At 38.3% G+C, this 272,672-nt stretch overlaps 2 protein-coding genes and 3 pseudogenes across 6 annotated transcripts in view; 2 read left to right on the top strand and 3 right to left on the bottom strand.

Annotated features, from left to right (window-relative positions):
- Window positions 1–22,024: 22,024 nt before the first annotated feature.
- On the top strand, window positions 22,025–22,142 carry LOC114034793 (annotated as a pseudogene).
- A 15,466-nt stretch (window positions 22,143–37,608) lies between these two features.
- Window positions 37,609–204,672, bottom strand: ASXL2 (ASXL transcriptional regulator 2). 4 transcript variants are annotated; one of them, XM_027850306.1, is made up of 14 exons: window positions 204,517–204,672; window positions 139,909–139,991; window positions 138,493–138,495; window positions 114,098–114,206; window positions 109,505–109,655; window positions 104,016–104,066; window positions 73,709–73,824; window positions 67,882–68,023; window positions 66,850–66,993; window positions 65,637–65,800; window positions 48,488–48,584; window positions 47,851–47,956; window positions 44,545–45,259; window positions 37,609–44,144 (listed from the first exon to the last, which is right to left on the bottom strand). In XM_027850306.1, exons 1-14 carry the CDS (start codon window positions 204,571–204,573, stop codon window positions 41,685–41,687), a joined length of 4,398 nt encoding a protein of 1,465 aa, XP_027706107.1. In that variant the 5' UTR covers window positions 204,574–204,672; the 3' UTR covers window positions 37,609–41,684. The 4 variants fall into 4 exon arrangements, with proteins under 4 accessions (XP_027706107.1, XP_027706109.1, XP_027706108.1 ...); XM_027850308.1 differs by lacking the exon at window positions 204,517–204,672 and adding an exon at window positions 203,978–204,065; XM_027850307.1 differs by lacking the exon at window positions 104,016–104,066.
- Window positions 193,285–204,370, top strand: LOC114034607 (annotated as a pseudogene).
- Window positions 204,673–207,923: 3,251 nt separating the features above from the next.
- Window positions 207,924–226,017, bottom strand: LOC114034646 (annotated as a pseudogene).
- A 15,073-nt stretch (window positions 226,018–241,090) lies between these two features.
- The window catches only part of KIF3C (kinesin family member 3C), a 63,947-nt gene continuing 32,365 nt past the window's right edge, over window positions 241,091–272,672 (bottom strand). Inside the window, exons 2-8 of one of the 2 annotated variants that reach the window (XM_027850461.1) lie at window positions 270,645–270,746; window positions 268,466–268,588; window positions 266,319–266,437; window positions 265,565–265,681; window positions 245,347–245,455; window positions 243,902–244,074; window positions 243,528–243,695 (exon numbers count right to left, since the gene is read on the bottom strand). In XM_027850461.1, coding sequence (XP_027706262.1) covers window positions 243,602–243,695; window positions 243,902–244,074; window positions 245,347–245,455; window positions 265,565–265,681; window positions 266,319–266,437; window positions 268,466–268,588; window positions 270,645–270,746 — 837 coding nt within the window. In that variant the 3' untranslated portion in view covers window positions 243,528–243,601. Of the gene's footprint in view, window positions 243,696–243,901; window positions 244,075–245,346; window positions 245,456–265,564; window positions 265,682–266,318; window positions 266,438–268,465; window positions 268,589–270,644; window positions 270,747–272,672 lie in introns of both variants that reach the window. The other variant, XM_027850462.1, reaches the window with a different exon arrangement.

Raw genomic sequence — 272,672 nt, 5'->3', positions numbered from 1 at the left:
TACTACTACTACTACTACTACTACTACTACTACTACTACTACTACTACTACTAATAATAATAATAATAATAAGGTTCATGTTAACTTTGACAAATATGTGGACTATCTCATCCTCTAAGACTGAGTTAGGATGGATAAAAACAGGAAGGTGGAATGAGTGGAAACTCCTAAGAAGCCAATCTAGTCTTGATGTCAGGAAAAACTTCCTAATAATAAGAGCTATCCAAAAGTGAAAGGGACTACTTTAAAGTACATTGAGTGATTCCCCTTCCTGGGAAGGCCTCAAGAAGAGGCTGGATGATTACCTGTCAGGTATGATATAGTGAGCATTCTGTTAAGTATGGGTTGGATTAGATCTTCTTAAACTTTTTCCACTCCCAACCCCTTTTCAAGTTTCACAGTGTTAGATGGCATGACGTATCCTGAGGGCATGTGCTGTGCAAAGTGCACATGCTTTGTGTTCAGAACCAAGGTTGCAGTGAAGTTGCTCAATGCAACACAGGCAAGTGCTGCCACAAACACCTTGGATTCATTACGCATTTGATTTTTAATTTAATTTTTGGTTGTTTCATATTCACAAACCTTTTATTACTGTTGCCAACTTTTTTGCAACCCCATATGGGGTCGCCACAACTCATAGTTTAGGAAGCACTGGAAAGAGGGGCGGAACCAAGATGGTGGAGTAAAAGCAGTGACTTGCTTGAGCTCTCCCCCAAACTCCTCCAAATACCTGTAAAAAATGGCTCTAACCAAATTCTTAAGCAGCAGAACACACAAAAAGACAGAGTGAAACAAATTTCCAGCCCAAGACAACCAGGATGGTTGATTGGAAAGGTCTATTGCACCAGGTTGGGAGAGGATCACAGTTCAGCATGGGCTGCACCAGCAAAGACCAGGCCTCAGCAAACCTGGAGCAGGCCCCAGGGGACTGAATCCAGGGCAGCTGTGGCAGTTTCCAGACTTCTCAACCCACAAATGCCAAAGACAACTTAGAAGGTCAGTAGGAAATATCTGCTGGACCACAGTGAGAGATGAGCTAAGTCCCAGCCCCAATCCTGGCACAGACTCGGAGCTGCAGCTGCTTCAAGAGCTCTCTGCACACAGAATGAAGGGGAATAAAGTGGTTAATCAGAGGGGATTACAGGAATCTCTTTGCTGGTGCTGAGGTAGAATTCTCTTGTTTTGCCCATGCATGGATCTGGGTCACAGTTCTGGGTGGCAGTCCTGGGGCAAGGACAAGTGCTGGTGTGGTGGAGCTTATAGCGGGGATGGAGAGGGAATCCTCCTCACAGTTCCAAGGCAGAAAAGAGTGTTTGTGGTCACTCATAGACCAGAGGAAAGGAGTAAACACCTCGGCTTTGATCGTACCACCTTAGAAGAACTGAAAATTTACAGGTCTCTAGAAGTATCTCTGAAAACAGCTGCACAAAACCCCTGAAGCTTGGGACAGTACATTCTCCACACTGGAAGCAGACCTTTACCTTAACAAAGAGTTTAAAAGTCAAATAGTTGTCTGGGATCATGAGCAAACAGTGCAAAAAAAGAGTCAGCCCATAGAATCTTACTTTGGTGATAAAGAAGATCAAAACATACAACCAGAAGAAGACAACAAAGTAAAAGCTCCTACATCCAAAGCCTTCAAAAAAAATATGAATCGGTCCCAGGCCATGGAAAAGCTGAAAAAGAATTTTGAGAAGCAAGTAAGAGAAGTAGAGGAAAAACTGGGAAGAGAAATGAGAGTGATGCAAGAAAATCATGAAAAACAAGTCAATAGCTTGCTAAAGGAGACCCAAAAAAATACTGAAGAAAATAACACCTTAAAAAATAGACTAACCCAAATGGCAAAAGGTCCAAAAAGCCAATGAGAAGAAGAATGCCTTCAAAAGCAGAATTGGCCAAATGGAAAAGGAAGTCCAAAAGCTCACTGAAGAAAATACTTCCTTCGGATGGCAAAGGAGATAGGATTACAACCAAGAATCACCTACCCAGAAAAACTGAGTATAATCCTTCAGGGGAAAAAATAGACATTCAGTGAAATAGAGGACTTTCAAGCATTCTTAATGAAAAGACCAGAGCTGAATAGAAAATCTGACTTTCAAATGCAAGACTCAAGAGAAGCATGGAAAGGTAAACAGGAAAGAGAAATCGTAACGGACTTATTAAAGTTGAACTGTTTACATTCCTACATGGAAAGATGATATTTGTAACTTATGAGACCTTTGTCAGTATTAGGGTAGTTGAAGGGAAAAAATATATGTGGATAGATAGATAGATAGATAGATAGATAGATAGATAGATAGATAGATGGTACAGGGTGAGTTGAAGATGATGGGGTAATACCTAAAAAATAAAATTAAGGAGTGAGAGAGGATTATACTGGGAGAAGGAGAAAGGGAGAGGTAGAATGGGGTAAATTATTTCATATAAAACAGACAAGAAAAAACATTTACAGTGGAGGGGAAGTGGGGAAAGGTTAGAGGGAATGAGTGAATCTTATTCTCATTGGATTTGGCTTAAGGAGGGAATAACATACACACTCAATTGGGTATGGAAATCTATTTTACCCTACAGGAAAATAGGGGGTAAGGGGATAAGACAGTGGGGGTGGGGGGGTGATAAAAGGGGGGGCAGATTGGGGGAGGGGGTAATCAGAAGCAAACACTTCTGAGGAGGGACAGGGTCAAAAGAGAGAATAGAATAAATGGGGGGTAGAATAGGATGAAGGGAAACATAGATAGTTTTTCACAACATGACTACTATGGAAGTGTTTTATATGACTACACATGTATAACCTGTATTGACTTACTTGCCTTGTCAATGAGAGTAGGTGTGGAGGGAGGGAGGGAGAGAATTTGGAACCCAAAGCTTTAAAAACAAATGTTAAAAATTGTTTTTACATGCAACTGGGAAATAAGATATACAGGCATATAGAAATCTATCCTGCCCTATAGGAAAATAGAAGGGGAAGGGGATGGGGGGGCGGGTATGATAGAAGGGAGGGCAGACTAAAGGAAGGGGTATTCAGAATGCACACTGTCTTGGGCTGGGGGAGGGGCAAGATGGGAAGAAAATTTGGAACTCAAAATCTTGTGGAAATGAATGTTGAAAACTAAAAATAAATTAATTAATTAATAAAAAATGAAAGAAGCCAAGAAAATAGTAAAGAATAAAAATATGCAATGAGGAAACCAAAAAAAAAAAAAAAAGAAGCAGCACTGGATTAGATGACCTCTGTGATCCCTTTCAACTCTTAAATTCTATTATTCTATTAAATTTAGAAGTGTGTAAGAAGAGAGATGAAGTTTATGTCAGCATAGACAATTACCCACCTAAGTTAAATTGATAAGATGCTACATTCTAATGCATTTATAAACTAATAACACACTTCTATTTTTTTCACTAGATGTGAACAGATCTGGAGTTCTCCCAAGGCAAGTTTATTCATATTGACTGAGGTACTTAGTCATGCTTTCAGAGGATTGTATAACACTATTAAGTTGGTTAAAACTGGAGATTTAGAATGAGTGTTAAGCCAAGATAGAATTCCAGCCAAGACTTTGAGAAGAACCATTTTGGGGTGAGGAGGATCACCTCAGCCATGGCCTCCTCCCAACCCTTAGTTGGAGGAGGATCTTTTGAGTTTTTGGAATTCCTAGCATCTCTGAACTATTTGATGATGGTGAATGCATTGGGAGCTAAAAAGAGGCTAGACACAATGAAGAAAGTAGATTTATGGCTCTACAAGGGTCCAGAAGAAAAGCTGTATCGTACCTAAAAGGAACATCTTAAGGGCACCAGCAAAAGGACTTTCAGGAGCTATGAGTTATCCCTTTACCACATGATCTCACTCTGACCTTGAGCTCATTTCTCCCTAGACTCAGTATGTACTGATAGGAGAATATGTCACAGACTTTTGGGGAGATGGTCTTACTATACCACTTTAGTAAATTCCTCCTGATTAATATCAACTGATAATCATGGGTGGAAGTGCACTGGTTGGGGCTCATGAACTACAGCATTAGATAAAGAACTCCTATAACCTCTCAGAGCTAACCCTAGTGTCCTGAGGGGGAAATAGTAGTCATGCCCTGGATACCCAACTTATCTGAGTAGGAGGTAGGACAGTAGCCCTAGAGTATGTGCTACATAAATAAAGCAGAAGACTAGATATCATTTAAAGTTACAGAGCCTAAAAGGAGGAGGAGACCCCAGAGGGAATCAGTTCAATCAGCTGAATAATAATCCCTTCTATAACATGCATGACAAATAGTCATGCTACCTCTGCTTATGGATCTCCAGTAAAGAGGAACCCACCACTTCTGGAGCAGACTGTTCCATTACTGGACACTAATTGTTAGGAATATTTCCCATATATCAAGGCTAAATCTGCCTATCTGAAATTGTTATCTATTGCTCTTTGTTCTTTCCATTGGACCCAAGGAGGTCAAGCATCATCCCTCTTCCATGTAACCATCTATCAAATATTTGAAGACATTTATCATGTCTCCATAGTTTGTGCATTTGGGTATACACATCTGAGGCTACAGGTTTTGTTAATTGCTTTCTTCTTGGTTATTATCTTCTATAAATTATATTTTTATTCCAATGTTGTACCTGCTACTCAATGGTATCACACTTGGAAGATATATGTAGGCAGTTTTTCTCTTTTATTCTTTTTTCAACTTTAAGGATAATTTTGATCAGTCACAAGACTCCAGGAGAATGTATTTTTTATTATTCCTATTAGGTGCTTTTGGACAAGGGTTGTTGCTTAGCATAGGACCTGGCACATAAAAGGTACTTAATAAATGTTTGTTGACTGATGATTTAAGCAGCCATTCATACCCCAAATCCGCCTTTCCTTTCTCTTTCTTGCTTATCAAATCTACAGATAACAAAATTAGGAAAGCTAGCTAACACATTGGATGATGGAATCAGGATACATGAAGATCTTGGCAGCCAAAAGCATCAGACTAGATCTAATAAGAAATTTGATAGGAATAAAAGTAAAGTTTTATGCCTGAGTTAAAAAAAACAAATTCACAAGCACAAGGTAGGGGAAGTATGACTAGGCAACAGTGTGTCTGAAGCAGACCTTAGAGTTTTAGTGGACCATAGGCTCAATGCGAGTCAGCACTATAATGTGGCAGCCAGAAGGGCACAGCATCCAGGATTATGGAGTTCTGGTGATACCACACATGGAGTGCCACAGCTTAAGAAAGACAGTGGATCTGAGACATCATTTCTTGGAGTACCAGAAGCTGCTTTCTCCTTCATGTGGGGAAGTAAGGGGCAGTGTTCAGAAATGAGGGATTAAGGATAGAAGAGAACATATGTTGTGGGAAATGTGACATAGAGACAAGTCTTTTTCTAGCTGTATCTTCTATCTTCCTCCTCTGGTATCATGTATAGGGGATGCTCAGGGCAAACTGATCTGGTAGAGTCTTTATTATCTGAAAGATTTATTCTTAAATCCCTACAAACAGAAATTTGTGATTAGTGTTACCATTGCTGGTGACATTCTCTTGTACAACAACTAAAAAAAATAGGCTAAATAGCATTCATTTAACATTTTCAGCTGTCTTAGCATCTGAAATAGATTCATTGATTGGGCATACATCTCTATGAAAATATCTTTTTAAAAATGATTCTATTAAATCTATTAAATTAAGCTCCCCAAGTAACTATATACTGATATGATCTGAGAATTTATACAAACATTTGAAAATTAAAAAAAATTACATGGCAAAAAATAATTATATGCACCCATATTTCTATCACAAGATTCAGTTGCATGGAGAAAGAATATTTTTATGACGACCTTCAGAAAGCTATCCAGAGAACAGGAAAGGTAATCATGATAAAAAAAAAATGTAATTTACAGATCAACTAAATTTCAGGAAGGGGTTATACTGTGACAGGAGAAACTAAGAAAAAAGTTATTAATAGTATGTTCATCAAATACTAATAAGAAATGCCTTTGGTATATAAAAGAATATAACAAATCCTGTGGGAAACAGTGGGTACAGATGCAGAGGGTAAAAATTCTGATGCATCACTGTCCTAGCAGAACTATGAAAATTATTGTGTGATGGGAAGGTTATAAGAGGTATAGCAGTAAATGCTGTCAGGTCAGCCAACCCATCTGTTTAAGCAGCTTCTCTTACCAATTGGGAAGCTCTGAAGTACACCTTTCCCTCTCTCATTTCCCCTTACCTAGTACATACCTGTTAACCCTTAGCTACCCACACCTACCCTGATCATAAGACTAGGGATGTGAATAGCTATTCATATCCTCGATCTTTATTGTGCCAGTAGTGTGGCCTTGCTTACTTATATAGGGCCCTACCTCCTGTATACCCCCATTGCTTAGAATGGATTCCTGTATATTAAGAATATGTATATGATCCCACTTTTCTTGAGACTCTCTTTCTTGGGTTAACTTGATACCCAGACTGTACCCATATTGGCAGATTGGAAGTTTCTCAAATGGGGATGGTTACTGCTACCCAGTAGAGCATAGTAATTCATTCACTCAACATTCTACAGACAACCCTGTTGGGGGTGGGATGGGGCAAGGGGTGAAATAACACTCCTACTATTAACATTTTGGCTTCTAAGCCTCCAATGGTATGCTTCCCATTGAATAAATCAGCCCCTTGACTCTATTAACTCTTAATCAAAACATTTACTGAACAGAAGACAGAGAAAGAGCAGTAGCAACATAACATTCCACCCACAAACCTGAAGTACACTGTCCCACTAATATATGCAGAGTCTATGAAGGAGAAAGGACATAGACTTAAAATACCACTGTAATGAGGCATATGGGTAGAGAAGCCATGTGCCCAGGGCAACTGGCAACTCTGAGAAGGGGTCTTGATGTCTTTTCTTTTCCTTAAGAATAGTCTGCACTGGGGCAGCTAGGTGGTGCAGTGGATAGAGCACCTGCCCTGGATTCAGGAGGACCTGAGTTCAAATCTGGCCTCAGACACATAACACTTACTAGCTGTGTGACCCTGGGCAAGTCACTTCACCCCATTGCCTAACCAAAAAAAAAAAAGAATAGTCTGCACCAAAAATTATTTGAAGGCATATTGCTGGTGTTGGATAAGTGGCTCTTTTGATAGGCTGGTCCATTCTTTTTTTTTTTTTAACCACGAAGGGTTAAAAGTGCACTCTTTCAGAAAAGGCAGAAATCCTTGGCCTGAGATTTGCAGAACTTTCCTACTTTCACTTCTTTGGCTGAGCACTAAGAGGTTTCTACCTCCCAGGTAGTAGGTGACAGTACAGAGAAAGGTAATAAAACCTTTCTGTAAATTCTTCTAGGCATCATGTAGCAATTCAAAAAAAAAAGTAGTAAAGCTTTTCTATCACCAACACTCAATAACAAGCATTTATTAAGCACCTACCATGTGCCAGGCACTGTGCAAAACAAGGGAAATGCACTGGAGGAAGATCCAGCAAAAAAGACTGAGAAGGAGTGGTGAGATAGGAGGAAAACTAGGGGAGAAGAGTGTTGCAAAAATGTAGAGAGAAGAGAGTATCAAGGAGGAATCAACAATTATCTTACAGGGTCTTTGCTTAGACTGATTTACTAGTGCAAAGTAAGGTCCCCCAGTGAAAGGTCATACTTATAACTCAAGATGATTAACAAAAATCTTCATTTTTATTGTCATAACCGGGTAATGTACATTTGTCCAATAATAACAAAATATTTCTTCTGTCCAGGTTTACCCAATTATCAACTCCAGAATACTTGTGTCAGTTATAAACAATTAGACATTAGGAAATAGGACACAGCAGATAACTTTACCCTGAGGAAGTGCCTTGTCTCTGCAGGTTGCTTTCTTAGTTTTTCTGAAATGCAGAAAACTCACATTGGTTTTTGTTTTTCTCCTTTTCAAAGAGAAAAATTGTCAAAATCTGTAAGGGGCATCCCCTTATGCTTGCCTTCTATAAATTGACTTATACCCTCTGACTTATACCCTCCTACTGTCAACCTTCATATATTTGAACTTTGTATCTTACCTGTCCTAGGGCAAGGGGCTATTTTTTTTAATAGCCAATATTTAGCACATGCCCTGGTATTAGCAAGCCTAAATAAAAATTGATTGATGGTCTCCCTCCCAAGGTTACAATCCTCCCAGCCTCAGGATTCAGTCTCCTTTGTTGGTTTCATAGTGCTTTTCTACATCTACCTTTGCAGTGGACCCCAGTCATCAGCCCAGGGCTCTTGGACATTGTTTTTGACTTGGCCATCCCAATTAGTTACACTTATGAGCCTGACTCTTCAACTGCACTTCATCCAACACAGCCACATTGAAGCTTCACCCAGCAGACTTTGAACTTGGAGTTTCTCATATCTAATCATAAGGTCCTTACCTCTTCTATTCCTGTAGACCCACTGAATAGATTTTTGCCTTGGGCATTTTAATCCAAACTCAATTCTTTTCAGTTTCTCAAGTCCATTAGCTTGCTTTAGAAAATAAGAAGACCCTTCACTAATGTTGTAAGATTCCTTACCCCCTTAACCTTTTCCTAGCTCCATGGTGGACAGGATATTCAGGGAGGACTAGCACCTTTGGTGTGAGGGCTTGCCAAGCCCTTTTCAGGACTGCTCATCCACCTTTGGTGTTCACCTTCACCCAACTCTCACCTGTGGCTCCAAGAAACTGTAACATGCACTGCAGCCACAACCCAGTAAAACTGCCTTCGAAGACAGGCTAAACTAGGTTAAGGGTAACTGACAGGTCTCACCTGTCGATGAGTTAGAGGGATGTGTACCCTAAGCATTCGAAGACTTCCCTTGGCAGAATGGGCATATGAGAACAATTTCTTCCAATGTTCCAATGTCCCAATGGCCATGAAGGTGGCTGAAGAAGGTGCTATGGAATGCTCAGAGTTTGATCAGACATCAGAGATGCCAAGGTCATCCCCTGCATCCCAGGCCACTGCTAGTTGTCTTGACTTTTGTCTTGCCACAGGACTTTAAGGAGAGTGAGGCTGATGACTTTCTTCAAATCTTTGAAGAAGACTTTCTTCACTTAAATCCAATTACATGCAAGTTAAGACATTACCCCATGATGTCATTGGTCCTCTTTGAAAAGGAAGGACCAACAAAAACAACAGTTCCATGCTGCCAATCCCTAATCCTGACTTACCTACATTGCATGTTTTCTTTAGGGGCATTAAAAAATAATCTTACAAAGCATTTGATTTAGAGTCAGAAGTCATGGGTTCATTTCTCAGCACTGTCACTTAATGATCATGTGACTATAGGTGAATAAATGCATTACCTACCTCACAAAGCTGAGAAGAAAGCATTTTGTAACTAGAGAGTGTCCTAGAAATGTGAGTCATAACTCTGTTCTTGTCTCTGGGTTTCAGCTTATTACTGGAGAATGACAGAGGTCGGTAGCAGGCAACATTTATGGAGAACTGACAATGTTGTGAACACTGTTCTAAGTACCAATGATACAAAAACAAGTAAAAAGAAAGCAATAGATGCTTTGAAGAAACATATTCTAATGGGGAAAACAACACATAAAAAGGGAGCTGAAGATCTGGGGGTCTGGTGGGGAGAAGAAACCTGTATTGGTGGGGGGGGTGGGGGAAGGTAAGGGTGGTTAAGTCTGGAAAAAGAGAGACAAAAGCATAGCTAGGAGGAAAATGAAGCATGGCCAGTCTGGGTCCATCCCCAAAATGGAGGCACCTAGAAGGAACTCACCAATAGGAAAAGGGGGCCAAGGAGTAGGGGGATGTTCTAGGATGAGAAGGCAGCTGAGTCATAGATTTTGTAAGATCATCGATTTGGAGTTGTAAAACTCTTTAGAGGTCATCAACTTTAACCTCCTGATTTTACACACAAGGGAACTAAGGCCCTGAGAGCAGAAGCAACTTACATCTATTTAGTGTCTGAGGCAGTAGTTGAACATAGATTTTACTGAGTTCAGTTAAGTTCAGTTCTCTTTCTCCATTACTCCACCCTGCCTTAATTTGTGAAGATGCAGCCAATTATAAATTCATGCTTGAGAAGAGTATCAAGAAGAGGATGATCAACAATCATCTATGAGGTCTTTTTTTAGACCCATTTGCCAGTCTGAAGCATGATCCTTCTGTGAGACATCTCATTTGCAGCTCATGATTATTAAAAGAATCTTCATTTCTGTTAGCTATAACCAGCCAGTGTACATTTGTCTAATAATAACAAATGGTTCTGGCATCTAGGGTTTCCCCTTCTGGGGCTTTTTGACATGGTCACTGAATTGACAGATCTAGGAATGTCACTGATATAGTTTACCTAGGCTTCAGCAAAGCATTTGAGAAAGTTCTTATGGACTAGACAGAAATGGGCTAGACAAAATAACAGATGGATTTAGAACTGGTTGGACAACTAGTCCTGAGGAGTGATTAATAATGACTGTTTCATTTTGGAGAGAGATCTTCAATTAAATACCTCAGGGATCTGTCCTTGGTCCTACTCTATTCTCAACATTTTTATCAATAGCATGGATGAAGGTATAGATACCATGCTTATTAAATGTTTAAAATGCACAGAACTGAGAGAGACAGTTAACATATTAGACAATTGCGTGGGAAAGGATCTCAGCATCCTAAAATGATTGGTTAAATATGAAATTTGATCAAAAGAATTGTAAAGTCCTACACTGAGGTTAAAAAATAAATTTCACAAGTACAGAATGAAAGAGGCATGGCTAGACCACTGTTCACATGAAAAAAAATCTGGAATTTTTAATGAACTTCAAGTTCAATACAATTTAATGGTGTAACACAGTAACCAAAAAAAAGCTACTGGGATCATATGTTTCATCAAGGGAGAAACTTGATCTGGCCACCAGTTTACTTCATATATAGACATACATACATATATACGTATGTATGTTCTATTTCAGCTGTTTCAGTCATTTCAAACTCTACATGACTTCATTTGTGGTTTTCTTGACAAAGATACTGGAGTGGTTTGCCATTTCCTTCTCCAGCTCATTTTACAGAAACTGTGGCAAACAGGGTTAAGTGACTTGCCCAGGGTCACATAGTTAGTGTCTGAGGCTGAATTTGAACTCATGAAAATGAGTCTTCCTGATTCTGAGCCCAATGGTCTATCCACTGTGCCATCTAACTGCATATAGATATACCTATATATGCATATGCACATATAAGTATGTATGTATATATGTTGGTGTTGAGCACTTGTAAGATGTGTTGGAAATTACCAGAGATCACAAGAGACATGACTGCAATGGTGGCATGAGAGTCTCCTCTGGATGAACTTCTGAGCAAAATATTTTGGGGAGGACATGGGTGAGCTAGAGAACAACCAGGGAGAAGAGAGCAAATGAGATAGAGAGGAGCCTCACGACCATCCCTTGCAGAACGTAAGCAGTTACTGAGGGCAAGAGCAGGTTTTTGTTTCTTTCTTGTGCATAGTAGGCAGTCAATGAATGTCTATTGGATTGTAGTGGATGCTATAAGAGAATAAGCTGTAAAAACTGGGGATGTTTTAAGTCACTGGAGAGCAGATTTGGGAGAAATTTTTGTGTCTCCATGTATTTGAAAAGCTGTCATGTGGAAAAATAATTTGAGTTGTTTTGTTTTTCTCTGGAAGATATCACTTGTAGCAATGTGTAGATTTTCCAGAGAGGAAGGTTTCAGCTTAACAAACAGAAAAACTTTAACATAATTAACATCATGCCAAAGAGGATTGGGCTGATCCAAGGGTAGTAGGTAATGTTTCACTAGAGGTCTTCAAGGGAAGGTTATTTACTTGCTGAGGATGATCCATACAATAAAAGCCTCTTGGTCAAGTACAAGTTGGGCTAACTGGTGTCTGATCTCAATTCTGAGATTCTGTAATGGTTCATTCCCTTTCGCTTGAGCATTCTTCACTAAGGAAGTGAAAATAAAATTGAATTTTTAAAATTAAAAAAAAAAATTTCCTCCCCATACCATGAGAGGTGTGTGAACTGCTTCTTTTCTAATTTTTAATAGTACAATCTTTAATATTAACATCATATATCCATTTAGAATGTATTATGGAATAATTTATCTGCTCATTCTCCCATCCTATCTCATAGTAAAAAGTGTCTCTCTAGTTTTTTGTGGCTAGACACTTCAATCAAGCCTTCCTTCTTATCTTCTCCCCTCTCCACCCTGATTACATTTCCTCAATTGTCCTCCTCTCTTTATCAGCTCCTTCCTCAATGCTTATCAAAATGTATACATCTTTCAGTCAAGATCCTGGCCATCAGGGATTCCTTCTGCCCCAGTTCTAAGGAATGACTGAGCCACTAAGGACAAGAACTCAGATAACCCAGAGATGCGGATCACCTCAACTGAACTAAGAAATACTACCCCGAGTGGCCATGAGATAAACATGAGATGAATCCTAAATCCACCCAGAAGGTGTGGCTTTGTCTTTGGAAACAGATCAAATACTCCAGGCTAGAGAAGGAGTGCTCACTCTTGGGGAGAGCCAGGCTTGCTCAAACTAGTCAAAACCCTTTAAGGCCTAAAGAATTCCTGGGGTGGGGCCAGCCTGTAGCCTCCAGTTGCCCAAAATAAAAGGCTCCAGTCAGCAAAAAAAAAAAAAGAAAGAAAGAAAAGAAAAAGAAAAAAAGGCATCTAGGATCTTTAACTTGTTCAACTTTTCCTTGGCGTTGAGGCCCCTAGTGTCCGAATCCTGTCATTTGCCGGCTTAACATTGGGTTCTGCTTTGTCATGTTCAGGTCTAATAGAAGGAGGAGTGCTGGCTGACCTTTTTAGTTTTGGGGGGTTCAAGTCCTGGCTCAGTCACTTATTAGCCATGTGCCAGAAAGCAGTATGTGAACTCTAGGTGTAAACTGCTATTATTCTCATGATCTATGCTGGTCTGATTGTCATCATTCATTTTTGTTCAGTCATGTCCAACTCTTTGTGATCCCATCTGGGATTTTCTTGGCAAAGATACTAGAATGGTTTGTCATTTCCTTCTCTGGCCCATTTTACAGATAAGGAAACTCAGGCAAACAGGATTGACTTGCCCAGGGTCACATGGCTAGTAAGTGTCTGAAGCCAGATTTGAACTCAAGAAGATGTCTTCCTTCTGGCCCAGCACTCTATCCACTGTGCCACCTAGCCTGATTGAACTTATTTATGCTAGCCTGTCTCACCTTACAGTCTAGCTAGCTCAGTGTTATTATGGCCACACTAGGCAGCCAGATCTTGCCTCCTGCAGCCTTTCCACCTTTCTGCCCTAAATAGCACTGGCTCTGGCTTAACAAATTTTGCCTCTGATCTCTGCCATGTCATTGAGTTTCTTTGTAAGGCTCCCTCTCTGCTGCTCACTCAATAGGGTACAGAGCATCCCTGTTCCATAGCTGCTCTGACCATAACTTGATTCAGGGATCAGAAGCACATGTTTGCATACTAATGATAGTCACCATCTTCCCTGGGTCTTCCTGAAAAAACAGAAAGAGGCAGCACATTGACCATTTAATACAAAACTCTCTGGCCCCTAATGTGGATCCCCTCTCAGTGCATGATTATCAAAGGGGAGGGGGACTACGTTCTGTTGTAGAGTTATAAGCAAAAAAATTAACAACCAAGTATCAGTCTCAGGTTGAGACATGCTGTCATTGCAGGGTGCAGAAGCTTTTCTCTCCTCTATATTCAATGACCACATTCCATTTTGTGTGTGCAGTGAGGGGAGAAACTACAGCTTTCTTAGATTACTTAGAAGTAACCAACACAATTATTTGTTCTTTTCACCAAATTTGGTCTGATAATTGCGTGGAAACAAGGTAATCAAATGGAAAGAAGTTGTCTTTTACACACTTGGAAAATCCTTATAAAATCCCAGCAGACCATATCCCCTTGGAACCATGAGACCCCTAGCTTTTCTGCCATGTTAGCCTCCTTAGCACTGGTCCTGCAAAGTTAATTCAGTTTAGTCTTTGACAGCCCCAGCCCCAGGTTCACAGGTTTTTGAAGTGGTTTTTCCCCTTAAGTAAATACACTGAACTGACCATAATAAAATGAAAAGTGGCATGAGATTGTGCAAGGATGGTGATGGAAATAAAGAAGACAAAAGATAGGAAGGGGCCAAATACTGAAAAAGCAAGATAGAGGCAGGTAGGGGGAAGCAAAAGAGAAGAAAGGGCATCTAATATTGCTGGGATTAATGGGGAAGGACTTGCAGAGGAGGATATAAAAAAGAGGGGGGGGGGGAAACCCTTTTCATTCAGGCAAAGACCAAGGCATTTCATTAGCTTATCCCTCCTTTGGGCCCCTCTCACCTCTACCAGTCAGTTCAGTGGAATAGTCATCATTAATTCAAAGAAACATGGGAAGATATGTAGAATTTAATACAGAGTGAAGATGAACAAAAATTGGAGAAAAATACGTGTAAGGTGAGGTGGGTGGGACAGGTGGTTGTTGCGACCACAGCAAAAGCCAGAGGTCTGTCTGGGTTAAAAGAAGATCTTCAGATGCAAAATAGAAATTTCCCAATATACAAAGGTACTAAGGCTGGAATAACTCTGTTACTTATAACAGGCCAGTGTAACAATTAACTTGTCTCCAGAGCAGAGACTGAATTCATGCTTTTCCCCTTGCCATTCATCTGCACAAGGTTCTAGAGGAGTATGGGAAGTGAAATCAGTGAATTGGATGTAATCACCCTAAGGCAAAGGGATATAAGGGAAGGGGCTTTTGAGAGAGGAAGGGCTGTTAAAACTGGCAGATACTAGTTATAATATTTATTGCCTGGAGGCAATAATCATTGTTGGAGCTAAGGCTCAGAGGAAATGAAAAAGAAGAGGCTTCTGCCTGCCCAAGCTAAAAGTCACTGCCCCACCTCAACAGCCGATTGACCCTTCAGAGAAAAAAAAAAGCCATCCAGTCCTTGCTGCTAGAGCTGTGAGTCACTTGGCCACATGGCCTCCCTACATACATTCCTTCTCTACTGCACTATTTTAAATTTGAGCCCACTCTTCCCCCCAGAAAGTCTGTGTGTATTTGTGGGAGATTGTGCCCCTGGTTTTTGAGGCAATACTTTTGTTACTACTCTTCTTGATATATTTGAGAAAATGCCTTTCCTTTAAAAAAAATATTCTATTTTTTTCCAATTACATGTAAAGACAATTTTTAATATTAATTTTTTATAAAATTTTGAGTTCCAAATTTTCTCACTTTCCCCTCCCCCTCCCTAAAATGGTAAGTAATTTGATATGTTATATTAAATGCCTTTCCTAAAGAACTGAATCTACTGCTTGATGGTCAAAGGGAAGCACATTGGTGGGCATTCATGAGCTGGTGTTAGGAGGATATCAAGCCAGTGTTCTCCCCTTAGAATCTTGAAAGTAGTAGCTATTGATTCTTTGAGTACCCAGCCTATCTAGGTGAGCGGGGATTGCACAAGTGAACTCATAGAGGAGCTTTACACATGCAAAGACTACAGCAATGCAGGTGGAGAAAATAATCATTTTAATTAGAATGACCAATCTTAACTCTGAGAATACATGAAGAAATGCCCCTCCCTCCTTTTGTCAGAAAGGTGTAGGATTTCAGGTATGGGATGTTGCATGTGCTGTGAGACATAATTGTTATGTCACTTGGTTCTGTTCAACTGTTTCTCTTTGACATGGAAAGGCTCATGGATGGATAGGGATGGGAACATTAAGACATGACTGTAATCTAAAAACAAGTGATATCAATGAAACTTTGAATACATCCATACATAAGTCACCATTTTGCTGACTAATTCACCTTTTCACCTTCTCTAAGAGCATCAGATTGGCCTCTACCCTCCTTCTGATCTATCTGGGAAGTGGCCTGAGTTCCCGTCCCACAGTTTGGCGGCAGCCAAGATTTCATCCAGCACTAAATGAAGGTTATTATTATTATTATTATTGATGATGATAACAATAACAATTTATTAACTGTTCTAGCTTCCCTTCCCATAGGGATTTGGTAAATGCTTGTCAGTGATGCTGATGATTTGTGCTATACCAGTGGAACAAGCAAGGGATGATTCGTCTTTCCCATAGCACTCTTTTATTGCTGTAAAACTGCTCTAAACAAAATCCCATCCTAGAAATTGCTGCTGGTACACTACTCCAGCACAAGTTCAGAAACTCAAAGAAACAGAAAGAATTTGCCCAGGAACACAACGGGAATAAAGGCCCTCACCATGCATTTTGATGATGCCCAGTGCACATCACATACAAAATGGTTCAAACATTTACCAGTGTCAGAGTTGGAATATAATATCACACCAATCAATGTCAACAAATATTTATTAAATGACTACTTTGTGTCAGGCATATGCTAAGCATTGGTGAGATAACAACAGAAGTGGGACTTTTTTTTGAGTATTCTGCCCTCAAGGAGTTTAGATTCTACTTGGGGAATAAAACATATTCAGGGATAAGTAAATGTAGGATGAATAAAAAAGGAAGACAAAATGATATGCCAAAATGGCAAAGGGAGGCACAACTAGGAGAATCAAGAAAGTCTGGGGGGGGGGCCTTTATATTGAGCCTCGAAGGGGATTAGGAGTCCCAAAAGATGAGGGGGAAAGGGAAAATAATCCAAAGGGGTAGCCTGTGTAAATACATGGAAACGGCTGATGGAATATTGTTTATGAAAAAAGGCAAGGAAGCTTGTTCGATTAGAACATTAAGAGGAAGTAGTGTATAATCAGCCTGGAAAAATAAGTTGGAATCAGATTTTAAAGGGCTTTAAATGCCATAGGAGTTTGTATTTTCTCCTAGAGGCAATGGGGAACCACTGAAGCTTCTTGAGCAGGGTAGTAACATACTCAGAACCGTACCTGGTGAATAACAATTTGGCAGTCATGTAGAGGACAGATCAAGGAGGGGAAACGCTGCAGCCAGGAAGTTCAATTAGGAGGTTCTTACCGTAGTCTAAGAGAGGGGTGATAATGGCATGAAGTAGGGTGGATAGGGTATGAGAAAAGGATAGATTAGAGAGGTGGAGGTGGAGAAATCAACAAAACTCAACTGATTGGCTATGGAAGGTGAGGGATAGTGAAGAGTTTAGGACAGATTCAAGACTGTAAATGTTAGTGAACTTGAGGAATAGTGGTATCCTTGACAGAAATAAGGAGGAAAAGAGGGCTTGAGGGGAAAGATAATGAGTTTGTGCTTATCCACATTAAAACATTTGGGCTTCTGTGGGGTCTCCCTCTCTCTTATCTTCCTTCTCTCCCAGATTCAGTATTGTCCAGTGATGCTGTGACTTGGTTGTTAGGGGGAAATGGTGCAGCAACAGACACTTTGTGCCCTCAAACTCTCGCCAAGCCTTTTCTAATGCTGAGGTGAGGTTGGAGGGAAGGAAGCTGCATCCAGCATCCTCCAGCTTTCTATATGTGGCATTGCTGACCTGACTCTAAATCACCATCAGCCCTAGTGGCGACAGCATGATGGCTAATTAAAAACGTCACTGGCAGAAAGAACAACGATGAGAAAAATCGAAACTGAATACTGTGTAATTATAATGACCAAGCCTGACCCTGAATAAGAGACATGACAATGGACTTCCTTTCTTTGCAAAGGCGAAAGACTATTGATATGGAACACTGCATATGTTCACATGCTATCAGACTTGATTCATCCATTGGTTAGTTTTGTGGAGCTGTTTTGGATCTGTTGTTAGAAGGGATGGTAGGGAGTGGTGTACTGAGAAATAAAGGCAATGTAAAAACAACAACATATATGTTTTTATTAATCAATTAAAAAAAACAAACATTGCTCACTAAGTTGATACTAGTTGACAGCTGAGCCAAGTTCATGGCATTGGTGGAAAGAGGGAGGAGTGGTCTCTCCTCTCATTTTCTGGGCTCCATAACTATTTCTGGAGTCCTGTTAGTTTCAAGTTCATGGAAGCAGCCCTATGTTCCCTTCATTTGGCTAGCGAGTTCTATGAGGCTTAATGAGTTTTAAAAATCTTTTCTGTCATTTGATTCGCCTCACTTGAGTGTTTTTTCATGGAGCACAGAAATACAATTAGATTTTGAAATGTGTTTGTGTGACCTGAATATACATACAAAACATTATTTTTCTAGTGTAGTGTTTTGTCTTTCAACTCCTTGCAGAAGCTAGTGTCTCTCTCACAAATGCTAACTTATCACATAAATGTCTCTGTTTGGCATTTAAGGCACTTTATAATCTAGTTCCAACCTGTTTTTTCCAATCTTACCGAATATTGTTCCCAGTGAAACCCTCAATTTTCTAACCAAACTGACCTACTTGTCGTTCCAGTTAAATTTGGCATTTCATTTTCTACCTCTGGGACTGGGGTTGTCTGTATCCCCGGCCAGATAGCTTTCAGGTCCCACCTCGGCCTCTTAGAATCCCTAGCTTCCCTTAAGGCTCAGCCAAAGTACCATCTCCTACCTGAAGTCTTTCCTGATGTTACCTGGTTGCTGGGATTCTCCCAATCCCAAATGACTTTATGCTTACTTAGTGAATATTTTGTACTGCATTTATTTATTATGTACAGGTTGTTTCCCATTAATCCCTTATGGACAGGGATTCCTGAATTTTTTTCTTTTTATGCCCAGTACCTAGCATAATGTCTGACTGATGATGATGAAAATTATAATTATATATGTGTGTGTGTATGTATGTATGTATATAGCACCTACTATGTGCCAGACACTGTGTCAGGTATTTTACAAATATGATCTCATTTGATTCTCACAACATTGTGAGGTAAATGCTATTATTATCCTCATTTTGCAGTTGAGGAAACTGAGGCGAACAGAGTTTAAGTGACACGGCCAAGGAATGAGAAATTTTAGTACTGTTGAACTGCTGTCAGAGATGCCTGTGTTATGGAGGTTCAAACTAAAGAAACACCAGCTCTATCAGCATCATTAATAAATAGTTGGTAGCCTCTAGATTTACCTCTTGTTACTACTAACAGCTCACCAGTGATTCTAAAGCACTTGTTCCCCTACACTTTCAAATTTACTTCCAATATTGCAGATGCAGAAAGTTCAGTTTTAATTCAACTTCCTGCATTTAGTTGGCTGAGGGAGACAGAAAGATGAATTAGACTCTATCTTTGCCCTTCGCTGTTGTTCAGTTGTGTCTGGTTCTCCATGGCTCCATTTGGGGTTTTCTTGCAAAGATATCGGAGTGGCTTGCCATTTCCTTCTCCAGCTCATTTTACAGAAGAGGAAACTGAGGCAAACAGTTAAGTGACTTGCCCAGAATCACAACTAGGTGTCTGGGGCCAGACTTGAACTCAGGGGAATGAGTCTTCCTGACTCCAGGCCCCACATTCTCTCCACAGTGCCACCTAGCTGCCCATGCCTTTGCCCTTAAGGACATTCATTTCACACCAGCTGCTCTGCTTGGTTTTGGCTCCACCATCAATCATGTCCTTCCCCTCCAGAAAAGCCTATCACCAGAAAACTCAACATGCATAGATTGCTTCAGCTTTGGTATTCACACCTCATTAGTGCCCTCAACTGCATCTGCCTATTTGACTAGAGGGCTTGAAGGTGCAGCAAAAACAAAAAACAAACAAAACCCCCTCTTCCCAAAGTCTCCCTTTGTTGAGCCCTCTGGCTCAATTCCCAGTCCACTCTTTATTTCAAAACAGCTGTTGTACTTGGTTTCCACTCCACCCTCATCATGTCCTCAGCCAGGTACCCTCTGGTGCCTCCCCACCTTTCAGCTTCCATTTGTGTATTTTCTTCCCACATCAGGTTGTACCCTGTTTGAAGGCAAATTTATTTATATTCTCAGTGCTTGGTGGCAGCCAGGTGGTACAGTGGATAGAGTGCCAGGCCTGTAGTCAGAAAGACTCATCTTCCTGAGTACAAATCTGGTCTGACACTTACTAGTTGTGTGACCCTGGGCAAGTCACTTCACCCTGTTTGCCTCAGTTACCTCATCTGTAAAATGAGCTAGAGAAGGAAACAGCAAATCACTCCAGTATCTTTGCCAATAAAACCCCAAACAGGGTCATGAAGGGTCAGATATGACTGACACAAATGAACAACAACCAGTGCTTAGCACAGTGACTGGCACATTAGTAGGTGTTTAACAAATGTGTACTGGAGTATATCATATTATAAGGAACTTACAAGGTTTAGCAGGAAAATAACATATGTAATATTCATGAGGTACCCCCTAACTCATGGAGGACTCATAGGGGTTCTTCAAGGAATGACTAAACCAGGATCAAGATACTCTATAGGTCTGCATACTCTGAAACCATAGTTCACAAGCACCCACCAATGTGTTTACCTTACTAGTAGTCAGTCAGATGACACAATTACTTGAAGGCAAAGGAATTTCGTGAAATGATATACTAAGAAAAATAGCAACAAGACTTTTCACCCATAAACTTGGGGTGTAGTCTCTCATAATAATAGATGAGAGAACAGCAAGATGTGGGGAGGCACACCCACTATGGAAAGGGACATATATGGAGGGGGTAACTCATAACTCTGATACTATAAGGTCACTGACGTCATCGCACTGCTTTCAGTGGGTCCACTCCCCTTCCTAATCATTTAGTCTCTGCTAGATGTCATTCAGTTGCTTACATAGTCTCAATCTGACAAATGTTCCACCAGACGAAGCTCTACTAAAAGTTTAGCCTCCTCCAAATACGATTCTGTTGGGTGCATTATTTCCCATGATCATCATCTTAAATAAACCCTACAGGTTTTTTCTAGCTTTTAGAAAAGTCAGAAATCTTGGCCTGGGAACCAGTAGAAGCTGCCTTTTCTTTCTCCTAGCCTTGTTCCTCCAGAGTTTTGTTACTGATGCTTCTCCCCTCCCCAGCAAGAGTCTGAGCCCTAAGCACCAAGATCTTTAGAACAAAGAGCAGGGTCGTTTCAGCTAGACTTGGTCTTTTCTTAGACCCTTCTTTCTGGTCCAGGAAGTTGCATCACTCTATCAGACCTTACCCTAGTTTATGGGGCTCATTCCATATACTTCCCAGTTTTAATTGCTGAAGCCAGGTAAGGCTTATTTGCTTAACAACTACCAAGTTTCTCTAAGTTGGAGGGGTTCTGAAATCCTCCTTTGTCTTTTGACACAGTCTATCCTTGAAAATTCCTGATTCTGAAATAAAAGTTGAGTGACTCATTAAGAGAATCATAGACCTAGAGCTGGATGCAACCTTGGAGGTCCTCAAGTCCAACCACCTCATTGTACAGAAAAGGAAACTGCATCTCTGAGAAGTCAGATGATTTGCCCCGCATCACACAGGCAGTAAGTGGCAGTGTCAGGATTTGAACTCACTGCACCAGTTTTTCCTTTTCTCTTTAAGATTCCCCACAGCTTTGACTATTGCTTTTAGCATAGTGCATCATCCAGAGATGGTGTTCAGTAAATACTTATGGAATAAAAGAAGGAAGGAGGCTATGGGGAAAAAAATACTTTGTTTCCTGACTGAAATAAATGATATTCTGGACACTGGAAACGGAGATGGCATTTTTCTTCTCACTTTTCTTGTCTGCTTCCCTTATCTTCTGCCTGAAATAAGATTGCCAAAATTCATGCGTTGAATGCATTGGGGGGAGGGAGCAGCAGTACCAGTGAAGTTATGAGTGTAGGGAACTCTTTGTAGAGAAACTCCATTCGCCAATGCTGACCAGCTTGGCAACTTATTTCTTAAGGAACTGCCTAAGGCATTGAGATGTTGTAACTTGCCCAGGGTCACACTAAGCCAATGTGTCAGAGGAGACCCTTGAACCCAGATCTTGTTGAACCCACATAGCCTGCTCTTGCTCTCTTTTTTTTTCGGTGAGGCAATTGGGGTTAAGTGACTTGGCCCAGGGTCACACAGTTAGTATTAAGTGTCTGAGGCTGGATTTGATCTCAAGTCCTCCTGATTCCAAGGCCAGAGCTCTATTGACTGAGCCACTTAGCTGCCCCCTTCTTGCTCTCTTTCCACCACCTCAAGCTTGTGCTTACTGATTGTGTGTTCATCTATACATTCAAAAAAATTCTCTTAAGGTATCTGCTATATGCAAGGCTACAGCCATACCACCCTGAACATGTCCGATCTCATCAGATCTCAGAAGCTAAGCAAGATTGAGCTGGTTAGTACTTGGATGGGAAACCACCTGGGAATACTGGGTGATGTAGGCTTGAGAAGAATTGGGCAGCTAGGTGGTGAAGTGGATAGAGTGCTGGGCCTAGAGTCAGGAAGTTCTGAGTTCAAATCCAGCCTCAGATATTTCCAAGGACATCGTCTATATAGAGTAGGACACAACTGAACAATAAAAACAACAATGAGCAGGGCGCTACAGGGGCATAGAAAGGACAAATTGGTGATCCTCTGCTCAGCAAAAAGCTCATCACCTAGTTCAGGGCTTCTTAAACTTTTTCGTGTTTTGGCAGCGTTTGTTGGCATTGCATGGCATGGTGGCATGCACAATGCAAAGTGCACTTGCTTTGTGTTCAGAATCAAGGCTACAGTGAGGTTGCTCGATACAACATGGACAAGCACTGCCACAAACACCTCGGATTCATTATGCGTTTGACTTTAATTTTTGGTCGTTGCATATTCACAAACCTTTTACTGTTGCCGAATTTTTCACAATCCCATATGAGGCCGAGACCCACAGTTTAAGAAGCACTGACTAGTTGGGGGCAAAAGATAAGTTCATAGGAAGGGCTAAGTAGACACAGAGATCAAGGCTAAGGGTCAGAGCAAAGAGAGGATCCCGATGGTACTTATCATACTGCTTGGCACATGATACTTCATAAATGTTTATTGACTGGCATTTGATAAATATTTATAGACTGACTGAATGACAGCTATAAGAAAAAATTTCATGAGGGAGGTGGTTACTGAATTTGAAATCTTGAAGGATGGGTAGGATTTAGATAAAGGGAAGCATTAAAAAAAAGATGAGAGGAGAGATGGGGAGAAAATTTGGAACTCAAAATCTTGTTGAAGTGAATGCTGAAAACTAAAAATAAATAAATTTTTAAAAAAAGATTCACTAGTTTAAGGTTGTCTCCTCTTTCCCCTCTTCCAGAACTATATTTTTTTTGTAATTTCATTTTTCCAATTAATAAAAATATACTTCCCATCTCTCATACCTCTTCATACATACATGGGGGACAAAAAGAAAAGAAAAATTAAATGCTTGAAAAAATTATGCATAGTCAAGCTCACAAAATTCCACATTGGTTATGGACAAAAAATATGTGTCTTATTCTGTATCCTGTACCCATTACCTGTCAGGAGTGTGTTGCTTTACCATAGGTTCTCTGGAATAGTGATTGCTCATTGCATTGCTCCCAGTTCTTAAATCTTTCAAAGTTGTTTGTCTTTTCAATGCTGTTATGTAAGTTGTTCACCTGGTTCTGCTCACTTCACTCTGCACTAGTTTATGCAAGTCTTCCCAGGTTTCTCTGAAATCATTCCCTTCCTCATTTCTTATGGAACAGTAGCACTGCATTACATTCATGTAGCACAATTTGTTTTACATCCTGTCTTTGCATTTATTTGGTTGAGCATCCAAGGGGCTGAGGGATACCCTGTTGGCCATAGTATCTCTAACTAGTCATTATTAGCAACTTGAGTACATGAGGACTGCAGCGTGAAATACAACTTGTTATTGTATTGACTTGTTAAGACAGATTCAGTTGAGGCGTGGGAAAGAAAAGAGTCTAGGACATCAAGAATCCATGGGTATAAACTTCAGGACATCAGAAGAATGCTACAGGTAAGGGAGGAACATGGAAGAATGGGAACATCTTGTAGGTTTCTATTTTAAGGGAAGATTCTTGCTATCTAGGGGCTAAGTTCAGTTTTCTATTTTCAGAATCTTTAAACTTCTGTGCCCTGGGGCAAAGCACTAATTGCCCTTCCCTAGTTATGGCTCTGTTTATAACCCTTTCTCTAATTCTAAATGCTGCTCCTGTTAATACAGCAAAGTCCAGCTCTTCAGCTTCCCAGGCATTTCAGGTGGCCAGCTCAGGAGGTGAAGTTCAGTAATGAGGGCTGAGGAGAATGGTATATTAAACTCTGCACCCCTCCCCTGCTCTTTATTCTCCTGCTGTGGTGGGATAATTAAGTTGTGAGCCAGGAGCCTTTTCCTATATTTAGACTAATTACAGAGTTGACTTCTCAGTGCACCTACCACCCCCAACCCCAGCAGGCAAAAGAACAAAGGGCAAAGAGTCCAATTGCAGATCCCCTCAAGCCTGATCACACCCTAGGGAAGATGAGGAAAGAGGGAGGGAAAGAGCTATTAATCCTTTTCTCCGTGGGTGCTGAGCTATTAAAATGACAGAATTAAAGGAGACATATACCCAATTAAATTAAATTCAAGAAGCATTTGTTGAATACCAACTGTGGAATTTGTTTTCATTACACTGAGGGAAAATAATATATACATAGAGTGTGAAGAGTTAGATGACCGTTCATCCCTAAATCTGTGACAAGACCGAGGTTCAAGTGCCACTTCTGATGCATTCTAGATGTGTGACCCTGCCCCTAAACAAGTTAATCTCTGACTATACCAGAGAGCTCTTCAGGAACAGGTCAGAATTGCATAAAAATTCATCCAGAAGCCCACCAGCAATAGGAAAAGTAAGTGTCAGCTCTGGCAACAAGACGGAAGCTTCCCAGTGTGAGCAGAAATACCTAGAGCTTCCATCCAAGGTTCAGTGAGAAGGGGCCATACATTTCTCATGCCATTCCTGCCCGATTTCCAGCTTCCCTTGGAAAAGAACCATCTTAGTGTACTGTTGGGATGGTGAGAGGACAGGGGGCCATTTGGAGAAGTTTCCACCTAGTCTCCTGCCTTGGGGGAAGGAGAGTAAAACCATTCCTTTTGCTCCAAGCACTGGTTCTGAACTACTCAATGCTCCGAAAAGACTCCACCCTGAGGCCAAGTCTCTACAGACATTGAAAATCAGTCTAAAATCTTCCCTTAATGATGAACATTTCCAATCCCTGCAGGTCGTCATCACTCAAACTCCATTCCCCATCCCCCACTGCCTGATACCTTATTCCCATTCCCCTCAACCCCAAAGTCTCACACCAAAACTACACTTCCCTTCTACCATGTTCTCTGGAATTCTTGCTCCACAAACAACAAACTTGCTTTAGAACGCCAGGTCAGGACTCAGGAAGACCTATATTCAATGTAGCCTCAGACACTTACTAGCTGTGTAACCCTGGACAAGTTACTTAACATTTGTACGCCTCAGTTTCCTCATGTGTAAAATGGGGATAACAATAGCACCTACCTCCTAGGATTGTTGTGAGAATCACATGAAAATAATCATTGTAAAGTGTTTAGCATAGCACCTGGAACATAGTAAGCATTATATTAATTTTATTATTTCTTTATTAAACATTGTATAAATATCATCATCATCTTAAATCCTTTCCTTTCCTCTCACTAAGACCTGGCTCCCTCTTGATGACACAACCTCCCTGGGAACCCTTTTCAGTTCCGGCTGCACTTTGAATCATTCCCGACTCACTGATCAAGATGGAGAAGTTGGAATACTCCTTGCTCCTCACTGCCAAGTCCAGGCTCCCCCTCTAGCATTATCACTCAGTAATCTCTCCTCCTTTGAGGTTCACTCAATCCACATGTAGCACCCAATTAAAACTAGTAGCTGTTGTCTAGTGACCTCAAGGATATTCCTCTCCTCCATGAATTCGGTGTACGGCTAACAATCTTTCTGTCTTCCCCAACTCCTGCCCTCATACTAGGGGACTTTAACATACATATTAATATTCCTCCTAACATCCTAACCTCCCAGTTCCTCAATTGACTCATGTCCTATGACCTAATCCTTCACCCTACCTCAGCCACACAGAAGGATATTCATGTCCTTGATCTTGCCACTGTACCACTTCCATGTTCACAAACTGAGATTTCCTTACTTGATCACAATTTATTGGCATCCCATCTCTCCCTTTACTTTTCAATATCAAACTCACATCATGACCTTCAATCTCTCAACCCTCCAATTCTCTCCTAGGCTATCACCCCTGAACTATTCTTTACTCCTTTTCCTATATTGATCTGTTGGAGAAAACTCTATTTTGTCCTTTTCCTCGAGTCCCTCCTAGATCACTGCCTTGTGGTGAAGGGGCTTGCAAAGCTCAATGAAATTATGAGCTATGTCATGCAGGTTTATCCAAGAAAGATCATAGTAAAGAGTTCTGACAAAAGAGGTTCCACTGGAGAAGGAAATGGCAAACCACTCTAGTATCTTTGCCAAGAAGAGCCCATGGACAACACTAAAATGATAAAAGACATGACATTGAAGGTGAGCCCCTCAGGTCAGAAAGTGTCCAAAACACTACTGGGGAAGAGTGATGAACAACTTACATAGTTTCACTACTAACAAAGCAGCTGGGCCAAAGCTGAAAGGAAGTTCAGCTGCAGATGTATCTGGTGATGAAAGGAAAATCTGAAGCTATAAAGATCAATATTGCATAGCAACTTGGAATTTAAGATTTATGAACCAAGATAAGCAGGATGTGGTCAAACAGGAGACTGAAAGATTAAACTTTGAGATCTTGAGTGTCAGTGAATTTAAATGAATGTGAATGGGTGAATTTAATTCAGGTGATCACTATATATACTACTGTAGACAAGAATCCTTTATAAGAAATGGAGTAGCCCTTATAGTCAATAAAAGGGTGAGAAAAGCAGTACTAGGGTATAATCTAAAAAATGACAATGGTATCTGTTCAAATCCAAGGCAAACCATTCAGCATCATAGTAATATAAGTCTATGGTCCAACTACTGATGCTGACGAGGCCAAAATTGATCAGTTTTATGAAGACCTAAATTTTCCAGAAAAAATACCAAAAAAAGATAATGCATTCATCACAGGAAATTAGGATGTTAAAGCAGGAAATCCAAAGATAATTGGAGTATCAGACCAGTTTGGACTTGGAGTACAAAATGAAGCAGGGCAGAGACTGTTAAGAGTTTTATCAAGATAACTAGTCATAGCAAACACTCTTTTTCAACAACCCAAAAGGCAAATCTACACATTGACATTACCAGATGATCAATTATCGAAATCAGTTTGATTATATACTTTGCTGACCAAGGTGGAGAAGCTCTATATAGTCAGTGAAAAGACGACCTGGACCTGACTGTGGCTCAGATTGTGAGCTTTCTATTACAAAATTAAGACATAAATTGAAGAAAGTAGGGGAAATCACCGGATCATGTAGGTATGTCCTAAATAACATTTCTTATATGAAGTGGAGGTGATGAATAGATTTAGGGGATTAGATCTGGTAGAGTGCCTGAAGAACTATGGACAGAGGTTTGCAATACTGTATAGGAAGCAGCAACAAAAAACATTCCAAAGAAAAAGAAGAGCAAGAAAGCAAAATAGTTATCTGATTGAGGCTTTACAAATAGTTAAGGAAAAAGTGAAAGTGAAAGGGAAAGATATACCCAACCAAATAAATGTAGAATCCCAGAGAAAAGCAAAGGAGAGATAAGGTTTTCTTTTCTTTTTTTTTTTTTGAAGCTAGACAATGGGGTTAAGCGACTTGCCCAGGGTCACACAGCTAATAAGTGTTATGTGTCTGATGCGGGATTTGAACTCAGGTCGTCCTGAATCCAGGGCTGGTGCTCTATCTACTGCGCCACTGAGCTGTCCCTAAGATAAGGTTTTTTCAAATGGGCAATGCAAAGACAATGGAAAAGACAAGAGATCTCAAGAAAATTAGTGATATCAAGGAAATTTCATGCAAAAATGGGTGTGATAAAAGACAAAAATGGTAGGGACTTAACAGAAGTAGAAGAACTTAAAAAGAGGTGGCAAGAATATACAAAATGACTATACAAGAAAGATTTTAACATCACTGATAACTGCAACAGTGTGGTTACTGATCTAGAGCCAGACATCCTGCAGAATTAAGTCAAGGAGAACTTAGGAAACATCACAAACAATAAGGCTAGTGGAGATGATGGAGTCCCAGCTGGGCTATTTAAAATCCTAAAAGGTGATGCTGTTAAAGTGCTGCACTCAATATGCTAGCAAATTTGGAAAACTCAAGAGTGGCCAGAAGATTGGAAAAAATCAATTTATGTCCCAATCCCAAAGAAGGACAATGCCAAAGAATGTTCAAATTACCAAACAACTGCACTCATTTCACACATCAGCAAGATTATACTTAAGATTCTGTATGCTAAGCTTTAGCAATATGTGAACTGAGAATTACCAGAAGCATGGACTGGTTTTTTAAGAGGCTGGTGAACTAGAGACCAAATTGTCAACATTTGCTGGATTATGGAGAAAGCAAGGGAGTTCCAGAAAAACATCTACTTTTGCTTCACTGACTACATTAAAGCCTTTGAGTGTGTGGCTCACCACCAATGTGTCAAGTTCTCAAAGAGATGGGAATATGACATCATCTTACTTATCTCACTTACAGGTTCCTGAGGAACCTGTATGTGGGTTAAGAAGCAACAGTTAGAACTGAACATAGAACTGATTGATTTAAGATTGGAGAAGGAGTATGACAAGGCTGTATATTGTCACTTTATTTATTTAAATTATGCAGAGTACATATCATGCAAAATGCCAGACTGGATGAATCAAGAGCCAGAATTAAGGTTGCCTGGAGAAATATCAACCATCTCAGATATGGAGATGATACCACTCAGATGGCAGGAAATGAAATTAAGAATTAAGAAGCCTCTTGATGGGGGTGAAAGAGGAGAGTGTAAAAGCTGGTGTGAAGCTTAATGTTGAAAAAAAAATAAACCAAGATCTTGGCAACTGGTCCCACAACTTCCTGGCAAATACAGGGAGAATAAACAGAAACAGCATCAGATTTTATATTCTTGGGCTCAAAAATCACTGCAGATGCAACTGCCTCCATGAAATTAAAAGATGCTTGCTCCTTAGAAGGAAAGCTATAGCAAATCTGGACAGCTTACTAAAAAGCAGAGATAGCACCTTGCCAACAAAGATCTGTATGAGTCCAAGCTACGGTCTTGCAAGTAGCAATGTATGGCAGTGAGAACTGGATTATAAGATAAGCTGAGCACTGCAGAATCAGTGCTTTCAAACTGTGGTGCTGGAGAAAACTTTTGAGAATCCCTTGGACAGCAAAGAGAATAGATCAGTCAATATTTAAATTAATTCAGGCTATTCACTGTAAAGTCAAACATGGAAGCCAAAGCTTAAAGACTTTTGCCACAAAAAGAGAAGACAGGACTCACTGGAAAAGACCCTGATGTTCAGAAAGATTTAAGGCAAAAGGAAAAGGTGGTGACAGAGGATGAGATGGATATAGTGTCATGAACAATGAACATGAACTTGGACAGACTTAAGGAGATAGTGGAAGCTAGAAGGGCCTGGCATCCTATGGTACATAAGGTCATAAAGAATTGGACACAACTGAATGACTAAACAACAATTTGTGTAAGTTTTTAAACTCATGTTGCCTGCAAATAATTTTATCTTCTTTTTTATTTTATAGCTGTAATAAGCATTTTTAGTATTATCAAATTATAATAGGAAAAGAGGGCATCTTTGTTTTACTCCTGAACTTAATGGGAAAGCAAGCATTACTTTATCATTGCAAAATGATAGCTTTGTATTTCAGGTGTATAATTTGACATCCTAATTCTCCTTCAATAACTATTCTTTTAGATGTTTTATGAACATAAGTGCATATTGTATTTTGTTTAAAAAAAACTTATCTGTTGACATACTTGTATGGTCTTTATATAACTCTGCTGATTTTTTTTTTCTTACTGTTCTATCTTCCCTGACATAATACAATTTGGTCATAAGTGATATTTCTTGGCATCTATTTCTGTAGTCTCTTCCCTGAAATTTTTGCATCAATGTTCATAAATTATGTTGTTATATAATTCTCTGCTTCATACCAATCCAGTTTAGATATCAAGTATTAATTCCACAAAAGGAGTACAGCAGAATATAATTTTTCTAGTGATTCAAATATGCAAATAGATTGATAACATCATTGACATGGGTATTCCTTCTAATGATTATGCCACTCATCCATTCCTATACATTTTGATAATGAACTTGTAGTTAGGTCATAAGTTTCCTTTAGCCTCTCAGCCAAGAAATGTATTGAACCATGGGTTTCTGTAGTCTCTCCATTTTGGAAGTGGAAGACAACTTAAAATACAAATCAATAGGTAGCCATGGCTCATGCCCCGACATCAATAAATAGGGTCATTCTGGCCTGGAGGATAGCTTTCTATTGTCATGTATCCTCTTTTATTTGTCCAAGTCTTTTTGTTTTCAATTTTACCTTTCTTCAATGATTGTTAAACTTTATTTTGAGGTTGTTAAATTTCTATTCAGTTGAATGCTTCATTACAAAAAAAAGGTATCTTGTTTCTATATCACATTTATTTCCTAGTATATCCCTCTCCTGCTCCTACCGAGGGATCCTTTGATTTCTTAAATTAGAAATATTCTTTGATGATTTAAACTCTTCATCTTTTGTATGGGAAGGGATTCCTACTATAGATGGCTTCAATATTTGTAGTTTAAACCGAAATTGTGAAACTTGACCACACTCTTTTGGTGAGTTAATCTTGGAGTTTTTAATTAGTGGATTGTGGCTTCTATCAATCTACACTTTCACAGTTTCCAGTATTTTGGTCTAATTTTCTTGATTTTCTCAAGTATAGTATTATTTAGATTGTGGTCTTCTGGAAGACCTATGATTCTTAGAGCACTGCAATTTTATCTTAAAGTTTAATTCTCTTGCCTTATAGAAAAAACATGTGCTGGTTTTGTTGTTTTCATTAAGTCAACTTTTCTTCCACATCTGCATTTCCAAGTTCAAAGTTGGTCATTCTTTTTCAGAGAATTTATTGCTTTGAGGAGGTTCTCTTATCATTGGCTCTATACACTCTACTCTTATCCTTTTGATTTCTTCTTTGAGTTGTCCTTTCTGTTTTAATTTCTACACATTTGTCTTTTACTGCTCTTTTGAACCATTCTGGAGTTTCTTAAAGTTGTTCAGTTGAGTTAAGGAGGTCTCATGATAGTTAAGTCTCCCTTTATAAGAAGTTTCTGAGTAAATTTATTATACTCTGTAGTATTTAATGATTGTATTGGGCCTTCTTATCTTTAAAAAATCAACTTTTCTGTTATTTTTGTATTCTCTTGTTGTTGCACGTTATCATTTCTTTATGCTACTTGACACATTACTTGTTCTGAAACAGTGGTATGGAGCTGGGTTTAAGCAAACCTCTCATTCATTTTGCCACAAATGTTTCCCCTTCCCTTCTTGCCCAGATAGTACTGGAGTAGGCTCAACATGGCTGGACTCCTCCACCTTTCAAAGTCACCAACTTTCTCCTGTCTAGACCACCAGGGCTGAGTGAATTTACAAACCTCCACTCCATGAAGTATGGTGGAGTTGTTATTTGTCCTTCATTCTCAAAGAGGACCAATGACATCAGGAAGGTGATGTCTTGACTTGCAAGTGAACTGGATTTACTGGCTGTCCAGTCACCAGCCTTGCTCTCTCCTCCAGGGCCACCTGGGTCCAGTGGCAAGACAGAGATCAGGATGGCTAGAGATTGTCCCAGATGCAGTGGGAGACCTCGGCTTTTTTAAGTCAAGGTCTTTCCCAGGTCTCAGTTTGTCTGAGGCATCACCCACTCAGTGTTTAAGGCTAGGTAAGTAATGAGGCCAAAAAATAGCCTCTTTGACCTACTCAAAGAAAAAAAAACCTGGGAGGGGAAGACATTCAGGGTTTTTGGCCAGAACAGAAATAATTGCTATTTACATTGCGGAGAGCACACTCTCAAAAGTAATATAGCATGTCACAGCCATGAAGAGCCTAGAACACAGGGTTCCAGTAGGTATAGTATGCTGGTGATGTGACATTTTTTTTTCTTGTATGAACTACAGTTTGGGGGGAGGGAGAAGTGTTGTCTTTCCTTTCTTTAAAAAAAAAGCCTACTTTATTTGGCACACTTTTTTCTGTTTTAAAGTTGTGTTGGTCAGGCTGGATGTAGACATAACCTCTAACTTCCAGCTGTCTCGCTCAGAGACAGATTTTTTTGTGTGTGTCAATCACTACTAAAGAAAAACCTAGTAGAAGAGAGGTCTCAAACCTAGTAATGGAGGAAGCAAAGTTAAAGACATAAGAAGGGTCTGAAAGGTTAAACTTTTGATGGTCAGTCTTGTAGTGCAAGGATTTGAACTCTGGATTGTAGTCATGAGTTTCAGTCTCTTTGGGTCCTGCCTTGAGTTTTTAATAGTTTTATTCTTCCTACACGAGTAAGATTTTCCACACTCACTATTATCTAAGAGCTGAAACGCACTACTCTGAGACACACTTGCTGAATCAGGTAGTTGCCCCTAGAATTCCAAATGGACTATCCCTTCTTTTTGCATCAGTTCCCAAATGAATGTTCATGTTCTGAATACAACTCCTAATGGAAAGAGGGCATTATTTCTCAAGAAAGGAGGAACAGAACAGAAACCTCTTCCATAGCCTTGACTGTGAAGAAAGCATGCCTCCTTAGCTATTTTGGAAAGATGCAGGCGCAGTCACCAGAGTAAAATTATATGCTTTTATTTAACATAAAATGAAACATTAAGATAAAATACACATTCTGTCCATGTGCAGAAATACTATTTTACATTCAATTCTGAAGCAGGTAGTTTTACATGAACAATAACAGGAATGGTGTAAGGTAGTAAGAGGAGTAGGTATGGTAGTGACAAGAAATGACAAGGCAGATTTTGTTTTTCAAAGTGCTAAGGCCTACTGGCAAGTAAGATTTTAGTGACAAGGACACATACGGTAATCGCTCCCGTTCCTCTAGTCTCTCAATGCTGGTGAAGGTGGTAAGCTGGAGCCTGATACAGCATGACATGGCCAGATGAAAAGGTCAGTGGAGCTTCGATGCAATCTCCTCCCCAAACACTTGGAGCTTAATGAATACCTGACAAAAATCTTGCCCTATAGTGATATTAATGCTGACCAACCCTTAGGGAGTGCTTTCTATTGGCCCTTATCTCTAAAGCCATAAAAAGGGGGCTTAAATCCATGATTTCACTCATCTTAAGGCTTGTGCAAAAGAATTATACACCTCATCAGTGGTACTCACAGGTAAGAGATACCTGGACACCTAAAATCAAAAGAATGGCTGATTTAAGGTAAGTGTCCTGACTACTTAACATGTCTTATACTCTACTGGCTATGATGACATGGAACTCCTATCCTTTTTTTTAAAGCTGATCCCAGAAATATTAAACTTCATTCACAGCACAAATACTGCATGAACCTGAGGCAGAGACAGGTTAAGCCACAACTTGCAGGTGTGGCTATTTATGCATGTGCGCGCGCGCACACACACACACACACACACAAACACACAAACACACACGCTCTTACCTAAGATCTCTTCCTTGTGTCCAACTAGATCCTCTGACTAAATGAACTTTTTATAAACAACCCCTTTCTGCCTTATAGTCACTGCCTCAAAATCATTTTAACTATAGTACAATTACTTAGGTCTCATTTCTGTGGCTGTTATTTGTTGCTAAATAAGGCAGATGATACTGAGTATGTTTAGGGCAACTAACAGTGCAGGCAGTTGTTTAGAATAGTATTAGTGAGGTCAGAAGCAAAATCCATAGCCCTGGTCAACAACATCCTGGTCAGGTCAACCGACTGCCATTGTATATAGACACCCATCTCTAATCTGGTGAAGTGACTCAACAAACTGCACGTTCTACTAACAATGAATCAATCCTGTCTCTGTATATTATAAACTACAGCTGATTCTTAAGGAGTTTAAAGCATCCTGGAGATTACCCCCCCCCAAATTTTTTTTTCAATTTTTAACAAATAAATATGAAATTTATCTTCCCTCTCCCTAAGGCAGCTTCCATGTTTTGGAAGAACAAAGATGATTCAGGTACAGTCTTTTTCTGTCTTTTTCTGAAAATCGTCTGACTCTTCCAACTGGAGGGCCCCCAGAGTCTACCCAATACTATGTCCTAAAATCACACTTGATCATTACTTGCTTTCTCTCCACTATTCCATATTAGAAATATGAGTGGGTATGGGGTTGAGAGGGAAGAGTCCAGATTTGGAATTTACTGCACAAGTAAATCTTTATCTCATCTGATAAAATGTCTCAAATATTAGAATAGTCAAGTCTTATAAAAGAGAGGAATATCGATTTTTCCCTGTTTCCCTCTTTGTTGAGAATAAGCACAAATCTGTTAATTGTATAAGCAAAAGCAAACAAAAAACCAGAATCTGAAATCCAGAGCCACGATACTGAGTAGCAGATAGGTTATTGTTAGGAACAGCATGAGGAGCACAAGCAGTGCTGAAAGACAACCCATGGAGTCCTGCTTAAACCTGTTTACACAAAATCACCAAAACAAATATCAGAATCACTGTTACTAAAACACCAAGCATTAGAATTCTGATTAAAAAAAAAACAAAACATTAAGCCACATCTCCTTCAAATGCATGACTTTAGATTACAATGAATGGAAAGGTGGGAGAAAGGGGAAAAGAGTAACTTCTACCAGGCCTAAACAGATCCTAACAGAGTTGTAAAAACATTTCTACGCACTAAGGCAAACAATGAGAAAGGAAGAGTACAACTGCAAAGGCAAATAGCAAATCTTTTCGTCAATGGAAAGGAAAAAGCCCATTGAACTTAAGAAACAGCAGTCTCACAGCACCTTTAGACCATAAAATGGTAGCTTATCATCTGATTTGCATATTACCTATGTCTGTAAGATTTCTAGACCTATTAACAATTCCAGAGCTTCTGATAAATCCCAAGTAATTTTTACTAATATTTGTACAGCTCACCAAAACTACCAACCCTCTAGTCCCTAAATGCTGTTCAACACACTGGCAGTCACTGTCCCATTTTATATTTCACTAAAGTCATGTAACAATGACAAACCCTCTCTCATATTTCAATACTGTTATTGCCCCTGCATTCCTCCTGCCCCCACAATAGCTGCTTAGAAGCAACTACTGACCCATATGACTTCCTCATCCCTAAAATAAACTTAGCAATGATGGTCTATGCACATATTGAGGAGATGTTCAATGAAAACATAAGGTTCTTGAACGTCATTTTATATCAGACCATATCTTCATAATCATACAACTGTCTGAAAGGTAGAGAGACAAGATCCTGATCTATTACTGATTGTACACAAAAAGTATTTGACTCAGTAGAACATGATTAAGTTTTAGCCTTAAAGGCTCTCCTTCAATGCTACCCATGTATATTAAAAAAAAAAAAGATCCCCTGATAGACGTAGCCACAGTGATAACTTTGTTTAAACAATTTCTGAATATAAATATCTAATGAAAAATAAAGCAGGGAGACAGATGCTCACCAAAGGCGTTTACTGGCATCATGTAGGATGTTCTGTACAAGGTCCACACCAAAAGTTGGTTACCTATAGATAATGAATACTGTCGGTATTAACAAAACATTAAAAGAAATCCTTTAGAACACAAGTTAAATTCTCCATGAAGAATTTACGGAAGGTTAAGGCATAACTAAAAAGGCATGGATGAGTTACAGTTAGAACCAGTGGTAGGAGTGTTCAAACTGATGAGGTCACAACCATCAAAGTAACACAACCATTCTTCAATGGACTACATTGGACTACAGAATGGAATGTCACTAAGTCAAGACTTTGCCTTACCATGAATGCAAGGTACTTCACTTGATGATTTAAAAAAAAAAAAGATAAACTACAGGTTAAGTGCCTACTATGTTCAAGCCAGTAATCAAGATACTAGGGATAAAAAGACAGAACTGTTGACTGAATGGGAACTTTACTCCCAAAAGGATGTAGATTGGAAGTGACTGGATCTTAATCAATGTTCATTGACCTATTCATTTTATGTGAACTCATTTTAATGTTTTATACCTTATTTTACATAAAGAATTTTCTTGAGATTCAATCAGTTTCTTTAGAGATGTGCAGACCTTCAGCAAACATAGATTTAGTATGAGCTTACAGTGTTCCCTTGCTCTACTGTTAGGCACTCTCAATTTCCTCTTCTGATACTGTTCCCATTTTCAAGAAACAAAACTGACAGATTTTAAAGGTTATGTACCTAGATGACCAAGTTCCAAGGAATATTTTGTGGAAGAGAAATAATGGCCATGGGATTACAGGACAGTTTATAGTCTCCTCCCATTCTAATTTTCTATCACATCCTCACGAAATCATACCAGAATAGTCGTTTTAAGTTTTCAGAAGCGGACTGCACACACATTGATGTGTTTAGTCACCCCATACTCTATGGGCAGAGGCAATGCAGACTGAGTTAGGGTGGCTTAACCTCTCAGTGCCCCATGGCAGCTAATGCTAAGAAGAGTCTGGACTTATGCCAAATATTTACAATCTCAAAGTATAATCTTAGTGGGGATAACTTTATCAGTGAACCTTCCTAGCTCTCAAGAACCTCCAGAAGGCTATCATAAAATACATGTAAAGTGGTTTGCAAACCTATACAAAGCACTATATTAATGCTAGCTAGCTATTATTCTGGGAATAAACTACCGCTCTTTCCTTCTAATCCTACCAAATATTTGTTTCCAAACCTGTTCCTTATAAATCTCTTTTAAAAAAAAATTAGAGATTAGAAAATTCACCATGTAACTTGCAATGAGTTCAAGTGATGAATGTGGTACAGTATATATCCTTGGGTAGTGGCCTGTGTCTTTTCCTCAGTGAGACTCTCTTGACTCAACTAAGACCTCTCCCAAGTCCTGAAGACTATTTGACAGAGACTGCCCTAATGGACACTTACCTGTAAATCTTGAAAGAAAGGGGGAAAAAATTATACTCTTCACTAGAGAACATTTCCTTGCACAATCCTAGGGTATAAGGTGGGAGACGAGGAGCTCTTCTGTTAAGTGGTTACTAACAAGTGTGGAAGAAAGCAGTATTTTTTTCTTTACAAAGTTTTCATCATCATTCTTTCTTTTGAACTAAAAAAAAATAGCCACTCTTCAAAGAGGCCTCACCTTCTCTTCACCTTTTGAGGGCCCACAGACAGTTCTACACACCTATCACAGAATGTAAAGAAATGAAACAAGCAGAACAAGGGGCTAAAAAACAACTGTGCCAGATTTTAGAAATAAAATCTATTCCAATGCTTTCTTTATTAATCTCCCCATTTCCCTGTTTCCCTACAATTGGGGGTATTGTCCCAGTAATAGTGTCAAGCAACAGAAAAACACTCATTCAACTCACTCTCAGATATAGGTCAGACCTCAAAATTCACCAACTCAAAGGTTTTTATTTTAATTTTTACCATCTTTTACTTAATAATAAAATGAAAAATAAGAGAATATATGAAGTACATACAGTCTATATACATATATTTATTGCAAATACTTAAAATTCTTATGTAAAATGATTTTCTATATTATTTGTGAAAAAATATGAATGGTGTCGACACCAACTTCTCTGTACATACCCTCAATTCCAATGTTAACAATTCCTTTAAAAAGGCAAAAGACACTAACGTTTAGCATGTACTAAACCAGTTTGTACAAACCTTATAGCCAGGAGGAAAAAAATAGCTTGTGGTAAACAATGTCAAATTTATTTTGAAATAAAAAACAAACCCCAGAACTATCCCCTTTACTTATTGCATTATATGGAAATAATCCGAGTGCCTTTCAGTCACTTCCTTGGAGAGTGGTGCCTCTGCGGAGGCCCCGAACCCAACATACCCTGTATCAGAAATTCACAAGTCTTCTGCTGTCAATTTACTTTTTACAGATATTAAAATATATATTACTTAAAATATATTATTGGAAAGCTTTTTTTAAACTGATCTTCAATATTTGTATCAAATGTATAGGATTAATAAAAATAAAGTAACCAAGAATCTCTGAAGGTATTATTTCAATCTTAGCAAATATCCCTGTTGCTTCCCTCCAACAGGTTTAGGTAGGAAAAAATCCCTGCCTAGCATGTGTCCCAAAGTCTTTCTGGACTCTTCAAATGCCCAAGCTGAAGCCTACCCCCTGGGCCAAGTTTTAGCCCAAGTGTTTTGTACAGCTACGTAATAGGGCAGAATCAAGACCTTTTCTATTTTTGCATCATGGGAAAACTGGTAAGGTTTACTTTATATATGAGAGCCAGACACAAGCAAGATACTGATGCTACTCACTGTCAGTGAAGCCTTCAAAACACCTAGTTAACATGAGTCCCTTAAGACCCCTCCATTTTGGTAACCACATTCAATAAGACCCTAACCAGAGAGCTCTTTCATGGTCCTGAAGGTGGTAAAATGCAATAATAGCCAGTTAGGCATTTAATAGCACTAACATGTTATTCTTAATGGCTAAAGCCAGGTGATTAACAATGTATTGATTAAAACCCTTACCTGGCAGATTTGGTCTTACCCTGAATGGTTATTTAAATTTGAGAAATAAGTTTCAAAACATCTCTCAGCCTGCAGAAAATGTTACCAGCTCTTACTAAGGATGCTCAATCTGATAGCAAAGAGCATCAGTAACTTGAGCATGTGGATGGAGGGGGAGGAGGACAGAGAACCTGGGGCATGTTTATTTGGTTTTCTATTCTTATTGACTAGATGGTGTGGTTTTTATAACTAGCACAATTTCAAATTCAAAGAACATTTTATAACAAATAATTCAGAACACACATAATTTAAGACCTGGAGATACTGTATTATTAATGCTATTTCCCTGCAGAAGAACCTGTACCGGAAGGCATCCGAAGGATAGAGAGGGGTGTATCTGAAGCATGCCCACTAGGGATGCAACACCCAATTAAAGTCAATGGGAGTAGTGCAATTTAACTCTATTCTATAAGAACGCTTAGCACTTTCCTTGAAAATACTTCAAGTTGAATAGGAAGGAAGATAGGAAAAAAAAAAAAATATATATATATATATATATAAAACTAAAACCAAAACCAGAACCCTCAGAAGATATGGGAAAACCAGTATCTACTGATAATGTTCCAATAGGTTTTCATCTCCAACTGCTTCATTTTTCAAGACTAATACCAAGTTCAAAAGTATTTTTTGCTTTTGTTGTTTAATATGCAAGACATGACTTCCCACTTGAACAATGCATTGCTATTTTCCAACAAAAAATGTGAAAGTGGATGTGACCTACACCCTCTGGTCTCCTTGTAGTTCACATATGATCCTCAACAACAGAGACATGGACTAAATCCTTTTTATAAGCTGTGACAGTCTGAGAAGACAGGGCAGGAATGCACTCAAACACTACATTGTGGGGGAAATGTACAAATCTATTTCTTGGTTTTTTGTTTTAACAAATTTTGAAAATTAGGAGCTTTAGTTTGCTTACATGTTACAGCATCTAGTGAAGAGTTTAACATTAAAAATCTTTTTATTTTTAACACCATAGTCAATATGAATTAAGAGACAAGATAGATTGGCCTTGTGATGGCCTGAAGTTTTCCTTCCTCTGTAGCTAAGTCATTTGTCTATCCCTAGATTTAAGGATCAACCAGAACTTTCCTTGAACCATATGCTGACGATCCCCCTAGACTACTAGCATGAGGAAGGGAAGTAGAGAGACAGAGAATGAAGTTACCCACCAGCAGGCCAAATTCTTCGCCACTTAGAACCTCCTCAAGTTGCCCAGAGCATTTCTACCTGCAGGTAGAAAGAGAGCAGAACAAACCCATAGCCTGACCTTCTGCTGTGTGAGCTAATTGGAGCAGCTGCTGCCAGCCTTGGGATTCCTGCAGTCTTTCCTCTTCTTGACTATATGTGCATAGTGGTCAACAATGGAAAAATATCATGCCAGCCGGAGCATGAGTTTCAGACAGTCCTATGACTGCATCAGGCCACAAGTAGGAAAGACCACTAATGGGGATGTAAATCTTATACAAAGTTTGGAATGGGGCTCGAGGAGGGGGGGGTGGGGACTGTCGAGATTGTGTAGTTTAAGAAAACAATGACAAGGGGGGAGAAAGAGTAAAATGGGAAAGGATCAAGTAACACTAAATAGGTATCTCTTGCTATCTCCTATTCTGGAATGTAATTCAATTTTTAGGTTCTAAAATGTTTTGGATTTCAGAAATGCCATGCCCTGAATGTAACTAGTTGTATTTGTCTGCTGCACTGGTAATTCTATTTTATACACTTGAAATTAGGCCTTGTACTCGACATGACAATTTTTGCAAATCAAGGCCACCCCAACTTTACTAAGTAATTCTGGTTGCTGTCCTATCACTAAGCCAATGATAACCTCCAATCCCAGGTAGCCAGGGTGCAGACCTCTATTCTAGTTTTGTACTCCCAGGTGAATCTGCTGTTTCTCCCTTGCTCATTCTTAGACATCATTACTCTTAGGCTTTCCAGAGCAGACATAGACAAACTGAGGGTTTGGAATTTTCAAAAATATGAAAAGTGCCTGACTTGTGTTTTAAAAAATATATATACATATATAAATTTAAAAATATATAAATTATTAGCCTAGTACATGCCCCACAGTGTCCTGTCAGGCCAAAACGAGTGTAACAGAAACTGCAACTGTGGCATTACTCACTTATCCTATCTAAGTACTGTCTGCTTAGCACTGAGTGTCTGGTTGAAGATAGATGAGGCTATTTCAAGGCTAGTGTTAAAACCGAGCAAGTTTTTGCTCTTCCATGTGCCCCCACAATTTCAAACATACCCAAAAGGAAACATAGCCCAAGTTCTATTACTGTCTTTTTTCTTTTTTTTTTTCTTTCTTTCTTCTTTTTTTTTTTTTTTTAAATATCTGCTGCTGAACTACTCAAGAATTCCCAGGAGTAACTAAGTGCTCATTATTATTGCTGGAATCACTGCCCTACCCAAGCTAGTAGGCAGTCAGGCTGAGGTGCTGCACCCTTCCTACAATACCCTGTCTCAGGGCACGCAGGTAGGGTTGGGAGAATGGCAAGTATCCACAAGCATAGTGCTCAGATGCCACATAGCTTCTGGAGAGACTAGGAGCAGAAGCAGGTCAGAGCTGGTGGAAAAAAGGTTTGCAATCCTCTTTGTGAAATTAATGCCTTAGCAATGTCCAAACTGAGCAAGACTCTCCCTTAGATAAAGAGACTAAGTATGCCCTGTGCCCAAATCCTTCAAAGAGGCCAAGTAATTTCTCCAACCAGAATTTCAAGGCCTTCATTAGGATGGAGAGCCACTACCTTTGGCCCTTCCCTCTACCTTCTTTTCTTAGCCTGACTCACAGGGGAGAGGTTGGAAAGGAAGTGGCTCTGTTCTTTCAGGTTAGCAAGCTTTTCTGAGTCATGTGAACTGGAACCAAAGCATAAGTCCACAGTAATACATTATCTCCTAAACACTTGGAAAAATAATTTTTAAACAAAATAATGTGACATATTTTACATGATTTTATAAGTGCAAACTTGTCACAATTCACAAAGTCTTGCTTGACTTAGACTTACTGTACAACAAGGTGCTCTTCCATTAAAAGGTAAAAACTGTGTTTTGTATTCCTGATTACGTAACATTTATCTCTTGAGTAAGACAACCGAAATTAGTTCTTTCTTCCTGTGATTCCAAAAGAAGGACCTATACATACTTGTGTCTCCCTATATACTTGCCTATCCACTTTTTTCTCTAGGGTCTCTCTCATTTTCTGCTCTTCCATTGTCTCTCACCGGACCACAAGGCAGGAGACACACAGTTTCGAGGGGCCAATGCAATCATCATGGCAGAAGGCACCACAGCCTTTGCACATGATCATGGCTTTCAACCTGCAATAGCATTTGGAAGGCGAGTCTTCCACACTGTTTTCTTCAGGGAAGGCCTGCACAGGGAGGGTCTGTCCATGGCTACTGGGGTTCATTGCCTGGCTAGCAGGGATGGTGGTGACTGTCACCGAGAAGGACATGACATCCCCCATGTTGCTAGACACCTGATTACAGTCAGGCATTCCTGACACAGCAGAGCTGTGGTCCACATCAGAAGAAGTAGAGACATTGATCATGCCTCTATAGCTGGGCCCAAGCTGCCGTGGTGGGCTTCCATAAAGCTTTGGGGTTTGCAGTGGTGGAAGGAGCAGAGGCTGACGTGTAGGGCTGTCTGTAGGGAGAGGAAGAGTACCATATAGCTCAGGGCTACTATTTATCATCTTTCCCCTCATTGCATGGGCCATTCGTTCCTGAGCTGCCTGAAGGAAATCTCTGGCCAGGGTGTTTCCATCAAATACTTGACCTGTAGGGAAGAGGTGGAAATTCTCCTTGCTGACAGTGGCATGACCCATCACTGGTGCTTCAGCTTTCATATTCTTGTTGGTTAGAGTGTCATATGTCGATAGGGTATCTCTGCTATAGACTCCTGGGCCTCCTTCGCACTTCCCAGAAACCTGGGAAGGTGAGGGCTCCTCCTTCACTAGAATCTGTTCCTCTTCATCATCTGTACTCTCTTCATCAGTCTCATCTTCATCTTTACTGCTGCTGCCATCTGCTAGAGCCCCTTTGTAATCTTGGTTTTCCATTTTAAAGGCCTCAGGAGGACTGTTCAAACAAAAACGATCCTCAGAATTCATGGACTGGGCTCTTTTAAAGCTCTCTGAACCCCGGCCATAGGTGGAAATGTTGAGTAAGTAGTGGCCTGACATGGCAGGCTTGGATGTCCTTCTGCCTGTAAAACCCAGCATAAACCTCTGGCTGGTAGAGATGTCCTCTAATTGGAAACCTGAGTGAGTGAGGCTGAACTGGGTGGGCTGTAAGACTGATAGCAAGTTCTGCCTCTGAACCCTTTTAATGAGTGTCTGGAGAAGATGCTCTTGGGTTGCCTTATTGAGTCCTTCTTGGCAAGGATACTGATCAATGTTAGAGTCCCTCAGGTCCTTTCCTGAGAAGAGGTGGAGGGTCCTTGGGACCTGGGGTAACTGCTTACTCTGATGGATTTTCTCTGACTGAGGCGTAGACAGATAAGACTGTCTCTCACTACCTTCCCCTCTGGCACTAGTTCCTGTAATGCTGGTGTCCCTGGGTGCTGCTGTCCCTTTCTCCTCCTTTGTAACCAATGGAACAGTTTTCATTTCTACTTTGGTGAGAGGCTTAGGCAGTATCTGCTCCAAGGGAACATCTTTGCCTTGGAGCAGCTGGGTGACCAAAGGGTTATTAGCAGGAATACTAGAGCTTGGCCGTGCAGTGGGTCCGCTTGTATTTGAGGAAGCTCCTTGAGCTTTAAGGCTAGAGGTTGGCAAAGTGCTAGAGGATGGAGCTGATACAGTAGGTGCTGCAGGAACACTGGTCTGGGGTGGCAAAGGCTTTTCTAAAGTGGCTGCTATTGGTAAAGTTGTCAAAGAGGAAGGAGCCACCTCCATAGGAGCACTAGGACTTGTTTCTACTACAGCTGCAACACTTACTATGTCTTTCCTAGAACTAGCTCTAGGCTCAACTGTGCATTCTGCTGCAACCTGAGCAGGTGGGGTCCCTGAGGTCAGGGCTGAGCCTGCTGAAGGAGAAGGTGCTTTCTCTTGTTTGAAGTTAGTGGGAACCTGTGAAGGGCGATAGGGAACCGTTCTGTCTGTCCCCAAAGAGGAGTCTGGATCTTCACTCTTCAGCTTCTCTAAAGTTGGGGGGGGTGGGTTAGTGAGGGCTGCTGAGGGGTTACTTGAACATGCTCCACTGACTGCAGATCTGGATGGTAAGGGGGGGGCTTGCTGTAGTTGTGCTCTAGAGACACTGTGAGGTGATGCCGGGCCTGGGGCCTTGGTCTCAACTTGGGATTGAGTCTCTGAACCATCGGGTAAAAGCTCTCTCGTACCTCCCCTGCTTCCAGTTCCTGCCAGTTCCAGTGTGTTCCCTTTTCCAGTTTCACTGGCTCCACCTGATCCTGGCTCCCCTCCTCTTCCTGCTGCTCCTTCTCCTCCCCCTCCGGGGCCAGGACCTGGGATGGTCCCCCCAACAGAGGCAGCTGCAGCTGCGGCAGCGGCGGCGGCAGCAGCTGCCCTCTGGGCTTTGGCCAGCTGGGCTTTTGCTTTGATGTCTGCAAGGGTTCTGGCTCCTTTTCTGTTGGGACTAGTGATAGAGGCTGGAAAACGAACCCTGGGAGAGACCTGTCCTGTAGGAAATGGCACGTGGGAGATTCTGGAGACTGGGATCTGGGGGGAAAAACAAATGAAACGTGACTTAGTTTCCACAGACATTACATAAACAAAACTTACCAGCATTCAAGAGCCATGACCAGAGTTCATTCCATCTTACCAAAACTCCCCTTTCCTCAACATTTATACATCCACCCCCAGAGCCTCAATTTCCTTTAGCCAGCACAGTTTTGGCCACTCTCAATATCTATTCTATGCTGTAAATTTTACTCTAAGTGACGGTTACCTAATTCCTGTTAAATTATGATCTGATAATTAAATGCTCAGTCCCATCTGAGGAGTAAATGCTTGGAATAACCATCAAAACAACAGCTCTTTAATAAGTCTGAGTGGACATCCAGGCTCTAGTAATTACCTACCCCTCTCTATGTACCCACCACTTCCTTTCCTTCCTTACCTTGAGTGGTGGAACTTTCCGCACCTGGACCCTGTCCTCCCTGAGGGGAAAGGGCTGCGGGGAGGCTTGAAGCGGCTGCTGGTGCTGGTGGTTCTCAAGGACGCGAGGCCTTTTCTCCCAGCTCACTGGGGTCTCTTCTTCAGTGAGTGAAGACTTCCTCTTGAGACCTTCTGGGTTCGGATCGCTGTGGTCGGAGGGAGAGGCAACTTTCATGTTGTGCTCCTGAGGACTTTCTTCCATGACTGGTCTTATGACTGGTTTTCCAATTCCTGGGCTCTTTGGTTTGCTTGGAGTCAAAAGAGCTGTGCCTTTGTTTTCCTTTACGATGGGAGCAGCTACAGTGAGATGATTTTCATCTTCAGGCTTTGGCTCAGCAGCGGTTGCTGGCTTCCTTCGGCCTAAGGGGTCCTCATCCTCTGGGCCTGTGATAGGGCCTGTTTTGTCTTGTTCAATGACACTGCTAGTTGAGCAAACGAAAGGCTCCGGGGATCTGGAGGGTTTGGGCAGCACTTCTGTGCTCGCTCCCGATTCTTTCCTTACTGGGGAAAGCAGCAGCACTGGCTTAGACTCTGCTTCTGGGGCCGCCACCACTGTTTTGATGGGAGGTTCATCTGAAGGTGGTGTGGGTTTTGGTTGTTCAGTCAGGGGTTTCTTCATTTTGGGGTCACTGGTAGCACTAGTTAGCTTCCTTGAATCCTCAAGGCTCAACCCAGAACTAAAGAAAGGAAGCAAAAAGGTTTTATTGAGATATCAAGTCTATTTTAATGGTAATACTATAGTCAGTTACCACTTATTTATAGGGTACCAAATGCTCTGGCTAATAGCAATGCTCAAATCCAAAGTGCTCATTTCTATGGTGGCCATGAGGCATCTATAGCTTAAATCTCAGGAAGACTTGGGGAAAGTCTAAAACTTCATGCATGCATGTTTGGGGGGCGGGGGGGGTGCGGAATTGGGATTAGAGAGAGAGGGTGGGGAAGATTCTAGACCACAGCAGACTTGCCCTACTCTTCCCTTACAGAAATGTCCACAGCCAGTGTGGGATGTTTACTCCACCTCCCCTCCTGCCTGCCCCACCCCTAATTCCTAGTCACCCTCTCCCACTTAGGAGACAATTGGAAGCTTGCTCCTGAGCCTTCTTCAAGGACTATAAATCACTCGGGGAAGTGTCTCAGGTATCTGCTGGTGCCTGGAATTCCACAGAATCCTCCTAAAGCACAGACAGCCCTACACAGATAGCTTCAGTGCCTCTTGAATCACCATGATATGCAAACAAATGGGGAGGCCCAAAGTGTGAGTATTCCATGGATATTTCTGCCCTTGTGCGATGTGTTTAATTCAACAAAGATTTATTATGTACCTACTTTAACCAAGGCAGTATACTAGGTGTTGAGCCTACAAATCCAAAAATGAGACAAATACTGACCTCAAGTAAACTTAATGAGTTTACATACATTTTGCTGGATAAGAAGAGGCTGTTATTGCTGTCCTGGAAACCTAAACTATTAGAAAAAGCAAAGGATTGCTGAGCAACCCCAAAGGGACCTAGAATGGTTAATTCTACATCACTGAGATGGACTAGGGAGAAACCATAAAGAGCTCAAAAGTAGTCCTTGTGTAAAAAATGAGACCCCAATCAACAACTGTAATGATAATGTAAGAACAGAGGGAGAATTCCCTTTTCAAGACTGCCATTATATTTTTTTGGTTACAAAAGGCTATTTTATTTCTAGATTCTGATTAATAAGTCTATATGATTTGCTACTTTACTGCCAATTCTAAAATGATTTTGAAAGTAAGACCTTATATTCATCAAAAGTGCCTGGCAATTAGCAAAATAGACAAGGAAGATGGTAGAACAATTACTTTTTACAGGATGGAACAAGTAACACATTCCCTTTTACACAAATAAGGTTGAACTCAATTGAAAAGAAGTGCCTTCTTATAGTATTTTTGTTTGCAAATATAGTATATAACAAATGTGTGTAGATTAATTGTAAGCTTTATGCATAGCTATCTACTACAACAGATATTATCTGTAACAACATTTAACAGTTTTCCAAACGTATTGCTCATTTGAGACTAGTAGGGGGATTGTGTGTGTGTATACACACACACATTTGGGGAGGGGGGGGATTTGGGGGAGAGGTGTGGAAAGGTAGCAAATAACATAGGAAGTGTTTCCTTTAGGAACCTGGAATACAGTTAGTTACAGTGGAAACTACTTTCAGAGTTTATCACAGTAACAGTGGTCTCTTCTTGAAAACAGGATAAATAAGCCCTTCAGTGCTACACACATACATGCTGCAAATAGTTGAGAGTACCTTTTCTGCACACCGTAACAACAGACTTCTTTTATAACAAAGTTTGAAAGGGTATGATATGATAAACTTGAAAGGCTATAAAAGCAGTTCTTGTACAGAATAACCAAACTTCTTCCTGTACAACTGTTGAGTCACCATGCTAATTTGACAAAGACATGATTCAGATATAACACTTTCAGTTGCTAAGGACTGAGAGAAAGTCACACAGAGGATCCTAGTAGAACAGAGAATATTAGGGCTAGAAGGGAATTCAGAGATCATATAGTGCAATTCCTGTTTTTACGGAAGAGAAAACTGAAGCCCAGAAAGATCAAGGGGGCTGGCTCAACCACAGTCCCCAAGCATGTCAGTGGCATAACTCCCCTAGACTAGAATAATATCCTCATGACCCTCTGCCCAGGTCACTTTCCACTGCATTGATGGCTCAGGAGAGGTGTGTGAGGGCAACTATAGATTGTGATGTGATATCAAAGGTTTTCTAAGTACAAACTATAAACAAGCTATTGCACATGATGTTGAATTTTTAGGGATATAGGAATTTGTGGCTATAGTAGTAATTCTGATTTTTCTCCAAGTTTGTTAAAACAAGACTTTCCCTGTGTTTCTATCACTGCTAATAGCAGTCACCATCATCATCACCATACTTTGGAATTATAGAAAATTATTTTGCAGACCTTAAAGCCAATGTGCCAATGTCATATGAAGATTTTAGGCAAGTTTTAAGACTCCACTGAGGCAACTTCCACTCTGGACGACTGACAACTAAGGCAAGAGGTTTTATGATTTTATGAGAAACCATAACACTGAAGAAGTACATAAGTGAATGAACTTTGTGAGATGAGCTTCAACTCTGATATAACTGACACCAAATATCAGTTTTCTCAAGGATTTGTGGGCAAATTGTCTTCTCTCTGTGCACTTACGCTTCTGTGAAAAGTTAAGAGACTCTAGCTACCAACAAAAAAAACATGCTTTTTCTTACCTCTGCCCATAATAGCTCTCAAAGAATTGTTCCTTCCATGGCTCCACTTTTTTCTCTTTCTCAATTTCTTGTCTTATTCTCACCTGCATTTCAGGTGTGAATTCACCTATAATGTATAAAAAGAGAAATTAACCAGAAATGACATTATTTGCAACTCCCAGTTCTCACTTAGTACAAGGCCTGGCCTATAATAACAGGTGCCCAACAAACACTTGTTGAATATCTAACAAAGAAATACACTTAAGGAGAATGAACACATGTGACTACGGATAACAAGGTATGGCTGATTTCACTTCCATTGTCCACCACCTCTTTACATAGAAGAGAGAGGCATATTTCATCATCAGTTCTCTAGTACTGAAGTTGGTCATTACATTGATCTGAGTTCTGAAGTCTCTTAGGTCTCTACCAACTTCCAAAAGATGATCATGGCAGGGGTTGCACATAGCACCCTTACCTAGATTTAGAGATATAGGTCAGGCCACCCTACCCCCAACCCAGAACCAATTCCCCCACTGTCTAGAGTGCCAAAATTGGAGTATGGAGAAGCTCCTCTCTGTCCTAGTACTGGCCTAGTCATGTCTTTCACATTAAGGAACTAATTTCTTGGAGAAAAAAATTATGGAAAAAAACTCACCTTCTGAAAGTCTTTCCTTCCAGCCTTGAGCAGCTGAAGTGAAAAATTCATTGTTAAGGGCTGAACCATTCAGCTTCATCAAACCATCTGCACCAACCTAAGACAGAGTAATTACGTTTAATTCAACTTAATTAAATTAATGTTTTAGAGTACTTATATGTGTATTTGGGTTGAGTTGGATGAACAATGTCAATTGTCCAGAATATGATAATGCAATTGATGGACAAGTCAGAGTTGGTCCCAGAATTGAAGAAGAGGACAAGATGGCCCCAAGTTTCTCCATGCAACAAAGAACCATCTTTTTAATACTAAGACCCTTCAAATGATGTTGTACAGTTGTGAGTAACTGAATACCAAAATTGTAGAATATTTTAAAGTTGCTGATCCCTCAAAGGGCAATGTAGGGGTACATGGTAAGTATAAGTGGGCTGCAATATATTACCAAACAAAATTTGGAGAAAATTATTGCAAAAAAAGTTAGTCATATCATGAGATTGAGGATAATTGATGCATCTTCTTCATGCTCTATTGGTATCCACATAATGTCAAGACATTTACTGAAAGGCCCATGGAGAAATGAATGGAACTTCTGTGAAAGATTTACAAGATGACATGGATAAGAGTTGAAAAGAAAAAATTGGTATATATGGGCTGCCATTCGTACTGCTAGAAAAAATACCTTTTCTAACTTTTCCAGCAAAATGCCTTTTCAATTACTCCCCCCTTTCTCCAATTTCCACTTTTATGTATATACTGGTGATTCCCTGCTGCCTACAAACACGCCCAAGTCTCAAGTTATTATCTTGATTCAACTTACCTCTCTTCAGCCAAACTGCTAGAAAAAGCTACCTACACCTGTTGCTTCAATTTACCTTCCTCTCACTCCTTTTACCATTGCATGCAGTCTGGCTTCTAACCTGATCATTCAACTGAAACTGCTCTCTCCAAAGATACCAATGATCTCTTAATTGCCAAATCTAAGTATTCTGATTATTGGCCACTGCTGACCACTTTCTCCTTTAGGAAACCTTCTCCTCTGTGGATTTTCATACTACTTCTCTGACCTGTCTGACCAATTTTTGGTCTTTTTTGCAGAGTCATCATTAATATCATACCCTTTATATTGTGGGTATGTCCCAGGACTATATCCTGGGTTCTTTCCTCTTCCCTCTCATATACTCTCTTGACAAACGTTTATCACTTCCCATGGGTTTGTCATTTTAAAAAATTAATAATTTTAAAAATTATTTTTATCAATGAGCAATAATTAGCTTTTTATCTCTCACTTGAAAAAAACAAACAGAAAAACCTGTTACAAATATGTACAGTCAAGCAAAAAAAAAATCTCTGCAGTAGCCATGTTACCCACACACACACACATGTATATACATGTGTGTATATACATGTGTATGTGCACATATACATGTATATGTATGTACGCATATGTACCTATTTCTTCTGCACCGAGTTTTCCGCCTTTCTGTAAAGGGTTGGGCAGTATATTACATCTTGATTCTTCTGGAATTGTGTTTGGTCATTATGTTTATCAAAGTTTCTAAGTCTTTCAAAAATGGTTTAATGTGTTCTTGTCCTGTTCACCTGACTCTTTATTACTTTATACAAGTCTTCTCTGAAGCCATCCTCTTCATCATTTCTTATAGCACAGTAGTATTTTATCACCTTTTTTTTTTTTTTTGCTACAACTTGTTCAGCCATCCCCCAATAGATGGGCAAACTTTCAGTTTCCAATTCTTTACCACCACACACAAACAAAAAGGAACCCTCAGAGTTTCTTATTTAGGACTAGGACTAATTCCTCCTTTAACCTACCCTCCCCTCTAATTCCCCCTTATTCCTTTTTCCCTTTCTCTCTTAGTTCTTGAGTGAAATGTATTTCTGCATGTGTATGTGTGTGTCTGTGTGATTCCATCCTTTGATTAGTTCTGATGAGAGTAAATTTCAAACGTTAGTTCCCTTCCCTCTATTATCCTTGTTTACACAGACTTTAATATATGTGTGTACGGGAGATAATATTCTACAACACTGCTCTTCCTTTCCTCCTCTTAGTGTCATCTTCATCTCCCTTTCCACCCTTCTCAGATCATCAATCCATAATAGAACCATTACCAAGTCTTCTGATAGACTCCCTCTTAAACCCCTGATGACAGGAATCAGAATGGATGCGTGTTATCATCTCCCCGTGATAGAATATAACTAGTTTATCCTTGTTTAGTCTCTTAGGATTGTTTGTTCATGCTTACACCTTTTTATATTTCACTTTACTCTTGTGTTTCTGGTTCAAAGTTTCTATACAACTTTGTTCTTTTTTTTTTTTTTAAGGAATGATTTGAAAATCCTCTGGTTTTAGCAAAGATATGTTTCCCCTGTAGCATGACACTCAAATTTTGTCGGGTAAGTTATTCTTGACTGCCTTTCTGGAATACTGTATCACAACTCTGTTTCCTTACAAAAGTATGTGTGAATCTGACTTATGACTCCTCAGTTCTTGAAATATTTCTTTCTGCCTGTCTGTACTATTTTTTTCTTTGACCTACAAACCCTGGATTTTGATTATGACGTTCCTGTGAGTTTTCATTTTGGAGTTTCTTTCAGAAGGTAACCTATGGATGTTTCCAATTTCCACTGTCTTCTGGTTCGAAGAGATCTGGGGAGTTTTCTTTAAAGATTTCTTGAAATATGATGTCTAGGAACTTTCGTTAATTAGGGCTTTTAGGTAGTCCAATGATTCTTAAATTTTTTCTCATCATCATGACTTAACATTTATATGGTGCTTTAAGGTTTGCAGAAATTTACATATATTATTTCATTTTATCCTCACAACAACCCTAAGAGTTAGGTGATATTATTATACCCATTTTATAGATGAGGAAACTGAAGCAGAGGTTAAGTGACTTGCCCAGGGTTATATGGCTAGTAAATATCTGAGAACTGAACTCGGGATTTCCTGACTCCAGGTCCAGTGCTTGATCCATTGCTTCCTTGATCTGTTTTCTAGGTCAGTTTTTTTTTTTTTTTTTTTTTTGCTATGGGATATCTTTTTTTTTTTTCAGCCTTCTGACTTTGTTTTGATATTTGTTGTTCCATGGAGCTTCTTTTTGGTCCGTTTAAATTTTAAGGGAGTTTTATGTTTGGGCAAGGTTTTTACCTTTTATGTCAGGTCCTTAATTTCCTCTCCAATTTTTTCTTTCATATCTCTCATTTCTACTCCAATTTTTTTCCCCATAGTGTTTTCACTTAACAAAACATTTTTTAAAACTCTTAAAAAAAATTTTGCTTCATCTCCTCTAGGAGATCTAGTTGAATTTTTGCCTAAACTGTGCTTTTCTTTGAGGCCTTGCTTATAGATGTTTTAGAGTCATTTTCTTCTGGATTTGTGTCTTGAATATCCCTGTCACCACAATAGCTTTTTGTGGTGGGATTATTTTTTTAGTTTGCTCATTCTTCCAGACTATTTCTTGAGCTAAAGGATGAAAATCCTTGGGATTTTATATTAAGTCTGAGCTCTACATTCTTCTGGAAGGAATGTCTGGGCTAGTCTTACTGCTGTTTTCTCAGTGTTGTTATTCCAGGCTACTCTGCAATCTTTCAGTGTTCCCAAAGTGATCTAATCCAGGGCAGAATTATTACTGCCCCCTGATCCAAGTTGTTCTTGCCTAAAATTTCTCCTCCTTCAAACCACCATCAACAGAGATGCCAAAATAATTTTCTTTGAGTACCAACTTGACCACTCGATAAAATGCAGTGTTTCCCTACTGCTAAATGTAAATTCTCTGTACAGTCAGATTGCATGCCTATAATGCACTCGCTCCTTTTGCCCCTTAAAATCCTTCATTTCCTTCAAGATGCAGCTGAAAGCATCATATTTCACATGAAACCTTTCCTAATCCAATCAAATTTTAGGGCTCTTCTCTAATTACTACACATATATTGGAAGTATGTACATACAATGCATGTATTTCCACACATGTACACGTGTGTATATGCATACCCAATCACACACACATTCTGCACATGCTTAGAAATGTATACGCTATCTCCAACAGAATTTAAGTTTCTTAGTTAAGAGCAGCGATTGCTTTCTTCTCCCCCGCCAATCTTCATAAACCCAGCACCAAGCATAGTGTTTAGCATATAGTAGCACTTAAATGCTTTTCTGAATAATGAGCTAGATCAGAGATCCAAAGTACGTATAAGGTCCTATGAGAGAGCAAGCAAACTAAAACAGAGTGATACAAAAGCACAAATTTGCCACATAAGAATTCACTTTATCTTGAAATGGCTCCAATTATAGCTACTTCAGCTAAGTGAATAAGCCAGCCTTATGTCATTGTTGCTATTTGGCCTTAGTTTTGGAAGAAGACCAATGACATCATAATGTTGGAGTCAGGGTACAGTGTGTTCGGCTATGGCTGAAAGGCCAATACATGTTCGGAAGGTCCTACACAGATCAATACAAGTGGTCGATTAGAACATTTTCAGTGGAAGTGCCTTTGGATTTGTGCAGCTCACATTTCTTTTTTGCTGCTACAATTCTGCTTTGCTAATGGAGAAGAGAGCCTGCTTTCATGGAGGCACGCCATGCTGGACAGTTTCTCATGTCTCACAGTCAACATTAAAGTTCTTTAGAGATACCTTACACTACTTCTTCTGCCCAACATATGAGTGAGTACTTACTACCTTGTGAAAGTTCCCTGTAAAACAGTTCTTTGGATAAGCTTGCATTTGGCATTCGGGCTATGTGGCCAGCCCATTGGAGTTACATGTTAGGGTGAATGTCTCACGGTCTCATGAGAACTCTGTTGAAGGAACTTTCCCATGGGAGTTCTAGCTTCTATCAGTAGAAGCTGAGGGTCACAACTTAGTTGCGTGGCAAAAATAAGAAAGTCCCAGGAGCTCTCCTTTGCTGACATGCAGCTCCCACGGTTGGTTTGGCTCTCCTCTCAATGGGAGATGAGTCCTGACACGAGCTCCAGCAGACCTGATGATTGGCTATCACAGGGGGATCACACTTTGAACATGCATCACTAGGGCCATAAAAGACAGCTAACTACACTCAATAAACGGAGCTTCTGCCACCTTGCTCTCTCCCACCTCATCCATGTGTCTCGGGGTTACAGAGCACTGAGCTGGTCTCACGCTCATCTCTGCAGCGGCCGCGTCAGTTACACTCTCTGCAACAGAGTTTGAATGCTTGGCAGTTCAGCCCTAGGAAGAACCTCAGTGACCAATATCTTTATCTTGTCAGGTAATCTTCAGAATCTTCCTAAGATAATTCAAGTGGAAGCAGTTCAGTTTTCTGGCATGGTGCTGATAAGACTCTTCAGGGTTCAGAGGCATACAACAATATAGTCGGCATAACAGCTCTACAGACTCTCAGTTTGGTAAGCAGCCTGATACCTCTTCTCTCCCACACTTTCTTTAGGAGTCTCCCAAATGGCTGAGTTAACTCTGGCAATACTACATCAACCTTGTCATCTATGTGGATAGCCCTGGAGAGAATAGTGCCAATGTAAGTGAACTTCTCCACAGCACTCTTCATTTGTCAGCCTGACCAAGGCCACTGATACTGTCAGCAGCGAAGGCTTATGGAAGATCATGGTGAAACCAGGTTGCCTGGAGAAGTCTGTCAGTATTACACATCAGCTTCATGATGGCATGCTCACACAGGTTCTAGATGAAGGATGATGCTCTCATGCTTTCCCAGTTACCCATATTGTGAAGCAAGGTTATATGCTTGCTCCCACGCTCTTCTGCATGTTTTCTGAAATGTTGTTAGACACCTTCAACGAGGATGAAAATAGCATCAAGATCAGCTTCCACATGGCTGGTAAATTATTTAACCTGAAAAGGCTATAAAGCCAAGGCCAAAATGGAGGAAGAGCTGATACTTGACTTTTTGTTTGTAGATTACTGTGTACTCAATGCAACCTCTAAGACCGAGATGCAACAGAGTATGGATCAATTCTCTGCCACTTAGGCTAATTTTGGCCTGACAACACCCAGAAAACAGAGGTCCTCCACCAGCCAGCTCCACACCATCCATCAGCCTTATATATGACTAATAAAAGGATTTTTGCTTCCCTTTGTGATATAAATAAAGGCAATATATGATTATAATACATTGGTGGAGAAGTCTAATTACTTTGTTGTAATGGAATAGATTCAAAACAGGATCCACCCTGGAATGTGGAGATAATATTTGTGAATGTTACCCTATGAAAACGAAGTTAATGATACATAATTGACAGAGGAATACTTCCCTACACTGTTAGAGGAAGGTTTCTCACTTAATGAGATGAATTTATCAAGAAGGCTAAGCTGAAGAAGTAACCAATAAATCAGAATGGGAGAAATTGATACACGACCTTCAAAAGTAACGTAATGACAGGTTTCTGGTAACTAACAAGAAATACTTAAATAGAGGTTAAGTATAGCTTATCATTGTTTCTCTACAGCATCATCTCAAGGGGAGGTAATCTGACTGACACAAGTATTTAGTGAGGCTTGGAAAGAACATCTACACAGTAGATAAGCATGATAAAAGGTAGAGCTCAAAGACTTGATTCCTTAAAACCACTTAGCTCTATACATACAACATAGCATGCTGTTCTTAATTTGGCTTTAAAACTAGGCCTTTAGGCCTACAGGAATATGTTAGCTATTTATAATTCTCAGTATAAATTAATAAATAAGCATTTTCTCATGGTTTTGTGGTTAGCATGAATCAATCTCTAACAACCTGATTACTTTCGAATAAAATTCTGAAGCTGCAAAAAAGAGGACAAGACCCACATCCCACCAAGGTGGCAACCTGTAATATCCTAAATGAAACAGCTCATATCCTTTACCCTTTTGTTACAATAATTACATCACCTGAGACATTTGCAATGTGAGGTCAGTATCTCAAGAGTGAATATAATATTCTGAATTCAGGAAAGGACACTAGTGGTAGTATACATGCATAACCTTCATTTCTCCAAGCTCATGGGTTCCAAGACTTAAGTCTTGTGTCCTTTTGCAAAGTGGCCTGGAAGTTCAGGTAGACTTTTTGACTAGAGATGTCTGAACTGAAATAGTGAAAAGAGCTAAATGGCTCTTCAATGGAAAAATGTTTCCTTCCTTTGAGGAAAGAATAAACTGCAAGCAAAAGTGACAGACAGGAAAGAGAAACATTATGCAATACAGAAATTTCATCAACAAAATATTTTGATTATAGAACACCTAAAAAACATGAAAGTTTTATTATTATAAAGAATGACACGCATATGCCTTATATTTGCTTTGACTCACAGTATAATCACATGTCTGGACCAGAGAGAAACAAAGTAAAAGTTCTGATGTGAAAGGAACTGAGAAGAAAAAATCAATAACGAGGGCCCAACGAATGCTCCCCACCAGATAAAGCCATCCTATCATCCATTCCCCAAAATAGGATTTTAGTAATATACTTAAGAGAGACTAGTTTCACAAAGAAATTCCAGGATTGAAAAGAGAATTACTTTCACAGAACCACGTAAGAGAGGATACTAGATTAACCTGAAAGCTTCTCCATGGACTAGTGAAGCTGTTACCAAAGGAAAAAAATCATTCTAGTGCTCAATGAAATGTAACAGATACAGAAAAGAAGCGATTTTGTAGGAAAATGTCAAATGTCTTCTGTTTTGCTCTATTAACAAAGCTGGTAAAATTTGAATCCAAGGAATATCATGTAAAAAACAAACACAAGCAAAAAAAAGTTACTATGGGAATAGAGAAGACCAGGGTTCCTCAGAGGAAGATATTGAAGCAAAACAAAACAAAACAAAAAAGTCTCTCCTACCCCAAAAAGTAACGTCAAATGGTTCTCTGCCAAAAAGAACTTAAAAAAGACTTTAAAAATCAAATGAGAGAGATTGAGGAAAAATTAAAAAGAAAAATAAGAATAATCTAAGAAAAAACAAGATTATGAAAAGAAAGTCAACCAACTAGAAAAGGAGATCCAGAATCTTAAGAAAGAAAACAATCCCTTGAAAATTAGAATTGGGAAAGGGGAAGCCAGTGAAGTTATAACAGACTAAGAAATAACAAAAAAAAATATAAAGAATGAAAAACTAGAAAAGAACATGAAACAGCTAATAAGAAAAACAACTGATCTGGAGGGCTGATCAAGAAGAGAAAACATAAGAATAACTGGACTACCTGAAAGCTATGATCAAAAAAAACAATCTTGATACAATAATATAAGAAATAATTAAAGAAAATTAATTGTCTTGAAGTGTTAGAACAAGAGGAGAAAGTAGAAATAGAAAAAATCCACTGATCACCACCTGAAAGAGATACCATGAAGAAAACCTACAGGAATACCGTAATTCTGAAACCTCCAGCTCAAGAAAATATTATAAGCAACAAGAAAAAAAAAATTCAAATATGGTAGAGCTACAATTAGAATCACACAAGACCTAGCTCAAGAAAATATAAGCAACAAGAATAAAAAAAACAACTCAAATATGGTGGAGCTACAATTAGAATCACAAAAGACCTAGCAACACTAAAAGATCAAGGGGTCTTGGAACACTATATATCAAAGAGCAAAAGAACTGGGGTTACAGCCAAAAATATCATACCTTGCAAAATTAAGCATAATCTTTATTTGGGGGGTGGGATGTGTTGTTTTGGTTTTTTTTTTTTGTTGGGGGGAGGGGGGAGAAGAGACAATCAAAGTTGTGCAACCCATAACTAAGACTGGATTGTCACCAAATACCCAGAAGATGTTTTATAGCATCACAGCACCTGGTAGAGTGTATATTATCCCCAAAATGCATTTCACCGAGCAATTTTCAAACAGCACATTCAATGAACTGTCAGACTTTCAAGATTTTGTTTCAAAAAGACCTGAAATCAACAGAAAATTTGACATACAAGATCTAAGAGAAATACAAGGTGAACATCAAAAACTAATTACAAGAGCCTCAAAAAGGACAGACAATTTACTTTTTATAGGAGGAAATGTAAATTGTATGTCTAAGACTGTTATTAGTAATCGGGTAGTTCAAAAGAAAGATTGGGGTAGAGTTGAATATGATATGATATTAAAAAGCAAACCATCTAGGAAAAGATAAAAAGAGGAATTATCTTATACAAATGAGGTACAAGAAGAAGAAATGACACAGAGAAATTAGATAGGGAAGGAGGGCTGGAAGTTCTGGAACCCCTGCTCTTACTGGGAATGGATTAAAGAGAGAAGAGCATGCACGCACACGCGCGTGTGCACACACACACACACACATATATCTAGAAGGGTATAAAAGTCTTCTAAATTCAGAAAGAAATAAAAGGCTTAGTGGATAGGATAGGGGGAGAGGATAAGGGAGTTGTTATTGTTTTTTTTTGGGGGGGGGAGACAATAAAAACTGTGCAACCCATAACTAAGACTAGATTGTCACCAAATACCCAGAAGGGGTTTTATAGCATCACAGCACCTAGTAGACTGTATATTATCCCCAAAATTCATTTCAGTGAGCAATTTTCAAATAGCACTTACAGTGCTCTAGAATCCTTGGACTTTCTAATCCTTTCAAGTTAAGCTGGAACTCTTCTTAGAAACAAGAAGGAAAGGAACATTCTCTGAGAGAGATTAGAGTATATTATTACTCTTGGTAATTTTCCCCAAAAAATGAGACTTAAAAAGGACCAAAATATTCTCCTTCCTAGAATTTCATGATACTAATCTCCCCAGGTATTCCTTCCACCTGTCCAAACAATCCTTCTTCGGCTCCTTGGTATAATAATAATCCTGCAAAGGGACGCGTGTCCTGCCAATTAACTGTGGATCTTCCCTCAAAGATCTGGCCTGGGCCTTCTTTTCTCTGTAAACTTTATTTCTTGGATATCAGCTCCCAAGGGTTCAATTATTATCTTGATATAGACAACTCCGAAATATACATATGTTGTATCTTCCTTTTTCTGAGCTCTGATACTGCATCACCAACAGCCTGATGGACATATCCACCAGGATGTTCCATTGGCAAACTTGACATTTTTGAAACAAGATTCACTATCTTTCCACATAAACACACAGAGTGCCCCCTCTCCCTTTTCACCTCAGCTCTGGCCCCAACTTACCCCTTTTCTTAACTTCTCAATTTCTGACTATAGTACCATCATCCTTCAATCAGACCCAGGCTTACCACTTCAGGGTCCTTCTTAATCTTTACCATATCCCACCTCCATATTCAATCTACTACCAAAGTCTTGTCTATTTTACCACCATAGCACCTCTCATATTTGTTCCTTTCTGTCCATTCACATAATCATCATCTTAGTTCAGGTCAGTGACACTCCTCAAGACTAATGCATCACTCTTCTAACTGGTCTCCCTGCATCTTATCTATGTCCTCTTTAATCTATTTTCCATAGAGTCACCAAATCAATAGTCCTAAATTAAAGGTTTAACCACGTCACTCCCCAAAACAAGAAGCTTCAGTGGCTTCATTTTGCTTCTAGAAGAAAATACAAACTCTTGTATTTGGCACTGAAGTCTCTCATAACCAAGTTCCATCATACCTTTCCAGACAAAGTCTCTCTCATACACTTTATTTTCTACCCGACTATTTTTCTGATTCCATAACATGATATTCCATCTCCTATTCCTTGGCATTTTGCACAGATGTGTACCATAAATGAAACGCACTTCCTCCATACCTATACCTCTCAAAATTCCTACCTTTCTACAAAGCTCACATTAAGGCCTTTCCTGATCTCCTACTTTTCCAGTTCAATTAAATCAATGTTTATTAAGTGTCTACTATGTGCCAGGGGCTGTGCTAAGCAATGGGGATACAAAAAGAAGCAAAATACAGTTCCTGCACCCAAGGAGCTAACAATATGATGAGGGAGACAACATGCAAACAAATATATACAAAGCAAGCTATATACGGGATAAACAGAAAATAATTAAAAGAGGGAAAGCACTGGAATTAAAAGGGGTTAGGGAAGGCTTGTTGGAAAAAGTGGGATTTTAGTCGGACTTAAAAGAAGACAGGAAGGTCAGTAGTCATAATGGAGAAGGGAGAGGTTTCCAGGTATGGGGCATAACCAGAGAACACCCAGAGTCAAGAAATGGAGTGTCTTGTTCATGGAACAGCCAGGGGATGAGTGTTACTGGATCAAATAGTGCATGCTAGGGAGTAAGGTCTACGAAGACTAGAAAGGTAGGAGGAGGCTAGGTTATAAAGGGGTTTGATTGCCAAATAGAACATTTTGTATTTGATGTCAGAATCTAAGGAAGCCACTGGAGTTTGAGAAGGAGGTGACATGATCAGATATGTACATTACAAAATCACTAGATCATGAAAGCGGGAAGAGACTTGAGGCAGGCAGACCCACAAGCAGGCTACTGCAATAATCCAGGTGTAAGGTAATGAGGGCCTGCACCAGAGTCAGAGAAGAGATCACATTTGAGAGATTTTGCAAAGGTGTGAAATCAACAATCTTCACAGACTAGATGGGGGAGGGCTCATGGTGAGAAACAGTAAGGAGTCCACAGACGACTCCTAGTTTGCAAGCCTAAAGCCTGGGAGGATAGGGGTGGGGAGAGGTTTAGGGGGAAAGAAAATAAGTTCTATTTTGGAATAATGAATTTAAGGTGTCTACTAGACATCCAATTTGAAATATCTAAAAGGCAGTTGGAGATGCAAGACTGGAGGTCAGCAAAGAGGCTGAGGCAAATTAGGTAGATTTAAGAATCATGAGGACTGTGGAGAGGAGATGGAGGGGGAGAAAATTTAGAACTCAAAATCTTATGGACGTGAATGTTGAAAACTAAAAATAAATTAATTTAAAAAATAAAAATAAAAGAATCATTAGGACTTTCTGATGGCACAGCCAAGATGATGGAATAGAGAAAGCTGAGCTCTTCCAACAGTCCCCTTCAACCAACTTTAAAATAATGCCTTGAACTGAATTATGGAGTGGCAAAGCCAACAAAAAGTTAAAGACATTCTTCCAGCCAACTTAAGAAGTTGGAAAGAGGGATCTGTGACAAAGGGGGAGGAGTCTGGGCTGGAGCCCATGTGGATGAAACACCAATGGTGGGACTATATGGTAGTGACAGATGCAGTAGCAGCTCTGGGAGCTCTCAAGTCAGACATGGTAAGGGGACCTGGCAACTGGAAAGAGAGAGTTTACAGGGGACAGGACCCACGTACTAGTACTGGAGGCAGAACCAGAATCTGTCTGGCAACTACACTGCCTATACCCACTGCTGGGTCATAGTCCAAGGACAGAGAGGAGCACTTTCAGGCAAGAGACAGTAGAAGACTGGAGGGGCAGTACCAGTTCTAGGCCCAAAAGGTCAGGGTCAGTATTGTTTTGTCTCCTAAGGAAGGAGGGGCCCAGAGGAGAAATATCAATTGCAATTACAAGGAATGGGGCCATTCCAGGGTAAGGAGCAGATTGAAAATAAAACAGCAGTGACCACACTTCTGCCCAGATCAAACCACCTCAAATCAAAAGAATACATTAAAAAAGCAAATTGGCCAAATGGAAAAAGAGGTACAAAAGCTCACTGAAGAAAATAATTCCTTAAAAATTAAAATTGGGGAAAGTGGAAGTTAATGACTCCATGAGACATCAAGAAACAATAAAACAATCAACTGACACAAAAAATAGACTGAGGAGAGATAAATTTAAGAATTATTAGGCTACCTGAAAGCCAAGATGAAAGACAGCCTAGATATCATATCTGAAGAAATTATAAAGAAAACTGCCCTGAAATCTTCGGTGGAAACAAAAATTGAAACAATCTATCAAATCTACCAAAAACTTCCAAATTCCCAGAACTAGCTCTGAAAACAGCATTGTGTAAAAGCCTGAAGTCTGAAACAAAGGCTCACTCCCCTAATCCCCACGCCAATTATAGCATTAACATAAAGTTCTAAATCAAAAAATATGGTGGGAAAATGAGCAAACAACAAAGAAGAACCTGACCACAAAAAGTGATGAAAGGGAAGATCAAGACACAAACTCAGAAGACAACTATATCAAACAGCTCTAAGCAAAGCCTCAAAGGAAAAAAATGTGAATTGGACACAAGCCCAAACCCAAATTCCTAGAAGAGCTGAAAAATTTTCTCCAAAATCAAATAAAAGTGGTAAAGGAAAAGTTAGGTAAAGAAATGAGAGCAAAGAAAGAAAATTATGAAAAGACAATTAACAGCTTGGTAAAAAAAAAAAAAAAGGCACAGAAAGTACTGAAAAAAATAATACATTAAAAAAGCAAATTGGCCAAATGGAAAAAGAAGTACAAAAGCTCACTGAAGAAAATGATTCCTTAAGAATTAGAAATGGGAGAAGTGGAAGTTAATGACGACATGAGACATCAAGAAGCAATAAAACAATCAACTGACACAGAAAATAGGTTGAGGAGAGATAAATTTAATAATTATTAAGGCTACTTGAAAGCCATGATAAAAGAAAGAGCCTAGATATCATATCTGAAGAAATTATAAAGGAAAATTGGCCCTGATATCTCAGATGGGTAAAACAAAAACCAAAAGAATCTATTAATCACCACCTGAAAAGAGATGCCAAAATAAAAACTCCCAGGAATAGCACAGCCAAATTCCATAGCTCCTAGGTCAAAGAGAAAACATTGCAAGTAACCCGAAAGCAACCATTCAAATTACCATGAAGCCATAGTCAGGATCATATAAGATCTAGCAGCTACCACATTAAAGGAGTGGAGGGCTTAGAATATAATATTCCAGAACGCAAAGGAGCTATGATTACAACCAAGAATAACCTACCCAGCAAAACTGAGTATAATCCTTTAATTTAATTTCATTAAATAGAGAGCTTTCAAGCATTCCTGATGAAAAGACTGGAACTGAATAGAAAACATGACTTTCAAATATAAGAATCAAGAGAAACATAAAAAGGTAAACATGAAAGTGAAATCCAAGGAACTCACTAAGGTTAAACTGTTTACCTTTCAATATGGGAAAATGAAACATATATCTTCTAAGAACTTTATCATTATTAGGGCAGTTAGAAGGATTTGACATAGAAAGAGGGTGCAGGAGTAAGTCTATTATGTCGGGATGATATAAGAAAAAATAAGCAAGAAAGAGATGCTGGGAGAAGGAGAAGAGAGAGGAAAAATAGGGAAAATTACTTCACATAAAAGAGATATGCAAGGAAGAACTTTCATAGTTGATGGGGAAATGGTACCTCCCTCACATCTAAATTGGAGAGAGAAAGAGAGGATAAGTAGAAGAACACAGGATGGAAGAAAATGCACATTAAGTTATCATAGCTGTGAATGTGAATGGGAGGAGCTCACCCATAAAACAGAAACAAACAGCAGAATGAATTAGAAACTAGAATCCAACAATGTTGTTTACAAGAAACATACTTGAAACAAAGAGACACACACAGAGTGAAAGGAAGGTGCTGAACAGAATCTATTATGCTTTAGCTGAAGTAAAAAAGGCAAGGGTAGCAATAATGATCTCAGATAAAGCAAAAACAAAAATACACCTAAATAAAAGGGATAATCAGGGAAACTACATTTTGCTAAAAGGCACCATAAACAATGAAGTAATATCAATATTAAACATAAATGCACCAAATGGCATAGCAGCCAAATTCTTAAAGGAAACGGACAGTAAAGGAAATTTCCTTTCAGAGTTAGATAAATCTAAACAGAATTAATAAGAAGTTAAGGAAATGAACAGAATCTTAGAAAAGTTACATATGATAGACCTTTAGAGAAAATTTAATGGGAATAGAAAAGAATATCTTTTTTTCAGCTGTACATGGCATGTTCCTAACAAAATAACTACATATTAGAGCATAAAAACCTCACAACCAAATGCAGAAAAGCAGAAATATTAAATGGACCCCTTTCTGACCATATTGCAATAAAAATTACATTTAATAAAAAGGGCCTTGGAAACACAGATTAAAAGTTAATTGGAAACTAAATAAACTAATCCTAAAGAATGAGTGGGTCAAAGAATAAATCATAGAAACAATCAATAATTTCATTAAAGAGAATGATAACAATGAGACAACATTCCAAAATTTATGGGATGCAGTCAAAGCAGCACTTAGGGGAAAATTTATATTTCTAAATGCATATATCAATAAAAGAGAAAAAGAACAGATCAATCAATGCAATGGACATGCAACTAAAACAAAACCAAAAACCAATAAATTAGAAATCCTCAATTAAACATCAAAATAGAAATCCTGAAAAATCAAAGAGATTAATAAAATTGAAAGTAAAAACAAAAAACAAAAAAAACCCAAACATCATTGCACTAATAAAACTAGGAGCTATTGGGAGGGGGAGATTAAAATAAATAAACCATTGGTTAATTTGATTAAAAAAAAAAAACCTAATTACCTGTTTCAAAAATAAAATAAGTGAACGCACCACCAATGAAGATGAAATTAAAGCAATTATTAGGCGTTATTTTGCCCAATTATAAGCCAGTAAAACTGACAATGTAAGTGAAATACATGAATATTTACAAAAATATAAACTGCCCAGATAAACAGAAGAAGAAACAGAATACTTAAATCACTATCTTCATTATTCTTGGTTTTTTGGTCTGTTTTATTTTGCAACATGACTAATGTGGAAATAAATGTTTTACATGACCGCATACGTATAATCTTTATCAAATTACTTGCCCTCTCAATTAGAGGTGAGGAGAAGGACAGCATTTGGAACTCAAAATTTTAAAAATGATTATTAAAAAAAAATTTATGTGTAATAGGGAAATATTTAATGAAATTAATAAAAAGAATTAAAAAAAAAAAGAATTATTAGCATAGAAATGGTAATTAAATCCATGGGAGCTGATGAGATCACCAAGTATTATAGAAGTAGAAGAGAAGAGGATTCAGGACACAACACTGAGGGACACCTACAGATAGAGGGTGTGATCTGAAAAAGGATCCAGCAAAGGAGACTGAGAAGGAGCAGTCAGGCAGGAGGAAAACCAAGAGAAAGCAGAAAGTGGATGCATCTACCGTAAGTAGCATAGCTACAAAAGACAGAAGAGATTTAGGATGATAGTAGTGATGGAAGGATCAAGTAAAAGTTTTTTCAGGAGGGGGAGACAGGGATATGTTTGTAGTCAGTAGGAAATGAGCCAGCAGACAGAGAGAGATTGAAAATAGGTGAGAGTGTGATGACAAAGGGAGCAATCTATTGGAAGAGATGGGATAGAATGAGATCACACGAACAAGTAGGTGACGGTTAGACATGATAAGAAGTAAGGCCACTTCATCGTGTGAGACAGGGATGAAAGAAAAGAGTGGCAGAAGGCACCTGAGGGATAGGTGAAGAGAGGAAAAGAAGGAGTTCATAGAAAACAGCCTCAATTTTTTCTGTAAAATACAAGGCAAGGTTCTCAGCTGAAAGAGTAGGAGAAATGAAAGTCAGTGAAGTTTGAGAAGATGAAAAGGTTTGGAAGAGCCACTGTGGAGAGTGGGATAGTGAGCTGATAAAAGAGGCAGAAGGATTGTCCAGCAGCAGCAAGGGCCCAGTTGAGGACGTATAGCATAAATCTGTAGTAGACCTGGTCAGAACAGTTGTGTGATTTTCTCCTCCTTTGTTCAGCAGCACGTGTACAGGACAGCGAAAGGTGATGAATAGTGGGAGTGATCCAAAGCTGAGGCCTGGCTCGGTATAATGCTGAGTGTTCTTTCTCTCCTAACAATATTTATTTGTACTTGTCAGAACAACGTACCCTGTCAGTAGACTAGAAATTCCTAGAAGGTTAGAAACAATTTCACTGTTTGTCTGGTTACAAGTTGCTAATACAGGGAAATTAAGAAGAGCCTGTTAAATTCATAGGACTATAAACCTAGTGCTGGAATTCTTCTAGCCCAATACTGTCATTTTATAGATCAAGAAGTTTAGATTCAGAGTTGTGGTGACTCGCCCAAGGTCACCTGAGTAGCGAGAGCTGGGAATTGAACTCGGGTCCCAGGCCTCCCAGTCTGACTGCACCTCACTGCCTTCCTACGACTGAGTTACATCAAAAGCTACAGAAAGAATTCCATCAAGACTTTGAAGGAGTTTGTGGAGAATAGCCACAGAAAAGGAAGAGAAATTTTAAGCTCACTTCACTCACCTGCCGGTCCACCTCTGGAAGCAAAAGCAAAAGTCGCTGCTGGCAGTCCCCAGGAAGGACTGAAAATGTGTGTTTGTTAATTAGAGCCCTCAGATTGGTGTTAACCAGGATAGAATCAGGTGTTTCAACATCAATTTCAGCACATTTAGTCCTTTTCAGTTGCCCTGAAAAAAATGTTACAAGGAATATGAACAATAAATCTGTAAATAGAAAACATTTTATTCTGGTTCTTTTCCATTTTCTTATTAGCCTTAAGGTACTTGGAATCTCCTGCTCTGATTAATATTCATATGCAATGTTATTCACAAAGCCCTTTCTTCATAATTACCCTAGGAGTTAAGTAAGACAAGTTTTATCTCTTTATTAACAGAAGAGGCCCTTGAAAGGATAAATAACTTACCCATGCTCACAAAGCTGGCAAGACAGAGCAGTGAGTGATTTTACAGGTCATTCAATGCTAAAGCCAGCATCTTTTTCCTTTCTACCACACCCCTCACAATACAATCATCTCCTAAAGAGTAGAAGCCCCTACAAGCAGACTATCTGGTACAGCACAAGTAGCTGACGATGTCTTTCATTCACATTATAAAGACTTTACTTTTTCCTACTCTTATTTACTTAATTTCCAAAGTTCCAAATCCTTAACCAAATAATTACAGGGCACATGTCCCTAATCCTAGTACAAAAAGTCATCAAATATCTATACACTTATATATAAAATTTACAGAAAGTCTTTTCATATATATTCCATCTCTCATGCTCTCATAAACAACATACCATGTAATCACTAAAGACGAAAAAGGTTACATTCAAATAAAGTGTGAATATGGATTTTTGTACATAACTGAAAGGCAAATTTTATTAAATTTTAGAATCCTATCCAGAAAAAAAAATTGATAAATAAGCAGAAGACTGTGAAAATTCAGTAAAGATTACAGTGACTGATAAAATTCATCATGGACCTTGCAAATTAAAAAATAATAATAATAATAATGATAATCACGCATTTCTATTTTTCATAGGAGTTATGAATGAAGCTTAGAGAAAAACAGAATGATAAAAAAGTACATATCTTGTCTTTTGAGGATCTCATGGAATAATCTGGTTGATAAGATGATGAAATATAATAACTAAGAGTTTTGTTGGCTACATTCCACTCAGCCTTTAGTTACAATGTCAGTATCAACAAAACCTATAATATGAAAGAACTCACTTGTATGAAGCCTGTCAGATCTCTGGAATGGTTTCTTCCCCAAACCTGGCAAGGGGTTTTCAACTTTAACTGAAGAAGAAGAACTAGAGTTTGAATTATGGGGACTGCTTGACTGTCCATCTGACTGCTTTCCTTCCCACACAGCTGGAAAAAGAAAGAGACTTAAATAAAAGTCACACTGAAGAGATGGGGAAACCAGTGACCATATTTCAATAAATTAGTAAACAAATACTAATTGTCTATGAAGAAGACATTGTGATTTAGGCACTCCACTCTCTGGGGTTGCCATGACAACACTGTTTATTATATACATACTTTCTTGCACATTACAGTTAAGATTCCTAAAACATCAGAAGCAAGCTTGGTTAGCCCATATAATCAGCCTAATGATTAGTAGCAAACTGGACTTTATAGGGGAAAAGAAAATTTCTACACACAGCAGGTTTTTATTTTGATTGCCCAAAAGACTTGAGCATATCTCCCTGTGGGAATGCAATAGCAGAATTTGTTAGAAGAAAAATTATTATTGTTTTGTTTTTTTTTAACTGTCAGCTTGAACAAAAATGGAACTAAATCAAAGAGTACAAGATAAAAGTGGCTTAATTTCAATCAGGCCTGAGCCTAACCTCAAAAGTAAATGTATATAAAACAAAAATGAACAATCTTTGTGAAGGTAGTCACTTCCTAGGCCTACTAAATAGATGATTCCAATATATTATTAGAACAGCATTAATTGAATCATTCTGTGCAAATTTCTTTGGTACCTCCCTAAGTTTTTTTCAAGGTTTAACACCTAAGAGTTTTCTCCATATACTTTTCTTCTCATTTGATTTCTATAGAGGTTATGTTGTATGGACGTGGCGGCACAGAAGAGGAACTGAAGAGGGAATAAGAGGAGAAGGTAGTAAGGGATTTATTATATATCAATATAAATAAGAAAAATTTGGCTCAGCACATGAAAAATGGCACTGTAACATGAAGAAAAGGTACAAAGACTCTGTCCCCTGAAGATGATGATGTTAGTCTGCTTACCAGGTTTAGTGGGGACAGGGTCACTGGCTGCTTTGACTGTCTTCAGCAGAAGATGCTGATTAGAGGATATGGGCATGCTTGTTCGACATTGTTGCTGCTGCTGTTGCTGCTGCTGTTTCTTTTGCTGCTGCTGTTTTAAAGCCTATAAAGAGAACATCACTTAATTATAAAGTGAATGCAAGTTTCCAGAGATGAAGGGAAACTAGAACACAAAATATAACTATGTTTTAAAGCTAAGAAACTATTACTCACTCAACAAATATTTTAGCATACATCTATGGATCATGAAATAAACAAGTTATGCCCCTATGGTGATCCAATTTCAATGCACTTTCACATACAAAATCTCATTTTATCCCTGAAATGCCAAGTTCTTCATCAATATTAACATTTTTGGTTTTTAGAAATATGAACAACAGGCAATATAATAGAAAGTTGGATTCAGATAAGTTTCCTATCCCAAATTTACCTGTATGAATAGCAAAGCTAGAATTAAAAAAAGAATCTGAACTTCCAATATGCTTTACGAAGAAAACTATTTGAACACTGTTTATAAAGTATAGAGGCAAATTAATATAGAAAAGTCTCTAGTTTGAAGATACTCAAGAGATAAAGCTACAAACAATTTGAGAGAATGTTTGAGATGTAACCCAATGGTTTGAAAATAAACACCATTAAAGGGAATGAAGGAGAAGATGTGAGGAGAGAAGAGGAAGATTTGCAAAGTGAACAGAGAGTTAAAAAGAGAAGTTCTCACAATGGGATTTCTATTCCTGAATTATAGTTTAAAATAGAGGAATAATGGGCGTGTCCAAAGGCTGGTAAAAATGTAGTATAGTAGTACTTGCCTAAACAGTTATGTCTATTTTTATATGTATACACAGACAACTCATACACATATGCACATGCGAAATGTTACAAAGGAGGGATTCTTACCCTTATTATCACAGATTTCTTTGATAGCCTGGTGAAGCCTATAGAATCTTTTTCTCAGAATAAATTTTTTTAAACACATAAAATACACAAGATTTTACAAAGAAAACCAATTATGCCAAAATACAGCCATAAAAACATTTTTTAAAATGTTTAAGGACTGCAGGTTAAAGAACTCTTACTATAGAGGGTAGCTATTACACAGAAAGAACTGTACATATCCAAAAATTCCACCTTATTTAATTTGGGCTATATTCTAGTCAGTCAAAATCTTTTTGGATCTTATCCTCTATCCCCAATAAGTTAGCTATCATTCCCAGTTTTGTACCATATGCAAATCATTTATCAAAGATATTAATAACAATTAAATGGCACAAGGTCAAAGACCCATCCTATTAAAGACAGCTCTGTAAGCTGACATCAATACAGTAATGACTTCTCTGTGTATGGGTCCTATCATGCAAACATCTATAACATATTTATGCTATCATTGACTCATACCTTTCTAGCTAGTCCATAAGAATGGTATAAAAATTCAGAAAGGCAGTCAAATACAGTACAAAGAACAATGGAAGTAGAGTCAGAAGACCTGGGTTCAAATCTGTGGTACTGTGGGCAACTTAAGTTCTCTCTTTAGGCCTCAGTATCCTTATGTGCAAAATGTGGAGATTAGACTAGTTAACCTCTGAGGTCCTTTCCAGTGCTAAATATATGTCAATACTCTATGAATTTCACAGGAGACAATCTCCTAGGAAGATGCCGACAATAAAAACTAAGACCTCAGATGTATATAAACAAAGTACAAGCTATTTGCAACAATCAAGATGAACTAGAAATCCTAAGGAAAGTAGGTAAATTTGACCTCAGAAGCATCACTATGACTTGGGATGGTATTGCACATGATTGTAATACAAAAGTGTAAGTGTATATACTTCATCAACAGAAAAAGGATAGATTAAAAAGGGAGGGAGAGAGGTTGGTTAATGGAGAAGAGTAGAATTGTACGTTAAGAAGATATACTGATGTGGAGAAATCCAGGAAACCAGCATGGGGAAGAGCGAGCATTGAGATGAAGATAAATGAAAACAGAGAGGTAGCCAAAGGGTAACAGATAGTGAATTGGCCTCAAAGTCAAGAAAAGCTGAAAACAAGCAATATCTCTTACATATAATGACTGTGTGACTAGAAGTCACATAATCTCTCAGGAGCCAGGGCAAGCCTGTCATCTCCTAGAGGAAGTAAGTTGAATATGGTCTGATGTGCACCTTAGGTATTGGGATGTTCAAGGAGAGAAAGGTAAGAATCCTCTGGACTTACCTTTTACACGGAAGTATAGGAAGGATGGGAAACAATCAAGAACGAAATTATAAAGATAAACAATTCTATGGAGAAAGTTGAAGTTGCTCTGTATGGAGCTAGCTAAACAAGCTCCTTGAGATCAGGGGCTGTTTTCTGCCTTTCTTTGAATCCTCGTCACTTATCACAATGCCTGGCATATAGGAGGTCCTTAATAAATGCTTTTTGACTAGATGAATGTGAAGTCCCCAACTTAGATATCTTTCTTTCTTTCTTTCTTTCTTTCTTTTTCTATGGTGAGGCAATTGGGGTTAAGTGACTTGTCCAAAGTCACACAGCTAATGAGTGTTATATGTTTGAGGCCAGCTTTGAACTCAGGTCCTCCTGACTCCAAGGCCGGTGCATCTAGCTGCCCCAACTTAAGATTTCTTAAAACACAGAGAAATGAAAGATAGGAAACAAATGACTATAGAAACATAGAATAATCTCCTAAAAGTAGCATTAGAATAGCTTAAGAATAGAATGACATGAAACAGGAAAGAAATGCTAAGAACAAAGAGGTTGTTTATTTTGGGGGCAATAGAGAGGGGTTAGATGTGTTGGTGAGAAGAGGTAGTTCAAAGAAGCAATACAACTGCTCAGGACAGAGGGAACGATGACAATGGAAATTATCTTAGCTCTTCTTTTGTTTCTTTGACTTGGAAAGGACAGGAAAAAACTGGCTAAAAGGGAACTAAAACTCATTATAAGTAGGGAAACTCCAAGAGAGTTAGCTGCCCTTGAATTCAAATAACCTGGTCAAGATAAGCTCTGTTCCAGATATTGAAAATATTGACAGATGGGATTTCTGAGTCATTAACAGCAAGAGAAAGCAACAGCAGAAAAGACACAGGAGAGCAGTCAGATGACCTCAGTTTAAGTTACAGCTCTATCATCTGGACACTGAACCTCTAAGGAGCTCAGTTTTTTTCATCTATAAAATGAGAGAGTTGGACTAGATGGGCTCTAATGCCTCTTCTAGTTCCAACAATGTTTGAATCTTTAAAAACTTGTGGAGAATCAAAGAAATAGGGAAAGGATCCATATGTACAAAAATATTTAAAGAAGCATTTTTTGTTGTAGCAAAAAACTGGAAACAAAGGACAATAATTTAATAAATTACTGTACATGAATGTAATGGAATATTACTGGGCTACAAAAATATGAAAATTGAATCAGAGAAACCTGGGAGGGCTTGTATGAAGTGATGCGAAGAAAAGTGAATAGAACCAGAAGATTAATTTATATGACTATGATATTATAAAGGAAAAGAACTTTGAAACACTTAAGAATTCTGATCAAGCAATGGGTCAAAGCATATGAAATGTTTAGTGACAGCTCTTACCTAACTCTAGTTTTTTGAGAGAATGGTTACAGTGATTCACATTCTACCAGAAGAACATCAGAGTGCCTGTCTTCCCAAAGCCAAGGCCTTTAACAACAGTTCCGTCTTTCATTATCAGAGCGTATTAGGTCAAACCTCCGAGTTGCTTTAGCTCGAATTGCTCCTATCATTGGTAATCTAGAACAGTTGTTCACAAGGTTGCTAGGCTCCCCTCAGTAGAGTTCTCCAAACACTTGAAGGGGTCAAGCACTTCTATAGCAATGGAAGGGATTCTCAGTTAGTTATACCAGAAGACCTCTTAAGTTTTTTCCTAAACAGATTTTCACATGGGTACTGAAGAAAGCTGATTGACTTATACTCACCCTGGTTTGCTCCCTATGGTTGTTCCAGAGTATCTGCTTACTTTTCCAGTATTCCCAGTCTACAGAACTTTTAATGTACTATAATCCAAAAAACCACAAAAGCAAAAAACTAAAAGATCTCTAAAAACTCTCATAATTGCTACCTAAAGAACAAACTTCTAGTTTAAAAGCATAGAAGCGGGGCAGTTAGGTGGTGCAGTGGATACAGCACCAGTCCTGGAGTCAGGGAGGACCTGAGTTCAAATCCGACTTCTGACCAAACATTTGACACTTACTAGCTGTGTGACCCTTGGCAAGTTACTTAACCCTAATTGCCTAAAAATAAAAAAATAAAAAGTAAATAAAAAGAATTAAAAGTGTAGAAGCTCAAATAAAGTAGGAAAGTCTTACTTCCATTTAGTCAAAAAGGGAATATTAAGACTCTATACTTTGGCTTTCCTAAGTTGACAAACTTAAGTTTTACTCCCCAAAGTGCATTAGGCTAAAGATACATAAAGTAGGCTAGCTCAGGCTTCCAAATTCTCACTTCAGAACAGGCTTCTGATCTCACATAAAACCTACCCTTGGTTGTTCTCCTGTCATAGAGGATGTAAGGGCCAGAGAACCTGATCTCCCTGTTCTTAGATGCCTGCTGAGAAAAGTAAGCCTGAAAGTCAGTCTCAGATCTCATTTAGATTTACCTGGAAAAGAAGACTTTGGGATAAGAAAAAGGTGAGGCAGGGTAATGAAATGAACCATGGAAAGTTGAAGTTGCTCTGTATGGACAGAGATCATCTTGTTTCATCTTTGTATCTAGTGTATTGCACATAATAGGCACTCAATAAATATTTGCATTAAAATAGTTTTACCACTTGTTCAGTTCTGCTTTTCTCATTTCTTTTTTAACATGCTGAAAAATATTCTAAGATTTGAAGACTGACAAGAAACTTATTGCTCAGTGTGCGACACAGACCAACCATGGCAAGTGAATCAAATGTTTCTATGCCACTACATTCTGCTATGGTCACGTAACGGCCTAAGTATAGAGTCAGAAGAGCTTCAAAGTTCTCTTAAACAAAAATTCCAATCAACTCCTTTTTCTCTGACTTGAAAAACTCCAAATCCACAAATTAACTGTATTGCAATTCTTAAAGATTAAAATCTTATCACTGAAAGAAACCTGAAAGATAGCAAAATTTTCTTGAAAGTACTAACATTCCCATTCATATTTCTATTCTGAAAGAAATGGTCAAAGCATCAAACTAATTCTACATAAAACTGCTTGCATGATTAGTATGCACATTACAAATTTACTGTCAAACCTTGAAAAATAACTGGTCTTACATTTCTCCTCAAAGAAGCATTTGTATTTCATAATTCAGCACAGAAGGCATATCAATGACAATGGATATAGACTAAGATGGAGGAGCTTTGCCATGTGAGAATATTGGAAATTATTTGAAGTTCTTCAAAGCCTTCATAAACCTTACAAAGGTAAACAGTGTTTTTGGGTTTTGGTTTAAAAACCAAACTAAAAACTGTAATAATGACGTTCTGGGTTAACTAGAAAGTCAACCGTACTTTATCCCTGGCAGACATCATTCCAAGCACCTGTGATGTAAATGGTTATTGAATTTTTTAGAGATGGTACATTATTTATCCACTTGCATATAACAGTCCTTAAATCTTTCTTTGTGCTTTCATCTTAATGCTTTTACAAGTCATTTGAAATTTTCCCAGTATATTTATTGCCCTCCACCCCACAACCCTTGCCAGATTGAAGTATCTAATTATTTCCCAGGGTGAATGAAAACAGACACATGGTGTTGAATGTGGATCTACACTTCTGATGAGCACACTCTAGCCTGATTACCTGTTTCAGTGCCTTCTTGCTGTGCTTCTGGGATGGAGAGATGACTTTACCAGCTGAGATGGAGGGAGATGGACAGCTTGACTGGGGGGAAGATGGCTGTGACAGTCTAGACGATACTAGGGAAAAAATAAAGAAAAATGAAAACCAAAAATAATGTTGTCAAGGGAGATACCAAGTCCTGATTTCCAGAAATCCTTAAGAGGTATCATGCCTTTGTGTTCCATGGGTACAAAACTGGGCCCATGTGTTTCCCTTGGGAAAGTTCTAAAATAAGCAAGCAGTCCTTTCTACTGAAGGATTTAAGCATACTGCCTCACACAACAAAAATACTCAGTAAGTATTGAATTCCAATACATCCCTTCACTTGCATTCTTTAATTCACTAAAGATGGATAAATTCACTAAAGTTCTAAAACACTGAATGCTAACCTAATGTCACCACATTAACCATAGCCTATTAAGATAAGCCTAGAGTGGCTTTTGGTGCTGCAATCAAGCGTTATGACAGTCTAAAAACAAAATAAAATTGAATTTTGATGGCAATGTGTGGGAAGAGAAAGAGTAGAGGACTGGGAGATCTGGATTCTGGTCTGGCTCTACCACTAACTAGCTGTGACCTTGGGTAAGTCACTTAACTACTTTATAGCTCATTCTCCTCATCTATGAAATAAAAGAGTTGGAAAGGATTATCTACAAGGTCCCTTTCATCTTTAAAATTCAATGAGGCTTTGGGATACTTCCAATGAGAGAGAGAGAGAGAGAGAGAGAGAGAGAGAGAGAGAGAGAGAGAGAGTGTGTGTGTGTGTGTGTGTGTGTGTGTGTGTGTGTGTGTGTAATTTTCTCACTTACATGTATTTTTTTCTCACTTCTCGACCTTTTAAGATTGTGGTTGTAACCAATGAAATCACAGGACTGGTCCCCTAGTTTAATGGATACCTAGTTTAATGAAAGCAATACAGGATGATACAGAAGTGGTGGTCACAGTCTCCTATTACAGATGAACTTCAAACCATCTTGAGTTTGTCTGAGCCTAGGTGTAACTGTTAAGTATTTCTGAAGGTGAAAGATTCTGCCTATGACAATTGAAAAATACTGTTGGCCAAAATAGTTTAAATTAGTTTTGAATTATCATCAATATGGGCACCAAAGGAAAGCAGAACTGAGAAGTCTTAGGAATGGGATGAAGAACAAAGGAAGTATCCTGGAAAATTATATGATATAAACCATGCTAGTATATTTCCTGATTCTGGATGCTCTTCCTATTGAATAAGGCTACTTAAAAGTACCCTATTCCTATATCTCCTTTTCTATATTTCTATGAGAAAATACTCAATGGGAAGGAAAATAATGAGAAAAGGAGACAAAAGTGGATAATAATGGGAAGAGGTATAGAAAAAAAAGTAAGGCAGAAGGTTAGGGATAAAAACTCACTCTCTCCCTCCTGCCCCACCCTCCCCCCAATACTACTTGGGCTATGATTCTTTTAAAGATAAAAAATTTGGAAAATTCTCTACTGACGTAAAGGCTTAGGTGGGAGCAGCAAAGGACTACATTAATAAGAACGGGAAAGAAAATTATTCTTGCCTGCAATTCAATGTACAGGGTTATACATTCATGTTACTATACATAAGTAATTCAGCTCTTCACTTCCTGGGACCATTTGTCTTTCTAGGCAGTCCATTCTTCCAGCCAGACCACCACCAGAGACCATACCTCCCAGGAGCTAAGGCACTCAGCTCTGTACTACTCAGGACCACACTGCCTCAGCTTCCCCTGGTCACCTTCTGTCCTGTTGCTCTTGCTGCTGCTGCTGTTCTATCCTCCAAATTTGACCACCAGAGTCCATGCCCAGGAGGAAATAAGCCATTTGAATTTGCACTTCCTGAAACCTTATCTTCACCTTTATCCTGGTTACTTTCCACCTTGCTACCCCCAATTCATTTACTCCTCCTTCTCTCCAAGTCCAATTTCTACCTCTTGCTCCAACATGAGTAAACCAAACACTACACTGTATGTATACATACATATGTATATATACATATACATATATATGTACATAAAGTCTTCAGCATTAGAATGTAATCTCTTTCCAGACAGGAACTGTGTCTCTTTTGTAGATAAATCCTCAGCACTTAGCATAGTGCCTAGAACATTCTAAATAATTAATGAATACTTTTCAGCACTCAAATTTTCTGATTCTCTTAGTGCTGAACACAATGATTTCTATTTAGTAGAAACTTAAGGCAGTTTTGTTAAATTAAGTATCCAAAGGAAAAGAAGACTTTCTTTGGTCTTCCAGAAGTCCTCCATGCTTTGTAACATTGCAAACAATAAAATTATTTCATTATATCACTACAGTGGGTACACACTCAGCCAATGTAGATTGTAGCACTTCCTCACTTTAGCAGATGGTCTTCATGAGCTGTTTTAGCTGAGAAACTCGTAAACTGGTGGTCAATCATATGGTAATGAATGAGCCTCCCTGATTTCCTGGAACAGTTCCATGATAGGTTGAGTTCATATTCACCATCTTTCCACTTCTGCAGTGCCTACCAGAGTCTGCACTCTGTCAGAACAATCTCTGAGGTCCCAGGGCTGCTAACACATTATGATCAAATTAAAACTGCCGTGATTATAAAAATGCCACCAGTAATGGGCACGTGTACTCCTTTCTATCCTCCCTCTCCCTGCAAATGCCCAAACTTTCAAAGCAAATGGATTAGAATATGCTAAGTTAACTAAAAGATAGGGTCAGTCAAAATGAAGATCTACACACAGTACGATATCCATCTTTCAACATCAAAGTGTAACACAGAGGCACAGTGGGATCTGTAGTGTAAAGGGGACCACCTCCACAGGTAAAGTCTTTAATTTTTTTCTTTGGATTGTCAATGTGAACTGCAGCCCCCAAATAGTTTTGAGGAAATTCTTTATTGGGGGGAAAAAAAGTGATTTTTCTCATAACAAGTCCAAGATGAGATGAAATAAAGTAAATTAAAGTTAAAAGAAGTAAAATAAAGTAAATTAAAATAAATTCAATGGAACACTCCATATAACTAAAAGCAGTTGCCATTAATTCTAAGATACTTTCCTTGAAAAAGGAAATAACAACATCCAGCAAACTTATTCAGGGATGTGTTACCAATGATTCAACTAAAATGATAATGGGAATGAGCTTTCTGTTTTCATTATTTTGGAAAAAAAAAAATTAAACACCTAATTATTTTACCTGTATGGTTTTAAAAAGGAGGTCTTCTAGGTATCTCAAAGTTGATATATTCAAAAAAGAACTCATTCCTCCTGTTTCAAACTCAACCTCTCCCAAACTTCCCTATTTTTGCCAAGGTCACCACCATCCGTCAAGTCATCCAGGATCACAACCTCAGTTATATCTTCAGATCTTCATGACTTCCAACACACCTAGTCAGTTGCCAGATCTTTTCAATTCTATTTTCTTTACATTTTTCACATGTTCCCTTCTCTATACTCACCTAGCCACTAACCCATTTGGGCACTCATCATCTCTCAGCTCTCCCAAAGCAATAGTCACCTAACTTGTTTTCCTGACTCCAGCCTCACCTGTCTCCATTCCACATTGCACACAGCAACCATACTGATATTCCTAAAGCACAGGTGAAGCATTCACCTGCTCAAGAAGCTCCAGTGGCTCCCCATTACCTCTACAACAAAATACACACACCTATGTTTGGCATTTAAAATACTTCACAATATGGCTCCATTATTTACCCTTCCCCAAAATATTTTCTATGTCTCCTTTAAATGTATCACACCCTATAAGAATTTATTAGCATCACGCGCAGAGAATATTGCAGGGTTATCCTAACTGATCTACCAATTTCCACTTTCTTTGCCCTGCTCCCCTTGACCACTCACAACTCCTGTCAGACTCATCTTTCTGTAAATTTGTTCATCTATTTAGCATCCTTCAATGGCTCCCTACTAAATAAAGTTCAAACTTATTAGGTTGGCATTCAAAGCTTTCCATATCCTAGTGCCATCCTATCTTTTCCATATTATCATGTGCTCTTCCTAACCATCTCTGATATCCTATATTACATGGAAACTTGACTACCTAATAAATTCAGATAATCCCTACTCACCCATTTCCATTTGCTTTGATATATATGATATACCATATGCCTGTAATCTCATCTTCCCTCACTAGGGCCCACTAAATTTTTATCTACTGTGTAAAGTTCCACTTAAATGCTCTCTTCTCCAGGAAGTCTTCCTTAGTTCTCCTGTACTGGCACTAACATACTGCTTTATTTGCTCCCACATACCTTATATACATATGCATTATTTTGTGCTATGCATTATTTACAGCATATTTTCCCTATAAGCGGGTAGTCTATTTTATTTAAACGTCACTTTGCCACCCCTCAGTGTCCAGGATGATGGAATCACAGGTTTAAGTTGAAAGACACCTTACAGTGTCTTTTGGCTGCTAGTCCAGTATGATATTTTACCTATAAGGAAACTGAGGCCTTTAAGGGTAGAGACTGTTGTACTGTTTATTTTTTGTCTTTGTATCCACAAGGCATAGTGCCTCGTATATGACTGGCTGATTGCCCAAGATCACAGAAGGCAGAGCAAAGATTTTTAAATACAAATTTCACTCTTTCTAATGTAAATAGCTGCCTCTTTGTCCTGCATAGTTACATGCCTAGTAAATCTTTTAAGGGAACGTCATATTCTTCCATCCTTCAGTGAACTGGAAGTTTATGAGGGCAGGAATGACATCCCATTTAATCTCTGTAATATCTCCAATGTCTAGCTAGCACAGTGTTCTCCACTTCACAAGTCTTTAATAAAAGTTTGTTCAAATGAAATAAACTGAAGAGGAAGGATAAAATGTTTGCTGAATTGATGATGAAGAGAGAGCTCCCCTCTAGATGGCCTCAATTTTATAAGCCAAACAAGAGAAAAGTCATCATCAGGAGAAGTCCATAGAAAAAGAAAGGTCCAAGACTGGGGCCCTGAGGAGTGTGGAAGTAGTTTAGAACAGTCACTTCAGTTAATACACCAAGTCAATCAGGAATGAATGAAAACCCTACTGAACAGCAGTGAAGGCTCAGCTGAAGTGAGAGAACATGAAGTAGTTTGCCTTACAACTAGATTTATAAAATTGCAAAAATACAGTCGAGAAAAGCAGTTGCAGCACTGTCTGGATGGAAATTCTAAAATAACATTAGATTAATGGATCTACAGAAAAATAAATCCATTTAGAACCAGAGGAGAATGTTCCAAGTTATACGTTGTTCAGAATCAAATAGGTAGTAGGCAGCAGAGCCAGGTGTAGAACCTAGGTCTTGAATCCATATAGAGTTTCATCCCTATGCTACACTAATGAAGATTCCTTTCAGTCCTATTGCTATGATTCTGTGATCTGATGAGATATAGCACAAAATGGACAGGAAGACCAACATGAAGCATGTACCAACCTATTGTTCCTGGGATCCTTCAGCCTACATGTTATAGGGCCATTTATCTTCTTCATTTCATCCCATGCCATCCTTCTTATTGACTTCAACATCAAAAGTGGCAATTCTTAACTTCACATTTCCTCTCCTTCCTTGACTCTGCTGATCTACGTTTACTATAAACCAGCACGGCCACAGCTTGGACTTCACCATTATAAGGCAATGCTTATTCCCCAAGTTCTTGAATTTTGGAATGCTCTTACTGGATCACATCTCCTTTACCCATTCTATTTCCTACTTGCCAAAACCAACTCAATCAGCTCTGTTATGTTACAGAAACAAAAGATGTTAAATTTGGAGAAGGGGAGGAGTGGTGAGAAAGAGTACTTATCCATGTTAAATGTTAGAGGTCAAGGAGAAAAAGAGAGAAAGGGCCCTTGAATCTACTTAGAAGATGGCATGGCTCTCTCTTCGAGGGAACTGTTTCAATCGTGGTAGTGGTGGTAGCAGTAGGCAGAGGGCAGATAAGAAAGGAACATGTGGTATGGCACTGGAGGCTCTTTGTTTATTTGAGAAATCTGGTAATGTAGAAAGAGAAATGGGGCAGCAGTGAGAGCAGGTACAGAGGTAAAAGATGGGCATCACGTGGTACTAGCGCCCATTTTAGAGATGAGGAAGCTGCAGATGCTCCTCTACCTCTGCCTCCAACACTCTTTTCACTCCACCAAACAAGGAAGGAATGGAGAGAGGATGACCAGTGGAACCGAGGGAGATGAGAAGAGAGGATGAACATCAAGGCAAGATCACTCAGGAGGCCTTAGCTCCCATTTCAAAGTCCCAGCTCTGCCACTCACTAGTTCTGTAATGCTAAACAAGTCACTTCACCTCTGTGCTTCTGTAGCCTCATCTACAAAATAAGAAGGATTAGATGATTGCTAAGTGCCTTCTAGTTCTACAATTTAATTCATTTTGGAGTGGAAGAAATTATTACCCTGTCATGGTTTATGACTACTCTAATACTAACACATGATAACAAACAAAGATAAATTAAAGAGTTTCTCTTAGGCAAAAAAGAAGACAGTTTACAAGCAGAAAAGAAAATGGATTCCTTGCACTGGTAATGAAAATTGATTGCATGGTTGCCCCTAGACTACCATTTCCTCTCATTTTAAAGAAAAATAGCTTATATTTAGCTGTTCTCACATTCTCAGACTGACATCAGGTGCCTCTTGGTACTAGTATATACATATATAGGTATATGATATAACTATCTCAATAATTGAATGTTTATTTCAAAGATAACATTTTCTACCACAAAAATGCCTGATATCATCAAAACAAAATTGTAAAAATTATAGTTAACTTCAATCAAATGTATAGATTTATATAAATATTAAAATTTTGACATATTACATTTTACTGTTATAGAATAATGCCTTGTGCCTTACTTGGACTAAAATACAAAACACACATTAATAGTAATGTCTTTTGACAAAAAATAATTAATGCTACTAATATTAAAAAGTCATGTAAGCTCTCAATCTCCTAGAAAACCTTCTAAGAATTCAAGTTACAGAATGGCCAGTCTGCACTGGTGGGAGAAGTTTTCATATTAAGCCTAAGGCTGCCTGATGTACCCTACTAAAATTGTCTCCTTTTCCCTGAAAAGAGGACTCACATAAGAAAAAGGGAGGGAAAATTATAAGGAATGGGGAAAGAGAGAAGGGATAGAAAAGGAGGAGAAGGGGGAGGTGGGGGAGAAATGATATCATCTTTCTGTCTTTACCAGTATCTTGACTTTTCAGCAGCATGGAAAAATATATTATTTCAGCATCAGTATGTAGTCTGGACACTGGCAGCTTCAATCCACTACACAATTTATTACTAGGCCTCCTCTGCCTGTATCCAGTCAGCCTTTGTAACACAGATATGACAGGAAGAGTAGTTCAGCAAAACCAATCAAGACCTCAAGACCAATAGTATAGTATACTATTAGTATACTAATATACATACACACTATATATACAACACTATATAAGCAGTCTTCCATCTCTGCAAATAAGGAAGCATTCCTACTTCACAAGATTGTAAGCTCCTTGAGTGCAAGAACTGCTTTTGTCTTTCTTTGTGCCTCAGGGCTTAGCGGAATGCCTAGCACAGAGTGTTTATTTAATAAATGCTTATTGATTGGCTGAGGGCAGCTAGGTGACTCAGTGGATAGAGCCCTGGGCCTGGAATCAGAAAGACCTGAGTTCAAATATGGCCTCAGATACTTTTAGAAGTATGATCCCGCCCCCCCCAAAGAAAGAAATATGACCCTGGTCAAGTCACTTCACTCTTTTTGCCTCAGTTTCCTTATCTGTAAAACGAGCTGGGAAAGGAAATGGCAAACCACTCTAGTATCTTTGTGAAGAAAAGCCCAAGTGGTATCACAATAAGTAAGACACAACTGAACAAAAACAACAAAACAGATTAACAGCTTATATTGGAATAAAAATTTTTCTATCTGAAAAGCGAGAGCCCAGGATTTGGAATCAGAAGACCTAGGTTCAAATCCTAGTTCTCCTACTTGCTACCTATGAGATGTTGGTCAAGTCGCTTAACATCCCTGGGCTTCATTTTCCTCAATTGTAAAATGAAAGGGTAGATAAGATTATCAACCTCAAAAGTTCTTTCCATTTTTGATCAGTTTTTAAAAAATGTATTTATTTTTAATTTATGAAACAAGCATTTCCATGACATAGCAGAAAAAAAAAATGACTACACACGAAACTAGAACTTTTATTATTAACTTGCTATTCCTTTTAAATACATAATAAAATTATCATGTAAACTTCTTTTTTCTTCTCCAGCCCTAGAGATGGTTATTAGACACAAATATCTATATACATATATGTAAAAATCAATCTATACATACTTCTATTTATCAGTTCTTTACCGGGATGCAGATAGCATCTTCCTTCATATGTCCTTTGTAGTTAATTTGAGTATTTATAATAAGCAAAATGACTTAGTCGCTCCAACTTGTTCTTAAAATAATATTTTGTTACTATATACAATATTGTCTTGGCTCTGCTCGTTTTGCTCTTCATTATTTCATACAAGTCTATTCATGTTTTTCTAAAATCAACGAGTTCATCATTTCTTATAATATGGCACTATTCCATTATAATCATATACTGCAATTTGTTCCGCCATTCCCCAACTGACAAGCATCCACACAATTTCCAGGTCTTTACCAACACAAAAAGAGCTCCTATAAATATTCTAGTACACCTAAGTTCTTTTCCTTTTTCCTTTTTCCCTAATCATCTTTGGAAATAGGCCTAGTAGAGGTATTGCTGAGTCGAAGAGTATAGGCAGTTTAATAACTCACTGGGCTTAATTTTAGATTGCTATCCAAAATGGTTGGATCATTTCACAATTCCACCAATAGTGAATTAGTGTCCCAATTTTTCCACATTCCCTCCACCATTTGTCCCTTTCGCCTTCAATCATTTTAGCCAATCTGATAGGTGTAAAATGGTATCTCAAGGTTGTTTTAATTTGCATTTCTCCAATCAATGATCTAGAGCATTTTTTCATAAGACAATAAATTATTTTGATTTCTTCGTGTGAAAACTGACTGTTCATATCCTTTGACGCTTCATCAATTGGGGAATTACGTGTATTTTCATAGATTTTACAAAGTTCTTTATATATTTGAGATATGAGACCTTTATCTGAGAAACTGTCTATAAAATTCCCCCCCCCAATTTTCTGCTTTCCTTCTGATCTTGGTTACATTTGGTTTATCTGTACAAAAACTTTAATTTAATGTAACTGAAGTTGTACATTTTACACCTTACTCTGATCTCTATCTCTTGTTTATTCATAAATTGTTCGACTATCCCCAAGTCATCAGACCTAATATGTTCCATGTTCTTCAGATTTTCTTGCAATATCTCTCTTTTTATCTAGGTCATGTATCCATTTTGACCTTATCTTGGTAAATGGTGTAACATATTGGTCTATGACCAATTTCTTCCATGCTACTTTCCAGTTTTTGATGTTTTCAGACAATTTACGACAAAAGGAGCCAAGTTCTCCCCTTACTTCTCTACTTTCCAATATAAAACCTTAAAACGGGCTAAATTTATAACAAGATTTTCATATTCTACTACTACTTAACATGCATCCTCAATGTGGAGGCTTCTTCATGGTTCCAGAAAACATACATATACAGCTCAGAAGTTTTTTGTTTCTCTCTCATTTTCTCCTATGCTGTGCCTGCTACCTAGAATACTTTCTTCTCGAGTCAACAAGCAATTATTAGAAGTAATAGGGCTATAATGGACAAAAATAGTCCCTACCCTCAAGAAGGATAAATGAGGACACATATAAATAACTAGGTACATATAAAATTAAAACAGAAGGTTATACTAAAGAGGAAGGCACTAATATCTGAGGAGACCAAGAAAGGCTTCCTACAGAAAGAGGATTTAAGCTTTGCCTTCAAAGAAGCCAAGGAAACCAAGAAATGAAGGTGAGGGGCGCAAACCATTCCAGGCAAAGGGGACAGCCAATGTAAGGCAGAGTAAAAGGAGAGGGAGTGTCAAGGTCTAGAAACTAGAGTAGGCCAATACAGCTGAAACCAGAGTACACAAGGAGGGGAGTACAGTATAAGAAGAACAGAAAATTAGGAAGAGGACAGGTTATGAACAGCTATACATGACAAACCAGGACTTCATATATTTGAACCTGGAGGTAATACAGAGCCATTGCAGTTCACTGAGCAAGGGGAGATGATGCGGTTAGACCTAGTGTCTAGAAAAATCACAATGGCAATTAAGTGGATGACAGATTAGAGACAGGAAAGACTTGAGAGAGATCAGTTAGAAGAGCTTTATTATAATACTCTAGGCAAGAGGTGATGTGGGCCAGAACTAAGGTGGTAGCTGTGTGAAATTAAACAAAAGATGTTGTTTGTCCTTTGTTCTCGAAGAGGACCAATGACATCACAGGGTAATGTTTTGACTTGTGTATGAATTGGAGATGCACAAAGTCATCAACCTTACTCTCTTTTCCAGAGTAATCAAAGTCCAGTGATGACTAGCAATGGCCTTGGATGCACTAGATGACCCTGGCATCTTCGATGTCTTGCCCAAGCTCTAAGTGTTCCACAGCACCTGCTTCAGGCATCTTCATTTAGAACAAATTGTTCTTGTCCAACCATTCTGCCAAGGGAAGTCTTCTCATACTTGAGACACCCCCCTAATTTAACAACAGATTCAAGGCCTGTCAGTTACCCTCATTCTGGTTTGGCCCATCTACTGGGATGGTTTTGCTAGGATATGGCCACCGCAAATGCTACAGTTTCTTAAGAGAATGGACTATAAGCAAAATGGAGGCTGCTAGGTGGTTCAGTGGATAGAGTCCTGGGCCTGGAATTGGAAAGATCTGAATTTGAACCTGGTCTCAGACAGTTACTAGCTGTGTGACCCTGGGCAAGTCATTTAACCTCTGTTTGCCTTAATCTAATGGAGAAGGAAGTGGCAAACAACTCTAGCGACTTTGCCAAAAAACCCCATGGATGGTAGCCCTCCTATGGTCCACAGGGTCACTAAGAGTCAGACATGACTGAACAACTGAACAAAAAACAACACAAGCCGAATGTCAGCAGTGTGACAAGGTAATCAAAAAAGCTGAAGAGATCACAGGAAGGTATAGCATTCAGGACTAGGAAGGTGACAAGTATACTGTCCTCAACACTGTTCAGACCAAATTGTGAAGGTAAAAATGACAAGATTTGATGGAAAAAAAAAACAAAACAAAAACTGAATATGTGGGGAAAGCTAGGTGGCGCAGTGGATAAAGCTCTGGCCTTGGAGTCAGGAGCACCTGAGTTCACATCTGGTCTCAGACACTTGACACTTACTAGCTGTGTGACCCGGAGCAAATCACTTAACCCCAAATGCCTCACCAAAAAGCAAAAAATAAAAAGAAGACGAAGATGAAGAAGAAGAAGAAGATGATGACAACGACAACGACTGGATATGTAGGTAAGGGGTTGACATTGAGGTTGCAAGCCTGGGTGATTAGGAAGATGGTGGTGTCTTCAAAAGTAATTGGGAAGCTGGGAAAAGGGAAAGGTGGGGGGGGTGGGGGCGGGGAATAATGAGTCCAGTTTTAAACTACCTGCTTTTGAAATGCTTACAAGAACATCCAATTTTACATGGGGCAGTTGGTAACACCTGACATTAACTCAGGAGAGAGATTAGGGCTGGATATATAAATCTGGGAATCATCTAATTGGAGATGATAATTAAACCCATGGGAGCTGATGAGATCATTAAGTGAGAGCATATAAAATGGGAGGACAAAAAGAAGGCAATTCCTAATGTGCAGGTAAGGGGATATGAAGAAGCTTAATCAGTCCACACCTACTGAGTTCTTATCAGTCAGTTTCAAGTTAGTTTCTTGCATTGACCCTTCACATACTATCATTCTATCTAGCTTCCATGATGTAGTGGGCCTGCAGTCAGAAAAACGGCAGTTTAAAACTGACATCAGATAACTACTATCCGTGTGACCCTGGGCAATCACTTAATCTCTGTTTCTCTCAATTTTCTCATCTGTAAAATGGGGATAAAAACAGCACCTACCCCTCAGAGTTGTTGTGAGGCTCAATCAGATAACTGTAAAGCACTTAGCACATTGCCTGACACATAGTAAGCATTTTACAGATGTTAGCTATTATAATTATTATATAATTTTTGCTTAACATCTGATTTAAAGTACAGTTGTGATGGGAAAAACAAAATGTGAAACCTATTTTGCTTCCTAGAATACACCCAAATAATGATAAGGACAAATACATATATATATATATATATAGCACCCGTTTACAGGCTTTAAAAAATGAAATTTTTAAAAAGGACAAAGTTGAATAATCTCTTCAGGGAAGAAGTATGTGTGTAGGAGGGATTAAGTGGTATTTTTACAGTTTCTAGAGTATTAACTCAACTTTTTTTCTGTAGTCAACAGAATGCTCCCATACTGAATGGCTTCTGAGGTCTGCCACATTTAATAAAAAATACAGTGATAAATGAATAATGAAGATGACAATAAAAGAAATCATTCAATATAAGACAAAAAAATAAAAGGAAGAGATACCATGCTGAAGTACCTTGTACGTAACGCTACTTTTCTCTAAGTTTTCCTTAAGTTTCTTATTGTAATATGGTCCTTTTACTAGCAGGGCCCTATTACATTCTTGAACAAAAACATTTATTCCAAGTAGAGGCAGCTGATGCCCAAGACAATCTAAAGGTTCTATACTTTCACAATGTAATCTCCCCAAAAAGCAATATATTGAACTTAGTTATCTGAGATAATTACACAACAATCTGGAAATACACCCACACTGCTCGTCACTATGCAATGCTTTTAGTTTATAAAGTGCTCTTCCTCACAAGTGCCTATGAGGAAGGTTGGCCAAGTATTATCATCTCAATTTTAGAAGTAAGGAAAATGAGGTTGAGAAAGGATAAATGATGTGTCCATGGTCACAAGGCTAGGAAGTGGCTTACGAGGTCCAGTGCTATTTTCACTATCCCTGGTCACTCAGGGGTACTATCAGTCACTGAAATCTATAGGTAAAAAGCATACCTCCTCCCAAAAAACTCCCTTTAGTCAATATCCTCTGTGAAATATTTTATTACTTAGATTAATTAATTAATGCTTTTATATTTTATGTATACCTTCTGGTTGTAATACTAGTAAGTTTTAAAGGTAGAAAACAGAAGGAAAGAGAATTAGCAAAATACTAGAATACAAAAATAAGAAAATAATCCCCAATAACAGAACTACTTTTTCATGTGTTCTTAATCAATGCAGATAAAGTTTAGGGCAGCTAGATGGCTTTGTGGATAGAGCACCAGACCTGTAGCCAAGAAGACTCATCTTCCTGAATTCAAATCTGGCCTCAGACACTTACTAGCTATGTGACCCCGGGCAAACTAAACCTTGTTTACCTTGGTTTCCTCATCGATAAAACAAGCTAGAGAAGGAAATGACAAACTAATACAATATCTCTGCTAAAATAAAAAATACCCACAAGGGGTCACAAAGAGCCAGACACAACTGAAACAACTGAACAACAATAAAACAAAAGATAAAGTTTAAGTAGAAAGGAAGTAGCCAGGAGTGTCACATACAGAGAATGGTAAACTAATGGGTACGTCCAAAAGGAAAGACTGCCTACTCCAAATCATCTCCTTCCCTGGCGTGCCACGGAGATGGAAATGTTCTCCATCAGTTATTCCTTTGAAGTATCATGTGTTCAAAAGGCACACAGATCTAGAGCAGGAAATGAACTCAGAGGCCAACTGGCCTAGTCCTTCACTCTGCAGTTAAGGAGACAAAAGCAAAGAAGCCAAGTGAACTGCTGACAGCTTTACAAAAGTATTATCAGAGTCCAGCTGTGAAACATGGCTCTTGTTTAAATAAAATGTATTGTCATTTGCCCCTAATAACTTAATAAGCATGACTCAATCTATTAGCTCAGATGTTACCTAACACATAGCGTGGGTACACAAAAGTGGGTTTTGTTGAGGAGGGAAGAAAGGAAAAGTTCTTTAAAATAAGGCCAGAGAACATGTAGTGCTGCTATGGTGGAAGAAGATGGAAAGTCCAAAGTAGGTGCCTTGAGGAAACCAGTGTAAGCACAAGAAAATGGGGCACTAAGGGAAAGTCATGATAGATGAAAAGTTCCCATCTTACCTATGTCATTGACTTGTGTTACTTAGGGAAAGTCACTTAATGAGCTATTGTCTCAGAAAAGTTACCTATAAAATGAGAATAATAGTCCCTACAAACCTCCTTTTATGTCATTCCCACTCTATAATGGGGGAGGTCTTTATAAATAAAAACAAATGGAAGCTATTGTTATTAAGATGAAAGTACCACTGAAATTCTCCTTCAATGACCAACTGCGGTTCGGAGGTGAGCAAAGGTACCCAAAAGGGATGGCAGCAAAGCACAGGCTCATTCAGGTTTTACCAAAGGAGAGAAGTTTTGTGACCAGGTCTGACAGAGATTGTGGGTGTTTTATTGTCTTAGAATTAATCTTATTGTTCAGCCAGAGGAAGACCTTATCTCTGTGGATTAGATGGGGAGTGATAGGCCAGATAATAGGGAAGTCATTCAACCAAAACACTTAAGGAGATTAGAAAATAGTTGAATAGATGGACTAAAAGAATAATTATTAGTGGATCAAGAAGCAGTCAAGACAATCTAAGTAAAATAGATTAACATTGATAAAAATAAAAACTACCCAGATTAATAAAAAATAAAACACTTAACCCGGTTTTTGAACAAGAAACTGAATAAGATATCAGTGAGGTCCCTAAGAAAAAACCCCTAGGACCAGATGGATTCACAAATGAATTCTACCAAACATTTTGTTCTATTTTATTTAGAGAAATAGACATAGAAGGGATCCTACCAAATTCCTTTTATGATATAAATATGGTGCTGACACCTAAACCAAGAAGAACAAAAACAGTAAAAGAAAACTATAGACCAATTTCCCTATAAATATGGATGCAAAAAAATTTAAAAAAATACTAGCAAGAAGATTACAGCAATACATGGTTGATTCAGTATTAGGGAAACTATCAGCTTAATTGACCATATAAATAACAAAAAACAAAAAAAAACAAAAAACACCCCATACGATTACCCTAATAGATACAAAAAACATTTTTGACAAAATACAACACTCATACCTATTAAAAACACTAGAAAGCATAGGAATCAATTCAGCCTTTCTTCAAATGATAAATACTATCTATCTAAAACTATCAGCAAACAGTATTTATAATGGGCATAAGCTTGATGCCTTTCTAGTAAGCTCAAAGGTGAAGAAAGGATGCTCATTATCACCATTATTATTCAATATTGTTCTAGAAATGCTAGCTACAGCAATAAGACAAGAAAAAGAAATTCAAGGAATTAGAATAGGCAAAAAGGAAACAAAACTGTCACTGTGCAGACGATAAGATGGTATACTTAGAGAATCCTAGAGTATCAACTAGTTAAAATAATTAACAACTTCAGCAAAGTTGCCAGATATAAAATAAGGCCACATAAGTCAGCAGCATTTCTATATATTACCAACAAAGTTCAGCAGCAAAAGATAGAAAGAGAAATTCCATTTCAAATGACTGCAGACAATATAAACTACTTGGTAGTCTACCTGCCAAGAAAAACCCAGAACTATATGAGCACATATGCAAAACACTTTTTACACAAATAGAAAGAGCTAAACTATTGGAGACATAACCGCTCATGGGAAGGCCATGTCAATATAATAAAAATGACAATTCTAACTAAATTTATTTACTTATTCAGTGCCATACCATCAAAGTACCCAAGAATCATTTTATAGAGCTAGAAAAAATAGTAACAAAATACATCTGGTCAAGAATATCAAGGGAATCAATGAAAATAAAAAGTGAAGGAAGGTGTTTTAGCAGCATCATATTATAAAGTGGTAATCATCAAAACAATCTTGTACTGGCTAAGAAATAGAGTAGTGGATCAATAGAAAGGATTAGGGATACAATATATAGTAGTAAATGACCATAGTAATCTAGTGTCAAACAAATCCAAAGATCCAAGATTTTGGGACAAGAAGTCACTATCTGACAAAATTTGCTAAGAAAACTGGGAAGCAGTTTGGCAGAAACTAGGTACAGACCAACATCTCATACCATATACCGAGATAAAGTCAAAATGGGTTCATGATTTAAATATAAAGGGTGATACCATAAGCAAATTAGGGGAGCATGGAATAGTTTACCTGTCAGATTTATGGATAAGAAAAGAGCTTATAGTGGGCAGCTAGGTGGCACAGTGGACAGAGCACCAGCCCTGGGGGGACCTGAGTTCAAATCTGGCCTCAGATAATACTTACTAGCTATATGACTCTGGGCAAGTCACTTAACCCCAACTGTCTTGCCAAAAAAAAATAAATAAATAAATTTGTATCCAAACACAACACGAAGGGAATTACGGAATATAAAATAGATAATTTTTATTACACCAAATTGAAAAGTTTTTACGCAAATAAAACCAACTCAGCCAAGATTAGAAGGAAAGCAGGAAACTGGGGGGGGATTTTACAGCAAGTTTTGCTGACAAAGGCCTCATTTCTCAAATATATAGAAAATGTAGTCAAATTTATTTTAAGTCATTCCCAAATTGATAAATGGTCAAAGGATAAGAATAGATAGTTTTCAGAGAAGAAATCAAAGCAGTAACATGAAAAAATGCTTGAAGTAATTACTGATTAGGGAAATAAGAATTAAAACAATTGTGAGGTACCATCTCATACTTATCAGATTGGCTAACACGACAGAAAAGGAAAACGACAAATGTTAGAGATATGGGAAAACTGGAACACTAATGCAATGTTGGTGGAATTGGGAATTGATTCTACCATTCTGTTGAGCAATGTGGAAATATGCCAAAAAGGCCATACCCTTTGACCCTGCAATACCACTACTAGTCTGTATCCTCAAAAAGATAAAAAACAAACAAACAAAAAAAAAAAGAAGGGAATAAGGCCTATATGTTCAAAAAATATTTGTAGCAGCTCTTTTCACGGTGACAAAGAACCAGAAATTGAGGAGATGTTCATCAATTGGGGAATGGCTGAACAAGTTGTGGTATATGATTGTGATGGAATACTACTGGGTATAAGAAATGACAAGCAGGATGATTTCAGAAAAACCTGGAAAGACTTTTATGAACTGATGCAAAATGAAGTAGAACCAGAAGAACAGTGTACATAGGAACAGCAATATGGTATGATGATCAACTATGAATGACTTAGTTCTTCTAAGTAATACAAAGATCCAAGACAATTCTGAAGGACTTACAATGAAAAATATTATCTGCCTCCAGAGAAAGAACTGATGGAATCTAAATGCAGATCAAAACATCTTATTTTTTACTTTATTTGATTTGTGGAATTTTTCGTCTGTGTTTTCTTCCACAATATCACTAATATGGAAATATATTTTGCATGACAGCACATGTATAACATATATCAAATTGCTTGCCTTCTCAGTAGGGCAGGGAAGGAGAGAATTTGGAACTCAAAATTTTAAAAAATAATTTGTTAACATGTAATTGAGAAAAAAAAACAAAATAAAAATTAAATGTAAAGGAAAATAATAAAACATTTTTTAAAATACAAATAAAAAAGTTGCCTTTGAGGGAGGTCTCCAGTGCACTGGACCAGAGAACCATCCTTGGTTTTTTGCTGTTCCAATGCTTTTCTCTCAATGACTTAGATGTTTCTCTAATCTGTCAGATAAAAAATGAAGTCAGAAGGAATGATTTGTTAACATGGCAGATGAATGAAAGAATAGGGATTAATAAATAAGATCTGACAGATTAAAATGATCCATCAAATGCAGTTACATTAAAACTTCGATTCTACACAAATTTTAAAAATCAAATTAATAATTGGCACTTACATTATGGAGAAAGTGTGGCTAGACAACTCTGTGTGAAAAAGATGGGGGTGGGTTACTTCATATATTGAGTTTGACAGCAAACTCAATATGTAAGGCAATAGTGTGATATAGTGACCAAAAATGTAATGTTAATATAAGCTGCATTAAGAAACACACATTGTTCAAAAAATGAGAGGAATAAAATGTTCTGCTGCATTATTCCTCGATCAAACCATAGAGGGAATCTCATATTTCATCCAGGGCACACTTTATGGAATCACTGAAAGCCAGAATATAACTAGAGGACAGTGGACCAGAATGAAGACCATGCCGTGTAAGAATCTATTAATGGATTTAAGGATGTTTAACCAGGATAAGATTTAATGGAGATATAACTAATAAGAGTTGTCACTTAAACGATGCTTTAAGGTTTTCACAAGTACTTTGTCCGTGATTTCTTATTTGACAGGCTATAATTAAATATTTGAGAAGTTGTCACATGGAGTAAGAACAAATACTGGTACATCCTGGCCACAGGACTGGTTCAGGATGAGGGATAGGATGAAGGGGAAGAGAGGGCTGAAGAACTGGGAATCTTTAAGTTAGACATCACAGTCAGCAGTCTTTAGCTATCTGAAGGACTATTATATAGACACAGATACTCACACACATATGTATGTATATAATATATACAGTATATATAATATTGTGTTGTGTATGTGTGTGTGTCCTGTGTTACCCCAGAGAAGAAAACCGAGGCTATTTCAATTAAATTCAATTTACCATAGATGAGTTTCATAACTAAGTGTCAGTTTCACATCAATATCAATCATTTTTAAACTAGTACTGTGAAACAATGGAAAAGGCTGCCTTGTTTTATTAGTAAGTTTCTGGTCAAAGAAAAAAGAGTCAACATTAAGGCAAGGAAGCATCTATCCATTCAATTAGTCAACAAAATGAATGCCTACTGTATGCAAAGCACTGTGCTAGGCACTGAAGAATTATATTTAGATGAAATACTATACCTACCTTCAGAGGAATATTAGGCTAGTAAGGGAATAAAACACAAAGATAATTATAATTTACATTATACCATAAACTACATTAAAAAAGTAAAAAACAAAATGCTGTCTGAAGTCTGAAAGTGAAGGTCATCTTGGATGTGGAATTCTTATGTACATGGCAATTTAAATGAGACTGGCACAATGTGGCAATATCCATTTCTCTAACCTCTCATGAAAGGGGGGAACCATGTTTTCAAAATACATTTGCATTTTCCAGGTATCAATCCTGTACATACTGATTACTGTACAATGACTTATTAACTTAAAAGTTCTGTGTTTGTACAATGCTGAATTTATTAAAGTAAAATCAAAGTTCACAGCCTGTAATTATTATCATTGAGAGGAAGCATCATTACTGTGTTGCTCAATTAGCATCACATCTTCTACAATCATTCTTAATTAGTTTCATCTGCCATTTCTTAGGTTGGTTTTCATAGCAGTGTATTTTCTACCATTATTGTTCTCATGTGAAGATAAGGTTTGATGTTCCTTTCTTCTACATACAAGCTCAGCTACAATGAAACCAAAATAACTTTGCCCTGCCCTCAAGGAAGATATGTCAAAAGAGAAATATATGAACATAGAGAACAGTTTGCTTTACTTTTTTTTTTAAACGGGTGGGGGGGTGGAGGGGAGGGTGTGTGCAGGATGTTTGTTCTGTGCATGCCCAACTGCAAGTGGACATTCAGTCAAACAACAAGTATTTCTGAAGTGGCTGTTGTACCTGCCTGGTACTGAATATTCACAGCTAAAGAGGAAGGATAGGCAAAGCAGGACAAAGACCTTTGGGGCAGGATAAGGCATAGGCATTTCCAGTATACAGGACACTTCTTATGAATGCATAGATTTTTAAATGTCAGAGAATTCTGGGAGGAAAGTATTGTGAAATAATTAAGTTGTAAGAATTACACTGAAGGTTCAGAAATTCAGACTAATATAAACAATGATGAAGGAAAATGGTATTCATCATTCATCAAGAAGTCTTGTCTACTGCAAAGTTTAGCAAACTGTGTCTGCAAATTCCTGGCACTGCAATCAATGAGAATAAAGTTTCCAGGAAAAATTCCAGTGTGAGGGACAACTTCCTTGGGATAATAAAAGAGGGAAGATTCTGAGGAAAGGAGGGTGGGAGAGCTCATGAATAAATAGGACAGCAATGGTTTTTCTACCGAGCTGGAGGACTAGGTACAAGAGGCAAAATGTAGCAATGAGCAGCGGGCTTTATGACTGAAGGACCTGGAGCAAATGAATTATAAGATGCCAGCATAATAACATAGGAAAGGTGGACAAAAATTGGAGAAGAGAAGCCTTTGAGAATAGGAGCAGAATCAAAGGTCAAGAGAAAGAGGGATATGTTAAAAGCTTCTCCTCACCCAGGAAACTCATACTTTGTAGGCTGGTGAAGCCTTAGTTGAGTTAGAAACCTCTAAATATCATGGCAAAAGACTACATATGACTTGCAACAGCTCAGCAATACTCTGGCTGGAATCAAACATTCATGATATGGATTAATTTTTCAGAAATAGAAATTTCCATTTTACTAAAACAACTTATCCAAATTCTCTTTAATGTCTATCTGGAATAGCATTTATAATCTTTTACAAAATATTTAAGGCCCAAATTGGCTGGATTAGGGAATTTTTGTCTATCTAATTCAACACTATCTAATTCAAATGAAGCAAAATAAATACTTCTGAAAATTATTATAACACATCTTGTACATGCAAAGAAAAAAAAAGATATCATTTAGTAAGGATATAGGACAGAATACTTATATACCAGTGAATCCAAAGCGACTGCTTGATCATTTTCATCCAAACAAGTTTTCATTTGCATTTATTTCCATTAACTTCAAGTAACAGAGATGAGATAACCAGAAAGGTAAATAACTTTGTAGATGTGCAAAAACTAACTTAGTGCCACTAACTGTATACTGATTCATTGACAGTAAAATTGGGTTGGAAATAAGTTAAAACTTGCTTTTAGCAACAACGATTATGAGATTTTGTCAACAAATTTCTATGGAAGCTAGGAAAGGAAGTGCTAAAATAAGGTACAATATCAGAGTAGCAAAGATGACAAAAAACAAAAATAGTGTTCCAAAAGCCATGATCTACCTTTTCATCCTCCTAACCCCTCAATCAAAGAAGAAAGAAAAACAAAACCTGTTACAAACATGTCAATGAAAACACATTTCCATTTCTTTCAAAAAAAAAAAAAAAAAAAAGTAATTTTGCACTTGAGACAGCATGCTTCATCATTAGTCCTCCAGAATTGTAGCTGGTTATCATATTGATCACAGAGTTCCTACATATTTCTGAGTTGTTTGTTTTTATAATATTGTTCTAACTGTATAAATAGGGTTTTTTTTTTGTTTTGCTCATTTTACTCTACATCAGTTCACAGAAGTCTTTCCAGATTTCTCTGAAACTATCTCTTTCATCATTTCTAATAGAACAGTAGTATATACTGTGACTTGTTCAACCATTCCCTAATAGTTAGGCAACCTCTCAGTTTCTACTTCTTTACCACAACGCTAATATATTGTTAGTGATGTTCTGGAAAATGGTTGTAATTACACGAGAAGTTGTTAAAGCTGTTCATACCCTTTGGTCTAGTAATCCCCACTACTGGGTATGTAATGCAAGTAGTGACAAAAATAGATTTCACATATACCAAAATAATCGTGAAGTACTTTTTAAAATAAGAAAATACTAGAAAGACAGTACCCTCCCAACAACTGAAGAATGGTTGAATAAATTGTGGTATCTAAATAAAATTGAGTATTAGAAACAACAGATATATGTAATTCAGGGAAATATGGGAAAAATTATGAACTGATGCAGAACATAGCATATAGAGTAAGGAGAATAATACACATACTGATTGAAATAATGTAAATCAATAAATACTAAGGCAGCCAAACTGATTATACTGACCAATCTTGGTCCCAGGTAATAAACACAGGTAAATATAACCTTCTTCTCTGTAGGAAGACTAAAGACTAAGGTACATAATGTTGTCTGCATTGTCAGATGAGCTGAATGTGTCGATTGGCTTTGTTCCAATTGCTTTTGTCACATAAATACATGAAAAGATGTTTTACTATCCTGGTATTAAATGTAACTAAATATCTGGACTGGGTCTAAAAACGTGGCAGACCAACCATCCAGGGCTAAAAGAAAAAGAAAAAAGAAAAGAATTTGAAATAGGAAAATTAGTTCAGTGTTGCAACACTAATGCAACTGGTATTTTATAATTCATTTCACATTATCTGAATTTGCATTCATCACCAACATTACTGTGTCTTTTATCTTCATCATCCTCAGAATGCTCAGTACCAGGAATTAAACATAAAGGCAATTAAAAGCTGATGGCAAAGTACTGAAATTGAGGGAAAGGGCTACTATCCATACACACATAATCCCAACCTGTCATATCTCTTTGGATGACAGCTAGACTGCATTAAACCTGTAAAGATGGGGTGAATTTGAATAGGTGTGAGGTACATCACCAAGTGATTAACTTTTTAGCCATAAAAAATCCATGAAGAGTAAGAGATAGTTGTTAGTTGGTTGGTGGAAGGAAAATTCACAAACTGATTAAAAACTGGTATTTAGCAGATTAAAAGAACTAACGACACATATACAGAAATTTAAAATTGGACTTGAATAAAAATAACTGGTATACACCTGGAATTACAACCAGATTCATCTGCGGTTTAAAATAATCATGAAGATTAGAAAATATTATATTCTAAGAAGAGTTGGTTGATGTATCTCCTCACCGGTTCCAGGTCACAGAAATATCACAGGGGTGCCAAGAAAGGAATGTTTTGCCCCTCCCATCCCTATCCCTACAGAAACTAGAATGCCCATTCCACTTGCACTCTCTAGCCTTCTCCTTGCTTCCCAGGTGCCTCCCCCTGGCTTACAGAGCAGACATGGCTATCTTAACAGTTTGAAGAGATTAAGAATCACCAACTGCAATCCTTCCGATAAGACAGAAGACTATCAGACTAAGCCCTACCATCTGCTCTGCCAATGCACTCAAGACTCTTGGGCCTTACCATCTCCCTATGTGCCTCACTGCTGCCCTATTAAGATGTCAATGCCCTGCAGACGAACCTTCCTGAATGTGTTTTGTCTCCACTAATTACTGTATAAGCTCTGGGAGAACACATTAGGTCGCACACTTTTCTGTTCGTATCTCCAACATTTAGCACAATTTTGGCACACAGTAAGTACTTAACACATTTTAATTAATTCAGAAGATAATAGAGACACTAGAAGAGCACACACTGTGTTAGGGACAGCATTATAATGGTTTTTAGTAGACAGAATAATGTTGCTCAACGCTATATTATTAAATAGTCCTCCTGTATGGCCCAAAAGTACTTTAAGTATAAATTTAAAATTACCATGGAACTTTTCTTTAAATAATTAGTAATAAAATGTTTTCTGATATTCTGTGAAAGATATTACCAAGGGAACTTCCTATAACCTGATAAAACTGACAATACTATAAAAATATCTCAATAACCTATGCATAAAAAATAAATCTGTGGCTCTAACAGATAATTTCAAGCAACCATGGAAAGAAAGGAAAACCAAAAATAGCTAAGTTGATGACTAAGGTACTGGGCACGTGACATCAATACTTTGGGTATTAACTCAGAAGGTAATTGTTTCAATGTGTGCTATGTCGCCAATTTTTTTTAATCTTATAAGTAGATTATTGCAATAGAGTTACTAAAAGAGTTTGTAACAACACCATGTTCAAATGATTTATACAGAATTATAAACTTCATGATGGCCCATTACAACTTATTTCATCTTCATGTGTCACCTAGGTACAAAAGCTGTGCCTGACCCATAGGTAGGTGCTATATAAATGCTAATTATTACACGTTATTATTTAGCATAGAGCTCTGCACAAAACAGTGCCTTATTAAATGCTTGCTCAATATCCACAGTAAAAAAAATTAAAATCATTACTTCGATACCAGGATATTTTAAAGAGAAGATAATGTTCAAGTTGTTAGAATAACAAAAAAGTCATAAAACATTAAGTTTAGGATTAAGATCTTCACAATAGACTATGTCATTCTAATGATACTTTACTCTGAAACTTTTCACTTAAAGTTGTTCTCAGTTTCCCTAAAACCTCATCTACAATTTTTAAACACTTATCAGAAATAAAAACCAGTACTGTTGAAAATAATCATAGCAGAATTTCAATATTTATTTATAAACCAAATCTGATCAGAATTGAATTATATTTCTAAAATCAGTATAATCTTCTATATACACTGTTACTTCTATTAAAGAGAAAGAATTCTAAAAATATACTTTTTTAATAAACGAATCTCATCACTGTAGGTAGAACACAAATTCCTTCTCTGCCAATCTTTATAACAGGACCTTCTCACCTCCTTTCTGTCCAGGAAGGCAGGATGAAGTTCCCTGACCACCTCTGCTCACAGAGGAAGGAGATAGGTCCCTAAATAATGACTCTAGTCACTCAAAGTCAGAACTTGGTTGTCCCTTTCCTCAGTCCCAGATGAATGGGCTGTATTCAGTCGGCTGAGTCCCTGGCTCATACTCAAGAAAACTAGAACTGAGAAAACACTGCTGTCTCCTTATCCATCCTTACCAACTACTCGAGTACTGAGGAGAACCTTAACCTCCAAACCCAAGCCAATTTTATTAAAGAGTTTTATTTCCAGAGAACTTTTTAATCAGGGCATCACTATTTATTTATGCAATTTTTTGTTGCTTCACTTAACACATACTACCTGTGGTATTTCACTTAACTTTAGCCATAACATTTTTTCCTAAGCCTAGAATCTAATCGTTCTAATTTCTAGTATCTAATTCTTATTGTCTAATCAATAATAAGTTCAAGTAAAAGAAGACTGAGGAATTTAAGCTTTGTGCTCCCAGGCGTCACAATTAAACACCTGGGAGAAATGGGACTATTTAAGATGATCAGCTTCTTTCAATTCATCTAAAACCTGAAAAAAATTGTACCACATTAAAGGAGGAAATATTTTTACAGCTATTTCATTTTGCAATATTTAAGCTTCATTACAACACAAACACACACATCCTTTATATAAATGTGCTACTTGAATAAAAAGTGCCCAGACCAAAGTCTACGCTAGTGGGTTTGACTCCATAGGCAGAAGCAAATGACTTGTTTGGATCATTATACCTTACCTTGGCTTGAAATTTCATATAGCTCCTTTCTGAACATTGTTTCCGGCTCTGAAAATTAGCAATTAATGCTGCAGACTTCTGAGGTTTTTCAGTGTTTAGCTAAATTAATAAATTAATTTTATGGCTGAGTTTTCGTTTTCAAAGGACTTGTCTCTGCTTCTAATTGGTGGAAATGAAAACCCATGAAGACTATGTTTCTACCCATTTTAAAAGAAAAGCATCAGTTTTGCTACTGTCAGAGGTCTTTATTTTGTACATATAAGGAAGTGGGTTTTGATGCTATCTGAATGTGCTTCCTGTTTTACTATGGGCATGAAATAAAGTCACCTCAGATTGAGAGTCAAAGCCCTTGAGAAAAAGGAGCATATAGCAAGTTTGCTCAACGTCTACTGATACTTGCAGGCCACTTGTGATTCCTCAAAAGGAAGTTAATCCTACTGAAATTTGGCCCAAAGTCACCGGCATACCACATATCATCACTTCTCTCACTTGCGGCTAAGAGATTTCTCAGAATTATATAGAACAACAAATGCATTCACATGCACACAATACAGACATAAGCTGTTTCCAGTTTCAGTATTAATAAAGATGAAAGAATAGGAAATATTCATGCTCTTTTCTGGTACATATATCTTCCAAATGACTCCTAACATCAGATATATATATATACACTGTGACTAAAGATTAATGAGATTAGGTCGTGGGCCACACTTAAAACTCAATCTTGTTATCTGTATTATAGCTGGCATCTGATGTCATATTTACTTCAGCAGATCGTTGACTTATTTCTGTAGTTCTCAAAAAAGTACTGGGCATTCCTAGATGTTCTGTGCTTATCTTGGGTGTACACACATCAGCCAATCAACCTCAACAAATTCCAAACTCACACTTGTATGCCACTTTATTTTGAACAATAAAGCATTATTACAGCGACAAATATGAGTCTGTGCTCTGAAAATAACTATGTATGCATGTTTGTCTCCCCCTACAGAATGTAAACTCCATGAAGGGAGAAATTGTTTTATTTCTGTTTTTGTATCCACAGAAACTAGCAAATAGTAAGTACTTAATGAATGTTTTCTGTTTGTTTGAACAATGGTTTATAACAATGGATTCAAACAAATTCCTGGATCCCCAAACAAATCTTGGTCAAGTCTTACCATATGCCCAATCAGCCTATCTTTGATCTTAATTACAAAACTTTGCAATGAAAATCCTTTAGGTTGCTTCTCTTCTGCAACTGTTCATTGGTAATGTTATCCACAATGAACTTACCTTTAGGTGACTTGAAAATTTAATTCTTCACAAACTATAATTTTTTCATGTTTTCAGTCATTTATAATCAAAAGCACACTACTGTTAAAAAGATGGGTCTTCCACACATGACAAAAGATGAGAATAGACAATGATGGAAGGGTTGTGGAAAAAACAGCAGTACAACTAATGAAAAGCTGTGAATTAGTACAATCATTCTGGAAATCAATTTGGAATAGTGCAAATAAAGTTGACTCAAATGAATATAATTTCAACTCAAAGGTTTCACCGAAAGACTTGGATCCCAAAGAAGTCAATGAGAGAGAGAGACAGAGAAAGATGCCTCAGGATACAACAGAATATTTATAGCAGCACTACCTTTAGTATAAAAGAACTTGAAACAAAGTGGGGGCCCATCAAATAGGGACAGGCCAAACAAACTGTGGTACTTAAATGCACTAGGATATTAAACGATACTCTTAAGAAATGGGGCAGGTAGGTGGTGCAGCGGATAGAGCACCACCCTGAAGTCAGGAAGACTTGAGTTCAAAACCAACCTCAGACCAAACACTTGACACTTACTAGCTGTGTGACCCTGGGCAAGTCACTTAACCCCAACTGCCTAAAAAGAAATGAATGAATGAATAAACAAATGCTGAATACAAATACTATATAGAAGGACTTTTATGAACAGATGCAAAATAAGTTTGGTAGAAAAAAGTAAATAATATAGACAATGACAATAAGGCAAATAGAAAGAAAAACAAAATCATCAAAACTGAATTCTGCTAAATTATAATGACCCAAGCTTGGAACCAAGAAACAGACAGGAGATTACATCTCCCCCTTCTTCTCTGCAGAAAAGGGAGACTGTGTAGATGCTGAACACTGCATATAATGCAAGGATTTTTGAGAGGCAGTTTAATTCCACTGATTATCTTTTCCCCTCTTTTTTTCCTTCTTTCTCATATGGTGTTGTTCTCTGGGAGGAAGTAAGGAGATACAGAGGAAAATGTGACATAAAACAGAAAGATTTATAAAAAAATTATTTTTAAAAAGATTGTCCCCCAAAGAATCAATTTAAAAAACCAGTTGAAACAATTAACAATTTTACTAAGTTGCAAGATATAAAAGAAACCCACATAAATTACCACCATTTCTACATACTACTAACAAAATCCAGCAGGAAGATGGAGAAAGAAAAATTCCATTTAAAATAACTTCAGACAATACAAACTACTTAGGAGTCTCTCTGCTAAGACAAACCAAGGGATTGCACGAACACAATGACAAAACACTTTTCACACAAATAAAGACAGAATTGAACAACTGGAGAAATATTGATTGCTCGTGGGTTGACTAAGCCAATATAATAAAAATTGTCTGACAATTCTACCTAAGTTAATTAACTTATTCAATGACATACCAATCAAACTACCCAAGAATGATTGTACAGAGCTAGAAAAAAATAGTAACAAAATTCATCTGAAAGAAAAGGTCAAGAATATCAAGGGAATTAATGAAAAAAAAAAATTTAAGGAAGATGCGCCTAGCAGTTCCAGATTTCAAACTATTATTACAAAGCTCTAATTATCAAAAAATCTAGCTAAGAAATAGTGTTATCAGTCAAATAGATTAAATACCCAACACACAGTAGTAAATGACCACAGTAATCTAGTGTTCAACACACCCAAAAATCCAAGCATTTGGAGTAATAACTCAACATCTGACAAAAAATTCTGGGAAAAGTGGAAAGCAGTTTGGCAGAAACTAGGCATAGACCAACACCTCACACCATCTACCAAGATAAGGCCAAAAAAAAAAAAAAAAGCATTTGTAGTAGTTCTTTTGGAGGGAAGGAGGGAGGGAGAGAGAAAATTTTTTTACTTTGTTTTTATTGTTTTCTTTTGCAACATAACTTATAAGGAAATGTTTTGCACAACCTCACATGTATAATCAAAATCAAATTGCTTGCCTTCTCAAGGAGAAGGGAAGGGTGGGAGCCAGGGAAAAGATTTGGAACTCAAATTTTTAAAAAATGATCATTAAAAAAATTTTTATATGTAATTGGGAAATGTGTAACAAAATAAATTTTAAAATAATTTTTAATAAATAAATGAAAAACTCTCCTGTGATTCAGGGAGAAACATGAGATCATTAAAAACAAAGCATCATTTCCCAAGGGCAACACAGGCCTCTGTCTCCTTCCAATTAAACTGTTATCTATGCATATGTTGTTTCACAATATATATGCTGATTCTGGAACAACTCTAAGGATTATACTTTCAACAGTACATCAAAGTCGATAAATAAACATTCTTTACCCACTAGGTTTTTGCTGTGTTGATAATTAGGCCAAACTCTTAAGTCACTATGCATATCATTTACGAACTACTGCATTGTTTCAGGGCTTGATGTATTCAGTAAAATATTATCCACAAACAAGAATATCTAGAAGACCTAACCTAATTCTTTGTGGAATCCCTCTTCCAATATTAATCTTTACTAAACAACTTAACATTCATCTCCCTATTCTATATCTCACTTGATACTAATCTTCATAATAATTTATAACAAAATTACAATTAAAAATTACATGGCAGATATAGTTGATAAAAAGCTGGCCTCAAAATCAAGAAGATCTGGGCTTAAGTCCTACCTCTGACATACAGAGGCTGTGTAACCCTCTCAATGCTTTAGGCAACTCTCCAATAGTACAAGTTGCAGAGAAGACAATGTCAATCTGGGAGAGAAAGCTTCCTCATTCAGGGCTCCCTTATGACAATGAAGTCACAGGTCCAGCTGTCATCTCCTCAATTACAATTATAAACCAAATAATATTAGTAATAATTTGTAACAGCTTTATATTAATGTCGAGTAATAATTTCAGTTAAAAGAAAATGTTTAGAAATTATCATGGTTCCTTGTGAGATGTGAGATGAGGAACTCTTACATTTTCTAAACCTAGTAGTTCACATTATTAAAGGACACTTAATGGCACCATATCCAGATTTCAAGTTCACTTCTTTTAAGTGGTAAATAAGCCTTTTGAAGGATGAATATATAGCCCACAGGCGGAATCCAGTCTAAGTTTAATTTCATTTAACTGCCAGGATGACAAGAGTCTGGCCACAAGCAAATACAGCCCAGAGCACCACCAAGTAGTGGGCTGTTTTAGTAATCTCATTGAAGAGGGAAGATCTGAAGATAAAGTGTAGTTGAATTGTGAGCAGTGGTTAACCAGCTAATATCTATTCACAGAGATGAGATATGGTGATAATTTGGCCTAAATCAGTCCCATAAAAGTTCACTGCATGGTTTGCAAAGGGCATTTTACTTCCATAAAATACTTGCCTCTTTGCTTTTTAATTGGCTATACTATGAAAATATTCTAATATAATTTTACATGTTTTTTAAAAAGCTGAAACAAGCATTTTCTATTTCTCACCCTAAAAATACTAAAAATCAATTACTTTCATTATATGTGGAACTTTGAATTTTTTTGTGAATCAGGATTCTTGATTACATATGTTCGTACATATACACATGTATATGTGAGTGTAAGTGTGTGTGTACGTGTATCTCCTCACTCATATTCATCAATCACTTACTAAGCACCTACATGAAGCCCCATGTTAAACTCTGGGAATAGGGAGTGGATCTGTGATTTCACTGGTTTAGGAAACTCTTCTATATCAATCCAGATGGTATTTCCTCTGCAATTTGTGGTCTCATAGAGCTGCTTAGAGCTTGAGTGACTTCCCTAGGTCACACAGCTAGAACGTACAAGAGGGAGGTCTGGAGCACAGTTTTTACCTGGCTTCGAGGTTGGCCCTCTGTTCTTTGTACCATGCAGCCTCTTAGGCCCTGGGGATACAAAAACAAAAAAGAAACACCTCTCCCCTCAGGAAGTTTACATGATATAAGGGGAGACATACATATATAAGCAAACATAAAAATGCACAAAATAAACACATTTAATTTCTGCATTTATATCTCACTACAGATTTCTGAAACATAAGATATATATGAATGCACATAGAGAGGCATTTCTTGAAAATAATTCATATAGACAGACATTGCTATGTAGTCTGAATTAGAGGTTTTGCTATACTTTTAGACCTACTTTAGAGTAGGTCATGTATGTTTATAATGTCCTAATTTCAATCAATACTATTTTTTTTGAGTATTTAAAATTCTCTAACATCCATGGGTGGCAGCTGCCCCATAACGCCCACCAACAGTGGCACAACAGTTATGTGAAAAGGGGAAGCTGGGTGGTAAAGGATAGAGCACTGAGCCTGTAGTCAGGATGCCTCCTTCCTGAGTTCAAATCTGGCTTCAGGCACTTACTGGCTGTGTAACCCTGAGCAAGTCACTTAACCCTGTTTGCCTCAGTTTTCTCATCTACAAAATGAGCTGGAGAAGGAAATGGCCAACCATTCCAGTATCTTTGTTAAGAAAACCCCAAATGGGGTCAGGAAGAGTCAAATATGACTGCAACAAATGAACAACAACAAAAATGTCCCAGGAACTGTGCTGGAGTAGTTTATAAATTTTATCTTATTTGATCCTTACAGTAACCCCACAAGGTAGGTATAGTTATTATACTCATTTTACAGTTGAGGAAGCTGAGGTAAACAGAGGTTAAATGACTTGACCAAAATCACCAAGTTAGTATGGCTGTTTTGTAGTGCCTGAATTAAGCCTAATTTTTTGGCCTTAAGTACCCTAGCCAGGCATCTAAAGGGCAGATATGATACCTATGAGGAATTAATTTATTGAGGAAGAGAAGTGTTTGGTGTGCCTGACTCTAATGTAAAGATCTAACCCTTTAAATACATGAAAGTATAATATCATGCTCCTTTAATACTTGGACACCATTCATGTCTTGAACTCAAGTCTTCCCATCTCTGGAACCAGAACTCAATCCATTGTGTCAACTGGCTGCCTAAATGACAAATGATCTCTGTAGATCAGGAATAGGAGATGCATTGAGGGCCACCAAATCATAGGAAAAGAAGCTGTACAGATATTGTTGCAGAAATGACAAATATTTGAACCTAAGAGACCTGATCAAACAGGACCAATAATGGCTGACAAAGGTGCTAAAAAGAAGATCTGGGTACTGTACAAAGATGGAAATGGCAAAGATGACGATTGGTTCTGGAGTTTAGTTAATCTTCAAGTAAAATAGAGAAATGAATGGTGCCCAGGTATTAAAAGGAGCACGTTTCCAAAGCCTGCCAATTTTGCCTTTACAACATCTCTCAAATATGCCACCCTACCCTGCCACTAGTGCAAGCCCTTATCATCTCATGCTTGGATTACTGAAGTAGTCTGCTGGTAGGTGGGTCTACCTGCTTCTAGTCTCTCCCCACTCTAGTCAATCCTCTATTTAGCCTCTAAAGTGATTTTCCTAAATGTAGATTTGATGTCACCCACCCCTTCCCCTCCTCCCCACTCAATAAAATTCCAGTGGTTTCTTATTGAGTCCAGGCACAAATACAAAATGTCGTTAGGCATTCAAAGTCCTTCAAAACCTAGCCCCTTCCTACCTTTCCGATCTTCTTATATCTTATTCCCTGATAAGACACTCCATCTTTCAGCTCTGGACATTTTCTCTGGCAGTGCCCCATGCCCAGAATGCCTTTCCTCCTCCTCCTGACATCCCTAGCTTCCTTTAAGTCCCAACTAAAATTACAACTTCTATAGGAAGCCTTTCCCAATCCTTCTTAATTCTAGCGCTTTTCCTCTGTCTATAGCTTGCTTTGTATACATTTGTTTACAAGTTCTTTGAGGACAGGGACTGTCTTTTGTTTCTTTTTGTATCCTCAATGCTTAGCACAGTGTCTGGCACATAGTAGACACTTAATACATGCTTACTGATTTACTGATAGAAATAATGATTCACTGATTAGCTTGCTGTAATAATTGTGTAAATTGTTTTCCTGGCTCTGCTTACTTCACTTTGCATCATTTCATATGTCTTATCATGCATTTCTGTATTCATCACATTCATCTCTTTTGGTACAGCTGTAATATTCTATTACATTTATGTGCCACAATTTATTTAGCTATTTCCCAATTGGCCCCAAAGAAAAAAGTTGAGAAGGAACCTTCGTCTTCTTTGCAGAGGTTGGGAGGAACATAAATGTGGAACACTTAATATATCAGACTCTTGAAATGTTGGCTAGTTTTGTTCAGTTTTTCTTCTTTTTTTAATTATTTTTGTAAGAGTTTGCTCTAGAGAAGGTTACACTGGAATATGGATATGAATATTAAAAAACTGTTTCAATAAATTAAAATTTTTCAATAACATGTATACCCTTTAAGGAACAACTTGCAATACTCCAGTGACCAAAGTTATATTCTTCTAAAAGTCTGTCAGTACAAAGTGAGTGCTTTTCATACCATTTGGTCTCTATGACAAAACAACAACTTTTCAGCTTTGCATTTAAAACATTGCTCAATCTGGCTCAAGGTGGCCTCTCAAGGCTTACGTCACACATGTAATCCCTCCTTATACACCGGCTTGATGTTCCTAGAATGTTCCTACTTAAGGTGCCTTTCCTTCACTTGGAATGCACTCCCCTCCTCAGCTTGGTCTCTTAAAATCCTTATCTTCCTTTAAGATTCAACTCTGGGGGCCTCTTATGAAAAACCTTTCTAGATTCTTCATTATTACTCTCCACTTACTCAAAATATCTTTATATATATATGACTTTACACCCAAGGCTTCTGATCTGAGTTTTAAGGCAAGGCAAAGAAATCTTCTCTTCTCCAACTAAATTTGTGTTTTTTTCACTGTAGGGTACAAATCAGATTTAAAAATACATATTTACTTTTTAATCCTCATCTGCCAAGCCCACCATACTCTCCCTGCTCCCTACAGAAGGTACTTTACACTGCTATTTGGATGCAAAAAAAAAAAAAAAAATTACACATTTACACATTTTTGATAACCTTTGCAGTCTTATACATTTTAAAATATCCAGAGAAAGAGTCTGTAGGCTTCAGACTGCCAAACACAAAAAAGTTTAAAATCTTGGCTTTCGAGGAAACTGTTGCCAACCTTTAATTATCTACATTAACAGAGAAGCATTGGTCTATACAATGCCAAATCACGGATAATTTTAAAACCACTTGTATCCCACTTTAGAATACATTTTTATGTTTACATCTGAATACAGATGTGTCTTGATGTTCTAGGAATTCAGTAAAGTGTTCATTCGTTATAAAGAAGCAGAGATAATCCAAATTCAAATATGAATTCAGACTTCTATTTCAATGCAAACATTTATTAAATTGCTGTGAGCATTTAAAGTTAAATGCTGTTACAAAGATGAAATAAGATACCCAAATTCAATGCGGAATAAGAAAAATACACATAGGAGAGGCCAGAGCCCCCTGAGAGATTCAAAAAGGAAGAGATCATAATCTTATTTATAATTTTTTGGAGGCAATCAGAAAAATCAGTGTAACTGATAGAAAAACATGGAAGTTAAACAGTAGGGCAGGTTTGAGATGGCAAATAAGGAGTTTAATTTTCAACAAGTTAGAGGTGAGGGAGTAGTAAGGCATTCAGGCAGAAGATCTATCTTCAGAATCTTCAGATAGGAATCTAATGCTTTAAGGTTTGCAAGTTACTTTGTATACATTATCTCATTTGGGTTCCATACCAACCCGGGTGAGGTAGTTGGCATTATGATCCTCATTAAGTGACTAAGCGCCTTGCCCAAGGTCAGACAGGTGCAGAATTTGAAATGAGGCCTTTCAGACTCCACAATGCCTCTTTCTCCAGAGAGTGGTCAGAGCTGAACATAAAAGATCTGGGAATCATTTACATATAGATGATAATGAAAAGTGAGAGATTGAGAATTCAGGAAGGGAGAAGGTATAGGGAAAAGATAAAAGGACTAGGGTCATTATCTCAGAGAGTGCAAAAAGATAAGCAGCCAGGAGAAATTGAAAAGGGACAGAGAAAGAGGAAGAGAAAGAACCACATTATGAATCAAAGGAAGAGTGCTAAATAAATAAGGAGGCCATAACTAAAACTGTCACTAACGGCAAATCTCCAGTAATTTATTTTCTCAAGTTCTTGACTGCTGTTCTGCTTAGTTATAAGCTGTTTTGCAACCTTTGTCCTCAATTGAATCAATGATCAGAATAGGAAATCCTTCAGAGGAAAACATGGCTCCAACTTTAATACCGATAACTAACTATAATGTACAAATCTCAAAGTCCTAACAACAATAGCTGACATTTATGTAGTGCATAAATGTAAAACACAAATCACTAAACAAAAATAAACAGCTATTGTGTACATTATCTCATTTAATCCTCAAAACGTCGAGGTAGGTACTGCTTTTTTTTTTTTTAATGAGAAAACAGGCTCAGAGAGGCTACAAAGTAAAAGAATTAGCTTTTTAATTTAGGCATTCTGACTACAAGTCTAGTGCTCTTTTTCATAACACCTCACTTCTGAGGTACTAAGCTGAGTACTTCTACAGAACTCCAAATTTAAAATGCAGCATAAGGTGGTAAAAAGAGTAATCAATTTAAAGTCAGTGTTGTTGACCTCTTTGAGACTCAGTATTTTCTGCCTCTCATATCCAAAGTCAGACTTTCACTTAGATCTGAAGACACAGGTCTAAGTCAGGAGAGATCTGCAAACTGTACCTCTCTGTATGGAAACTCTGTGCTAGCCCTTGTGAAGAAACACTATTAACAGTTTAGTAATTGTTCCATCATATTCAGACAGGCATCTAAAACGTTCAGGGGGAAAAAAATAAGGTTTGGCCCTTTAAAGAAATGTTTATCAAGCAGCTACAGAGGAAGAGAGACAGGGCACCTTGTAAAATGGAAATTCAACTCTAAATTAATGAAAGAATATCACAGAAAAGCCAAATTACAAGCACCAAGAGGTGACAATGTAAAAAGTCTTCTGGCTCAGCCCCAAGGCAGGTAACATATAAAGCTTAAAAGAGCAGGCCAAAAATTATGAGAGAAATTACTAGGAAAAATGAACAAGCAGCCTAACTTTGGCAAAGAGAGCGAAAACAGAGGCTCTGAAAAGTTCAGAAGAAAAGTAGTAATGAAGCAGATTATACTATACACTATTAACGAGTCAGGAAAACAGAGAGTAATTTGCCAGGAACTGATAAATAAGAAGTCCAAAAAGTTAAAATGGTTTGGCTTCATGTTGCTCAATGACAACTGAACACTGGAGGTTTCTAGAGGCAGGGTTGAAAGATACTGTTTCTCAAGAGTTCTGCTCCAGGCCCTTCAGGGCTTAGCTTTACCTTTCCTCTTCCACCTGCTCTTCCTGCCCTCCTTGTTGCTCCCACCGTCACTGCTACTACTGCTGTTCTCAGAACTTGGGGAATCTGACTGGCCATCGCTGCTCTCTTCAGAGCCTTCTGATAATTCTTTCACGCCATCTGGAACATCTTTCTGAAAATGGAAAGTCAATTAGGGTTAGTGACTACTAAACACTTTATTTACAATGTAACAGAGGTATGAGTCAGGTGACTCCAAGCTAGGAAAATCTGGACTGAAGTCCCCCCTTTGCTACATTAGCCTGGGCAAGCCACTTCACCTCTTTTTGCCATCCAACTCCCTGACGACCCTAAATTGCACAGAAGGTGCTGACCCGCACTGGTAGTTGGAGTTTTCTCTCCCAGGAAAGTTCTCCATACTAATGAAATTATTGGTACTCTTATAAGCTAGGGAGCGATTAGGAACTTATGCTAATTTAAAACACTGGTTTAAGTTCTCATTCTTTTTTTGTTTGTTTGTTTAGGCAATCAGGGTTAAGTGACTTGACCAGGGTCACATAGCTAGCAAATGTCAAATATCTGAGACCAAATTTGAACTCAGGTCCTCCTGACTTCAAGGCTAGAGCTCTATTCACTGTGACACCTAGCTGCCCCTAAGTTCTCAATCACAACAAGAGGTACAAAATTACATTTTCTGATTGCTAATAATACAACTCCCAAAGCATAATATGCTTCAATCAAGGCTAATCTTTTGCATTCCTATACACATACTACAAAACTGTGAAGATACAGAAAAACAATATACCCTAGTAAGAAAAAATGGGTTTAAATTAAAAAGCAACATTCTCATTAGATACAAAGAACCTCAGGATCATAAGCCTTACTTCAATACTTCAAAAGGCTCCTTGATTTCACAGGTCTGGGCACTTGCTCCCCCTTGACTGACAACATCCAACCCTTCTACCAACAGAGTCCAAACTTTCTTAACAACTTCATATTTGGTTTGTGAAGTAAAATCCATCATTCTAATGACAAACTGGGGATAAGCCTTTGCAAATTTACCTAGCTGGTCCTCAGACAGACAGTTTGTCACCAGTTTTATGTTATAAAAAGCTCTAAGGCATTTAAATAGGATACTGCCAGAGCTGTGATGGCATTCCATTTCTCTCTAGTAGCTGTGACCCAGGGAAAAAAATATTTTAAGTGGCTACTTATTAAGGTCACTTCATATGTACAAAATGATCCCCCACTGCTTTAGTAAGGAAAATCTATATTCCTGATTATCTTACTCTAATCTCTAAGACCTTGTAGCCATCTATCATAACATTAACTTGATATAATCTTCACAAATCTATGCCTATATCCCTTTCTTTCATCCTTCAAAAACTTATGACTCAGCCCCTTCACACATTCTTCTAAGAATAACTAACTGCTTTTAGTAATGCTAACCTGAAAAATTGAAATAAATTATTTTTGTCTACAATTTTGACTAAAAAAAAAAAACAAAAAACAAACAAAAAAGTTCAACCATGTCCTAAATAAAGAACCACACAGAGATGTGACCTTTGCCATCTATTTATAACTCTGGTCCTTTCAGATACTATTTCTTACTGGACATTTAGCCTTCAATCTGAGTAACTGTCATAAAATGTAAAGTTATGAACCATAAATGGCAAAAGAAGATTCATATTACAGCATACAATTTCAGTTAATTAAGTTTTTTTTCCATCAAAATAAAACAATGTGCTTTTCTCGTGAATTTTCAGCTGTTAAAATCTAATGACTTCTGGTATTGACTGCATTCTTAAGATAACCCTGGGAAATGGCAGGGGCATGAGCTGCTTGGGAAGCCTAAATGCAAGCTATGCTAGAGATATCTATATGGGGACCTCCTCAGTTTCTGCAATCCCAATTAAGAGTCACACACCGAAAAAACATATTCTAGGGTACTAAACTTATATATCCCTGGTAGATAAAAGGGAACATAGAACACCTGCCAACTACAACATATCATCAGAGAAATAAATTAGCATTTCCTCAAAAAAAAAATCATTAGGCATTTAGGCAATTATGTAATAGAGGGGGTCACCATGAGGGGGGGGGGGGGTGAGACTGAGTCAAACAGTCACCAAAGGGTGCATCTGAGACTTTCTGGAAAATGACTACAAACAAATAGTGCTTTATCATATACGGAGAAGGCCAGGTCACATCCTACAGATTTAACAAGAAGAATAACTATGAAGAGGTACAAATGTGGTCAAGCTACCTGTTTCTATGCAAGTATTCCTGTACCAGAAGGAAATGTAATCTGTTTGTCAAACAGGATAAGTCCTTGTGGGAGGGGGTAATGTCACCCATAGAATATATGCCAAAGGACACAACTTGCTAACTGGTGTTATCTGAAGTCCTGCAGTCTATATAGGTAAAAATAGCAAGACTTCCTTACAATCTGAACTATGGAGGGCACTCTCCCCAGGAGTGGAAAGGCTACAGAAGAAAAATGGATGCTACACAATTCTACAGAGGTAAGAGTAAGAAACCAACTTGAGAATGACTCTGTTGTTCTGAGCTTTGACCTCCAGGATTCTAGTTAAGGGAAGATTACATATTAAGGGTTACTGACTGCTCTAACCAAAGTGACTATTAGAAAGTAGATAAATTTCTGAGAGAGATATGACAGAGTACTGGGCCTGGATAAAAACTACATTAATAACTCATGGAAAAAGTATCAATTTGCATGATCTTTTCAAGAATGAAGAAAAGAGAAAGGCAAAGTTGGCTAATATCTGTTTTGTAGGCTACCACTAGGTTTTAATACCATTAACTTTTCCCTCCACTGCCACAGAAAACAGGGGAGAAGTGTAGAAACAACACAAGAGCTAAAGAGATAAATAAACAATGGTTCTTTGTTTTTTAGAGAAAAACTCCATTCTGGGTTAAAGAGAGCCAAGTTAATTTTTTTTTAAAGCCCTAAAAATTATTTGATTAGCAAAAACAAAAATACATATTTTTAATTTGTTTTTCCTTTGGGGGAAGAAGGAGGAGACTAATTCCATCAGGATAGGAAACTCTTGATGAGAAGCACTTTCTTATTTTTAAATTAATTATTTGAGTTAAGGTAAAACATTAAGCTATTATCATATAATCACTAATTGTTTTGTGAGACCAGGGCAAGTACAATGCTATGAAGACATGAAAATCAAGTCAGTTAAGTCCTGATGGGAAATGAGGAAAGGGGGGAGACCAGCAAGGCTCTGGTATAAGAGTCTTCAAACTTTTCCTTATTTCATTTTTCTACTTTTGTGATCAAAATGTGCTTTTAAAAAACTGACAATGGTAAAATCTGAAGACTAGGGAGTGTCTAGAGTTGAATTCCTTGGGAGGATGGGAGTGGTAAAATGGGACTGTAAGAGATATAACCATAAATCACCATTTAATGCCTATAGTCTACAGTATGGTCTACAGTACGGGGAGCTGCAGAAGAGGACAAGTCACTTCTAGTATTCAACAAAAATTTATGAAGTACTTAATATGTGCAAAACACCTATTCTAACTCTTTGGTAAAAATACTAAGTTTAAATAACAAGCAGAATTCCAACAGAATGTAAACTCCTTAAAGTCAGAGATGGTCTTACTTTTTTACTTGTACCCCTATTGACTAGTAAAATGTCTGGCACGCAGCAGTTGCTTAATAGATGCTTGCAGATTAACAAGGTCCCTGCACTCTAAGAGCTTATAGTCTTTGTTAGTAAGGGTAAAGTGACACAGGAGGCTTCCCCTAGGCTGCCCACAAATCTATTCAGTTAGTCAGTAGCATGAGGACTCTGGATGGCTGGAAGGGAAGGACAAATGGACAGAAAAAACCAGTCATGTAATCCACACAATTTTATATATGTCTGTTAAAAAAAAATTCAAAAGCAACACAGTAGCCATTGTTTTCAATTACCTGCTACAGCAATATATTCAGGAAAAAATATGTAAACTAATTATATTAAGACTTATTCTAATAAAAGAATTATTCTAATACTTTATTTAATATGCTATTTTGCTTTTAAACATCAGAGTCTATTCAAAATAAAATGGGATCCTTACTAGCTATGTGACCCTGGGCAAGTCACTTAACCCCATTGCCTAGCAAAAACAAAACAAAACACAAACTCAAAATAAAATGGGATCTTCTCCAAACTTGTTGATATCTGATATAGCTGATATTCTGACATAGTTTTCAAATAAAAACTAAACTTTTATTTCCTAGTAGCAGTTTAGTGCTCCAGTAAAACACTGCTTTGTTTTGTTTTGAAAACAATTCAACTTCATATTATTTGGCAATTTTGTAACCAATTTACCAGCACCAATTAACCTCATTTACTTTCAGGGAAATGGTATTGATAAGGAAGGCTAAAATTACTGATGTGGTCCACCTCTCAAAGAAGCATCTTACAGGCTGACATCTATTTGTCCGGCTGACATCTATCTATCCATCTGGTAAGAGCACCTGAACTCCTGTTACCTTGCTTATGAACTCTAGAGATATCGGTTTTTCAATCTTTAAAGTTCAAGTCCAGTTCCTCAATATTGCAAAAACTTCTAGAAAACATTTCTCCAACAGACATTTACCTTTAGGGTATACACTCCCATTCTACCTGGAACCTTGTAGAAAATTCCTTCTTCCCCTCTGGAGTTGGTGTGCAGCATCGCATTCAGACACGCAAGGGGAGATGTTCCACTGGGGGGCGGGGGGAGGAGAAAGAGGTAAAGATTAGATTCCATTCCAAGGATACTTTCACAATTTATTTTATAAATCTAAAACTACTTACAATCTTTTAAAATCTAACAATCTATAATCATTATTAATATAACAGATTCACAAAGGAAGTCAGTTTTCATAGCTGTATAGATATTGGCATTTTATGTAAAAAGGCTTTTTCCCATTTCCCAAGATATCCATACAATTTTTCTGATGCCTACACACTACCTCAAGAAAAACATAGGCAAAGCTATTTTCTTAATATTAAGAAATGACCTAATTGGTTTGCTAATCTTCTTTATTCAACACAAATACATATTATTTTAATGTATATGTATATGTACAAGTAATCACATTCTGTGCTGTCAGCATACTGCTCCTTCTGTGGTCTCCACTTATCTTCACTTTCTCCCTTTTCCTGGTTGCTTCCTTACTGCCTGCAACATGCTCATGTCTCTCCCATCCTCAAAAAACCCTCATTTCATCTGTCCATCCTCATGAGCTATCATCCTATATCTATCTCTCCTTTCTTTTATGCCTAAATTACTTGAGAAAGCCATCTACAATAGGCACCTTTCCCTATACATTTTAGTTGCTAATTCCATCACTGAACCAAAACAGCTTTCTCCAACATTACCAATGATCTCTTACTTGCCAAATCTCAATCTTCATCTTTCTAACCTTTCTGCAGCCTTTGACACAGTTGATCAATTTTTACTTATTCTCATAAGATCCCATGAAATCAGTCAGTGATCATCTCTACACTGATGATTCTCAGTTCTACTTACCATTAACCTCTACGCTTATTTCCAGTCTCAGATTTCCAAATCCCCTGACTTCTCAAATTGGATGTCCCATAGACACCTCAAACATCATAACCCAAAAAATCCCAACATATCCAACAAATCTCCCCTTCTTTTTCACTGTTATCACTATCTTGCCCATCACCCAAGACACCAAACAAAGTGTCATCTTCAACTCACTCTCACACCCACACCCTCATATCCAATATGTTGCCAAGAGATTTTATCTTCATAGCATCCCACATATACTCCCTCCTTCTCTCCTCTGACATAGCCATCTCCCTGGTAAAGGTCCTCCTCACCTTTGGTGCCTGGTCTATAGCATTTTAGTTTGTTTCCTTGACTCAGGTTTCTCCTCACTCCAGCCCATCCTCATCGAACCTGGATTAATACAACATTCTTCTGTGCTTGATCTCCCTGCCTCAAGTTTTTTCCTACTCCAGTCCATCCTCCACTCAATGTGATTTTTCAAAAGCACAGCTCTGACCATGCCATACCCTTCTTCCTCCCCTCCCTCCCCACCCATATCACCACCAGGATCAAATATAAAAAATCCCCAACTTATCCTGTATATAGTTTTTCCATACGTAATTGTTTGCATGTTGTCTCCTCCACTACTTTGTGAGTTCCTCAAGAGCAAGACTATCTTTTGCCATTCTTTGTAACCACAAGTACTTAGCACACTGTCTAGTACACAGTAGGTGTTTAATAAATGTTTATTTGTTGACAAATAAAAATGTCCCAAAAATGTTTTAGTAAAAGAAACAGTAGCCTACAGCTGCATCAAACAAGCTAAACATTCTCCCCACCTAACTCTATCAAGGCTATCATAAAACCACTTTCTATGGCTATCAAGTTTTCTATTTAAATCTCCTCTTGAAATATGTTTTCTTATGGTTGAGATATAAAGTGTCTCCTTTCCCACTCCTCAAAATTAGTGCTAAGGAATGCTTATTAAAGTGGTTTGCATCTGAATGTGTGAACTGGCTGTTGAGGCAATCTCAAGAGAAGAAGAAAACTGCCATTTTCAAATTTGGAATATCTGAACAATTAATTGTATGAAACAGGATCCCTAAATTTTCATAGCATATTGAAAAGAACATAGGATTTACAATGTGATGATGTGGGTTAAAATCTTGTTCTGATACTTTACTGAGTGACCTTTAGCAAGTGACTAAACTTTACTGGCTTCAGTTTCCTTAAAATATTGAATTAAATAAATGAACTATGAGGTCCCTTTCAGTTCTAAAACCCTACAATTCCATATTGGGGTTTTGGCAGAGAAACCCTTGCAAATAAATCAGCTGCAACAATAACAATGGATTGCATTTACATAAAGGACTTCAATTACAAAGCACTGGGAATATATGTCTTCATTTGATTTTTACAACTCTGTGATATAGGTATTTTAATTATTATTGTTCCCATTTTACTGAAAACAGAGGTTCTGAGAAAATCAATGACTTGCAAAGATCACGTGACAAATAAAGGACAGAGGCAGGACTCAAAGTCAAGTTTTCCAATCCAAGTTTACAGCACTCTGAACCCCAATCCTGGGTGCCTGCCCACAACCATCTCTCTCTTGAGGTTCTGCCATCTGTGCTCAGGAGAAGAGAACAAGGTAAAAAACAAATGAGAGGCCTAAAGTCCAAAGCAGTCAGTTGTTCCAACAGCAAAGAAAAAAATGCCAATTTTGTTCCCAATGTAAGAACATCATCTACTACTACTATTTATTAAAACTTTTCTTCTGAAAGGTTAAAGGAGAAAATACTTACTAGAAAAGGGAAACTAATGGAAGATGAGGAAAGCAGCTCACAAAATTTTTTGACCACAATCTGTTTTTAATCTGTCAAAAAACATCTAAACTTTTAAGAAAAGTGGGGTGCTTTCTAAAAGGATATTCTAATGAAGGCAATAAAAAAAATCAGCACTGCTGGTTGGCACTTATTTCCCTCAAAGTTTCATGAATGCCTTTTAAAAATAATGTTTAGTAGCAGCTCGGTGGCGAAATGGATAGAGAGCTGGGCTTGGTGTCATGAAAACTCAACTTCCTGAGTTCAAATCTGTCCTCAGATACTGGCTGTGTGACCCTGGATAAGTCACTTGACCCTGTTTGCCTCAATTCTTCATCTGTAAAATGATCTGGAGAAGGAAATGGCAAATCACTCTAGCATCTTCGCCAAAAAACAAAACAAAACAAAAAAAAAAACCAAACAAACAAAACAAAAAACAAAATGTGGTCACAGAGAGTCAGACACAACTGAAACAACTCAACAACAACAATACTGAGTGTGCCTTACACATGGCAGGGGCCTGCTGCTCATTAAGTCAAGGGATACAAAAGAGAAAATCTAATTTGGGAAGTAAATAGCTGCCTAAGAAATTAGTACCTAAGAAAGGGATTTGGGCATCTGGACAACTGCTTAAGATAAAACAAACTGATCATCAGAGCATGCTCAGGGTTTCTTAAACTTTTTCCACTCCAGACCCCTTCAGTGCTTCTTAAACTGTGGGTCATGAACCCATCGTGGCCCACACTATAAGATACAGATAATGAAAGAGAAATTTGAGAAACAGGCCAAAATTCTCACCTTCCACAGGAAGCCTTTCCTGATCTTACTTGAATTCTAATGCCCTCCCTCTGCTGATTTCTCTCTAATTTATCCTATCTATACCTTGCTTGCATGTTTTATCCTCCATTAGAATGAGAGATCCTTGAGGGCAGGGACTATCTTTTCCCTTTCTTTGTAACCCCAGCATTTGGCTGTGTTCAGCACATGGTAGGCACTTATTAAATGCTTACTGACTGACTGATGAATATGGCACTTCAATTAAGACATGTTCTAGATCTCTCTCTGCCAAAGCAGAGAAGCTAATAATTTCTATACTTGCCTTAATAAAAATTTAATCATTCAAAAGAAGGTAAAGTATGAGGGAAAATTCTCAACCACATCTAATTCTGACTACTGAGGAACTGGATGCTGGAATGACAATGTCAAGAACCTTAGCGGGATAATGTCCAGCCCCATCTAGAGTTTGTGTTAGAAAAGAAAACTGGGTATATAGTCTGATATGCACCTGTAATTTTGAAAATGCAGTTATGAAAGGGTTTAGAGCAGAAGTTTTTAATCCAGGTTCCACAGACACCCCCCCCCCAGGGGGAGGGGTCTGTGAACTTGGATGGAACCCTCTCCTCCAAATTATATCTTTATTTTCACTAACCTCTAACTGAAATATAGCATTTTCTTTCATTGCGAACTTACAAAAAATAGATAAAAACATTATTTTGAAAGGGGGTCTCCTAGGTTTCACCAGCAAAAAGAGTCCATCACACACACAAAAAAAGTTAAGAACCTCTGGTTTAAAAGAAAGATGAGTAGGATACTATGGTGAAAAAATCATTTAAGAGAAGTCAGCATAGGAAACATACAAAAATCTTCAAAAATGAAATCTTAAGACAAAAAGGGAAAGCATCCCAATGAAAAGGGAAATTATGTGCTCACTCATTTCCCTATGTTTTGAATACTTAAAGCATTTATAGCCTTTGACACAATTTAGTTCTCAATTATGTATCAGTCTCATCTCATCAAATAGATTGAAATGATATAGAGTAGATATAACTGACTGATATCATCATTATAAAAATAATAGGCAAAATCGTAAGAGTACATAATCTTTTGAAAGGAAAAAGGAAAGAGAAGAATAGAGGTTTCAGGACTTAGCCTTGGAAAATTCATTATTAGAGGGCAGTTAAGGACACAGAGTCAGAACAATCAGAGACCAAAGAGGAGAACAGAAGAATACAAATTATGGAAAGAGAATTTCCAGAAGGGAAGTCAATGGAAAACAAAAAAGCCTGTCAAGCAGGAACCAAAAATAACAAGCCCTTGCAGTGTGCTAGGTCTACATTATGGGACTTCTACTAAAACTGCCATAAGAGCAGAAACAAAAGCATACAGCATTATACACATTATTACACAATACAGATTAGACCCTGGACATAACTGTATTATTTTTTGGAAAGTTAAAAAAAAAAAAAAAAAGATAAGGGGCATAGAAAGAAGCAGAAAATAACAAACATTTATTAAGTGCTTACTATGAAGAAGCACAGTCCCTGCCCACCAGCTTATATTCTAAGTGGGGAGACCAGGTCCGATCAAAAGATAAACAGAATATATGGAAATTAATCTTAGAGGGGATGGTACTAGTGGCTGGACCAGGAAAGGTCTGCTAGAGAAGGCAGTTCTTAAGCTAAGTCTAAAAGGAGTACATAGATTCTTCTAGGAATTAGAGGTTGGGAGAAAAAGCATTCCAGGAATAGGGGACAGCCAGTGCAAAGGCATGAAGTCCAGAGGTAGAGTTGACAACACAGGGAAAGAGTCAAGCTGGGGAAGAGATGTAAACTCCTAACAAAGGACTTTATAATTGATTCTGGAGGAAATGGGAGCCATTAAAGTTTACTGTATGACAGAATGACATTGTCAAAACTAGACTGACTTCAGGAAAAATCACAGAACACTAAATGGAATATGGAATGGAGGGGGAAAGACTTGAGGCAAGGAAACCAGTTAGAGGGCTTTTACAAGAGAAGACAAGGAAATTATTTTTATAAAAAGAAGCAGAAAAGGAACAACTAACAAACCAAAACAGTATGGGAGACAATTTGAATTAGCCACTTAACTAAAAGAGGAGAAGAAACAGATAAATTAAAAAAAAAATCAACAGGCCAAGCAAAACTTTAAAACCAGGGAAGAGTTTGCAAATGAGATTAGGATAGAGATGAGGTTAGGGAGAAGGGAAGCGAACCTGTGGGAACAGACTGCCTTAAAATAAATTAGGCAAAAATCATCTTGTAATGTCTTAAAAGAGGAAGGGGAACAACAATAACAAATCTCAATTCAGAGACACAAATGATGAATGATGAGGCTGGTAGCAAGACTACAAGAGTTTACCAGAGAGGAGAGGAAAAGAAATTGAGTTTGAGGCACCTAGTGCAGATGGCTTTCTCAAGAAATTTAGCTGAGAAGAAGAAGAAAGAGACAGAACAATCGGTGGCAGGCACATCAGGAACTGAGGGTTTTTAAGCATTCCTGAGATTTGGGCATAGTTGTAGGCAAGAGGGACAGAACGTGAAGGCGTAAAGGTAAAGGTAATCTGTTGGAGAAGATGGAAAAGGATGGGATCAAGGGTATGTGTACAGGGGTTGATCAACCCCTTTATCTGTCACAGAAGACAAGGGCTATCCCTTCAGGTGAGAGCAGAGTAAAGAAGGAGATAGGGGAATATAGCTGAATGATCTGAAATAAAGAATAGCTCTTGATGAATAACCTCAATTTTTTTCAGAAGTATGAAGTCCTCGGCAGAGAAAGTAGGAAGAAGTTTAAAGAAAGAAAAATAGGTTTCAAATAGTTGTGAAATAGGGAATCGGTTATGGAGTAACAGGATTGACTTGCTGTTGTGAAGGCTCAACTGAGACTAGCTAATAAGCATATTTAGTAACATATGCATTATGATAACTGACATTAACAATGCTGTGGTGGTATTATTATTCCCATTTTATAGATAAGGATGGATTTCACACAGTCAAATAGCTAGTAAGTGTCTGAGGCAAGTGTAGAGGTACTGGTAACAGCGGAGGACAGTAGATTCAGTGGCATAAGAAACTGGAAATGAAAGCCAGTAAGGTAGTTTTGGTATGAGAGAAGAAGAATGTGGAATCAAAGATAATTTACATTTATATAAAACTTTTCAGTTATATAGCACTTTAAAAGTAGTATCAGTGATGCTGCCATGCCTTGTTATAAAGCAGTCTAGAGAGAGAGAGTCCAAGTTGGTATATGACTGATGAAGAATAGAAGACAAGGTTATTAAGTCACAGAACCATCCTAGGATCAAAGATGGAAGCAGAAAAAGAACCTTAGATATTCTAGCTCAACCCCATGCATTTTACAAATGAAGAAACTAAGACAAGAAAAACCCAAGAAGAAATCAAATAAGGATTCAAATTCAATTCCTCTGGCTCCAAATCTAGAGCTTTTTCCATCAGATAAAGCAAGGAAACCTAACTGTTGAACATGGTTATTGATGTGAAAGGTAAGCAGAAGGAGGAGAAAGGGGAATGAGGGAACCTAAGCACTGAATTTGAAAAATAAAACTGAGTCAAATGATGAAGCCACCATTCAAAGACAAACCTTTAAAAATACTGTATGAAGTTCCAAATTTTAAGACTTTTCCTGGTAGGAATTTATATCCATGTCTATATATCTAGATCTATATTCGACTTTTGCAGAGATTTATGATGCTGGTTTGGTCCAAAGCTTCCAACAGGGTTTAGGAATATCATTTCAGGTTGCTGAAGTCTTTCTGGAAGCAGTTCTATCCATCTGAGACTTTTGCCACTGAAATGATGCCAGCCACATGAGTGTTCTCATATTGGAAGTTTCACTGTACTTTTCCCCTACACTTCGTTGATACTTCAATAGATGTCACCTCATTGGACAGGTACCCCCTGTAATGATGTAGATTCAACTCATACAAACCTCATCCTATAGAACTGAATATCCCCTTAACTCCTTCACTAGCATCTTCATTCTCTTCCCCACCCCCATCTTCCAGTGCTTGGGGTAAGAGTCTAGATTGCTGTATTGTTTTATATATGTTAAATCACAAATTCTATTTTATTATTATGCTGGATAAGAATTGATGAAGAGAAGACAAAGATGATAATAATCTGTACCATCGAGGGAGAATTTATGTGGAAGAGATCACTTGAAGAGATGCTCCCTGGGGCAGCTAAGTGGCACAGTGGAGAGAACACTGGCCCTGAATTCAGGAGGGCCTGAGTTCAAATCTGGCCTCAGACACTTGACACTTACTAGCTGTATGACCCTGGGCAAGTCACTTAAACTTCTAGGCTAGGCAGCCTAGCCCCCTGCCCCCCCAAAAAAGATGCTCCCTTGATATAATTATTCTAAAATTCAGCATTATTGATAGGAAACCACCACATAAATACTTTAAAAATGTTATAATCTTTCATTCAGGGGTAAAAGTAGTACACCTTGAAAAAGTTGTCTGGTTCAACTGTTCAGTTTCCCCATCTGTAAAATGGAGACGATAAGAGCACCTACTTTACAGGGTTGTTGTGAAGAACAAATAAAATAAAATATGGGCAAGGTAAACACCAACAAACCTGACCCTCTGCGAGTGGGGACAAATCCATGTTACGTATGCAAAATACTTTGCAAACCTTAAACCCACTATATAAATGCTAGCTATTAATATTCTGTTAGAAAGCCAAATTGAGAGTTCTAAAGAAATCTTTGCTTATGTAGATGAAGCATCATTAAAAAAGAGAAAGATAAAAAATAACTACAGAGGAACAAGAGGGGGAAAGTACCAGCTTCAACGAGAGTAATTTTGTTACCCAGGTAACTGTATCTAGAATAGAAGGTGAAAAAGAAAAATCTTAAGCAGACCAAGGGAAAGGAGACATGTGCCGTTTTCTTAACAATAAGAGATACAGGGAAAAGGTGATTTATGGCCTTCTCTAAAACCAGCTATTTATTTTGAGAGGCTAGTAGTGAAGAAACTGTCAATATCCAAGGAGAGAGGGCCTGAGGGACTTTGACACCAAAGTTTTTCTACATTTCTTATAAATTTCTCATTAAATATGAGGTAAAATCAATATGTTTTTGTATTAATTATTTTAATTAAAGTATATTGTTTTGTAGAAAAGTCATATTAACTGAATAGATATTTTTATCTCTCACAGCTATGAGTCAGTAACTTCTGCCTGAGACTGCAGAGACTGCAACTTGAAACACATCTAACCATCCACCTGGTGACAGCCCAATTTCAGACATATTTCCTGGAAACAACAAGAGGGCAGGCCACATAAATTCAACCTGATCAAGTTAACAGCAACCTTACAAGTTTTATAAAGACTTAACTTTGTGCAAAGAAGTGACAGGTGGCTAGTTTTACCTGTGTTGAAAATACAAATACTAGCTGATGTCATTAAAAATTCAACATGGCACAAGGCAGTAGGACATAAAGAAAAAATCTGTTACAATACCTACTCTAATGAGCTTAAAATCTAAAACGGACCAAAATATAAACAAACAAATAACTATCAGATAAATTAAAATATAGAAAGAGATCCAAAATAAGTACTATGAGAAATCTGAGGAAAGAGAAATTACTTCAGAGAACATTTCATGAAAAAAACCGACTGCTAAACAAGAACCTGAAGAAACAATGGGTTTCAGCAGATGATAGGAGCAAGGCAGATATTCATTTTAGGGGTCAAGGATGATATAAGATCAGAGAGGGCAGGAAGAAAGGTGGTAATTCAGTTTAGCTAAAATATAGGAAAATTTGAAGAGACATAGTATGAAACAAGGCTAGGTTACAAATATCCTTGAATCCTTGAGAAATTTTTACTATGTTTGGATAGCTTTGGGTAATAACTGAAAGTTTTCTGGCAAAGGAATAAAATGATCAGATTGATGCATTGCGAAGATTAGTTTGGGAAAACTGTGATAGACATACCGGAATGGTCAGAGAGTGGAAACAGACCATTTGCATGGTTCTTACAAAAGCTCATCACGTCAACCGGGCAGTCAGTCAGTAAATATTTCTTAAGCACCTACAATGTTAGACATCATGCTAAGCACTGGGGATATAAAGAAAGGTATAAGAAAGTTCCTCCTCTGAAAAAGCTAACAGTCCAATGGAGGATACAACAAGTTGGAAATAATCGACAGAGAACAGACACTAGAATTCCTAACTGGAAAAGGCTACTTGCAGAAGATGGGATTTTTAGCTAAGACTTGAAGGAAGCCAGAGAAACTAGAAGGCAGAGATAAGGAGAGCGAGCTTCAGACATGGGGGTGGGGGGGTGGGGTGGGGGCCGCAAGTGCCGAGGCCAAGAACACAGCCAGTGAAAATGCCCAATCCACAGATGAAGTGTCTTTTCATGGAACATCAAGAGATTCAGGATCACAGGATCAGTTGGGAGCAGGAATAGAGAATATATAACAAGACTCGAAAGTTGCAAGGGGGAGGGGAGGTACAGTAGGTAATGAAGAGTTTTAAATGCCAAACAGGACACATGATCAGAATCTGAACTAGGATAGCAGTGGTGGAAGTACTTAAATTTACTGGACTATCACACAATAAAATACAGGCAAAGAAACACTGTTTATGAGTGTATCTCAGATTCCACAAACTTTTCAAGCCAGAGCTCTTCCTTAAATTAAAAAAAAAAAAAAAAAATAAGGGGTAGCTAGGTGACGCAGTGGATAGAGCACCAGCCCTGAAGTCAGGAGGACCTGAGTTCAAATCCGGCCTCAGACCAAACACTTGACACGTGCTAGCTGTGTGACCTTGGGCAAGTCACTTAACCCCAACTGCCTCACTTAAAAAAAAAAAAATCAAGGCTCACTGTACTCTGAACCAGCCATCTTTATCACAATAATGGAGAGGACACGCTTCAAAATCTGCTTCATATCCATCAATGCTTTGATTTTTTCCCCTCAAAAGAATATAAACTCCTTTAAAGCAGGCTTTGTTTCCTGTATGTTCCAGGATCCTCAGTGTCTAGAAACATTGCCATACATACACATTAGGTAGATAATAAATGTCTATTGAACCAAGTCTTCCATTTTCATCAATGGACTCTGAAAAACCAAACACTATCTTCCCTTAACAGAAACCTGATTGGACTCAGAATGCAGATTATGTCTCAATCTTTTTTGGACATAGCAAATGTGGGAATTTTTCTAGACTATGTATGTTTTTTACAAGGGTTTTGTTGTTCTTTTTAATTAGGGGAAGGGGTGGAAAAAGAAAGAGGAGAGATTTCAGTGGATTTCCTTTTATTTAAAAATTTTTTAATTTAAAAATAGTAGAAATTTTAAAATATTGAAAACTTTAGTGTTCCCCTCTGAAAAGCTTTCTTGCAGAAAAGCTGGCTTCCTTTAGTCAGTTTAAAAGGCTACTACCTTCTACTACTTTTCTCTTTAACATTACTTCTAAATACTCGGTACTTATCTTATATGCAGTGATTTGTAGATGCTGTCTGTTGTTTTTGCTTTACTACAATTTTTGTAAAACTCTCTGAAAGCTAGTGTAACATAAACTCTAGAGACAAATAATGTATAGGATTGAGATCTGGGAAGGATTTCATCAATTTTCAGGGCAATAAGGTAATTGTAAAAAACCAAGATAATTTCTTACTTTGGCTTTCCTTCTCATTCCAAACTGTAATCACTACTTTTAACTTTATTTTTGCTATTACCTTGAACCATTTTTTTCACTCTCTTTTTACCATATGTAACATGGCAATGGCCAATTCTAGATAATCTTCAAATTACTTCTTTTTTAAGGACACAAAAGAAGACCATACATTAAGCTAACCTGTTATTAAAAATTGTTTAAATTTATTAAATTGTAAAAATGTTAAAAACTTCTGCTTTCAATATTATCAGGTTATTAATTTAACATGACAAAACACACTTGTAGCCCTCCCTTTGAATTCTTTACCTAAATAGCATAATTCTTGCACTCTGCTTCAGATTTCATTCTCTTCAATTTCTAAGTTTATTCCTTCCATTAGATGCTTTCTCATCTTCCATCATTCTTTATCAGACTACTTCCTTATCACCTTTAAACATGCTCAAAATCTCCCCAGGGCTTCATTTTTTTGTTAAATTCACTATCATTTCTTCCAAATTTAATTTTTAAAAAATCCTGTGTCTCTTCTTACAGTCAAATTCCTAAGAAGGATGGTCTACACACAGCTGCCTCCATTTTCTCATCTTCTAAGCCCAGGCTTTCCCTCCAAAAGCATGGCAGTCAATACTAACATCAAGTCTGAAGTCAGGAAGGCTAGAAGCAAAAGCAAACAAAAAAAGAATCCCACCATAAAAAACTATTATGTTGGCAGCTCAAGGTACAAACCCTCAGAAGGAAGTGAAACTTCTACAAGCAAAGCCTCAGAATAAAATATAGCTTGAGTACAAACTCAATTAGAATTTCTAGAAGAGATGAAGCAAGAGTTTAAAAGGAGAATTTTTTAAAAATGTTCTTGAAAAGTGAGAATGCCTCAGGAAATACTGAAAAATAAATGAGAGCTATAAAAGAAAATATTGGAAAGGCAATTAATAGCTTGGCGCAAGAGGCACGAAACCTTACCCAAGTAACAAATCTCCTGAAAATACAAATGGACCAGAGCGAAGCCAATAAAACTTCATGAGGCAAAATATATGGAAACAAAGTCAAAAACCGAAACTACAGAAGAAAATACATGGTTATCTCATAACAAAAACAACTAACCTGAAAAACAGATTTGGAGGCAGAAGGAGAGAATCATTAGATTATCTGAACATCGCAGACTTTAAAAAGAGCCTAGACATAATTTCTCAAGAAAATCGTACAACTGCCAGATCTCTTAGAAGCACAGGCGAAGTGGAAAAAGACTCCAGCAGTCAAGAGTTTCTGGAAGAAATTCCAAAATGAAAACTCCCAGGAGCCAAAATTCTGAGCTTCCAGGTCAAAGGAAAAAATGTTGCAAAAGGCAAGAATCCAAGTACTGAGCAACTACAGTCAGAATCACACATGATTTAGCAGCCGTCAATATAACAGAGCAGAGAATTTGGAATACGATATCGTATAAGGCAAAGCATATGGGCTTACAGCCAAGAATAACTTACCCAGTGAAACTGAATATAATGCTACACAAGAGAAAAATGGATCTTTAATGAGATAAAAGACTTCCACGCACTCCCGCTGAAAAGATCAGATTAAACAAAGCCTGGGAGTGGTTTTATTATGTCTTAAAAGAAGAATATGGAGAATGAGGAGAAGTTAGGAAATAATCAGGGTGCACAAACAGACATCTAAATAAACAAGGAGGAATGGGTAAGGAAGAGTAGCTAACACTTCAATTCCACTCATCTGAACTGCTCGGGAAAGAAGAATACAAATACACAATACATTTACGTACTCAAATAGGAAGCAAAAAAAGAGAAGGGGGGAGGAGGAATTAGAAAGAAGGTAGATTAAGGGAAGGATTGATCTTAAGGAAAACGTTGTATCTTTTTTGAGGTGGCAAAGAATGTGAATCTGAGGGAGTACCCATAAAATGAAGAATGGATGAACAAGTTGTGGTATATAAAGGTGACGGAATATGATTGTGTCACAAGAAATAATGGAGAGAGTTTTCAGAAAAACCTGGGAAGACTTGTATATACTGATGCAGTGTGAAGTCAAGAGAATAACTATACAATAATAACAATATGGTAAAGGCAAACCACTTGGAAAGAATTAGGAACTCTTATCAGAATAATGACCAAGCAAAAATCCAGTGGCCTAATATGAAACATGCTACCCACCCCGAGAGGTACAAAATAAGACAAAATTTTTTTTTTGGTGGAAATCTGTTTTAACTGACTATACATGTTTGTAACTGATTTTGTTTTTTCTTTTGTTCTTAATTGGAGGAGGAGAGTTAAGGTGGGAAGGTGAGAATTTCTGTTATTTAGGGAAAAATTTTTTTATTTATTTTTAAGAGAAAGAGCACCTAGGGGCCACTGGGGAGTCCAAGTTACTCAGACCAGATCAACTAATCCTTGGAAGAACTGAAAGATATGACTGCTAAATCAGTACCAGTCACGTCTGAAACATTATGGAAAATAATTACACATGGGACAGTTAGGTGGCCCAGTGGATAGAGCTCTGGCTTTGGAGTCACGAGGACCTGAGTTCAAATCCAACCTCAGACACTTGACACTTACTAGCTGTGTGACCCTGGGCAAGTCACTTAACCCCAATTGCCTCACCAAAAAAGAAAAAAAAAATGATTATACGTGATTACAAAAAAAGTAAATATAACAAATGTCAAAAGAGAGAAACAGAGATAAAGGAGCCTACAAACTACAGTCTAGTGAGTTTGATTTTGACTGGTGGCAAAATTCTAGAACATATTATTATTTTTTTGTGTGTGTGGTTATGGAGCTGTGGTGTTTTATTTGAGAAATAGCAAGGAGGCTCATGTCACTGGATCACAAACTACATGGGGGAGGGATTATATATGCCTGTGACCATGACCAAGTCACTTTTTTTTTCTGAGTCCCAGTTTCCTCATCTGGAAAATGGGGTTAATGTTACTTATACCCTGTCCCTTGAGTTATTTAATTTTTTTTTTATTTTTAGTTTTCAACATTTAATTCCACAAGATTTTGAGCTCCAAATTTTCACCCCATCTTGCCCCTCGCCTCACCCCAAGATGGCATGCATTCTGAATACCCCTTACCCTAGTCTGCTTTCCCTGCTATCTCTCCCCCCCTTCCCCTTCTATTTTCCTGTAGGACAGGATAGATTTCTGTACCCCATTTCCTGTATTTTTTATTTCCCAGCTGCATGTGAAAACATTTTTTTTAAACATGTGTTTTTTCAAACTTTGGGTTCTGAATTTTTCTAGAACATATTATTAAAGGATGATTAGTGAACCTCTAGACAAAGAACAGCATGTTGATCAAAAAGGTCAGTGCCAGCATAACTTCATCAAGAACAAGTTGTGTCAGACAAACTTTATTTCACTTTTTGAACAGCAATCCAAAATTGATAGACCTACAGAACACTACGGGTATAGTTTACCTAGATCTCTAAAAGAATTTTTATAATTAAGTTTTTCATGCTATTCTTATGGTAAAGAAAGAGTTATGGACTAGATAACAATTCAGTTAGATGGATCAGTGACTCAACAGCCAAATTCTTAAAAAAAAAAGTCATCAAATGTTTGGCATTAGCTTAAAAGGTCTTCAGGGGGCAGCTAGGTGGCACAGTTGATAGAGCACTGGACCTCGAGTCAGGAGGACCTGAGTCCAAATCTGATCTCAGACACTTGACACCAACTAGCTGTGTGACCTTGGGCAAGTCATTTAACCCTGACTGCCTCAGGGACCAAAACAACAACAACAACAACAACAACAACAAAAGAAAAGAAAAAAAAGGTCCTCAGTAGAAAGATCCTAGGTTGATCCTGAGCTGTTTAATACTCTTATCAATTACTTAAATAAAGGTATTAATTGTATTCATATCAAATTTGCAAGTGGCACAAAGCTAGGAAGAACTATTAACCCATTAGAGATGTGAGAGTCAGGATCAAAAGACATCTTGACAAGCTGTAACACTGGGCCACAGTGAGTAAGATGAAATTTAGTATGATTGTAAAGTCTTACTTGGGTTCAGAAACTAATTTCACAAGTACAGGATAGGAGTGACATGCCTAGAGAACAATTTATGTATACAAAACTTTAGGATTTAATATACTAAAAGATCACTGAGTCACCAGTGGGATAAGGCAACCAAAAAAGCTAATTTCACCTTACATGATACTGAGAGGCAGAGCTTCAGAAAATTAAAAAGTGAAAGGCTCACTATACTTTGACCTAGTCAGAACACATCTGGAATACTACATTCAAGGCTGGGAGTCACCTTTTATGAAGGACGCTGATAAGCTGGAGAGTATCCAAAGAAGAGCAACCAGGTTAGTGAAGGATCTTGAGTTCTCACCATATGAAGACAGCTTAAAGGAACTGGGGATGGACAGTCAAGTGAGAAAAGGGCTTTCAAGACATCTGACAGCTATCTTCAAATATCTGAAAGGCTGTCACATGAAAGAGGATTAAGATTTGTTTGGTCTTCCTTCAAGAGAGCAAGCCAGAAGTAATAAGGATGGCGGGGCAAAGAAGCAAATTTAGGATTAATGTAAAAACAAAACAAACTTTAAAAATCCTTCCTTACTCTACTGGAGCTATCCAAAAGTGAAATGAGCTGCCTCCAGAAGACAGGCAAAGACTCCTCACTGGAGATTTACAAACAAAGGCTGGACAACTACTTGTCAAATATGTTAAAATGGTGATTCATTTTGGGTATGGGTTAGTTCTTGACCTTTGGGGGCAGAGGAAAACCTTTGGACCCCTTCTCAGAATGTTATTTTTAAATGCATAAAATAAAATTACAAAAGTAATTAATTATATTCAAATGTAGTTATCAAAATATTTTTAAAGTAAGTTCACTGACTCCAAGAACCCCTGGTCTAGAAAACCAATGAACTTTCAACTCAGAAAAACTGTGATTTAGTGACACAGAGAAGAAATCTGCCAAAATTTCTAAGACAGAATCTCTCTATACACACTTGGCAAAGAAGAGGCTGTAGCTGGGAACTCAAAGGGAAACTTTGAAGTGGCTAAAACAAAGTTGGCACGTTTCATCTCTTCACCAACTAAAAGAGGAGGCTTACTTGAGATAAAGGGGATAATACAGGATAAGTAAACACTAGATTAATATAGATTGTGGGTACAGTTGGCCAGAAAGCTGGGGATAAGCTTGCAAAATCCTGTATGGCCACTATAGATGAAGGAGTACATAACTAATGTGAATTGTCATTATTTGTGAACATTTATTGAGCTATATTATGTTAAATACATCATGATTCTGACCTTACAATCGTCAGTTTCTACAACATGGTGTTCACAGTTATTTTGTTCAAATTATGTAGCAGGGTGGTAAGGCCTGGAGGTGCTGTGGCTCTGTATTAGCTATATGACCATGGACTATTTTTCAGTTTTCTCATGAATAAAAAGGATAGGCTGGACAAGATTATCTCTATGGATCATCTGTTTCTGAAATAAAATATTCTGAAGCTTAAATTCACTTTCATGATTGACTAGTGCTGATAAATCTAACATCAAAATAAGTAAAATAGCCAATATTTTCTTATTTTTTACAGTGTTGCTTTATTTGATATTTCTCATCAACTCAGGGACAGTTAGTTAATGTTTACTTGTTAATTAGTAGTCAACATTTGCTTCCCCAAGAAAGGACTAGGATTCTGGGGGTGAAAAGAAGGATTCATCACCAATCACCCTTCACAGTCTACATAGTACAAGCAGTTCTCTCCTTCTGAGAAACTACTTTCACTTCCTAAAGAATCTCAGGTGTCATCTAGCATGCAAATATTGTTCAAAATGTTTTAATGCTCAAATTGCTCTTGTTGTCTTCCTCAAGAAAGAAATAATACCGAAAGGAGATACTATGCCCTTCACTCTTACATCTCGATTCTAATACATTTTGATGACCCAGGCTACACAACAGAATTTGTGAATAACATCTTAATTGAGATATATGTGTGTGTCCTTGTGTTCTGTTACACGGGTGTGACAGAATCAAAGTGAGTCTGGTCACTCTCTTGAAAAAACTCTGTTTTCAAAAATTAACTTTGGTTTATTTTTTTTTTAATCCCTGAATCAACCTTTTTTCTTAACTTTAGTAGCAGCTACAAGACTGTGGAAAGCAGTTGAAATCACCATACTTCAGTCAGCAAGACTCTTTGCCCATAAGAAACTTGGGAAGGGAACCTGGAAACCATAAACATTGATACAAAAGGACACTATGACTCAATCAAGGCCATATGTACCTGAAATTTGTCTCTACATAGCTATTGCATACCACAGTCTCTAGGCCTCAAAATATGCACACAATATTGTCAAACAGGTAAAGATCAAAGCAATTATCTCAATATTATGCAAAAATATTTCTTTGCTTAATTGTATTAAAATTCCAAATGGAACTGGGCATAAATATATACTCTCAAACATATATCAATACAGCAGTATATATACTCATATTTCACATAATTGTAGAATTACTTCTGTAGGACACCAAGCAGTCCCATGCAGTTTAGTTTTTTATTTAATCTACTTAAAACAACACTACAAATTTCAAGCACAAAAACGCTTAGAAATATTTAGAAATTAATTTCATTTTCTAGAGCCTTACGTGGTTTTTTTTTTATTTTAAAAACGTATGCATCTATGGGTTAAGTTCAGTTAAACTTGAATAATTTGCTTTATGATAACATAATATTCCTTTAAAATAAAAGTAATTCTTACCTTCTGGAATTGGATTGCAAACCAAGGAAAAGGAGAGGGAAAAAAAAAAAGAAAGAACAGTCCTTTAATCTTTTTAGAAAACATTAATTAAAAAACAAACCTCTGCTCCCTCCCAGTAACACCCACCACCCTTTAAGTTACCATTACTCCCACCCTACCTCGGTGGTCTGAAGATATTACTTTTTTAAATGAGAGAAAATAGTATTTTCTGAGAAATAACAAACACAGCCATACAAAAAACATCACAGAACTCAGCAATTACACAATAACTTTCTATGAACTACTTTTTAAAAAAACCCTTAAAACCAATTCAAGTACCACCTAATATTGGGGGAAGGTTGTTAAGAACATTTCATATTGTAGTTGCAGAATGAAGATGGATAAAATGAACACTAGTCATCTCTGGGAGCTATTTCAAAGTAATCAGCAATGGTTTCTTTTTCCCTTGAAGACTACCAATTCTTTTCAAGGCTAAACAATGGTGAAAAAATAAGGCCTTTCAATCAGTAAATAACAGGTATTGTATATCTGTTAAGTATTCTTAAAAATCAGTTATCACCTTTACATATTACCAATGAATATCAAGTTGCATTTTGAAGATAAATCTAAGAAGCTTTACAATTACTTTTTTTTTTTTAAAAATCATTTTTTAAAAAATCACTCATAAATCACATCATGATGCCAAGCAACTAGTGTCTTTCCATGCTTCTACCTATAGATGCTAAGTTAGAAAGAAGATACTAAAGGAAATCTTGTAATTTTCCCTTTGAGAACACATCTTCCTCTTGCAAGCCAAGTCTTGGCAGTTAGATACAGAGAATTCTGAAGCTACGAATGGATGCCAAGCAAAATATATACTATTACTAGAAAGTATTAAAGCCACTGGCTGCTAAAAGAGCTGGAAAAGTATCAAGGTTACATATTAGTACCAAGAAAACCCTTTTGATGCAAAGTTATGAAATTTAGGGGCAGCTAGGTGGTGCAGTGGATAGAGCACTGGCCATGAAGTCAGAAGGACCTGAGTTCAAATTTGAATTCAGACACATAACACTTACTAGCTGTGTGACCCTGGGCAAGTCACTTAACCCCACTGCCTAGTCAAAAACAAAAAACAAAAACAAACCAAAAAAACCACAAAGTTATGAAATTTAGAATTTAAAAAGAGCATTATACAGTTTAAAGTAGTGTCCTATATTAGTATTCAATTAAGCAAATGATTTGTAATTTAAATATTAGTGGGAAAGTAGTTTGTTTCTTTGCTTTTCTATCTTCTTCGGTAATATATCCTTTAATATTCATGCTCAGTTGTTTCAATAAAGAATTCTACTTTAAAATTTTGTATTTTAAACAGATAAGCAGGGTAGCTTCGAAAGTAACTGCTCAATTTATAAGATACGTTTTTTAAAAAGCAGACTGCACACATATAACCTCTATCAGATGAATGTTGAAAACTATCTTTACATGTAATTAGAAAAAAAAATAGTATTTGAAATAAATTAAATAAAGCAAGTTATAAGTAAGAGGTTCATAGTTTCACATATAATCCTATTTTTTCAACTTTACATATGGAAATGTTCTCTTTTTGGTACATGTTAAATTCAGAATAAAGTTTAAATTAGTTTTTTATAAAGATAACTAGTATGAAAGTCTGGTAACCTGCTTAACCATACAAAAGTTAAGTTGGCTATCTCTATTTGTCCAAAGCTAGGGCATACCTGGTGAGGGCAGATCCAAAACAGATAAGAGGAAATAAATAGCCCTTTAGATGCTAAGAATGTAAACCTAAATACATCAAACACATGCTAATCATGCAATCTCCTACTACCACCATCCCCGCCCTGTCCAAAAGAACCTTCATTAGACCTTACCATCCCCTTAAGTTCACATTCTATACATCTGCTCTTTCTTAGCCAAACTCCTCCTAGAAAAGTTGTCTGCATTAGTCACCTCCTCTTTCTCTCCTCTCACTCCTTCCTCAAACCTCTGTAATCTAGCTTTCAACTTCATAGCTCAAATGAAATTGATCAATTTGACAAATCTGATGGTCTCTTTTTTCTCCCTAGTTCTCTTCCTTCTCAAGTTATCTCTATTCTTGTTGGGTTTTTCATCTTTGGATGTTGTTTTCTCTTTAGGTAAAAGTAATAAAATACTTGAGCTGCATGGTTCCAAGGAAGTAACATCATATGAAATATGTTAGTAGGATTGGGGGGGGGGGGGGGGGGCAGGGAGGAGAAGAGAACAAGCATTCATCAACCCAGGCACTGTGCTAAATGCTTTATATAAATTATCTCTTCTGTTCCTCACAACATTACTGTTCTTCCCACTTTATAGTGAAGGAAACTGAGGCAGACAGAGGTAAGTGACTTGCAAAGGGCCACAGAGCTAGTAAGTGTCAAATGCCAGATTTGAACTGCAGTCTTCCTAGAAACTTGTTCCGGAGTCTCTAGCCTTTTATGACATCAAGCTCTCCTGGTTCTCCTACTGGTCTAACCATTACTCAGACTTTGCTGGTTCAACATTGAGGTGATACCACAACTAAGTCTCCCAACTCTCTGTTCTAGGCTGTCTACTTTTCTCTCAGTATACTATTTCTCTTAGTTATCTACAGATTTAAATACTATCTCCATGTTGATGATTCACAGACTTAAGCACATGAGCTCTGGAATCATCTAAAATCATAATGCTTAAAACTTAACTCATTTTCTCCCCCAACCCAAAAAAATCACTATTTCTAGAAAAAGTATGACCTTTCTTCTAGTGGCCCAGATTTGTAATCTTGGCATTATCTTAGACCCCCTCACTTCCCCTCACTCCATATATCTAATCAGTTGCCAAATCTTATAGTTTCTACATCCACTATATCTTTCACATCTGACCCTGTCTCTCCACTCACAAAAGTAACTTCTTAATTGGTGTCCCCCACTCAAGCCTTTCTGCACTTCAGTACATCTTCCATACTGCTGCACAAATCTGATGTCACTCAATAAACTCAAGCATTCAATAAACTCTAGAATCAAATATAAACTCGTGTATTCTATGTATTTATTTGTATTTCTTCCATGTATATGTAAACATTTCCTTGTCGTCTCTTCCATTAAAACATAAGCTCTTTCAAGTAGGAACTGTTTCACTCATGACATTTATAACTCCACTGCCTAGCGAAGTGCCTGGAGGAAAAAAAAAAAGACCCTTAATAAATACTTAATTGACTGATATCATCCTTAAAAAAGCAGGTTGACTGCAGCATGCATGCATATAAGCTCTGCTAGATCTAGTTACTCATATCAAATGGAGGCACCAATTGCCAACTTTCTGAATTACAAACTAGCACAACAGTTCCCAAGTCTTTTTTAGTTTATCATTTCTGCCCAGGCAGTCCATTAATTGCTATCTTGCCTAATTTTTAGTTTCTTCTTATCCTTCTCAACTAGGCAGAGAATAGTCTAGCTGTAGAAAAACTGAGAAGCACAGTGATTGAACCACAACTGAGTGAATTATAAGGATAGCAGAAGGATGGAGCTGTGCCAGAAGGACCCCAACCTTGAATCAAGGAGCGGTTTTGCAAAGTGTGATAGCTCTATACTCTTTCACCACTAGCTTTCAATATCATCCACAGAGCAATGGAGCCAAAACCACAAAACCAGAGCTAAATACATTTTATCAAATAATTTAGTTCTCAGTGCTTATGCTAATTTGCATGGGTTCTGAAAAGCTAGGATTTCCCAACTAATTGCCACATTACCTCTACTTCTGCAAAGGTATGATAAAACTAATATAAACTGGATTTTGATAAGATAAGAACTATCACCCTTGATGCTACAGGATTCACAATTTTTTTTTAATTGTAAGTACATAAAGCAAAATTTAAAATGTCTAAAACCACTCTTTTCTCTTACGCATGTCTCTTCCCCGAGAAGAGTAAGATTAATCTTGTATCATTTTCTCATTGATCGTATTCAGAAATAATTGATTTTGTCCTGTGACTGCTTTTGTGCTGTAACGTCAGAGCTCGACTGGCCTGTAATGGGTTGAGTTTGAAAATCTAGCTCTTCTTACCTCAAGGAATTTAACTGGGCTTGGACAATGCATGTGAACACAAGGGAGTTTAGGCTTGATATCTTACTCTACCAAGCTATGTTGCAAATATGTCTGGTAGAGTGTCCAAATGTCTAGCCCACTATCTCACACCTGGACTCAGACAATGAGTACATTTTAGTCTCATGAGCAGTCACTCATTGCTAGCCACCATTACCAAGCTTCTAACCAGTTATGTTGTTCCTTGCGCCTTGACTTTGTAACCAATCATGTTGCCCTCAATTCCATTATGTCATGTACCCTGCTCTGTTCTTGGTTCTGTAATTCCCAAAAACCTCTATAAGGGGAACTGTCCTTTTGCTTGGGGTCTTTGATACTAATGGAAGAAATCCATTGACTCATTTATTGACAGGCAGCATGCCCCTGTTAATAAATGTTACATTGCTCAAATAATGGTCTCAGTTTCCCCTTTTGTTAAATTCTAAATGCTACACTCCTCCAAAGCTGCTGTTCCTCTTGACTTGTCTATTTCTGTTAATAATCACTTTTATTCCAGCAACCTAAACTCATAAAGGTAAGAAATCTTCTTTGATTACACACTGGATTATATAGGAAACTAACATGTCAGGCTAAGGAGTTTTAAGCTAATTCTATGGGCATTAAAGTGTTATTGAGCATTTTTGAGTGTAAAAAATATCTATGGATTTTAGTGAAATATATGTTCAACACGAATCAGCAGTATTATGTGGCTTCCAAAGAGGCTAATGAAATCTGGCACTACATTAAAAGAGCTTTCAAAAGCAGGATGGTGATAATTGCCCTGTACTCTGCTCTCATCAGACCCATTTGGAGCAGTGTGTTCAGTTGTGGACATCATAGTTTAATATGGATATATGAATAAGAAATAGAAGCTTGGGGGAAAAGATAGGAAAAGTCAGTTTTGAAATTACTATGAAAAAACAGGCAAAAAGATCTCTCTTTTCCTCACTGATACTGAGATAGATAGAGGTATACATACATACACATACATACTTTTATTTATGGGATATGTTTATGTAGAACCATGAAGTGGTCCAATTATTGTAGATTTCAAGACAAGTAGCTTACATTTTCAATATCCTTTGACCAAAAAATGTTATTCTTTGGCATTATATATATACATACATATACATGTGTATATATAGAGAGAGAGAGAAATAAAGGAACAATTGAAAAAACTATGTTGTATAAATGTAATGGAATATTATTGTGCAGTAAGAAACTGCTGTAGTTGTTCAGTTGTTTTCAGTCATGCCTAACTCCGCGTGATCCTGGAGTAATTTGCCATTTCTTCTCCAGCTCATTTTACTACTGAAGAAACTGAAGCAAACAGGGATAAGTGACTTGCCCAGGTTCACACAACTAATAAGTATCTGAGGCCAGATTTGAACTCAGGAAGATGAGTCTACCTGACTCCAGCCCCGACACTCTACCCATTGTGCCATCTAGCTGTCCTTAAGAAATGACAAATAAAAAAAATAAAAATAAAAAAAAAAATGACAAATAGGAGGAATTCAGAGAAATATGGGAAGATTTGTAAAGACTGATGCAAAACTAGGTAAGTAGAATTAAACTTAAAATAATGACAATGAAACAGATCACTCAAAGGAAAATAAACTCTAAATATATCACTGAAAGGTAAAAGACTACTACAACAGAATATTATACACAGTGTCAGACAAGAACGCTCTTTTTGTCACCAGAGACAGTTCAATCTGGAGAAAGAGAGTGAAAGATGATGTCAAGGAATTCTGAGATGAAGAGAATGGGGGTGCAGAGAGAGTTCACTTGAATGCTCTCAATTTTTTTTTTCAGTGAAGTAAGAGGTAAGGTCCTCAGTTGAGAGAAGGGGAGAAAGAAATATGTAAAAATTAGAAAAGGCAAGAGGAGGTTTGGAATAGCTTCAGTAGGGAGTAAAACTGGGAAACAATTAGGAGAAAGTAAAAGGAGTAAGTTTCTGCAAGTAAGGGCCCAGTCGAGGTTTGATAACAGGAATTTATAATGTACCTAATAATGTATTTCATGTGAATCATTCTAAAAAATGTCACACTACTAGATTTAGAGATCATCACTGAAAATCACAAAATATCAGTGTTGGAAGAGATCTTGGGGACCACTTAATTAAACCTACAACTAAACAAGAGACTCTAGAAGTTGTTAATTGCTTGAAAATATCTAGTATGAAAGACTTATTACCTGAAGGCAGTCCACTAAACTTTCAGATAGCTTTTTAATTGCCAGGATTTTTTTCTTTAAATAATGTCTAAATTTGCCTCTTAGAGACTTCTGCTTATTATTACTAGTTTTGTATACCTATGCCTTTAGTCATTAACTAAAAATGTTAAATCAGCAGGTATAAAAATCAAGTTCATTGATTTGCAGATTTCTTTCTCCCTATCTCCCTATCCAGGAAAGTAGGGAACAGTTAACCTTCTGTTATGTACTTTGCTCTCATTTTCCAAATTCTTTCACAAGTCACTGACAGTAGCTCAGTAATTACAAATGTTAGTTCTTTTAGTACATTGCAATGTGGTTTGTCTGAACCTGGGTATCTGAAGTCTTCAAGGGCAATGAGGTTCTCTTAAGATAACCCTACTTATATCTTGGATTTCTTCCCCCTACCTATCTTGGGTGTTTCTACGCTCCTGTACCAAATTTTTGCTATGTCTCTCCTAGAACAAAGAAAATGTACCTTTGGTATAGAAAACTGGGGGGTGGGGGTGGGGGAGGAGGAGTTGAATAATTCTGCCATATAGAAGGCAGCTTCTAGAAATCTAGAAAAACTAAAAATCCTATTCTCCCTTTAAGCTTTTGCTTTTCCACAGAACTATTTGTGTGGGATCTGGCAATAGTAAAATGAATCATAATTACTCTCTGAGGATGACCCTTCAACCAACAGAAAAATAGTACGGTATAAACCAGAAACAGCTATTAATGGAAGTATTGTCACTAAGCAGAAACTGTAACTATTTTTGATATTTCAAAATTACTGTCTTGTATCTTTTTGTTTCTCTTGAGTTTCTCTATATTGGTCACCTTTCCTATATTCCTTTTATTTCTCTTCTCCTTTCCTATTTGTTTGGGAAAACACTGTTAACAAGCTTAAGTCAATATTCTCAGATCTAGCATATGCTCCCATAATCTGTTAAAGTCATACAGAACTAAAACAAAAGCTCATCAACATCAAGATCAATCACATCTACTGCTTCCTCCTAAACCTATAAGGAAACAACCCTGTTAAGAAGGAAAATGGTTTCATTCAGTAAGATTTATTGTCTTATCTCATTTATTTATCCAGGTCTGAAACTGTTATTTTTCATAATAGCGAACTGTGCAAAAAGTTTTTCTGATCTATGAAGATTCACATAAATTAAGGGTTATTGCTTTGAAAGGAAAAAAAACTTGTCATAAGAATCTTTTAAAATATTAAGTTTCAATTCTATGAAAATTTAAACATCATTTTCCTGGAACTCGTATGCTACTTGAAGGAAAGTTCATCAGCACTTTAGTCTGTTTTTATTACTTTTAAACTGAGAGTAAATGAAAACCAAGGTAAATTTTATTCTTTAGAAGCAGGCCTGACAAATCAGTTATACAGAAAAGGTGGCTTACATGATATGAAAGAAGTTTTAGAGTATACATTAACAGTTCGTTTTTTAAAAATACATTACAAACTTCTCTGCCCACACTGAACAGACTGTAGTAAATACAATATAATATTTTGTTGACTGTTCAGAGTCATCATATATAACCATTACTGTACTTCAATAAAATAGTTTCTCCAGTTATTGAGGTATCTGTAACAACAAGATAAGCGAAGGAACACGCATTATCTAAATAACTCACCTGATTTCTTTTAATCCCTCCCTCTGTATAACTTGAAGAATTTCTTTATGGCTCATGGGTGTATTGGGATATTTCTCCAGGACCTGGGGGGGGGAAACATGTAATAATAAATTATTTCTCAATTATATTTCTGTTCAATATAAACTGAAGAATTTTGTACCAACAAGTATGTTTGTTGGACTAAAAAGGAAAATCAAGGATGATAAATGATCTTTTAGTATCTTTCCTCATTCAATATCAAACACAACAAAATATGGTATAGAAGGCAAAAGTAGAAACCCAACTGTTCGTTTGAATTTAAAAACAAAAACAAAAATCAGTGAATTCCAAACTAAGAAAATGTAAGAGGAAAAAAAAAATTCCAGTGATCATGGTGCCTGGCACACAGCAAATGCCTACTGAATTGAAAATCAATATCCTATCCAATTATAACTTTTCTCTGGTTAGAAATTCAACCAAGCCTTAGCAAATATCATGTCTTCCAAACCTATTAAAAAGTCAAGAATCCTTTAAAACCATCAATGAAAGCAAATATAATTCAATAAACTGAATAATCTAGATTAATATGGATAATATATATCACAATATAAATCTGTCCTAGTGGACTTCCTCACCACTAAGATAAAATTTAAATATCAAAATAAATCAAAATTAGAAAAAGAAAATTAAGAAAGCACTCTCCAGAGCCCAGGTTCTTAACTCTGTGTGTGTGTGTGTGTGTGTGTGTGTGTGTGTGTGTGTGTGATGGACACCATCCTCCCCATCCCCAATCTTGTGAAGCCCACAGATCCCTTCTCAGACTGTTTTTAAATGCATAATAAATTATAGTGTTACAAAGAAAATCAATTATATTTAAATGTAGTTGTCCATGTTTTGATCCAAATCATTGATATAAAAAGGTTAACTCTTCTAGGACCAAGCACAAATTCTTGGATCACCCCAACTGGAGAGGGGCTTTCCAGGTTCAGTTTAATTTTGCTCAGCATACATTTATTAGGCACTGGAGATACAATAATGAAAAACAGCCTCTACCCTCAAGATGCTTACACTCTAGGGTGGGACAAAATATGCAAATAAATGAATCAACAAGAAATCATTTGACAAAGGAAAGAGCAATAAAAACTAGAACATCATTGAACTAATGAATGCTAAAGCAGACTGTAAAGGTACAAAAAATAGTCATCAATAATAGTCTGATATCAAAGATAACACTGAACTCTTCTTTGGAGCTGGCCATTCAAATCGTACTAGATCCACCAAGCTGTAGCATCACTTTGACCATGTGTCTCCATCTTTTCCATGATAACTGCATGACATATTTGTCACATGTTTGGCTAAAAAGAGAGGTAAATTACATCTACCATCCTATCAAAAACAGAAAATTACTCTAGCATGACTTGTTGATGATGAAATCAAATAGGCTCTTTGTCTTTTCTGGATTTTCACTAACCACCCTTTGAGTACTCTCTGCAGGCTCTTTCCCATTCTCCACAATGATGAGATTTCCTGAATCAGAGACATTATTATTTTGTCTTCTTGCCCACTGCCCAAGACAAGTATCAATTTCCAATTCTACTAGCAAAATATGAGCACTTCTGTTTCTCTCCATTCTATAAGGAGAATTTTTGCCACTTTTAATTTTTTTTGGACAATCAGATGAATACTTCAGTTTTTACCAGTGCAATTCTCCTGGTTCATGCTACCTAGCTAGAAAACAAAGGATACCATGATTTTAAAAGAATCATAACTGCATGTAATTGACTGAAAGAAGAAAGGAAAGAGATATGAATTTGAGTAGGTTATAACACATGACCAATAATGGTAACATACAAGAATTAAGGTAAAATTTATTTTTAAATGGTTTTATAGTAATAAGAGTAAAAGATACCTTAGATAATTGTGACTTAAAATGAAATAAGCTAGTGACATAGCAAAAAAGGAAATAGTGACTGAAGTATAGCAAAGTATACCCAAAAATATTAAAAGAACCTGAGGAACACCTTAAGCATGTTAAAATTTCAAAGAAACTGGAATCAGTCAGTCAAGAATCACAGTACTGAGGAACAGCTAAGTGGCACAGTGGATAGAGCACCAGTCCCGCAGTTAGGAGGACCTGAGTTCAAATCCAGCCTTAGACACTTACTGGCTATATGACCCTAGGCACTTAACCCCAATATCCTCACACACACAAAAAAAGAATTATAATATTTAGAGAGTGCAAATGAATTTTTTTCGGTGTGAATACCTACCCTAATGAACTCATAGAATCCCAAAGTCATTTTGTGAAGTTATACTTTCTCTCCTTTGCCCTAAGTTTACTTCTAAGCCATTAAGGGGTACATTCTGATTCTAGGATTCTGGATCCAATGAACATATCTGAACTCCCCTTATATGTCCTGCTGCATTTTTGAAATGTCCATCATCTTCTCTCTCTTTCCTGTCTTTCCTCATAATGCAAACTTTCCTTGACTTACTTCAGTCATTCTTTTCATTGTTCCATTGCCATTATATCTGATTACCAAAACTATACACAATTCCAAGTACAAATTCACCAACATATGATATAACAGTAAGCTAATATTATCTTTTTGTTTCCTGTGCTCTTTTAATGATACCCTGCCTTACAGCCTTTACGAATACAGCAGGACTTTAAAGAGATGTCTTCAGTGAGTACTGTAAAGACTAATATGTCCTTCCTCTGGACTCATTTTAAATTTAGCACTTTTTTTTCTTTCTTCTGGCTCACCTTCACAGACTCACTAATATGCTAGACTGTTTCCAAGTTACCAAAACTGATGAGGCGAGATTAATCCTATTTTCAGATCTCCTAGAAAATCAGGCTGTTATTAAAGATGTTACTGCTGATAGTTTCTGTGATAAAATAAAGCACAAAACCCTTGTACCCCTGTCTTATCCCCAGTGTTATCTTGGTTCTTTATGCACCACCACTATCAATGAGGAAAAAAAGATTCTCCTACAAAGATGCTGCCACTGGCTTCACTGTTTTGTGTCCCCCATTTCTTTCCTTCAAAACTTTAAACTTGCAACAAAAGCCTGAAAGTAGAATTATGACAATATAGGCACTCCTGCAAAACATTATTCTTTATAAAATTCAACCAGAGAAGTGTGGTTAATGGAATTTAAGCATTCATAAACTTCATGCTGGACTTGTGTTACAGTTGAAAAGGAATATCTGGGAATAAACTGAAATAGCAAAAGATGGCATTGGCTGGGGCGGGGGCAGAATGGCTGGGAACCAGCTGAACTCTCCCAACATTCTTCTCCAAACAACTTTAAAATGATACCTCAGATGAAATTCTGGAGTGACAGAGCCAAGAAAAGGTAACAGGGAGACACTGTTCCAGCCTAAGACAACTTAGGAGGTCCACAGAAAATGTCGGCAACACTGGGGTGAGTGCAAGCCCAGACGGTGGCAAAAACACCAACAGTGGATGCTGGAGAACAGCAACAGCAGCAGCTCTGGGAGCTCTCAGCCCAGAGATGGTAAGGGGGTCAGACAACTGGTCAGAAAGAAATTAAAGGAGACCCTTTGCTGGTACTTGGGTGCAGTTGGCACTGATTGACAAGTCTATTGCCTATTAGCAGTCACAGTTAAAGGACCGAGAGGAGCATGTTATCAGTCACAGGGGAGCAAGGGACCTAGTCGTAGCTGGAAGGCCAAAAGGAGCAGTACTAGGCAGCTGCAGGGGACCAAGGGCCTTCCCTGGGTAAAGAACAGATCACAGACAAGGCGAGTGGTGACTACCCCTCTCCCAGGATAATACCATGTCAGAAGCATCAAAAACTTGCAGACTCCCCAAACTAGCTCTGAAAACAGTAGCACAAAAAATCCTGAAGCCTGGCACAGTACCTCTCCACGCCCAGTGAGCAGAGCCCAACTTTAACATAAAGTTCAAAGTGAAGAAACAGGCTGGGGAAATGAGCAAACAACAACAAAGAACTTGACCATAGAAAGCGAATACAGAGGCAGGGAAGACCAAAACATAAACCCAGGAGAAGACAACAATGTGAAAAAAGCTACAAGCAAAGCCTCAAAGAAAGAAAAAGGGTGTACTGAGTAAGTGCTAGTTAATTCTGTAAATTCAGAAGAGGCCAGAATAACTAAATGTATTAACAATCCTTATCTATATCATGATTTGTATCCTGGAATCTCCTTTTATGCTCTATAAACAGTGAAGACTAGCCATATATCATATATCAACATAATAAGCACAATAAACTACCAAAGACAGAGCAGAAGAAAATACTGCTGAAAGAAAGATACTGCTAGGAAAGTCCTAAGTGAAAGAAGTCCTTCCTCCAGTGCCTACAGGAGGCCTGACCTACTCTTGCCACTGGACTCAGATGACTCAGGAGGAGAGAGTGGGACTAATGACTTTGGACAGCTCTGCCTCACTTAAATCATATTCACTTGCAACTTAAGACATCACCAAGCTGATGTCATTGGCCCTCTTTGAGAATGAAAGAGGGACAAAAACAGCTGCAGGGTGGGTGAAGGAAGAGAACACAATGTGTATACCTGCACGCACATGCACACACACACACCCACACATACCCTAAAGCATGGTGCAGGGCACATGACTTTTAAAATGAACTGAAGTAAATATAAAATGAGTTCTACATGACCTTCAACAATTAACATATTAACAACTAGTTTAGAAATGAAACCAAATGCTATGTAATTATAATGACCACGCTTGGCCCAGAAAAAAAGATCAGAACATGTACCTTCCTTCCAGAGATAGAAACTATGGGCATAGTACAGTGCATATATTGTCAAACCTGGCTGATTTCAGAACTTAGCTGATATTTCTCCTCTTTTATTCTCTGTTACATGGGTTAGAATGGTATGTAGGAAAGGTGGAGAAGAATATATTTAGAAATTAAAGTTATGTCTAAAATTATTTTATGTTATGGTGGAGAAGAATATATTTAGAAATTACAGTTATGTCTAAAAACAGTATTAGTTTTAAAAAAAAGAACAATGAATTTACATGTGCAATCTTTGATATTTTGATAAGAAAAAGTTTTGATGAGTAGCTTTTGTATAAAATTTGCATGTCTGGGTCATTTAAAGAATACAGATTTGTTAACATGGTGTGACAGAGAGTGCTTAATTTGGCAACAGAAAAACTGGGTTTAAATCCAAACAGCTACTTACTACCTGGGAGTGACCTTGAGAAAACAGCTTAACCTCTCTGGGCCCCAGCTTTGGCATTTGTAAAATTAAAGAGTGATGGACCAGATCTCCAGGTCCTTTCTAGTTCTGAATCTATGAACCTATTTGATCCTGTAACTGTTAGAGGTCATTATGTCTGTATTGTATCTTGTTTTTGTCTGGTTAGCAGTAACAAAACTTTAAAGTTTTACCCAGATGATACATTTGGGATGACTGCACTAGTCTTCCTTCTAAAAGACTCACCAGAGAAAGACAGAAATAATTCTTTTTGGTAGCCATCACAGCCCATAAACAACCTTCAAAGGAAAAATTATTATTCAGTTGGTAAAAACACTGCTTTTATTTTAGATAGTTGACAGGTTACAATCATGAAAGTAACATTGGTACCAAAATAAGCAGGTACCATTACATGGTACTAACCCATTTTGATATCCAATCTCAAAACATTGTTTCTGTGAACTACTAAAATCTTAAAGCACTAAACAAACCTGAGACCTTGTCACCACCACTATCACCCATACTGGAAAGTTTGATCAGTAGTATCACGTGTACTACATGCACCAAGAGATTAAACATGTAAGGTTCCCAAAATGTAATCTCAGGGAAATAGATTCCATAGAGAGACAATAACAGTCTCGCTGGAATGGTCCCATCAATAAATCAGCCAACCAGTATGCATTAAGTATCTGCTAAGTGCCAGATGCTATGCTAGGTGATAGGGATGGGGGGGAGGGGGGGGAGCCTGGAAGACAGTCTCTGTTCTTAAGAACTTATTTTCAATTGTAGGAATGACATATGCATAAAATAAACATATAGAGAAAATACAAAATAAGTACAAAATAAGTAAACATAATGTTGCTAGAGAGGGAAGTCACTAGCAGTTGACAGGATTTAGAATGACTTCATAAAGAATGATGTGGTACCTAAGCTAAGTCTGGAAAGAACATACTCTATTAGGCAAAAGAGAGGAAATAATAAGCATTCAGAGTGATAAGGATGATCAGTGCAAAGGGACAGAAACGAAAGATGAAATATCATGTATAAGGAGGAGAAAGAAAGGCAATTCTATGGGAGGGTAATACATATTAGGACTAGAACGACAGGTTGAATGTAGAAATTCTTAATGTAGGGTCCGTGTCCTTTTTTATACAAAATATTTTAATAACTGTCAAATATAATTGGTTACTTTTGTAATTCCACCCATTTAAAAACATTTTGAGAAAGAATCCATAGCCTTTACCAGAAAGCCACAGGAGTTTCAGGACCCCAGCCTAATGGACATAAAATGCTAGAATCGCTAAAACCATTTCTCTATAGTGATACAAAAGGACATCTTATATCAAACGCTCTAAAGACAAATTTAAAGGCATCTGATTTCAGTTATTCAAGAATGTAGAAAATACATAGTTCATTGGCAAACATGCTACGGCACAATATGGCTGTTCAAAGAACACCATGTGGTAGAAACAGTATTCAAGAGAACATCTAACAGCAGACAATGAGTCAAGAATAGAAATGGAGTGTGACTTCTTGGGGTGGGGGGTGGCAGAGAAGGTCTATAGTTTCATAATTGGATCGTTGTAGTGAAAAATCATCCATAGCACATCATACCTATCAGATTGGCTAACACGAGAGAAAAGAAAACTGGGACTGTTGGTGGAGTTATGAACTGGTCCAATCACTCTCAAGAACAATCTAGAACTATGCCCAAAGGGCTATAAAAACTGTGACCCAATAATACCACTACTAGGTCTGTATCCCCCCAAAAAGTGGAAAGGACCTGTTTTCTTTAAAAATATATATATTTATAGTAGCTCTTTTTGTGATGATAAAGAAATGGACATTGAGGGGATGCCCATCAATTGGGGAATGGCTGAACAAGTAGTGGCATATGATCAGGATGGAATTCTATGGTGCTATAAAAAATGACAAGCAGGACAGTTTCAGAAAAATGTGGAAAATTTAAAAGAACTCATGCAAAACGAAGGGAGAAGAACCAGAACATTGTACACAATGACAGCAATATTATATAAGGCTGATCAACTACAAAAGACTTAGCTATTCTGATCTAGACAATGATCCAAGACAATTCCAAAGGACCCATGATGAAGACTACTATCCACCTCCAGAGGGAAATGATGAACTCTGAATGCAGATTGAAGCATACTTTTTTAAACTTATTTTTCTTGTTTCTTTTTTCAACCTAGCTAATATGGAAATATGTTTTGTATGACTTCATATGTATAATCAATATCAAATTACTTAACTAATGGGTGGGACAAGAAGGAGAGAATTTAAAACTCAAAATTTTGGAACTCAAATTTTAGAAAATGAATGATAAAAATTTTTACATATAATTGGAAAATATTTAATAAAATAAATAAAAATAAATTGGAAAAAAATTAAAAATAAATTAAAAAAAAGAGTTACTTACAGACATCATACCAGACTTAAATTCTAATAGTCTGGTTCTACCACACTAACTAGCTTTCCAAACTTGAACAACCAACACTTTTACCTTCTCTGAACTTATGAAGAATGGGTTTCTTTGTAGAGGTGGGGGGCCATGGGGTGCAGAAAAAACTGTATATAAGAAACTTTTATGTGATGGTTAGTTTTGCTGAATTGTTTTTTTCCTTTTTTTTTTTGCTTTGTTTTTGTTTTGGTGAGGCAATCGAGGTTAAGTGACTTGCCCAATATCACACAGCTAGGAATTGTCAAGTGTCTAAGGCTGGATTTGAACTCGGGTCCTCCTGACTCCAGGGCCGGTTCTCTATCCACTGTGCCACCTAGCCACCCCTTTTCCCTCTTTTTTATTCTCTTACAAGAGATGTTTCTCTGGGAGAAAGCAAGAGAAGAGGCTGAGGAGGTGAGGAAGGCAGAAAGGTCAGAGAAGGAAATAAATATTGAGAAATAAAAAGATAATAAAATTTCTTTTTTTTTTTAAATGAAGAAACTGGGCTCAGTTTAAAATTTTATGACTGATACTGGTGTTAGAAAGAAATGGCTAAAAAGTAAATCAAGAAAAGTCAATCCCTTCTCCATTTTTTATTCTCTGCCAAGAGGTAGGCAATTGGGGGCAGCTTGGTGGCGTAGTGGATAGAGCACCGGCTCTGATGTCAGGAGGACCTGAGTTCAAATCCAGCCTCTGACCAAACAGTTGACCCGTGCTAGCTGTGTGACCTTGGGCAAGTCACTTCACCCCGACTGCCTCACTTTAAAAAAAAAAAAAAAAAGGTACGCAATCAACAAAGCCCAGAAAAATCAAGTCAAAGAAAAAGCCATAACATTTAGCTAAGGGATTACTTATAAACATAAGAGAGCAGTGTCTCTAGAAAAGGGGGAATCACAACTACATCCCAAAAGGCTGATATATGAATTGGAGGTAGGAAAGTGGAGATTAACTTTTTGATGCTGTGAATTAACAAATCATCTTCAATATCCCTTCCAGTCTTTAGATAAATGAACAATTATCACCTGATTTGACTTGACACATCACTATGTTCTTAAAAAACAAACTTCCTGAGAATAATACGCCTCAGAACTCTGTCTTTGGTCCTTTATTGTTCTTGCTAAATGTTTAATTCTCTTAAGGATTCAATGACCAAATAGTTCTCTATTCCTAAGTTAAACTCCTTAATTAAAAAAAAAAAATCATCTACAAATTACCAAATATGAAAATACCAAATCTAGGCCCAATATTTACTAATTTACATTTATTATGGTGATCTCTAATATTCTCTCTCTACTCTTCTATCATTAGCCCCCTATAGGTATGGTATTACAAAAATAAAATACCATTTCTTCTAGCCTCAAACACATCTTCCTAACTTGATAATACGGGAAAAAAAAGAAGAGAGGTCTTAAAAGACCCAGATGTACACCAAAAACATCTACCGCAGCATTTTTTTGTTGTAAAAACACCTGGAAACAAAATAGGTAGGTGTCACTAATCAGGGAATGGTTAAAAAATTATAGTATAAGAATACAGAGTACTAAGATTTAATAGCTTAAAACACCAATAAGACTTTTGGGACATGCTGTATAATGGAATATTACTGAGCCATAAGAAATGATGATGGCAGTATCAGAGAAAACTAAAAAGATTTGTGTGAAATGATACCAAGTGAAATGAGCAGAACCAGAAATACAATTTATAAAACGACTGCAATAATGTTAAGGAAAATTACCTGAAAGACTGAATGACTGATCAACACCATTATCAATCATAACTTCAGAAGACCAGAAATGAATCATGTTGCCTAACTCTTGGCAGAGAGTTCATAGACTAGACTAGTGTAGAATGAGACATACAATTTCAGGCACAGCCAATGTGTAAATTTGTTTTTCATGAGTACACTTGTCTGTAACAAGGGAAAAGCTTCTATATGGGAAGGAAGTTGGAATATGACACAAACAAAAGTAAAAAAAGAGTAGAGCATCAATGAAACATTTTACACAGAAGAGAACAGAAGGAAATTCAGAAGTTAACAGGTAAGCAAAGCAGTTCATGATTGTTATTTTTATAATAAAGAATAAAAGGTTTAAAAAGGTGGGGGAGGGGAGATGAGTCTGTTGTTGTGTTGTGGGAAAAAATTCTGAATTCTGGAGCCAAAAGACTCAGCTCTGTCACTTATTGATAGCAAAAACGATATAATTCACTTAAGCCTCAATATTCTCATCTCTAAGTGTAGTTCCAATTTCACCAAGTTTTCTTGAGGACTGACTGTAGTACAGCTTAAAGCCTACAAGATTCAGCTATAATTATAATACTTATCACAATAGGCACTTAGTGATGTTTGTGTAATCTGAATTTTCTCCTGTCAATGGTACCACCAGTGGTACAAAGCCTCCAACCTCAAAAACAATAGGCAGCCACTAAATCATAACTATTCCTCTTCCATAATAAATATCCTTTAGAAGAGTTAATAAATTCATGTTTACCATAATCTGCTTGCTTGTTTCTGACCCTGGTGCATTTTTTGCTTAGAAAACCTTTCAGATAAAGAAACTGGAAAACAAAATCTACATAAGCCTTGCTTGTACTCAGGGTTCCCATGAAATTTTTCCCTCCTCAGGAGTGTCTTATTCCAAAGTATTTCTATCACTGCCATCTCCAGTCTTTTTACTACTGCTGCAACATATTACACATTTCTACCCTCATAATTTATCATGAACCAACAACTGAAAAAGCATCCAGCCTGCTTCTCCTAGATGATTATCCGTCCCTGGCTTAGTGGACAAAAGTTGAGACCACCATATTAGGTACAACTCATATTTAAAAGTGTAGAAGGGCAAGGAATCTAACCAAAGCTGTCAAAATATTTTGGCTGTTGAGAAAGCAAAAATAGATAATTCATGTTTTTCTGCAAACATGAATTTAGATTTGTTTCAAAGAGAAAAAATTTTGTATTTTCCATTATGAAGATATTAGCTTGCATTTGATGTGTAACATTTTCAAATGATGCATTAGAAAAATTTTCTTGACAATAGGGAAAAAAGAACAAATTTTAATAAGCCCTTCCACTTTGGGAGAATACAACACTCTTGTATTAAACTATTACAATATTTAAAAAGTGTGAAATTGTCAAATAATCAGGTTTAGAAAAGTTATCCTAGAATCACAGGTGTTGCAGTAGAAAGGAACCAAACCACAACTTATATTGAGGGCCTAGGTCTCCACAAATATCATTGCCTCCCCCTTTTGACAAAGGAAAAAGCTCACAGAATAGGAAGACAACAAAGAAAGAAGACTCTACTTCCATAGTTGTGGCCTAGACAACTAGTCTCAGCTAATGAGGGCAAAGTACCATCCTTAGAGAAATAAGCTACTGAGAGCAGCTGCAGGCTGGCAGGCAGGGAAACAAAACCGCATGTGGCCATGCAGTTTTTGAGAATGCCACAGTTAAATCTCTCTCCCTGCTCAGTGTAAACATTAAGGAAATAGAATTTCTAAAAGCTGCTAAAATGTGTCAACGTGGAGGAAGGAGCATATCCTAAACCCAGAAAAGATTTCTGTTCCTCTTAGGAGTTAGAAATTATAACTATAAGTTCTAGGGTTAAATATTTATCATAAACAGTGAATTTACATAAAGATATAAAAGACTGGAATGTATTTAAAGTAAAGGTTTGTGGGGTCTCAACATTAGCATCAGGTAGATGACAGCCCCAGATATAATAACCAGCAAGAGCACCATCTACTGGCAACTCATACTCAAGAAACAGGAACCCTGGAAGTTAGAAAAATAATAGGTAAGAAATTGAAACTGCATAAAGTCAGAGCAAATATTATGCACAAAGAAGCATTTTTAAAATTCTTTAATATTTTTAAATATTTAATTTAATTTTCCCAAACCCAATGGCCTTTTCTCAGCCATCCTCCTTTCAGAGCTATAATCAGTTTTTTGTTTTTTTTACTCCCATCCTGTCTGTACTAGGGAATTCTCTCTTAGTGCCTGAGAACAACACTCGGAGTTTTTCCTACTCCCTGACAGTTCTGTCTCAATCAGTGTCCATTTCTGTATCTTCCACCTCCCCATTCACTAAGGCACACGTGCCTTCCCATCCCTTAAAATTCAGTCCTAGGGCTTCCTCTCTGCGTTTTCCACAATTGCTCTGTTGCTAAGGTCAGCTCCCAACAATTATCATCAATCTACACTGATAATTACCAAATCTACATTCCTAGCCCTAATCTCTCTCCTGGACTCTGGTCACACAATGCCAACTATCTACTAGATGTCACCACCTAGATGTCCCAAAGGCACCTGAAGGAAAAGCGTCATGTCAACAGAGCTGTTTCTTATTTCCCTCTAGACCACCTTCCTTCCCTCTCCATTGAAATCACCGCTACCTCTCTAACTCACAAGTTCACAACTTTGAAGACACTGAGCCTCTCTGTCACTGGTAATTCAATTTAAAATTAATTGAAAAAGTAACTTTAGGAAAGCAGCAGTGTATAAATTAAATGCAAAGAAATCATCAGCTTTTTTAAACATTACCAATAAAACCAAGGAGGAAAAGAGGGAAGAAAGTCCATTCAAAGAACAGAATGCATAATGTATATTGGGGAGTATGCCTACCAAGACAAATGGGAACTATATACAGTTATAGTTTTTTCTAAAAATAACAGACCTAAATAATTGGAGATATTGTTTATGATTGGGCAATGCCATTAATAAAACTGGCAATACTACCTATATCAATGTCAGTGTCACAGCAATCAAACTACTGCCTTAAAAATATGGGGAAAATGATAAAATTCATCTGGAGGCGGAATCTAAAGTTGAAGGGTTTTTTGGTTTGGGATTTTTTTTTTGTTTTTTTGATTTTTAATTTTTCTCTCTTTAATTTCCCCTTCCTCCAAGATAGTACTTTATCTGTAGGATTAGTTTTGCTTGAACTACTATGATGTGACCTACTGGCTCTCTCCTCTCAACTCATATCCCTTTGCTATTTGTTAACCTTTGCCCTACTTTTGAAGTTTTACATTTTCATTTCTTTTGACTATTTCATCCTTCTCTCTTTCCCCTTTGCAGTTAAAAATCCATTTCTCCACCTCTGTTCCTGATTTTTTTTACTTCTTTTTTCTCCACTGTACCTTTACCTACTCACTTTATTCTTTTCACTAATTCTCTTTCCTTCCTGTCTAGACTGGAATCTTACTCTCTCATTCATGGTCTATGTATTTATTTACTCCATCTTTAATTTCTTTTTGCTCCTCATGGGTTTAAAATTTAAGTACCGAAGAAGTACGACCAATTCTAACCAATCTCTACAGTATCACCTTTACAGATCTTGCCCCACCATCTCTTTTTTTCCTACCGTTCTGAATTCTTAGAATGATCAATTCATAAGTGTAGACAGAGGCACTGCCTCACATTACAAATTACCCTATGTCACAAATCCACAGTTCATCCTCATAACTGTTTTGTTTCACATACAAAAGAAAACAAACTTAACTCTTACAATTATGAATGTGAAGGCCTAAACAATCTACTAAAGCAAGGCTGGCACCATAGATATGGAGTCAGGAATACCTCAGTTTGAATCCTGCCTCAGTATGTACTAGTCATGTGACTTGCCTCAGCTATTCTGTAAAATGGGGATAAAATAGCACCTACTTCACAGTGTTAATTATCACATGAATGTGAAAATGTAATGTATATATGGAAAATTATTTATAAACCTTAAAGTATTATATAAATGCTATTTATTATTACTACTACTACAAAAATAAAGGGCAAAATGGATAAGAAAACAAAATCCCACAATCTTTTGCTTACAAGAAACACACCTAAAAAGGAAAGGCATACAACAAAATCAAAATGAAAGGCTGAAATAAACTTTAATATGCATTAGGTAAATCCAAAAACACAAAACAGTTGCAATCATGCTTGACTAAGCAAAAATTAAAATTTGCAATATTAACAAACAAGGGAATTACATCATTCTTAAAGGAAACATTCATACACAATTAACCAGTGAATTTAGTCAGCACAGAATCTAAATTTATAATGGAATTAACTGAATTGCAAAAAGACATGGATAATAACAATAATAATAGAAGATTTGAATACTCCTCTAAAAGAACTAGCTCAATGTAACAGAAAGATAAACAAAAGAGATGTGGACGTAACTGTAGACTTAATAATGAAATTCGAAATAATGGGTCTAAGAACAAAACACAAAAACATTGATAACTATGTGAAAAATAATAATAATGCCAAGACAACAAACCAAAATTTCTGGAATGCTGCTCAAGTAGTCTTCAGAGTTTAAATTATATCTCTGAAAAATGTATAATCAAAATAGAGGATTCAAGAAAGTAGTACATATTTTAATAAATATATAGAGTTCAAAATCTTAGCAAATCCCAAATAAGCACAAGAAAGGAAATCTTGAAAATTATAGGACAAATACATAAATTGGAAACCCAAGACCACAGAAATGAAATGAAGCCTAAAAGCTGGCTCTCTGAAAAGGCTAATAAAATTGATTAATTTAGCAAACTTGATTTAAAAGTAAAATCAAATTAATAAAATAAAAATGAGCAAAATAAAATCATATGCCCCCAATAAAAATTACCAAAAATACTATATAAAATATATATGACTAAAGAAACAAGAATTTAAAATTGCCTAAAATAGTCCCAAACTATTCAGAACACAAAATAGAAAAGGAAATGGAATTAGCTGTGAAGGAAACATTTAGAAAATAATTCCTGCTTCATATGGATTTACATATGAGATTAGATAGGACAATTCTGCCAAACTTTAAAAGAACAATTAATACTAATATTATAGTAATTCAAAAATTAAAAAATAAAGTACTCTCCCCCAAGCTCTTTTAATAGGACAAAAATACTCGTAATAGTTCAATCAGGAAAGGATAAAGCCAAGACGGAAAACTATAAATCAACATCACTACAGTATATTCATGCAAAAGGACAAGGACAAGGACTAGACCTATGAGTTCACTGATATAGAGAACTCAAGGTAAAGAAAATCTATTAATTCTTGTCAGTACATACTCGGCTACTCAGTCTTAACAGAATAGAGCAGAGGTGTCAAATACACAAACCATAACACTATTATAGTTACTATAATATATAAATATATATAAAAGCATGTGGTTTTCTAAATCAATATTCAGGCCCCAGGAATATTTTATGTACAGATTATCGGGCCCCATTTCTATTTGTGTTGGACACTACTGGCCTAGAGTACTGGGAAGTTAAATGATCTGCCCAGGCTCACAGAAAATATGTATCAAAAGCAGGCCTTGAACCCAGGTCTTCTTGATTCCATGTCTGGCTCTCCATTCACTCCTCTATGTTGCCTCTCAATTAAAAAAATAATAATTTAAAAAATTTTAATATACAGGGGAAAATTATAGCAAAATGTTAAGAAAAAAAGCACATTCATTATGAACAAGTTGGATTTATAACTAGGACACAAGGATGTTTCAACATTCAGAAAGCAACAAACATTTATATGAGAAACAAAAATGTCACAAAACATATGATTATATCAATAAATACAGAAAAAGTAGAGGCAGCTAGGTGGTTGCAGTACATAGAGCTCCGGCCTTGAAGTCAGGAGGACCTGAGTTCAAATCCGGTCTCAGACACACAACACATGACACTTACTGGCTTGTGTGACCCTGGGCAAGTTACTTAACCCCGATTGCCTAGCAAAAAGCAAAAAGAAAAAAAAAAGTACAATTGTACTTTCATACAAAATACAACTATCAATTATGCTTTTAAACAAAACCACCAAGTACAGGCATAGGCAAATCTTTTTTTTAACATGCTGAAAAGTGTCTTAAACCAAAAGCTAGTATTATATGTAGTAGAAACACACTAAAAGTTTTCCAGGGATAGTGCTTTTTAAAAAAATTATTCAACAAGAGCTGCTAGAAAAATTAGCAAGCAAAGCAATAAAAAATTAGCAAGAAGAATGCTTTATAAAAGCACTGAGTTCCTTGTACTAAGATAACTTTCAAATAATCTGAACAGAGTAACATTATTTAAAAATGAGAAAATAGGTTCAATCTTTTACATATTGGAAACATTAGCTATTACAATGACAGCAAAATGATATTGGGGGATTAACAATGGAAATCACAATGCAAAATATATTTATGGATGGCATAATGCAACACAACTAGAAAATCCAATAGGTTCAACAAAAACATTTGGGACAAGTTCGATAAGATACAAGATCAAGTGACAAAAATCATTCTCATTCTTAGAAGAAATTAATTTAAATTCCCACATACAACAAAAAAAATTATGTGATAGTTGTAACTCTTATAAATACAACCACAAAATTCTATTAAAACTAAGATTTAAATAATTGAAGAGATACTCAATTGTTTATAGTTTGATCTTTTCAGCAGAGCAAAAGTAACAATACTTTTAAAATTAATTTATAGATTTAATGTAATACTCAAAATTCTATGCATCTCTTTGTGAAACTGCATAAAATCACAAACAAATTTTAATGGGAAATAAACAGGCAAGAATATCAAGGGGAAAAAAGTTTGAGGAATGCGAACTTAGTATTTCTGGAATTTAAAACTTACCACAAACTAGTTGCCACTACAATTATCTTGGACAAACTGAATAACATTATGCCAAAAACTAAATTTAGGTCTAAATCTCAGACCATTTCCACAACAATCAGCCATTATTTAAAAAGTTAAAAGCAAATAGAAAATTATAATTGCTTCATCTGTAGAGGACCAAATACCCCCTTGGGGCACGCTAACCCACCAAGATTTGCTAACACTAAAGATACACTCCCCCAATTCCTTTGGCCCAGGCTCCGTAACTGCTCACTCAGGCTGGAAGATATGGAAGTCAACGAGCCCAATTCCTTCAGTGAGCATCACCAACCCTCCATCTGACCTACAGATGTGCTGGGTAGTCCCCCATGAAATAAACATAATTTCCTTGAGAGACTGTCCCAGTCTCTATTTTTCTATTTGTATGTCCTATGCTTAACACAACGCTTGAGACAAAGTAAATGCTTAATAACTGCTTTTTCATGGGGGGGAGGGCCCCCCCCCCGCAAGGCAATTGGGGTTAAGTGACTTGCCCAGGGGTCACATAGCAAGTAAGTGTCCAGGATTTGAGACCGCATTTGAGCTCAGGTCCTCCTGACTCCAGGGCCAGTGCTCTATCCACTGAGCGACCTCATTGCCCCTAATAAATGCTTTTTCATTCACTTATTCACGCAAACATACATGGCATGCTACACTTTCAAAGTGCTTTCGTCACAATAACCTTGTATCTTTATCTCCATTTTCAGTCAGTGCCAACCACTGCAATAAGCTCTCACAATAATCCCTGCCCTAAAGGAATTCACATTCTAATGGGGGAGACAAGTAAATAACTAGGCATATAAAGGACTTAGGCAGAGTAGATGAAAGTCTGAAAAGGGAAAGCATTAATAATCAGACCCAACATTCATTAAGCATCTAACTATGCACTATGTGCCATGCACTGTGCTAAGCACTAGAAGAACAGGGAAATGCCCTCTGTAAAAGGTGGGCTTGGAGTACAATCTTAAAGCAAGACAAGGAAACTAAGAGGCAGAGGTGAGAGTGCAGAGCATTTGCTGGAAGCATGGGAGTAAACAACTGTCCTGTTTGAGAAGCTAGGTGGAGAGGGGAGATTTTATTAAGCACCTACTGTGTGCTGGGCCCTCCAAGCCATTTACAAATATTTTCTCATGTTTATGTTCAGGCCAGAATAGCTCTAAGTCAGAATGAGAGAGGGATAAGGTGTAGGTTAGGTCATAAGAGCTTTCAATGCCACACAGAGGACTTTATATTAGATCCTACATGTAAAAGCTAAAGCTCAAAGAAAATAACTTGCCAGTGCCAAGGCAGATAAAGCCTAGACCCAAATAATGGTGACCATCCAAGTTCTTGGGCCTACATTGCAATATTATTTTACCTTTCAATGCCAGTGATTATTTAGATGCCATTCCACTTCACACATCTTCTCTGAGGAGACTTTCTTCTCCCACCCTACTACTGCAAAAACACCTCCAGCTTGGACTGTTGAAACAGCTTGCTGGTGGGTCTCTCCCCATTCCAATGCACCCTCCACTCAGCCACCAAAATGATTTTCCTAAAGCACAGGTACAACCGTGTCACTCCCACTCCTCAATAAGGTCCAGATCGCCTCAAGGAGAAAACACAAAATGCTCTGTTTAACATCCAGAATCCTTGATAACCTAGTCTTTCCTACCCTTCCAGTCTTCTTGCACCTTACTCCCTGACCTGTACTATCAAATGAAGTGACACAGGCATCCTGACTGTTTCACAAAAAAGACATTCCACCTCTCTACTCTGGACATTCTCTCTCTGGCTGTGCTCCATGCCAGGAATGCTGTCACTTCTCCACTCTGACTACTACCTCCTGGTTTCCTCTAAGTCCCAAATGAAATCTCACCTTCTCCAGGAAGCCTTCTCCATCCTCTCTAAATTGCAGTACTTTCCCTCTCTTAAATTACTTCCTATTTATCCTGCATATAGCTTGCTTTGTATATATTTGTTTACCAATTGTTTCCCCCATTAGATGTGAGCTCCTTGAGGGCAGGGACTGTTTTTTGTCTCTTTTGCACCCCAGCCCATAGCTCACACTTAACACCGTGATTGCTTTAATAAAATGTTTACTGACTGTACAGTCAAGGACAGTTCAATTGAAAACTAAACTTTATTTTAGAAGAGGCACATTTCATAGTATAAAATATGGGGCTAAATTCAATTCAACCTACACTTGTGTGGCTATTTACTGAGCACTGGAGAATAAACTGATAAGGTAGTCAGTGCTAGAGCTCAAGGAAATGACAGTTTAATATAACAGATAAAGAGGAATCTACAAGTAGAAGAGTCAAAATGAACTAATGGGGCTATCTCTCAGAGAATGTGGGAAGACATACAATCCAGTGTGAGAGAAAAAGACATTTGTGGAAAGGGCCAGGACAAAACAGCGACAAACACTCATGGAACACCAAACCACTATACACATACAGTACAAAAAACAAAGATTCACAGAAGGGCAGAAAACATATACACTGGGGAAGATAAAAACACACAGTAACCAAAAGAGAAACAAGTTTAATGACAAACTCCACGTATTGGGGCAAAACTGTACAGCCATATAAACAGTTAACAAACATATTAACTACGTTCTAACTATCCATAGGTTTCCAGGCTACCCTTCTGGCTTCTGTCTTTGTCTTGGGTAAACCACATGAGGGCAGTGTTTGTATACCAAAGTGCACAATGACAGGGGTTACTGTGAAAACAAAAGATTTGTTTTGTTAACAGTCTAAGGCATTATCAATCATTGCTAATTTAAGTTCTCAATATTGCCCTGTGTAAGATTATTAATATATAGTTTCAAATCCCTATTACTAACTACTTTTGTGGGCATTCAAACTGTCTACAGAAGGCTCTATACATCATTTTCCTGGTGTACAAACATATATAGGTCAATCCCCACTTCCAGGGCTCTACATTTGCCTAATTAACACTTGCACCTTAATTCTTATTGTAGTTATCAATTCACTGGAAAGTACATAAAGGCACAAATTCAGCCTTGGATTTTAACAACTCCAAAAAAGGAATTTAAAAGGCTCCTTTTAAATCCAGAACTTGAAATTTTTTTATGGCATGCTAATCAAGCCTAGAATGCTCGGATTAGTTTTTCTAAATGACCATATTAATTTCAGACATTTCAAAAGTCAATGCAGTGATTAATATCTGTGTGCTACAGAAAATTTTACTCAGACCAAAAAAAAAAAAAAAAAAAAGGCAAATTTCAACTCTATGGCGGCAATCTAGAATTATCCCTAAAAAGACATTCTGAGCACATTCTAACACAAAACATTCTAAACACAATAAACATTCTAACATAATAAACACAATTTATTAAATGTTTGTGGGTTGCTGTAGCTAGCAAATTTGTTTTATCTTAAATTTATAACAGTATCTCACATTTGTGGGTGCCTTAAGTTCTATTTTATTTCAAATCAGTTTCACATATATTATCTCATTTGAGTCTCAATTTTCCCATAAAGCATGTCAGGCAAGCAGTATCCCCAAATTGTAAACAAGGCTGCAGAAAGCTCATGAGGGCTAAATGGCTTGACCAAGATTAATTATAAAAAGCACATTAAAAAAAAGTATGCACAATATAGTTATATACACTTTACATTAATTGGAACTTAACTTACTATTCTGAATGATGTCAATTTTATTTTCACTTTTGATATACTGATCACATCTATGACCTGACAACAGATCCTTGATCAATCATGCAATACTCCCCCAATTTAGAGCACTGTACTTAGAGAGAAATGTGCTTTATATAGCCGTTTTCATAAAAAATAATTAAAAGTGGGTACGGGACATCTCATTTGAGGCCTTCATCTTTAACAGTGATGCAACTTTCAAAAACAGTATATACTGTTTCAGGACACAGTGATCTCACTGCTTTGTACATGACACGCTATTTGTACCAAAACCTTGTGATTTTTAAAGGTCAGGCAGAGTCATAACTAGTAATTTTAACATTTGAAGCAAATTGCATTAGGAGGGGAGTGTCTAAAGTATTCCTATGCTACACATGGGAAGGGTTAAGATATACAGAAGATGAAGGTCATAGGAATTGAGAAGTTTAAGAAAAAATAAAAGGCCAGGATGTGCGAAAGGACAAGGGTGGGGGTGGAGGTGAAGTGGAACACATTGAATTATAGATACTAAACTTATTTATTTGGGAGGAAGGAAAATAGCCAAGAGGTTCACATATGACAGCAACAAGGATCTAGAGAACTACATGAATTAAACACAGACATAGCTGCAAGTGATTCAAGAGGCAAAGGGGCAGTCAGGATGTAAGGAATATGCCAACTCTAGTGTGTCAAGGGGTATGAAAGGAACAGTCTTGGAGATGACAAGATATGTGTTATCTTAAGAAATATGGGAAGAAGAAATACAGCATCACAGACTTAAGAGTTTGAAGTCATCTAGTTCAATTTCCTCATTTCATAGATGAGGAAGCTAAGGCCTAGAAACATTAAGTCATTTGCCCAAGGTTACACAGGTTAATAAAGTGGCAGATCTGGGATTCTAACTCTACTCCTATAACTCTAAATCCATTTCACCCATTCTGTTGAATTTTTCATTTCAACACACAGAAGATGGCAGCTGTATTTCAAATCATGCCATATTTGAGTCCAATCTCACAAGAAGTAGCAGGAAAGAATGCAGGAAGCAGGCAAGTATACATCACTATGATGTAAGTGGAATAATGATACAGAGAAGTTGGTGGGCATTTATAAAGCGGTACAGTGCTTTTCTCACCTTATTTTCATTTGACACTTCTTTCTCCCATGCAGTAATAGCATTCACATTTTGCAAATGGGAAAACCAAATCAGAGAAATGACTTGCCCACAATCATAGAGCTACTACTCAGTATCTTAAGTGAGGACATAAACTCCAGTTTTCTCTACATTTCCCGCATATTATGTAAGCTCTTCAAGGGTATGGTGTATGCTTTCTTTTTTCCCAAATTTTAGCAGTGCCTGAGAGTAAGAACTTAATAAATACTTGCTACTAACTGAAAACTTTTCTCCTATATCATGCTAGTGAATAAGTCAAGAACAGAAAAGGTTTCCTTCTCTTTCCTAAAATCCTTTTCCCATCTTCCCTGTCCCTTACCCAATAACGCTCTTTTCAAATTCTCTTTCCTTACATCTGCTCCTTATTCACCTGCTTCTAACCTAAGAAACTGCTCCACCTTTGTTTTCCCTCCTTTCACAGAAGCACAGAATATAGAATTGGAAGGGATTTCAATGGCCGTAGAGTGCAATTCAAACTTGAAAAAACAATCTCCACATTTCAACATATTCAAGCTGTCCTGCAACCTCTACTTGAAGACATCCAAGAACGGGCAGTCTACCAGCCCATTGCACTTTTGGAAAGTTCTAATTGTTATTAAGATTTTCCTAACATCAAGCCTAACTTTTGTTTTTCTAACTGACACTTCAGTAAGTGTCAATAAGTGGTTTTGTCCTCTGGAGCCAAATAGAACAAAAGAATCCCTCTTCCACATGACAGCCTTTCAAATACTGTAATACAGTTAACCTGTCACTTCAAGTTTTCTCTTCTCCAAGCTAAACATCCCAAGTTCCTTCACACCATCCTCATGGTAAGGACTCAAGGAAATTCACCATCCTGGCTCCCCTGTTTTGAGCTCTCCCTAGCTTGTCAATGTCCTTAAATTGTCATGTCCAAAACTGAACAAAATCAATAATAATTTATCTACAGGGTCAGGGTCTAGTCTAACCTTCCTATTTATCTTTGAAAATCTCCCTGGAGGTTAATAACACATTGCCATTACCATAGCTTTAATTAACAAAAAAAAAAAAAAAAAAAAGATGTTTGACTGAATATCTTAAAGGATACGACTTGCCAAAACAGTCAACATGTGCAACTTAGAAAAGGGAAGATAAGTTAGAAAGATAAAATCCAGTATTTTAAAAAAAGAAAGTCTCAAATGGAGGGTTTATAACCAGAACTTTAAATGTCCATCTCCTTTTCTCAACCATGTAACCCAAAGTAAACACAATCCCTACTATGATATCAACTTTCCATATGCTATTCATACTTGTTTTCTTTATTTGATCATTAATCATTAACTTTTTATTAAAAAATATTTTCCTTTCCTTTAATTGTGATCTGGTAGGGGAGAAAAGCAAATCAAACACTGATTCTGAAGAGCCAGACAACCTGAGTTCAAACAACAGCTCTACTAGAGGGTGACCTTGCCCAACTTCCTTCCCTGTGATTAGAAGAGATGATTCCCTATGTCCATTATAACAGTACCCCCTATTTTTTCTTTTTAGGCAATTGGGGTTAAGTGACTCACCTGTGTCACACAGTTAGTGTCAAGTGTTCGATCTGAGGCCCAATTTGAACTCAGGTCCTCCTGACTTCAGGGCCAGTGCTCTATCCACTGCACCACCCAGCTGCCCCTACACCCTATTTTAAGGTTTTACTAAACCCTCCAAATTCACTTCTTATATCCTGGAGACAAAATTTATTCAGTGGAAACACACTTCTAATGCTATAATCATAGGAAAAAATAAGATGATAGCACTCTAGATTAATGTTCCTAATATATACTTTGATCATTTTCTTCTTACTTGGTCAAAAACTACATAACTCGATTTGGTTTTTAGGGTTTTCTGTAAGTTTGCCTCACCCTACCTAATTCTATATACCACTCCTAGAGTAAAGTAGGCCTACTTTTATAAGGCTCTTCCCACTTTCTCCTTGACCCCAATCTTTCCCTACACAATAAAAAAACTCATCACAAACTGCCATTCCATGTAATGCTGTTTCTCCAGCTTAGAATTTTTTTCCTAATCTTTATCAAACAAATCAATAGCAAATCACAAATTATCAACTGGATCAGTTTCACTTGTTAGTCTATTCTCCAAATGAGGGCAGACTCTATATCTCCATGTCTATGTCCTCAAAGAAAGGATAAAACATAATTGGGCAAGCAGTCAGCAAAACATCTGAAAGATTCAGCATAGCTAAAACACATCCTTAATAAATGTTTGTTGAATTGAATAGAACTGCAATATCCACAACTACCCTGTTGAAACAGATTTAAATAACCAAGTACTGTAACTAGTATGTATACACCACTATGAGAAATGCTATCAGAGTTGCCACATACACAAAACATTTAATCATAAACTTTCCCATATTGGTAATAAAGTATGAAAATGAGTGTCCAGGCAATAAATGGCACAGGAGTTTGACAAAACACAGGACTCAAATAGAGGCACACAGAAAGAGGAAGTTTAGAGAGGCACACAGAAAGACATGGTTTAATACCCATTAATTCTAATTACCTTAAGTAAATAAAATAACCTTATCAAATAATCGTTTGCAGGTTTCATTTTTAGGTGGATAGTGTTGAACTTGTCAGGAAGAGCTGAGTTCCAATCTGCCTCAAACACTTAATAGCTTTGTTACCATGGAAAAATTGCTTAACTTCTCTGTGGCTCAGTTTGCTCATTTGTAAAATGAGCACGTTGGATGTTATGGTCTCTAATGTCCCTCCAACTCTAAATCTATGACTATGACCAAGACTATCCACATCCTATTCTGTAATTCTTGTCCATATCTTCCCATGAATCCTCCACAGGATACACTAGAGGCTATCATCTAAACTTGCATGGTTCAGGGCAATAGAGGGTTTTCTTTCTATTTTCTCTCAGTCCTGGAAATGTGATCAGCCCATCTTCTTTCCTAATTATATATTTCAGATGATGTCCTTTTTGCAGAGAAGTTACCATTGTGAACATGCTATGTCCTGTTTGGGCCTTCCACTAAAATCTTACTCCATTGGCTCATCTTGGGATACAGAAAATCCAGGGTTCTTAAAGGTTGTACCAACAAAGTACAGATTTTGGCAATTTAGCAATAAGAAAAGGAGTGAGTTATTGCCTGGGTAACAAGCTATTTACTATCTGAGAACAAACTGACCTTAAAGACAGAAGTTCAAACCAGTAGGTTAGACATACTAGGCGAAGAATTCTTGGCCATACCAAACCATGAAACCAAACAAGATTTCAATTTAACTATGAAAAATATGAAATTTTACTTTAAAATACTTTCATAAGTAATAATTTATTAAACTGAGTGTTCCTAACTAGTAATTTAAATCTAAGTGACTAAGTAAACCAAATTTCAATCGAACCCTCCCTCACCCCCCAAAAAGTGGCTATAAATACAGCTCACATTTCTGAATTCTTACAATTCCACTTCCCAGCTTCAGCTGTCAGTATTAAGTCTACATATACAAACACTTCTAGCCTTCCTTGGTTCTATAACCCCACCCACTGTCCCAGTCAAATATTCTATTTCTTATTATAATATGGCAATCTCACAAATTCATAATTTTTTATTCCGCGTGGATAGAAAGAAATAAATATGTTAATTTCTGCACTTGAAAATTCATTGATAAGTTAAATTACCTTAATAGCTGGGCTCAAATAAATAAAAATCTTGTTACCAGCCAAACTTCTTCCTAGTCACCTTCATGATTTATTAGATTAACTATCTCTGAGAAGTTGAAGGATATGATTTGTTGAAAGATCTTAAGTGCCTTGGGGGTAGCTTGGTGGTACAGTGGATAGAGCTGCCAGGCCTGGACTCAGACATCTTCCTGAGTTCAAATCTGGTCTCAGACATTTACAAGCTGTGTGACTTTGGGCAAGTTACCCTGTTGGCCTCCATCTGTAAAATGAGTTGGAGAAGGAAATGGCAAACTAATCCATATCTTTGCCAAGAAAACCCCAAATGGAGTCATGAAGAGTCTGACATGATTGAAAGACAATTTAATTGCTTTGCATGTCATCTCAATAGACAGTGACAAAGAACTGAATACAAAGAATATGCCCACTGATTATGTATTATTTAAATCAACTGTGGTATATGAGTGTAATAAAATATTATCATAAATAATTAGGTTCATAAATCTACAGGATACATAGAAAATAATTTCTGAGTGTGGGAGGGAAGGAAGATCCAGAACCTCTTCCAGGCCTCTTGCAGAAGGGAAACTTCAAGAAAAGTCTTGAAGGAAGCCAGAGGCTAAAAGGTAGAGGTGAGGAAGAAAAACTTTCTAGCTTGTGGAGGATAACCAATGGAAAGACCTGAATTGCCATGTACTAGGAACTGGATTATAGAGCATGTGAAAGGAAGTTAGATGTAAGAAGAAGGAAAAGGTAGGAAGGAGTCAGGCTGTCAAGTGCTTTTAAATACCAAGCACCTCATGTTTGACTCTGGAGGTTAAGAGAGAGCCAGAAGAGTTTAGGGACTGCATAGGTAATATGATCAGACCTGTGCTTTAGTAAGATCACTTTGGCAGCTGAATGAAGGCTGGATTGGAATGGGAAGGGTCTTGAAGCAGGGAGACCATTTAGAAATTTTTTGCATCATGAATCCAGCTTCACAATGTTTTTAAAAGCATAAAATACATAGGATTACCAAGGAAACCAATTCTATTGAAATAAAGATATAATTTTTAATTCATCCACCATCACAAGACCCCTAAAAATCTACTCACAGAATCCTTAGGTGTCCATGAAATCCAAATTAAGAGCTTCCAAATTAGTCGTTTATTAAGTCTTGAATTGCAAGACAGTCAATAAATATTTATTAAGTGCCTACTACATGCCAAGAACTGTGCTAAACACTGGTGATACAAAGAAAGATGAGTCTGCCCTCAAGGAGCTCATAGTCTAGTTGGGGGAATAACATGTACAATCAATGATTAGAATGAGGCTTTTTTTTTTTAAGGCATGAATAAACAAAGATAATGATCAAACATGCCTACTCTTTCCTCTCTGTAGATGGAGAAGACTAAGAGGGCAGAACATTACAAATTTCGTATGAGGAAGTTGCTCTTGATTAACTATCTTTGTTACAAGGAAAGGTTCAATTCCGACGTTGGGAATCTGGAAATGACATGTAAAAGCAAAAGGCATAAATAAAATTTACTTTGAAATAAATAAAAATACCACACATCCCAAAGGAGATTAGAGATTTATTCCAGAATTTACTCCCTTAACCAGAAACATACCTGCCACCCATGCATTTATCTCAACACTTGTAGACCTATTTCTGTCTTTTTCCCCAGCTTTTGTGTTTACTTTGCCTGACTGCAGGTAATAGAGAGAAGAAAAAATACATATCCTTACAGAATTTTAAGTTTCTGGAAGCTAAGAAATACATCTTATTCATCTTTGTATGCAAGTAGCCAGTCTACCCTCAAAGAGTCTCCAAACCTCCTTATTACCCAACACCCAGTACTTCAGGGAAGCATTTTGTATACAGTGGCTCTAAAAATAATTTTTGTTGAATTTTTACAAAACACTTTTGATACTTTTTCTTGTTTCATAATGTACAAATGTTTTTATAGGTCATTACTCCTTGGCTCCAAATAGAATTGAGAATCTAAACAATGGTAATGAGCATAAAATTATAGTCTATGAAAAAAAAATCCTTCCCTCCCTCAATAAGTGATTATTAAGTGTGACCTTTAGGTTTTAGAAAATGATTTCATATTCTAAGAAAAACCACATGAAACTTCCACTGAAGTTTAGATATATTTGTTCTAATTACCTGTTCTATAAATGTGTGCCATTTTCAGAAATCCTGGAAAATGGATGATTTTCCTAAAAAGATAAATATTTACTTTCAAATTAATTTTCCCTTAAATTATATAAATGGTTTTAATCCTTTTATTCTTTCAAGTGTATTCAATATGAAACTGATTTAGATGCTTCAGAAGCACAGAATATCCCTGGATCATTAAAGAAAAAAATACACTTTCATTCAGTAGGATTAGCCCTAACCTTTTTTTTGTAATAAAACTGAAACTGTTCATTGGGAAGGGCTGCTTCTGTTGTTGTACAGCTCTTTCAGTTGTGTCTGACTCTTTCATTACTCCACTTAGGGTTTTCTTGGCAAAGGTACTGGAATGGTTTGTCACTTTCTTCTCCAGCTCATTTTACAGATGAGGAAACTGAGGCAAAGAGGATTAAGTGACCTGCCCAGGGACAGAGGGCTAGTAAGTGTCTGAGGCTGAATCTGAACTCAGGTCTTCCTGAATCCAGGCCTAGTGTTTTGCTTCTGGTAGACTGTTACTGGTAGACAGATTTTTTTTACAAGGGGCTTCAGGCCTCTCAAAAGTAGTATTGAGGTCAGATTCTGGAGACTGTGAAAGAATTCATTTAGAAGACGTTCTTTTAGGTATCAAGAGCTGCTTTTATTTACACGAAAAGCACACATGGACCTTTTACTATAGTCACAGGGATGAGTAAAAAGGTACTAATATTTGAAGAACTAGGCTTACATAGACAGAAAGTTATACAGTCTGTAGATGTTCATTCAGGATGATGATGTAGGGGTTTATGGTGGTTGAAGATTAAGAACAGGAGTTTTTAGGATTTTATGGTAGATTAAAGACTTAAGGACAGGGTTGGGGCACACAGATTAAAGATTAAGGATAAGAGCAGGGAGACACTGGTTAAAGGAGACTAACAGAATTCTTTTGGTACAGGTTAAGAAGTTTTATGGTATTTTTAAGAGGAAAAGGACGTTAGGATGCTGTCAAGCTCAGGAGGAGCCTCACAAAGCACTGGAAAAGCAACCCTCAAAATTCTTCTTACCCTAGGGTACTGTTTGTATTCACATCAGTAGGACTCAATATTCACTTTGATTTCGAATAGAAGAAGCACTAGCTACTTAATCTGTTAAGTAAGAAAATTGCACTAGGTCAACTATTTCTTACTGGGATTTTGAAAGGGACACAAATAAGGTTATAAAACCTTAAAGCCTAAAAAGGAACTGAAACAGGTAATACATTTAACATCCAGAATTGCAAAATATTGGAACAGCAAGATATTGACGAAGCCATATACTACAGCCCCTCTCTAAGCAGGAATCCCCACCTACAATAGCCCCCAAAAAATACTCTTCTAAACTCAGATTGATGGGGACGGGATCTAGACCCCAGAAAGGAAAAACCATGGAATTTCCCTCAGGGCCAGATCTCTGGCATTGGCATAATCTCATCAACTGGCCTTTCATTGTGGCTATACCCAATCTCCCAATTTACTGTTACCCTTAACCTAGTCTAGCCCTCCATTGTCTTACCTCCCTATGCCTCTCCCCAGCTATTTCCCACCCTTAATCCTAGCTAGCCTCCATTTCTCCCTTGACCAAGCAGTCCAGGTCCCTAGATTCTATTACCTCACAGTCCCAGAAGACTACTTGGCCACTCCTAGATCCCTCCCACATCTTTCTGTATATAAAGTCCATCTTGTCTCCATTAAGGTGCTCAGATTCTTATAATCTTATAATCCAACAGCTCATAGGTGTTCAGATTCCTTAAGGTGCTCAGATTCCTTAAGAATCTGGCCAATATGGAGGATCTTTAATAAACTTTGTCTTTGGCTGAAAGAAGGCTTGGGTTGAATTCTTTCAGGACGGATCCATGTGTCATGATCTTGGGGTCCCAGCACCTCTAAACCTCTAGACCTCACCAATATCATCAACTGATCATTCACAAGCATCCTATTTACACAGATGTAAATATGTTTGGAGAATGAACAAGAAGGGTTCTGCATGAAGTCTCTAGACATAGAGGAGGACTTCTAGAACAGGTGTTGAGTTAAATCGTGTAATATTTCTTACATGTGTGCTTCACTATTATTAATAATAAATTATTATTAAACTTATTCCTCCCATGGTTGCTGTGTATATTTGTAGGAAGGAGTGAACCAGGTTCTTATTTTCTTTTACCAAGTTATACGAGAGTAGTAATAGCTGCCCTGTGGGGATCCAATCTGAACAGAACTTGGGGAATGCTGCTATCTTCTTCTGCATCTATTTCTTTGTCTTGTAATTTTTATTTGTCTGTGTTGATTGTTACTTTCATTTGCCTTTTTTTAAGAAGCTGTGACCATTTACTTTTTGTCCTATGCAGTTTTCATTTTTGAATTCTTAAAATATAGCTCTGAAAAGACAGGTTTTAAAAAGGGCAGTGGTGTTTAAACAGTGCTACTTGACTACCCAGTAAATCCAATTCACTCTGGCTTTCATCGAATGGCCAATAAAAATCCCAACCCAAGCCTCAGTGGTTCATTGTTTAGCTTTTGATGGCTTAGATTTACAAGGGTGGGAAACCTGGGGCCCTCAAGGCCACATGTGCCCCTTAACTTGAGTTCAGCCCTTTGAATCCAAACCTCACAGTACAAATCCCCTTAATAAAAGGATTTGTTCTGTAAAACTCGGACTCAGTCAAAAGGCTGCACCCAAACCCCACCCCTGGATTAGAACGAGTATAAATATCAACTGTTTTCTGTTTCAGTCAGAAACTCTGAGACTCTTTCCCTCCCAGATATCTTTGTGATGGTAAACTAAGCTCATCTTCTGTCTCAATTCTTACCTAGCCCTTAGTCACTGAATGAGCATAGCCTCAGACAAAGACATGGGAAGACCTTAATTTAGAAAGGCCAAGGTCAAGCACTGCGCTACTACTAGGCCTCTTGACCTTTGTCTTGCCACTGAACTTCAATGACTTAAGGAGAGAGTGAGGCTGATGATTTTGCCCAGCTTTGCCTCCCTTAAACCCAATTCATGAGCAAGTCAAGACATCACCCTTGTGGTGTTGATGAGTCTCTAATGATGAATCCCTAAAAGGTCCCAGACTTTTCCACATGGCCTAGGTTCCTGGCATTTACCTGGGGCACCTAGCCCTTCCTGGTCCTTCTGTTACCTCCCAGTCACCCAAGCTATTGGTTATTCCTTGATCACATCCAGATCTTCCCACAGTCGTTCTGTATGTAAGGTCCATCTTGTCCCCCATCAAAGGCTCAGAGTCTAGCCCTGTTGTCAATATAAGCATCACAAATGCACGGATTCTTAAAATCTCATCCACCTCAACCAGTGTTTTAATAAACCTTGTCTCTGACTGAAAGAAGGCTTGAGTCGAATTCCTTTGAGGCAGAACCAGTGTCTTCTGCCCTTGAATTTTGGGGTTCCCAGCACCCTTGACCTCAACAATGGTCATTGGTCCTCTTCAAAAATGAAGGCTCAACAAGAGAAGGATGAATTTAGAGGGATTAAGATAGACATTAGTAAGAAACAAAGCAGGGTCATAAGGAGAAAAAAGATAAAGATAAGTGTAAGAAAATAGGATGGAGGGAAAGACCCAGTTAGCAATCGTAACTGTGAATGTGAATGGGATGGACTCACCCATAAAACAGAAGAGCTTAGCAAAATACATTAGAAACCAGAATACAATATTGTTTACAAGAAACAAACTAGAAACAGAAAAGACAGACAGAGGTAAAATAAAGACAATTTGCTTGAAATAAAGAGCTAGAGCAGAATCTATTACACTTCCACTTACGTAAAAAAGGCAAAGGCAACAATCACAATCTCAGACAAAACAAAAGCAAAAACAGACCTAATTAAAACATATAAGCAGAAGATACCATAGACCAGTGATGTCAAATTCAAAAACCAATCACTATTCCAAAGGCAAAATGACCAACCACTATTCTCCCACTGCCAGAAAGAGCTAATGAACAAAGAGACAACTTGAAGCATATTTTTTCGACATAACTAAAGCAGAAATCTGTTCTACATAACTACACATATTTGTGGTGGGTTTTGTTTTTCTTGTTTTCTTAATGGGAAGAGGAGGGAGAGAGAGAATTTACAATTGAAAAAATTTTTTTTAAAAAAGAACCTCTTCTCAATTGCCACTACATTGCCCCACAGGTAAAGAACTAAGATATTCAAAGTCCAAATGTAATAGTGCCATTGTAATTACAAATGAGAACAGATCATTATCTCATTATTGAAGCACCTATTAGGTGCTGATAAGATCACTAAAGGAGAAAATAAAAAGAGAAAGGAACAACCTTGGGAGGAATGTGGGAGTTAGGGCATATAAACAGATGAAGAACCCTCAACTCAATGGAGTAAGAAGTCATCAGCCAGGGGAACAAGAATAGAGCAGTTACAAAAGAATCCATACAGAGGTGAAGGGGGCCCTTGAAGTTACCAGGTCCAGTACTGTCATTTATAGTTCTACATATATAGAAAACTGAGGCTCATAGAGGTTAAATGACTTGTCCAAGCTTACAAAGGTATTAAATTACAAAGCCAGGATTTGGAACCAAATCTGACACTGTTTCACACTGTTCCCAACGTACCATGCTTGTTCAAGAGATTTTATAAATGAATTTGTACTCTAAACTAGTCTTATTCCTGGCTGTCATGTCACTCTTCTTGGAAAGGAAATCAAGTGTGTGCTAGAAAAGGTGGTTTCTGGGCTCTTTAGGTCTCATTACTGTGGGTGACGTGGCATGGCATGACATGACATGAGTGGCTTTACTCTTCTCCATTTCCCATTTTTTCAGATTGAAATGATTCTCACAGGTAATCAAGAAAACAAATTATATACTGCAGATAGAGAAAATAAGTAGAATGCCAACAAGGAGGAACTCAAAATTCAACTCAATCGTGAATATCACCATTAGAATTCAAAACTATAACAGAAAAAACTGTCAAATGATCAGGAATCAAAACCTTACTTACCCAAAAAACATCCATTTTAATCTCAAAATTTGGGGGTTTTCCTATAATGACCACCACCAACAGAAGCCAGGAATATGATCTATACGTTAAACACAGACCTCAGTCTTAGAATTAGTTTCCCTACAAGACTACACAATCTTTCTGGGGGAAAAAAATGCCATGTAAAAAACACAAAATATTTTGAGCAATTCCTGGGAAGAGAAGCCAAGTTTTAGAACACCTTCTGGCTTGTCAAAATAGTGTATTCAAGATGTACTCAAAAAATTCTAGGAAAATAATGTAAAGAAGGGTGTGAAAAGTTTCAAGAGAACCTACACCAAGCCTCCATAGTTTCCTTAAAAAAAAAACAAAAAAAAAAAAAACAAAAAACCAATGATCAAAGATTTTTAGAAATCTACACAACACAATCAAAAGAAAAAAAGACTATGAAACATTTTAAAGAAGTAAACATTACAGAACTGAAATAACAGAAGTACCAGAAGAAATATACTTGGGGAGGGAAAAAACCATATCCAAAGGATATTTGCCAGAGACTATGAACAAACAATTTTTAAACATATCAATGTAATTTATCAACAGCCATATGAAAGAACGCCCCCAAATCACTAATAATAAAAGGTAAATAAATAGCAAAAATGGAAATAGACAATATTGGCTGTTAAGAAAATAGGCATAGCTGATATACTGTTTATGAAGAGGTGGAGTGATTCAATTATTCTAGAAAAGAATATGAAATTATACTTTTAAAAATCAAAAAGCTGCACATAATCTTTTTATGCAGCAATACAAACAGAGGAAAAAGTCCCACATATGCAAAAATATTTATGGTGCCTCTTTCTCTAATACCAAAGAACTGTAAGAAAAACAGGCAAATAAATGGAAATAGCTGAAAAAATTTATGGCATATGAATAATAGAATATTACTGAACCATAATAAATGACAAATATTTAGAATTCAAGGAAACTTTGGAAAGACTTGTATGAACTTAGGTAGAACGAAATAAGCAGAATAAAAAAAATATACATGGTAACCACAACAATGTAAAGAAAAGCAACACTGGAAGACATCAGCACTCTGAAATATTTCTGGACATGGCCAATCTATTGATTTGTCTTGTTTAACTGTGTGAGTATACTGTATGTGCATGTGTATGCATGGGAAAGTCATTAGCAAGTGACTAGAATGTAAAAAAGAAAAAAGCATCAAGAAAAAACTAACAAAACAAAAAACAACATGATATACTGGAAGAAACTCAAATTAGATAATTGACATTTAAAAATGAATTAACACTGGCACAAAAAGCATGAGAAAACAAAACATCCTGCAGCAGTTTTAAAAAATCATGAGGGCCTTAAAGCTAAAATTAAAAGATGATGGAAAAAAGATCAAAAGGGGAAATGGAGGGAAAAATTAATGCAGAAAATAGTAACTTGAAAATATCAAAAGCAACCAACAATAGGCTTATTACAACTAAAGAGAAAATTGTTAACAAAAGTGAAGAGTGGAAAAGTAGGGGAAGGGAGGGAGGGAGACAACAAAAAAAAAGTTAACAGTTAAAACCATGCTGGTATATGTGATAGAACTAGGAGGTAAGTTTAAATGTAGCAGTTTCAGTATTATTCAGAAAATTTAAATGGAAGAAATCTGAGAATTATTCTAAGAAATCATTCAAGAATGCTTTCCAGAATAATTAAACATAACAGTTTATCTAGAAAGAATCCACTTAGCCCTAACAAAGTAAATCAAGTTCAAAAATTCAACTCTTTTAGACACATTTCTATCAAACTTCAATATACTACAAAAGATTCCTACAAACTGCAAAAAGATCAATATCAAGAGATATCAATCTAGATCATCAGCAAATTTTTTCAGAAATAATCAGGAATGAGAAAAACTGGAATGTGATATAAAAATATAAAAAACAAAAATACAAGTTACAAATTTTCTAGAACAGAACTAAGTATGATGTTTGAAGATAAGAGATGGATAAACATATTAATTAATCTTATGGGCTTTAGAGAACTCAAAAGAAAAAAAAAAAGATACTTTAAAGCAGCCCTTAAAAAGAAGCCTGCATTAGTAACAGCCACATTGTGAGATGACCAATGTCATCTTAACCCTTCTCAGCAATACAAAGATCTAAGACATCTCCAAAGGCCTCACGATGGAAAATGCTATCCACATCCAAAGAAAGAACTATGGAGTTTGAATGCAAATTGAAGCATACTATTTGCTATTTTTTTTTCTTCTGTTGTGTTTTCTTTCCTCTTTCTGGTGGTTCCTCCTATTGGTTCTAATTCTTACCTACAACATCACTAATGTGAAAATATGTTTAAAGGTGGGGGAGAGGGGCCAGGACCTCAAGTTACTACTGTTGTTTAATTAATTAGTCATGTTCAACTCTTCATGACCCCATTTTGGGTTTTCTTGCCAAAGATACTGGAGTCATTTGTCATTTCCTTCTCCAGCTCATTTTACAGGTAAGGAAACTGAGGCAAACAGGGTTAAGAGACAGGATCACACAGCTAGTACTTGTCTGAGGCCAAATTTGAACTCAGGAAGATGATTCCAGGCCCAGCACTCTATCCACTTCACCACCTAGCTGCCCAGGATTTCAAGGCTGTCAACAAAAAACAAAAATTACTCAAAACAATTCACACCCTTAAACAAACAAAAAAGAAACAACAACAAAAAACAACCCACCAGTAGCTAACTAAATGTAAAATACTTTAGAGTATTGAAATATCTCTTAAGGGGGTGGGAAAGAGGATGATATAATTACAAAGCAAAGCAGGGTAATAAATTTGAAAATGTAAGAGAATTTACAGAAATATCTAACAATTTTTAAAAATGAGAAACCAAAAATCTAAATAACAGGGTAGAGGGTGCCTGTCTTCGGCTATTGTCTCTTCCCCCACTCTTCATCAGCTCTCATGCATTCATTTCTCCAATCTATTTATCCAAACAGATCTATTTACATAGCTGTAAGTTTTCTGATCTCCACTCTCAAATCTCAGCATGCTATTGAGCATCTCAAACTGAATATAGATATCCTTTATATGCTTTAAACTCAACATATCTAAAACTAAAATCCTTATTTCCCCCCAAACCCTCCCTTCTTCCTAAATTCCCCATTACTGGCACTACCCTTCTCTAGTCACCCAAGTTCACAAACTAGGTATAATACTCAACTCCTCACTTGCACTCCCCATATCAAATCAGGTGTCAAGTCCTGTCAATTTTCTCTTTAAAATACATGTGCCCCCTTCTCTCCTGTGACACTGCCACTACCCTCGTTCTGGCCTTCATCACCTCGAAACTAGACTACTACAATAGCCATTTGGTTGTTCTCTCTGCCTCAAATCTCTCCCCAATCCAGTCCATCCTCCATTCAGCAAACGGATTTTCCTTAAAAACAGGTCTGACCATGTCACTCTCCAATCAATTCAATTCCAGTGGCTTTCTACCATGGCTAAGATCAAATATAGAATTCTATGTTTGGTTTTTAATTCCTTCATAATCTGGTCACTTCCTACCTTATTTTGACTTGCTCCTTTCCACATGTGTACTCTTAGGTTCAATGACATTAGGATCCTCGCTGTTCTTCAAACAACATTCTTCATCTCCCTACCCCCAGGCATTTTCACCAATTGTCCCTCAAGCCTGGAATTCTCTCTTTCTACCTTCTGGTTTCCTCGGGTTTCCTTCAAGCTAAAATCCCACTGGCTACAAGAAGGCTTTCCAACCCTGCTTAATTCTTGAGCTTCCCGCTGAGGTTAACTCCAACTTATGCTTTATAGCTTGTTTGTACATAATAGTTTGCATGTCATCTCCCCCATTAGCACAGTGCCTGGCACTGTGATATGCTTATCAACTTGATTTGTGGACTAAATAGAAACCAATTCAAGTAAAGTCCAGCAGGACATTAAAGAATGCTCCATGTACTTATAATCCTTTTTTAAAAACCAGGACATATGCCCTTCTCTAGTCCAGCAATATGTGTCTGCATTTCTACAATCCAAAGCATTTCAAAATAACAGCTCAGGAATCAATAACTGCTAGTGTTTTTAGTACCTGAAGATAAAGTTCATTCAAGACTCATTTTATCCTCATTTATCTTGGATACCAGCTTCCTATTATCCATTTTTATTCAGGTTTTCCAGTGAAATGGTCCTTCTAGCAATGGAAAAAGAAAAAAGAAGTTTAAGAGTTCTACCTTCTGTGGTTACAGATAGCCTCTGCTCAACCTCCTCAGTCTTCTCTAGGCTTTTTTTGCAGTTTCAATTTATTCTGAAGGTTAGCACTCTGGATACTTTTCCTAAAGGACTATGAAAGTTTTGTATTCATCCTTTTTGTTCCTTGTCCCTGCTATTTTTCATATTGGGCTTTTTAAAATCTAAATTGTTGAATTTCTTATGCCTCCAAAACCTGTTTGTTAAAAACTCCCATGTTTCTTCTTTACTGTAATTATTTCTCTCTGTGTATTCAGTTTTATATTATTGATCTCTCCACAGTAACTGAAAAAATAAATTATGCTATTTTTATTCATCTTGTGTTTTTACAATACATTCATCTCCATATATATACATATATATATACACATACACACACACACATATATATAGGTATAGATATATTTATATCTATACCTATATATATATATCTCTCTCCTTTTCCTACTCACTGAGTAAAATTGAGGGGAGGGGGTGTGCCAGGGGGTACAGAAGTATTTCAGGAAAACCAATCAACACATCAACGGAGTTCAACCTAATCAAATAATATATGCCAATATTCCATACCAAATCTGCTTCTGCAATGAAAGACAGAAGTTCATCTTTCTCAGTTATTCTCTGAGACCAATGGTAGTTATTTCAATAACTTCAGCTTTGTTTTGCAGAGAGGGGTTCTTTCCATTTACACTGTTGTAGTCATTGTCCAAGTTGTTTTCCTGTTTTAGCTAACTTCATTCTATTCAGCCTTTTAATCCTCTGATTTATTCACATCTTTTGTGTCTTACAGTAGAGCAATATTCTTTATATTCACGCACCATAATTTGTTTAGACATTCTCTATCGGTGGGCATCTTAGTCTGTTTCTCCTGAATTGATTCCTACTATATTATTTTAGGCCACTGCATCCTATCTATTTTTTCCTCTGAACTCTGAAATCTGCTCTCCCAAAATCTAGGCTGCATCCATGTCAGACTACATACAACTTTGTTCTCCTTGTCCATCACATATTCTATAATGAAGTGATCACTAATCCCAAAACTTCTACTCCAAGGGGCAGCTAGGTGGCGCAGTGGATAGAGCACTGGCTTTGGAATCAGGAGGACCTGAGTTCAAATCTGACCTCAGACACATGACACTTTCTAGCTGTGTGACCCTGGGCAAGTCACTTAACCCCGATTGCCTCACTAAAAGGCAAAAAAACAAAAAAACAAAAAAACCCTTCTACTCCAGCACAAAGTTCTTCCTTGTTAAGTCAAGTCCAGAATAGAACTTTCCCTTTAGGGTTCCTCTGACTTTTGAGGGATGAAATTATCATTAAGACAAGTAAAGAAATCATCAAATACTCTGCTTTGGGCAAACAGCACCCAGCAAATATCTAAATGACTGAAGTCCTTTATCAGCAGTATATTATATGTCTTTACTAGGATTATTACCTATTTCCTGAACATCTTTCTTTTTTCTGTCCAGATTATTTGTAGTATTCTTAGATAAAAAGTAATTACTTCTTCCTCTACCTCTGGTGATTTTCATATAAATATTTTCCATTATGCTTCCCCTCTAGTTCTGAATTTCCTCAGAATATATTTTCTTAATACATTATTGTTACTTTTTCCACTTTTATCCATACTTTTTCTTCTAAGAGAGAAAGCCTTCTGAGTCTAATTCCAAGCACAGCATATTTTAACTCCTCTCCTATTTTATACAAACTTTTACATGTGAAATGTAGAAAATATCAAAAGAGCTCTCTATAATGCTGAGGTAAATGTGAATTTGAGTCTCCAAATGACAAAGATAACCTAGAAACAGTTAACTATAAGCTAATATCACTAATTATTACCAAAGCAAAAATAGCAAAAAATAACAAGTACAGAAATATAGTTAATAAAAATGCAAAGGATGATCAAGGATTTATGCTAGAAATTCAAGAACTTAAAAATGGGAAAACAAGCATTAAAATAAATCACGTCAATAACAAAAAATCATTTAAAATTATGCTAGTAAAAAAAGTCTTTGAGAGTAAGCATTATAGACCAGCGCTTCTGAAACTTTTTCTATTCAACCTCTTCAGCACTTCTTAAATTGTGACAGTTCAAGTGATAGTCCAAGTAAATGGTGTGTAAAAGCCAGACTGTCCAATGTCATGACTATAGTGGTGTGGAATATGCTAAAGTTTTAGAAATCCTAGATATAATCATAAGGCAAAAAAGAAAGGAAATAAATTAAGGCAATAAATCTTGGCAATGAGGTTAAAACATCAGTACCTTCATATAACACGATCATAAATTTTTAAAAATCTAAGAGTCTCAACAAAAAAAAAATGTGAACAAGCAGGAAATTGTAGTGCTTGACTATGAATATCTCGAGAAATTTGCTAAATCCAGGCCTCCTCCTAAATTCTTAATTGCAAATAACCAGCAAAGAATGACAAACTAGGAATTCTTTCTTTCTTAACTGTTCCTACTCTGTGGCTACTGGAACCATTATAGTCTAGGCAGGCACTCAGCACATCATGACCAAATTACTCCAACAGCTTCCTCCTCCAACCTGTTCCTGCATGCTAGCTGCAAACTAATCTTTCCTAAAAGCTATCTTCATCATGGATGTACAAAGCCATTCTGAATATGAACATGATGAAAATGGCATTTAAGCAACAACAGAGAACCAGTTGTATTCTGAATGACTGCTATACAAAAATTTCAAACAAAATCTTAAGTTTTGAAAGAACCTCAGGGTTTTGTTTATGGGGCTTGAGTTCCTTTGAAAACTTTTTCTCCACTCTTCTTTAATAGGGTGATAATATTCACTGTGTGTAGAATGTTTTCCAAAAGGAAAAGAAGTCATCATCATCATCATCATTATTAATTATTATTATATTCCTTTTCTCAGCAAGGTTGGGGCACTTGATGGAACAGGAACTGTAACGAAACCAAATCTAATAAAAATTCTATGGAGTAACACTGGGGATTAACTCCTGACCGACTGACTTGTTTGAATGGAATCTAGTCCCAGAAGAAATGTTATTAAAGATACAGTGATCTGAGCTGTCATTCACAACTTTACACTAAGATTTGTTTTTGTTTTTTCAATTGAGGGCTTTGTCAAAGTCAAATAGCAAATCAAAATACTTCCTTTGAAGAATGACTGATGGTAGTTACCATAATGATTGCGTTCTTCCTTCTGGCCTAAATCTTAGGAGGCGGAAAAAAAGTCTTTCAAAGCTTTTTCATATCAATATTTGAGATTCTAGTAAAATTACATTTTGTTTTATAGCATTCAGAATATTCTGGTTCACTGCTTTTCATGTTTGTTTCATTGCTGACTGGTTACAGGTCTTTCCTACTTCAGATTTGTCTGCCTTGAATAAATAATGGGAGATGGCCTAAGGTTGCCACTGTTAGGGGAAATGACCTAATGAAAGTTAACGTAGCTTGAAATTTTTATACAGAAAAATCCAAGTCAATTTACATGTTGGGGTGACATCTTCCATGATATATTATTTTAAACATATCTGGCCAATTAAGGTAATCTTATTTAACCACATTACACACAATAACATCCATAAACATTTGAAGTACCTGTCCTAGCTTTTAAGTTGAAAATATTTAGTCTTTAAAATATGGCCATTAAATACCACTGTTAGGTCTGTATCCCAAAGAGATAATAAAAAAGGGAAAAGGACCCACATGTACAAAAATATTTACAGCAGCTCTTTTTGTGGTGTCAAAGAATTGGAAATTGAGGGGATGCCCATCAATTGGGGAATGTGGTATACGAATGTAATGGAATACTACTGTGCTATAATAAATGATGAGCAGGTGGATTTCAGAAAAACTGGAAAGACTTACATGGACTGATGATGACTGAACTGAGCAGAACCAGGAGAACATTATACACAATAATAGCAACATTGTATGATGATCAACTATGATAAACTCAGCTCTTCTCAGCAATACAATGATCCAAGACAATTCCAAAAGACTGGTGATGGAAAATGATAACTACATCCAGAGAAAGAACAATGGAAGCTGAATGCTGATTGAAGCATATTATTTTCACCTTTTTTTGTTTTTTTTTCTTTCTTTCTCATGGTTTTTCCCTTTTGTTCTGATTCTTCTTTCACAAAATAACTAATGTGGAAATATGTTTAATATGACTACACATGTATAACCTATATCAGACTGCTTGCTGTCTTGGGGAGGAGAAAGGGAAGGGAGGGAGAAAAATTTGGAACTCAAAATCTTACAAAAATGAATGATGAAAACTATCTTTACATGTAATTGGAAAAAAATAAAATAAAATATAGCCATTAACCCTGATTTAAAAGGTGGACAGTTCTTCCATGAGTTTGCACCTTTAAGTTCCCCTCTCTCTCTAAATTTCAATCTCTCCTTATCCATTAGATCCTTTCATGCTATCTCCAAACCTGTACAGATATTTCTCATCCTTATAAAAAAAAAAGAGCCCTTCACTTGATCCCTACCAGGTCCTCAAGGATCATTCCATATACTCCTTTTCACAGCCAAAACCTAGAAAAGGCTGTCTTACACTTGTTGCACTAGCTAATCTCCCACTCCTCAAACTTATGCAATTTGTCTTTTGACTACACCATTCAACAGAAACTGCTAGCTCAAACAGCTATTGTTCCATCTTCATCCCGATAGAACTTTCTCCAGTATCTGACATCTCTGTCAAACTCCATCTCAATTTTCATCAACATATCTCCCTTGGTTATCCTTACACCTGTCTGATCCATCCTCCTCTGTCCCTTTGCAGAGTTATAGTCCATGTCCCACAACCTGTGTATGAGTATGACCTGGGGCTCAGTACAGCACCTTCTTTTCTAACTACATGCTTTTTCAGTGAAGTCCTCATCTCCTGTGAGTTCAATTATCATCTCTTTGAATTCACCTGTGCAGATGAACTCTAAATCAACTGCTTTCTAAATCACCTCTGCTGAGCTTCAAACCTACAACATCAACCACCTGCTGGACAGCTTTACCTGGATATCCCACAGGGATCACAGACTCAACATATCCAAAGGGTCATTCATTCTCTTTCCTCCAAAAACCAGGCTCAGTTTAAGTACCTTTCCTGAGTCACCTAATTGTTAGGGATCCACCCCACCAAAATTACTTTGTGTTTTCTTATCTGTGTAAACATGTTTTCCCTAGTAGAAATCTAAGCTTCTTAAGGGCAGGGACTACTTTTTGTCTATCTTCCCAGCACCTAGAACATAGCCCGGCAAATAGTAGGCACCTAATGAACTTACTGAACTGAAATCTACAGAGAATCTCTCTTACTTTCAGACTCTCCACTGAACATCCTCCAAGACAGCAGCAAATACTGACAATATATTTTCCTGTTTTATGCTTTACTTGATATTGATCAGAGGGATCCAAGTTATCTTTTTTACTATCTCTACCAACGATTTCCATATGGTTCTAACATATCGTAAGGGGTACAATTTCTTAAGAGAGGCTGCATTTTACTCCATCAAATTAAATGCTTTTATAAAAGTAATCAACAGAAAATAAGCAGAGGGATCTTGTATTCTCTGAACTTCAACTGATGTACAAGTTTTCGAAAGCCTGCCAGTTCACTTTTCCCACTAAGAATATCCTTGAGACATTTGTATATCACTCTCATAAACATTTTGTAAGAATGAAAAAGTAGGCACGTAGATGAAAATGGCATTTACCAAAAAAAGTTGAGCAAGAAGAACATTCTCAAAGCTAAAACATAATATTCTGTCAATAAAGCAATATTCTCTCAAAAAACTCCAGAGGCTCCAAATTATCTCCAGGATCAAAAACAAAATTCTGTGTTTGGCATTCAAAGCCCTTTATAACCTAGTCTCCTTGTGCCTTGCCAGTTTTCTTACACCTTACTCCTGAATCTAGCCACACCGGCCTGTCTATTCCACAAACAAAACACTCCATCTCTCAGCTTGCGGCATTTTTTCTTGTTGTCTCATGATTGGAATGCTCTCCTTCCTCATCTCCACTTGTTTACTGCCTTCCTTGGCCTCCCCTTTAAGTCCTAACTTAAAAAAAAAAAAATCTATCTTCTACAGGAAGTCTTTCTCAACCTCTCTTAATTCTATTGCCTTCCTTCTCTTAATTATTTCCTATTTATTCTGTATATAGTTTGTGCTTGTTATTTCCCCCAATAAGATTGTGAGCTCCCTAAGGGCAGGAACTGTCTTTAGCCTCTTTTTTACCCAGCATTTAGCCCAGTGCCTGGCACACAGTAGGCACTTAATAAATGTTTATTGACTAAAAACACTAAAGTAATTAAATTATTGTAAGCAAGATCCTTGTATATCCATTACCAAATATAGATATTTTCCACAAATGTTATTCAATTCATTCAGGTTTGGTTTTTTTTTTTTGGCTAGGCAATGAGGTTAAGTAACTTGCCCAGGGTCCCACAGCTAATAAGTGTCAAGCATCTGGGACCAGAGCCGAAATCAGGTCCTCATGATTTCAAGGCTGGAGTTCTATCCACTGCATCCCTTAGCTGCCCCGCCATTCAGTTTTAAAACTACAAATGCATACTATACCTCTGTAAAATTTGTCACCTAAAATGAGAAAATCAATCAGCAAGGATTAAGTGCCTACCATGTGCACACTGGGGCTATGAAGAAAAAAATGAACAGTTCCTGCTTTATAGCTTACATTCTACTGGGGAAGCCAACATGTACATTTGTAAGTATGTAGCATATAAATGAAAAATATATAGAAAACCAATAAATAAAATATAACATCAAACTTACTGTGTTTCTAAAAACGGTTAAAAAAAGATCATCTATGATTTTAAAGTGAACAATAACAATCTATATATCAAGATTTATTAAACACCTACCATGTGTCAGGAACTGGACTAGGCAACGGGAATTACCCTCCCCCCCAAAACAATAATCCTTGCTCACAAAGAGCCTACGTGTACTCACAGCTCTTCTCTTTTCTGAGCTCTGGTCTTCTGTCACCCACCCACTCCCTGCTGGCAACCTCCATCTAGATGTCCTGCAAAAATCTTCAAATTTTTCAAAAAAAAGAACAACATTTTCCCTCCCCTCCTCCTAACTTTCTTATTCGATAAACTCAATCATTTGAACTCTTTCCTCCCATTATCCAATCAACTTGTAAGTCTTGTCAATTCTACCCTCATAATATCTCTTGTATTGTGATCCCTTTCTCTTCACTCACATGGCCAACAACTCAGTTCAGGAACTCATTACCCCTCACTAAGTGGTGAAATAGGCTCCTAATTCATCTCCCTGATTCCAGTCTCCCCACTCTGAAATCATCCTCCGCCTGCCAGTGAAAGTGATATTCCTAAAGCACAATTCTGACCCTGCCACTACCCTGCCCAATGATTCCAGTAAACTCCCCGCTGATTCTGAGATAGAACCTAAACTCCTCTGAAGGGCATTTAAAGCTCTTCACAATCAGACTCTGATTTATCTTAATCTATGTCTTCACTCCCTCTCATATACTCTACATTCCAGCCGCCTCTCTCTTCCAGTGCTACTTCAGCTCTCTCCTCCCCAACAATCCATTCCCCATCCCTGTGTCATTGCACAGGCTGTGCCCCATGCCCAACATGAATTCCTTCTTCCCCTCTGACTTGGAATCCATGGGTTCCTACGAGGCTCAGCTCAGAAACCATCTCTTACAAGAGAGAGGCTTCTTCTGATCCCCTCGTTGTTAGTGATCACCTCCAAACAGTACTTTGCATTTACTTCTCTGTGTCTACATTCTATGACCCCTTCCAGGGAGACATAAAGTAACTGACAGAGGAGTTCAACTCAATTCAATTATCACCTTGAACATGAGGCCTATCCAGATCCCTCCTCCAGAGGCTCATATTTAGTTGATACATACATTTCTATATACTTACATATGTACACAGCATCTCTCATGAGTGACCATAACATACTCCTTGAGAGCAAGAAACTATTTCATTTTTGTCTTTGTATCCCCAACATTTAGAACAGGGTCTAAATATAAGAGACACAAGAAATGCTTTTCTGACTGACTGAAGTCAGTGACTTTTACTTTTGGTCTTTTCGTCCCTAGCAACTGGCACATGGTAGGTCCTTAAAAAATACATGTTGAAGACATAACTGAGTGCTACCATATACAAATTAACATTTATGAAATATCTGTCTTTATGTTGTGGCTTTATTTAGCAATATGATACATTTAAGTATTCTGTTAAAGTTTCACATGTGGTTTATACCACACCATGAACTCTAAGGATAATTCACTCTAAAGATAACACCAAGAGTTAAATGTTAGTAGTCGATTTAAATAAAAAGGTTTTTTCCATAAAAGTGGACCAATATTTTAATGGGCACTGTAATTACATGGTTTATGGTATCCTTTGATGCCTGTATGTCTGATGGGTGGGTCAGCCTGCTTCAAATCTCTGCCCACTCCAAAGTCATCCTCCATTCAGGCACTAAAGTGATTTTCCTAAAACACATGTCTCATCATGTCACTCCCTACTCAATAAACTCCAGTGGCTCCCTATTGCCTCCAGAAAGAAATACAAAAAGCTCCATTTGACATTCAAAGTCCTTCATAATTTACCTCCTACCTCTCCAATCTTCTTATATCTTACTCCCAGAAATGCACTCCTCAGACCATTAACACCAGCCTCCTGGCTGTCCCACAAACAAGACACTCCATCTCTTAACCACAGGAATTCTCTCTGGCTACCTCTGCTCCAACTAGTGACTAGTGAAGTCTCCCTGGCTTCCTTTAAATCCCAAATAAAATCTTACCTTCTACAGGAAGCCTTCCTCAAACTTTTGAAACTCCATGCCTTCCCTCTGTTAATTATTACCTATTTATCTTGTATACAGCTTGGTTTTACATATGTTTGCATGTTGTCTCCTCCATTAGATCATATGCTCCCTGAGAGTAGGTACTATTTTGTGCTTCTTTTTGCATCCCTAGTACTTAGCAGTGCCTGGCACATAACAGGCACTTAATATGTTTATTAATTGATTAACCTGTCCTTTGCCAATGCTATTTTATCAGAGGAACCCTAAAAAAATAAATTTAAAAAAAACCACTATCAGTTCTCAAAAATTAAAGTAACAAGAAAAAGATGCCAATAGAATATGGAAAAGGTTCTCATCCTGTTAAAAAGGCTCTTTCAAAAGAACAAGGTACATGCCTTCAAAGAGTTTACAGTCTAGTAGGGGGGTCATTTTATATTTGAAACACCCCATAAGAACACCCCTGAACCAGTTCTCATGTGGTTCCCTATAGTTACCTTTTACTTACCAGCCTTCTTTCCATACATTTAGAAAAATAATGAGGTATATCAAAAAAAAATTTTTTAACTTTGCAATATCATATGTACATGGACCAAATTACTGGTGGGTTTTTCATTTGTTTTTTAAAGATAAAAGAGCTATATTTACTTGTTTGTATTTCAGAGTTAGGTGGCCAAGTGGATGGAGCCCAGGCCCTGAAGTCGAAAGGACCTGAGTTCAAACCCTACTGCAGAGGATAACTAGCTGTGTGACCCTGGGCAAGTCACTTAATCCCGTTTGCCTCAGTTTGTAAAATGAACTGGATGGAGAAGAAAATGGCAAATCACTCTAGTACCTTCTGCCAAGAAAACCCTAAACAGGATAACAAAGAGTTGGACACAACTGAAACAACTGAACAACAAAAAAATTTCCCTTCAGGGAGAGGAGGTTTCATTTTGTTTTGTTTTTCACGAGACGGCAGGACATAATAGGGAGAAAAAAAGACTCTTAAACCTGGCCATCCACTTAAATACAGTGGCAATAGCAGATGGAAACAGGTTATTAGGGTATGGAAGATCTTTGAACTCAAAAAAGTAAAGAGGCTCCAGAAACTGGAAGATCCAAAAGGTTCAAAATTAAGATTCATTGATCAAGAAGCTTTAGAAATTAGCAAAAGAGAAAGTCCTAGGACCAACTAGGTAAAGATGCCTTACATCAGCTGTTGGAATGCCCAGGAAATGGTGTAGTTTGGTAAAACCTTAGGACCGTAGGCTTTACTTTTTTTATTATAAACCTGTAATGTCAATAAATAGCACATTCTCTTTAAGAAGAGACAATGTGGTCATAAAAAAAATTGGGACTTCTACAAGTCTTAAGTCTTTTTTCATCTCTGAGAAATTACAAAATTACATCACAGATGTCACACATCTGCAGCTTTCCTAAAAATTAATTCATCTAGAAAAAATTACAGCTCTCCAGCAATAACTATGATGTGAAAACAAAAAGCACCAGTAAAAATTACTTCAAAAGAAATTTTTTTTTAAAGAATTCAAAATGCCACTAAATCTGGATACCCCAAAGACATCAAAAGAAGAAAATGACCCATATGTACAAAAATATTTATAGCATCAGTTTTTGTGGTGGCAAAGAAGTAGAAATTATGGGAGTGTCCATCAATTGAGCAATAGCTGAATGAATTATAGTATACAAATGTAATGAAATACTATTTATTGTGGTGAAAGAAATGAAGAGGATGGTTTCAGAGAAAGCTCTGCTGAGATTTGTATGAATTGATTGATGAAGAGTTAAGTGAGAAAAAATGTGCAGAATAAAAACAACACTGAAAAGATAAACAAAACTTTTGAATGACTTGAGAGCTCTGATTTCAAGAGGACTCATGAGGAGTCATGCTATCTATCTACCTCCTGACTGAGAGATGGATTTAGAAAACATACTGACACATTTTTTTGACCATGGCCAATGAGGAAATCCCTTTGGACTTCGCATATTTATTAAAGAATTTTGTTTCTTTTTTTTTTGTAATGGGGAAAGCAAAACGGGGGAGAGAAAATAAATTTGTTAATTGAAAATAAATTTAAATCTAAAAAGAACAGCACAACAGATAAAATGGACAATTTTGATTACATAAAATCAAGTGTTTTTTTTTAATTAATGTTGCTAAAATTAGCAGGGAAGCAGTTAACTTGGAAAAAATCTTTGCAAATTTTTCTTTTAAAGGTCTCATTTACAAGCTACAAAAGGAATTTTTATTCAAATTTACATAAATAAAAGCCATTCCCCAATTGATAAATGCTCAAAGGACATGAAGAGACAGCTCTCAAAGGAAAAAAATCCAAGCTAATTAACAGCCACATTTTTTTAAATGGTACAATTCACTATTAGAGAAAGCAAATTAAAGCAAATAAAACTGCACCTTTTACCATTCAGATTGACAAACATGACAAAAAAGGAAAGATGTTTTGGAGGGGCATAGAAAAATTGACATATCAATGCACTATTGGTGATGCTGTGAATAGGTAGTCATCCTGAAAAGCAATTTGGAATTATGCCCCCAAGGTCACTAAATATGCATACCCTTGACCGATTGAGTCCACTACTAGTTCTATACCAGAAAGACATCAAAGAAAGAGGAAAAGGACCCAGAGATGCAAAAATATTTATAGGAATCTAAAGGAGTGTACATCAATTGGGGCATGGCTGAACAAATCTATTGTACTATAAAATGGCAATTCAGAAAAATCTGACAAGGGTTTGTACAAACTTAATTTAATTTGCACAATAACAACACTGTAAAAATAAACTTTTAAAAAATAAACTCTCACCAATGCAATCATGAGTTCAAAGGATCAATGCTAAACTGTACAACTCACCACAAAAGGGGTAATGAATTCAAGATAAGAGTGAAACATACTTTTGGAAGGGGCTAATGCATATTTATCACACTCTTATGTCTCTAGGTGGTATAGTAGTTACTAAACACTGGACCTGGAGTCAAGGTTACCTGAGTTCAAATCTGGCCTCCAACACTTACTAGGTGTGTGACCTTGGTCAAGTCACTTAACCTTTGTCTGTCTCTTCAAGTGTAACATGAGAATATTAATAGCACCTACCTTCCAGGACTGTGGTGAGGACAATATGAGGTAATATTTATAAAGTGCTTTGTAAACTTTAAAGTCTATAAAATGCTAGCTATTATTATTATGTTTTTGTTTTCCTTGGAAAGGGTGAAGAAAATAAATGCTTAATTAAAAAGTTGAATAATGTTTTTAAAAAAAGAACCACAGACACACAACACACAACACATGACATTTACTAGCTGTGTGACCCTGGGCAAGTCACTTAACCCCAACTGTCTAACAAAAAGCAAAAAAAAAAGCATTGAAAAAAGAAACAGCAGCATACTTACATATCTCAAGAAGGCCAAGTTTAGACTGAGTTTAATTTTCCTTGAATTGAACATGTATGCCCTCAGCCAAGGTAGAAGAAAGGAAAGCAAGATTTAAAAAGTAAAACCAAGGGGAAAAGAGTTATCCTCAGCAACACGGCGAAAAGATTTCTCAAGAAAGAGTAAGCAGTACGCACTATCTCAAGCCCACTCACCAATATTCATGCATTAAAAAGAAATTTGTAGATAGATCAAATGTTATAATGTACACTTTGCAAATATTAAAGTTTTATAAATGTGATCTATTATATTCATTTACTCATAATCATTTATCCAGTAAACACAGTATTATGCAAGTTATGTAAGAGTTTTAGAAAAATATACATGATGTGATTCTTATGGTTTGGGAAGTTTACGATAAGAGTATGAAAATATTACCAATATGGAATATATATTACATATAGCTAAAACTACACTCCGTTAGTAGAGTTTTGTAAAATTACATAAGATGATTACAGGAATAATGTAAAGTGTTTGGTCTTCCTCAAATTAATTTGGTCACAAAGCATTTTTGAGGCTTGAAATTTAATCAAAGGAACTTAAATATTGGTTGGGAAGATATGAGGGGATAAAATATCCCCAAGAAAAACATAAGGAAATTTTGAAGCAAAACAAAATTTTTTAAAGACATAGAAGCAAGGAAGGGTAATCATCTTATAAAAGCATGTTATCATCTTATAAAAATGGTACAAACAACCATGGTACCAGGACCAACAACCTGTACTATGTACTACAATAAGCTTAAAATGTATAGCAAACTCAAACTCAAAAGATCACACCATAAGAAAATTTAGAAGGCAATAATACCAGTGTAGCTTTCAATAGCTATGACTAGGGAAAGAATTCTTAACCAGGGACAGAGTAGACAAGAACACAAAGGAAACGCTAAAAGAAAAAGTTAACTTGGGGGCAGAGGGTTGCAGTTCCTATTCCTTAAAACATACTACCAGGGCAACTAGGTGGCACAGTCGATACAGCACTGGTCCTGGAGTCAGGAGGACCTGAGTTCAAATATGGTCTCAGATACTTACTAGCTAGCTGTGTGACCCTGGGCAAGTCACTTAACTCCAACTGCCTCACCAAAAACGCCATACTATCAATCATTATTATCAAAATTCTCTCTTATTGGGCAAAAATTAGAGCAACAGATCACTGGAAGTGAATAAATATACCAGCCATCCAATGAAATGTATATATAAGTATTAGTGTTGGATAAAGTTCTTAAAAATAAAAATTGGGCAAAGGAGTTATTATTTCACAAACGTACTTGGAGAAAAAAAAACGTACTTGGGAAAACGAGTTGTCAATGTGTCAGGAAAGAACTTTGACCCACATTCTACACCACAGCCCCTGCCAGTTGAAGGGAATAAACATTTTCTTTTTAATCCTAGAAAGGTTGGGACAAAGTGAAATGCAATATTTAGCTCAATTGTGAAGGGAAGATGAACTTCTTTGGATTCAATAAATAGAAGGAATTACTGTGTATGAGAGATGTGTTGGACTAGAATAAGATTTTTTCAAAGTGCACAACTGAAAAAAATGGAAAAAGGAAAAACATTGAGAAAACTATCTGTGGCAAAAATAGATGATAAAAACGTGGTGTCTATAATACATCTAGGAGAGGCAAGGGGGGGTATAGTGGAAAAAGACATGGAGCTGAAATCAGGATGACCTGATTTATGTCCTTCTTGCCTCTGACAAATCCTGGCTTGGTGCTGTCTCTGCTAAGCACCTTCACCCCTCAGTGACTCATACTGTTCTCTGAGAACAAGTTGTAACACTGTTACTAGTGTTAAAATCCCTTGTTTCCTTAAAAACTTAGCTCTAGCAATACCTTATACATCAGTGTTTCTTAATCTGGGATCCAAGAATCTTGCTGATTATTCACCTTATAAATTTTGATTATTTATTTTATAAATGCAGAAGGGGAAAGGGGGAAATAAGGACAGACTCTGAAGAGGAATTCAAAAGAAAAAAAAATACAATAAGAAACTAAGATTGAGCTCAAGGTGAGGGAAAAATCAAAAGGGTTAGAAGTAGAAGATTATACCAAACCTAGAGTACTGATGCTGCACTTACTCTTCTCTCACTACTTTCTTCTTTATAAAGAAAAAGAAAACGAAAAGTACAGTCGGTTCTGCTACACCACAACACATGCATTCCAAAAAAGCACCGAGATATCAAGTAATAAAAACCACAGACCTTATATGAAAAATGGGGTTTGTGGCAAAACTTAAAAACTTCAGTGGCATTAAAAAAAAAAAGGAACCAAAATAAAAACAATAGCACAGTTTTATACAAGTTAAATGGTTCAAAAACATATAAACACTACAATAAATAGTGGCAATGTCCTCCACCTTGAGCTGCTAGGCCTGTACCCCAGCAGAATGGAGGGCAGAGACTCAGTGGGCAGTTAACCTCCAGTCATGGTACAGGGTACAGGTGGACCAGCTTTCCTCTGCCCACAGCAACTACTGCATCAGAAGATATGGTGCCTTACCTTGAAAAAGACCTGAAGTTTGGAAAGAGTATCAGAAGAGCTGCAGCTTATAAATTATTGTGAAGTGGTACAGTTTTCTGTGTTCTCTCACTGCTTCTCCCAGAAGAAATTACAAATAAGCAACCTAAAAGTTTACATTATGCTCAAAATATTCTCTAATATATTAAACCCATTAGAACAAAAACATGTTTTCAAAACAAGCAATATAGCAGAACTGATTGTATAATAGAACAGGATGGAAGGAAATTGAGCGTAACTATGAATATGAATGGGATGAACTCACCTACAAAACAGAAGAGGACATGAGAACGGATTAGAAACTAGAATCCAACAATATGCTGTTTATTTATTAGAAACACGCTTGAACCGAAAGAAACACACACAGTTAAAAAAAAAAATGAGGTAGAGTAAAATTTATTATGCTTTAACTAACGCTTAAAAAGGCTGGGGTAACAATTATGATCAGAGACAAAACAATGACAAAAACTGACTTAATTAAAAAAGATAAACAGGGAAACTACATTTTCCTGAAAGACATCATAGACCAAATTAATATCAAAAATATATGCACCAAATGGTATAGCACCCAAATACTTAAAGGAAAAGTTAAATAAATTACAGGGAGAAACAGACCATAAAATTATAATAGTGAAGGACCTCAATTTACCTGTCAGGCCTAGATAAACAATTCAAAAATGAAAAAATGAAGCACTTGAACAGAATTTTAGAAAAGTTAGATAAGACAAAATTGTGGAGATTAATGACTATGTATACATATTTCTCAGCTGTGCATGGCAACTTCATGAAAACTGATCATGTATTAGAGTAGAAAGGCAGAAACAATAAAAGTATCCTTTACAGACAATAATAAAAATTATAACAGGATACTGAAAAAAAAAATGGTTAAAATTCATGGGAGACTAAATAACTTAATCCTACAGAATAGGTGAGTGAAAAACAGAAGGTAAAATGAACAATTTTGATTATATAAAAATTAAAAGTTTTTACAGAAACAAAACCAATGCAATTAAAATTAAAAGAGAAGCAGGTAAATGGGACAAAATTTTTGCAACAAATTGATTAAAGGTCTCATTTCTAAAATATATGGAGGGTTGTTTTAAATTTATAAGAACATGAGCCATTAAGTAAATGCTGAAAACTAAAAATAAATAGATAAATTGGAGGGAAAAAAAAAAAGAATGAGCCATTCCCCAACTGATAAATGATCAAAGGATATGAACAATTAGTTTCTAGAAAGAGAAATCTAAGCTATGAATAGCCATTTTTTAAAAATGTTCTAGATGATTAGAAAAATGCAAAATTAAAGCAACTCTGAGGTTACACCTAACATCCACTAGTATGACAAAGTTGACAAAAACAGAAAATGACAAATGCTGGAAGGCATATAGGAAAATAGGTACATTAATGCACTGTTGGTGGAGCTGTGAAATAATTCAGACATTCTGGAATTCTAGCACAGTGCCTAGCACATAGCAGGTAACTAATAAATGTTTAATAAATAGATTCTGGAAAGCAATTGAGAACTATGCTCAAAAAATTATTAAACTGTGTATACCCCTCTGATCCAGAGATACCATTACGACAACTATACTCCCTAAAAGATCAAAGAAAGAAGGATCCATATGCACAAAAATATTTATAACAATTCTTTTTGCAAAGGCAAACTAAGGGGGAGCCAGATCAACTGGGGAATGACTGATATAGGAACATAATGGAATACTAGCCTGTTATAAGAAATGATGAAGACAGTAGTTTCAGAAAAACCTGAGAAGACCTCTATGAACTAAAGCAGAGTGAAATGAACAGAACCAGGAAAACAATTTATAGCACAAAAACAATATTGTAAAGATATACAACTTTGAAAACCTTAGGAACTTTGATCAACACAGTGACCAACTACCATTAAAAGATTCCTAATGTAAAATGTTACCTACTTCCTGATAGGGAAGTTATGGACTCTGAAAGCCAACTGTAACATATTTTAGGGGGAGGGGGAGGACATAGCCAATGCAGAAATCTGTTTCGCTTGACTATGTATGTTTTAAGAGGCGTTTTATATTTTGTTTTTTCTTTCTTTCTCAATGAGGGAGGGGAGAGAATGCTACAGAGAAATCTTTGAAAAAAAATTTTACTTTTAAAAAGTTAAAATGTAAAAATAATGATACTGAAAATAAAGGGGGAAAGTATCAATGAATTTCTTTTTTTAAGGGATCAAAAGGGGACACAGAGAAGCAAGCAGAACAGTGTTGGAACTATGCTGTTAAATTTAAAATATACAAAAATTGTCACATTTTTTGACCTAATCTATTATTCCTGTATTAAGATTATATTAACAATGTTGCCATCCACAAGAAAAAAGTTATCAAAAGATTTTCATAGGTTGCCAGCAAGCAGAAAAGGGGTGGTGTCTCCTCTTTTCCACTAATATCCTTTAGTGCCACTCAGACATCATTCTGGTCACTGGCACTATGAAGATTTGAATATCACAGCATGTTTTCGACCATCCACGGGAAACAGTTACAACAGCTGCTATGCAGAAATATCCAAATCCTATGAATCCAAGTGTGGTTGGAGTTGATGTGTTAGACAGACATATAGATACCACTGGGAAATTGCATAGCCACAGACTTCTCAGCAAAGAGTGGGGAATGCCTTCTATTGTGAAATCACTTATCAATGCAGCAAGAACCAAAATATACAAGCAGGAACATTTTGTAATTCATTCCATGGAGAAAATAACAGCGTTTACCATTAATATTTGATTTACAAATATGGTTTCAGCAGAAGAGAGACTTATATATAAACTACATCCTTAAGAACCAGGAAAGACCATTTTGACTCAAGAAGCCATAATCATAATCACTGTGAAAGGAATAAGCCTTAGTAGTTATCTAGAAGGACTGATGAAAAGTACAATATCATCTAATGCTAATAAAGTCATGAGGCAATGGAGTGGGTAATTAACAAATTAAATGCTGAGATTGAAGAGCTGACTGCTTCAGCAAGAGGAAGCATAAGGACACTTATGGCCACAGCAGCATTATGGCCACAGCAGCATTTGTTAAAAAAAAAAAAAAAAAATGATAATGGAAGCAGCTAGAAGGCACAGTGGATAAAACACCAGCCCTTAAGTCAGCAGGACCTAAGTTCAAATGCGACCTCAGACCAAAAACTTGACACTTACCAGCTGTGTGACCCTGGGCAAGTCACTTAACCCCAATTGCCTAAAAATTTTTTTAAAAAATGATAATAGCTATTTGTATGAAACATTAATAGGTCCACCATAGTCTCTCCAGGCTGGTAACATATTTATTCATATTTGATATTTAAGAGGCATATCTGTATATTAGGTATTCAATTAGCTTGGAAAATGGCTGCAATTTTTGATGGAAAAAGAAGGAAAGGCATAGGGCTTCCCAACATATGGGACCAACTGGAATTAACATTACCCCAAAATACCACGCAATATCAAGTTTCTAATATTTGAAGGTTTAAGGATATTTCAAAGGGATACCTTGACCAGAAACTGGCATGCTAAATTTCCATAAGGTTAAACTTTATAAAATTTAATTCATGAGACTCTACCTGGTTTTGGACGAACTCCAAAATGAAGCAAAGCTTCCTTTTCTAGCATGACTGCCCAAGCAGTTTTCCTGCTTTAATAATTTTCTTTGGAAAAAAGGAAAGTATATTACTTGAAATCCAAATGCAAACCTTTTATTGGTACAAAAGTAACTAGCTTTAAAAAACTACGGCATTCTGAATTGGTACTTCAGAGATAAATTTTGTAGTGAACACTATCCCTATAGTGATATAATTCCCAAAATAAACTAGACTGCATTATATTACAGAGTACTGTACTGATTTGCCAAAATTTTGTGATATAATACGGACATGCTCTAACATGATTTTGCATTTGCAGAAGTGTATATGATTTAGGATGCTGAATTATCATGTGATGTTCACTTTGAAATTTGAAGAGGAACCAAAATAAAAAATGCAGTTATCACCTGAATTAAAGTGCATCATAAAATTTAAACTAACAACTATTTACATCTTTTAAGCATTTCACAAAATGTTTAATTAACTTATACAAAAATTGCCATGTGACCAAATCATGCATCAATAATCGGTAGAGGAGCAGCTAGGTGGCTCAGTGGATAGAGCACAAGCCCTGAATTCAGGAGGACCTGAACTGAAATCTGGCCTCAGATCAAACACTTGACACTGACTAACTGTGTGTGCCTGGGCAAGTCACTTAACCCCAATTGCCTTAAAAAAAAAAAAAACAACAAATAATTGGTAGAGCATGATATGCCAAATTATTTAATTGTAAAGTAGTTAATTGCATCTTTTTATTGTGATCATTTGATTTAATTTCTAGTCTGATTTGAAATATAAATCCCAGGTCCTTAGCTCTCTTTATAATCCTATGTTGCACTGCCAAAAGAAGGAACTTAATCACAGCTAACCACTAAGGGAAATTGCACTGAAGTTTTTATTTGTGGGCAGTCCTGCTAAACAGTATTTTCTGATTCTTGTAATTATTTCTATAATACTGAAGTTGCATATAGAGCATTTTAAAGGATAGTTAGATCTTGCCTTTAACTATACTTAACATAAATTGGAACTTCTGTAAAGGTTTCCTACATTGTAAAGATTTCCTACAGAAAAAACCAGTGTATATGCACATAAACCACAGAAATATAAGTTTACCAAACTATTTAAAAATGAGTAATTTTTATATTTAAAATATTATTTAACTTAACACTTTGTTGGTACATTTGTAAAAACAACTCTCAGATCCATTAAGGTTTGATTATTTTTTGTAACTTATTGTACAACTGAAATGATATTTCAGCTAAACAAAATATAGTAAATATTAATACTTAAGAAAATTTGGCTGTGTATAATTTCTGTAAGGTGTACTTGTTCAGAAGAATGTGTAATGCTCTAAGAATAAAATATTTCTAAACAAGAAAAACATTTTCATAGCTGTATCATACATAATTGCAAGGAAATGGGAAGAAATTTAATTTTGTTTCATTAATGTAAATACTATAAAAGCAATCCTCAATTGACTTTGTACTAGATGCTTGAGATACAAAGACAAAAAACAAACAGATCCTCTATGAAGAATGTAAGAGAAGACAGGGGCAAGAATCACAGGGTGAGACCTGGATGTATGGTAATCTGCAAAGGCAGAAGTATATTCATACTAATGAGATGCTAGATCCACTCAGTTACTAATGTAATAATTGCGCATTTTTGCTTTTCATACGTCAAATTTATGGCAACTGTTTTTTTATATGCTCTACATGTGCCTGGCCTTTTCATAAGCAATGAACATAGTATATTTACGAAAATTTCAGAAAACTTGAAGCATTAAATTCTCCTATCCTAAATATAGAGAAATTTAAAATAATGTTTTAATGGTACTGTCAGTTACAGAAAAAGAGTGCCATTAGGTAGGAGGCATGGTGGAGAGTGTACTTAACATGGGGACAGGAAGATCTGAATTCAAATGCTACCTCAGACACTTACTAGTCATGTAACCTCTCTCAGGCTCAGTTTCTTCATCTATAATTTGGTGATAATAATAGCCCCTATATAGCAGGAAGGGCAACTAGGTTGTACAGTAGATAAAGAGGTGGACCTGGAGTCAGGAAGCCTCCTTCCTGAGTTCAAATCTAGCCTCAGACACTTACTAGCTGTGTGACCTTGGGCAAGTCACTTAATCCTGTTTGCCTCAGTTTCTGCATCTGTAAAATGAGATGGAGAAAGAAATGGTAACCCATTCCAGTACCTTTGCCAAGAAAACCCCAGAAGGGGTCACAAAGAGTCACACATGACTGAAAAACGACTGAACAACATACAGTAAGAGCAATATCTTAACCCCTACTGCCAGTTAAAGTAGTTTTTTCCTGAAAAGATATCAAGATCTTCCTGCAGACACAGTTAGTTCCAGGACTGAAAGCTCAGACTTATCTTCATCCCTACTCTCTCATTAATCTTCAATTTCTTCATGTCTACTGGTTTAGAAGGAAAGGCAGGATATCCTATGAACTAAAAGCTAAAATCCACAAGGCAAGTCAGCCTAGAAAGAATGGGAAGCTCTTAAAAACAACTATGACTATGAAAGCACAGAAAGAAATAATTCCAAGGAGAAAAAATAATGGAAATTTTATTAAGAGATCAATCAATGCCCAGTAATTTCACTATCCAGGTTAGAATTTAAAGACCTGTACATCTAAGGAGATCAAAGATTTTTTAAAAGTCCTATACATACCAAAATACCTACAGCACCACTTTTTATAGTAAAGAACTGGAAACAAAGTAGATACTTACTGGAGCTTGACAAAACAAGTTGTGGTACAAGTATATAATACAATATTACTGTGCCACAATAAATAACAAATATAAAAAATGCAGGAATGCCTAGGAAGACATGAATTAAGCAATGTAAAGAAAGTAGAACTAGGAAAACAATATTCACAAGCACAACGTAAACAAAAAGACCCAAAAGATAAAAATAAAAATTGAATCCTGTATATGAACTCTGAAGAGGAGATATAACAATGCCTCCCTCCCTTTCTTTGCAGAGATAAGGAACCATGGGTACATTACACATACTCTCAGATTCAGCTGAAACATTGGTTTCTTTTGCTGAACTGCTGTTTTAAAAAAATCTTTATTATGAGGAATGATTCTCAGGCTAAGAGAGGAAGCAGAGATATAGTGGGAAATGAAGGAGATATTAAAAACAAAGTATGATTATAAAAAAAATTTTTTTAAAGGACAGGTATAGAAGATGGAAACAAGACTAGATTTAAAAGGTATCAATAAAAAAAGCATGGTTTAGAGATGTAAGAATAGTGGAAAGGTGTTAAAACTACCAATAAAGTGGACAAAAGAACCCTAACAATAGGTTAAGGATGGCAAGGAAACCTAAGTACAAGAAAAGCAGGGATGGGGTCCAAGCCACATAATAGGGAAAAGGAAATCAAAGGTCTTCAAGGTGGACAGGATAACTGAAACAAAATAAAACAAAGTACCAAGATCTTATTTTGCTTCTGTTTTTGTCTTCGAAGGAAGACCCTGGGACTGGGAAGAATCAAACAAATATAGCTAAGAGAGACCTGATGTTCAAGAAAGGAGATACTAGAGAATATGGTAGCTCCACTAGGTTACTGAAAAGTCACCTAGTCAGGATGAATGACATCTTTGAGTACTACAGGAACTGGCAGGTGTGACTGCTGAGCCACTGTCAATGAGGATCTTTTAAAGATAACAGAAACTAGAGAGGTTACACAAGACTGAAGGGCCAATGTCCCAATTTTCAGAAAACAGAAGAAGATATATTCAGCAAACTACACACCAATGACTTTTACTTCAATTGTTAGCAAAATTCTAGAGAGAGCTAAAGAACAGTTTAGTGAAAATCTACAAAAGGTGGAAGTGATTTTTTTTTACAGTTATCATGCCTGTATTAGGAAAAGGTTCATACCAAACTAATTTCATTTTTTTTTTGTCAAGGTCACTAAACTGGCAGATCAGGGAACAGTTGTAGAGCTTAATTAGATTTTAACAAATCATTTGACAAATTCCCTCATACTTATCATGGAAAAAATAGAGTCGAGCTAGAAGATAGAATAATCACAGGGCTTCAGAACTGACTGAATGTCTAGAGCCAGAGTAGCCCTTAATCATTCAATGTCAAATCCAAAGGGTTCCAATAGAGTCTCAGGGATCCATGCTTGGCCCTGGGCTGTTGAACATTTTTATCAATAACCTGGATAAAAGCAAAGATTATATGCTTGTCAAATTTTCAAATGACACAAAGTTGGTGCTAACAGACAGAAGATTAGGATCCAAAAGATCCTGACAGGCTAGAATACTGACCCAAATTGGATAAGACAAATTTTACTAAGAATAAATGTAAGATGTTACTCTTGGATTCAAAAAATCAATTTCCTAAGTACAAGATGAAAAAGGCATGGTTTGATAGCTGTTTGTCTGAAAAAGATCTCAGAGTTTTAATAGACAGTTAAGCTCAGTTTTAAATCAACAATACAAAATGACAGAAAAAGAGTATGATTTTGGCCTGCATTCAGAGACACAGCTTTGTCTTTGTATCCTTAGTTCCTGGAACAACACTTGGTAAATAGCAGATCATTAATAAAGGCTTACTGACTTAAACTAAATTCACCATGAAAAAAAGGTGAGAGTTCTGCTATAATCTTCCCTGTCAAACAACATGCTTCATTTTAGATACTACATTTTAGAAAGGAATTAATAAACTGGAAAATGAATAAGAGGGCAACCAGGATGGTAAAGGATCTTAAGATCATATTACATAAGGATCAATTGAAGATATGAAACATTTTGCCTGGAGAAGACTCAGAAGAGTATTGATAGGTATCAAGTATCTGAACGGTTGTTATGTGGAAGAGAGTTTAGACTTACTCCATTTGGCACCAAAGGGCAAAATTAGAAGCAATAGGTGGAAGGCACAAAAAGGCAAAATTCTGGTATGATGTAAGGGGAAAAATCTTAATAATATGAGCGATATACAAAAGTGGAACAGACTACCTCCAGGGGCAGTGGGTTTGCTCTCACTGGAGTTCAAGAAATGGCTGGAATCGCCAGTTGGGCAGGTTGCAAAGTTCTTTTACAGGCACAAGTTGGATTGGATTGCTGAGGTCTCTTCCAACTCAAAAATTCTATGACTCTGGAAATGAATAAATGATTTGGTCAGGATCAACAAAATCTCCTAGTTATAACGATGTTGCTGTGGATAGATAGAACTCAATCTATAATGCAGTTCTCAGCAAAGCACTAAAGGCCAGGGAAAAAAGAAAAAAAGATGATGAGCAAGAATGTACTCAGCATATGTGCGTGTAAGATAGCAAGGCTACACTAAACCTGTCTTCTTTTTAAAGACTCTTGATACCCACAAACTTGTACATTTAAATCTTCTAACCCTTATACTCTTAGCTTAAAAATTTCCTAAACTTTGTTTAATTAGGGTTTGGGGTGGTAGGATGGGCATAACTGTATTTTAGAAAAAGATTTTAAGTTACTTTCAGTTGTCAAACTGTTTTTCAAAGTTCTGTTTCCATCTCAGTTTTCTAAAACACCAACACCCTCCTTATCACTTGAAGCTTCAAAAGTTCAGTATCAAAGGTTTAGCTCTCTATATATCTTCTTTCTAAATTGGTCTAAGTATTTCTTCTGAATAGCTGCTCTCTACACTAACATACTATTAGATGATTACCTCCACATTTATTCAGTACTTGTATACTGAGCACTGTACTAAGAGAAAGGGAGGATGAGAAGTTCAGATAAGACACAACTTCTACTCTCAGAGATAAACAAATAATTCTAATATATGAAAAGCTCATTAGAAACAGGAAAGCAAAGTGTTATGTACAGCATGAGGAAACCAGGCAGAAAACATTTGAGTAGGGTTTTATTATAAAGTATGAGCAGAAATTCAAAAGTTGAAGACTGAGGACATTTTAGCTATGTGTAATCAAAGGCTTGGAAAAGTGTAAGTGAACCTTTTTGGGGGGAAGAAGAGAGAAAATAGCCAAGTTTACAAAGTTATTAACGGGAAAACCTGAAAAGACTAAAAAATTATGGTAGTGGAAACTGGTAGGCCTTCAATGCCACACAGAGAATTTTCAACTTTACTCTGAAGACAATTGGGACTTATGAATATTCTTAAGCAGAAGAGTGACATGACAGTCCTAAATCTCCTAATTCTGTATCTTTGATTTCTGGCATTTAGCTACCAGTGCTGACAAAGAAAAAACTGGCCTAAGGTTTTATCACTCACCTTGTGACATGATTTTTTTTTTTATATCTGAATTACTACAATATATAATGCAAGACAGAATGTGATAGAAGAGATCAAGTCAATGTGCTCTAGGAATAACTGAAGAGAGAAAAAAACAGCTAGGGCATGGGGGAAGGACCAGGAAAACTCATTAAGGAGATGACACTTGAGCTAAGCCTTGAAGGAAAAGGATTTTTTTTTTTAACGGACAGAGAATTTATTCCAGAGGTGGAAAACTGACCATGCACAGAAGCAGGAGATGGCACGTCAAGTTCAGGAAATAGCTAAGTAGTCTAGTTTGGCTAAATGGAGTATATAAAAAGGAATTGTGTAAGATAAAGATAGAAAAGAAAGTGGGAGCCATACTATATAGGGCCTTAAATGCCAGACTCCTGAAGGCATTAAAAAGCTACTGGAAAATTTGATTCCAGTGGATAAGGAAGCAATATCATCATATTTTGGAAGCTATGTGAAGGATGGATGGGAAAGGTGAGAGAATGAGTGGAAACAGGAAAGCCAATTAGGAAACTATTACAATGGTCTAGGGAGTGGCAGTAATTAAAGTGAGGTGATTAAAAACTGATCCTAAACCTATTGTTAAGGTAAAATCAATAAGACTTAGCTAAAGATTGAATATCAGATTATGGGAAAAGCAGGAATAAAAGATATAACAAAAACTGGGAATTTGGGAGGGAGCAGCAGGTTCTTTGCAAGGAAAGACAAGAATTCAGTTTGGACATGAATTTAATGGAGTTAATGAATTTAGAATTGGAATTTGGAATTTAATGAATTTAAAGGAGTAAGGCAGACACAGAAAGTTGTCCAGCAGTCTAATAGGGACTGAAAAAATTGATGACTAGGAAAAATGGAGATTTGGGTGTCACTTGTAGAAAAGTGACAAGTGAACAGGTAGAATCACCAAGGGGAAGAAATAAAGTGAAAAAAGGAAGCAGAACAGAGACTTGAACAACACCCACACTTAGGGGGTAGGAAGAGGACAATGAACTAGAGAAGGAAAACCAGAAGAAAGCAGTATCACAGAAGCCTAAAGAAAAAATTATCCATTGGGAAAGCATAATCACAGGGTCCAATGCTGCAGAAGGCCCAAAGAAAAGAAGGACTGAGAAAAGGCCAATGAATTGGGAATTAAGAGGTCAGTAATGACTTAAAGAAAGTATTTTCAGTTGAGTGGTGGGAATGGAAGCAAAACTACAACAGACTAAGGAATGAGTGGGTGGTAAGGAAATGGAAGCAACTAGTAAAAGGGACTAGTTATCTATCCTTGACAAACTATAGCTGAGCAAAATTGCCAGACTGGAGAATGCTTTCTTTTCTCAAGTTATTAGTCTATACCACATCCTTCTGGATAGCATCAGGATTGATACAAAGAACTCAGAACAGGTGGATTCAAGGCTGAAGGAAATTGTCATAAGCTTCCCAGCTATGTCTGAAACTTAAACCCCCATGGGTTTTAACACATACCAGTTTGGTTTTGTTAATGTTTCTTCTAACGATAAAGTTCCATTCAAAAAAGGATTTTAATAATGTACTCTGGCACCTAATGTACAGAAATCTCATTATGAATAAAGAATTCCATGCTATTAAAAATAAAAAAAGTAAAAGGGAAGAAGTGATAGAGAAATCTAGCTCTTTTTGAAGAGGTAATTTTTAAAGACTAGTAATCATGTCTAAAAGAGATAACAAAGAGACTGAAAGTAAGAAAGGTAAGGATCAATAAAGCAATCTCCCATTCTGCCTTATATTATATGTACAGATGTGGCATCACTTACCCAAAGCAGACTATAAATTCCTTGAGGGCAGAGACTGTCTTTTTCATCTTTGCATCCTTAATGCCTAGACTAGGGCCCTAAATGTACTGCAGCAGGAATACATGCAAGGTACTGTGCTAAGCAATGGAGGAGATAGAGACAGTACTTAACAAATGTTTGTTGAATCAAATCAGTTAGGTATTATGTATGTGTAAGATTCAAATTAGGATAACAGTCACAAGATTTAATAATGCTAAACCCTTGGGATTCTAATCTGACTCAGACCTACACTCTAATTATGTCTAGTCTTACTATACAGCTTAACTACTATTTTTTTCTGTTTTAATTCTAGCATGAAATGTACTTATAAATGGCCAGACTAAATACTTTTGCATTTGAGAATGAAAATGCTAATCTTATTCTATTAGTTAATTCCCCTTTTGTCATAGTCTATCAATGAACTGTTTCTCCAGTACTCATCTAAAGACAACATTTTTCAAACACAACAGTCTTTATGCCTAGCAAATTAATACTTTCATCTCAAAGCCACAATGCATTTCTACTAAGAAGTGCAAAGGAGCCATCTTTAACTTATAAACTGAAATGTAGCTTTCCATTCAAGAGAGTATGGGAAACTGGGTTTTATTGTAATACAAATAAATACCTTAATCTTTTTTTTTAATCTCCCAAGCAACTACGTGTATACAGTAGGCATTTAAAAGTAAGGTTATTAAGAGAATGTTTAAGAGTCTTGTAGAAAATAGCTATTAAAAAAACCTCTCTTAAAAATCTGTGGAAGAACTCCACAAATTTTGTTTTCTTTCAGGAGAAAAAGTACTACCATAATCACAACTTCAAAGAAAGTAATTTACAAATGTTATAGCATGGCACTGCCTTCATTTTTATTATTTTTCCACTCCTAGAAATGTGTTTAACAGGACAAAGTTTGTAAATGGAATAGCAAATAATACATTCATACTTCTCTTCAAAATTGCCTGCGTATGTCTTATCAATTAATATACATTTATTGTGCTTCCTACTAGGTACCTGGTACTATTCTATGACACTGTGCTACCTTTTTACTACATCATGTTCCTAGGTGCTTACTGAATGTTTGCTGACTTTTATAAGTTAAGGTATACCTGACCTCTCCTCTTTCTCACTTCCCAATTCTGAAACGATGCTAAGGGCTGATTTACAGTTACACTCATGGTGATGTAATGGACTTCACTTTCCCTTAAAGTTTCATGTCCACATATTCACTCAAGCCCTGAATTTTTATTTGAACTGGAGGAGGCGATCATCAGTATTTCCCTAATAAGACTTAGAATACTCTTAATTCATCTCTAGCGTGAAGAAAGCCTAGATTTTTAAGGGTGATGTCAACAAGACTCAATTCCTGCTCCTTTCAGCAATTCCTGCAGCAAACCTTTGGGCCCCCATCATTTTCAATAGAGGCGCAGTCCAAGTAAACTACAGGTCCCACCATGCACCGCTGCCCAGATCACGGCAGGTCTCTACGGAAACCGAAAAATCCTCCCCAAGTCCCACCTGTTACTTCGTTTCTAAACACCGCCCGCACTTTCCGTTCAGACAACAGCCCAAAACAAAGAGCGGCGACTCAGGGCCGGCTTCTCGAGCAGAAATTAAACCGGGGCCCAGGCGTGGCATGGCGAGGCTGGGTGCCGCTGGCCCGACCGGGTGCCCAGCAGCCGCATCCCGGCGTCCCGGTTTCCCGGGGCCGGACGTAAACACCAGGCTTCTTCGCCCGCTTCCCGCAGGATGCCCGGCCGCGTACCCCGATGAAGGGGCGAAGTGAGAAGCGCCGGCCGCCAACTTCTTTCCAGGACCAGGACGGGGTCGCGTCTGCCCGCGCCCAGGGCACCGGCCCCGCTCCTCGAGCCTAGGCCTGGGTCCCGGCGACGCGCCCGGTGCCCGCACTAACGGCCGCCCCGGGCCGCGCGCGGCTTTCCAGGCCCCTCGGCCGGTGCGGGGCGTCCCTCTGGCCGGTGGCCGCCCTCCCCCCGCGGCCAGTCCCTCCCTCCTGGGCTCCGCCCGGCCTCCCCCGTCCTTCCTTCCCCGCCTCTCACCGTCTTGGCGGCCTCCGCCCAGGTCCTGCCCTTCTTCCTACGGCCTTTTTCCCTCATGTCGGGGCTTAGACTGGCTGGGAGCTTCCCGTGTCCGGGGTCCGGTCGCCCGCCCTCTCACCGCTAGCTCGCTCGCTCGCTCGCCCGCCCGCCTGCGCGGCTTTCCCCGCTGTGCCGGGAAAGAGGGAAGAAAGGGGAAGTAGAGCCGAAGGAGAGCCCAGGCGGAGGGAGGAGGAGCAGCAGCGAGAGGGGCCGCGCGCCGGGGTCTAGGGGGCGGCCGGTCTTCTGGCTGCCGTTGCCACTGCTGCTGCTGCTGCTGCTACCGCCGCCGCCGCCGCTGCCATATTGGACACTTACTGTACAGACGGCCGCCGCGGTCATGTGACCACTCCCGCGCGGCCCGTCCCCTACTGTAAGGACCCCACGCGCACGCGCGGTTCCGGCGCCGTGGGGGGAGGCGGGGAAGGGGAGCTAGGGGGGCTACACGTTTAGAGCTCTAAAAGGCGGCAGCGACCTCACCCCTTTTCTGTCCCCGCCCCTCGCCGACCCCCCGACCTCTGCTCTGGAGCATGCGCCTGGCTGCGCGGCCTTATAGACAGCGGCGTCCTAGCCTACGTCGCACACGCAGAAACCGGAAATGTGTCTGCGGAAGTTAGTCAATCTGCAAATATTTTGGGGTAGCTGAGCGTGTGGCAGGAGCCGTGGCCAGTGTAAGAAAGCATGTCACAGCAATGGCTCCTGCCCGGGAAGAATGACCCAATCAGAGAACCGTAGATTTTCAATACACAGATGAGGAAACTGAGGCCCGGAAAGGTGAAATAGTTTGCCCAAGGTCACAGAGGTGACAGATTTGGACCTAGGAAACCTGGGTTCAAATTCTGACTGCCACTCCCTGTGTGACCAGAAGTAAGCCACTTGCTCTCTCCAAGCTTGTTTCCTTCTACGTAAAACGAGGGAGATAGACCACAAGAGTGCTAAGGTCCTTCCCTGCTTTAAATCTAAGACCCAGCCTGGTTTGTTGCTCAGTCGTATCACACTCTTTGTGACCTTGGGGACTGTACTGTCCGAGGAGTTTTCTAAACACGTTAAGTGACTTGCCCAGGGTTACACGGCTAGTGTATGTCAGGTCAGATTTACCCTCAGATCTTCCAGACTCAGGGCTCAACGCTGTATCCCCTGAGCCATCTAGCTGCCTCTGACCCTAAGTGGTGGTGGTGGGATTCAAATCCAAGACCTCTGATTTACAGTCAGAGCTTTCCAGCACACTTTCCAAAGCACCACTAGCCCAGGCTTGAAAAGATTCCTGTTCTAGATTTCGAATAGTGAACCAGATTTAATAAAACACTGTAATTCCACTTCTAGACCAGCTTCTAAATTGTTTGAGTTTGATACTTTAGGCCCAGTATAATTTCCTTGAAACTAAATTACAATCTAATGGTCTTACCTCATTCAATTCAACAAAAGCCAACTGTGTGCTAGTTACTGGTAATATAAAGATGAAAAAAATTTACATTTTTTGCTCACAGGAAATTTTATGCAGTTTATTGGGAAAAGAGACAAAAAAGCCATGTTAATTTATAATTTCATAGGTTGAGAGGTTATCAGAAATGTATGCCAGAAAAAAAGCTGACCTGTCACTTTAGGGAGAGCAAGGGTTAACAGTGTGGTACAATGCCAAGAACATTGGCTTTGAACTCAAAGGATCTAGATTAAAATTGTTCTTTGATCACTTACTACTTGTCATATGCAAGTAACTTGACCTCCATTGACCTCAGATTCCTCATCTGTAAAATGATGGAGTTGGACTAGAAGACCTCTAAGGTCCCTTCCATCAATAAATATATAATCTTATGTATTGGTGGTAACCACACAATGATTTAGAAAACAAACAAACCAGGAAGTAGCAAGTTGAGGCACTCCCTGCTGCATATTTACAGGAAAGCATGGGCAAGAGATATGCAGGATGAGCAACTATGGATGGGTTATTATTTGTAACAAAGTACCTACTATGTGACAAACAGTCCTAGATGTACAGTTACACAGTTAAAAATGAAACAATTTCTGCCCTCAAGGAGTTTATAGACCCTTGGAGAAAACAATATGTACGCAGACAACTAAATATAAATACAAAATAGATACAAAGTAATTTCTGTATAAAGAAAAGAGTAGTAAAAGAAATTAGGAGTACAGCATTAACTTTCCCACATGTGTGTTAGAACATTTTGTCGGTATTCACTATCAAAGGACTTGACTGATAACACCAATTTTCTGAAACAGAGCTGATGAGAACACATGAGTTTTGACTTGAAGGGTTGGGAGATCCCATTCTAACCTCTGTTCTCTCACATATATCCAAAGCAAAGTATCATAGAATTATATATTTAGAGCTCAAAAGGACTTTAAAAGTCATCTGGCTTTATCCCTTCACTTTGATGAGATCACCGAACCATCAGAGAATAAAAGTAAGCTCATAGTCATATAGTGGTTTGGCTCATAACAACCAGGTAGATAGTGCAATTACTTTGCCAGTTTTCCAGATCAGGAAACTAGGGCTTAGTAAGGTCTAGTGACCTGCCTAAGGATCACACAACTAACAAGTATCAAAGTTTGAACTTGAATTTGGCCCTTCTGACTCCAAAATCAGTGCTAATGCCACACCATTCTACCTGCAGATGATTTTGTGCATAGAAAAGGTCAAAAAGAAGGGCATGGATCATTTCTGAATAGAGAGATCACAGAAGATGTTATGGAGGAGTTGTGCCTAAGGCCTATAGTCTCATAGGAAGAAAAGGATTTCAAAACACAGAACTAGGGGAATTCCGTTCCAGGTGTGAGGCCTGTTCATATATTTGGGGACAAGTGATGGCAAAACAATATCAGAAAATGGTGACTAGTAAAGGTTAGTGGCAGTACAAAGTGCCTGCCCAAAGGAGAACAGTGTGAAATAAAACTGGGAAGGAAGGTTGCAGAGGGCTTAGGGCAGGGATAAAAGGATTTGGCAGGCATCTAGGTGGTGCATTAGATAGAGCACCTGACCTGGAGTTAGAAGGAGCTGAGTTCCAATGTTACCTCAGACACTTCCTAGCTGTGTGACACTGGGCAAGTCACTTAACCCTGTTTGCCTCAGTATCCTTATCTGTAAAATGAGCTGGAGAAGGAAATGGCAAACCACTCCAGTGACTTTGCCAAGAAAACCCCAAACTGGGTCTGGGAGAGTTGGACATGACTGAAACAACAATCAGGGGTTTGACTATCACACTGACAAGTTTACATTTTATTTGAAAAACAGCGGGGTGTAACTGAAAAGTTTGGAATATTAGAGTAACATAATTAGATTACAAGAAAATAATGTAATGCAAACAGCATGAAAGATGAAGTCTAGCAGGAATAGAGGCAAGAAGACCAGTTATCTACTCCACCGTCATGGTGACCTTGCTGACACAGCAGCTACTGCTGGGAGCTACAACTAGAGGAGCTTGTACTTCAACTCCTGCCACCTCTGCCTCTTTGGTGTCTCCTTCTGTGAGTACACCAAGCAGTAACCTGGACATGGATATCTACAAAGGTAACACAGTGAGATCAGAAGTCCAGAGGTCTGTGAGCATGATAGGGGTGGTATCCACTCGAACAGCTTATATGGTGTCTACCAGAGCATTTAATTGTGACTGTGGCAGGTGCAGGCAGGAGTGATTGACCATGGAAGCAGCTGAGCACGGAGTTCAGAGGATGCTGAGTTTTGGAGTAGAGTGACTGTACAGAACAGAGATGCAATGTAAATGCAATCCCATCACATCATTATGTTCTGATACAGTTTAAGTATCATTTTCTCAGTGGATTATCCAATAGTTATGTCAAATTACTGAATCCTGTTCTATTAATGCATGTCTGGGGGTTCTATATATTTAGCATTTCTTCTGTGTATCGGAATAAATTGCCCATGCCATACCTGATTCGTGTTATCGGTTAAGTATTATTTTTACTTCCCCTTTGAGGTGCCGCTAGACTTCATTGGCTATAATTGGCTATAACTTAAATCATCCCAGGACACACGGGTTGGGGATTTAACCAATTGAAAATGTGACAATGTGAAGCTTAATTCTCCACGTTAGAGTCAAGTTTCCCCCAGGACTGAATTGAGTTCAAACAATATGTCTAGACACAGGTCAGGGAAGGACAAGTGCCCTATCCCCTGTGGGTCCAGCCATTTAGTCTCTCAAGACTACATCGGTCTTGAAGGGGTAGCTAGGTGGCACAGTGAATAGAGCTCTGGCCTTGGAGTCAGGAGGACCTGAGTTCAAATCCAGCCTCAAACACTTAACACTTACTAGCTGTGTGACCCTAGGCAAGTCACCTAACCCTGATTGCCTAACTAAAAAGAAAAAAGATTACATTGGTCTTGAGAGAGAGATTAGAATCATGTTGTAAAAGACTTTAAATGCTATAGGAATTTTTATTTTACCCTAGAAACAATAAGGAGTCATTGAAACTTTTAGAATAGGGCAAAGACTTGATCAGAACTGTGCTTCAAACCTATTTGTTGTTCCTCATCACAACATTCCATCCCTACCTTTTTGCCTTTTCAAATGTTGTCCTTCATGCCTGGAATGCTGTCCCTCCTCACAATTGCCTCCTGAAATGTACCCTTGATCCCATTGCTTCCTATTTTCTCCAGCATATTATCCCTACTATCATCCCCTCCCCCTATCTCTTCATTAATCACTCCCTTTGTACTGGTTCCTTCCCTGCTGCCTGCATTGTTGTTCTTCCTTCATTCTAGAGGAGAACCAAGGGCATCACAAGGACTGGGGCCTGTTATTGGCCATTCAATGAAAGCAGAGTGATTTGGGTTTAAAGGCATAGTCAAGTAACTCCATTTCTATCACAATTGACTTTTTTAAAGCCTGTTTTTTCAGAGCCATGTTTCAAGAAATCATAAATGAAAACTGTGCAGGACAAAGAGCAAATTGTCCCAGCTTTAAAAAAATAATAATAATAATAAAATAAGTAAATAATTAGAAAACAAAAAAAAATCTAGCCCCCAACCCCAAGATATCTTACAAAATAAAAGTGACCAAAAATTATATTCCTTTGGACAGAGCACCCATATGTAAGGGCCCCAAGTCGAGAGTTCATGTGTGGTGAGAGAAGGAGGAAGAGGAAGGAGGAGGAGGAGGAGAAAAAGGAGAGGAAGAAGGAGAAGAAGGAGAAGGAGGAGGAGGAGGAGGAGGAGGAGAAGGAGAAGGAGAAGGAGGAGAAGGAGAAGGAGAAGGAGGAGAAGGAGAAGGAGAAGAAGAAGAAGAAGACGAAGAAGAAGACGATGACGACGACGATGACGACGACATAGTAGCATTTACCACTTTGAACCGGCAGGTTGGCAACCCAGAGTGCAGCTGTTACTACTCACAGATTGTTGTTTTTCATTCGTTCTCAAACATCACCAATGACATCATGAGGGTGATGTTGACTTGCTTGTGAATTGGATTTAAGTGAGGCAGAGCTGCACGAAGTCAGCAGTCTCAGTCTCTACTCCAGAGACATCAGAGTCCAGTGGCAAGACAAGAGTCAAGACGACTGGCAGTGGCCCAGTCTGTTGCTGGCAAACACACCCCTGTCTCCCCCATCCTTCCAAAATCATCCTATAATCTCCTACCCTTAGCAAAATTGCCTAAGAAAAACTACACTAGTTGACTCCACCTCCTCTCCTTTCATTGCCTTTAAATCCTCTGCAATCTAGCTTCCATCCTCATCATTCAAATGCAATTTCTATTTCCAAAGTTACCAGTGATCTCTTAATTGACAAATATAATGGATTTTTCTCAATCCTCATCCTTTTTGACCTTTCTGCAGCAAATAACAATTGACTATCCTCTCCTCCTGGATACTTTCTCCTCTCTATGTTTTCCTGACACTTCTTACTCAACTCTTTTCCTTCCTAACTTGCAGCTCTTTCTCAGTCTCCTTTGTTGGATCTTCATCCATGCCATGCCCACCCACTGTGGGTATTCCACAAGATTCTGAGTAGGTCCTCTTTTATCTCTATATTCTCTCACTTGGTGATGTCATCATCTCCCATAAGTTAAATTAAAATCTCTATGCAGATGACTCTCAGATCTTTATTTCCAACCCCAGGCTTTTTCTTGAGTTCTAGGTGTCTAATAAACACTTCATATTGGGTGTCTAGTAAGTATATACATTAGGGATCTGGTAGGCATCTCAGAGACAGCATGTCTAAAACAAAACTCTTTATTCCCACGGCCCACTCCTCTTCTAAACTGTTTTATTGCTGTAAAAGATACCATGATTCTTCTAGTCACTCAAGTCCTCAAACTTAGTGTTATCCTCAGCTCCTCATTCCCATTCATCCTATATCTCCAATGCATTGCCAGATCTTATAATTTCTGCCTTCACACCATCTCTCCAAATATCCCCTGCTCTCCATCCATATAATTACCATCCTACATCAGGCACTTATCATTTCTTACCTGGACTATCAAAATAGCCTCTTACTGAATCTCCCTGCCTTGAGTCTTTTACCACTCTAGTCCATCTTCCACTCAGTTGCCAAAGTGATTTTCCCAAAACATAGGAAGGAAGGAAACAAGCACTTATTAAGGGCCCACTATTTGCTAGGCCCTGTGCTAAGTTCTTTATAAATATTATCTCAATTGATTCACACAACAACCCTGGCAGGTAGGTGCTATTGTCATCCCCATTCTACAGTTAAGGAAACTATAACAAGCAGAGGTTAAGGGACTTGCCCAAGGCCACACAGCTAGTAAGTATCTGTTTGGATTTGAACTCAGGATCTCCTGACTCTGAGCCTAGCACTCTAACCACTGTACCACCTAGCTACTTGCATATGTCATCCACACGCCCCTATATACCACCAACCTTCAATAGACTCCAGTGGATCCCTGTTACCTCCAGGATCAAATATAAAGCTCTTTGTTTGACATTTAAAGCTAAACAGTCCCTTCCTACCTTTCCAATTTTCTACATTCTCCATAGATTCAAAGATCCAACTACATTGGCCTACTCTCAGTTTCTCACACACGACGCTCTGTCTCATCTCTGAGCCTTTAGCAGCTGACTCCTATGCCTGGAATTCTCTCCCTCCTTCCCATTGCCTCTTAGTTTTCCTGACTTCCTTCAGCACTCTGCTCAAATCTCACCTTCTTCAGGGTACTTTTCTCAGTGCTCCTAACTGCAAGTGCCTTCCTGAGACCACCTTCCATCCACTCTCTATATCTAGGATGTTATTTCTATGTTGCCTCTCCCATTAGAACATCAGCTCCCAGAGGGCAGGGACCATTTTTTTTTTTAACTATCTTTGTGTTCCGTGCTCTTAGTGCAGTGTGTGACATGTAGTAAACTTTTAATAAATACTTATTGCCTGCTACCTATCTGAAATGCCTACTTACCTTTAAGGTTTGAATCAAGAGCCAAATCCAACCAGAAGTCTTTCCTCCTCGTTTTGTTTTACTTTAGTGAGGCAATCGGGGTTAAGTGACTTGCCCCGAGTCACACAGCTAGTAAGCGTTAGGTATCTGAGGCTGAGTTTGAACTCAGGTCCTCCTGACTTCAGAGCCGATGCTCTATCCACTGCACCACCTAGCTGCCCCTTTTCTTCCTTGTTAGTACCCACTCCTCCGCCCTAAAATTGCTTTGTATTTGTTTTGAGTATATTTTGTATTCTCTTCACTGTGTAGATGTTGTCCCCACCCACCCCTATAAAATCCTATGAAGACAAGGACAGTTTTGTTTTGTTTTTTTTTGTATTCCAAATATCTAGCACAGTTTTTGGCACATAGCAGCCATTTACTTAATGCTTATTGAGTTTAAGTTAATACTAAGAGTTTACTACATGCTACATTACTACACTGTGCTAAGAGTAGAAGATACAAAGAAAGGCAAAAACATGGTCTCTGCCATCTAGGAGCTGACGTTCTAATGGGAGAGTTTAAGTTTGGTAGCTGTGTGAGGGATAGATTGAAGAGAGAAGTGATAGAAGAAAGGGAGATCAAATAGAAAACAATAGTCCAGACAAGAAGTGATCAGAGCCTGCTCTTGTGTGGTGGCCATGTGAGTAGAGAGAATGGGATGGATGCAAAAAATGTTTTGGAAGTAAAATCAGCAAGAATTAGAAACTTGGTTGGGGGTGGGGACAGGAATGAGGAAAGAGTCTTGAATGAATTCCAAGGTTGTAAACCTTGGTGACCAGAAGGATTGTGATATTCTCAATAAAAAAGGAAGTTAGGAAAAGGGGTGGTTTTAGGGGAAAAGATACTGAGTTCCATTTGGGACATATTGTATTTGAGATGCTGATAGAAAATCTAGGAGGAGATGTCCAGAAGGTAGCTAGTTTGGGACAAGCACTTGTAAGAGAGATGAAAGTAGGGGCAGCTAGGTGGTGCAGTAGGTAGAGGTTGTGGCCTTGGAGTCAGGAGGACCTGGGTTCAACTGCAGCCTCAGACACTTGAAACTTACAAGCTGTGTGACCCTGGGCAAGTAGCTTAACCCCATTGCCTCACAAAAAAAAAAAAAAAAAAGAAAAGAAAGTATATCAGTAGAGCACAAAGAAATGCAACAAGAAAAGGCACCCCTTGAATAGAGACTACCATGAATCCATTTTCTTGCTGCATTAAAAGTCCTTCCTTTCCACTCTCTTCTTTGCAGAGATGGAGTACTATAGGTGTGGAACACTGCATGTAATGGCAAATTTTTTCCATATGTTAGTTTTGACCAACTTTTTTTTCCTTTTTCCTTTTTGTTCTAAGGTATACAGAACTAAGGGAGAGCAAGAGGGATACATTCAGAAATGTACGTGACAAAAACAAAAGATGTCAAAACAATTTTTTTTAAGTTAGACAAAACATGTCCTGCCTTAATCCTTCTCCCTTTTTGTTTATACTTACATTATAAGTTGTAGAAGAAACCACCAGCACCACACTGTTGCTACCCAGTGCTTAAGTACATTGTCTGATGGTATCCTACATCTAGGTAGAAATGCTAATGCAATCCCAAGGCATTCCTTGTCTAAGTCATATACGCTGCGTTCCCCAATTATGGTAGCTGCCCTAAGTTTCAGGTCCCTCAGATCAATAGGGAGATGGTGACAAGGACATGTTCTAAGTGTATGCCCTATGCAGCAGTGGCTAATGTAGAAAGCAGGATAGTTGGAGAAGAAAGAAAATAGGGAAGGACTCAGGGACTGTCTATAACCAAAAAAAAAAAAAAACCAACTTCCCATTATTATTGTTATGTTTTTATCTGCAGTAGGGGCCTAGCCAAGGTCAGACCTTACGAGCTTGCACAGAGTGAGCCACTGATGCAATCTCCACATGGACTTTGGAGCATGAGCAGACATTCTGTAACTGGTTCTGGTCTGTTAACCGCTTGGTGAAGAGATAGACTTTTAATTGTCTGCTGAGTCAGAAATGGGGTTCACCAAAATTAAAAAAAAAACAACAATGTTAAAATTGTTTTTACATGTAATTGGGGAAAAATAAAATATTAAATTTTTTAAAATAAATGGAGTTTAGCTAAAGAGCACGAATTGGCCAAAGAAAACCCATTATTTTTTCCTATTGGCTCAAGTGAGGAGCCAAGAACTTCTACAAATGCCCCGTGGGATAGAAGCTTCAGACTTTTCTCTTTCTACCCAGGCCATCATTAAGTAGTCTGTGAGCATATGGCCCTGATGTTGCTTCTGTCTGTTGTATCTATTCTTTCCTGCTTTGAGGTGAAGGGATATTGGAGATGGCTTTGACTTTGTGAGCTTTTGAAGGTGGGTATACCAAGCACCAGAAGTTTGGGATCTGGAATCCATGCCAGCATTTACAGGAGGCCAAGCATTGGTAAGGTAGCAGCAGAGGCCTTAAAAAATGATCTGCTAGATGTAGCCCAATAGTAGCTGAAATTCTAATTCATTGACCTGGTATGTTGCATTTGGAAGTGAATCTGGTGAAACAAACAAACAAAAAAAAGCAGAAGTTGAGATCATACTACCAGATAAAGCAAAAACATTTACAATATAAACAGATAAACAAGGAAACTACATTATGCTGAAAAGAAATATAGACAGCAAACCAGTGTCAATATTAAACTTAATCTTATATGATCTAAATGCTTTAGCATCTAAATTCATATGGGAAAAATTAACTCAATTACAAGATAAAAACAATAATCCAATAGTACATTAGTATCTATTTTATTTTATTTTTATCTTTTTTAGGCAACTGAGGTTAAATGACTTGCCCAGGCTAGTAAGTGTCAAGTGTTTGGTCTGAGGCCGGATTTGAACTCAGGTCCTCCTGACTTCAGGGCTAGTGCTGTATCCACTGTGCCACCTAGCTGCCCCAAAGGTTATGATGACAAACTTTTTTTTTTAAAGCAATTGGGGTTAAGTGATTTGCCCAGGGTCACACAACTAGTAAGTGTCAAGTGTTTGGTCTGAGGTCAAATTTGAACTCAGGTCCTCCTGACTTCAGGGCTAGTGCTCTATCTACTGCACCACCTAGCTGCCCCTGTACTTTCTATAATATAAATATAGTCTTAATACCTAAAGTAGAAAGAGAGAAATTAGAGAAATAAAACTATGGACCAATATCCCTGCTGAATATTGATGCAAAAATTTTAAATAAGATATTAGCAAGTAGGTAACAAAAAATATGTTATGACTATACAGTAAGACCAAGTTTGGTTTATACCAGAAATATAGGGTTGGCTCAACATAAGGGAGGCTACAAATATAACAAGCCATGTAAAATAAGAAATGACAAAAGGGAAAGTTTCAAAGAAACCTAGGAAGATTAGTATGAATTAATGGTAAGTGAAGTGAGGCAAACCAGGGGAAAAATTTACACAGCAGCCACATTATAAAGAAAAGCAATTTTTAAAGTCTTAAGAACTCTGAACAATGTAATGACCAACCTTAACTTCAAAGAATGTGTCCCTCACCTCCTGATAGAAAGGTGAGGGACACAATATGCAGAATGAGGCACTTTTCAGACATGGCAAATGCATGGATTTCTTTTGCTTGACTATGCTTATTTGTTTCAAGGGCCATTTTTTTCTTATTTCATTTAGGTGAAAGAGGAAAGGAGCTAAAATAAATAAGTATTTAAATGTAAAAAAAAAAAAAACTAGGGAACTCTGATCGCTGGCCCCTCCCCCCCCAAAAAACTTTTGTGATTATTAGGCAAATGTCCATTGCCTGGTTATTTGGTAAATGTACTGGTTGATCATCATAAGTTAGAGTGAAGTTTTTCACTAAAGAGAACTACACATGAACCAGGAAAGTAGACTAAAGAAAAGGTCTCAGAGCCTGGTGGAAAGAAGAAAAGGCTTTAACTTTCTATACTGCCATCCGCTGCCTGACAGAGATGATTAGCAAAAGAGAAGTGATACATCTCTGCACTGGCTTCCCGGGAAGTGAAAACCTCTCAGAGCTCGGCCAAGGAAGCAGAGTTGTAGAAACTTCTGCAAATTCCAGACTGAGGGTCTCTGCCCTTTCTGAAAGAGCTCTGTGGAACCACCTGCCCAACACTAAAAACATGTCCTTCATTGAACTTTGTGAGGACAGTCCCCAAAGAAGAGAAAGAACACTGAGATCTGTAGTTCTAGAACTGTTTACTTGGCCACAGGTTTTCTCCATAGTGCCTCACTACTATGGTATTTTAAGTTTGTGTTATCCACATTGTTACTCCTAGGGACTCAACTTATTATAGTAGGTGCAAGTTGGAGGCCTCAGTGAGAGGGAGGGAGGCTACTGCATAAACAATTCAATGGAGAACCTTTCAATCTTTTTACACTTTGTGAGCAGTGTGGCATTCACACTATCCATCTGTTGTTCATCTCTCTTGCCCTATGACTGGCCCACCTTTTCTGATCATATATTTATATATATTTTTTTCTAATGTCACTTTGTAGGACATGCAATCATAGACATAGGGCTGAAAGGGTCTTCACAGGCCGTCTTGTCTAACTCTAATTTTACAAATGAGGACTTTATATCCCCAGTGCTTAGCTCGGAGCTTGGCACATAGTATGCACTTAATAAATGTTTATTGATTGATTTTATAACTTTTGGGGTAATGCTTGTTCTTCGGAATTCTGGGACATTCATTTTCAATTGTTTTGTGATGAATGTTCTTTCCTTTTAAATAGTTATAGTCAGTCATTAATTATATTGTTTTCTTGGCTTTGCTTACTTCATTCTGCTTCAGTTCATGTATGTCTTACCAGGCTTCTCTGTATTCATCATATTTGTCATTTCTAATGGCACAGCAATATTCCATTCATGTACCACAGTTTAGTCATTTCCAAATTGATGGGCACTTGCTTTGTTCTTGGCTACCACAAAAGGGCTGCTGTAAATATTTTGGTGTAGTCAGTATTCATATGCCTATTTTCTCATCTTTATTAAATATTTATACGAATGCTTTACACACATATTGAAGTTATTCTTTATGGCAATATGAGAATGAAATAGGATGGCTTTCACAAATTTGATTTTGCATAGCAGACCAAATGTTAACAGGCACATAACTGACTGAAAAGTATATAAAAAACAAAAGATACCACTGTATATAGGTTACTGATACAAACGTGCATTTGATGCAATAGAGCAAAATACAGCTTCTCATGTGTATATTAAGATCATATAAGACTCCTTGCTAAGTGGAACCACACAGTTAACTCACTTCAAAGACCCTTTGATTATTTACATCAAGTGAGCCATAATAAAACAGGAAGACTTACGCTTGCCAGAGATGCTCACCAGTACCATGGAAGATGTCACTGCTATGTCCAAATGGTAGAGAGAATCCCTATAGGTGGTGATGTTTTCCAGATATTCCTCTTTGAGGATGACATTACTTTGATTCCAATAAGCCCCAGATCATCATAGGAGCTTTTCAATGACATCCATTAATACGCAAAAGAGATTTCTCTAATAATTCATATAAAAAAGTCAACAGATGAAAAATGTTTGTTTTCTTGAGTAGTGATATCATTTTTATTTTCATTTTGGTATTTTCAACTTCCTGCACTGTCTTGTAATATGATCCCTGAATGCTTTCAGTCTGTGTAAGCTCCAGTAAAGCTTTTCTCTTCTCAGAGTAATTTCTACTTTCTCATATAGCACACCAGAAACTGAATTTTGAAAATCTAAATGTGATGGTTTAATTGTTACTGATGTTGAAAAGAAATCACTATGGAAATGTTTTCACTTCTGTCCCATTTTCTCTCTTTTTGTTGTTCTTCTGCCAGTTTCATCTATGGATGCTGTTTGGATGATGTGTCTCAGTTGTGTCTCATGCCAAGCTTTTTGTAGCTTGTTTTCACTTTCACTGTTCTTTGCTGTCTTAAGACCTAATAACATTCATAATCTTCCATCCCCCTCCTCTATAGTGTTTTGTTTTGTTTTTAGTGAGGCAGTTGGGGTTAAGTGTCTTGTCTGGAGTCACACAGCTAGTGAGTGTTATATGTCTGAGGCCGGATTTGAACTCAGGTCCTCCTGACTCCGGGTTGGTGCTCTATCCCCTGAGCCACCTAGCTGCCCCCTCTATAGTGTTTTACGGATGAATTTGCATTCTCAACTGCTGCTAACTTTGACTTCAATGTCTCTTTCTTTGGTAAAAAGATTGAGTGTTTGCTGTCTAACGTAGTCTTGGGGTTCTTTCAGCTCTTCATTGTAATACCTGCTTTACATTGGCTAAACATTTGTAGGAAACAGTGATAATCAAGGTCAATATCTTTATCTCTTTCCATTATAAATTTTTCAGTATCAACAATTTGTTTGACTAGGTCATGTTGAAGTTGTTGCCACCACATGCAATGTCATCAGCTCTAGAGCCATCCATATCTGCTCATCCTGAGCAACTAACATTCACATTTTCTCCAAAATTCACCACAAGGAGTTCACACAATGTACTGGAGGTCTTCATAGCTTTTTTCTGATATTTTGAGTATGGTGGTCCACCTTTCATCCCTTGTTCTCACACATAATCTGTCTACTTCTTCCTGTCATTCCATTTCATGATGACATTCTTCAGAGGTGTTTGTTAGTTACTTGTTACAACCTACAAACGTGTACTACACACCTCTCCGTTGCACTCTGAGTGCTATTAATTTTTAGTTCTTTGTAAGCAGTGATGTTCCATATTTTACTGCCATATAGCAATACTACTAAAATGTTAGTATTAAAAAGACAGACCTTTGCTTCATGGGCAGGTCTGAATCAACAAAAAACCTTTGCAATTTCCATAAGACAGACCAGTCCTTTTCAATCTTCCTTTTCAACTCAGTCCTGGCTTACTTTCCATCTGTACTGTCTGTCCCAGATAACCAGACAGCTGGACAAGATCCATAGGGTAAAGCCTATGCATTCATTCTGAAATCAGGGCAGCATACATTCTCCATCCTCTTGGTCTTGCTGTTGTACATGAATAGGTCTGACTAATTTAAGTAATTACAGATCTCTTCTAGGAGATTCTACAATGTTCTGGGCTTGATACAATCTGTACAATGTCATCCACAAACAGGAACATCTGGGAAAACATCACTATCCACAAGGAAATCCTCCTCAACCTGAACTCATGCTGGATCTCCTCCATCACAGTGGCAGATAGCTTTGGCAAACATACATTTCCCTTTTTTATGCCTTATCAGGTGTTTGAAAAAATGGGGTCAGACACATGGTCAGACTACCTGAGATGTCATTTCTCCATGTGGAGGACATTAAGGAACTGCTTCCAGGAGAATCATGATGACATGTAACGGTAGTGCCTTGAAAAGGCTAGAACACACATGGACATTCTGTAACTAGGTACAGTTGCTACCATGTGATAAAGAGGAGGCTCTTTGATTAGGTACAGAATCATTCAAAAAGGCCTGTCAGCTTCACCCTCCTCTATAAAGAGGACAACGAAGTGCTCTAGCCGAGCTTAGTTAACTAGCAGTGAAGGGAGTGAGTTCAAAAGGTCCAGAGAATTCCTGGCATCTTGTCATTCCAGAGCTTGGGTTTATAGTCAAAACAGAATTGATACTCCAAAGTATGATAAGAGTGGAAACTCCTTTGGTATTCTATCATTCTAGAGTCCAAGTTTTGCAAATCCGCCCCTGTAACATTGAAGCTCTAAGGAACAACCAAAGACTTTTGGGAGTGATTTTCAGGAATCTAGCCCAGCAGTGGCTGAGATACAGGCTCATTTACATTGGTTAAATTTCTGGATGAAATTATTACAGTTGATGTTGATGTAATTTCTGTCGTCCATTTTCCATTTTGATTTTCAATAACTTTAAACAATTCAGGACTAGATTTTTTTTAGTTGTATACCATATCTCTTCTTCATCTTCATCATCATCTCTCCCTCCTTCCCCTTTTCCTCCTCCTCTTCCTTCTCTTCCTTTTTCTCTTCTTCCACCTGCTCCTTCTCCTCTTTCTCCTTCTCCTCCTGATATTAAAATTGATTGTTTCACTTGGCACATACAGCTAACTCAAGGATAACACTCCCATCAGTAACAAATCTTCTCTTGTCTTTTAAAATGGAGTAAATTTCACCATTTTATAGTATTATTTGGTCCTTTCTGTATCTACTTCAGCTGAAGCACATAATACATTCTGCTCCAGCTCCTTATTTTAACTCCGTATGTATTATTCTGTTTTATGTATGTTTCCTGAAAGTAACCTGTTGTCGGATTCTGGTTTCTAATCCATTTCTAATCCATTCTACTATTCTCTCCATTTAGGGGGTGAGTTCTTCCCATTTATATTCACAGTTATGATTGTGGTATATTTCTTTCCATACTGTTTTCTTATACTTATCCTCTTTTTTCACCTTGCACCCTTCCTGTCTTGCTTCTGACCATTCCCTCCCTTAATCTACTCTCCTTCTTATTCTACCCCAACCCCTTTCTCTTAACTGCTTTCCTTACTATTTTCTTGTTGGGTAAGATGGATTTCTCCACCCAACTATGTATGTATATTCTTCCTTCTTTGAACCAGTTCAGATGAAAGTGAGGTTCAAGTGGTGCCCACTCCTCACCATTGCCCGCTCCATTGTATAAACTCTTCCTTGTGTGCCCCATTTGTGTGAGGTAATTTTCACCATTCTTCCTCACCTTTTCCCCCCTCTCCCAGTTCATCTTTCTTCCCTACTCTGTTATTCTTCTTTTGTCATCATCCCAACATAATAGAATCACACCCAGGTCTTCTGTCTAATTAAATTCTCTCCAAGAGCCCTAGTAATGGTAAAGTTCTGAGGGATAATATGTATCCTCTTCCCATATAAGAATGTAAGCAGGATAACCTTGTTTGGTCCCTTATGATTTCTCCTTCATGTTTACCTTTTTTATGCTTCTTTTGAGTCTTGTGTTTAAATGGCAGATTTTTTATTCAGCTCTGATATTTTCATCAGGAATGTTTAAAAGTCTTTTATTTCTTTAAATATCCATTTTTTTTTCACCTATAGGATTATACTAAGTTTTGCTGGATAGTTTATTCTTGGATGTAATCTTAGATCCTTTGCTTTGTCACATATCATATTCCAAGCCCTCTACTAATCTTATGTGATCCTGAGTATGGCTCCTCAGTACTTGAATAATTTCTTCCTGGCTGCTTGCAGCACTTTTTCCTGGACCTGAGAGTTCTGGATTTTGACTATAATTTTGCTAGGAGTTTTCATTTTGGGGTTTCTTTGAGGAAGTGACTAGTGAATTCTTTTAATTTCTACTTTGCCTTCTGATTCTAAGATATCTGGGCTGTTTCCTTTATAATTTATTAAAATAGACAGGGATATATTGGGAAAATAAAGTGATATAAATCAAAAGATATCTTACTTAATGTTAAATTGGATTAAACCAAATGTGAAAAGTTCTTGGTTATTAAAGATTGAATTGTTTATTGCAGAATTGAGTATATTATGTTTTCTAAATCTATTATGCTTTCCCAATTCATCATGAAATTAGAAGTCTAGGTTTTGCTTACATGATTAGTGAGCAACCTGATTCTATCAACTTTAGTTAAGTGTAGTGTAGTAAGTAAGAAAGTTCTAACCTTTATCTTTCATCTCTAAACTATACATAACATTTTTTTCTTTAAAAAACAGCTTTAGTGGTATCATTTGTTTTCACATAACCTTTATTTCTGACTATATCCCTCTTCCCTTCCCTACACATTGAGACATCCCATGCAACAAAGAATAAAAAAAGAAAGAAAAAGCAGTTTTTTGTTTAATAGCATGTACAATATCCCATACCCATAGTCCCCCATATCTAAAAAAGAGAAGAAAGCATTATTTTCCCAACTGTGCTCCAGAGCCAAGATTCTTGGTCATTATGATTAACAGTGTCTTGCATTGGCTCACATGGAACAACCAGCACACCCAGCTCATGCTAAAAACCTTCAGTTTTATTTTTTTTTTCCTTTCCATTTAATGTGTTTATCATGTATGTTGTTTTTCTGGTTCAGCTTACTTCACTCTACATCCATACATGTAAACCCTCTCAGATTTCTCTGAATTCTTCATATTCATTTCTTCTTATAGCACAGTAATATACATCATATGTTTAAATAGTTCCCCAGTTGATTGACGTATGTTTTGTTTCCAGATCTCTGCTCCATAAAAAGATTTGCTATGAACATTTTGGTATATATGAGACCTTTATTTCTGTCTGTGATCTCCGTGGTATATGATAGTTCCACAAAGTATTTTTAATATTCAGTAAACTTAGAGTTCAAGATACCTTGATATTTTTAAATGACTATTAGAAATAAAAAAGGAAGAAAAATAGGATTACTCTGAGTGTCGGGACCCTGAGCTGCTAGGTGAATTGATAACAGCAGTGTTATGGGGTTAGAAAAACTGGTAAGCATTATGTATATGGATAGGAGGCATCAATAGTCAAATAAGCAGAGGAGCCCTGGGAGTTGCAGCACCTCCAAGACAGTGCTTCCACCCCAGCCCTCACAGCCATCATCTAAGGAGGTGGGTACTGTGGAGAAGGGACCAGTTATCCTTGTCAATCAACTGCCACCCACAGGGCAGGCAAACAAGCCTAGCTAAAGCAGCAAGGCACCCTGGGGGAGAGACAGGAGGCAACATGTGCCAGGCAAGTCAAACCACCCCTACCACCTGACCACCAACTTTCCTCAGACCCTGCTGGAAACAGTCCAGGACCTAAACTCAAGAGTCATTGGAAAAGGAAGTCTTCCATCCAAGTGCTCACAACCGTCATTCTGGGGAGCAATTCCTGACATGATGCAGCCTGGCAAATGCTTCTGCAGGTGCTTCAGCCACATCTATTAAAGACCCAGGAAAGAAAGTTCTTGTTATCAAAGTCTTTGGCACTGCCAGAAACAGATATGATTTGATCAGTACAATTGACATTACAGAAGAAGCACTACCATCTGCTTTGCTGCTGCACCCTGAGGATCATGGGACCTTGCCATCTGACTTGCAGCTGAAACTTTCCATATGTGTTTTCCTCCCCCATTAGAAAGCTTGAGAGAAGCTGTTTTGCTTTTTCATTTGAAATCCCTAGGCCTTAGCAGAGTGCTTTGCATACAGTAAGTGTTTAATAAATACCTCATTCATTCATTATTCATTTGTGGTTGAGCTGGTTGGGCTGCCTTCCCACTGGAATGGTGGATCCTGTGTTGTTCATTCTCCTGAGGGTCAGGACTAGGCCCACAGGTAAACTGCCCTTAAGAGTTAGACCTCTAGGTGAGGAAAAGGGATAGGGAGACATTTGCTTTTCTTTCCTTCCTAGAATGACTTCTGCTATCTATATGACTACTGTTGTATCCCGGTGAAAGGGAATAGGAAATCCCAGGGAAGTCTTCTGCTCTTGGATTGCCACTGTCCTAAGTATAGTGCATTCTCTCAAGCTAGTCTCCCAACCTGACACTGGCAGGTTGCATCCAAAGAACGTGACTACTACATCTCCCCACAAGGTTTTGTAAGTGTAGCCCTAAAGAGTTGGGGGGGGGTGTCTCTCTAAATGTTCATGAACTGGTGTTTTCATGTCATGATTAACAGTTGATATAAATCAGTGAGCCAGACTTAATTAGATTTTAAAGCACACGTGGTAAAGGGATCCCTCACAATCCTTGGAGGTTCTTTTGATAGAAATGTCAAGATGTCCCCTTAGGTATGGTGGAACTTTTCTACTGGGCTCCTTATGGAACCTATCTCTACTTTTTTTTATTCATGATGCCCTTCAGCCGTAACTGTCCTGTCATGCTAGTAGGGTATTAATGAAAAAATTCAAAGTCTCAAGACCTTTCAAAGTTCATGAAGCTCCTCTGGCCAAGGTGGGGTGAGGAGACCAAGACTGAGGACTAGATTCAAGGCTCTGTCAGTCAATAAACATTTATTAAGTGCCTATTATGTGCCAGGCACAGTGCCAAGTGGTAAAGATGCAAATATGAAAAAAGGACAGTTCCTGCCCTCAAGGAGCTTTCAGTCTGGGGGGGCGGGGGAGAGACAATACACAAAGGGAAGCTTAAAAGCTGGCTTGGGGAGGAGGAAGGGAAGGGGGAAGTATTGGCCTTGGGAGCAAGGTGCAGAAGGCAGAGAAGTCCCAAAGTAGTGTAGCCAAATGAGAAATGAGGAGATCTTCTGAGCTGAGCTCTCTCCTTACATGGAAGTTTCAGAGTTCAAGGCTCCATCCCTCCAATCAGAATGACCGTTGAAGTAGAGGACCGAGGCTGATGGGATCTCACAGGATGATGTACAGGCTACTTGGGGCTTTGTGGAAAGTCCAACAAGTCCCAAAGTAGTGCAGCCAAGTGAAAAATGAAATGTTCTGAACTGAGCTCTCCCCTTCCTCTTCTGCTCTTCCCCTCCCCCCTCCCCAAATGATTCTTTCTCAAGGGTTCACTGGAACACTCTCCCTTCTCACCTACTAGGCATTCAACTCTGCTATTCCATTTATCTCAGTGGTCTTATATAGGCTTAGAGGATGTGACCAATTTTGTTGTTGTTCAGTTGTGTCTAATTCTTTGTGACCCCATGGACCATAACGTGCCAGGCCTTTATATCCTCCACTACCTTCCAAAGTCTCTCCAAATTCATGTTCATTGCTTCCATGACATTATCTATCCATCTCATCCTCAGTCCCTTTCCTTCTACCTTTAATCTTTCCCAACATCAGGGTCTTTTCCAATGAGTCCCAACTTCTCATATGTGGCCAAAGTATTTAAACTTCAACTCCAGTATTTGATCTTACAGTGAATAGTCTGAATTAATTTCTTTAAGTATTGACTGATGTAATATCTTTGCTGTCCAAGGGACTCTCAAAAGTCTTCTCCAGCACCATAATTCAAAAGTGTTGATTCTGCAGCACCCAGGTTTCCTTATAGTCCAACTTTCATAGCCATGCATTGCTAATGGAAAAACCATAGCTTTAACTATACCCACCTTGGTCAGTAAGGTGATATCTCTGCTTTTTAGTAAGCTGTCCAGATTTGTCCTTCCAAGAAGCAAACATTTTTTAAATTTCATGCCTGCAGTTGCTGTCTGCAATGATCTTTGAGCCCAGGAATATAAAATCCGAGGCTGCTTCTGTTTCTTCTCCCTCTATTTGCCAGGAAGTGGCAGGGCCAGTTGCCAAGATCTTAGTTTTTTTGCTGCTAAGCTTCAAGCTGACTTTTACACTATTCCTCTAGGAACATCCAACAACATCCTCCCCATCCCTCAGGTTTGCAACTAATGAGTTATCTTAGACTCCTCACTATCTCTCTCCTACTCCCAATATTCAGTCTGTTGCCAAGGCCTGTCAATTTCACCTCTGCTACATCTCTCATATATGTCTCCTTATCTCCTCTGACACTGCCACTGCTCTAGTGCAGGCCCTCATTGCCTCACATCTGGACTCATGCAGTAGACTGCTGGAGGGTCTATCTGCCTCAAGTCTCTCTCCATCCCAAACCATCCTTCATTCAGTCACCAAAGTGAATTTCTTTTTTTTTTTTTTACCATAGTCTAGGGTAAGAATTATTTATTTAAGCCATCCCAATCACAAGCAAAATGATAAAAGGTCAGCATATTTGTCACTATGATGCAAGTGAACTTAAGGTCCCATATAATTTTCTGTTCCACATAGAAAGAAAAGGATGGTCCAACTGCTGCTGTGGTCCCCCAGTGCTTGATTAGTATGGTCCAAGTTTTCTTTATTCTTCCTCATACCCGGGTTGGGAGAGGATTGATGTGATGGTTATGAAATAGGGTATGGTTTCCATTTCCCCATGGGAAGGGCTTGGTTTGGATGCGGAGATGGGGGTAGAGGACGAATTTGGGCCATTCGTGGTGCTCCTGCGACTTCAGGTAGGCATTCAGCATGCTGACCGCCACCCCGGGGAGCACGACGAAGTAGGTCAGTGTCCTCCACAAGCGGCCCGAGCCCTCCTCGCTGTGGGTGCCACTGGAGAGTGACCGCCTCCAGGGTGCGGGCCTGGCCCAGCAGCGCCAGCAGCCCACCCCTCGCCATTACAGACATCTTGCAACCCAAAGTGATTTCTTGAAACACAAGTCTGACCATCTCTCTATCTCTCTCTCTCTCTCTCTCTCTCTCTCTCTATCTCTGTCTCTCTCTCTCTCTCTCTCACACACACACACACACACACACACACACTCAATGAAGTTCAGTGGTTCCCTGTTGCCTCCAGGATTAAATAAAAAATGCTCTGTTTGGCGATCAAAGCCCTTCATAATCCATCTTTCCAGTCTTCTAACACCTTATCCCCAACACATACTCTTTGATCCAGTGACACCAGCCTCCTGGCTGTTCCATGAACTAAACACTCCATCTCTTGGTTCCTGGCATTTTCTCTAGCTGTCCCCTATGCCTTGTACACTTTCTCTCCTCTACTCTGACTGCTGATCTCCTTGGCTTCCTTTAATTCCCAACTAAAATCCCACTTTCTACTGAAAGCCTTCCTTATCCCCTCTTAATTCCAGCACCTTCCCTCTGTTAATTATTTCCTATTTATCCTTATATATAGCTTATTTACATATGATTTTTTGCATGTTGTCTCCCCCACTGGACTGTAGACTCCATGAGGGCAAAGATTGTTTCTTGCCTCTTTTTGTATCCTCAGGGCTTAGTACAATCCCTGTCACATAGTAGGTGTTTAATAAATGTTTATTGATTTATTGATACACCTTCTATGTAGACTAGATTCAAATTTCAGGCTGGCAAGTGGTCCCTTGGTCACAATGTGTTCATAGAAGAAGGGCCCTTAGAGACCCTGGGACATTCAGAGACAAGGGTCAAATTCCTGAGGTGGGGGACATAGCAGTAGTTCTTCCCTAGACAAAGGAGTTCTCTCAGAAAGGGAGCCCTTTAGAGGCTTTTCAGTACATTCTGCTGGGGAGAATTTAGGGCCCTCCCAGGCTGAACAGGAAAGGTGGACAGGGCATGTGCTTCCCTGTACCACATTCAGTCCAGGAGGAGGGGTAATATGGCTACCAGTTAGCCTGGAATGAGCTCTTGACTGGGAAGTGATTCCTCTGGACCAAAATGTCCCCAACTGAATTTGACCCAGGGCCAGAATTCCAAGTTAAGGCTCTCACTACATATCTAATGAAACCCACTGTAATTTGGAATCAAGAAATTAATATTGTAGTATAACTAATTTAGAGAATGGAGCTGTTAGAACCCTTATCTCAGGTTTAATTTCATATGGACCAGTTAACTTAGTTCAGCTTCCAGCTGCAGAGCCCTGAGATCCAGATTGTCATGTAAACATTGTAGCCCAGTATTCATAAAGGACGTTCATAAATAGTCCTTCAAGAGATTTTTAGATGGATTTAACTTAAACATTGACTTTCTTCTTAGACTGAAAGCTCCTAGAGGGCAGGAACTATGTCATCTGTCTTTGTATCAATTTCCTCAAGTTTCTATCATTTTTTTCCCCAAGTTTCTAGAGAAGTGGACTGTTCATAATGAAAAGAATGAAGGGTGGAAGAAAAGAAATATGAAAAAGATGAGAGCAATGGAAGGAAAAATATGAAGGAAAGATGGAAAGAAACAAACAAATAAATAAACAATCAAAGAAGTTCTGACAATGGGTCAGTAACTTCATCTAATTATGGGATATAGTGTGTCTTTCCTTTTTAAAAATACTACCTGATCTGAAGAAAAGGTAGAAATAAAATCCCTCTGCTCTTCCTCTTTCCTCCTAAAGATCTCAGAGCATGAATTCTAGTATTGTTTTTCTGCTATGCAACAACACTTTGTCTACCTAAAAACTAGAATAGCAGTGACATATCACAGAAATGTAGGCAAGGGAAGAGGATTTGGGGGCTGAAGGAGATTTTCTTAAGAGATTTTACCAAGAAACCTGTGCTACTTCAGGTAGCTTAAAGTTTCATGTAAGTAAATGTAGCAATGATTTTATATGGAGTGATGAAGAAGAGAATAAGTCTTTATTAAGTGCTTTCTATGTGTCAAATATTATCTCATTTGATCTTCAAACAATGGTAGGTGTTGTTAAAATCTCAATTTTATAGTTGAGGAAACTGAGGCAGACAAAGGTTAAGCAACTTGCCAAGGTTCACATACCTGGTAAATATCTGAGACTGGATTTGAATTCATGTCTTCCTATTTCCAGATCCAGTCTTCTATCCACTATACCACCTAACTGCCTTTTGATCCCCATCTGAAAAAGTACATGAAATGAGGCAGAGAATCTTATCCAAACTTTATATTTCCCCTGGTACGGCACAGTGTTTTGTATATAGTAGACACTTAATAAATGTTTACTGAATTGAATTGCATGAGAATGGATAGGAAAATGGGCATGGCTTTTCATATTGGATTTATGGCCTTGTATAGGAGGTAGCATTTGAATTGTGTTTTGGAGGAAGGCAGGAATTCTATGAACTGGCAGTGAGGAAGGAAGGTGGAACAGTGGTACAGAAGAATGCTCATTGCAAATGTGGGGTACCACATGTCAAAGGCATGAAGGGAAGAAATGGAATATGATGTACAGAGAGCAGCCATCAGGTCAGTTTGACTGAAATGAAGAGTATGTGAAAGGGAGAAATATAGAATAAGGTTAGTATAAGAAACTGTCCCTTCATATGGAACAGTTTAGTGTTGAAAGGGCCAGAAAAACTATTTTTGTGTAAAGAAAAAGAGTTATATCAACTGGTAAAGGATGTAAGATATTGCATTTTTCATAAATGAACATGATGCTTAGAAAGTGCAGAAAAGAACTTTGGTTTAACAAAAATTGATGTGTTTTCTGCTCTTCAGGAGCTTACAATCTAGGAAGAGACTCAATGTTTAGGTTAAATTCATCTAAAATCTCTTAAGTAGTTCTCCTTGTGAGCAAGAAATGCAATTTTTAGATGACAATCTGGGTCCCAGGGTGTAGTCTGCAGCCAGAAGCTGAGCCAAGTTAATTGATCCATATGGAAATGAAACCTGAGACTTGAGCTCTGGCAGCTCCATTTTCTAAATTAGTGATACTACACTATTAATTTCTTTATTCCTGTAATTACATTGGGTTTTACTAGCTGTGTAGTGAGAGCCTTAAGTATGAATTCTGGTCCTGGGGCAAATTCAATTGGGAACATTTTGGTCCAGAGGAATCGCTTCTCAGCTTAGAGCTCATCCTGGGTTAATTGGCAATATCTTATTTGTACATGAATCGTTTGATGATTTGAAGAGAAACTTTTATTTAGAAAAAAAACAACTTATATATGAGTTTGAAGAAACATGATTTCCAGGACACTGACTGAAATGGAGGACTCACCATTTTGAGGATTTAGAGCTACAGAGCATTACGATCCCATGGCTCATTTGCATTTAACTGTTTTAAGACTTACGATGGCAAAATTCAAAAATTGAAAAATCGTAACTATTTGGAGACTAAGGGATGACTAAATAATAACTATGGATTTCACAGGGGAAATTTTGGTGAGTTGTTACTTTGTAAATAAAAGGGGAATCACTGAGTTCCAAAAGACTCTGATTTAAACCACTGAGGGACATAGGAAGCTGAGACTGAGGCTGAAGAGATTGAAGATGAGATAGGACAGGAAGATTAAGTAGGGTCCTGAAAAGCAGCTTTGTATGAGAAATTTGAAGGAACCAGAAGAAACCAGCAGAAGAAGCAGTCGATTGACAAAAAGGCTTTAGCTGCTAGTTCCTGACTGGCAGAAGTCTCATTGGAAGATAGCTTCAGTCCTGGTTATTGTCCTTCAGCACTATTTAGACCTTAATAGGGGCAAAGTCTTTCATAAATGTCTGTTGCTTTTTGTGTACCCTCCTCTCTGTTATCTGTAACATACACACATATTCCAGGTTGAGAGGAAAAGGCAGAAAGGGGAAAGATAGGTTTTGCAGCTGCTTTGCTATATAGGAAGAGATGCTAAGATCTAATTGGACAACTTAGAATCCTGGCGAGTAAAGAACTGTCTAGGCTCATTTACCTTACCTAGAGAGTCAACCTGAATTATTTCAAGTTCTGTTTACTTCTTGTTGTTTGTCCCTTGTTCTTGAAGGGGACGAATGACATCAGGAGGATGATATCTTGACTTGTAAATGAGTTGGATTTAAGTGAGGCAGGGCTGTGCAAAGTCATCAGCCTCACATTTTCCTCCAGATTCATCAGAGTCCAGTGGCACAACATAGGTTAGGATGACTGGTGATGGTGCCCAAGCTTTGTTTACTAAAAATATAATTGGATGGCACTGCATCCCAATGAGTAAAGAATTGACTGAACTTATAATCACCAAGGAGAACCAGCTTGATGAACTTTGCAATTCCCTTATTTTAATGAAACTACTATCCACATCAAGAATGTAACATGTTTCCAAAGCCCCTTTAAGGGTAATTGTAAGTTAAAAGAACTTGTAAATGCTTTACTCGTTTGAAAATAGAAGAGAAGAGGATTTGCCCAGTTGGAGAATGGTGAGGTTCAGCAGAAAAGCAGCTTTCTGTGGAACAGATATTCCTGAATGATTTAAATGGTGTCAAAGCCTAGGGTGCAGTTTGTGCACTGTAGGGTTGGGGTGACATAGTCAGTGCTGTTTTAAGAATATTAATTTGGAAGATGGAAGGAGGATTGATTGGAGAGATGAGAGACTGGAAATGAGAAAGCCAATTAGAAGGCTATTGGCAGGAAAAAAAAAATAAGAACCTGAACTAAAATAGATGCTGTTCTAGTAGAAAGAAGGGGACAGAAGTAAAGAATATTATACAGGCAGAACTGAAAAGTGTTAACTACTGATTAGATATGGGGGCTGAAGGAGTGGGAATTCAAGGCTGGGAACCTGGATGACTGAAAGGATTGTGGTACCATCAATAGAAATAGGAAGTTTGGAGGAGGGATGTGTTTAGATAGGAACCAAGTTTTGTTTCAGACATATCGAGTTTGAAATGCCTATGGGATATCCAGTCAAAGATGTCCAGTAGGCAGTTGGTAATGTGGGATTGGAGTTCAGGAGGGAGATTAGAGATAGGTAGATAGATAGATAAATAGATAGATTGATAGATTGATAGATTGACTGATTTAGGAATAATCTGTATAGAGATGATAGTCGAATCTCTTGGATTTGATGAGAGAGAATATAGAGAAAAAGGAGAAGGCTGTGCAGGATAGAGCCTTGGCAAATGCTCATGCTCAGTGGTTAGGAAAAGGATGATGATTCCGCAAAGGAGACAGAGAAGGAATGCTTAGATAGGCAGAAGGACAACCAGGAGAGAATACTATCATACAAAGCAAGTGAGCAGAGTATCCAGAATGGAAGGGTGGTCAACAGTGTCAAAATCCACAAAGAGGCTGAGTAAAATGGGGTGGGGGGAGGCATTGGATTTATTAAGAGATTGTTGGTACCTTTGAAAAAAGTAGTTTCAGTCATGTGGATTCTGGATTCAGAAACCAAATTGCAAAGGCTTGAGACTTGAAAAGGGAAGGAGACAATGGAGCAATAAATGGAAACAGACATTTCTTAGAATTTTTTTTTCTCTAAAAAGGAGAAGAGTTATAAGATGATAGCTTGAGACAATAGCAGGTTCAAAGTTTTTTTAAGAAAACAAGAGATCTGGGCGTGTCTGAAGGTGGTGGGGAAAGTGCCAACACATAAAAACAAAAAGCTAAACATGAGAGATAGAGAGGGAATGATATGTGGGACAAGCTCCTGCAGGAGAAGAGCACAAGTGGACAGGTTGCCCTTGGCAAGGAGAAGGGACATCTCTTCAACAGAGACTGGAGCAAAGGAAGAGAGAATGAGGAATGATGGTGAAGAGAGATTTTGAGAAATAGAATAGGAAAGATGAGCCCACAGGATATGGCCTCTATTTTCTAAGAAAAATAGGTGGTGATTTCCTCTACAAAAAAGGGAGGGGAAAGAAGAATTTGGGGGAATTTGAGGAGAAAGTTTAGAATAGCCACTGTGGAGAGTATAACAGAGTACCAAGGTGGGGAGAAAAAGAGGATTGCTGTGTAGTGGTGAGAGCCCAGGTATGATTTTTTTTTTTAACCAGACCGGTGATTTTATTAATCTATTGGGCTCCCCATGGGGAAACTCACTGCACCAAAGCGTATCTGTGTCTGCTGTGCAACTCACAGTATTAGAGAGTTGTTGGGGGTCCTGTCCTGAGAATTTAAATAACTTACTCAGGGTCATATAGGCAGTATATAGCAGAGGAAGCCTTTGAACACAACTTTCTTTCTCTGAAGTCAGCCATTATGACATGCTGCCTCTTGAGCAGCCCAGATTAGATGACAAATTTACAGTGAACTTAGTCATGTAGTTGCCTGACTTTCCACAGCAGCCTGTGAGTAGGAGTGGAGAAGGAGAATGGTGGGGGTAACCAAGAATGGGGTTTGTCAAGGCAGACCCAGGGGCAAAGGATTCAAGGAAAACTGATAATATATATGTTGAAATTGTTAACAATAGCATCAAGATAGTGAGGGAAATGAAACCAGAACTGGGGTAATGGACTCAAGGAGAGGAAAGGGGGGAGAAAAGGGAAAGGAACTGGAGGTCATAGCAAGGACAAAGAATTGGTTTAGTGGGAGTGAGGCAGAAGGAAAGATTGAAGAGTGGGAGGTTGTTTTGTTCTGTGTCTGCATGCGTGTGTGTTTAATGCTGATCTGGGAATTAGGCTGGGAGCAGGCCTGATGTATTCAATCTAAAAGCTTTTAGAAACCCCCAGAAGAGAGAATAATTTCTTTAGGGCTTTATTAAAATTCTAAAATTGAGATAATGCAGAAGGGATGAGGGAAGAGACAATTACTCAATCAGGCAGCAACCTTCTTTGTGAGCAATGCTGTACTAAAAACTCTACAAAATTTAGATTTAAAAGGCATAATCTTCAACCTCTAAGTAGGCACAATCTAAAATTATGAGTTTTCTAGCCCTTAGATATGTACCCTGGAATACATTTGCTATATCCTCGTCTCATAGAACTAGAGGGGAAAATGGCCCTGAAGGTTATTAAGTCCAACCCCTTCATTTTTCAGGTTAAAGGATCATAGTTTCAAAGCTAGAAGAGATGTTAGAGGTCTTCTAGTCCAACTCACCCATTTTACAAATGAGGAAACTGAGACCCCAGGGAGGCTAAGTGATTTGCCCAAGGTCACACTGATTGTAAATAGCAGAGCAAGGATTCAAATACAGGTCTTATGACTCCATGCTCAGAGTTCTTTCCACTGTATCTCAGTGCCTTCCCATCTCTAGTCCTATAGTGTATCTGGGTGGGACTAGTGGATGATCTCTAAAATCCCTTCCAGCTAATGCATTATATGACCATATGATTCTAATTATGCCAGATCTCTACAAATGACTGAAAGATGAGCACTAATTCTTATCCCCAGTTAGGATTCATTTGTCCATAAAATGGTGATAATAATATTTGTATTATCTTCTTCCTCCCAGGGTTGTTGCAAAGAAAGTGCTTTGCAGATCACAAGCAGATATATGAATGTAGGTTATTATTACCATCATCTTGATACTTATGGGGAAAGGGCTTTGTGTGTGTGTGTGTGCATGTGTGTCTGTCTGTCCTTGAATTTTTGAATAACTGTTTCAGTTCCTCGGCTTATATTGCTATTTTCTACCTGTCCCTGTTCCCCACCTTGTTCCCACTCTCCACCCTCACCCCCATATTGTCTAAAACATCTTAACAGTCTAGGCCAAGTACCTCTTCCCTCTAGTAGCTAACTAGGAGTGGATCCAGTTCTCTCCGGGAGTCAGGGATGGGTCTCAGGGGGCTCTTACTGCTGGGAAGAGGTAAAGAGAGAAAGTGCTTTGAACAATGAGCTGCTCCTCTCTGGTACAATGCAGCTCCCCACCTCTTTGTTCCTGAAGGGCTTTATTTCTCCCCTAGGAGTTGTTTAATGTTCCTACTATCTATTATCTTCATACTCCTTTCATTAGTATAGGAAGCTCCTGGCAAAGATCTCTGCCCCCACCAATGTGGATCAGCAGATTGGCACCTTTTTCTCTGCAATGTGTAGTCTTAGAAAGGTGCTTGAGACACAGACATTAAATACTTTGCCCAGTCATACGGCCAGTGTTGTGCCAGAGTTAGGGCTTGAACCTAGGTCTTCTTGGTGAGAAACTAGCTCTCTGTCCATTACTCCACACTGCCTCTCTTCTATTATCTCCACTAGGACCCATTCAGATTTTTTTTTTGAGGGGGGCCTAGGCAATGGAGTTAAGTGACTTGTCCAGGGTCACATAGCTAGCAAATATCAAGTGTCCAAGGCTGGATTTGAACTCAGGTCCTTCTGACTCCAGGGCCAGTATTCTATCCACTGCGCCACCTAGCTGTCCCCAGATTTTTTTAAAATAGAATTTTGTTTGAGGGGTGGGGCAATGAAGACACTATTGGTTTCAAAATGAGGCAGCTAAAAAAAAGAAATAATGATAAAAGGGGGGGCGGGGCAACTAGGTGGTGTGGTGGATAGAGCACTGGCCCTGGAGTCAGGAGGACCTAAGTTCAAATCTGACCTCAGACACTTGACATTTACTAACTGTGTGACCCTGGGCAAGTCACTTAACCCCATTGCTGACAAAAAAAAATCATTAAAAAAAAATGAGGCAGCTCCTCCTTCTCAGGGAACAAAAGTATGGGGCCATTTTTGCTTGCATAGTCAGAGCTATAGCTAGAGTAATGGGAGCTTTCATCTAGCAGTGGCCTACTTCCACCTAGTAATGATTCCTGTCTCCACACTTTAAGTCACAGTACCATCACTGTGATGCCCCACTCTCGGGGCCTGCCTTTCCCTTGCTGCACTACACAACCTCCAGAGGGGCTAGACTCTCTAGGGAACAAGTTGCCCCCTGCCCTCATTCAACTATATCTGAAATCATTTTCTCTGTGCCACTGCTTACCACCCTACTGCTCCAACTGAATTTGCCTAGGTACAATAGTTCATTGTTATCACTCTAATTAATTCAGCTAAGCTGTGGTGTGCTGGAGCCAGCTCCAATCAGCTTGCAAGAACCAGTTGTTAAATTTTCAATGTGAATGTTTACATTTCAGAAATCCGCACATGCTACAAGTCAGAGATTGACTTATTATTTTGTTGATTTTCTAGACTTAAGAAACAGATGGGGAAATGTTAATAATACAGATTAAATTTAAATTATGTTGAGTACACTTTTGGTGGGGGGGGAGTAGGAGTCAGTTGTTAAACATTTACCAGCACACCCCTTCCTCTAAGTTTAATTCTAATACACCAATGAATCCCTGAGTTCATCAGTGTAGTTACTCTGTGCACCTATTTGGATCACAGCCTGACCACACCTTTTTGTCTGCTGTGATTCTCCTCCATGGCCTTTCATAAATCATTTGTAGAGATAAAACATGGGATGCATCTCTCTCAATCATATAAAGTTTTATTAATACCACTCTAGCTATTATCCCTGACTCCCTACATGATAGGAAGGGAGGTAGGAATGAAGGGAGGAAAGAAGGAAGGAAGGAAGGATGAAAGGAAGGAAGGAAAGAAGGAAGGAAAGAAGGAAAGAAGAGAGAGGGAGGGAAGAGAAAGAGGGAACGAAGAGGGAGGGAAGGAATAAAGGAAGGAGAGGAGGGAGGGTGAAAGGAAAGAGGGAAGGAACAAAAAGAGAAAAAGAAAAAGGAGAGAAGGAGATAAAGGGAGGAAGGAAGAAAAAAGAACATTTGTTAAGTGCTTATTATATGACAGATTTAGAACTGGGAGGGACCTTAGAGGTCACCTAGTCCAATGCCCTTATTTTATAGATGAGGAAATGGAGTCTTTTGAGAAGTTAGGTGACTTGCCCAAGTTCCCAAAGATAAGAAATGAGTGGTCTTTTATGTGATTTCCCATCCACACATTGTCATTGCAGAGAATGTTCTACAACCCTCCCACACCCACATGGGCCTTTTTACAGCCATCTGAGTCATTTGTAATTTTGATTCTTCAGAGATCTTGGGGTTCCACTATTCTCAGCCATTTAGCACTGCCAGGATTATATTGATGTTACATAAATGGACTTGTGGTGGCGGGGAGTAGCTTAGAGTCATTAAAAGCACTATTCAATTTTCCAAATGCAATTTAGCCTACTCTCCTCCTGCTATTCAATTCTAGACTCACCTGTCTGTCCAATTGTAGTGCCTGTCCAAGATCTTTGTACTGATGGACTAATCCGTGTGTGTGTGTGTGTGTGTGTGTGTGTGTGTGTGTGTGTGTGTGTGCGCAGATCTGTATTCTCCATCCACTGGGCTTTTACTCCATGGATTTTTAGTCCCATGTCTAAAGTATGAAACCACTGGAGGATGAGAATACATTTCTAAAACTGAAATCATTCCTTAATATGTATGCAAAACTTCTAGAATCCCCTGAGTAAATAAATCTGTTTCAAGAGCAAGCTTTGAAGTTTGAAAATAAAAGCAAGAAAAGCTGTTGATCAATGCAAAAAGGAATCTTTGAAGTGGCTGGACAGCTCCTCAGCGTTTCATAGTGAATGGTAGCAGGGAATGAGAACTTACCGCTTACCACAGCCCCACTGAACAGGAGGGTGAGACATGAGCACACTTCCTACAAAGCCCACTGTGCCTTCTCAGAGTCTCTCTCCAAGACTTTCTCCCTTTCTACTTGAGTCTATGCCTGTGCATTTTCCTGTGCAGTATGTGTGTTCTCTCAGTTGTGTGTCACTGGATTTATCTCCCTCTCTCTTTATCCATATGTGAATATGCATGTATGTATATGTATGCATGAAGGCTCAGTGGATAGCATGACTGCCCTGGAGTCAGGAGGACCTGAGTTCAAATATGACCTCAGACACTTACTATCTGTGTGGCCCTGGGCAAGTCACTTAACCCTGTTTGCCTCAGTTTTCTCATCTATAAAATGAGCTGGAGAAGGAAATGGCAAACAACTCCAGTATCTTTGCCCAGAAAATTCAAAACAGGGTCACGAAGAGTCAGACATAAAATGTCTAATCAACTGACCAAAATATGTATGCATAAATGCATACACACACAACTCTTCCTTTTCATCTCTCATTCTTCCTCTTTCTTTCTTAACTGTAGACTTGAATATGTAGACTTGAAATACATTTTATAGTCAGTCAATAAACATTATAATTGACGTATTTATTGAATGGAGTTGTTTTCTCTGTTCTTACTTTAAACCATGTTCTTACTTTAAATCATGACTAAAGTATTTAATATTTCTCCTCCCTCCCTCACTGTACTCCATATGTACGTGCATATACACACACATACACACACAATCCCGTCTCCTTCCTTTTTATCACTCATTCTCCCTCTCTGCTTCTCTTAGTCATAGATTGAAGTGTATTTATTGAATGAAGTTGCTTTTTCTCTGCTTTTAGCTTAAAAGATGAAAAAAATATTTTACATATCTCTTTGAAAAACAAAAGCAAAAACACCATATCTTTCACATATGTACCTTCCAATTGATTCTCTGAGCTCCATCCCTCCAGCTGAAGTCAATGACTTGCAATAGAAAAAAAGGTTCTCTACCCCTTCTCTAAAGAGAAAACTGTCTTAATAGATGATCTGCACAAAGCCAGGTAAATATTTTTAAATGATGTTATCTCTAATTCCATCCACCTCAGGGTTGTCGCTGCTCTAAGAAGGGAATACCTCATAAGCTTGGCATCTTTATAAAGAGAATATGTGGAAACCCCAAAATAAGGTATTCTTTGGAGAGTATCAAATAGGAAGGATCCATAACCAAATGAAGAAGAAAGTACTTAAAGAGATGGTAGGCTGAGCAAAGTCTAGCTCCCACCTAGTTATCTGCATGGACATAAGAAGCTCTGCCGACCTCAGAAAGAGGTCTCTTTGACATTGAGCGTCACTGCCCTCTCAATGCACGTCGCTGCTCTTCTCAATGAAGTCCAAGGGCTCCCTTTTGCTGGTAGGATCAAATATAAACTCCTCTGTTAGGCTTTTAAAGTTGTTCACTATCTGGCCCAAAATTATCTTTTCTATTTTCATTACTACATTGCCCCTCCCCACGCTCTCCACCCCAGCCAAGTCAGCCTTCTTTCTGTTCCTCACACAAGGCATTCCATCGCTGACCTTGTTGCTGACCTTGTTGTCTCATTCAATAGAATGTAAGCTACTTGAAGACAAGAATTGTTCCATTTTTGTCTTTGTATCTCCAGAACTTCCCATAGTGCCTGGAACATAATTGGGAAATGAGAAAAGGGAATACACATTTATTAAGCACTGTGCTAAGAGCTTTTTTTGAATAGTATCTCATTTGATCCTCACAATAACCCTGCAAGATTGATTATTATCCCCATTTCTGTAGTTGAGGAAACTGAGGAAAACAGAGGTTAAGTGACTTGCCTGGCATCACACAACTAGTAAGCGCCTGAGGCTGGATTTGAAGCCAGGTTTTCCTGACACCAAGCCCAGTGCTTTATCCTTTGTTCAACCAGATGTCTCATAGGCACTTAGTGGTTGTTGACTGACTACATGATTGAATATCCTTATGAGGTAAATAGGGGCAGTATTATTATTCCCATTTTATAGATAAGGCAAATGAAGTCCACAGAGATAATGTTACTTCCTAAGAGATACACACAACTAGTTATCAGGATTAAAATGTGAGGTTTGCTGACTCTTAAAGAAAGGCTCTTTCCATATCATGCTTCCTTAGTCCTGTGACTTCTAATAGAACAGGTTTACCTGAGAGAAGGTAGGCTAAATGCATGGCATGGTAGAATAGAAAAAGATTGCAGTCTGGGGTAGGGGAGTGGGGGAGTTCTGATTTTAGGAGATGCACAATTTATTAGAGCGTAGTGAGCTCCAGACCTTGTTTGGAGTGCTTGTTTTTCCCATGCTTTTCCACATCTGTTTGAAGCTAATCGTTAGAATAACATTTGTAGCCTGGGAATGAATATAAGTAAATTTACTATAGCAACCTGACTTAAGTCACAAATGGCTAGCACCTGGGAGACAGCTAGGCTAGAACACAGTGGCTAGAACCTTGCACCTGGAATCTAGAAAATCTGAGTTCAAAGCTAGCCTCAGCCCTTTATTAGATGTGTGATGCTAGGGAAGTCATTGAATCCATTTGCCTCAGTTTCCCTATCTTTAAAATGAAGATAACAATACCTTTCAGGGTTGTTGTGAGGCCTCTGAGATCCCCTCCAGTTCTAGACCTATGGTTTTATGGACATTCTAGACCATTTTCGAAACAAAAAGAAGTGACAGTGCAGAGGTTGGGACTAAATTTGGAAATAGGAAATAGCTCTGTAAACTAAGTAAACACAGGCAAGGGGGTTAGCTATCATGTCTTTCACAAAGTAGGTGATTAATCAATGTTTGCTGAACTCTTCATTGAATTCCCAGCCCCTTTGTACACAATCCCAGCTACCATAAAACCCCAGGAATTCACCAATATCACCTATACCCTTTGAATGGAAGGGAAATTTTGGTGTAATTGGATTTCTAGCTTGGGTTTGTCAGAAAGCCTTGGATTTTTTTTCCTGACTTTGCCACTAGCTCAGTAAGGAAGTTGGAATAAAGCACTTTCCCTTTAACACCTTGGTTTCTCCTCACATGGAAAATAATGCTTTTTGGTAGTGAGACAAAGGGAAATTGTGAGCAAAAAGGATGGAACTTCTAGAAAGAGCATGTGGAAACACTAGTGCCCTTGGTGCCCAGTGTTATGACGTGGATATCTGGGGCCATTTGACCTAGGTCTTGCCAATGGCTGTGGAGGAGACAGCGAGGCTGATGACCACACAGCTCTGCCTCACTTAAATCCAACTCATTTGCAAGTCAAGGCATCACTCTCCTGATATCATTGGTTCTTTTTGAGAACAAAGGACAAACAACAACAACAATTTGGGACAAAAGATGATGAATGCAAGGGGTAGACAGTACCTACTCCTGGTTTAAGCAAACTGATATGGAATGAATGAGAGAAGTAAAACGTGCAAGGAGAGCAGAGGGTGCAGTGAAGGGAAGATGAGAAGGCAATGGAGCATCTGGGCTGAGTTGTTGTTGTTGTTGCTTGTCCTGTTTTTTTTTTGAAGAGAGCCAGTAGACTGGGCTGCCTTAGGAAAGAGTGGCTTTCCTTAATGCTGAGTGGACTTTAGGCAAAAGCTGAATGACCACTTGGGATATTGTTGACAGGATTCTTGTTCAGGTATCAGAGGGGCTGTATAACCTAGGACCATAGGTCTAGAGTTGGAAAGGACCATAGAGGACATCTAGTCCAGTCCATTCATTTTAGAGATGAGGCCTAAAAAGGTTAACTGAAGGTTATAAAAAGGTTGCTGAAGGTCATACAAGTAGTAAGTGGCAGGGGTAGGATTTGAACCCAGAGCCTCTGCCTCCACAGCCATGTTCTTTCTACTCCCTCAGATTCTATGTATCAGTGGTCTAAGTCATGAGTTCTTAACGCAGGGTCTGTGACCTTGCCTTTTAGAAAACTGTATTTCAGTATATGTTTCCTTTCTAATTCTATATTTTATCTTTGGAATTTAAAAACATTCTGAGAAGGGGTCCATGGGCTCCACCAGACTGCCAAAGGCACCCATAACACAAAAAAGGTTAAGAACCTCTAATCTAGTCCCTGGTTGGGCCCTGACAGAAAATTTGTTTGGAGCTGAAGAGGAGATGGGACTTAGAGCTATGTACCTTGCTTGACCCCCACACCCACAAGTGTGGAAAACCTTGGAAAGCGGGGACATGGCAGAAGTCTGGTGGCAACATTAGACTGGAGACCTCCCATTTCAGGCTCTGAGAGCTCCCCATAGATATGGGTCTCTTGGTTGCGGCCCCCCTGACCTAGAGCGTCAGCACCTACACTGAGGGCAGTGTCCCAGACCATGGAGAACCTGGCAACAGGCTGCTCACAGAGGGTTGAGCAGGTGCCCTGTGATCAAGGTGCCTTTTTGACCTCTTCCCATCTAAGATTCCATGGTCAAGCAGGGAGTGCTTTACCTTACTAGTGCTGAACCAGAGTTGGATTTCCAAGTTGCTATATGGGAAGAGAAAAGAATGGAGAGGGAGGGGAAGGAAAGAAGAAAGGAAAAGAGGGAGAAAATAAAAGAAACAAAGCAGGAAGGAAGATAAGCAGCAGCCTCAGTAATGATACTCATTCCTTTATTGTTGATTTTGTTCATCTGAATAGGGCTAGGGCTGATGGCTTGCTGGCAGCACCAAATGGTAGGTGCACAACAGCTCAACAGAGAGGCCTCCATCCTAAGCCGGGGAGACAGAGGATAATGTTTATATATATATATATTTATAATACGTCCTGTATATTCATATGGATAGAGTGACAAGAGGGCCATCATATGTTCAACGGTGGAGTTCTAAATAAATACCATAGCAACAGGCATAGAAATTTGGTCCTAATCAAGGCCTGTACTTTGTTAATCCAATGTCTGATCCATTAGAAGGAAAAGAGACTGAAACCTTGCCACCCCCATCAGCCCTGTCCCCAGGATATTTTACACTGAGTGTGAAGAGTCCCCATAGTGAGGTAAACACATACATCCACACACACGCACACACACATAGGTGACAGGCAGATGGGAAGCTCCTCTCATGACCTCAGGTCCAGAACCTCAGACCTGGGGGGTGGGGAAGTCAGGGATTGTGCTATAAGACTGAGTGACCAAATGACCAGATAGTGAATAATTGAAGGCAATTGAAGAAATAGGGTCCCCAGCCTTGAGCAAATGTGAAAAGATGACAATAGCTCTGTTTCCTCCACCTTCAAAGGCTGGAGGAAGAGAGAGAAGGCTTTCCCAACTTTTATCCCCAGACTGGGAGGTGTAGTCAGGAAGATAAGCCCTTATCTCCCATGACACCTGGGAAGCTTCCGGCCAGCTGCCATCTCAGCCCAGGTCAAACCTTCCTGCTTAGTTTTCTGATTCAAGTCCTTTCCTGCTCCGATATGTAACTGTTTCCCTTGAAGAAGAGGGGCTTGTGACCAGAAACAAGCTAGCTAGAAGGTCCATAAGGGCTGAGTCCCTTAAGGAAGCTTGAAGGGAAAACACCTCAGAGCCAAAGAAGAGAGGCAAAGTTCAGAGCTAAAAGAAGAACAGGACCTGTGGATGGGTACTATTTCTCTGGGGGCGGGGGAAGAAGGCTATGTGAGGGAACAGTGTCACCCCTGAACATACCAAGGGCTATATAGTATGGTGGGCCTCAGGTTTCCTCCAATAAATGGGGATCCCCATTCTGTTGGTGGAGTGACCAAGAGAATCTGAAAGCTTTTATGAAAAGAAGTCACATGAAATTAGATGAGGATAAGAATGGAGGCAGATATAAGGAAATCCCTAAACTAGTGATTCCCAACCTTTTGGAAGTCATGACACTCTAAACATTTATTTGAGTTCATGATATCTGCCCCTTCTCCTCAAGTGTGTATTTTAAAAAAAATAAATTCAATTAAAATTAAAAGGTTTTTTTTTGTTTTTTAGAATTCTGTACATCTTCTGAAATGAGACACCATCGACCAGTATAACAAGGTTTGGGAATTACTATTCTAGGGGCTGATTCACATAATAGCTGCAAAGGGATTGGTTCATTTTCAAAAAGGCAACATCCCCAGGAACTTGGATTCAGAAGCAGTAAGTAGTATTAAGTGACGCTATTAAGAGTGCCTGGGTCCTCTATACCTGTGCTGAAACACGGAGGGAAGCACCAGGTATGAAGAGCTGATTTTTTTTTTTCAAAGTCAGGTTGGTGCAGATTCCTCCTGCAGCTTAGAGCTTGGGTCCCCTCAGTGGCTGTGGCAAGACACCGCCTCTTAGACATGGAGAACCAAGTGCTGTCCCCTCCCGGCAAACATCTTCAACTTGAGCTTGTAAATGGCAGCAACTGCCTTCCCCAGCCCTGGCCCTAGAATCCAAGTGAAGGGTTGAGAGAGAAGGAAGGAAACAGTTTGTAGAGAGCCAGGGCTCCGCATCAAAACCGAAGGTTGTGACCTGATGCAATGAGGTTATTTGAGTCCTTGGAAGTGTCCTAGAGAAAAGCTGAGAGGGGCTGCCTGGGCCCCAGAGAATTCGAGCTTCAGCCTTTGCAGCTCAGCAGCACCTCAGGGCTCCCTGGTTAGGCCTTCTGGAACCACCATTACTGGGAAGCAACTTTTCCTGGACAGCCAACAGTCTTCCACCATCAGAAGTTGCCTGGTGGTGTCTCTAAGTGCCACATGGGATGAGAAGGAGATGGAGATCATAGCATGGGATGCGTAGTGAAGAACACTTTTTCTCAGGCACCAGCCACTGTCCCTTCAAGAGACAGCCAATATGGGCACTGGCCTGATGCCCAACTGAGAGGTACTAGCAAGAGGGAAAGGAAGCTGCCCAGTGACTGCTGCCAGCCCCAGAGGCCTCAGTGAAGGTCATTTCCCCCATACCAGCTGAGCTCCATGAATAAATAACATTAAATAAATAAAGGAGGCTAACAATTGAGGGCAGGGGGACAGTGCTAGATTCTCACCCCCTCACATACACACGTACACACACACACACACACACACACACACACACATGCACGCACACAAAGCCGCAGATGAGATGATTCGAGGCTGACTGCCCATATCCCCAGAGTCTGTGGGGCCAGGCCGCATGGTCCTTGGAGGCTGTCACTCGTGGGTCAGCATCGTAGAGGGACGCAGAGAACTGGAGGCCATTGGGACATGCGAGGTGGAAGAGGGTAGCAGCTGAGGACTCTGGCACCTGGTAGGAGAAGTGGGTGGGAAGGTAGAAAAAGAGCATAGGAAACATGTCAGTAGGTCTAGCCTATCCCTAATTCTCCTTTACTTTACTCCCTATCGATGTGTTCCCTGCCTAATATACTCAGAATCTGTACCTCCCAATAGACCACTGGGTCCTCCTAATCCCTAGATAAAATTCGTCCCCCACTGGCCTTTGGGTATACTGACCAGGACCTGGACTTTCGGACTTTAGAAGTGGAAGGTCTTTCAAGGAAGCTGTCCAGACGCATAAGCCTCTCCATGTGCAGTGCTCGGGGATCTTGTTCTTGGTCATGAGAGAATTCAACCTCAAAGACAGCTGGAGGGGACACATCCAGTTCCAGGAATAGGATGTTCTCTGCCTGTCCCAGGGAAAGTAAAACCAGATATGGGTACAGATGTGTTTGGCACCATGTGCCTTCTCTGCCCACAGCTAATACTGACTGATGATGGTGGCAACGAACAGATCTGGGACAAGGCAGTTGTGCTGCCTCAGCAAGGTCTGAAAATTATATTCCCCTGAGTCTAAAACCAGGCCCTACATTGTCAGCATGGTCAGTGCATTGATATGTTTTCCTTAGCTGTACTTTTTTGTTGTTAAGAGAGGGTTCTAGTGGGCTGGGGAGGAGTCATTGGGAAATCATTTACATATGATATAAAAATATGTTAATAAAATATGTATTGAATTTATTTTTTATTTTTTGAGACTGGGTCTTCTATCTTAGGCTGGAAATGCAGGGACCACTAAGAGGCTGGATCTTCCTCTGATTGGTATGGGAACTTTGGTTTCTGGTTTGCCCCTTCTTAGGCAATCTGGTGACCCCCTGCTTCCAGGGGCTTACCCTACTGATTCCAGACTGGACCCCTAACTGAATTAGCCCATTACATCTCAGAACTCCTGAGCCCAAAAGATCTACCAGCTTCAACCTGCCATGTAGCAGGAATTATAGGCATATGCCATCATGCCCAGATATTTATTGAATTTTTTTTTAAATGTACACCCATATGTTACTGCTCAGTTGAAGCCTGAAGCCTTCATGGTCATTTATGCAGCATATCATAAAATAAATTTCTCTGTGACATGAAGGGTAGAATTTCCTAGCATGAAAATATGTACAAGAGTCAGCATTGCATAGTTGATAGAAAGGCAGCCTCAGAGTCCGGAAGCCTTGGATTCTAATCCTAGTATGTGGTATCCTGCCACATACTAGCTACATGACTTTGGGCAAATTTTATAGTCTCTCTGTGCTCTTGTCAACTCAGTAAGACCCTAAAATGTTTCTTAAAAGTGTTTTTAAAAAATGAACATCTATGAGAACTGGGCTTGATAAATGTCCCTCTTCCTAAAATGGAAATAGCTCTGGATTTGGAATCTTAGGACCTGTGTTCAAATCCTAGTTCTGCTACCGATGTAGTCTTGGGCCAATCCTTTCTCTTCTTTGGGCTTCTGCTCCCTCATTCGTAAAATGGGCTAGATGAACTCTGAGGTCCCCCACATGCTCAAAATCCTCTTTGCTTGTACCCTGCCCCTAGACCTTGCTCTAGTGATGAGCAGGATAAAGTAGTCAGTGATGACTGAGTATCATACCTCCCTGGGAAATCTTTTCGTTCCCCTCTGTTTCCTAATCTCTTACCCTGTATCTGGGGTGGGACCCCATTGCCATGGCAACCCGGGCATACTGGCTGATGGGTCTCTTGTAGCCCACTGCTGAGGTTGGCCGCTTCTTCATCTGGCTGTTATTGCTATAAGGGAGAGATAATATCAGGATGAGTTTCCTGTGTGCGCAAAGGAATGGTGACGTCATGAGGGATTAAGTGGTCATTAATGTGCCCAGCAGACCTCCAGCCCTGCAGGCACCGTTATTTCCTCTTTCTCATTTTGAAGCTATCTGTCCATTCAAACTAACCTGAACTTGGCCCAGACAGTTTCATATGTACCATCTGTTCCCAATTTTCCTAGCTAAAGGGGAACAAGGATAGCATAGGTGACTGAAATTCAATATCATATGGGTCAAGAGATTTACAAAATTTTAGAATCTAGAGGTAAGAGAGACTTACTTCAGTGGCTAGCTCATTCAACCCCCATCCCAAAATGATACCCCTTGCAACACATGGGATAAGGAGTCTAGCCTTTGTTTGAAGACTTCCAAGGAGGGGGGCCTCCACCTCTTAAGGTAGTCCATTCCACCTAGGGACTGTTCTCAGTGTTAGCAATTTTTTCCCAACATCAAGCTTACTTTTATCTCTTTATAAATGCTCCTAGTTCTACTTTCTGGTGCCAAACAGAACAAGTCTGAAACCTCTTACTCATGACAGTTATTCAAATATTTTAAGACACTTAACATGTCTCCTGAGTTTTCTCCTCTTTAAACAGCTCCAGATCCTTCCCCCTGTTCCTCCTACCGACTTTCAACAAGATAACTAATGGGTAATAGTATTGGTAAATCTGCCTTTTTATGGTAGAGGAGAAAGGGCACAGGACTTGGATCTGGAGGGTGTGGGTTTGAAGCCCAGGGAGGGGTCTCGCTGCTGTCAATCAATCAACAAGCATTTATTAATAATCATCTACCAGGTGGGTGCCGAGCATTCTCTTAAGTATTAGGGTTACAGATACAAAAAGGAGATAGTTAGGGCAGCTAGGTGGAGCAGTGGATAGCACACCAGCCTTGGAGTCAGGAGGACTTGAGTTCAAATTTGGCCTCAGACACTTGACATTTACTAGCTGTGTGACCCTGGGCAAGTCACTTAACCTCACTGCCTAACCCCCCCCCCCAAAAAAAAAATAGCAGACAAAAAGGATAGTTACTGCCCTCCAGGAGCTGACACTCTACATTCTTAAATGGTCATAAAGTTAATATTGCTAACATTATAGACAAAGAGAGATTTGATGAATCTTTTGCCATTGAAAATGGAACTTCCAACTTCCATGCCTCTTTTGACAGGAAGCTGGCTTCAATTCAATTAAAAAAGTATTTAAAGGCTCACTATGTGTAAAGGGGGCAGCTGGGTGGTACAATGTATAGAGTGCCAGGTCTGGGTAGTCAAGAAGAGGCCTCTTTCTGAGTTCAAATCTGGCCTCAGACACTTACTAGCTGTGTCACCTTGGGCAAGTCACTTTAACCCTGTTTGCTATAGCTTCTTCATCCACAAAATGAGCTGGAGAAGAAATGGCATCCGGTATCTTTGCAAAGAAAACCCCAAATGAGGTCACAAAGGGTCAGACACAACTGAAAAATGACTAAACAACAACACCTCTGTAAAAAAAGAACAGTGGGGACACAGAAATACATATGGTCCCTTCCCTTAAGGAATTTACAGTTTTTTGGGAAGACATATGAAATCATTAAATAGCAATATTTAGTAATAATAATAATATCTAGCATTTATACAACACTTTTAGGTTTGCAAAGCACTTTACAAATATCTTATTTGACCTCCCAATGACTCTGGGAAGTAAAGCTGTTATTATCTCCATTGTATAGATAAGGAAACTGAGGCTGACAGAAGTAACTTGTCCAGGATCATGCATCTAGTAAGTGTCCAGGTCTAGATTTGAACTCAAGACTTCCTAAACTCCAGGTCTGGCCCTTCAGCCACTGTGCCACCTTGCTGCCTATGGCAAGGGCATTGGATTTAGAGTCAAACAATTCTGGTTCTGCTACCTAGTTTTTTTGTGATCTTGGCCAAATCAGGTCTCTGAGTGGCAAAACAAGGTGGTTAGACTACATACATGACTTATTACCTATGTGACTTTAGGATTGTCACTTACCTCCTTGGCTTTACTTTCTTCATCTGAAAAATGAGAGTTGGAGTAAATGGGCCTCTGTGGCCTAGCTCTGCGATAGTGACTCTAAAGTCTGGCATTGCCCTGTATCCTATGACCTTTGTTTACCTTTAAAAGATGATACCAGTTAGCAATGAAATAGTCAAAAGGTTGACATCTGGAAGAAGACCCAGAAGCAAAGGGCCTGGATTATTCACCCACTGGCTATGCAGTCCTTAAGTAACTGAATAGGCAGCCCTGGAAGGCATCAACAATGCTTCTATTTCTGCAGTGGGAAAGTAATGGAAAGTTATGCAAGTACCAACCAGCCAATCATGTGCTAGGAGCTCTGGTCTCCACCAATAGGGCGATTCCCACTGATCCCTTGGCATTGACTGAGCTAGGTCATGGAATACGGACTTGGGTAATGGATGACTTTGGCTTCTCCCTCTGAAGGATTTGGGGCAGTGACAGGAAGAGTGAATAGCGGAAGCAACTGGGGAAAGTATTTTTGCTTCTTTGGCTGGCACAGAAGGGAAAAAATGCAGTTGGTGCCATCTTGAAGTTAAAGGGCACTTCCACTTGAAGTGAAAGGAATGAAACAGGAATTAAAAGATCTCTCTAAATCCTGCTTTAATCCAACAAGCAATTATTAAACGCCTACTCCCTGGAAGCACTGTGCTAGTACTCAAGCATGTGGGGGCTCTTCCTTTGATTTCATCAGTGTAGGAAGTGTCTGGTGTTGGAGTGCTCTCTACCAGTGCATATGACAGCCCATTGATAACTTTGATTTGAGTCCTAGAGAGGAACTGGAAATTCAGAGAGGTTAAATGACTTGCTTTTAGCCAAACAGGTTAGGGAGTATTTGGGAGAGAATTTGAATTCAGATCTTTCTGACTTCAAGCCCAAATTTCTACTTACCATTCTACTTTACTAGAGAAATGTTGTTGTTTGTCCTTCATTCTTGAAGAAGACCATGATCAGGGAGGTGATGCCATGACATGCAAGTGAATTGGATTTAAGTGAGGTAAGGCTGCGCAAAGTCATCAGCCTCACTTTCTCCTCTGGAGCCATCTCGATCCAGTGGCCAGATATAGATTGGGACAACTGGAGATGGCTCGGGATGCAGTGGAGGACCTCGACCTTTTTAAACTAAGGTCTCTAACAGGTCCCAGTTTGACTGAGGCAACGCCCATTTAGTGATTAAGGCTTAATGAGAAATGAAGCAGAGAAAGGCCTCTTTACCTAGTCAAAAAAAAAAAGAAAATCCATCTAGGAGGGGAAGACCCTCAGGGTTTCTAGCCAAAACAGAAACAATTGCTATGTGCATTCATTCTGAGGAAAATTGGATGGAAAGACAAAGAATAACAAACAATCCCTTAAGGGGTGGAGAGAGCATGCATCTGTTTCCTTTGCAGGAGGGGAGTAAATTTTCAATGCTGCCTTAGAAAGGGGGAATATTGGAGGAGAGAAAGGGATTGAAAGACAAAGGCAGAAGAAGGGAAAGTAACAGGAAGAAGCAGAAGAAAAAAGGGCAGAAAAATGGGGAAGAAAAAGGGAAAAAACCAGAAAGAAGGAGTCAGGTGAAAACATAAAACAGTCTCAATTCTGGTGCTACCTCTTTTGTGCACTCCACCCCACTCCCATTTGAAAGCTTTCTCCTGCCTCAAATTTTCTTAGAGCACTTTGTCTGGATCTCTTCCTTTGCCCCCAGCACTTCCTACCTGGTATCATATTTATGAGAGAGAGAGAGAGCTCTCAGACTTTGACTGATTATATCTACATATGAAGGCTTCAGAATGTAACTGGCAGGAGAGACAAAAGACCTGCTCACTGGGTTCAATCTTTCTCTAACCTACATGCAAGAGGGAAAAGGATTTGGAGCTAAAAACAATAACCAAAACAAAAAAACCCCAAAAAACCACCAATTAAGGGACTTGGTGTGTGAGGGGGAAATGTCCTGCTGAGGACACAGAGGTCTTCTAGCCAAGAATCTGAAAGAGAGCAGATAAACAACTCCTAAGGGAAAAATGCCGAGAAAGGCTTTTTTCTAGGGTAGTTGCTGGCTGTATGGCTGAAGTGAAGGCAGCAGCTTTTCTGAAATGACTATATAAAATGCTTCTAGCTTGTAACTAAAAGCATGGCAGAACTCACTTGTCTCATGAAGAAGAGATAGCATTATAGTTAAGGATTTTCAGCTGAAGCCAGAAAACAGAAGCCAGAAGCAGAGAGAAGCCCTGATATCACATGACTAGTAGGCAGGAGCCAGCACCTCCAGCAGAGACTGACCATCAGGGAACAAGTCCAGCAGGAGTAGCATGAGGATATTACTAGAAGACATCAAAGGCCCCAAGACTGGGAGGCATGGTTTGTTCCTCCATACATGTGTGCCCTGGCCACTTGTGTTCCCTCTATGTCCATCTCTCTAAGTGTACATCCTGGCCAAACATATGCCCTCTGTGTGTGTGTGTGTGTGTGTGTGTGTGTGTGTGTGTGTGTCTGTGTGTCCACCCACATTTCTAGCCAAGTACTTCCTATGTGTATACCTCTCTACTTGCGTGTTCTGTATGTCCGTCCTTCCTACTGCTGGTTTGTGTATTTATGGAAGAAGATACCTGAGCTTTATGAGGAAAACATTTTATTTATATTCTTCTACTATACCCTTTCATTAAATGCCTTTGCTTTGAACTAATTGTGCTCTCTGGTTGATGATTAAAGATAAACACATCAATGGGGGCTAATGAGCCATGGTTTTAGTGGATACATAGATCCACAGAGTACATTGAATCTGAGGTGGCCTTCTTTGGGGGACCCATCCTATGAGTAGGGCGGATACCTCAGGCACTACATTTATCTTTGTACATTTCACACTTCTCACTAGAATGGAAACTCCTCAAGGGAAGGGTCTATGCCATTTTTAAACTTTGTACACTCTGTAAATTGTATAATGCCTTATATATGAGGTGCTTGATAAATATTTGTTGAGGAAAAACTTATTAATTTCCTGAATGTTGTGTGGTAGAGTCATGGTGGTCTTCAAGTCAGAGGACCTGGATTCAGTTCCTGATTCTATGACTTACTAGTCATATAGTCTTGAGCAAGCCCTTTATCTTTTGTGCTCCTCAGTTTTCTCCTATGTAAAATGGGAAAATTCTACCCTTGTCATGTACCCACACAGAGCTGTTGTGAGAATCAAATGAGACAATGTGTGTGAAAGTGTTTAATAAACTATTAAGTAATACATAAGTACTATTTATGTTTTATTTATGGTGAAGAAGAAAAACCATTGAACATCAGTAATAAGACCTATAGCCCAAGTTGGAGCCTGATAAGTCATCTGGTGCACTAACTAGTTGTGTGACTTCATGTTAAATTATGACCTCTCTGAGCCTCTATTTCCTCATCTGAAGAATGGGGATTATGATATCTGCCCTACACACCCCATAGGACTTTTCTGAAGAGAGAATATAACAAAAAGTATGATAATGTTCTGAAAAGAATAAGATAATAGTAGCTCATATTAATATGGGGCAGTGGATAGCATGTTGGCCTTGGGGTGAGGAAGACTTGAATTCAAATTTGACCTCAGACACTTATCAGCTGTGTAACCCTGGGCAAGTTACTTAACCCTGTTTGCCTCTGTTTTTTCCTCTGTTAAATGAGCTAGAGAAGGAAATGGCAAATCACTCTGGTATCTTTGCCAAGAAAACCCCAAATCGGGTCATGAAGAGTTGGACATGACTGAAACAACTCAACAACAATAGCAACACACTTATAGAGGGTTTTTTTTTTAGGGTTTTGCAAAGCACTTCACATATGGCATCTCATTTGATCCTCCTAACAGCCTTGTAGGATAGTCACTATTATTATCTCCAGGCTACAGACAAGGAAAATGAGGGTGACTTGCCCAGGGTCACAAAGCTAGTGTCAGAATGTCTGAGGAAGAATTCAAACTCGGGTCTTCCTGACTCCAAGCCCCACTAGTTAAAAAAAAATACAATACAAATGCCAAGTTTGTTATCATTGTACATAACACAGGTGGTAATGATAAAAACGTCTGACGGTTGAAGTTCTCCTTAGAAAATGAATCATAATTAGCAGCTGGCTGGTATAACATACTGGGTTAAACTAAAGATTATAGAAAAGGGGGACAAAGGATCAGTGTGGTCTTTGATGGGTTAGGGAGACCCCAAGGGTTAGGACCCGGCAGTCGACCCATCCTTTATAAGGTTCAAGGCAATTTTGAGACAATTAAGGATAATACAGAGAGACCCTAAGAGCTGCCAGGCAGGATGGTTGTGTGAATGTCAACTACAGGACATGCAAATTGACACAAGGCTCTTGGCAGCAGAGGGTGGGGTAGGGGGCAGGGAATGTGTTATGTTTTTTCTGTCTCATGACATCATCCGATCCGGTAAGCAGTGCTGCAGGTCAAGTGTCTGCTGGCAGAATGAGCCAATGAAAGGTGCCATGGATATTCTGGGAGAGTTCAGAGAAGTCTGCCTTGCAAAGAGTACACAAAACCTTTGTGCCGGCTGATCTCTTCTACCTGGGTTCTGTTGTCCTCGGTCTTTCTTTAAGCAAGAAGTATGACTTATGGCTGATTGCCCAGAACTGAGGTCATCCTCCCTATAGAGGCTAGATTGCTCTGGCTATATCCACATCTGCAGGGAATCCCAAGGGCCCAAATGACCATATCTTGACAGCTGTGTGGTATAACGGTTAGAGTGGTGGAGTTGGAGTCAGGAAGACCTATGTGCAAATTCTGTTTCTCACCCTTAGAAGTTCTGTGATCAGCCCAAGTCACTTTACCTACAGTCTCAGTTTCCTTACTTGTAAAAGAAGAGGGTTGGAACAGGCATCTAAGGTACTTTCTAGCTCTATATCTACGATCCTGTAATCTTTATTAACACTTAAATTCATCTCTTATGCTCCATCTCCATGGCTGAAGGCTGTCCCATTACAGGCAATATCTCACCATTGCTACCTCTTCCCCTTCACCTGTCTCTGGATGTTTACCATCCAAGCTGCCATTCAGCTCTCAGCACTGTGTCATTTTTCTCCTAATTCAGAGATGTCAAACACAAGGCCTGGGGCTGCATGTGGCCCACAATACTCTGGAGTGTGACCCAGAACCAGATTAAAATGGGGTTCCTATCTGATTTTAATGTGTTAATTAAAAAAAAAAAATATATAAATATATGTCATTTTCTAAGTCAATATGTGGCCCGCAGGGATGGGGCCCTATGTAGTGGCCTAATCTCTATTTGAAACTGATAAGTTTATCCCACCCCCTATTTTACAGATAAGAAAACTGACCTACAAAGGCTAAGTGACTTGCCCAAAGTCACAAAAGGAGGAAGAGTAGAGATTTGAACCCAGCTCCACTGACTCCTTCAGAGGACCAGCACTCTTTCCATTATATCAAATCATGGCTAGAGATGGTTTTAAATGGTTTTCCTCCAGTCCTTCACTTGCACCCAGCACCGCAAATTCAGACTTCTTCCTGGTTTGCCTTTGCTCATATTTGTTACTTCTAGCATTCATTAAGGATCTTCTAGGTACCAAGCACCATTACTCAATTTATTCCATCTATCCAAATGTCTAATCCAGCGGCAGGACAAGACATTTGCATACTTCAGGCAAGGTTTGAAAACTACACACAGGCTTTGAGTATTCACCCCTTTACCCCCAAATCTTCAGCGGCTCCCTATTCCTCTCCAAATAAAATACAAATTCCTTATCCTGGTATTTAAAGCCCTGCACAATCCAGATCCAATTTGCCTTTATTATTTCACATTCTTAGTTCCATCCAAATTGAACTTATAGCTGTTCTTCCATCTTACCCTATGTTCTTTCACTTCTGTGTTTTTTACACAGGTCATTATCATGCACAGAACACACTCTCTCCTCATCTCTGTTAAAAGTTTTTTCTTCCTTCAAGAGCATCCTCCATGGTCATATACTTTCCCTAATTCACCCCAACCATGACTGGAAGTGACCTCTTCCTTCTCACATCTTTTTCAGTCACTTTGTTGTTTGGCCCTGTCACACTGCCTTGTATAATATTTATTTGAGAACATGTCTGTGGAATCATAAGCTCATCAAAAGCAGGGAATGTTGTTTTTCATCTTTGTCTCCCCAGACCACATGCAGTGCTTTGCACATGACAGCTCCTTAATCAGCTCTATGATCCTAGGTTTGCTGAATGAAATACCAAATTCACTGTAACATATGCAACTTGACTTCTCACAAAATAAACACCTGTGCCATGGAGGACTGAATTTATGACATTAAAAATGTGCATTTATTTAAAAAAAAAGTAATATTAAAACTGTCCCTTGTTATAGTGTGTTCCCTGTTGTACCTCAAGATTCCATGTTACGTTGCCTTGACTCCAGGCTAAACATTCTGATTCTTTGCCCTTCTCCATCTCATTTTCTTGCTTCCTCACACCAAGATCTTATAAATGTTTCTCTTCTAGTTCCCTTTTGTTTCACATTGATCTATGAAGATGTCTAGGGACAGTCCTCAGGTATGAAGAGCTTTGGGATTCAGGATGGCAAGGAACTTGGGTGGTGCCGTGTCTGGATCAAGAGTAGGGAAGACTTGAGTTCAAATCTGGCTACAGACATTTACTAGTGACGTGATCCTGGGCAAGTCACTTAACCTCTGTCTGCCTCAGTTACCTCCACTGTAAAATGGGGATAATTTTATATAACCCTCCCACAGTTGTGGGGATCAAATGAGATATTGGTAAAGTGCTTAGCATAGTGCCTGGCACCCAGTAGCTACTTGATAAATGCTTGTTTCCTTCCCTGTGGCTATTCCAGGGGATAGGGATAGAAGGATCTTCAGTGGCCATGTACTTTTGCCTCTATAATGAAACCATCTGTACTGCATTTTTCAGCGACAAGGGGTACAATCTCTTTAACATCTCCACGGCGGTTTGCTCAGAAGTCATTTTGGAGGGTGGAAGTAATTGCGGTAGAGATGGGTCCATGTGAGGAAATCTGCAAAAACCCAGAGCAGGCAGCGGTAGTGCAAAGGCTAGGGGCCATGTGTGCAGCTGATGTCGTATAGTGTTAGAAAAACTGCCAGATGTGTAACAGCTAGAAGATATCATATTACCATGATTTTAAAGGCAAGTCCATCAAGAGAAATTGTCCAAATAAAATGTCACATGAATTAAAATACTTCTAGGACTATGGAGTGGGAAGGGACCTTGGAAGTCACCTAGTTCAGAGAAAGGTGTCACACACACAGCCTGGGGCTGCATGTGGCCCACAACCTCCCAGATACAGCCCAGGCCAGATTAAAAGGTAGCTGATTAAAAGGTAGCTCCTAGCAGATGTTAATGTGTTGCTGTATTAATAATAACAACAATAAAAGGGAAATACATAAACTGTATGGTTCTCTGAGTCAATATGTGGTCCACAGGCATCCTTTTATATGTTAAGTGGCTCTTCTCTCTCTCTTTTTTCTTTTTCTTTTCTTTTTTTTTGAAACTGATCTAGTTTATTCCACCCCCTATTTTACAAATGAGAAAACTGTGATCTAAGGAGATTAATGTGTGCCCAAAGTCACACAAAAAAGAAGAGCAGAGATTCGAACCCAGCCCATCTGACTCTTTCAGAAGGCCAGGACTCTTTATATTACATCAAGTCATGGCTGGAGATGGTTTTAAATGGAATTCTTGAGCATACAATAATAATATAATAAGATCATTGTGGTGCAATGGTAAGCGCCTAACATGAAGTTGGAGTGGACACTTTGAAGAAAAGGAGCTAATGCAAAGACAGCTAGGGGGCGCCATAGTGCATAGAGCGTTAGGCCCCAAATCAGGAAGACTCATCTTCCTGAGTTCAAAACTGGCCTCAACCACTAGCTGTGTGACCCTGGGCCAGTCACTTCACCCTGTTGGCCTCAGTTTCCTCATCTGTCAAATGAGCTGGAGAAGGAAATGGCAAACTGCTCCAGTATCTCTGCCAAGAAAACCAGACATGACTGAATAACAATAAGCAGAGGTACCTGGAAAAGCATCTGCTGGCAGCACATATCGGTTTACTGTGTGTGAGAAATACAGCTAAAAGATGGGACGGGGCAGAAGGTAGGATGGCAATTCTAGGAAGCTGACGTACTAGAAAACAAACAGTACTGGACAGATCAACTTCTGCTGGCTTTGGTTTCCTCATTTGCAAAATGGAGATGATAATAATAGCACCTCCATCATAGGTCTGTTGTGGGGATCAAATGATATAACACATATAAAGTTCTTTAAAAACAAGTTGTGGGGGCAGCTAGGTGGCACAGTGGATAGAGCACTGGCCCTGAAGTCAGGAGGACCTGAGTTCAAATCTGGCCTCAGACCAAACACTTGACATGTACTAGCTGTGTGACCTTGGGCAATTCATTTAACCCCGATTGCCTCACTAAAAAAATACCAAAAAAAACCCCAAAACCCAGTTGTGAGGGCGCAGCTAGGTGGCACGGTGATGCAGCACTGGCTTTGGAGTCAGGAGGGCCTGAGTTCAAATCTGGTCTCAGACAATTACTAGCTGTGTAACCCATGGCAAGTCACTTAACCTCAATTGCCTCCCAAAAACTCAAAACAGAACAAAACAAAAAAAAACAAACTAGTTGTAAGAGGCAGCAAGAGGTAGTGAATATAAAGTGCTGGGCTTGAGATTAGGAAGACCTGGGCTCAAGTCCTGCCTCAGACACTTAACTAGCTGTGTGTGACTATGGGCAAGTCTCTGAGCCTCATCCCTTCCAGAACACCCAAATTCCCTCAAACCTCCAAAAAAAGAAAATTATCCCATGCCATTTTTATATTTTCCTGTGAGAGAAAGGAGGAACGTGTCCTTTACATTTGATCATATAATGATATCATTGACCATGAGGTTACAAAAGAGTTTTGTTGCCTCTCAATGCAAACTTTATTTACATGTAATATTCCACGATCCTATATTATTATATAATTATATATTATATAAATATATTATATAATATACAATATGTTATATATTAGTAATAATACTATTATTCTATTAAGAGGAACATAAAGCTCTTAATATGTATGAAAAGGTAGTGTGATACAAGGGCACAAAGAGATAAAACTTGGAATAAACAGAACGGGATCTGCACCCGGACTCCCTGCTACTTTTATGATCTCCAGCAAACTGCTAAATCTCTCTCAGACTCAGTTGTCTCATCTATAAAATGGGAATAATAATACTTGCACTAGCTACCTCACAGGGTTATTTTGAGATCCAAGTGCATATGAAACCATTTCCTAACCGAGAAAACCCTATTTAAACAAGAGGTACATATTTCCAAATGCTATCTTTTTTTTTTTTCAACCTTAAATGACCTGAACTGTTCTTGTTGGCATAATACGGCAGCCCAATACAAACTGAAATCTCCAACATCTGCACTAGCAACATGCAATAATTCTGCAGCTTGAAGCCCTTCTGTGGACAGAAAAATTGTTTAGTGGTTAGACTGCTAGACTAGGAATGAGGAAGACCTGGGTTTTAGATCTTTTCTCCTGTACTTACTAGTTGTCAACTTCTACCTCAGGTAGCTTTTTTGAACTGCCATTCTCTCTGAGTATCAGTTTCTTCATCTGTAAAATGGGGACAGTTGATTTTATAATCAACTACCTAATAGGGATGTCATCAGGCACAAAAGGGATAATTTATGTACTATACCCAAAAGAGCACCAAAAAGCCCTGGGCTTAAATTTAGCCTCCGAAGATGATTACCTTTGTGACCTTGGGCAAATCACATACTTTCTTTGGGCCTCAATTTCTTTAGCTGTAAAATGAAACACAGACTAGGTAGCCTTTGAGGGTCCCTTCCACTTCTAGATCTCTGATTCTATGGAAAGCCCTTTGCTATATATGTGTCAGCTATAGATTGTTACCCAAAATTACGTCAGCAAAGAACAAACTGTAGCAGGTCATATCAGGGCCAGATCATGAGTCTGACATCTCACCACCAGCCCAAGTTCAGGAAGACTCATCATCAGGATGTGGCCCAAACCAGATTAAAATGGAGCTCCCACCTGATTTTAATGTGTTAATGTATTAATAAAAAATAAATATGTAAACGTGTGATTTTCTAAGTCAGTATGTGGCCATCACTGGGAGATGAATTTTTTCAAGGACAGCAACTCATTAACTAACAACTGGTTAAAACTTCCACTGCTACAGGGGATAATTGTAATCTGCATGGGAATTAAAGGAGAGCCAACATGGATGGAATCATAGATACCTGATGTATTTTAGAAGCCAAAAGGGCCCCTGCTTTTTATCTGGTCTAGCCAACTTCATTAAATATTTGTGAATTACTTAAGTAATGAAAAAAATAGTAGGAAAGACTAATACTTTCCTCCTTAACATGGCATGTATTCACAATAATGTCAAGTTGGAAAGGGCCTTGCAGAAAATATAGCCTAACTCTTTTATTTTACAGAGAAGGAAACTGAAGGCAAGAAATGTAACATGAATTTTCCACAATCATCCAGCTAGTTAGAAATCAAGTCTTCTGACTCTTAGTTCACAGCTTTTCCCACTACATAGTTATTTTGCTTGGATTTATTAGTAAGCCTTGTTAAAGTCAACTGTTTCTCAATATTCCCTTTTTTAAGGTGACTTTTTTTTCTCCATAGGTTTTTGACACAAAATTGGACCCTTCCTGAGTCCCAATTTCTTACTATTCCTTCCTTCTTGAATTTGCTTATGCTTTCCCTATCAAATTACCTTGCATTTACTGTATATAGAGAGACAATGTAGTATAGGGAATAGAGAGCAGGCCTTATAGGCCCCAAGAGCTGGGTTCAAGGCCCACCTCTGACACAGGGGTGGGCAACCTGTGGTCTCAAGGCCACATGTGGCCCTCTAGGTCTTCAAACTTTGCTTGGATTCAGTCAAAGGATGGCACTTGAGGACCTAGAGGGCCACATGTGGCCTCAAGGCCTCAGGTTCCCCATCCCTTCTCTGACACATATTGTCTCTATGATCCTGGGCAAATCACTTTACTCTCAGGGCCCAGGAAAAATGTCAAGCCTATAAGTGACAAATCTGTCTTTGCAGTGGTACTTTTTCTTCAGAACTTCTTACACCAATGAAAGCACATGCCCCGCCCCACCCCCCAAAAAAGCATATGTAATGCGATGTCCTTCAAAGCCAAAACTGTTTAATTTTAATCTCTGTGCCCAGCATGGTGTCTGGAACATGACAGACAGTTAATAAATACTTATTGACTGAGCATTTAATTATTTGAGTACATGTTGAATTCCTCCAGTAAAATTTAAACTCATTAAGAGCAGGGACTATTTCATTTTAGTCATTCTATCCCCAATGCCTTGCATACAGTAGGTACTTCACAAATACTTTTTTAATTGCCTTAAAGTCAAATGTAATAAAGAGAAATATTCTTTCCCCTATTGATTCATTCTATTTATTTTGAAATCTTTTCCCCAACACTTTTATCTTGAATAGTTTCTGTTCATAGACATATTATTAAACATTAATCTGTAACCACACTAAACCAGGTATGCCTAAGGACACACCAAATATAATGCAAGGTTATTGAAGGGGACAGATTCCAAAATTAGTAAAATAGCTGTTGGAGGATAGAATTTTTCTAGGGCCAAGAACTCAAATCAGCCCTTGCTGGGGGGGCGTTGCTAACAGAGATCAGTGAAGCAGTAAATGTTTGTAAATGTTGTAAATGTGAATTACTTAAGTAATGAAAAAATAGTAGGAAAGACTAATACTTTCCTCCTTAAGGTGGCATGTAATTCACAATAATGTCAAGTTGGAAGGGGCCTTGCAGAAAATACAGCCTCTTTTATTTTACAGAGAAGGAAACTGAGAGCAAGAAATGTAACATGAATTGGAAAGTAAATGTTAGCATAGCCTCTAATTTAAGTCAGATGCTGGAAGCTCATATCTTTAAGATATGGAAAAACCCCAAACAAACAATGGAGGTAATGTAAGGTAGAGAGGCCTCTAAGGATTGGTCAGGGAGATACCTAGGGGTTTCTGGCTCGCAGCAGGAATATGCTGCACATCTGGAGAAAAGGTGATACTACTTAAGCATAGCTGAAATCTCTGGCAAATTAACTCTTCAAAGCAGGCTATGGAAGATAGCATCCTACACATGAGAGACAGTCAGCATCCCCAAAGGTCTCAACACATGAGAAGGACTGGTTGTGTCTAATCTATTGTCCTCTAGCTCTTTTCTTTTTCACAGCCAAACTCCTAGAAAGGGTGTTTTCCCTTTCTCCCAGATTATAGTTCCTTACCTCCACTCATTTCTCAACCCCTAGCAATCTGACTTCTGACCTCAGCCTTTGCTGAAACTGCTTTCTCCAAGGTAACCGGCAGGCTTTTAACTGCCAACTCCAATGACCTTTTCTCAGTCCTCATTCTATCTGACTTCTCGGCAGCCTTTTCCTCCCCCTCCACTAAATTCCTTCCAACAATCCATAGTTTTGTTTTTACATCGTGATCATTTCTGGATTTGTCCCCTCCTTCCACCCTCCATATTCACATCAGCATCGAATCCTCCCTTGTAACAAAGATTGTTGTTGTTCATCCTTCGTTCTCAAAGAGGACCAATGACATCAGGACGGTGATGTCTTGACTTGCAAGTGAATTGGATTGAAGTGAGGCAGAGCTGTGCAGAGTCATTAACCTCACTCTCTCCTCCAGAGTCATTGGAATCTAGTAGCAAGACATAAATCAGGACAATTGGCAATGGCCCAGGATGCAGTGGGAGATCTTCGCCCTTTTAAGCTAAGGTCTTTCCCAGGTCTCAGTTTGTCTGAGGCAACACCTATTCAGTGATTAAAAGCTAGGTAAGAAAGAACAATTATGCAAAACCAAGTAATTTGGTGCCTGAATTTGTATGGAAAATTCTATACCAACAGCCCCTAATTCTCTCCTGACACTGTCAACCACTCCATCCCTTTGAATGCTCTCTCCTTTGGCTTCTGTGGAGCTTCTCTCTCTTGCTTCTCCTCCTGATTATTTGACTGATTCTTCTCTGTCTTCTTAGATGATCAATCTATCAATAAACAAGCATTTATCAAGGGTCTCCAATCTCATCCTTTTCTTGCCCATAAAACGTGGCCATCACCCAATGTCTCAATCTTGAGCCTTCTTCTCTTCCTTGGTGATCTCATTAGTTCCCATGGGGTTTAATTATCATCTCCTTGCAAATGACTCCCAACTCTACATGCAGTTCTAATATTTTTTCCTGAACTTTAGTCCTGCATTACCAACTGTCTGCTGGGCATCTCCACTTTGATGTCCCATAAACATCTCACACTCAACACATACAAAACAGAATCCATTAATTTTTCCTCCATATCCAATTCTCCTCCAAACTTCCCTCTTTACGTTAATGGTACCACCATGCTTCCAGTCAACCAGGTTCCTAACCTTCAAATAATGCCTTCCTCCTCCTCCTTCTCCTTCTTCTACATCCATATCTAATCAGCTGCCAAATTTAGAATCTACCTCTGAATCATCTCTTGCATCCTTCCTCTTCTCTCCATTCACATAGCCTCTGCTCTAGGTCAAGCCCTTATTCCTTCTCCACTGGACTACTGCAACTAGACTAGATTCCCTGCTTCCTGTTTATCCTTTCTCTAGTCCTTCCTCCACAAACTGATATTTCAAAAACACAGATCTGACCACTTCACTCCCCTAATCAAAAATCTTCATGGACTCTCTATTACATCTAAGATAAAATCCATCATTGTTAGTGTTCCATGAAATTTATCCACTATCTAGCTCCTTCCTACTTACCTTTCTGATCCTACTACACATTATTCCCTTTAACACACTCTCTATTCCAGTTAATCTAGCCTCCTAGCTGTTCCCTATACACGATATTCAATTTCCTGATTCAAGACAATTCTAAAAGACTCACGACAGAAAATGCTATCCACATCCAGAGAAAGAACGATGGAGTCCAAATGCAGATCAAAGCATACTATTTTCACTTTCTGTGTGTTTTTTTTCATGGTTTTTCCTTTTGTTCTGTTTCTTCTTGCACAACATGACTAACATGGAAATGTGTTTTACATGATTGCACATGTATAACATATCAGATTGCTTGCAGTGTTGAGGAGGGAGGGTAGAAGAGAGAAAAATTTGGAGCCCAAAAATCTTATAAAAAATGAATGTTGAGAATTGTCTGTGCATGTAATTGGAAAAAAATAAAATACTATATACATTATATTCAATTTCCTATCTCTGCGCTCCCAGGCCTGGAACAAAATCCCTCTTCACAATGATCTTCTGGGATCCCTAAGCTTCTTCAAGACCTAGCTCTGGTGCTGTCTCCTATATCAGGATTCCTACTAGTCACTAACAGGCTCTCCTTGAAATTGCTTTGTATTATTTTTGTATACACTTAGCATTTGCTTATCTACATCTACATATATATATATATATACACGTATATGCATATTGTGTGTGTGTGTGTATATATATATATGTATTATATATATATATACACACATATATACATGTGTGTCTGTATCCTGGTAGACTATAAGCTTCTTGAGGACAAGAACTAACTTCATTTTTATCTTTGTATTCTCAGTACCTATCATATATCATGGCATGCATATAAGAAAATGGGTATTGAATAAATTTAGTAGGCATAAATGTAAAGCCCCATACTTGAATTCAAGAAGCAAGGTCTCAGGAAGTGATATTCCTACTCTACTCTGTCCTGGTCTGACCCCATCTGGAATTTTGTATTTAGTTCTAGGTTCAGTTCTAAGGATTTTAGGAAGAATGTTGATAAGCTGGAGGAGCATGTGCAGAGAAAGGTGACCAGAATGGCAAGAGGACCTTATGGTATGAGAAGTAGTTGAAGAAAATGGGAATGTTTAGCCTGGAAAAGAGACAACTTAGGAAGAATACACTAGATATCTTCAAGTATGCGAAAACACAGACAAGAGGCATCAGATTTATTCTGTTGACCCCAGACGATAGATAGAACCAGGAGTGGTTCTATCTTGGAAGTTACAGAGAGGCAGTCTGATATAATTAAAACTATTCATAAATGGAAGGGGCACCTTAGGAAGTGCTTTCCCTTCCTATCCCCCAGAGGTCCTGGGCAGTGGCTGGATAATCATTAGTTAGAGAAGTCATAAAGGGGATTCCAATTCAGGTATGGGCTAGACTAAAGGATCTTGGAGTTTCCTTCCTCCGAGATTCTCCAAGCTATTGAACCCAAACAAAGTCGGAGCTGACTAACACTTTTCTTTCAGACACTTTTGGAAAGTTAAGTAGAATCACAGAATGCACAATTGGAAGGAACTTTATAGGTCATCTAGTTCAACTGTCTCTTTTTCAGTTGAGCAAACTGAGGTCCAGAGAAATGAAATTATTGTCTCAAGGTCTGTGTGACCTTTGTTAGTGGTAGAACCAAGGAGACACAAGTCTCCTGACACCTCTTCCAGGACTCTTTCCATTACCATTAAATATCTTTTTAAAGCTAAGGATAACAAAAATAGCAATAATAATAATAACAACAACTCATTTATGTAGTGCTTTGAGGTTTGCAAAGTTCTTCAGATACATTATCTTACTTGAGGTAAGAATAAAAGGCAGGTAGCAGTATGGTGCAGAGCAAGGACTACTGAATTTGGAACTGGAAGCTCTGGGTTTGAATCCCACCTAAGCAAGTAACTTAACATCTCTCAGCCTCACTTTCATCAATAATACAATAAGAAAGTTGGACTAGATGCTTTCTGAAGTACTTTCCCACTCTAAACCTATGGTCCTATGAATAAAAGAGAAAAAGTACTAGGAATGGTAACATTTAAGAGATTATATGTAAAGATACCCAATTATATCTTAGGAAACCTTTCCTTTTTCCAAAAACTGTTCTAAAAGTCCTACCTGTTTTAATATGAGTTTAGTTTTTCAGTCGAGCTTTTTTAAAATTAATAATCTTATAGTTAATAAAGCTGGTTATAAATCTGGGAACCAGATGACGTCTAGGGTCTCCTCAACTGTTTATTGATGATTCTGAACTACCATATGCATCCCAAGAAAAACAGCCACCTCTTGTAGCTCATGTGAGCAAGGCATCCTACCACCACCTGGTGGCAGCAGACCTAATTTTCAGGGAATTAACTCCCTTGGAAACTGAATTTACAAAAACAAATGAAGACTCTTTGTGGCAGCCTCTTTAACTCTGATCAATCACCACCTCAGATTACAATGAAAGGTGTGACTATTCTCAACCTAAATCATGGAAAAAGGAGCTCCCTGAGTTTCACCTGAGAAGGCCACAATGCCTCTCACTCTCTTCCTATTCCAGGTGCAGGGATTCTGATGTCAGATCTGGAGATGATCAAAGATATAAAGCTCTCCTTTCCCCTCCCACCAAACATATGAGCCACAGAGGACCAGAGAGGTTAAATGATTTGCCCAAAGTCATCCAGCTAAGCTGGGAGTCAAACCCACGTTCTCTGACTCCAAATTCAGTTTCATTTCCTCAGCACCTCATTGGTGGTTGCGCCTCCCTAGCAAAGGGATGACAAAGCATTTGTGCACCTTGGATGAGCTTTGAAGATTTTCCTCGCCACCACCCCATCCCTTGGAGCCCATTGGAGGTTTTGAGTTTTAACCATATCACGTGTGAATTCACACCATAGACTCATCCTACACGCTGCTGCCAATGGCATTTTCTGGCATTAAAAATACGTGAGTTTGTAAAATGAACTAAGGCAGAAAGGTACTGTGATCTGTCAGTGGAAGACATACTCACACTAATGAAAACAGGGTTGCTTGAAATACTGAAGAACTAGCATCACAAAAAAGCATGGTCTAGAGGAAAAAAACATGGGATTTGGTGTTCAGAGACATGGAATCCAATCCCAGACATACCCGTGTGACTTTGGGCAAGTTGCTGGTCATCTTTGGACCTCAATTTCCTCATCTATAAAATGAAGGGGTTGGACTAGAAGGCCTCTAATGTTCCTTCCAGGTATAACCATAAGATTTTAAGTAATATTTAAAAGCGTCCCAGAGGGAGGTAAGAGGTTGGGTACGGAACATTCAATTGATAATGTTGTTTTTCCTTTAAATATTTTTTGCTGAACAGATTTTTTAAAAATCTCTTTTTTACTCTTTATCATGAGGGATCGCTTTCTGGTTGGAGGTGGGTGAAGGATATGTTGAAAAATGAAGGCAATATAAAAACAAAAGATAGCAATATAATTTTTAAAAATGTGTCCTTCATTATGTCCTCTGCATGTTCCACTTTATGTGACCGCCTACATTGCCTGCCCTTAGACCTGGTTCTTTCTGGGACAGAAGCAGAGCTATGGCCTTTGGACCTCTTTAAGCAGAATTTTGAAAGTGAATTAGCAATTCCTTGGCATTATAACAGGACTGGGTGTGGTCTGTCTAGCACAAACAGGGAGGTGTATCCTACATAAGTACCAGCAGAGGGAGCTCTATACCCAACTCACAGTAACACAGAGTCCATACCTGAAGGATGAAGAGAGGTATGATGGTCAAATCTCTCCTCTAAGCTGTATCAAAGAAAGGACCTACCAGAAGGCCTGGGATTTTCACCTCCTCACCTCCCTTCTTCCCCAACAGTACTTTCGGTTTTCTAAGCCATCTCATCTTTTTGGAACTCATAGGATCATAGATGTAAGAGCCAGAAGAAAAAATACTTAGAGGCTGTCAGACCCCTTCATTTTCCATTTGAGGAAAGAGAGGCACAGGAAGGTTAAGCGACTCACTCAACTTCACAAAGCTACTGAGTGTCTGAGGCAGGATTTGAACCCAAGTCTTCCAGAGCCCTATCTACTATATCATATTGCCCACCAACACTTCCCTTTCAGATATCTACTCTCCTCCTAGAGATTCTCTACATCAGAACTTGAAGAAAATCCACCTTCTACTCAGAATTCGGGCCACAGACAGCTCCATCTCTCCTTTCAGTCTTCCATCATGACCACCGACCTCTTGACCCTGTCTGGTAGATGGGCCTCCAGAGCCCCGCCTCTGCTCCCTGGGTAAGTGCATACTTACACTCCAGCTGGCACCAGTGGCTGGAACTTCCATTGCTCCTCCTCACAGTCCAGGTAAAGACGATTCATGATCTTATTCTTCTCCTCAGGAGGGATGAAGTTTTCAATGATTAGATATCTGGAAATGGGAATAGGAGGCAGGAGGGACAAGAGAAAAAGTGAGCATGGTATAGGTAATAAAGGATGGATTGGAGAATACATAATAGACACATAAAACCAAAAGCCAAAATGTGGAGTTTAGTGGGGGAAAACAGAAGGAAAGTAGGCATTGGTAAAAACCAGACAAAACAGCAGAATTCAACATCTCTGGAGTTAAAGAACAAGGTCTAGCAGTTGAAACTGGAAAGCACCTAGTATGCACCTACTAGTGCATAGTAGGATTTTTGATAAATAGGAGGGAGAAATCCTCAAAGTCCTGACTTTCCAGCTTTAGGCTTATCTGATGTCTATCCTGTCCTTAGGGAACACACCATTCTACTCCCATGACACACCAAGCCCTGACTCTCCAGCCTTAGTCTTAGGGAAGATGAGACTTGAGTGGAGCAGAGGTGATCAGAAGAACCCCTGCTTAATTTGATGAGTTCTCTCAATCCACTGCTACACGTGGGAATGGTGAGTGCTGCAATGTGGAAATCCTGGCAAGGGAGCCCGGTAACAAAAAGCCTGAATGCAAAGGAACAGGGAATGAGAGAGGGGCTAGAGAGTTTCTAAGTGGGCAGAAATGACAAGGTAGGAAGGAGAAAGATGCCTCTCACTTGAGCTTGAGCTCCCGGGTCTGTTCATTCTGTGCTTCCTCCAGGTCTTGCCGCACACGGATGTACTCATCATGCTGGTCCTGGATTTCTGCCTTCACTGCCTGCAGCTTAGCATAGAGCTGGACAAGAGATAGACCATGTATTTTTTGTTTTTGTTTTTGTTTTGTTTTTTGCTAGGCAATGGGGTTAAGTGACTTGCCCAGGGTCACACGGCTAGTAAGTGTCAAGTGTTTGATCTGAGGCTGGATTTGAACTCAGATCCTCCTGACTCCAGGGCCAGTGTTCTACCCACTGCCCCACCTTGCTGCCCCTAGACCATGTATTCAGAGTCAGCCCTCCCCAGTATTGGATGGGGTGGCAGCAACAGCCTCTAACTCTTACTGGTCCCAGGAAGAATTTACTTGGGGCCCAGGGAACCACTTCTTTCCTTGAAAGGGAAGGAAGGATGAGCACCTGGGCCTGACCCTTTCTTATTGCAAATCAAACTCAAATAAACTGCCTATGGGCCTACTGCCATCCCTCCTTCCCACCAAAGATGCCACTACCACCCCATTCTCCCATGGCTATGATCAGAGGGAGAGAAAGAGGAGCCTATAGGGATATTTTGAAGCTAACTGGTATCATTACCCCACCAGGCTTTCCAAGGACAGCGGGGTTACGGGCATGTGGCCCTGTCTCGTGCATCAAAGGAAGTCCAGAAAGAAAAACCATAAGATCATAGGTTTAGAGGTGGAAGAGACCTCAAAAGTCATGAAATCCAACCCTCTCATTTGCAGGAAGTGTAAGTCGCTAGTCCAGTGTCACACAGAGGTAGGGTTTGAAGCTAGGGCCTCTGACTTTAGAGCTGGTACTCTTCCCACTTTAACCCATTGGGAGGAAGTAGAGAGAGGGTGGCTCCTGGTAGTAAATAGGTATTTTAACCATGTTTCCCCCTTTCTCATCAGCAACAGAATGGCGAGCAGTCAGAGAATATGTCCAGATGCTGAGGAAAGTGTGTTCGTGGTAAATACCACAGTGGCAGACCTTTCTTCAGGACTCAGTCAGATTGTTACAGCCCTGGGAACTCCCAGGAGGCTCATCTGCCCAATGGCTGGACTCTAGCCTCACATCCTGGCCAGGCCCTAACAGAAGGTCTGCACCCATTCACAGGCTCTGTTAGAACACCTGCTAATCTTGCTGATGTGAGTGAACTTCCCATCATTGGAGAGAGTCTCTCATTCTCCCTTTTCCAGTTTCTGGAACCCACTCCACCCCCAGCCCCACCCTGGGTCTGCTGTCTCTCTTTAAGGCTCCCTCCCTTACTCTAGGTGTAGTTAGACAACACTCAAGTAATTACTTGGGAATGACCCTGTAAATAAAAGAATTTGTCTTTATCTAAGACTTGGACAGTATTGGTATGCTATGGTTCACAGGGTCACAAAGAGTCAGACACCACTGAACAACAATAAGACTTTGAGAATAGTCCCGGCCGGAGACTAGGAGTGAAAAAGCTTTCCAATCTCTTGGCTGGCTCAGAGGAGCATTGCCTACTTATATAGAGTATAGTATACTTCACTCTCCTGGACCCCAATAACTTAATTAGAAGTGTAGGGGATAAAAAAAAAAAAACTACATATATGCACTCACACAAACTGTGGAGGGGAGGCCTTTAGACAGTCAAACTACCTTTGTATAGGCCAGGGTGGGGAATCTGTGACCCTCTAGGTCCTCAAGTACTGCCCTTTGACTGAATCCAAACTTCACAGAAATTCCTAGGGGATTTGGATTTGGATTCAGTCAAAGGACCCCTGATACAGGCTGTCCCTCATGCGAGGGAAGCACTCCCTCCTTTCCTCTACCTCTCAGAATCTCTTTGTTGTTGTTCAGTTGTTTTCAGTTAAGTGTTAGGCTCTTTGTGACCCCATTTGGAGTTTTCTTGGCAAAGACATTGGAGAAGGTTTGCCATTTCCTTCTCCAGCTCATTTTACAGATGAGGAAACTGAGGCAAACAGGGTTAAATGACTTGCCCAGGGTCACACAGCTAACTAGTAAGTGTCTGAAGCTGGATTTAAACTCAGGTCTTTCTGACATCCAGGCCTAGCACTCTACCTACTGCACCACGACGACGACGCCCTAGCCCCTTTACCAATCCACTTCGGGACTCTCACCTTCTTGAGTTTTTTTGTTTTGACTTCAACCTCCTGCTGCAGAGAGGTATAGGTTCCCCGGAGCTCCATGGTCTCTTCATCCCTCAACAACATCTCCTGTTGCATTTCGCGCTCTTTGCGTTTCTAGGACAAAACAGCGAAGAAGATATTTAGCACTATCAGTACATGAAGAGGAGGAGGAGGGTGGGTATCTAAGGAGTTGTTCTGGGCTTGACTCAAGCTGGTCCCCTGGTAGCGTAGATTAGATAATGGAACAAAAGAAGATGCTCACATATCAATCCACAGTTAACAAAAGGATATTTACTTAGCAAGAAAAGGATGTTCAATAAGGATGGGCTTTGAGGACATCTCAAGTTAATTCAGCTGAGGGAGCTCCCCTTCCTCTGATGTGTATGTCTGCTAAGCATCGGAGGACCCCCATGGATGTTTTGTACTCAGGCGACCAGGAAGTGATGTTAACAGTCTGAATCCACCAAAGATGTGAAGATGGGCTCAATACCTTTTCAGGAAAACTTGCAGGGGAGGAGGAGCTCAGCTTTTGCTCCTACCACAGCAGCCAGCTAGATTTCCTGTTTCAAAGGAAATCAACTCCTTGAGAATGGATATTATTTCACTTAATGGATGTTTTCTGATGGATTGGCTGACATACAGCCTCATAAGCAACAATAAGCTCACATGTCTCCTCGTACAAGACGCCTCTTCTGATTCCCCCACTTTCTGATGTCCTTCCCTACTGACATTACATTGTACTTAATTATCTATGCACATCTTGTTCTTCCTACTCCTCCAAGCTCCTTGAGGACAATGACTATTATGCTTTCATTCACGTATCCCTAGGACCCAGCCCAGTGCTAAGTACATTTTAAAAATAAGTTGGAACTGTGATTTCATTGGTCTAGGGCACTTCTAATAAGAAAACTCCCTTTACCAATGAAGATCTGTACCTGCTCTGCAACTTACATATAGTCTTGGTGAGTTTCCTGGGGCACTTGGTGGTGAAGTGACAGCCAGGATGTGTCAGAACTGGGATTTGAACTTAGGGTTTTCTGATTTAGGGGCCAGCTCTGTATCCACTATGTCACTTTGTCTCCCACCTAGAATACAGCAGGTGTTTAACAAATTCTTGTTAAAAGAATGCACGAATGAAAGAAAAAGAGCAGGGTCCTGAGCTCAGGAGACAGTATCTATCCCCCAGCTACTTCCTATCCTCTGCAATTCCTCATAGACCTGATGTTCCCATTCATCCTAACCCCAGATGTGACCTTTCCCCTCCTCAGCTTCCCCTACTGTGACGAGGTCATTTGTTATCACAGTTACTGAGCCCTTCTTCGCATCTCTCTGCTGAGATTCCAGTCCCAGCCTCCACATGGATCTGCAGGAATGGAGAGTACTCTGGGAAAATTACAGGCATGATCTCAGTGTCATTTCTCCTACCCTAAGGACAAGATTAACTAGTTAACTAAATATATTTCAACTTTTATGATTTAGGGATGGGTCATCTAGTCTGGATTGTTCTTGACCTTCTAAATTTGACGTCATGGAAAGCAATTACCCTGCCTTCCCACAATCCACTGCTGTCAGAGACAGACTGTTGGACTGGAAGGACTCAGGCTGGCTCTGCATGACATTTCTTATGCTCTCATCACCATCATTCCCTCCAGCCAAGGGAGAGAGCAAAGGGGGTGGGGTTCTAGGTGTTTGCAGGGTTTCATTGGAGATAATTTTACTCTCCACAGCGAAGCCTGATTTAATGTCCTGGGATCTTAGATTTAGAGTTGGAAAGGGCCTTAGAGGCTGTCTAATCCAATTTCCTCATTTTACAGATGAGGAACTAAGGTAGCACAGGAAACAGAAGTGGGATTTGAAGGAAGGAAGGAAGGAAACAAGTATTTATTAAGCACCTACTTACCAGGCACTATGGTAAGCTCTTTACAAGTATTATCTCATTTGATCCTCACAACAACTCTAGGACCCCATTTTACAGCTATGGAGACAAATGTTAAGTGACTTGCCCAAGGGTCACAAAACTAGGAAGGGTTTGTGGCTGAATTTGAATTCACATCTCCCCTACCAGCGCTCTACCCACTACACCACCTAGTTGTCTGATCACTTGAACCCAGATTCTCTCACTCCAAACCTTCCAGCCACAGCCCATCGGCCCAGAAGGATAGCATCTTACCTGCTCAGCAATCTCTTGCCTTTTAAGCTCCAACATTTTCTGTTGCTCATTGGTATGATCCATTATATTTCGGCCTCCAATCAGCAGCTTGCTCTCCATTGCCTAGGAGGGAGGAAGAGAGAGAGAGAGAGAAAGAGAAAGAGAGAGAGAGAAGGAAGTGGGTAAGAATCCAAAAGATCTTGGCAATGTGTTGATGGTTTCTTGTTTCCTCTACTGCATGGCCCCTGCAACATTGATACCAAATCCCGTCCTAGGCCTTGAGCCACTGGGTTCTCAGTGGGATCCAACATCTGTCTCCTCCCTCATCTCTTCCTGGACTCTTCTGCTTCACCCAAAAGTTCCCCTTGTTCCCTGAGTAAGGCTGAGAGGAGACCCCTGGGGGAGAGCAGGGCACCTGGCCTGTGCACCTCCCATTGTACAGGAAAAATAGGGTACCTGGCTAGTGTACCTCTACTATAGAGGGCAGATGGATGGAGGTAGAATGAGAAGAAAAAGGAGGGAGTGCTGTCAACAACGTTTTGTTCTGAAGCTGATGGTACTAGCTGGAGTTAGGGAAAATAACAATCTCCATTAGGAGACCAGCACTGGGGCCTCTTGGCTTCCTATCTGACTCAAAGGAACTGATGAATGTAATGCACTTTGCAAACCTTAGAGCACTCTATAAATTCAGCTATTAGTATCATTATCTAGCTCCTAACCAGTTTGCTTAATGATTGGAAGTGGCAGAAAGGGACTTCTTGGCTTAGGAAAGAGTGAAGAGCTTTTATCTTCCAGTGTATAATGTGGGAGGAGAGAGAAGAGCTGAGGTGAAGGGCAAATACCCTAGGGTCACGTGATTACAGGTCATAGATTCAGAGTTAGAAGAGGACTTAATTCATCTAAGGACACTGAGACACAGAGAAAGGAAGTAATAAGACCAAAGACCAGTGATGAGCTCAAGTGCCATCCCGAGCAGGAGGCCTCTCCTGATTGTCCCACTTTCTAACAACACTCTGTGTTATTCGATCATTTTGGTCGTGTCCAACTCTTGGTGACCCCTTCTGAGGTTTTCTTGGCAAAGACACTGAAGTGATTTGGATTTCCTTCTCCAGCTCACTTTACAGATGAGGAAACTAAGGCAAACAGGGTTAAGTGACTTGCCCATGGTCACACAACTAGTAAGTGTCTGAGGTTGCATTTGAACTCATGAACTAAGACCTGGGAAAGAAGTTAGGTCAGAAAGGCTGAGGCCTCCCACTGCATCCGGGGCCATCTCCAGTCCTCCTGATCTATATCTGGCCACTGGCCACAGATGGCTCCGGAGGAGAGAGTGAGGCTGGTGACTTTGCACAGCCCTCCCTCACTTAAATCCAATTCACTTGCAAGTCATGGTATCACCTTCCTGATGTCATGGTCCTCTTTGAGAAAAAAGGACAAACAACAATATGGAAATATATTTCACATGGTTGATAACCTATATCAAATTGCTTATTGTCTTAGGAAGGGAGGAGGGAAGGAGGGAAGGGAGGAAATTCAGAACTTAAAATTTTATAAAAAATGAATGCCAAAATTTATTTTTACATGTAATAGGAAAAAATAAAATATTATTTAAAAAAAGTTATAATTGCCACCTCCACTTTCCTTTCCTCTCATTCATAGCTCAACCCTCCTTCTGGCTTTTGACCTAATCACTCAACTGAAACTATACTCTTCATAGTTAGCAATGATCTCTTAATGGCTAAATTTGATGGTCTTTTCTGAATACTAATCTTTCTCAACCTCTCTGCTATGTTTGGTACTACTGACCACTTTGTCTTCCTAGACACCCTCTTTTCTCTGGGTTTTCATAATCCTCCTTTTCCTGATTTGCTTCCTACCTGTTATCATCACTCTTCGTCAGTCTCCCTTGCTGGCTCATTATCCATATCACGCTCCTTAACTGTGGGTGTTTCCAAGGTTCTGTTCTAGGCCCTCTTCTCTTCTCCCTCGATTCATTCTCACCCTCTCTCTCTCTCTCTCTCTCTCTCTCTCTCTCTCTCTCTCTCTCTC

Source organism: Vombatus ursinus, unplaced genomic scaffold (assembly GCF_900497805.2).
Source record: "Vombatus ursinus unplaced genomic scaffold, bare-nosed wombat genome assembly UNPS02009062.1, whole genome shotgun sequence".
NCBI lineage: Eukaryota > Metazoa > Chordata > Mammalia > Diprotodontia > Vombatidae > Vombatus > Vombatus ursinus.
The sequence above is the reverse complement of the archived record's forward strand: the minus strand, read 5'-3'. Positions and strand labels throughout refer to the sequence as shown.

Bases quoted from the DNA above. Each gene is read 5' to 3' on its own strand.
- ASXL2 (XM_027850306.1), bottom strand. From the start codon at position 204,573: ATGAGGGAAAAAGGCCGTAGGAAGAAGGGCAGGACCTGGGCGGAGGCC. The intron at 73,825-104,015 runs GTAAAAACTGTG...TTTTTTCCCTAG, and splicing joins AGGGCCAACCTCGAAGCCAG to TATCGTCTAGACTGTCACAG. The intron at 68,024-73,708 runs GTAATCAGGCTA...TTCTCTTTATAG, and splicing joins GCAAGAAGGCACTGAAACAG to GCTTTAAAACAGCAGCAGCA.